The sequence below is a fragment of the Plectropomus leopardus genome, chromosome 5, assembly GCF_008729295.1.
Source record: "Plectropomus leopardus isolate mb chromosome 5, YSFRI_Pleo_2.0, whole genome shotgun sequence".
Taxonomy (NCBI): Eukaryota; Metazoa; Chordata; class Actinopteri; order Perciformes; family Serranidae; genus Plectropomus; species Plectropomus leopardus.
Window position 1 is genome coordinate 16,164,986 of NC_056467.1, and position 246,475 is coordinate 16,411,460.

The window sequence follows — 246,475 nt, forward strand, 5'->3', positions numbered from 1 at the left end:
TGTTACTGCTCCTGTGTAAAGCCCAGCCATGCACGCACTGGTGTATCAGCAGATGACGAGGCGCGCAGACTGTCAGCTGCGCACCACTGGTCGGTTTAAAGCCACAGGATTTGGATTAAATAGCTTGCGAGAGAGCCGATGAGGCTTGAGCGCGGGAGGGGAGGGAGCTAAGGGCTGATTTTTATCTTTTACCGGATCGAGAAGGGGAGGGGGCACGAGAATGAGTTATTCTTGTAGCAGCGCAGAGCCTGTTTGCTGCACGGTGTATTAGCCAGCGCGCAACTACAGGCTGCGACGCAAGTAAATCGGCCCCTGCGGCGACGACGCCGAGAGCATCAGAAAGCCTCAGCTCCTGTCAGGTCGCGCACCGAGCAGCCCTCTTCTGTTGGACATGAAAGTGCAGCAAGGCTGCAACTCATCAGACATGGGGATCCCGGTTACTACTGAAGAAGAATTGCGCAGAAATACCGTAATAACGCCCGATGATGTGCTCGGGCTGCAGAAGATCACCAAGAGTAAGTAACCTGCTCCTGTAATTGGCACGGTGTGGAGAGTAGTTACAGCCTTACAGTTAGAGGAGATTAGTGAGACCCATCTGCTGCTGCTTCCTTGTTCAGCGTTTCTTTCTGTGTATAATGTGACTTGCGTCCATTTACTGTTTTATTGGCTATCTCGAGGAAGTACAAACAGATACCATGGACAGCGACACAGTCTCAAATGACTCTTTCTCTCTCTGTATAGCTTTGAATAAGACTAAGCACTTTTAAGTGAGAAGTTAGAGCTCTGGTATCTTACACACTGAAAGTTTCTTTTTGGTTTTATTTACAATTTTGACTGGACCGATTTTGATTGGCAAGTTTCCCAATAACAAAAGCAACGTGTGATTGTAGGTGTTTGCATGTTTGTTTATCTCTGTGTTTGAGTGTGTAGGCACTGGCAGAGAGAGAAGGTGACTGGATGTACTTTGTGGTGCGCTTCTAAAAAAAAAAAACCTGGCTCTTACTACATCCTCACCTCAAGACACCTGTGGCTCTGAGGTAACAGGTGGCCAGAGATGGGATCCAGTGATTATGGCTCTTCACAGACAGTACTCAGGTGGAACAAACACAAGAGGAGAATACCATCAGCCTGTTGTTTGACATATTTTGGAAACTGTTTCCATAATATGTCATGGAAACAGGATAGGGAGGGCTGTTAGCCAGCAGAGTCAGAGGAGTTTCACAAACTTTGAAATTCTATCTACCAAATAATATCCTACACTGTCTCCTGTAGGGCTGCAAATTGTAAGCACTTTCCTTGACTATTAGTAAAATTAATAATCTTTGATTAACCATTATCTGAAGAAAAAAAAAACAACAAATTTTGCTTATTTACAAATGTGTTTTTTTCCCAATCAAAGCTGACAGCAACACATTGCATTGGATGTTGTACTCTGACAGCATTGCATAGCCTGTCAGTTGATCAGTTAAATTTCATATGTTCAGTTAAATTCATAATGACCAATTAATCAATCATCAATTTATTATACTCCATAGTCTCCTGCATCACTTATTTTCTGCCTATGAAATAATTGCTGACCAAGATACTGCTGTTTTGATTTAAATCATAATCGCAACAAGCGTCAATTGACACATCATATCTGGACTTCCGAAGCAGATTCAAGAGACTAACGTGTCACATTACAACATGAAGGTTCACTGACAAAGTGGTCGTATTGGCCAAGTTGGGTTGAGAATGATCATAAATTTCTACAGACTGTATATCATGATATATTTACAATGCATTTTATATCAGTCAGTCGCTCTGACTTTTATTTCAGCAACATCATATACTGCATAAAAAAGTGGAAAATAAACAAGTATTTTTTATCAAATTCCACTTAGGCACTCTGTGACCTTGCACTGTGAAAGGTGCTATATTAAATGTTAGTGTAAAGTCTGTGGAGATGGCAAAGAGTAAAAACCATAGATGCCCAAGGCCAAAGAATATAGTTTGTTGAAAGAAAGCAATGTTATTCGTGGAGTTTCCTCTGTGGATGACAGTAAAAATTCTAAAAATTTTAACTCACGGTCTAATCACTAACATTGTCTTATCAAATGTGTGTTTTGAAAGCTAGCATAGTAAACTTTCTTAAAGGGCCAGTGTGTAGGTTATAGAGGCATCTATTGGCCAAAATAGTATGTAGTATTCATAACTATGTTTTCATTCGTTTTTAATCATGTAAAAGTAAGCCACTAAATCTAAAAACGAAATGGTGTTATGATTTTCTTTTTTTTTTTCAGATAGTCTAATTATATTTTTAATTTTGCCTCACCACTTACCTAAATCATATTTCCGAATATTTAACATAAAAAAAACCTTAATTAGATCCCCCAAAAATCATATTATTACAATTTGAATATCTATTGTTGCTATTAATAACTATTAAAAACCTGATTTCACTCTCACACTGACTGATCAGTCTTTTGAACTGAAAACAACAAATTTTTAGTCATTGTGTTAAATGGTACACGTGCATTCAATTTCATGAATTGATTTTATAGCAGCGACTGAAAGTGAAGTGTGAAGTCAAAAATTAAACTCCTTAAACATATAACTCCTGAAATTTAACACGGACTCTTTTTTCTAAGATCATCAGATCTGTTTCCCTTTGTTGGCGCCTCAGCAGAAAAGCAATACGAGGGCTGTCAGTGCAATTATACCTAAATCACTCATGATGGTGCGGTAATCTCCGCTCTCCGCTGACATCTACGTAATCTGGATTATTTCAGGAGTGCTGTAACGCAGTATTCCGCAATGACGTTATGCACCTCAGGTAATTAATAACACCGTTTGTTTACATTGTGGATATCAAATTACATGTAGCTACTGTGTTCCCTAACCATTCATTTAATGGCTTTACACAGTTGCATCTTGTAACAAAAATGTATTTTGATGACAAATGTGTCAGCAATATTCCTGTTCATTTCAAACGCAGCAGAATGATGCTTGGATTTGTGCAACTGCACTGAGGTTGAATCTGCTTCCTTGTTTCCTGTTAAGTGATGAGAGCACAAAAATGTCTCTCCAAGGCCCAATCGTTTTAAACGACAAGCCACACCACAGAGAAAAGAATAGTGTGTCACACAATACAGACTGTCATTTTCTGCTGCAAGAGAAAGAAAATTGCAGTTGGAAAAGAGGGAAGTGGAAAATGCCTCACCCTGCGGTGTAAATGACTTTTGCAGTTGTGCTTTTGGGAGGTAAATGCCACAATTTTGGGGCAGTCCAGCTCCAGTCTGTCACAGTGGTTAAGTACTGATAAGCAAGGCACAGTGCCTCATTGTCACACAGGCGGTAGAGGAGAAGAACTATAATCCAGGCAGCAGAGAAGAGCTGCTGTGTTATGAAAAACGGCACATTATCAGTTCACTATTAACATAATGGATGATTTATGATATGCAGGCAGGCAGTTCGTTATTTTATTAGACACAAGCCGAAATACTGCTGTTACAGAATACATGTTACCTTCATAATCAACATTTTGTAACCTTCTAATACAAAAGAATTGCAACAGATGGACAGCAGAAGCATGAAATTTCCTTGATTATTATCAACATATAAGAAAGATCTGCTGTTAAGCTCTTATATATAATAATTTTATTGTGTTCAATGCATTTCTAAAAATGTTATTTGCTTCTCCCACTGTCATCCACCATGTCTAATTCCATGTAAGAGCTCTGGAGTGAGCAGTCAGAGTGAGAGAGCAAGGATTTTCTGTTGATAAAAAGTGCAAACATGCCTCTTACTGGAAATGCTCTTTAGCCTTTCAATTTGACGGCAATTTTTTAAATGTGAACCATGAAATTAAAACACACACTCTTCAGTTGGAGCATAGTAACCTCGGCGCCCCAGATCCCTACTCACTATTTGCAGAGATTCAGACAGAAAAAAGTTTGAGTAGGTTAATGCGTATAAATGTTTATCAAGACTGCACAATAGTTTATAATACTCTCAGACAGGACTGTACTTCTTTGGAAAGTTATGGGGCTCAAACCACAAATTAAATCCGGATAAACTTTGACATACTTTGAAAATTAGTTATTTTATTATAAAATTATCACAAAACTGGGAGAAATGTCCAGAAAACTATATTTATAATTTGTATAATTATATATTTAAATATTATGTTAAGGGGGAAAAAAATGTAGGATATTGTTTTCAATTTCCAGGATTCTTTTGTGGTCATTTTCTTGTTTGTTTTTGGATTTTGCCTTTTTTTTTTTTTTTGCTTACTTGTACCTTTTAACTAATTTCTTGCAGTTTTTTAGGCCATGTCTTGTTGATTTTTATCATTGCCTTCTCTCTGTGTTTTGGAAAGAAATAAAACCAATTTTCTCATGTTTCAAAGGGTTGAAGCAACATTATACAGAAATCTGTATTTTTGGCACCCCTACAGTTTCAGAGAGGTACACCATTGTAAAAAAAACCCCCAAAACAAACAAAAAACAGGATGGCAAACTGTGAATACCTTCCTGACATACGCTGTACTGATTTGTGTCATGTCTAATGGGAAAACAACAACTATAACAGCAGAGCATACATCCCTGCCAATGTAATTTATGACAGATTACTACTTGGGCCGTGACCTTATCGGTGTCATCCCTGTCTCAGGGAGTCTCATGGACAGCTGTACACATGCATGTTTTGATACGCAGAAGCATTTGTCAACGGAGAATACGACGTCAGAAGAACCATGCCAACTGACAGGTTAGAGACATTTTACAGGATTTAATGCAAATATGACAAGTTCGTTTCAATCTCACACCTTCAGTGGTTGGTAGTAGCTGAACTGCCAATCACAGTGATTTAATTCACCAACCGGCTCCAATGCTGATTCGACGTGCTGAATTGGCCATAAGAAGCCGTCAAAGGCTGACTACATGGCATCACATTTGTGTCATTAGTCGCATTGGTTTGCGAGGACTTATAACGTTCAAGTGGCAGTTAATTTGTGCATGTGAACTAATATAATGCGCTTTTGAGTATGTTCTATTGTGCGACTAACAACATAAATGTAACAGCATAATCATAGTGCACACTTTGCTTGACAGGGGCATTCATTGCACTTCACTCAGTTGTACACATGAAAAGAAATGTCAGTAGTAGTATGTAAAGTGGAAAAAGAGCTTGAATCCCACCACATACTGAGTGAAGTGGACGTGCTTGTTAGATTGTCAGTTTCAAAAGCTACATAATTGTTGGATGAAAAAAATGCTAAATCCCATTACAATTTCTTTACCATAAAAGTGAGTACATTTCAAATTAGAAGAAAGAGACCCACAAAAAGTAAAAACAAAATTGGAACTATTATGTAATAGGATGTAGGAGCACCACCAAACTTTATCCTCTGTTGCACTGTGGGTATTCTTGCCTCAAAAGAATCTACATTGGTATGTAATTTTGCCTCATCCAGATGATTTACTCAGAACAGCTTGGTTCTTTTTACACTAATGGGTGATCAATTTTTTGGCCTTGATAACTCTGGGACACAGAGCAGTGCTTTATCTACGTCGGGCGGCATTTCCACTCTGTGATGTCTGCCAACACAATGGATACAGCTTTAATTAAAATTGATTGGTGCAGCCGGTTCTTAATCACTCATGCACAGCTGTCACAAGGTTACTCTTTCAGAGTGATTTGACATGGAGAGAGACAGCTTGTTTCATCAACATCAGCAATCAGCAGAATCTCATGAACTGCCTTTTACTTGCTTGATCTTACTCTTTGAATCAGACAGTTGTTGGCACACTTGCGATCAGATTAACTCAATATAACAAATGTTAATATGCTGAAGGTGCATTGTGTAAGACTGTATTGTCCTACAGCATTTGATATGGTAATAGATCAATACCAATATCTGGCTGGTGCTGATATTCCTGGCTAGAGCTCTGTGTTAAAGTCGCACGCTTACATCTGTGTGCATCAATTGACAAAAAGGGAAATATGTGTTGACACTTTCCATATTTATTTAGCTACCTCGATTCTTTCCAGTTTAAAAATCATATCAGCTCAGACCGACTTGCAAAGAGGACCCTCTATGTACTAATAGGAGGTGAATGGTCCTAAAATTTTTGTCTATGCTTAAGTAAAAATGTTAATTTTCAATGGAAATTAGAAATACAAAGAGCTTGCAGCATGCATTTCTTCACGGTCCAATGTTCCCATTGACAAGATTTTCAATGCCTTGCAAATGATTATTACAGCATCTCAGCCAACAGGCAACTAAGACTGAATCTTGGTTGATTAAGTGACACCTGTAGTTTCTTATGGTAAATGACTAATACAGACTATCACCGCCTGCTGGTTCAGAGAGTTATTTCCTCTTATGTGGTTGCAGAACATATGTTCTATTTGGTTGTTGGCTGTAGTCTTGGCAATGTGTTTAGGTGCAACTTTTTGACAGAGACAGCAGCAGTCTGTCATCACCACCACTATTTCTTTGATGTCGGTACGGTGCGTCTGGGCCTTAACAGCTCACTGTGGCTGGTCCTTCTTGTTGAATTACTATCGGCAATATTCCAAACTGATCAGCTGTCAGAAAATGCAGAACATGACCATTGTCTTATTTTGAAGATGTATTTTTGATGAACAACACCAGTAGTGCTAATTGTCATCTCATTTTTTGCAAATCAAATTTTTTTTCCTGATTCTTTCTTACTGATTATCTAGAATCATTCAACACTCAGTACAATTCAATTAGTACAAAATGGATCAAAATATATACAAGTCTTCATTGTCAATCCTTTTCATTTAAAACTGAGGCAATAGATTTGCATTAACAGTAACTTAATACAATATTTTTTCTCCTTCAACTTTGACACCTAGTTTAAAATACTGCAAATATATAAATATTGCAATTCTTTCATTTGTACCATAGGCTTAATCACTATTGTGTTACCTCATTTGATGATATATTGACTTTTCATACATGTATTTATATGAAAATCTTTGAATGTATTACTTTAAATAATTAACTTTGCTTTCTTTTGGGTTCGTGGCTGTGCACAAAGAGAGAAACTGGAGCAGCTGAAATGCTGTAGTTGCTTTAAATAAGCTGTTATACAAAAGGGTTGCTACTTGAAGTAAAATAAACTTCATTCAAAGTCAACAGAAACAAGGTTGAACTCACAAAAGTTATCTTGGTTTGTCTTTACACTTTTCCAACAATCACCAACTGTGGTTTGGTTTAAATAAACCATTAATTCACCCAGTTAGATGCGAAAATATGTTGCCTCTATAAACGCTAAAATTACTGTCTATTTAAAGGGAGTCTGGTGGGTCTGGCAATAATTTGGGGGCTGTTTCTGGTTAAACAAAAATGCCTATTTCTATATGGATCAGAGAGTAAGCACTTTTTATTGGATGTAAATCAAAGGTGTAAACATGCAGCCTGCTATCTCACTCAATACTGATGCTTGTTTGCAAGATTGAAGCCAGGCTAGCTTGGGTGATTCAATCACTTGCATTCTTGCTAAGAGTTAGATAATAGAGATTAAATTTCTTGTGTGTGTGTAAACTATGAAGCTAGATAGTTATTTTGGCTTACCACAAAAACTGGAAACAGCTTGCAAAGTGTACAAAATTGGCCTTACAGAATCTCAAAAGCTGTTGTCTCATTTGTTTAATAATAATAATAACAAACTTTATTTGTATGGCACCTTTTATACAAGAAATGCAGCCCAACATAACATTATTTAGGAGAGGCCTGTTTCACTGTTTCCAGTCTTTATGCTCTGCAAAGATAACAGTTTTCTGGCTGCAGCTTCATATCTATCGTACAGAAATAAGCTTTTCCCAAAATGTCAAACTATGTCTTATTTTCATTTTCGTGATTCAGTGAGTTTAGAGCATTATATTATATATGTCCTCATAAAATCCTCTCACAGAAGAATTATTTCTTTCCGCTCAGTGAAGCAGGTCGGTGAAAGATAAGAGGAAAAGAATCTCATCTGCATTCAGCTGCTCAGAATGCAACCTCTCCACGAACCTCAACGTTTGCCATTTTGCCTACAGGTGCTGTTAACCGAGACATGAAACAGCTTGCCATGCACAGGTGCACTGTACATCACGATGTGAACACTGAGGTGTAATGCTAATGTGACTAGCTGTATTTGGCTATAGATTTTTTTTTTTTAAATGTGAAGACAAGTAATCATGTCTGCATTGTTCTTCCTCATGTTGCGGGATTAATTCAACATGCAGTTTCGGCATTGATCGGAGAGCACAGGGTCAAATGGAAAGAATAAGGCATGTGAAGTCAATCCCTGTGGCTGAAAGTCTGTAACTCCAGGCTAATCTTGGGGATTAAGGAGCTATAAGTGGCAGCTCGCTTGCTCTTTATGAATGCCACTTTGGTGTCAGACAGGCACTGTGTATCTGAACACAGGAACACAGCATGACTCAAGACTTGGTGCTAAATTTACACACTTTAGAGGGGCTGCTGCCAGAGGGATCTTTTCAAGACTGAACTGACTTTGTACTCCAGTAGAGTGAAAATTATTATGTTTAACAAGAATCTGCTGTCGGTCTTTGGTTCTATGACTAATGTGCTTTAAAAACCACACAGTAAAATCCTTTGTAAGGCTAAAAACATGACATTAGATACATGGAAATCACAATAAGAAATCAGCTATTCTGAGAGTTCATGACATGATAAAAGCATATTATAATCTATCATGCCATATTGTTATTGAAGCCACTGTTGACATGCAGCCTCTTAATATTCTCCATCAGATCTGCGCGTCCTGATTCCTCTTTGTGCCTCAAGCCTATGAAATCAGGCAAAAGGAGGCCCTCTGTCTATAGGAGGAGGCCTCAGACATATACCTTTACCAGACATGAAGCATTGCATTTGCATACCACTGATGCCTAACCTGCGATACTCTTCTTTGATTTGCTGCTGCACCTTGTTGTTGCGGAGCAGCCAGGTGGATGAGGGGAAGGAAAAAGACAGGCTAATCGAGCTGGCACACTATCAGAAGGAGCGTTGCTAGGTGATGGTGTTGAAGGAAGTGAAGTGGAGCACTTTGTGTGTGTGTGCGTGTGTGTCAGAGAAAGACATAAGGAAAAATAAAATGAGGTGTGAACATGTTTACCAATATCATGCTTTACAAGACAAGGTAATTCATGTGAGATAGTAACTAACTGATTTTTTGCATTCAGTTTTATAGTAATTTTAATAGTTTGTCTTTGTTTAGATGCACAGTTAAAGCTGTGATTATTTACTTCCAAGAGGATATTTTTCTGTTAGCAGAATGACGAGAGTATGGTTTTCCTTTTTTACTACATCACTGGGACCAGTTGTACTGAAACCATACACTGTAAAAAAGATAATGGACTTAGCCAACATAACGTCAGCCATTGGTCTGTGGACTCCCATTTTTAAGCCACAAGTATGGCATTTTGGCAGTTGGCTTCTTGTTGTTTTGGAGCTGGGGGTGACAATTTTTGGACAAGAGGGTGGAGTTAACTCAGGCCCCCAAAAAAGCAGTTCAACCTTGCTTCAATTTCCCAGTGGCATTCAGTTTCCCAGAATCGCAGCAAAAAAAAAAAAAAAAAAAAAACCCATACAGTTCACAAAACGGACCCACATTGTTTTCTTGGGCTAAGTAAAACATTACTTTAAATTTTCTGCGAGTTGCACACTGTAGAATAAACTCAGAAACTTGTGTTTGATTGTTTGTTTTAGTTTAAAAGGGAAGTATTCATGCCCACTGGGTATCGCTATGGTGATTTTTTACAACAACAAAAAAAAAATCCATAGTAAGTTCTGTCATTTGTTCTAGACAGACCTGCACATTATTGTGTTGTTTAAGGGTGCTGTGAACATCATTTATACTTTAAGCCCACATCAGGATTAAATTTAATTTCCTTACTCTCAGGCACCACATTGCTGGTGAGTGGATTTGTCACAGCAACATGTTTTCAGAAACATCTTTGAAATCCATCTACACCTTGACAAATCAAAATGTTTTGTGCAAAATACAAAATGTATCATGTAATGATCCTAAATATTCTCAAATGCAAACCTAGACATCTGCTATAACTGTGAAACAAGACCCTGGCTCATCATAAAACAGACTGTGACAAACGTCTGTCTACAGAAGAGGCCACATTCATCATAAACAAGATTAAACATCCTCTATCCCCTCTCTGTCTCTCACATACCAAAAATGACTCTCATCATTCAATGTGTGCAATGTGTTCCTTTTCTCTTCCCACAGCTCACACTTCATTTTGTTGTTACAAAACAGTGAGCATCTGCAAAGATTTTTATTAAACTTCTAAAAGACGGCACAGTGAGTCGTCAACAGTCAATCTGCTCCATGTGCAGAGGCTATACAATCTCTATTTGGTAACGTGCTCTGGGTTTAATACGACTGTGGGAGTGACATGGTTATGTGTGAACACTTGCACAGGACTGGGTAAAAGTGACCTCATCGTCTGAGCTATCAGATGAAATGCTCCATCTGTCTTTTTCAGCAAATTCTGGCAAGTAGCCATCTCTGATTCACAAAACGCATCTATCGGTCATCTGCCCGCAAAGAGAGCTGCTCAGTGACAGCTACAAGATGCATGCGGAGTGCTCTGCCAATAGATTCTCAATTAAGTGACATTTTTGTCAGAAATTATTAATTTAGTGGAAGACACTTTTTTATCCTTTAGAATAGCTCTTTTCTAACTCTTCCTTACTTCAGTTCTTACTGGACTATGCATGAGGGAAAAGATTAAGTGTTCAAACAAGATAAAACAATAAAATACTTGATAATATGGTGAAGATGTTTTGTTGTTGTTATTGTTTATTCCATAAACAGACAAATATGTTAAGGAAAACTACAGTATATCGCATACAGTGATTCTGATGCAATCTTTAAATTGACATTCGCACAGTAGATTAAATTGTCGTTGCCAGTTGTTATCACAATCATCAAAATGCCTCAGACTGGGCAGTTTAGTAGTCCAGAGGATACACATCAATGCTGTAAAATAGTTGCAGTTTTGTTAGATTTCCGTTTTACATTCGTTAGGTTTAGTTGCCATAACTACAAGGTTAAATTCAGGGAATGTTTGGGTTAAAATAAGTATGTTTGTTACAGAGTGTATTATGACATAAGTTAAGTATGTGAAATGGTAAAAACAAAACAACCAGAGCTGAGGAGGCGACGGGCAGTCGAACACCTTACAGCTGATGTGTCTTATGCTCTCAAACCAATCACTGGCGACTTGGCAAGTTAGGTCGCAGATTACACCATCATAACACAGTTTTATCTCACCACATATCTTTGGCCTGAAATGGGCTCAACAATATAAAAAATGTAGGAGGTAGAGTAGGGCCATAGTACCTAAAATGTATGCTCCTGATAACCACTGATGATGGCCATTTAATGGGCTGATAATAGCTTCCTCTCTCTCTTTTTCTTTTTCTCTCTTTCTCTGTCTTTTATATCATTATTGTAACTGAATTGTTATTTATGAAATCCATTGCATGTCTGTCGGTCCTGAAAGAGGGATCCCTGCTCAGTCACTCTTCCTGAGGTTTCTACCATTTTTCCCCCCATTACAGGGTTTTTTTGGGGGGCTTTTTCCTTAGTACATGTGAGGGTCTAAGGTCAGAGGGATGTCATATGCTGTAAAGCTCACTGATTTGTGATAATGGGCTTTAAATAAAATTGACTTGACTTTCTAGACCATGAGGCTGATAACCAGCAATTAAGGCCTTAAAAGGGCTCACTTCATTTTGTCGTTAGTATAACACAGGGACGAACATCAATATAGAAGTATGACATCAATTGCCGAAATCATCAAATTATGTGATGTAGTTTGGATTAAACTTAGCATACTGAGAAAAAAAAAAAAAAAAACGTACACTTTCCTCTCTGACAGCACTCATCTACCGTCATATTATAGCATTGCTGGGTAAAAATCATGTTACAAATGTAAATATTTTCAATGTAATTGATTTTTAACTTCACAGTATTACATAACAGTATTTGGTCCAGTTTATGATTGTTCAGAGTTTGTCTTCTAGTCAAGATGATCTGAATTCATCTCAGACTTACTCTCAACAATGATTACTTTCAGGCAATGTTGCATGCAAGAACTATAAATAGTGTGTGAAAATGTTTTCTTGCTGTTGCTTTAGAAGCAACACAATCCCAGACTAACAGTAGGCTTATAGTAATATTCTCGGCGCAGATAAGCACCGTACATCAAATGAACTGGCACTAAAGGGCACTGCATCAAACACCAGCTCTCTAACCCTCTTACTGAAGTCTGGAAGGCAATATAAAGAGACTTTGCGTTTTCTAGCCAGAGCAGCTTTACATGGCAACGTCTCGACCAGTCTTGTGATGTTTACCATGGAAACACTCCACTCGCATCTGTATATGTTAACAGGAAATTATCACCAGAGACAAACCCAGTGCACTCTGCAATGCAGATGCAGCAGCTGCAAATGTAAACAAACTACATGCATATGCATAAATATACATATTCATGCGAGGTATACATGAATTTTCACACAAATGCATGCGTTAATACAGTGCAATTCTTATTGATTATATATTTGTCCTTTCTAATTTGTCCATTAGTTTTTGACGATGATGTGACACAAGTTTATTAATTGTTAATTACTGGGGATATTGAATATATTTAGATATAAGTTAGGGGAGTCAGGGGGGTTGCATGTCAAAGTTAAAGCAGTATTTTGCATCAGTGAAAATTATGATTAAACAAGTCAGGAAGCTGACAATGTTCTTCACTCACTCCAGATATAAAATATAACATACAAATTAAAGAGTTTTAAAAAGAGTTTTCTGTGCTTAATGTAGCTGTTAAAGCCATTACTTAAACGCTGTAATCAACATTTCACCAGGATATACAGTATGTGTCAGTACTTGTGTAAAAATGTTTGTGTGTGCATCTATGACATTGTCTAGCTCACAATGCAGTGCATATATTTCTAATATGTAATTAGCCTACGTAAACAAGTTTACTGTGTTTCATGTCCCACAGAATAATGAATAGATAGAAAATATGTGCCCCTGATCCATAGATTCTTGGTAAGATGTCGTAATTTAAGAAGAGAGACACCAAATATTACCAAATCTTTGCAATGCAACTTGCAGATTTTAATTAATTAGGGAAAGCTCTTTGGTTATGTCACATGGAATCTGTAATTTACATCAGCGTCCAAAATACGCAATCCACAATAAGCTCTAAAGAGTCCTATTTCACAAGAAGGACATTTTTAAACAAGGTGTCAGGTACAGTGTACTGTACTTTATGAAGAGGTCTATAAATATCTCCAAGCAGGTGGCTAAGGCCTGTGTGGCCCATCTGCTCTCTAACCCTCACAAACAGAAGGGATGTAGCAGTGTGAGTTTGTGTATGTGCAGACACATGTGCACAAATACCTGAACCATATCATGTGTGTGTCTATATTATTTTGATTATTTTGACCTTTGTCCTTGCACCTTACTGTTGTTTTGAAAACGCCGAAGTCTTCAGTAAGGAAGACCCTTCAACTCTTATGCAACATAGACTACTAATAATAACTGTCCCTGCCATAACCCTAATGAGATGGTAGGTGTGTGTGTGTGTGTGTGTGTGTGTGTGTGTGTGTGTGTGTGTGTGTGTGTGTGTGTGTGTGTGTCCAAACCAGCCGGTCCATGTGATGGTAAAACACAATAAGCCTCTTAGGTCTAATCCAGCTCCGTTGGGAGGGGAGTGTCTCACACGCTCACACATGCTCACACACGCGTGCACACACACGCACAGTGCCAGTATGACCAAATCTTTCACCCTGCTATGGGTACTTCAGAGTTTTTGTCTTCCAGGGGGCTTGTTTATGGTTAACTTAAATATCCTGCTGTTCAGTGCAAACAAAAACCTCTTGGAAGTAATGACTGTGAATGTGAAAAGAAACTACAATGTTGAGTCAGAAATAGTATAATTGTGAGGTGTGTGTTGTATTTGTTGTTGTTAAATAATTTCTATGGTGTCCATAAAACTATACATTTGACTTGTATGCCTTTCAAGATTAAAGATTTAAAGGATAAATTCAATATTTTTTCAACCTGGAACCCAGTTTACCATGTTTTTGGTGTCAAAAGTGTCCAATGGGTATAGGGGGGATCAGCTCTTGAAAAAGTATATTTTTCATATGTATCTTGGAGAATTCAGTATTTTTTTTCAACCAAACCAGAGTTAGTGATTGTTGGAACAGCAGAAAGATCAATTAAGATGGTTATTCTGAGCTGTATTTTGTTTCTTTCGACTTTGAATGAAGTGTGTTTTATGATGATAAAATGACTGTTTACTTAAATTGAGTCTGTTGAATTTGGAGATGGTGATTTCAGTCTGTTCCTGGCTAAACAAAAAGGATTTTACTCCTTAATAAAATTGTCTCTGTAGGGACACTTTTCAGAAGTGTCAAGGTTGTAAATATAGGAACTTGACCCAAATGCTCAACACGTACACAAACGCTGGATAAAAGTCGCAGCCTTTACTTGGCAGAGGGGGTTCGATACTCCCGTGTATCGAACCCCCTCTGCCAAGTAAAGGCAAAGCAAACTAATCTAACAGGGAGATGACAAAAACACGATCAGAAGACCAAAAAATCCAAAAACCAGAAACACACACACAAAAGTAAACAGGTTGGAACGCTCACACGGGGTACGAAAACGAATTGGCCCTGAGAGGAGGGAACTCACAGACTAAATACAGGAAGGATAATGAGGGACAGGTGAGGGTAATTGAGGAGGAGTAGAGAAATACACAGGTGGGAAAAACACAAAGACAGAAAGTAAAACAAGACATGAGAAGAGTGACTACAAAATAAAACAGGAAACAAACATGAATAAATGAATGAGTGAAATAGAAACTCACGCAAAATCCAAAAGCCACAAAATCTTCTTGATGCACAAACGAATCAGGAGAAAACACAAGGTAGATCACTAATATCAGAAACTTATAAGATAACCTCAAATGGTTATAGACAAAAGTCTCTTTGCGGAGCATGACAATAATTTGTGAGACTCCAAAAACGTAATCTGACCCTGTCAGCAGCATTGAAGAAGCACATTTAGTGGAAATAAATTGATGGTACAAAATGGCCCCAAGTGATTACATTGCAGCCTGATTCGCAGCTCAATAGTGAACCAGTTTTAAAAAATTGTTGTTCCCATTAGATACAAATCATGAACTTAGGTTGAAAAAAACTGAATTTACCCTTCAGTACTTCATCTCATTCTCAAACAAGTATTCCAAATAAATAAAGAATAAAACAAAATCCCTAGACATAACATACATTAGAGTCATAAAGCAAGTGGTACTTAAAAGCATAAAAATGACCATATGCAAACACTAAAAAATCAATAGAGAAAAAAAGAGAAAAGAAACATTATTCAAGCAAGCTTGCAAGCAGGGCTCCCATCCATAAAACAAAATATCATACTGGTACATGTAGGAGGTAATACTATGAGTTATATAAAACTTAATTATGAAAATGTCATGTCCCCTGTTCTTGTTCTGTTATGTGTAAAGTACTTTAACGAAATGTTAAAATGTATTCCGGCTCAGTGAAATTAGACAGGCTAACACTGCATGAATAGATGTTGTTTTATGAGATGCTTTGCAGTTTAAAACTTGCAGACTTGTTCTTTTGAAACAAGCTGATTCACTCCAATTGGTTAACAGCATTATAAGAAGAAAGCACAACAGAGATACTGAATCACATTGAGATACAGTGCATGCACTGTGTGGGATGATATAAACAGCATTATTTCTGTCCATCCTGCAAGAGGAATCCCTCCTTTTTTCTTATTCCAATTTTATGATTTATGGCTAGAAGGTGTTGTGTGTTGTAAAGATAGTAAAGCAAATTCGCAACTAATAATTTTGAGCTACATATATAAAACTTACTTGACTTAGCTTGTCTATTTTTTTAAATGTATGTACTGATTTATGTGGCGCAAATTATGAAAATGTTATACAGACACACCAGAGGGCTTTAGAGTGTTTCTTTGTACATTGTACTGTACGGCTTCATGGACTGCGTAATTTGTCTCTGCAGCACAGAACCTGTCGGGCAGGGTGTGGACTAATTGTTGGTGTCATAGCATCCTTGGCATAATTGTGAGGATACAGTACTGAGCATCCAAAAAAAAAAAGGGTTAGGACAAAGTGTTCAGCACAGAACAGGCTTGAGAATGAGATCAGTTCAGACTTGACCACAACAACAGATTTCACAGTATCTTGGCAGAGAACTACAGAAATGACAGTTTCTCATTAACTAACAGCTTGCTGCCCTGACATGAAAGGTTTGCGTCATTCACTGTGAAAACACGGATGGATCAGAAAAAGACTGCTGGTAGTATCTAGATGAGAATATAGCCTAAAGTGTGTTTTCTCTCTGTCTTTCAGATTATCTTTGTTCTCCAGAGGAAAATGTCCACATGATCGACTTCACCAGGTTTAAGATCCGGGACATGGAAACGGGGACGGTCCTGTTTGAGATTACTAAACCTCCAACACCAGGTCAGCTCCAAACCTCAGAGACGACATAACTGATCAGACAACAGAGCCACAAACTTCTGAATATGTTTTGGAGGCTGAGTTTAAGTCCGTGTTTGACTTGGTGTTGGTTTTGTGATGTGAGCTACTTGCTTTTTACTTTATTGTACACAATGTACAAGGGTGTTTACGGAGGTGGGGACTTCAGTCACGTGACTTGGGCTTGAGTTACAAATTTGATGACTTAAGGGCACTGACACACCAAACTGTCAATTAACCTGTCGCCCTAGTTTTTGCAGTGTGTCCCGCTCCGTCAAAACTAATCGGTTCTTGTCGGCTTTTTTTTTTTCGGTGGATTCAGCATGTTGAACAAGCGTCACAGCTGGCAGAGTCTGTCAGTGAATGAAATCATTCTGATTGGCAGTTCAGTTCAGTGCAGGAGAAAAGAAAACTTCAAAAGTTGTTATATTAGGTTAGTTTTCAAGCCATTGAGCTCTTTAGCAGAAACGGTTTGAGTAATTTTTCTCCAGCGCACAATAAATAACATTTCTTCTTTTAAGACTGGGTTGTGTTGATGTGCTAACTGGCTGACTAACATCTCAAATCCATCCTGTCAGTCTTCCAGTTTCCCTTTTTGAATGGCAATCACACACTACTCCTGCCTGCTGGTACGAAAAGTTATTTCCTCTCATGCAGGCCAAGAACGTGCATGCAAATTGGCCATTGCTTGTAGTCTTTGTGGTGTCTGCAAATTAACAACAAATTAACAAAGACACAAATGACATGAAGCGACAAACAGTTGGCCTTCATAGTCTGGGCCCTTCGACTCCATTTGACAATATCAAAAAAAGACTCCGTTTGTACTTAAACACAACAACTTCCAACAAACTTGTTTTAACAGTAAGTACAATTTTTAAAAGCGTTTGTATATTTCATATATTATCCCTCTGTTCTTAAAAGTCTACAACTTGGGACTTGAATACAAATACTTTGGACGTACTTGTGACTTGCTAATCAATGGTTTGGTCCCACCTCCTGTATGTTACTTGACAGATTTTATTGTATGATTTTTTTTTTCGTTTCTCTGACCCTGCAGAGGATAAGCAAGTATAGACAATGTTTTCACTGATATTTTAATATGTGAGCTGTAGTTCTAACTCTTTTAAATGTCTCTTCTTTAGCTGGAGGCAGGAAGCACTGTGACCCTAACGCCGGCCGTTTTGTCCGATACCAGTTTACCCCAGCCTTCCTGCAGTTGCGGCAGGTTGGAGCCACGTAAGTTAACATTCAGGGTGTATTTGAAGACTCAGAGAGAGAGATGCGTCCAAAAAAGCTGCATGATGCAATAATGTCAGCACTGATGCACTGACAGAAGACACATACCGGATGTGGGAGGTGAGTGGGCGTCAGTGTGGGTCGGCAGGCTGACGCTGATGAGTGTGAACACACAGAGCGGCTGAGCCCACCTGCTGAGTCAGGCACCGAGTAGCTGTCAGTGGTCCTGAGTTGTTTTCATCATCATCATCATCATCATCATCAGACTCCTACTCTGTGACTGACTGCCGATTTCAATCCAACCAACAGCTGACTCATCCATATACTACAGGCTGAATGAAACGGCTCAATGTATATTAAAGTGTTTGGTGCACAATGTGGTCAGGGTTTTATGCTTTTATTTAGCATAGCACCTCAGAATAGATATATGTTTGTTGTTGTTATGAAAGGCCAATTTAAAGGAGGATTCTGTTTATATTAACAACTTTTATTTTGATAGTTTTGACCTTCATTCTTACCTATCTAATCCAATAACGTCACAAAAATGACATCAGAGGTATCTGTAATAACAGTGGCAGATTTTTTACTTATTTTTTTTTTTACTGGGGTGGCCCGAGTAGAGCACTGACATATGCAGGGCTGGCATTAAGTACGAGTGCTGCTGCACATCAGTCGGCATAATTAAACTTTTTCTTTCTCCACTACCCATATCTACTTTGATTACAAATATTGCAGTGTCTTACATTCCTGTTTGTAGTTAAGTTTAAAAGATAAATAGACATACTAATCACAGCAAAACTAAATGATGCCACATAAATGTAAAATAACACCTCCATACTTTAATAAAGACATTTTTCCTACAAAAGACAGACTAGACATTACTCTGGCACATTACGGCCTCTCAGGTTTAAGACTGAATCGCAGCTTATAAACAAAAATTCATTTTACTGGTCAAACAGCTCAAACTGACTGGGTAGATAGCCAGTCATAAAGGGGGTGGTAAACAATCTCCTAGGTTAGTTTAAATTTGATTTTTTTATATTTCCATTGCTAATTTGCCACTGCCACTGTCAGACCAAACAGCAGACCTTTTACATTCCAAAGATGAACAAAAGCAGAGCAGAGCACCGCAGTCTGCGGAAACATTTGCCCCCAAAACAGCCGTTTATGTTGTCACTTCGCTTTGTGATCAATAAGTCATAACCAAACAATACCAGTGCACACTGTTTTGCAAAAATTAAAAAAAAAAAAACAAGATTAAATGGGCTTAGCACCTACACCTTTTAACAGTGTCATCAGGCATGTAAATAAAGCTCACAGATAGCCTACACTTAGGCTGGAGTCAGGTACTGGCAATCACAGCAGCACTGGAAAATTGTGGGGCAGGTGCAATCAATGAAGTGTGTGCACACAATCAGAAACAACAACGTGTTCAACGCCAACAAATGCATTATTAATCCTCAATAAGTTTAGATATTCACAGAAAAACACCCAAATGAAATAAATATAAGTACAGATATAGCTGATTACCCTGCATGAAGGGAGAGATGACTAGGGAGTGTTTTGGAAGTAATTCTGTCTTTTAGGTATCGGGACGTGTTGCAGAGCGCGTTTTAATGGTTTCTGGTTTCCACATGTAGCCGCCCAGCAGAGGTTTAAACCCGCTTTCCACATGAAACAATAGACAGATGAGTGTTGAGTTGCGTTATTTACCGTGTCGAAATGTTGCTTGTTGCAGGTTGATTTTCACGGTCCATTCTGGAGATACCTGATGCACTTAAAACAAACATAAGCGGTTGGAAAAGTGTATGCTGGCGTCTATCTGGGCTGACTAACTACAGCCGGGGCACCATCCTAATTATCTCACGGCCGTAGCTCGGGCAAGGCTTCAAAATAAAAGCATTTACAAAAAAAAGAAAGGAAAAATCTACTTCTCACCTTAACATTTACATGAACTATGGCATGGATCAAAAACGGTTTGTGCTCAGTTATTGAATATTAATATAAACAAAAATGGCTCCTACACAACTGTTGCACTTAAAGGTTGGGTTTGCACTGACCAAATGTTGTTCTGGACAGGAAGTAGTCATCTGTGAGATGACAAAAATAACTTAAAATAGGCAACCTGCTCTTCTGTGCTCTTAAAGTTCTCCTGTGCAATGATGATTTTTGGTCAACATTGCATCTTTGAATGTGGGTTTTCGATTTTACTTCCAAATTAAGTCTTAAAATTATCTGGATCAACTGTTGGCTTATTTACTACCTGTTTGATCGCCTGATTGTTCGATTTTCTTGCCATGATGGACTCTGTTGTAATGACAATTTGTCAGAAAGTAATTAAGTTACATTTATTTATATAGTGCTTTTCACAGATATATGTCACAAAGTGCTTTACCATGGCAATATACAACATACAAGAAAGAAAGCATGGAATATTAGGTGACTACCCAAGCCATGAAGTTAAAAGTGCAATTATTTTGCACCATTCATAAAAATCCACAAAATACAACAAGAAAAGTGATACAAGTGCATACAAGTATAGCAAATAAGCTACTACTGTGTAAACAAGCTGGAATTATCTTTGTTGACTGGTTTGCAGGATGTGTTAAAAGTTGCTGCATGAGGCTTAACTGATTTGTCTGATTGATGCATCAAAACAAAATTTTAAAAAATTAAAAAATCTCTCAAAATAGGTGACTTAGTTTGCTCCCTGTGTCTCTGCAGAGTGGAGTTCACAGTGGGGGACACACCCATCAACAACTTCCGCATGATTGAGAGACACTACTTCCGTGATCAGCTGCTCAAGAGTTTCGATTTCGAGTTCGGCTTCTGCATGCCCAGCAGCAAGAACACATGCGAGCACATCTACGAGTTCCCTGCACTGTCCGAGGAAATAAGTGAGTGTTGCACACAATAATCATACTTGACCACAAGAGACAAACACTCCCACACAGAGACGTTTTATTAAATCTAACAGGATATAATGAGTGTTGTGTGTTCTCTTTTCGCTCTCAGTGCGTGAGATGATCCTGCACCCTTACGAAACGCAGTCTGACAGCTTCTACTTTGTGGACAACAAGCTGGTGATGCACAACAAGGCAGACTATTCCTACAGTGGGGGACCATAGGAAGACCACCGTCCACCCTTTACTCCTCCCTGTTCTAGACATTTTCCATGCACCACTTCAGGACCAGAAACAGATGAACTAACAAACAGTTAACTGGCATTAAATGCTCTTGACTCACTCCTGTTAAAACTCCATACATTGCCATTCAGGTATTCAGCTGCCAGACCAATAGATTTCTCCCTTTTGCCTCTTTGCAGGAACATCGAATTCTGCCAGTTTTATCATCAGTGTGCATCAGTGTGTGTGAGAGAGTGTGTGGGCAGCAAACACATGCAGTGTCTGTACATACTGTTGTTTTCAGTCTGTGTATGTGGGTTCCACTTGATCATCAGGAAGATTCATTTACATTTTGTGTGTTTTGATAGTTAATAATACAAAGAGAAAAAGGAGCCAGAAACACCATGACATAATGAGATAAATAAAGTTACCCTAAACAAAGTTTAATAATCCATTCGGATGTACATTTATATAGTTTGTATAGGAAGCTCATTATATTGTTACTCCTGATTTTTCTTAAATTTCTAGTAGCACACATCAGAATGATTCATTTTGTCATCTCAGCGACAAACAGAAATGTGTACTTTGTCTATGTGAATGTGTCATTTGTTGTATGTTTCCATGTAGTACTACTACTTCAGGAGTATTTTTTAAAGAAATAGCTAGCCACTTTGAAGTGTCAGAACATTAGCCAAAAGTCAGATAACAATTTTGATATCCAGTACGTTCTCTGTAGTACTGAACACTGTGTATACTTTAATTATGATAAATGTTTTAAGTATAAAATGAAAAAGTGTGTAAAGTTTTGACAGCGGAAATTCCATCAATGCAATAAATATGGGATTTTTTCGAAATCTTGAGATCCATTGTTTTTTTCCACCTGAGGATGATACTAAACAAAGAAATTAAATAGAAGTGTAAAAATCATGTTAGGCAGATAATAAATTATCAAACAGAATAGATAAAATAAATAGAATGAGAACCAAGTAAATATAAATCCAGAGATGAGGAAAAATATTATTGTGCTCTACTAAATCTACCATCTTTATTTCTTTTTATTGGTGGTGTTACCTGATGCAATAGAGTGGTGCAGGATTGAGTCCCAAAACTCTGCAATTAGTTAGCATTTTATCACTCCCATTCTCGTCTCTAAGTCAAAAGGTTTTTGGAGTAGGTTTTTGGTTAGATGTCTGAAATAAGGTGTGTGGTTAACACAAGCATTAGAGATCTTCACATTTTGTTCTACCGCATAAAATATGTCCCTACTCATACATTTTAAAGCCTTTACATCTTTAAAAATAAGTTGCTAAATGAGATTACAGGTTGCTATCACACTAAACACAGCTTTACAGTCTTATGGAAGTAGCAACATTAAGTCATGCAACTCCAGAGTAGTTTATTTATTGCCTAATGTTGGCTTTTTCCTTCAGGCGATTGCCTTTAAGTTTCAAAAATCATAGAAGTGGTGTTCAATTCTGAGGATTATCTTACTGAACAAAAAATGTAAATTTTGGAGAGGGAACAATAGCATGAAAACGTCCATACTGGCCAACAAATAAACATCGCTCCTGCAGCACTCCTTGGTTTAAATCTAAATGGTATCTTCTCAAATATATTAACATGTTAAGATCACTGATTAGAGATTACTTTCAGACATGTTATAAGACATTAAAATACTTTTTTTGGGTTAATAATTTGTGTTTAAAAGGTTTTCCCAGTGGACCCAGTCTAGATTTCCTCAAAAATAACATCAGTTGACATGACAATACTTTTATATAAGGTGTCAAAACTCAACAACACAAAGTTTATTCCTGTTGCAGGTGGTCTATACTGTGTTGTAAATACAAACAGAAAGTAGATTATGTGACTGTTGCATCAGAGGATAATTCCTCATGTTGAACAACCTGCATGTCACATATTGTCTCTGCTGCCATCTTCCTTTAGTCTTACTACACTGTAACCATGACACCGCCCATCGTCCTCCAACATTGTTATTGGACATCAGTGTAAATACCTTTTCTTATGCTGAGCCCATATCACAGCAAAGCCAGTCACTGTAAAATATAAAGCTGTAAAGTACAGATATATTAATGTATCAACAAAGTCATCAACTCATCAACAATTTTAATTGTATTTCAATAGATATGAAAACTTAAAAAATGACAAATGACAAAATATTTTTAATTGTTTAAAAACACATGGATGTCATATGAAATTTTTAAATCTGTGTGACGGTACAAGTAAATAAATAACTAAATTCACAAATAAAGTTTTTTTAAGAAGGAACTTAATTACAATTTTAATGTATAAAGTGTTTTCATTGATGAAACATTTTGTATTTGCTAACTCATCATGACATATAAAAGGAGCTCTTGAAAAATAAATAAATGGTGGGAAAGAAATATTGAAACAGAAACAAAGCATATAATATATATATCTTGTATATCTTGTTGGTGACAAACAGTGAATGTTTTGTAACTTGTTGCTGCGTAGAGTTTGTCATAGATCAGAGTCTGATTTGATGGTTTAAATCGCCATCAATCTAATACTTTGGCATGTACCTGCTTGTGATGATATTTCCTATTCAGGTTAATATAGCATATTTTTGGTAATGGAGTGTGAAAGAGCTCAAACAGTCAGGTCTTTACGTTAAGGAAAGGGATGCAGAACAGGTCAGATATCCGGTCAGACTCTCTGTCCCTGGATAAACCACAGGATGAAGTCCATTCAAACAGCCACGCTGCTCAAAGGTTCTGCCCGTGTTCTCGTCCTCATATTCTGCCTTTTGTCTACCAACAGTGATCACCTCTGATGTCTGATCAACAGGAGACATGACCTGCAGGCAGCTGGTTTGCATGTGGTGGTGGTCCTGCTGGGCAGAGGTAGTGGATGGGATTGTGGTGGTAACATGGGGATCAGGCACCAGACTGTCTTCCTTTAACTCCTCCCACAAGTTACCTGGGAAATATATAGGAAATAGTTGCTTCAGTTTCAGGGTCCTGTTTTTTGCCTCACTCTTACACTGTTACAACTTACTGGAACACTTAAATAAAACAGAGTGAATGTTATTAGTAACACCTGAGCTTTTCCTGCTGTGGAAAGTCAAAATGTCTGCTGTGAAGAAGGTGTATTAGAAAATAAAGAAAAAATGGCACACAGTCATCATTGATGTCAGGGGTTGCACCTGTGATTCTTTGACATGAATATGCCTGCTGAGGTCTAATAGCAGCATAAAAACTCATAGCAACAGATTTTCGTAATTTGAAAAATAATATGCAGACTTTGTACAAAAACAAAATGATGCCACATTTTGCCATCCTACTTACAAAATGATGTAAGCAACTAGTAGCATTCTATGAACTTAAAAAAGCTAGTTGGCACAGAGTAAACAAAACTTTGATTTGACCGTGATGAGTTGTGTCATCTCTTCCTGTGCCCCAGCTGAGTGTGATGATGTGTATGTATGTTGTGGCAAACCATATCTGCCAATACTCTCGATGTACGTGGCAGTCTCCCTATTTTTAACCTTTTTTCCTGCCCTGCTCCCGATTGGAAATTTCTCTGTCTAATCTCCAGATTTCATATAGATATGACTCAAATGGGTGTTTCACAGTTTCTGTGATATGTCCAGACTGTAGGATATCTGCCATGGTACCTAGCAACTCAACCAAATGACCACGCCTGATGTGCCGTGCATCACTCTTTTGCGTCACTACGCACGTTCAAGCTCGAGTTCGGGATGGTGCCAATAGCACTGCTTTGTTGTTATTACTGCTTTGTTGTTATTACTGTTACTGTAGACTGTCGCCCTGCATCCAAAAGCACCAGACAAAGAGAGGGGGGAGAGCCGGCATCAGGGCGAGGCTGACCCGACATGGAACGAGAGCTGTTTCTGTACCGAGCCTTCTTCTGGCTAATGTCCGGTTGCAGGAGAATGAAGTGGATGAGTTGTGAATGAGGCTCACGCAGCAATGGGAGATCAGAGACTGCTCCTTCACAGAGACATGGTTAACCCCTAACATCCTTGATCAAGGTGTTGCACTGAATGGGTGAGCCTTGTTGGGAGCCGTAAGAACAATGCACTGCAGGAACTGAATGATACCATCAGCAGCAACATGTAAAACAACCAGATGGAATCTTCATAGTAGCTGATGATTTTAATCAACTCATCCCTCAACTCCTAAGATGTAGCAGGATTAAGGACAAATGTAATTTATTTTTTTTAAACTTTGGTTAAACTTTGTTTCAAAAATGACTAACAAATCTACCTTCTACCATCTATTATCCCTACCGATCTTTCTATTGAAGGTGTTCGTGGTAATGATGGCTCCTCAGTCTCTCACTGACACTCTCACAGTGTTTGCACTTGATATTTTTTGTGATGTAAATTTTAAAACATTTTACTTTGAGCTATGGATGTATGGATGCATTAAAAGTAATTTAGTTTACATTCTTGTATTTTTTGTATTAATTTGTGGTATAGGGTTATATAGGGACGCTGCAAGTAGGCCATTCCAACCAATACCCCAGAAAATCTCTTTCTTTTTCACAGCCCAGTGTTGGCAGATAGGAATAAACTGTATTGCCTCACTGTACAACAGGGTGTTGTACAGTTACATGTATTTCTATGTTACCAGTATATGGGCTCTATTGGTTTGCTTTGATGATCTCCTTGTGACACTGTGAATGTGAGATAGCTCTTGCTTTAGTTTGACCTAATTTTGTTGTTGTTGTAAAGCATTTATGATGTGATAATTAAATGTCTTGTCTTGTTATTGCATTTTTTGTGGACCCCAGGAAAAACAGTTGTGACTCTGGTAACGACTAATGGGGATCCTGTATAAAGAATAAAGAATGTGTCCTTTATCTATCTCACACAAGCTTCGCCCTCTACTGGACTCTATGGGTAATACTGACCTCCAATCAGGAGCACACATTCCTACACTGAAATTTGCATAAAGTTAGCCAAATGTGTGCTAATGATTGAAGGAGAATATTACCAACTCAGGGTAGAAGAGGGCTCCACCTGTGATAATAGAATTTGCAATATCGTAACCCTCTATACGGCACTTCTAGTTTCTTTGCACAGTAAAAATGTACTTGTTTCTTTCCTTTGCATACTATTGTCTCAACCCAACTCTCATACCTTGTAGCTGCAGGTCAGTCAGACTGGGGTTGAGCGTGTCAATGTCATAGCTGGCATCTCCCTCCAACAGCAAGTCCTGCATGCTCCTCGAGCTGTACTCAGCTTGCAGGGCGTCATTGACAGGTGGTATCTTACCAGCCATAGGGGAGTGCAAACTTCCAGTGGCTGATGGGATGCCAGCTGCAGGCTGCCGTCCACAGGGTGGGTACAGGGCAAATGAGTTGCTGGGGTGTGCAGCAGCAGGGGGGACGTAGCAGGGCTGCTGAGGTTGAAAATGGGCATACTGTGGTCGTTGTATGGGGAGGCGGGGCGGTTGAAGGTGGGCTGTGGTGTAAGATGATGAGGCAACGCCATAGATAGGGGCCACTCTGGATAATAAAGCTGGGTTACTGTAAGGTGGCAAAGACCTGAGCCTGTCTGGTCTTTCTCCAAGTAGACGATCGAGGTCTTCTGCAGAAAAAGTGTGTATCAAATAAAGTTTGAATCAAAAGAGATGTACTAAAATACAAAACAATCATATATTGTTCAATTCATATAAATTCTTTGGTACTAACATCTTTCAATACATTTAAAGGACCGACCTGGCCTCGCCATGCTCCTACGAACACTAACGGGGTCCTTGCGACGCCACTTGTGCAGTTCCTCCTGCATTTTTTCTACCTTGGCTGGATTTAGAGCCCATAGACAGCCTTTACGGGATGAGTTTCCATTTTTGTTCTCCACCTTCTCAAAGCACTTGTTCAGGGAGAGGTTGTGACGCACGGAGTTCTTCCATCCATCAGGAGCTGACTGAAAACAGACGATTGGAAGGATGCAGAAGATGCGGGGAGGAAAAGGTTAAAGCAGCTGATGTTATAAAACCAAACAATGACGAACTAAAATCAGTTGAACATTCTAATTAAACACTCCTTTTTTGCACAGACAGTTTAGCGATATCCCCACAGTTGTGGCCTTGAGCGGTCTTGAAATATAATCCCGAGTCTGGTGGAGTCCAAGACAAGACTGAGACCTTCATAAGTGGTCCAGAGACCAAACCGGTTTTGAGTACTGAAACACTGCTACTATCATTGTGCTACAGTTTCACAGAAGGTAAATCTTTTTTTTTTCTTAACTTGTTTCACACTTATGTTTTTACACTATTAATTATATCTTAACCCTTTTACATCTGTGTCGACATCAATTTTCTTGTGCTGTTTTCAGGTGCCTTTTGTAAGCACTTAAAGCTCTCAAATCAGAGAAATTTGGTTTAATTTCTTTAAATTATGTTAAAAAACCTAATGAGAAAATTGGCAGGAAATAGCCCACAAATTGCAAAGATTAGTAAAAGGTTCAGACGAAATAAAATTACCTGAAGAAGAGCTAGAGTGGGGAATTATTGGATAATCAAAAAACTAGAGAAAATGTCCAGACTACACTTATGTCTTATGAGGATAAATATATGTATTATATGAGATTTAAATATATGTATTTTTGAGCACTTTTACAGGTCATTTTCTTGTTTATTTGTATGTTTGTTTGTTTATGTGTTTTGCTCATTTTCAGATGATTTCCTTGTATCTCAGGTTTCTAAGGGTTAATGCCATTTTCCCTTGCCCTTACATTTCTTCATGTGGCCCTACAGCTCTCACCCAATGCTTTTTTTTTTAGTATCAATGTGTCAGATGTTATAAATGTTGTTTTATATTGACTGCAATCTATACACAGAAACCAGAGCACCCTCCTTCCCTGCAGGCGATATTAAACAGGGATTCATTTTCCACCGTCTGCAGTGTTTAATATCTGCATTCCATAGCAAGAGTCCACTGAACTGAAATGAACTCAAAGATACTAAACAGCATTCAGAAAGACGTATCCCAAAAAACACAACTTTTGCAGTATATACCACGTATCCTCTGCCACATGAGTTCTCTGGCCCTGCAGCCTGTGCTTAATGTTACAGGCAGCTGTTTGGAAGGCAGCCATATATAAGGTGCCTTCTTGAATATGAATGGCAGCAAGTCTTTGAGCTCTTTCCAGAGGTGAGTCTCAACTAATTTGATTTGTAGATATCTAAAATCCTTTGAAGAATGTATAGTATTTGTGATGACCCAGGGTTCAATCGGAGGTCTAACCCTGCAGCTGCATCACTTTATCAATATTAAAGCACAGGGGCATGTGTTTTAATCTACCAAGCACTTTCTCAGCAGTATCAAGTAATTATGATATCTACTTGGTGTTGATTTACTGACAGTATTTGCCACATCCTCTTAAATTCCTCTTAAACAGATACAGACCATCTCTTCATTAAACTCTCTGTGCCAGTCTCATGCCTCAACAGGTTAGTACCCAGCTGGTTCAGGGCCTCCAAGCTGCAGGTTTAGCACACTGATTTTTTCAGTGTGTCATTTATCATTAGAGAGTATTTACTGTCAGCCACAACACAAATGTGGCTTGGGAGGCCTTTTATTTAAAGGATAACACTTGAAGAACCTGAGTGTAAACCCTTCAGCAAATGATCTACTAAAGGAAGACTATCATTTGATCCAGAGAGACTACTGGAGCAGAAATTTGTATGGGTTGTTAAAATGTTGTACTTCACAACCACATTTTCAGTTCTGCTTGTGCCACATAATATTTTTTTTTTGTTATCACCAGTGCAAAGTTAGCAATAACCACAGCGCTCTTTTATCTGATACGAACCATGCTGTTTACTCTCTGTCCAATCAAATAGAGCCATCACCATTAGGCATCGTCTGATTGGTCAAAATCTGCAGGCTAGTGAGTGGTTTATCAGACTTAAGCTGCAGCATCACTTGCATGAGTGCACACCAAAGTCAGAGAGGAACTGGTGCTTAAAAAAATAGCACGTCAGCCAACTGGCATTATTTTGACTACAGGTGAGATCACTTTTTACAAGCACAGGTACTGTCAAGAACTGAGTGCACATTGATATCTGTTGATTTATCACAGTTAATATCATTAATGCAGAGGTGGGGGACTTGAGTCACATGATTTGACTCGGGTCAGACTTGCTTGACTGACACTAGTAAAAGACTTGACTTCACTTTTACTGGAGGACAGATGACTTTTCTTAAAAATATTTCAGCCAGTTCTCATTCTGGACCCGTAAAGTACTGCCACTTTGACGTTGAGTGCGATGCCAAAAGCCCCCTTTCATGTCCCCATGAAACGTTGCTAGATGGTGTAAGGTGACAACGCAGCAGAACCAGTCATAGTGTTTTATGCCAGTGGACATCCAGACAGCACCTGCTGCATCATTACATGGCCAGACGGCACCTGTTGTGTCAGTAGGAAACATGGCCAGTAACAGCTTATTGTAAGTCTGACGCGAGGGGCAGTGGATGGGTCCAACAAACCCTGGGCTTTCATGCAGGAGTCTGGTGTTTACTTCCCCACTGAATGTGATGTTTTTTTCTACACCTTGAAAGGATAGTTATATGCATATCGCGTAGGTGCAAGGCTATCAAAAAACAACTTACATGAGGGAATAAGGTAACGCCTGCACACTTACTCCATGCCACACAAGTTTATTGAAGACAACGTTTCAATCCTGCTTGGATCTTCCTCAGATTAAATGACCTGACAAAGATCCAGGCAGGATTTTTTTTTAACTTTTTTTTCCTACACCTTACGATGTGTCTTTTTCTTTAAATCCTAACCATCCATGCCAGCATGTGTTGGCTGCTATGTGTTGACATCATGTTCGTGGCATCCTGGAAATAGAAATTAGCAATACCAAGAGCATAATATAATATGTATATGCAGAAGTCCACTGCAAAGCGGCAAAATGTAACAACTTGCGATGGGAATGGGTTAAATATTTGTAATTTTTCTATTTTGTATGACCTGTTACTTGCTTGATTCTCACCACAGTAACTTGGGACTTGCTTGTGACTTGCTCATGGGCGACTTACTCTCACCTCTGCAGTATCCCAATATTCAGTAATGTTATTGCATATTTTCCTAATATTGCACAGCCCTACTTTTGCCCCTGATGAGCCTGATATTTTTTCAGTTGGTTAAGTTCAGCATATAATAGCGAAAACATTAATTGTGGTACCTTAAAATAGGGGAAGTGTTCAGTCATGAAGCTGTAAATCTCACTGACTGGCAGGCTTCCTGTTTTGCTGTTCTTCAGCGCCAAGAAGATTAAGATGCTGCAAGCGCAAAGGAAACATTTATTACATTAGCATTTATTTATAGTTACATGTAACAAAAACAAAGCACTTACATTTTAACATACCTCCACCCATATTCAGTGAATGGAAGTCACAAAACAATTCTGCATGTTGTTGCTTTAAATAAGACTACATCAATTAAGTAAACAGAAATGTAAATGTTGGCAAAAATATGTTGATGCAGTGTTACCTGTATGAGTAAATGGGCTTGGGGAAGAGGGACTGTGTAGTGCTCTCCTGGTGTGACTGAGTGGAGGGACTTTGGAGAGAATATTTTGAACCATTGGACTGATCATTATTAGGATACAGTCTGGATGGGACCTGTAGAGGACACATACATACAAATCATGCCCTAAAAAACCCACTAAAATACATACTAAGTCTTTTTTTTAGGTACTATTTCTGCCATTTTCTTTAAATTTGTTTCTGTTGAGTCATATGTATTGTCCACTGCTTTTAAACCAGATTAGGTGGTATTGTCTTGGCTTGTGTAAATTATTGTAATATCCTCAAAACATAAAGGTAAACCTATGTATCTCTCACTCCCCTATTTAATAAATCACTACATACATCCTATCATCTACAGCAATGGGCTGACTACAAGACAATCGGCCCCTGGGCAGAGACAAGCAAAAGGCCCTACCACCTCTTCTACATCAGCTGTTTAGCTTCTTTTTGTTGTTTCTTAGTGTCTCTGTTTGTTGCCTCTTTTCCAGTCATTTCAAATCTCTTTGTAGTCGCTCTCTGTCTCTTTGTAGTAATTCTGAGTTTCTTTGTAGTTGCTTTGTGATATTTGCGGTAAATTTTTGGTTCTTTGTACTCATTTTAAATCTCTTTTTAGTTACTTTGTAGTTACTTTGCATTTCTTGTAGTCATTTTGTGTCTCTGATTATTCTGCCCTTTTTTATGGTCACTGTAAGTCTCTTTGTGTATCTTTGCAGCTGTTTTGCATCTCTTTGTTGTAATTTTATGTCTTTTTGGTCTGTTTTTGTCTTTTTGTAGTCATTTTGAGTCTCTTCCTAGTCAGTTTGTGTTAATCTGAGTGACATTTTGTAGGTGAAGACCAGAGGCCCCTGACACTTGAGTTGAGTATTTCATCCATATCTACAGCGTTCCTCAATGGTTTAACTGACACACTCACTCACCTGCTGTAGAGGGCTTGATGAGCTGTAGGGTGGATAGCTTTGAGACATGAAACAGGAGGACTCTGCTGGTACAGTTGGTACATCTTGGTACGAACTCTGCAAAAAATTAGAAAATAAAAAGAATTGCTTAGAGAAGCCAACTTGTATTAAGCATGTGCAAGTGTGCAATTTGTCATATGGATTTCTGCCTGAAATATGAAAAAATTGACTTATTTGACACCTTTAAACCTGCAATAACTCAATATTCAACTGGACACTTACACCTCGCCCACACGTCCATGGGTATTTTTGGGAACGCATGTTTTCCTTCTCCGTATACAAAAAAAAAAATCCCTGTCCACACTTAAAAATGATCTCCACATCTAAAGAAACAGTTGTAGATAGAAGGCATTTTATATGAAAAATTTCCAGGACCACGTGGCTATAATGCAGGAGCTGCACAACTTCACAAATGAGTGGATTTGCGCTTATAAATGTGGAAATAGGCCACAGAACTCATAACAGCAGGCAGGCCTGCAAAAGCGTCACAGTAACAACTCTGCGCGTGAACACCGCAAGCATGCAACACGCTGCAGTACGGTGAGGTTGCAATCACACACTGCTGCCAAAAACAACTATGTACGTGTGGACGAGGTGTTAGAGGCTGCGTAAGTTTAAACACACACACTATGTGAGCAGTGACAGTTAACTAAATGAGAACAGTTATCTGCAGGACAACTAAAAAATAAGCTGAAATTCACTTTAAAGCTCCATAAGACCAATAAGAGCAGGATTCAGGTGAAAATCCTCTGAAGGTTGAGGAATAAAGTGAAGTGTACACATTTCTGGTCAGCTGCTCTATCAATTCAAGCCCTTTTTATCGATTTTTCAAGTCACCTTTCTGATAACAACTTGTTTTGGATTGGACAAACTTTAGTAATAGGTGAGGATAAAATGAGTGTACCATAAATCTAGAAACCTGAATGCTGCCGTTGTACTGCTCCCAGGCTGTTGGCGTCTCGCTGGTCGAGCTGTGTGAATGAGTGTCAGGGCTGCACACCTCCTGCACACAGCTGAACGAAGACTGTTGGAAGCAACCTGCAGTAGCGCCTGCTATATCGCTGAACTGTCGACGGTACGGATGGAAATGGTTGGGGTTGACGGGCCCTGGTCCTGATGCTGATCCTGACCCTGAACTGATGGTCCCATCATGGCTGTGCCTTCTGTTCACAGATCCTGTCCTCATGCTGACGGTGTCACTCTCTTGCTGGATGAAGTAGATGTCCCTTTGGCACTCTCTAGTCTGTTGTGTCATCATCATTACAATTGATACAAATTATAAAAACTGAGAATAACAATCTGTACTAACTGATGACTGACTCATCAGGGCTAGGTTCAATGTGGAAATCTTTTCTCCACTCCCATTTCTGGACCAAGAGGTTGCCAAGATGCCTACTGCTTACTGAGAATCCCCTGAGGCCATTATGAGGAAATTTCTTCCCTAAACAGACCACAGAGAACTGTTACATCTGGGACAGGAGAACATTTCATTTTTATTGTATTTCTTCCAATAGCTTGTTTGCAGTCATGTGGATCTAATAAAACACGAAATTCAGCTTGAGGGCAGGAAGTCAACAGCAACTATGGCAGAGATAGAGGAAGGTCTGTATTGCACCAGCTTAGACGCTATTACAAGAGGAAAAAATCATTCAACACAGTTTCTCTCAACACTGATGTTACATTTTTTTACGTTACTAGGTGAACTACTCTAAAAGGTCATGTGAAACGCCTCTAAAGACGCGGATCAACGCAAAGGAAGACGGAGAAGTCTTATTTATTTTCTTATTCATGTTAATCTGTCCTTTGTGTAACATTAAGCTGTTAACTGCGATCTAAGGGTTAGTGGTGTTGCTTTTAGTTTTTGTTTTTGTTTTGTGATTAATAAACAATTGTCTATTCTATTCTGTTCTATTGTTGTTCAATTATAGAGGTACAAACTCCAATCAATAAATCCAATAAATCCAAATAAATCAAAGAAACAACCAAACTTCAGTGTTACATAGTAAAAGAATAGTTAACTATAAGCTAAAGTTACATAAACAAAGCCACAAAAGGCAAGTTACCTATGACAAAGTGGTCACTGCACACACAGGCATTATCTGTTATCATATATTAACCATAAACAACACAAAACATCAGCATAATGAGAGTTTGCTAGACTGCTTCTACAGTAGAAAATCAATTCCTGCCCTCCGTTTGTATTTCGCACAACAGCCTCGGAGGGAAGTGACGTCGAGTGCAAACAAGCTACAAGACAAAAGGGTAGTTTTATATTACAGCAGCCGGGTTAGCTTAGCTTAGCAAGACTGAAAGACTGAAACCAAAGGGAAAAGGCTTCCAGCACAAATCCCTGTTTCCGGCTGAGAGATAGTGTTGCACACAATCATTTTAACACTTTGTTTTTTTGTGCAGATAAAAAAAAAAAAACATGACATGTTAATTTTTAGCTTTGAGAGTGCTGTCTTCAAGTGCTGCCTACAAGTGGTGTCTTCTTGTTTATATGACAGTAAGATCTTTATTCCATTAAAGATTTGATGTTTCAAACTGTGTGTTCCTCAGTTTAATTAATTTACCTGTCAAAAAAAGAAATAAAGATGTATAGTGGGTTAAAACAGCTGTCGTTGGAAAGCCAGCCAGTCATAACTGTTGTTTTTTTTTTTTATTCTTAGTGTTTCTCATAAGAAGCTGTTTGGAGTTAAACAGAAAGGCCTGAGGCGGCTCAGTACCTGTGATTCTACCAACTGCTGGCAGGACGTCCCACGGGATTCACAGGTGTACAGTCTGGCCTGAAGGGTTGATGTTAGAGACTTGCCAATGCTGTTTGAAAATGTCAGGGACTCTGACAGACTGCACCAAAATCTGCTCCTGAGAAGAGATGAAAACAAGCTAAAATTCATATGGGAGAGAGAAAAACTGTAAGCAACCTCCAGTTAGTCGGTGGTGTTTTCTGGCCTTACGGGGATCTGCATAATTTGCAATGGATGACAATTTTCAGTTATTAGATATGTTGGCTGAATCAGTTTAAGTTAAAGGTCACACAACTGTAAAAAATCTGTCTGTTTTCTTGTTTTGTTTTTTAATTAAAATGAATTGATGTGTACCCTGTGTTAATTAAATAGCTAATACAACTAAATCACTTCAGCTTAATTACTGTAAGTAAATCCACTCTTTTTTCCTTGTTTTTCTTCTTTTTTTTTGTTTATGCAACACAATTTTCCATTTTTTACTTGTTTGTTTTGCCTTAAATTATGTATTTTTTTTATTGTTAGGTTTTACATAAAAACGTATGTTCCGGGAATGAATAACAGAAAAATTCATTTTTACTTTCCTAAAGAAATTGGCAACAATTTGCAGGGCTGAACTTTTATGTAGCTAATCCATTTACATTTTATTAAGGCTTAAAATGTCACATAATTCATGGCATGGCCGCTGTCTGCAAAGTGTCACCATACTTTGAGTTAGATCTTACCTTTTGTCCTAACATAGTCACTTATGCCTCCAAAAATCAAAGATGGTGAAGGCCAAAATGCCAAACTCAAGGCTTTAAAATGGAAGTCCTCAAACCAGTGAGTGACATCACATTGGCAATGTCGATTTACTGGCACCATATTTACCACAGCAGACATGCCAAAACATCAAACTGTTCCTTTGAATTTTGGAATCACATCAGAAAGGAAAACGCAAAAAAAAAAAAAAAAAAAAAAAAAAAGAAGCTGTTCGTTTAAGTTATGTAACTGTTGTTACATGACAGGAAGCATATCCCAAGTGTTTTGACAAAGCACCTCTTGTCATCGATCCTTTGAGATTATATCTACTGAGTCCTTACTGTTCTGGAAATCTGTGAGATACACTATACTGTGTCCTCTGACAGTTCACTTTCAGTGCCAGTTTGACATTAGCAGATATACATGGACATGGGGGCTATCCGGCTGAGTGTAAATAAGTGTCATCTGATCCCAGCGGAGGTGACGGACACGTGGCCCCAGTTCCAGTAAAGGTAACTTCAACCCTCCGACATAAACCAAGCTCATTAAAACTGCCAACAAACCATGGCTGTCACGTAAAGCCAAATAATGCTGAGGCAGAGAAAATCATCTGTGTGTGTGTGTGTGTGTGTGTGTGTGTGTGTGTGTGTGTGTGTGATGGAGAGAGAGAGAGAGGGAGAGAGAGAGAGAGAAGTAGCAATCGTAGCTCTTTCTGTTCACATCAAAGGAGGCTAAAGTGTCAAGGTGAAAGTTGAGAGATTGCCTTTTAACCACTGTGGCAACAAATCCTCTCATCTGCTTGACAGACACGCTGCCACCAGCCAGAACGGATGCACTTACAGAAAGAGAAACTCCAGCAATGGTGTGTGAATGTGTGTGTGTGTATGCCACGTTCTCACTGTTGAGATCACTAAAAGAAACTGAGCAGTGAGCAAATCTTTTTGGCTGTTTTAGTCCCTGAGATGACCCATTTATGTACAGGTTCAATAAGTGCAGATGTAGTCTCAGTTTGTGTGCCTCTCAGGTGTAGATTTCAAGGGGGACGCAGGGGGCACATCGCCTATTGTAAAGTAGCGGAGAACTTTTATTTTTTGAAATTTAAGACATTTATGCTATAAAATGTTGCAGAAAGAAAGAATGCAGGATATTAAGTTTTTGATGCTTGAAATCTCCTGGGGGAGGATGCCAACCCCCCTCCTGCCATGTTGAAACAAAACTTATGACCTTGGTTGGCACTGTATTTGACTTATAGAGCTAGGCATAGGCTTTTCCCTGAGAAGACAAAACAACATCACCCAGTCATTTAGTAACATTTAGTGTTGTTCTTAGGGTATTTCCAGAAACCTCAAAAACTCTTCTAACCATTTGTATAAATAAACATTAAATCTGCTGCACAATAAAAAATATTAACTTCTTTACCAATTCAACACTGCATCTTTATATTAATTCAAACAAAGATGACATACTTGACATTTCTCCTTTTCAAATTGCACAACTTAAACCAAAATTTGAAAGAAAATATTATTAGCAGTATTAATGAAAATCAAGCATTTGTAACTTGAAATATCCTGGATATAGGAAATGCTTTCATAACTTGGAAAACTGGTTAACAAAAAGGACTCTAGAAACACCATTAAAAACAGTGGAAGGTATTGTTAAACAACCCTACAAATTTCACTGAGTATTAATTTTTTAGAAATTGTGATGCATAGATCTGAATGTAATGCATGAGTGTGAAACAATTAATGGTTCAAGTATTTGTATTTGTGTCTTCTTATAATATAAAGCCTGACTGAACATGAATAGTGCCGTTGGTGCAGTATTACGATTGCCCTTTATCCTCAGTTGGCAGGGCGGTTAGACGTGCCCAGTTTGCATTCTTTTGTAACAACTGTGAGATGTTACTGACAATTAGTAATACCAGTAACATGGTTAAAACCCTAATTATATGACATGATATAACACAATGACCTCTCCTCTTTTTCACCTCCTCGGCTTTAGGCCAGTAACGTGATGGGCTCCTAATATACAAATCTTGTGGTTTGTTTTTACAAGTATGTATATGAATCCCTGCAATTACTACCAACACTTCAGATGGCAGCCATTCTGTAGTTACTACAGTTTAAGTGTTTGATATTTTATAAAAAAAAAAATAAAATAGCAATTGTTTGTTTTGGGGTTTATTTTTTTTTTTTTTTACAATAAGAAGGCTTCTAAAGTTGAAGAACATATAGAAATATAAAGAATATATAAAAAATTAGAAGGTATCACAACACTGTAAAACCTAATCTTGACTATTCAGTTACTTGAAAAATGAGAACCTGTCCTTTAAATTGTTACATGCACCAGCAACATTTCTTTGCGCTTCAGCAAGGCTGTTCAAAGAAGGCCGGGGTCAGTCTTTGACCCCATGGGAACTACTGGGTTCAACACATGTGCAATGTAGCTGGAGCTGTTAAATTGGAGGGTTACAGCAGAAAGCGCTAGAAATACAATGATGGTTTCCGCTCAGGGTTAACCCCGCCTGATAGAATATTTGGGAACAACATGGCGGCCAGTATACAATTTAACATTTTTATATTGTAAGTATTTCTTTACAGAAGTACAAGTACCTTTTCAGTAAATGCGGAGTTGTAACTCTCACCCCTTTTTTGTATAAATTATATTCCGACCCAAGGCCGACTGCTGATGTCTCAGTGTAACGAATCAATCATCTCCACATCCTGTGATAGTCCGCCAGCCAAAGAGCCTTTAGACTAGAGCAGATTTTTCTGCACATGTGTTATAGCCCAATGATATGATGTGATATGCCACAGTGACTTTTCCTCCTTTTATTCTCTTCGCCTTTGCCCAGAAATGTGATGGCTTCTTACTATGCAAATCTCATGCTTTGTTTTATTTAAATGAATCTGTACAATTACTGACAACACCTCAGATAGCAGCCAGCATGCTGCAGGCACTACTGTAAAACTGTTGATTTTATTTTTAAAGAACAGGGGTGAAAAAGTTATTTCAACACTGTAAAATCTTATCACTGAGCAAAATAAGAAACAACAAAGGATTATTAATATATTATTCTAATATACTAGGCCAAAAGGTCTTTTTATTTTGTATTGATTTATTTTTCTTTGCAGGATTTTTAATGCATCCGTTGTTACTATGTACATTTACTTACAATTTTGAGTTATGTGCATCTTACTTCAGTATTACAATTTTTATCTGCTTCACTACATTTCAGGAGGGATTGTTTATTTTATAGTACTATTACTGTACTGGCCTGTTTATTTCACAGCTATAGTTATTACCAACATTAGTGATACATATCTTACATTCAAAACATTGTTTTATTAATTTTACACACAAAATGTTCTTAGAGTTACTTTAAAATGTAACTATAGATTTTCTTGGGACAAAATCCACAGTCCTTGTTTGGTGCAAATATATATTCAAAACTAATAAGAGCACATCATGACGGGATCTTGGACGGCCAGAATAAACAGGAGGATTAATTACAGCAAGTAAAACCTGTTTCAGTGTTCATATGGGCACCTGACTGTTCAGTTACAAAAGATTTGACAAATGTGAACCCTTTAAACTGTGACATCAACGTTTTCTGGCCTCTGGCCATTAACGTTATAAGCTCTCTATATGCAAATCATGTCACTTGTTTTTATGCCTCCACTCTGGCGATGGCTGAGGCTGAAGGCATTATGTTTTCGAATGTACATCTGTATGTCTGTACATCCATCCTATTCTTGTGAACACAATATTTCACAAATAACATGTAGGAATTTGTTCAAATTTGGCACAAACATCCAGTTGGACTGAACAATGAAGTGATTTGGTGGTCAAAGGTCTCATTTTTGTGAACACAACATCTCAAGAATAGCTTGAGGGAATATCTTCAAATATGGCTCAAGCATTCACAAGGATTAAAATATGAACTGATTAGATCCTGGTGTTCGAAGGTCAAAGGTCACTGTGACCTCACAGAACATGTTTTTGGCTATAACTCAAGAATAATTTGTAAATCATGACACAGTTTCACACAAATGTCTAATAGGATAAAATGATGATGTCACAACATTTTATATCCAAAATGTCAAAGGTCAACTTCACTGTGATATCATAATGTTCTGCAGAAACACTTTTCTGGCCATTGTTTGATGTCATAACTCAGGAAAAGAAGTGGAGACATTTGGTCAGATACTGAATGTCCACCCTGAAACTGTGCTGATTATTTAGATCTTCTACCAGCGGGAAGAAGTGTGTGAAGCATCCATGTTTTCAGACATGGATGTCAACTGTAAGTGCAGCTCGACTGATTCACAGAGACATAACTGTGAAGCTGTAATTCTACTAAATTTTGATGCACCGTTTAATGTAAAACTATAGATTTTTTGGGACAAAATCCACATTTCTTGTTTGGTGAAAATATGTATTCAAAACAAAAGTGAAGCTTCGGCAGTCTGAGTTAGTAAAATTAAGTAGATATCTTGCAGAGTTACAGTCTTTTGTGTATCAAAAGTCCTCTTTGTGTTTTCCTGTTCGGCTGAGAGAGTGTAACACAAAGAGTACTAAAAGCCACTTGATTCATCAAACTCAGATTGTAGGAGCCTCATATTAGCATCTGGAAAACTTCTGAGTAAATGTTTGCAAGGCAGGAGGACTATAGATTTTGGCCCCCCATCACTTAAATTTCAAGCAGATCACAAGGGGCACAACAGAAGGGGATGTTTAAATGGCCAAAATGAACAAGAGGAACAATTAGAGTAAGCAAAACCTGTGTCAGTGTTCATATGGGCACCTGCTGTGACATACACTAACAATATTTCCTGGCCGTTGGCCATAAACGTGATGAGCTCCGTATATGCAAATGTTGTGGTTTGTTTATATTTATAATTGGTTTTATTGGTTTTATTAATACCAGCAGTTCAGAGCCAGCATTCTTTAGGTACAACAGTGTAGCTCTTTGATATTTTGTAAAATCAAAAAGGGAGTGAAAAGAAATTTAAAAAATAAAAATTGTTGTCACAATCAATAGACTTAAAAAGTTGTAGACTAAGTGAAAGTTTACTAAAGACTGCATTGATTCTTGTGATTTTAAAAACATTGCTGATGTAGAAATTAGAAGTTATTACATACAAAACTGTGAACTTATTAATTTTTTATTATGCTGGATATTTGGATATTTGGATGATCCGTTGTAACTCTATACATTTCCTTACAGTTTGAAGTATTTTGTATTTAATCAAGTTTAACTTTTTTTTACACTTTATCTGCTCCACTATATTTCAGGGGGGGGGGGTTATTTTATTTTATTTAATGTGGCATTACCCTTTTATATGACAGCTTTAGTTACTAGTCATGTTACTGAAAAATATTTTACATACAAAGTTGTTGTTTTTTTTTTCAAATGCACTGCTGTATATAAAACTATAGACTTTTCTATCCACAGTTCTTGATGAAAGATATATATTCAAAACATCAGCAGGGGACGTTTACATGGCCAGGATGAACAGGAGGAATGATTACAGTAAAACCTGTTTTAGTGTTCACATGGCTATCTGACTGTTCAGTGATGATGGATTTGACAAATGGGAACCTTTTAAGCTGTTTCATGCACCAACAGCATTCCTTGGCCTTTGGCCAGAAACGTGATGGGTTTGGGTGACTGTAATCATAAAAGACAAGAGTCACAAACTGGGGCCAGCACAGATGCTGTATGAGCATAAAACAGTAAAAAAAGTATTTGTCTTTGTAGACATTTATACCGTACAGACTGTTTCTGAAAAGGAATAGTACCATTGGTACAATGTAAACAATGTTGGCCTTAATCCTCAGTGGATAGGGTGCTTTGATGTGTTTAATTTACATTCCTTTGTGACAACTGTTTGATCGAAACAACAATTAAATATTAGCATATCTTGAACCCACATTATATGACATGAAATGAAACAGTGACTTCTCCTCTTTTTAACCTCCTCGGCTTTAGGCCAGTAACGTGATGGGCTCCTAATATGCAAATGTCGTGGTTTGTTTTTATTTACATGAATCCCTGCAATTACTGCCAACACTTCAGATGGCAGTCAGCATGCTGTAGGCACTAGAGTGAAGCTGCACTAGAGTGAAGCTGTTTGATATTATGTAAAATAAAAAGGGGGTTTAAAGAAAGTTTTCACAATGAGCAGACTTCTAAAGTTGTAAACTAAGCAAAAGTTTACTATAGACAGCATTGATAGTGATTTTTTTTAAATTGCTAATACAAAAATTAGAAGTTATCATGACAGTGTGAAATCTTATCATTGAGAAAAATAAAAAAAATATTATTGTACAAGCCAATTTATTTGACTGCTATAGTTAGGATTTACTTTGCAGAATTTTTTTTATACAAAACACTGTTTTATTAATTCAACAAAATGTTGTTTTTTTAATTCTATGCACTGTTATAGATCAAACTATCTAGCAGTAGATACAGAAATTAAAACTTCCACCCCTACCAGCAACAGCAGTAATGCAACATGTTGATGTATCAGCAATAGTAATAAAATAATACATGATATTGTAATACTGTCAGAAGACATTCTGATTGCAAATTATTACTCTCACCTTTTATATATTTATTTTGCTATTTTGCTTGATATTGCTAATCTTTTTTTTATGTATGTATTTTGAAGTGCAAAGTTAGGAAAAACTCTGTCTCTGTCATTCACATCCATTTTGGTCGAACCCTATATAATTATGTTCTACACATACTGAACAAGTATTTTTGATTGAAGTGATTCTGAAAGGGCTCCAATAGAGAAAAGAAAAACCTCACACTAGGCTTCAATCATCACATGCAGTCATCATTCTTCTGATCCTATATGCAAATCATGTTTGTTTTTGGATCTTACAGAGCAAATGCAAATTACTGTCGAGGCTTGAAAGAAAGCCAACAAACAATTGTCAACAAGTACCAGCCATCAAGTTATAGACAAGACAATGCAGACGATTATTTTTATGCATGTAACAGTTCAGGCGGTTCTCATTCATTGTTCATACTCATACCAACGAAAAGTAATGCACTATAATTAGTAAATAATCCATGTAACCTTTTGTGGGATCAGTACTACCTTAATATGATCCTGTGACTCCCCTATCCAGGACGCCTACCTGCAAATATTTTCGTAGTTTTCATGGGCGGTGATAACTCATATGCATGGTAACACTGACTGAGTATTCATGTTTTTATTATTATATGCGCATCCTTAATCCTTTGGAGAAGCAAACCTATCGGGGGCAGTGTTGGTATGTAACAGTTGTGCTTAATTTATTTGGAATTCCCTAAAATCACACGTGCTGTTTGAATGATCAAAAGACAGAGATTTGTCCTGTAGGATGACGTTTAATCACAGTATCAGCTCTCTAAGATCACGTGGGATTTGGAGCGCTGTATATGAATAAATCACCTGATGCATATTTTGCAGTGCGACAACTTCAACCACCATTCAGCTAAGGCGTGGTGTTGAAAATTACAATAAAACCGCATCCGGCAGGATATTTCACATTGTTTGGATTTCTATCAATGCATTTATGTCAGGTTGAAACTAAGCTTTTGGTTTTTTGGTAACAGGTTTGCTGTTGTTCCATAAGTTCCTTACTCTAAGATATTACTAATGCTACAAACTCAGGAACATTATTGTACTACATTACCTAATTTGCAGTATTTTGACTGAACTACTACACTAAAACTGAGTGAAAATATAAAGTTATCGCCCCTTTGAAAAGTAGTATGATAGTACAGCTCTGTCCCTAAAAAAGGGACTGGCTTTGAAAATCTACAACAGTTTGTGATGCTCACAACAATACGATACTGTCAATAAAACCTACATAACAAAACATAACAGATGCTTTTTTTCTTCTTCTAAACTGATCTGAAAAATGTCTGTAAACGCATGCTTCATCCTCTTCTCTGCTCACAGGTACAGACAGCCACTCTGCAAGAAATCTTGCTTTGGGAAAGAGTTTCTTTGCCCACACCATTAATGTGTTAAATAGCTGAGCATACTGCAACAGATATGCTTTTAGTGGGTTTTTTTTATGGTGATGCTCTTATCTGTGTACATCCTGTGTGTTAACTGTTCTGAGACAGATGGTGAAAACAAATTTCCTCCTCTGAGGACAATAAAGTATGACTCTGAATATTAATCTAAAGTGTAGAGAGGTTTAGAGCACACACATCTCATCGCCACCACCAGTGGCGGAAGAAGTACTCAAATTTTGAATGTAAACCAGCTACCATAAATAGTCTTGTCACATGATCAAACAGAGACATGACAGAGGACATCTACATACATTTCATCCAGCAATCATCATTACATAAATGTATATGCCAAAAAAAAACATAGAAAATAATTATTAATGTAATTAAATAGTTTTCAAAGTTGATGCAGAAACACAATTTGGATCACTGACAAGAGCCTGAGGTCCCCCCTACAGGCCCCTAAACCACCACACTGCCTGCATGATCTCTATTTCCAGCCCTGGTAGTTGAGTAGAAAGGATGATATTTGCCTCTAAAATGCAGTGGAGTAGAAGCATAAAGACTCATTTCCAATGTTATGCAACTTTATTAAAGTTACATACCATTTGAATACTCAAGTAAGGTACAAATACCTAAAATTTGCCCAAAATTTCACAAGCCTCAGAAAAAAATCATTATGTAAGGCTTTTGCATGTCTATGACAGAAGACGTAGAGAGAAGCCATGCTTGTCTAATTGTCAGTATTATATACTGACAGTATTATATCAGAGGTGCTGACACGAGAACACTTCTAGAGGTTAACCTGCATTAAGCACCTACAGCTGTGTCAACAGTCTCAATGCAGTACTGTGTTCTCTCTACACACACAGAGGTTAAAAAAAAAAAAAAAAAAAAGCTAAATTGTTGCAGCAGTTTAAACATTCACACACTGGAAAACTGTCAAACCAACTCACCTAACTTTTGCAAACAATAACTGCCCCCTCTCTTCTTGGTGGGTTTGTAGCTTCAGTCAGATTTTCTCAATCAGTAACCTCTGCCATCATCTGAGCTCAGGCTCCAAGCTCAAAGTGAAGCTCTTCGATTAGACTGACTGTCTAAATATGTATGGAAATGGTTGATGGGCTGGTTTCAGATTTTGGCAGCTCGGAATATCATCCTCATTCTGTGTGTGTGTGTGTTAGTGTGTGTGTGTGTGTGTGTGTGTGTGTGTGTGTGTGTGTGTGTGTGTGTGTGTGTCTGTGTGTGTGTGTGTGTGTGTGTGTGTACATACGCATGTGTGCATGCGTGTGTGTGTGTGTGTGTGTGTGTTTGGCTCCCATCCAGGCTAGCCCAGCAATGAGATATACAGAAAGAAAAACCTGCTGCAACAGGTTCCAAAACATCTACTGGTGCAGTCATTGGCAGCTGGCAGCGCTCTCTTCCTCCTTCCATCAGTCTTTCTTTGCCTGACTGAATGGTTACTTGTCTGAACGGGACATAAGATACACTACTGATCACAGCCAGTGGTAGAGAGTGGGCGCAGTGCCCTGGTTTCTGAGCTCGCCCCATGGCAAAGGCTGTCTTAAATGTGATCTAGTTTCATTTCACTGTTACACTGTGCAAAATAAACGTGTGCACAGGGAAACACAGACTGAATCAGTTGTGCATTTCAAGCATGCAAAAACAAAGCAATAGCTAAAAATAAACAGTTGATCTGGAAATGTCAGTTTCTGATTGCCAATAGGAGTTAATGTTTTTTATTGACATACCCATCAATCAAGCTCCTGAGGTCTGCAGAATGTGAAGTCAAGCTAATCTCAGAACCATCATGCTCGTTTTAAGATGCTCCATGGGGGTGTCTTTAAGCATTATTTTTCTTGAGTAATTTAGATCCTTTCTAAAACTTTTACAGTGACAGAATGAGGCTGAAAGAGTCCAGGAGGCAGAGAAATAAATGAGAAAGTGAGCAAGGGAGAGGGAGCAGAGGTATGTCACTGCAGGTAGATTCCTATCCTATCCTTCCAATGAACCAGGAAAGCAGTTCGCCTTTGCTCGTTGCTATACCTTGAACAAACGTTGTCCTTAGTGAGAGGGCGAGGCAGAATGACAGAGAGATAGAGGATTCATTACAGACTGAATAAACTCTTGAGTTACAGTGCCGAGCGAAGCTGCTGCCGAAGGCTCTTTCTGCCAGAGGTGGAGTTCTTGAGGAGGGAGCAATGTGGGAACAGATCTCAGGGGCCACTTCAGTGAAAGTCTCATTGTCTCCTAGGAAATAATTGTTCCAGTGCCTGGGTGTTCTCAGTTGCAATTATCGTGTTTTGCAGAGTTTCAGCATATTTACCCCTATTGTGATATAAAAGCAATAAAGCTGTTTCTTCCTACTACTCTAATAATCACCTGTCAATGTCATTAAGCATGAATCAAAGTTTTTACAATCCAAGATATCAGATTTTTAATTTGAGTCACGAGGTCGCCTATGAGTGTTACACGCATTCAAGAATAATGTTCATAAACAAAAAAATAAATTATAACATGTTGACAACTAACGATGTAGTCATGCTGATGTTCACGCTTATCTACACTTAGCAACTTAGTAACATTCGGCTTTATGGAAATCAGTGCCTTGTCATCCAAGTTGAATTAGCACCTGTTGGCTCAACAGCTGTTTAGTTATTTTGACTCATCTGTATAATTTGTAAGTAATCTAAGTAATTTTTTGCGGTTTTATGATCATGTTGATGGATATCTCAATAAAAGCTGCAGGGATTATGTGTTAATTAGGTAGCTGTGGAAGTTAGTCATGCCCTGGTTCTCTTGTCAAAAAGCCAGTCAGATTTTCTGTTGGATTTTGTATAATTACAAAAATTATACTCTGTGCCAAACAAACGTCTAAGATTTTACTAAGTTTTGTTAGCAAGATAAAGTTCATAAATGAACACCTCTTTTATCCTTCTGGAAGGATAAATGCAATTGCCAGAAGTAAAAAGCTAACATTAGGCTGTAAACAAACTGCACTACCGTCACATGACTTAAACCTCACCACAAAAACGAGGCTGTGAAGTCATGTTTGGCACAGTTCTGCTTGATGACATTCTATAGTCTAATTAAGTCACTTGTTAGCAACCACCTATTGTAAGACATAAAAGCTTCAAAATTCACAAGTGGGGTATTTAACAACATATTTTATGTTGAACAAAATGTGAGAGTCTCTTAAGCTTGAGTAAACTGCAGACCTTATTTTGGGAATCTTATAATCAAAAACACATTAAAAAAAAACAAAAAAAAAAACACTGACATTGAGATGAGGGAACCGGGAGTGCTAAAGTACTACCTAATTTCCTCCAGCATTACAAGCCTTGTAGCCTTGATGATTATAATGAAAACATGTTGCTACACACTTGCAGTGACAAATTACACTAGCATAGCTGTGTAGTCATTAAAGTGACTTTAACTGACAAGAAAATGATTATAAACTAGTTGTTTACCATCAACAGCTCCTGTGTAACAACAATTCAACAGCACAACTACAGTCTAAACACCCACAAAACAGACAATAAAACCTGAACTGTGTAACCTTCCTGCGTGCGGATTTATTGCAGGACTACTGCATTAGATCGCTTCGTTTTTAGCTCGACCAGGCATGAGCAAAGTCTGTCCCAGGAAACAATCCTGCTCCTCGGACACTTGTCTTTAAGATATACTAGATGTGGCCAACCTCACAATATTGGTTTATCAAGCAAGACCATGGGACTATTGTATAGTTGTAGACATGCACCAAGTAGGAACTACGCAGGCAAAACTAGTGTGTTTACATTAAGAGGCAATAAAAAATCAAACGAACAAAGAAGCATGACACCGTTGACAGCGAAGGGCCATGGCATTCAGGTGTTTAGCACTTTTTCAACTGATTTTTTTTTTAATCTGGTTTGTGATTTTTTTCTTTTAGCTACAAATAGAATCTGAGAAGCAACTGGCCCCCAATTTTTTTACAATATTTATTTTGGCTCCAATTCAAAAACATTGGACCTGAGCTTGATGTACCAAATAAACTGTCAATTAAGCTTACAAAACTGAGCCTTTTATTGACAGCAAACAGTGAAGATAGACAGAAAACAGGCAGAAAGAGGGGGGATAAAAAAGCAATAAGATCCCCAACCAGAACTGAACTGCTGACCATGATTTATTAACCAACCCAATCGCCTAAAATAAAAGTTTGCAACACTGTGGTCAAGATGTGTTTATGTTTAGGTATAAAACCACTTGGTTAGGAAAAAAATCTTGGTGTTGGCTTTTAACACCCACATTTGGTGGTACAATCAGCACTGGAAATGCAGGGATGACTCACTAAAAAACAGCCAGCATTGTTTCTGGGTTTCAAACAGTAGTCTGCAGCCAGGCAGCCATCCACAACCTCCTCTACCTCCAGACCTCCAGATATAACAAAATCAGCTAATAAACGTGGAATCAGATCTACACACTTCAAAAAATGTTGATATTGTGCTTATGAAACGTTAAAATGTAACATATCTGTAGTTTACAGAAACATACTTGTCGTGATTGAGATGTCTCAACCCTTATTCAATGAGGACACATCCACACAACTCACACTTGAAAGTAGCACACCTTTTCTCTGGAAAATGCCACTGTGAGTGGGAACATTTAAATAAAAGATAACATTTCATCATTAAAACCTGGAACAAAGTGTGGGGATTAATTGTTATTTAAATGATATTAGTCACAACTACGGAGTGTTTTGACAAAACCTTGTTCCCAGTGAGTCACTTAGCTTTTTTAAAAATTCATGCATGTTTTCCTATGGTCTTAAACCGTCCAAAAATATTAGTGCACATAAACAACTCTCCCAAATCCAAAAACCAGAGAACTAAAACTCTAATTTGTGATGACATCAATGATAACATGGGAAGCTGATCCATAGACAATAAGTGGGAGAGACATACTGAGCACTCAGGAGAAAGCTCTGAGTATATAGGTCAATTTTCTGTTTCATATCTAAGAATGCTACAATACAATGAAGCTTATTTGAGTATTAAAAAAAGAAAACATGCACTCCGTGTTTTCTTTTTTTAAAAACCCCATAACCCCCACCCCCCCCCCCCCCAAAAAAAAGTAATATATTTTTTTAATTTGCTAAGACAGACAGCTTAAAGGTATAAAGCAACATGTTTGTCAATGCCATTTCATTTTTATTTGTTTTATAAGAGTTGTGTTTTTTTTCTATAATGAAAAAGGTATTGGTAGATTAGAACATGGGTGTGATATAAAGGAAAATCTAATTCAATGTTTTATGTCATTAGAAACAGTGATTTATGAGTCTTTTGAAAATATTCAGAGTACCTGAGGCAGTGAGATTTATCACTTCACCTTTTGACTTCAGGGTGAGGTTATATGTATTCAGCTATTACTTTTCCTGTCCCAAGGATATTTAATAATAAAATGTGCAGCTGTCTTCCCAAATGACTGCTTTCAGTATGTTACATTCACAATTACCATTGCATTACCAATTCAGGTCCCTTATTAAAAAACAAAATGTTAAGTACAGTCAAGTGGTAAAGCTTTCCAGACGGTATGATAAATGCTGATATTATGCATCGTGCAGATTTACATCTAACTAAGAACAGTTGTTGCACACAGTCAGTTACCTCATTGCACAAATATCCTACATGCCGTCTGTTTTTTTAAAAAGTCACAAAACACAAACTGGGACACAAGATATAAGACACTGTGATATAAAGATGTTTTCTTACCTCTGACAACTCTCCTGCATCACACCTTCATTAACTTCCATTACTGTGAGAAGCTATTCAACACGAGTGACAGTTTTGCCTCTGAATGTTGCCGTCGTTCAGTCTTTACCACAACGGTGGCTAGATAAAACAAAAATGTTTGATTTCATAACTGCTTACTCATTTGACCTCTTAGTATACTTTCACCATTACAAAATCGTTTTTTGCTTTTTATATACAGTAGATATATGGGCCCCTGCCAAAGACTGCAATTAAATGTTTTAGATCAGTTGCCTGCAGTTGATTTCCCTTACCTTCAATCATTTTGTATTTCTCCCACATTGATCCTTTGAAGGGATTTGCCTTCTGTCCTCTTGACTCTCTTTAAATCAATGGAAGACCCCAATGGTCTTAATCCTATGGATGGTAATGAGATTTGATCCCGTCATTAAATTTAACAATTTAAAAAACTACAGCGAGTCCTTGATCCTGCAGCATCTCTATTCCAAAGATTTATTTTCCTGGAAGCCGAATATTCTCTCGTTGACAGACAAATTAGTTTTAAGCAAGTACAGTATTTTCAAACTTGCACTGAAAACAGTGTCTATAATTTGCTGAGAAAGTAAGGATAATTATGGTTCAGTATCATATCTCTGCATCTCTTTGTAGTTGTAGTAAATCTTTCAGTGTTTTGTGTCTTTTGGTAGTCATTGTGTATCTCCTTAGGGTCATTTTGTGTTTTTTTTTGGGGGGGGGGGGTCTCTTTGTGGTTGTTTCACCCGTTTTTTGTAGTCATTTTATGTCTCTTTGCACTTCCTTTGCATTTGTTTGTGGTCATTTTGAATCAGATGACAAGACTGTGAAAATATGTAATAAGGAAGACTATACAAGCAGTATAAGTGGCATATCCTCCTCTCTTACAGACGCTACAGCGCCTTTGTGTTTCACGCTGGAAAAGACTCACATGAGCAACAGCTCTTGCTTGTTCTTTTGCCTCCCAGCTGATAGAAAGACCAGGAGTCCCTGGATAAATCACATCGAGGGTGATAATGTTACAAAATAAATGTCACATTTATGCGTGGAACATAGCTAAGTTAACTAGCATGCTGGCTGGAAGGTGTAGGTGGTGTGTATTGTGTAAGACAGGAGACATAAATGACGGTTCACAAAAAACTAAATACTACTACAACAAACAGCGACTTTCTTAGCTTGAAGAATTATGTTTTAAATTGTCAAAAAAATAATCATGGCACAATTCGATCAAAATATTATTTGTTTCTCGCCATTGACCTCTATACATATTTCCTCTAAAATACTGTCTCACTTCACCTCCTTATCACAGATACAATGAGGACTCACTATGTCACAGTTTTGCCACAGTATTTTTCTCACTACCATCCAGACTGGCCTCTGCCTGCATCTACACGTGTTTTGAAATGTTATGTCTTGTCGTTGAAAGAAATCTGCTTGGTTGACAGTCCAAATGATTACTCATATAAATGAAAAGAACTCAGTTTAGTCAAAACATCAATGATTTGATCTCCAGTGTTTCCAATCAGCATTTCCAGCTGGTCTCTGAAGAGCATCACAATATGAAGGTATATAAGATAAACTGCTGCATACAGGAACCTGTTTCATCACTCAAGGACAGACCTTGATGCACATCAGGTCACACTGACTGGAGGGAAGATTTACACAAAAATACGAAGTCACCTGACAGCCCGGCCCTCCAGTGGTGGAATCTCGATCAAGCAGCAGATATTGTTAATCTCCCCCAGTTTCTTCCATTTCTCTTTTCCTGGATTCACATTCAAGGAGTTTGGGTGGCATTAGCCCAACTTGGAAAGGTATCCAGCTGGAACATGGCCACGCCCCATGTGTTAATGGCGATGTTGATGGTTATGACTCCAATAAAGTTCAGAATGAACCCAGCTTTGGCCTGAAACAAGCATAAAAATACCACCACATAAACAAAAATAGATCTGTGCCCTGGTACAGGCAATACAGTGTTCTGTCAACACCCTGTCAGAGAAGGTAATAATCCCAATTTTTTGAGATACACATTGCATTTGCTGCTCAGTGTGTCTGAGCTTAGTTTCCATGGTAACATTAAAGTTATTGTGTGTATGTAAATAGACAGTAATGATCAGATATAAGGATTATTATAAGCTGCTTATCTAAAAACTGGATATGAGCCTTTATCCAAAACACTGTGTACATGTCAGCACACTCATGGGGTTTCTCTGACAGGTCTCACCATGTCTATGACTTTAAGGTTGCCGTAGGAGAAGGCAATGGCGTTGGGTGGAGTGGCTACAGGCAGCATGAAAGCCAGCGAGGCAGCAATGGTGCAGGGAAACATGACGTAGAGTGGATGTATCTTGATGGCGGTGGCCTAGGTTAAAAAAAAATAAAAGGACATTCACACATGCTAAACAGGCAAGTCTAAATCTGTCATGGCTCCATGGTGGGAGATGCTCAGTGGCGGGGGAAACAGCTAGCCTGGGTAGCCTTCCATCAGTTCTAAAGCTCAATAATTAAAATGTTGTTTTGCGCTTGTTGAATCCAGGGGTTGACAACCTGCAGCTGTTTAGCTCCTCTCCAATGGCTGACAGTGGCTTTGACAAAAAAACTATATGGAAATTAATAATGCATATATTTTTCCACATTTTCATTTGATTTATCATTGTTTTATTCCTAACATGATTTTTACATTTTCCAAATGTGTAGCCTTTACAGTGAATTGAAAAAATGTTTAAACATTTTATCAACTAAAATGTGCACCATACACCAACGGTGTGGCACCTTTTCCTCTAGATTTTGCAAAACCTCAATCATGGCTAGTCTCGAGTCTCCCTAAAGGCTAGTCATGGATTCCAAATCCAAAAAAGGAAAAGCCTTGATGGAAAATAAAAAATTAATAGTGCATGGACAGATATGTTTATCTTAAATGCAAGTGCTGCAAAGTACATAATAATCATAAATAGCCCACTGCAGAAAGGCTACCTTGTGGCAAAATATATAAATAATTGCTAATTTAGACCAATTAGTAAATTTGATAGGCTCATTTAAACTCACTGAGTTGTGTTACGTTCATTATAATGCTTTGCAGCTTCAGACATGTTTTTTTTTGGCCAAAAATAGCAATATACCACTACACAGAAATTTGTGCTGCTCTGGCACTAATGGAGAACCCTGCCAATGTGACACAGTTTGTAATATTGCACTCCCTTTACCATATTTCTCATTGACCAGTCTAAAAAGTGGTGTAGAGGCACAAGTATTGATATGCAAACAGGTCGTTTTACATTTATGACTGTGGGCGTGGAAATGAGGCTCATGCATGTGCACCTAGCACCACAATGATCAAGATTTATAAAACACAATCCAACGCACGCAGAACTTTATAAATCGAACAAAGGCAATGCACACACATATATTTCTGCCTTTGTGCCTACACACAGTTTTAGACATGAATATGCACACATTTTTATGCATCTGGCCCCAGAGAGTCACTGCATCTACAGGCTGTCTTTTATGAATGTGCATAGTTTCCAAAAATGTCAAACAACTACTTAAGAGACTGAGAGAGTACTACATCCTGTCTCACCATGGAGGCCAGTATTGGCAGAAAGAGCGTGGTGGTGGCCGTGTTGCTGGAACATTCAGTGAACATGGCCACCAGCAGACACAGCAGGATGGAGATGGCAAAAGGAGGGATGCTCTGCAGCGGTATCAGACTTTCTCCAAGCCACACCGAAAGTCCAGATTTCTTTATGCACAGCGGGAAAACAAACATCAGTGTCCAAACATTAACAGAGAAGATAATTATCAGAAAAATATTGACTTGATGATTAACTGCATTACCTCGCTTCCATGCGCCAATGCAAAACCTCCTCCCAGAAGCAAAAGTATGTTCCAAGGCATCTTCTCGTGGACGATGTCCCAATTCAGCAGAGGTGAAGGGGCTTCAGCAGGAGCTCCTGTTAACACAAGGAGAAAAAAAGTCAATCTTTAGAGGTGACAGTTTATTTTCAACCACTGGTTAGGACAGTCATAAATATGTACTATAAAAAAGTCTAGTCTTTATTGTCTACAGATAAGAGCCCAAGATCATAAATCGGTCCATAAAGATAAAAAGAAAATGTGATAAACTGGAAAGTCATTAAAATTATAATTAAAATGTGGTTTAACTGGATCAGTTCTTTTAAACTTGTGTTTTTCTCATTTCCAAGGTAAGAAATGGACTTTGGCACCTCAAAGTCTGTTTCAAACGTTTTAAAACAAGTGTGTTAATCATTGTGTCACTCTTCTGTCTACAAAACACACTGCTACTTGTAGAAAGGTGGAAAAGCAAAGGACTTGTTGCTTAAAGGCAGGAGCTGGACACGCTTAACTTAAGTTACGAAAAGAGAAAAAAAATAATTGATAAAAGAGTGATTTGTCTGAGGATCAGCACAGCATGTCCTGCTGCACAGGCTTGACCTTGGGGCTATCAGGCTACAACTCAGGAAGCAGTGGGGATAATGTTTATTAGGAAACACCAAATCAACAAAATGAGTTCACAGGTGGTAAGTTATTGACTGAATCTTTGTCTGTTATTGTACAGAGAAAGAAGACAGGCTTACTTATAAAACTAAACCATTATCTTCATGTGACAATTTTAACATGACGCAAACATAAAATGTGATACAACATAAATGAGCTCTTCCCACAGATCTGTCCAGATGTGCACAGATGGAGTTGAGAGGAAATCAGGTTCCCGCCTTCTTGCATCAACATATATATTCGTATTCCTCTTAAAACGTTGTGAATTACAAATGTCATCAGTGTCACCCAGCAAATGACAGAATAATATTAAAATAGAGAACTTAGACGTTGGTGCCCATTTTAAGTATTAAAGGGACAGTTCACCCCGCAATCAAAAATCAGTATTTTTCCTTTTACTGGGTAGTGCTTTTTATCAGTTTATATTGTTTTGGTGTGAGTTACTGAGTGTTGTAGATAACAACTGCAGAGATGTCTGACTTTTCTACAATTTAATGTAACTAAATAGCACTCATCTTGTGGTGCTCATGAATGAACAGCAATCTCTCTTTCCAGAAATCATGACCCAGTTACTCAAGATATTTCGCATACTCTTTGTCAACAAACTATACTCAATTTTTATCACAGTGCAGAGGGAAGCGCGCATCAGCTCATGGACAAGAGGCTTTTGATCATAACAGCGTGACTTGAGCTGCTACTTGAGCTGGCAGTAGATGTACACTTCAGTTTGCAAAAGTAGTTTGGAAGAAAGAAATTAGCTTCTACAAGAATTTGCTCACAACAAGATCTGTGGATTAACTTGAGTGGCCGGGTCATGATTTCTGGAAAGACACTTTGCTGTTGAGTTTTTCCAAATGTTTTTGTTTTCTTTTTGGTGCTTTGAGCACCACAAGCCAAGTGCTGTTTATTTCCATTATATTGGAGAAAAGGCACACATCTCAACAGCTGATATCTCCAACACTTGACAACTCACACCAAATCAATCTACATCAACTTGTTTGCACACCTTTTTTAAAATAACATAAATATACTAATGTACCTGTTGCACACACAAAATCAACACAAACATGCTGGCTGACCTACCATCCTCAGACCGCCCGCAGCATCTGGGTAAATGAGACGGGATGCAGAACAAGAGTGCTGACATTAATATGGCCACAGTGCCATCTGTGACGAACCTGATGAGAAAACACTTTTGAAATCTCTGCAAATCACAAAAAAGGCACTGGATCATTCAAAGATAAAACATCTACAGACTGGCAAACAGTCAGAAACATGGAGACTAAATTTGATATAAGCTGAAAAGTAAACCCTTATTTTCTCCTCTGACACTTGGCCAATGCTTGGTTAATTGTTCACCTCCTCACTTTATCAGTGAAAAGTAATGAGAAGCTGTGTGTAACATTTATTGTACTCACGGTTGGTCTTTGTTGAAGAGCACAGTGGCCCAGCCGGGTATGAACCCAGGCTCCCTGGTGAACCACAGAAGAACCAACGACGTGAAGATAATCAGCACGCAGCTCTCAGCCAAGCTCATTCTGCCCAACTTCTTGTATTCATCTTTGATTACCTGATAGGCCTCCCTGTCAACATCTCTCTTTTTGCCACATCCAAAGGACTTTTTAAAGCTGGAAAACACATGAAAATTTAGATTTTTTAGAATCTGGATGCTTTGGTAGCAATAATGAATTAATAGAACAGATGACATAAAACTTACTCAAAACCCAAAAACATAAACTGCAGCCACAACCACGACAAGGCAAGCATTAGCACCATGTTGGGGAATGCGAAGCCAAACCAGCTTGCAAAGTTGATTATGCCTCCATTACCAGGGAAGAGTCTGTTGAGGATTTAAAAAATCAGAAAAATGATCAGAAAACAGCAGAACATGGACACATGGCTGGGCTCTCAAGTCTGTAACTGCCAACAAGTTACATTAAAACTTTTTTCAACCAACTTAAAAGTAATTTTTTTTCAATGAGGTGTTATTCTTGTTTTGGCCACCCTTTAGAAATAAGTAGTTGTACCATTTTCTCAGTTATTTGGTAAATGGACTTGAACTTATATAGCGCCTTTGTAATTACAAGCGCTTTTACACTACTTGTCACGCACCACAATCTTTCAACTGTTTGATGACCTTCTCTGCCACCTGAGTCATAGGAATATTACTCATATCTGTGTTTGTTTTTTGTGTGTGTGTGTGTGTGTGTGTGTGTGTGTGTGTGTGTTTATTTGCTTTTGTAAGGAACATACTCATCAATCTGGCCTTTCATGATGACATTGGGTGTGGTTCCAGTGAGGGTGGCCGTCCCACCGATGCTGGCAGCGTAACAAACACTGAGGCTCATGCCTTTTGTCAGCTTTAAGTACTTCTGCTCCCTCTTCAGTTGGCACTCCTCTGCCTCGGGACTCCTGTCACAAATTTCTGGAACAACAGAGCTGATACCTTAAGCAGCAAAAAGACATCCTAACTGTTGGAGTACCTTGTATGTAACATGAATTTATGAAAGTTTAGCTTGGCATATACCTTCACGACAGCAGCAGCTAATTTTTTACTGAGATCTTGGGTGACATAATCAAACTGCTGGTCAATAATTTGCCCAAAAAAAGGTATAAACAGGGCCAGCACTCTATTTAAGATTAGGATTTGATTTTAAACATTGTGCAAATCACAGCAAGAACATTTGGCTTGTAATTTAACTACTCTAACTTCTAAGTTCTGCTGACCTTATTTTTATTCTTTTTTACCAGGCTATTACTTCAAACACAAAGTAAAAAAAAAACTCACTTGATGTCATGTCTTTTTCCTGCATTTCCTTAATGTTTTTGCTGTCACCATCTTTATTTGCATCTAAAAAACACCATTAGAACAACAGTAAAAAAAACCCAAAAAAAACCAAAGAGTTTAAAAATAAAAATGTAATATCTAAAAAGTGCAAAAGAGACACTGCTACTTGCACGCACCCATCTTGATGCTGCTTTCCTGTGGTTTGACTGCTTTGCGCTCACTGGTGTCATCCAACTCAAAGGACTCGTTATCCTGACCTTCCATTGCAACAGATAGGTTGTAATCCCTCTCTTCAGCTTTGGCCTCTGTGTCACACAGTTGCTGCAGCACAGCGCTGGCGATGGGCAGCATCATGGCTGTGGAGGCCGTGTTACTGATCCACATGGACAGAAAGGCAGTGGTGCTCATGAAACCGATCATTAGGCTGGAGAGGACGCAAAACAGATGATTAATGAAGAACTTAAGTAAACATGTAAAGAGAGAGAAAAAAAATGCGTCCATTCTTCCAGAAAGGCATTCCACATCATTTGGTACCTGGCTACAGGTATTTACCCCCATCTATTTATTGTTTGTTTATTTATTATTATTATTATTTTATTATTATTATTATTATTATTATTATTAAATTATTATTGATTTTATTATTATTATTAATTTGGAGTAATGTTACAGTATTAATTTGAAGTTTAATCAGTTTAATCAGTTTTTTTTATTTTATCTTTGGTGTTTATTTTATTTCATTGTGCTATATAATTGATGTTGAGTTAAACTGAGTTAAGTATCCACACACTTTATATTGTAGCTGCAGCATGTATGTGAAGAAAAACGTTTCTTACAAAGATGGCTTCACGCCGACAATAAGCAGTACTTGAAGGGCGATCCTCCTGTGCAGGTTCCACTGCTCAACAGCGATGGCCACCAGCAGCCCACCAATAAAGAGCATGTTGGAGTCTTTCAGGTACTGGATACAAACCTGGATAAGGAAAGAAGAAAAAGAAGAGTACCAAAATCAAAATCCATGTTAAACTAATGACAAGAAATCTCTTGTTAAAATGTGACTACACTATATGGATTGGAAATACCTCCCCTGACTCCATGATGCCCATCATAGGAAATAGAATAACAGGCAGCAGGGCGGTCACAGCAAGAGGGATACACTCTGTACACCAGTACAGCGCCATGAGGATTATTACAAAGCCACATTTTGCCTCCTGTAATGACAGACAAGGACTGTGTTGTTTAACATGCTTAATACACAGTATATTTTACACATAAACAGTCTTATGCACGTAAGACATGTACAAGTGATGGCTACTGAAAGAGAAACACAAGCTAAAGCCTATAAGGGAACAACAACATATCATAAACGTCTTAACCTTGGCTAACCTTTAGATCAGTTAGCATGGTTAACCATTCTCTGATGACTGTAGTAACCAGTGCGGTAAATTCTTTTTTAACTAGACTCGGGCACATGGATGCTTAGTGTTGAAATTCTGCAGATCAAACATATGCTACCGGTCATAAAAAAAAATTACATAACACATTTCTTAGTCACACAAAGTAAACTGGTGCTCTTGTCTGTAAGGCAAACCAAACATCAACGTAACTGCTGCTGGATTCATTTCTTTTTCAAAAATGACAATAGCCATGTATTTTCCTTACTTACCACTTTATATTTCATAATAACTCCCTGTGTTTAATCACTTCATCAATTCAGTTATATTGGTATTGTCTATTATCATTTGTTATTTGCGCCTGCATGTTGGATTATTATCATGCTGTACTAACAGCAAACAGCTTTATGCTCATCTCCTATCAAATGGGCACTTCATGCCTACATCAAAAATACATATTTTTCCTCTTTTTAGTGAGATAGTTTTGGTGTGAGATGCCGAGTGCTGAAGATACTGACTGTAGAGATGTCTGTCTCCTCTCAAATATAATGGAACTAAATGGTACTCGGCTTGTGGTGCAAAAAAAAACAAAAACAAAAAACTCAATAGCAATGTCTCTTTCAAAAAAGCATGACTTGGTCACTGAAGATAATCCAAAGACACTGTTGTGAGCAGTTTCATGTAGGAACTAAAGTCCTTCTACCAAACTAGATAAAAAGCTTGTGCTGGTCTTGATGTAAACATTAACAGCATTCTCTCAGCTGGGCCGTAACATTGCGGTGCTCAGTGGTGCGGGTGGAGCAAGCAGTAGATGGATGCTGTTACAACCACACGCACCACAAGCTGAGCACCATCTACTTCTCTTATATTGGAGAGATGGCAGACATCTCCATAGCCAATATCTCCAACACTCTGCTGAACACACCAACACAATCTAGATTGATATATAGCTCTACAAGTAAGAGGATAGAGTATGTATTGTTTATTTCTAGATGAACTATCCCTTTAAAATGTACATGAATTGTGCCAAGATGAAAAGGAATAGAGATTTTAATATTTGAGCCACTGAACATGATCCCACTTTAATTCATCATAGTCAAAGATTACACAGTACAACGGGTCACCGATGGAGGACTTTCCTGGACACGCTGCAACTAAGAAGACGATGTAAAGCAACAAATGTCCCTGGGAACTGGGGCCTTTGATCCTTGTTGATTGTCCTTTTCATTTTGTTGCAGTGGTTTCACAAAATTTGGCTACAGCTTCGGATACAGTACCATTAGGGCTCTTCCTCTCCCTTTCTCAAATATACTTTTTGGATTTAAGAATTTAATTTGAAAAAAAAGACAGGATTTAAAATAGATTCTCTTTTGATTGAAAAACCGAGTATAATCATTTTCTGAGCAAAATTTGACTTATACAACCTCCCCAGTAAATTGCATGTTAGTATGTATCAGAAAAAACAGTATAATGTAGTGCTCTAATACATCAGCTGCTGATGTTTGTTTAATGAGTCTCTGCTCTTCTCTCTCCAGTCTCTTCAAAGGTAAAATGACATTTTCAATCACTTTCAATACTACGGTCACAGGCAGCAGAATCAGCACGTATTTGCCTCATTAACAGCAAAACAAATCTTCAAATAACACCCCTATCCAATATCATCCTCTACCACTGAGACAATCTCTACACACTTCCCCTATGTATCATGCAATGTCAGTTTTACAACAGGGTTTTATTACATCTAAGGTCAGGACACTGTGGCCTTTGCACTGCTTACTCCCACTAATCAAAAGTGCTCCTGGATTTTAAACTAAGAAACATTACTGTTGCAGCTGAGTATAAATTTTAAAAAAAGGAGAGTAAAAACAATGCTGCGGTTAAGTTGAGGCTATGTTTAGACACAAAGAAATGTGGTTACGGTTAGTGAACGATCATGTTTCTGCTTAAAATATCCAGTTTTGGTGCCACAATCATGGCTAGAAATGGTGCTGATGTCTTGCTAAAACAAATCTGACTTTCAGGTAACTTATATATATATATATATATATATATATATATATTGTTGTTGACCCCTGTCCATGCCCGTACCCTGCTTCAACTTCTGTGCCTGATTCCAGCTTGCTTCACCAAACTGGGGGTGTGCTGACTGCCATCTGCTGTGTATTACACTGTCTATGGATGAGCAACCTATACAACCTCACTTCAAACCTTCTGTACTAACCCTTTTTTCAATAAATATTGTACAGCTTTGGACTATAGACATCATGCAGTTAGACAGGCCATCCCTATTCAGCATGTCTGAAGTGTAAACTATGTCCGCAGATATGTCACATGTCAGAAAAACACTTGTACATATATTCACGTTCTTACCGGGGTCGGGATGATCAGGGGCAGAGGCAGAAGTAAAAGAGGTGTCAGGACTATTACAATGTAATTCCTATACCTCCACAGCCATGTAAGAAACCCAGCCATGATCCAACCAGTGTGATGGACATCCAAAAGAAGAGAGAGGAAAATAATTAGTGTCACCCGTATACTATCTAAGAGACAGTTCCCGGTATATATAACAGTATATACAGTATATAACCCTGAAAAAAGATTAAAAATTAACTTTATAGAGAGGGTCGCACATGTACAGGGAGTGTTTCCATGTGTTTGGAAGGGGCTAGATAAGGTAAGCATCCAGGACCAATAATCTTCAGGAAAAGCTCATATTTTTGATTTTGACTGTAAGATGCAGCAGCTGCTTTGTCATCAGGTGTAAAAAAATTTTTTAAAAATGTTGATTATTAGCACCATTTCACACCTTTGGGCACTTGATATAGCAGTGCAGAGAATGATGCTTAATCACTGTTTGTGAAAATGAGTGAAACGGCATGTTAACCCCAAAATAAGGCAAATAAAAATCACTCCTGACTATGTCTGAAACAAACTACAAAGTGTTGTCAATGTCTTGTAGAAGGAGAGGGCAATTTGTAAAAACAGTTCTATTAGATAACAGGCTTAATGGCCTTGTAAGCGTGTCGTGTAGGCGTTACTTAGAAGAAACAATGTGATTCCGATGAAAAGCCAGAGGCTGACATGCAGACAAACCAGATCATCCTCCAAGTGTGTGTTTGTGCGTGTTTGTGTTTGTGTGTGTGTGTGTGTGTGTGTGTGTGTGTGTGATAAAAAGGTTAAATGGGTTTAACTGGAGCTTGTAATGACTGACTGTTAAAAGAAACCCTGAGTTGGTTTTAAATTCAGGTCAAAGTTCGTGACAGTTTCAGCACAGGAACAATTACTTTCAGGGTTAGGGGTTAGGGTTAACAAACAAACAAACAAACAAGTAAACTATTTGCAATTTCACCATTTGTAATTTAAATTTTGACTTTTATTTGTAAAAAAAAATCCTCTTAAGAGACAAAGAGAAAAAAAGGGGAAAAAAGAGTTTGGTGGGCTAACCAAAACAGTTATAGGAAATTATTTTAAAGACAATTTCATAACTATTTTTTTTAAATGTGTAAATGTGACTAAACAAATAAAAGAGTGTATTTACTTGGTTGTAATTGTGGGTTATGATAAATAAACCCTGCTTGAGCAAAGTGTTTAGTTTAACGGTTGGTATGGTTCAAAGGATTAGAAAGTTTAATATAAATACGGAACAAGACGTTCATCTATAAACAAAGACATAAAAATGATCCGTGACAACATTTTCTGATGGATCATTTGGATCATTTTCTTATTTACACTCCTGGAGACTTAACGTTTGTCATTTTGTGACCTCGGATTTAGGTCTCTATTTGCTCTTAGAATGGTTTTATGTTGAGTTTTTTTCATTATTTTTTGTAAATTATAGTTCAAGCAACGCATAAAAAGGTTAATCATAAAAGGTAAAACAATACGCTCTTAAGCCTGTAAATAGAATATTTCCGAAATATGTGCAGCTTATACAGTTAAGGGCAAAAAGATATATAGTACATTATAGTGTTTCCTCAATTATCCACATTTAGACATTTTCACATTTAGATATCAGAAGAATAAAAAAGAAAATTGGAGGGCAGCACCTGTGTCATTTGTATTATGGGGCACCATAATGTGTAGAGCGACAAAGTCCGGGTGGGAGGGTCAAATAAACTCCTCCAAACTTTCACCCAGGAGCCCCCCATTCATGTCCAATGTGAAACCAAAGGTTATTTTAATAACGACATAGTGCGCTAGTATGTGTAGTATATTGTGCTTATGACGTATGTTCCATTTGAATGCAGCAGTTAAATCAGACTCTTCTCGTGGTAAAATCGACTCCGTTTGAACACGTCACTATAATCCAAACCATGATGTGTCATCCTAAACCTAATCACATGCTTGCACTGCCTAAACTTGAGAAGTTCACCTGAAAATGTTTTTTTCTCACATTCTACTCTTATTTTAAAAAGCAAGTAGGCATGTAACAAGCAGCAACTGTGCATTTCATGAATGAGCAGAAGTTCATTTTGAAAAGAGGCGTTGTCATGCATGTAACAAGCATAAATCAACGCCCCATCCCTGAACGTCCAAAATAGACACAGGAGGGTTGTCTTGCCCATTATATTTTGACATGACAGGCCACTGACTAAGTGTTGGAGCAGAATGTGTTTCATAAATAGCTCATTTAAAGGGAAAAAACCCCAAAACACTTGCAGAATGTTGTATTTTCATCCGGCTAAGTAGGGAATGCCCCATAATGACAGAATCATGATTTATGGGGATTATGCTGCTTTCCCTTAAGTGCCTTGCACGCCACTGACCACCGGTCAGAGGGATCCTGAATCAGCATCAAACCACATTCTAAACCATAAAACAGCGTTGACTTCAAAAATATCTCAGTTTTTAACAACAGAAACTGGGGGATTGAGCAATTAACTGATTTATGTAAAAGTCGACAGTATACCTGTGAAGGTGATGGCAGTATCTTTGCAGTTTCCCAGCCCTTCCTCTGAAAGCGTCACAGTATGAAGCCGTTCATCGTCGTTACTCTCACCTATGGAGCAGAGAGAAAAATTAAAGTGGTCTTTATTGTCATCAAAATTTGCCATCATTTAAAAAAATATCTATTAAATTTCCAGTGTAGAACCTTCATCATCTATATATACTATACAAAGAAGAGACCTTATGCTTATACTCTTCATATAAAGATTAAAACATGCTTTTTCAGTCCTCAAAGCCTTTTTAAAATTCTCATTCGGTAGTATATTGAACATCCATATGACCTTTTTGTATTTTTATGAAGTGTGCAAGATAAAATAAGTTTATCATCAACCAGAACTAAAAATTACAATGACAATGTGTTTTGGTTGATGTCTAATTATTTCTCTGGTGCATCAACTTAAAATATCATACATGTCGTCCCATGCAAGCAAATAAAACTACTTTTTATAGGACAGATGTGTTTTCTGCACAGACTCTCATATCAGTGTAGATTCTTTGATCAATGCTAAAAAATAATAATTTATCTACCAACTGGAGAATTAGCACACGCAAAAAAAACATCAAACCACAGCTTATGACTCAAAGACTGAACTCATGCCAATAATCATAAGATACTGCTGTCATTAGTGCTGTTGAAGGGCGTATTCTAATTCTAGTTCTCCTGGTTTTAGTTAAGAGTCATTGTATTCTGCAAAAGAAAAAATGAGCCGGAGTTAATTGTTGTTGTTTGTCATCTGCTAAAAATGGCTTACACCTAAATAATTTAAAATAACTGGTTTGCTAAGTACCTCTAAATACATTTGCAAACGTGGCTTGTTCAAACGTGTCTTATCTGCTGCCATCTTGTTCTTTGTCTTATCATGTTAGTCATCTGCTATTCCTGCTCTTCATCACATGATAATGATGACATATTGCAGAAAAGAGAAGAAATAATTAGGCACACCAACAGACTTTTTATGAAGTAAAGACTATTAAAACTTAAATATTTCATTAAGTTACACACTTATTGTCAACTTCAGGGCAAAAGCAGAGTATTAACAAAACATTTACCAAAGGTGTTTTTTTTTCCATTTCAATGATCAAAGATGAAAATTTCAATTGAAGCACAAGTAAGCACATAACATATTAAAGCTTGATTTAATGATTTAAAGGGCTGCATAAATACTGTCCAGAAAATGTATAAAGAAAATAAATAGACTTTATGAAGCTGTCAAGTAGGATTTGTCCCCTTGTCTAAGGTCACTTACTGTGTATGATTCTTGATACTTTTCTTTTTCAGAAGTTACTGTGAATATTGTTTAAGTAACTAAATTACAGACCATCTATGTCTTTTGTTTATTTATTTATTGAGAAAAGGGCAGGCAAAATAACATTTTTTATCTTCTCCCTGCTCCTTTTTTGATCATGGAATGTGTATTATAGTGGTTTCTGTTGTGAATGTGATTGTTGTGCATTACTTTGAAAGAACCAAAAAAAATTTAAACAAAATGATGAGCATATTTATAAAGTTACGGTATATATGGTGTATTATTCTAGATATTTCTAGGGTGCCTTAAGCAATTATAAATGTACTTTTACCTCTACTGTTGTGTACACAATTAAGGCCTTAAAAGCACCTCTATTGATCAAGTCATAAATTAACTCCAGGGAAATTTTTTTTATATATTATATATATATATATATCCAAAATTTGAGAGAGATAGCTAACATCTATTGAGAGCATTAAAAAAGTCTCAGATGTATGACTTAAACCTGTAAAAAAATGTGAGCAAAAACGTGTTGCATTTGCATATTTGTTGAGTATGGAATAAATTTAACACCTTACAACAGAGATGTTCAATGTGCTTAGCCCAGAGACACATTTTTGCAAAATGACAGAAAGCCAGGGGCCAGTCGCAGCAGCCCTGTCCTCGGATTTTATAAAGGACATATTAGATATGATATGAATGATTTGACTGTGGTAAATGATAAAATATGCATCCATTATTTCTACAAGGCTTGTTAGTTGTGTCTAAACAGAGGCAGAGAGATAAGAAGACACACACACACACACACACACACACACAGATGAAGATGCCCAAGCAAGCTCCATGTGATTAGAAATAAGCAAAGCATGAGAATCGCTGCTGAGGAATACAGAAAAATGGGCTTCTGCTGTGAACAACATAATAGCGGCTTTGCAGCATCAGCCCTGACCTCTGTTGAGGGTCATGGGGATCCTCCTATGGGACTTTTTTTTCATAAACAAGCTCTATTTGTATTCTTTTTATGTACTCCAGCACCTCATTCACAGTGAAAGTACACAAACATCCATTGTCAATCAATTTATTTTCATTGTGAATCATAAAATGACTGGGGAACCACCCGGCAACCTGTCACGAGCCAGATTTGGCCCACGGGCCTGAAGTTGAGCATCACTTCCTTATGACAACAAAAACAAAAGTAGTTCACGTCTTTATCCAGACGGTGGTGCTGAGTCAACGCTATATTGTGCCTCAGTATCGCTTCCTTTATGCTGCTGAGCTGGTAGATAAATTACCTTTAACCTCGTTTGATTTCACCTCACAGAGACACCAGCAGACAGCAAACTAACGTTAGCATGCTAAGCTAGTTAGCAACACAGCTAACGTTACAGAGAGCAACTTAGTGTGCAACTTAATGCTTCGCTTGTGTTCAGATACTCTGAAAACAAAGTAAGAAACATTACCACAGTTAATGTTTACAGTGAAGTCGACATGGACGAGCCGGACACTGCGGCCATCCTCCCCGGCGATGTGCTGTCATCAACCGACGATGAAACCACCGGCCACAAACAGGAGACTGAAGTACCGACCACCCGCTCCGTACGACCGCCGTTTACATGCCCGCTGCCGGTGTCTGTGGAGCCGGTGTTGTTCCTGTCCATGTTTTCTCTGGCCCTGCAGGCGCCTTTGTCCACACAGTATCTGTGGGACCGCATCAGCGAGGACCTCGGTTACAACGGCTCCAAGAGGTCCGAGTGCAGCAACACCTCCGTGCCCCCCGACCCCCTTCAAACGGTAGTCCATGTCTTTAAATATTCAAAATACTCAATGTCAGCAAATCCCACATTTAAGTGCCTTACTCAAAGATCCCTCCATTGAAGTAGCTGCCCTGTTCACTCCCGTTTGTACAAGCTACTAAACATGCATGTTTTTGTTAGGTTACGTTAGCAAGGGAGCTAACAGACAAATCATACTATCTGCTCTGATGGCTGCAGGTGTTATTAGACATGCGCCAGGTGTGGATAATTCAAGGAGGGCCAAAAAACTTATAATAAAGTTTCCTAATTTGCAGGAGCTGTAGAAAGATAATGCACATACATCGTGAGTGAAGTCTGCAGCAAAGTAATTATCATTATCAATGTCCGGAACACTGTATTCACATTAATTACCAATTACAAATATAGTTTACATGACAGTTTCCTATTGGGCAAAATTTCAAGTAATTTTTGTGTAACCTGTAATTTCTTCCCCAGATTTCTTTTTAAATAATTCAGGTTTCAAAGAGTTAAGGAACAGGGGCAAAATTATGTTTGTCTTATATAGTCCCAGGATAGGTGCCATAGTCACCCTTAAATCACCCCATAAGCTTAAGTTAAAACAAGAAATGTAAGAGTTGCATGCCAAGCAATAATAAAAATAGAATAAAAGTATTAACAGAAATGTGTACAATAAAAAATGACATGGTGCTACACTGACATTGCAGCACATAAGCATACAATACTTAGACAATAAGCAACACATGAAACACTGTGACTGTGGCACAGTAAAGGCAAGGCCACAACAAATTATTTTATTTTGAGATTATGGTAAAAGGATATGAGCAGGGGTTCATAAATGAGACAAGTCAGATAAAATACACAGAGCTGGGACTTGAATTTGATCACTGAGACACATTTATGAATTTGTGCAGGCTAATTTATCAGCCAATCAAGCTTTCTTTTGGATCTTATTGTTATCTCAACAATTGTTTATATCATATAAGTAAAGATTACTGCAGTGGGAGAGAAAAATGAGCATGAGAAAATGGTCAAAATGCTATTTCTTTAATTGAGCTCAGTTGTGTCTAGGAGATACAGGCTGGACAAAGAAGAGATCTTGATATGATTTTTTTTCTCTGGGAGTGAACCATAAATGCAGGTACATTTAGAAGCATTTTTTAAGCAAAATGTGGCTCATTAAATGTAGAGATTCAGAATCAGCTGTGCTCTAAAATGCAGGTGCATAGGGAAAAAAACTGCAAGAACAGCTTTTTTGAGCAGTTAAGAGGAACAGCAGTCACAAGTTGTAACTAAGCGACCAGGAAATGATCAACATGCACATTTTGAACTGCTTCACTGGTGCCTTTCAAAAGGGAACCAATAGTAGTTAAGTTTAGTTTAGTAGCTGGTTACATAGATGATCAGCAGTTTTAAGCCCTGTTCACCAGAGCCCCGATGATTGTCATACACATTTAGTTGGACCAAATTACACTTATGAGGCAAAACAAATGTGATTATGTATAGGATGGCAGACCTAACAAATTGAGAATCTTAAACTCATGTTTAACAATTAATATTGTTTATCACAGGAGGTGGAAACCATGACAGCCCACTGGAACCTGTACATAAGTCTTGGGGGCTTTTCTGTGGGCCTGCTTGTGGTGCCTCTCCTCGGCTCATGGAGTGACCTCGCAGGTCGCAGACGTGTCCTTATCCTGCCTAACCTAGGCCTGGCCCTCCAAGCAGTGGTTTACCTGGTGGTGATGTACCTGAAGCTGCCTGTGGTCTACTTTCTGGTGGGCAGGCTGCTTAGTGGCCTCTCGGGTGATTTCAACGCCATCCTGGCTGGCTGCTTTGCATATGTGGCTGATATCAGCGACAGAAAGTCCCGCACCTTCAGGGTGGCAGTTTTGGAGGCTTGTCTGGGACTTTCAGGGATGTTAGCAAGCATCATCGGAGGGCAGTGGAGGCGGGCAAAAGGGTAAGACGTTTTGGCACGGTCATAAGTGTTACTCACACCATAGTACTTTGCTCAAGATCAAAATCTTTGCAGATGCAGAATGGCTTAAAGACGCTGGAAATCAAAACATGTCATTACTTTTAATAAATGGGTGGAGCAGCTGTTTAGAATGACATCACATTACATATAGATTTTCAGGGAAAGAAGGTGTGTTTAAGAAGGTTTTGGGATCTTTTTGACTGTAAGGCTGGCTAAAATTAATGGGATCAACTCGACTAATCCCATTTAATATTCTTTGATAAAACAATAGATGTATTAAGAAACACTTATCTACTTTCATTTTATTATTAATATTTTTTTTCTATGGTGTGTCATGGTGGCTTAAGTTTTTTGTCTAGTTTCTTAATATTTATATGACACAAGTTCTCCTAAAATTTGTTATTCTGGACAACAAGCGGGGTCAGGATTCCTTTGTCTGAGTTAGTGTAAGTGGAAAAAATGCATACGGTGTGTCATAAAATGAATACTCTATGATGTTGAAAAATTAACTCTTTGTATGAAGTAAACATTAAAGAAAAGCGTAAGATAAATGGAGCCATCTTTACCAGAATGATTTAACGTGAGCTATATATGACTCCAAAAGTAAAAGTCACATAACTGGAGCCCTGGGTTTCCCCCAGATTTTTTTATGTGTCTTCTTTGACTTAGGCCATCTCTATTTTGTTTGAGTTTAATGTTTGCAGTGCAGCAAAGTTAAATTAAAATAAGTATTTTTTTGTCACAAAAAAATCTAAATCATTGCTATCTGAATATGTAATCATTACCATTGAATTTTTGTGCCTGTATTTAGGTACATCGATCCATTCTGGCTGGTCCTGGTCACCAACTTGGCTTCGGCTCTGTACGCTTACCTGTTTGTCCGTGAATCTGTCCTGCCAGACCCCAGTGCAAAGCTCCTCAGCTGTCGCCACCATAAAGCTGTCTGGCACCTCTTCTCAACAGGAGGCAGTAGTAGTGAGGCGGGCGGGAGACTTCACATATGCAAACTGTGGCTTTACACGCTGTGCTTCTTTCTGGTGGTGACTGTACACTTTGGCACCAGGGAGTTGTATGTGTTGTACGAGCTGAGCTCGCCGCTGTGCTGGGGGCCGGAGCTCATTGGCTATGGATCAGCAGCTCAGCACCTAGCCTACCTCAGCAGTCTGCTGGGGCTGAAGCTCATGCAGCGCTGCCTGGAGGACTCCTGGGTGGCTCTTGTGGGTCTGGCCTCCAATATCATTGGGTTGGTGGTCTTTTCTGTAGCTGACACCACACAGCTCATGTTCACAGGTGAGAGAAAGTGAGTTAGTGATCTTCAGATGTTTTGTTAACGATTTATACAGATGTTTTAAATTATGTGTATTTTTCTCTCAAAAAGATTTCTACTCACAAAGAAAAGGGAAGTTAGGAAATGTTAGTGAGATGATTTCAAGGTTACTCCACAATTAGGCACACAAATAAGCATTATCAAGCTTATTCAGTCTTTATAAGGCATCAAGAAATATGGCCAACTGAAATCCTTTCCTGGGATAATATCTTGCAGTAAAATAGCTGAGTATATCCAAAAATCATTATCCTTATTTATTTGTGCTTTCTCAGCACAAGTGTTGAAGACATGCACATTTTTTCACACCACATTTTCAGGCAGATGTTGTCATTATACAGCTCAGCAGGTGACAGACTGAACAGACCTTGTGTGAAGAGGCAACCTTGGGTACCAGGCAGTAAAACTCAGCTCTGCTTGTAGCCTGTGGGGAATAATTAACACAATGCACGAAAATTTAACCATGTAAAGCAGTGAGGATTTCAGAGATTGTAAAGTAGTTGTACATTTATGTATGGGGCATTTATAACAGAGCACATATATACACATGCAGATATAAATGCAGAAACATTATTTAAGGTATTGGCAATGGTTACAATGTTTCACAATGTATATTATATCTCTTGAGCTGATATGTCACCTCACCAAATTGTTCATTTGTCTGTCACCAGGTTACGGCCTGTGTTTCCTCTTCATGGCTGCGACACCAGTGATCAGGTCAAAGCTGTCCAAGCTCGTGGGGCCATCAGAACAAGGTCAGTCACAGAATGTGCAAATACTACTTGTGAAAAAAAAACAGGTTGTTTTATACACAGCAGTGATTTCGAAATGTGATATTGCGGCAAAAAGACATTGTTTTCTTGTCCTTGTGTAAATGTACCAGATGATGAGGACACATCTGGATGGGAGTTAGCTCAGTGTGTCAGCTGTGTAGTGAACTTTAATTGTCATAATTAGATCAGAGTTATAATGCTACAGTGCACTTTAATTTGAAGCACATGTCCTTTTGTCATGAGGGACTGCTTGTGTCCTGCGTGTTGTATACATAGTTGTGTGTTTGTACTTCCCGCCAGGTGCCCTTTTTGCCACTGTTGCCTGTGTGGAGACTTTGTGTTTTCTGGTGGGAAGTGGTGTCTTTAACTCCGTCTACCCAGCAACACTGCACTTTATGAAGGGTTTCCCCTTCCTTCTCGCTGCCATCATCCTCTTCATCCCTTCTGGAATAATTGGGTGAGTTTGCTCCTGCCTCACTGACCTAATTCACTTTTCTAGTTACAAAAGACATTGCCAAAAAGCACATTACAAAAAAAAAAAAACATTCTTAGATGAGCAGAATAAATAGCCGTGTTTCCACCACATACCTTCGGTATAGTACACTTAGAACTGGTAACTAATCCAAACCGAGCTAAGCCCTACATCCGTCTTCTCGCATCATCATCACAATTTTACAAATAAAATACAAATCAAAAACCAAACTAAAACAAACCAGGATAATACCGAAGACCTCTGGTGAAGACAGGAGCAACAACGGTGGAAACAACGATGGAAACAACGATGGAAACAACGGTGGAAACAACGGTGGAAACGACTGTGGAAACGATGGTGGAAACTACAGGGACGACAACCGGGCAGGATAACAGCAGGGAAATCTCAGCAGGGACAACAGAAATGGTAACAGCTGCAGGGATAACAGACAAACTGACAAAGAACAAAAGGGAACATGCAAGAACATATATATATATACACAGAAGGCACTAATCAAGACAACAACACACAGCCGGGGTAGGTGGGCACAGGGAGAAGGAGGGAAACAGGGATTGGCCAACAAATGAAGGTGAGGCAGGGAACACAAGGGTTGGAGCAAATGAGACTAAAACAGAACAGGTGTGCCGGCGAGACTAACATGGACAAACAAGACTGATACAAGACAAGTGAAACAGGGAAACATTAGGGAGGGAAAACACACAAATGCAGGGAGTAAAACCAGGCATGACACAAGAGGAGTGAAAGTACAAAATAAAAAAGGAAACATAATATAAGAAACAAGAAAAACACCAACAAAAAATGCAAAGTCTACAATATACTCAAACCTCAAATCATGATAGTCTTCCACCATAGACAGTTCCTAAAATGTTGTTAGGGTTGTCACCAGATAGTAATAACCGTGTCACTGCTCCATGCAGCTCTTGCTGTATTTCTTCATTGGTGATGTAGAGGAACATCTGCACCTCGTTGATTGTCCACAGGGTTGCGCGCCAACATTTTGAGAACAAAAAAGAACAGGCTGAAGTGTCCAGAGTTTGTCACAATCTGTAGTGCATTGAGTCCTTGTCAAGCAACTGTGACAATTCTGTCTTAACCAATCAACAGACGGAAGTGTATCTAGCTCCACCTTTTTAGTATCACATCAGTGTGCTAGGTACCTCAACAGAGGTGTAATGAATAAAACGGGACCGAATGAAACAGTTATATTGGTACCACCCACAACTTTTGACAATGGCAATGCAAATATAACCTGTTCTAATGTGTGACGAACTGAACTGAACTGGACTTCTTGGGGGGAAACAATGCTAATTATTCACCATTTGTCATTCTAGGACCCTGCAATGTTTGGACTACAGAAGAGACCACAGAGACTCCACAGCAGCCTGACCTGAAGAGAGGCAGAGAGCTTAAGTGTGTCCTGATGTCCGTCTATGAGGTGGCAGCTCTGACACAGAGACATCATCTGTGTCCTTCTGTGATGCAGAGAGATTTTTATCTGAACAGTGACAGAGCAGCTCGCTAACTCAGCGATGGGATTCTTTTAATCCAGCTAAAGTGATGGAGAGCAAAAGAGGAAGGATCAACCTCCTGACTGATATGACAGTAAAACCTTCCCTGTATTAATAATGAGAAAGTGTAGACTGGTAAAAAAACAAACCACAGTCTTCTGATGTTTTATCACAGCATTCATACAAATGGTGTTGTGAAACGAGATTCAAAGCATGCTTTCATTTGCGATTTGATGTATTTTCATACAGCATAATGAAGGCCAAAGAATGTTCCTTACATTTCCATTTTAAATGTAGTCATTTCAAAAACTCTAACGGCACACTACAGGGTTATTGTAGTAACTAGAAGACAAAAACTCCTCAGATGTTCTAAAACATATCAAGCAGGGGTGCACATGCTTCACAGAGGGTCAGAAAGGGAGGTGGCAGATAATAGCCCAGTGTTTATTTGAGTCGAAGTGTTTTAGATCTACAGATATCATTCATTGAGATCATTTAACCATGAATTTTTATTCTATATGAGTTTTTTGCTGAGACAGGAGATTTGTTTGATAATGAACCATCCAAATCCAATTAATTATTTGGAACAAATGAAAATTGGGAACCTTTGTGAGGTAAATTGGTATAAACAAGATCAATCTGTTTTCAGCCACCACACTTCAAGTGGTGGAAAGTAATTGAGTGTTTGTCTACATTTCACAGGCAAATATATTACCTTTCACGTCTTACATAATTTACTACTTATATTATGGCTTTTTTATAGGTTAAGATAAGACTTGCTCAATGCCCAGGGGGGAATTCACAAGCTACTCAACAGCACATAAAGTACAGTATTTAAAATGTGCCCCACCTTTGCCAGCATGAGGGCAGAATGAATAAACACAATTTTGTCATTTATTATAATCCAGTAATATGATTTAAGTACTTTTACTTTGGGTGTCTTAGGTATATTTTGGATGTCAAGGCTTTGTAGTTTTACTAAATTTTAAATACAGGATTTTTACTTTAACAAGGTATTTTTACACTGTGGTATTGCTACTTTTAAAGGAACAGTGTGTAAGATAAAGGGGAATTTAGTGGCTTCTAGAATTCTACAGCGTCAATTGTTCAGGTTTTTACCAGGAGCTGAATCACCTGCAGAGGTCTCTTTCTGTCCAAAACAAACAGAAAACTGATTAAAATACTAAGTAAAGCATTTTTACATAACAAATCAATGTCTTTCTTAAGGTGTTTCGCAGAAAGGCACCTCACCCAACACCCACTGTGTGCTTAACTTTTTTTCTCAAAAAACTTCAAATCCAGAGATTCGTAAGTTTTTTACTAGGAGATGAAATATTCGCACAGGTCTCTTCCTCTCCAAAAGAAATGCTAATATCACATTAAAAAAAATTTTTTTTTCGACGCTGCGCCTCACAGAGGGGGTGCTAACTATGGTGGTCAATGGAAAAACAAGAATGGCCCTGTCTAGAGCCACTGTTTGGTTTGTCTGCTTTGAGCTAGTGTAGAAACATGGCAGACCATATCTCTGTTCCATATGAAGAAATAAACGGCTCATTCTTAACTAATGCAAAACACAACTCTTAGTTTCAAGTCATTATAAAGTAAAGAAAACAAACTCATTATATCACATTTCTGCCAGTAAATCCATCTAAATCCTACGCAGACTGGACCTTTAAGCAAAAGATCTAAGTACTTTTCCTACTGCTGTCTGTTTGCAGATTTGAGTGTACTGTCAGTAATGTTAAGGGTTATCCTAAATCTGTCAGTGGAAAGTCTCAGTAGAACCCTGAACAGTGAAGTCCTGTTATTCATGATATCACACTATGCAGAGAGATCACTTGTGCCAAAATGTCCAAACGCAACTATCAGTAATGCACAGCAGAGGGAGTGAAACTGCAGCTGCAGCCAAGGATTACTGAGTTGCACCTCGACCCTCCTCTATATAACAAACTCCCTGAAGAGTCCCCCTTCCACCACCACAAACAACACTGGATAGTCCCAGAGCACAAACCCACAGCCAGCATTAACACAAGGGTCAGGACCTGGATGTACAGTGAGGGAACAAGAGCTGCAGAATCAGCTTTAAAATGCACAAAGGGAAGTTTAGAGGCCAAGTGAAGTATTTATCAGCTAATGTGAATTGATCAGCATGAAGATTTTTTTCTCAAAGCCAATCATCAGACATATTTTGTAACAAAACCAACCTGCAAAACTGTCTGCTTTTGATTGTAAATCAGTTGTGCAATATTTGTAAGTGGTAATTTTATTTATTGGAATAAAACTTGATCATTTTGTGAAAAGAAATTGATGGTTAAATTTGTTTCTGTTTACATTTCACATGCAATTAAGGCAAGTTCGAATTAAGGATTGCAAAAACATTTAATTTTTCCCCATTTTTCAAATAAAGGGATCTAATTATGTTTGTTTCACACTCAGAACATTTAAAAAACATGATAATAAAACTGAGGTCCTGGTACTATTTAAAAAATGTATCAATCAGACAGAGCATATTTAATGATATACTTTGCAGGAACTTAATTACTGGTTGTAAACATGCTCAGTGGAAAAAGTGAATGTAAAAGCCAACCCCAGATTCACTCTCGTTTGGTGTTTCACCTCACTATATTTGCATTTTTCAGCAAATGTGTCTCTTGGATGCCGTCTGCTTATGGTCTATCCTTTTATTAGGCCACACCTCACTTGAGCGCTGTGAGTGTAAATATCCATGAAAGTCCCAAACACAGAAATTAAGAAACTACAGACAGACAGAGGGCAGAAAAATTCACCACCACACACTTCTAGTGTGTCATAAGTGATGACTGAGAGGGATTACTTTTGTAGTAGTCTTTACATTGTATTTTAAGTAAAATCATGCATAGTATATATTTAATAAATGCTATGAGGTAAATAATATTGAGGCGAGAGCAAATACAAGCCCTGCAGAACAGTGGCTGCAGTCAGTCTATAGTAATGTACACTTCTATAAAACAATATGTGACCAAAACATATTGATGACAGCATTGTTTAATTTGCAATACTTAAATATTTTATTGCATATTATTACAAAGCTATTTTTTAAAATGTGTTATTTATACAGGTGCAGATGTGATCTGTCTCCTGTTTTATATGTTTTATAAGTATTAGTGTATCTCTTCTATATTGCTGGATTTCTTTTTGTTGCTATTTTATACACCAAGGGAACATTGAAAGGGGACAAGTAATTACTTGTCAGACTTAGCACTTTGGTCAATGAAGCCTCATGTCAACAATATTAAATGATAGTTTAATGTATCACACAATGTAATGTTACTCTACAGGACACAGATGGAATCAATTTCAAGGAGTCATCGGTGCATTTCACACTTCTGTAAGTTCATATACGTCAATTCAAAGTTAATTACACAGAAGGAAGGACACGGTTAATACTACATGGCCTGTACACTCTGTTAATCTGTATTTGGTTAAATTTGGGGTACAGTTATAGCATGTAGCTCGTTTATTTCTGTACAATATGTCATGCCTCCAGTTTGGATTATGCTACCATAGATACTTTCTGCACCAAAAATTCAGTGCATCTGTTTTAACTGTTTCTTTTCAATCACAAATTAAACATAAAAACACAAATGTTAAAAAGAAATCAGAGACCTGCTTAAGAATATACAGCACGAGTTAAATAAAAACTGATTACTATGACATTTGTGATTAGTGGATGTTTAAGACATTGCTATTGATGATTTTGCTGGGGTGCCATTGATGGCTGATCTATCACAGTTATTTTCCTGAGAGACAGAAGGCATATACTGTACCTGATTACACATGTACAGCAGTATGAGGGTACTATCATTAAAGGCTTACACTTAAATATATACAATCTGAAATCCCCTTTTCATTTCCATTCATTGTTTGCAGTACATTAGGTCTATATATATTAGGTCTTTGTGTGAGCTTGTAAGCTTAACACGATCAAATTCACTTCACATGCATTTGGGCAGAGCGGGGAAAGCTGCCGGCCTGTTCACTGTAGGCCATGTAGAATTTGGCATCATTTAAAGTTATTATAGCTGAGATCAAACTGTTAATGACAGTTTATTTCTTTTTCTGCGTTTTGGAGGCGTCCGCGCTATCGATTTGGTCTTGGTGTCCTTTCAGAAAGCGAAGGATCTTCTCGATCGTGGCCTCCTGATATTCATGGGACCATCTGCGTCAAGAAAAGGCAACAGGCACTTAAGGATGTGCATTAAAGGCAAATCAGTTGTGTCTAACGGATGTTTTACAGATCTGCTAAACACAGATCCAAAACAATAAAAAGCCAACCTGTGTAGTCATGAAATATTTATTAAAGAACGAGGAGAGTCTTTAAAATATTAATGTTAGCATGAAACTGTTAAATTGGCCGTTAAATCTGTTAAAATGGGATTTCCCCTCCTGATTTAAGTATGTACATCACACAGCCATGTGGTCAGCAACGTGAAACTGTGCTGTCCCAGTTACACAGATGTGACAGCCAATAACCATGTGGTTTTTCACAGTAAAGCTTTGGTTTATTTCAGTTTTAACCGCATACAGTTACTCACTTGATGCCATTGAAGTTGAGAATTGCTCTCATGTCTTCCGGCAGGGACATGGGATCAGGCCACTGGAAGTTATCTGTGACAGGAACTATGTTCTTCTTACCAGCCAAGGCTGTGACTATCTCCTGAAAAATGAATGAGAGTTCCTTTAAATCTACAAAATACTAGGTTCAAACATGTAAAAGCACAAATGTAAAACTTTTCTTTGTTTTAGCTACATTATGCGTGTGAAATGTAACTTCAGCTGACAGCTCAGACAGGGAGAATGAATGCAACAGGACTATGATTCTGCAAGCAGCCATTATATCAATATAAATGTAGAATATCTTGATCAGACTTTAAGTGCAGCTTTTTTATGGCATGTGGCAGCGAGCTGCCACTATCTCTCTAAAATTCAGACCAAACTCAGATCAAATGGTAAAACTCACAAGTGCTGATAAATGAGCTGAAAATATGTTACCGTGCTCCCTGATTCTCACCTAAAATGTTTTAATAAACACATTTTAGCAAACTGTTAAACTGTAATACGAGATTGTTTTTTTCATTGCCAATTTTCATTGTGGCAAAATAGTGTAAATTCCACCCCCGTGAAATTACATGTTTCACTACCAAAATTTAGTTCATGCAGAAGCAGTGCTGATCATTCGAGGGATGTTATACCCCAGAAAAAGAGTTTTTTTGGCTTCATGCGCAACTGATGAATGCTTCGTAGTCATCGTCAACGCAGACAAGTGCACATTATGCCAACCACTAGTGGGACCATTTATTGGTTTGGTGCAGTACAGTTCATTTTGGAAGATGTATGTTTTCTATCTCTTGAGCAAAAGTGAAAGCCAAAGCCATTTCCTCTGTGTTCTCTGATTATGTAGCACCAATTTCAAAAGTACTTGTGCGTTTCTGCTGCACAGACAGCCTAGTGTTATGAAAAGACCACCTTTCAAGCAGTGAAATACTTCTTTAAGCAAACATTTTAAATATAACTAGAGCAAACACTTCAACATCGAGTCCCTTCACATGCAAAAAACAAAAAATCTCTGACCTTATGCACCCAATCCTTCATGTCAGCATCACCCATGCACTTGTCGAGCGCATTGGCGGACAGGACTAGGATGAAGTTGCGTGCTCGCTGTACGCTTTGGATCAGTTTGTCCTGAAATTTACCAGCCTCCAGCTTTTCCACATCTATGAAGACGCTGTATCCTCGAACCTGCAGGTGCACCTTCAGGAGGCTTCAGACAGGGGAGGAGATGAGAAAGTATGAAAATTTGGAAAAAGCTGTAATTCAACCATTTTTCTCTTAATTTTACACTTTCCCTATTTCACTTCTGACCTGGCCAACTGGGAGCCGGTGGTCCGCCGGTAACTGATGAACACGTCGGGCCCTGCAGGCTGGGCGTCAGTGTGGCATGGTTTAAAGGGCCTTCGGGTAGCAGAGAGTATCTTGGCTCTGTGGACTCCGTTGTCTATGTAGCAGTCCTGCTGGAGCTGCAGATCCGTCAGGCTCTGGACGTTGTTGCGATCCACTCCTGATTGGACCAGGCCATAGGTGTACTGACGGAAACGAGGGTCTACATCAACTAACCAGTCAGCCATGTTGTTTGGGTCACATGTTGAGTAGTTGGCGTAAGTCTTCAATACACGCAAGTCTCTCAAAAACCTGCAGGATGAGACGGATTAAAGGTCCAGTGGTGGAATGTAGCCAAGTACATTTACTCAAATATTGTATCCAAGTATTCATTTAAGTTGCTTGTACCTTACTTGAGTATCTTGTTTTCAAGCCACTTTATACTTTTACTCTACTATACTTCAGAGGGAAATATTGTACTTTTCACTTCACTGCATTTGTCTGACACCTGCAGTTCCTTACAGAGTAAGATTTTAGCATGAAAACATAAGAGTTTCTAAAATATTATGTTTTGTTATAAACTAAATTAGCAAACAGTTAAAACAAGTACAGCTGCAACGATTAGTTGATAAGTGAATAAGCTGATACACAGGATTATACACACACTTTAAAAAAAAAAAGTTTTAGAGTGTTTTTTGGTCTATCTATGTGTGTGTGTGTTTTTGGGGTGTATTTCTCCTTTTTAAATTATTTTGAGTTTGGGGTGTTTTTTCTATTTCCATTTTTTTTAAATACAATTTTGAGATTTTTATGTATTGGATACTTCTACTCAGGGCCAGCTCTACCCAATTTGGTGCCCTAGGCACCCTAAACCTAACCCACACCTCCGCACCCAATAACGACACATCACGTGCCAGTGGGCATAGAAAATTATTATTTTTTCATTATTTTCCCTCGACGCCAAGGGGGACTGGCAGCGTGGTGGCGCCCTTCCAGCAGATGGCGCCCTAGGCGACCACCTATATCACCTATGCCAAGAGTTGGCCCTGCTTCTACTTTAAATTTGCTTTAAATACTCTAAGCAGATTTTCTTAATCCGTACTTTTACTTGAGTAACATTTTCAGTGCAGGACTTGTATTGTAACAGGGTGGTATTAGTACTTTTATTTAAGTAAAGGATCCTAATACTTGTTGTTCCACTGCAGAGGTGTTTGTGAGATGGGTGTTGCATTGCTCCTGTGTTAAAGGTTTGAACCACTTGCCTCTTGCGAGTGAGTCCTGCAGTCATGCCCAGATCAGAGCTAAGTTCCTGGTCTGTGATGTTCAGCAGGAGGTCTCCATCCACCTGCAGCTCCTGTACAGTAAGATTGTCAGAAACGACAAACGACATGGTGTTTTAAAGGTGGATCTTTATGACTGTATTGATTAACAAAACTGTTAAACATACCTGGAATCGGTCACAAAAGGCACTAAAGCCAATCTGCTGCAGCCAGGTTTGCACCTCACAGGTTTTCCAGTTAGGCACACATGACAGGATACGTTTCGGCACTTCCTCCCCCATCATGCTCAGCGCCCGCTTGGCAAGAGAGCAGGCTGTGCCGTTACTAGAGTACATGACGATTCTTTTCAGGCTCTGCACTGCGCCAATCTCTTGGAATATCTTGAAAGAAGCACAAATTAAAACTCAGTCACAACAAAGCTACAATACTATAAGGCCGAAAATTTTGATCTTCATAAAAAGTAGACAGTGAATGTACCTTTGTGTTGCGCTGCCGAGACTTGATGCTGGTCTCAACACAAAGGTAAAAGGCTGCGATGCACTTTCCCTCCAGTCTTGTGCCATCCAGTAATGGCAAAAGATGCTGCAGATCGGCTGCCGTCTTACCCTGCATGCAGTCTGCACTGTCTAATAAACTGCGGGCAAAGTCATCCGGATCTAAAGATGCGATGAATGGCTCCACCAGCTCCAAGGTTCCAGATTTCACCACCTCTTTCTCAATTTCTTTGTTTGCAGCTAACACAGTCACAGCCAGACACGCGTGGAAACGAATAAGTTCGTCCTCTTTTGAAAAGGCCAGCGGGAAAAGCCACTCGGCTGCCTGTTTCTCAATCATCCATCGCTGGCAGCGGTGGCCTCCATACATGGCACAGTTTGCTAGTGCCACAGCGCAGTGGCGCAGCACAGTGGGGTCTGTACCTCGACACCAGAAGAGGAGGGCATCCAGGGCACCGTTAGAGATGAGGTGGACAGACGTCTCCTCGGTGTGTTTGAACATGTGCTCCAGGATCCCAGAGACACTGCGAGCCAGTTGTGCATCTTCCTGATGTCGAGTCAGGTTGAGGATGACACCCAGACCCATACGGGCAACATAATCTCTGCCAACAGAAGTTTGTAAATATGACAAAACTTGACTTATAAAATCAGATAGATAGACAGACTGCCATTCGGAAGTGAACAGTAAACAGATCATCCCTAAACAAATGAGACAAAAACATGTGTTTGCCAACACCAAAGGTATTGATTAACTTTGGCTGGAATGACAATGGAGGTAAATTTTGCCAGGTTTACACCAAATTACTTTTCAAGCAAGAAACAAACTGGGTAGACAGCAAACATTGAGGGGAAAGTGGGGAGGTGCAAGAACATGAACGAGTCTTGATTCTATTATTTTGTGGAGTAGGAGAAACCAGAGGAGTTGTGGATTGATTTGATTCTAATTCAGCATGTGTCTGATCCACCAACTTGTACTCATTTTAGTGAGAAATTATATTTTTTAAAATGGTTCGCCTCTATTTCCCACAGTATCCTTCCATAAATAGTGCAGTTACCCAGTGGAGACTGGTAGTGAGTTTAGGTGACAACATTCAAAATGTTAAATTTCTATGTGTTTTTGTGGACACATAAAGAAATGTAATATTTGTTAAAGGGAGTTGTAGTAGTCGTAGTATTTTCCACCAGGAGCAGGATAATAAATTATCTCAAAAGAAATTTACACTAAACAAAAGTTTAAAGGCAACTTTTGTTTTTTGTTCCCATTTTTCACAGGTTTAACTCACTTGCCATTGTGAGGCCAGTCAGATGTGCTGCCAAACTAATTTGGAGATCTCCTATGGCTGTAAAATAATCATTCAGTTCAAAGGCAACAGCTCTGGTCGACATTTCTGCATTCAGCGTGCCACTTGTCAGCTCCCTTAAAACTTAGGACATCTGTAGCATTGTGTTGTGTGATCAAACTGCATGTTTTAAGCTGCCTCTTATTGTGACCATCCCCAGGCACACCTGTGCAATAATCATGTTTAATCAGCATGTTGATATGCCACACCTGTCAAGTGGATGGATTACCTTGGAAAAGGAGAAGTGCTCGCTTACACTGATTTTAAAAAATTTAAAAAATGTCACAGAAAGTCTTATATCTTCAATAACAACCTGTGAAAAATGGAAGCAAAAACACAAGTGCTGCATTTAAATTTATGTTCAATATAGTTGTAGTGTTGCAAATAATGACCCTGTAAGATGTCCAGTCTTTGAACTCACAGGTGGTTCCAGCTCTACATAATTAAAAGTAAAATAATGACAGGAAAATAAAATAAACGTCACCCCAGCCACTCCCCTTCTGATAAATGAAGAGCAGTCCCTACTTTATAAGCTCATAGGTTATATTGATAAGTTATTTCTGTATTTTTGTCATGAGATCATATGGTAGAAACACCTTTGAGTTTAATGCATTGTATGATATTGTTAACTGATTGTGTTGTTTTGTTCATCCCTGTGCAAAAAACAGGCTGCAATGCGGTGCAGTTTATTAAGTAAGGCCTCAAAAACTACATGAGAATAAGAAACACAATCTGAACAGAAACTGAACATTAAAATCTTCAAAAGAGGTACTTATTTGTTTATTGCAGATCTGCTGTATTAGACTGCATCATGCTGTGTAAAGTGTCATTTGTCACATTGTTACCTGTTCTCAGAAATCAGTATCTGCTCCAGCAGTTTTGCAGACTCATAGGTGATCTCCACAGCAGGTGTCTGTTGCAGCTGCAGCAGCAGCTCCAGGCCTCCATCGAGCCGGATCCTGTTGCAGATCTCCTCGGCCACCTGACGGCCTACAGTGGGCAAAACCCAGGCCTCCTCCACCAGCTGGTAGAGCTCCGCGATGGCCCTGCGGGTCTCGTCTGAATCGGAGGTCTCCTTGGCTGACTTCAGCCTCCTGATGGCGCAGCGCAGGGCGGGGAGGGAGCTGTCCAGAACCGCCTGGACGTCCGCACTGATCCCCGGAGAAACTGCTCTAGGGTCGGGGCTGGAGCCGCTCCTACCTCTCTGAAGCCGGCTGACATACTCCGGGACTGTGAGTCTGTCTGAGCTGAACATGATGGAGAAATGTCGGTAGAGCCTCCACAGGAAGAGAGTCAGAGACAAGAGCATCTACCAGCAGAAACACTGTGGATGCTGTTTGTTTACAAAGGCCTCAGTGATGTCCAGCCTCCGAGAGATGCGCCCTGCAAGGCCTCAGTTGTAAATCACAGTTGTAAATCTTAATAGACAGCTTTCACCGAATTGCATCACCTCTCTCTCGATGTCATCCCTGGCAGTAAGCCTGTAAACACTCACATAAGCAGATCCTGAGCAGGTGACAGTATGTCTCCGCACAGCTAACAGCTGCTGCTTTGTGTCTTCTATCCCACCGACCAACAGATGACTTAATGCCCTCACACAATCTGTTTGCAGAAGTGTCCTTAAAGAGGCAAAATCTCTGCACACAGGACCTCAAACTGAAAGAGCAAGGAGCAAATCCTTGTTTTCCAGAGAAGAAAAAAGACTATTGTTGTCTGTGTTTTGCAGACAAAGAAGATTTGTTCGTCTCATACAGTTTTTTCCTCCCACCTGATCTGACGCACTGTAGCGGCTCCTCTCCGTGCAGAAATACAAAATATGATACCGCTATTTAAAAGCAGCCTCCTGACCAATCGCATCCTTCGGGCAGCATCCGCAGGCAGTCGGTATCTTCAGGGGTCTGCACCGCCCACCGGCTGCAGATACTGCCGGCCGGGGGTGAACAGGAAGGGAAGCGCCCCCTCCTCCTCCCTCTATCACCAGCCGGTCAGAGCGCATCACTTACAGGCCCTCTGCTGGAGGAAGAGCAGAACAACCTCTGAGACACAGTGTCACTGTGGTTCAAAAGAGTAAAAAGCTCAGTAGGTGAATATTGCAGAACATAAAAGCAGACCCATTTACTCTGAGGTTAACTCTTTGAAATCTGAGCAAATTGATTGGATTTCTAACTAAACAAGAAATGGCCCAAAAGTTTGCCTGATAAAATGAAATTAGTAAATAAGGTACAAGAAAATGATCTGAAAATGACGTAAAAAGGAAAAGTAAAAACCTAAAAGAGACAAGGAAATGGCTTTAATTAATTGGCATAAATGAAATAACATAAAATGTGCATTTTTTTTCTGTAACATCATTTTAATATATATTACAAAAATGATAAATAAATACTTCTGGACATTTGTCTCTATTTTTTTATACTACCTTACAGTCTCTCCACAGCTAATTTTCAAGTTATTTTCTTGTCACTGTATACTTTTTTTTTTTAATTTGCCAGACACATGGGCTACTAAAAAGACTAGGGGAAAATGTCCTGAAAACAATATTTATAATTACTAAAAATCTATATTTAAAATTAGACTATGGCATAGAAAATAGAGTACATTTAAAAGAAAATGATCATTTCAAGTACATTTTTGAGTCAATTTCTTGTTTGTTTTTGTTTTTTACTTTTTTTGCTCATTTTCAGGTAATATTCTTGCATAACTTTAGAATAATTTATTCTAAATTTTGGGATATGTTGTGAAGTTAATAAATACCTTCTCCTCATGATTTTTAAATTAATCAAACCAATTTGCCAAGATTTTAAAGGGTTAAAGGAATACTTCACCCATAAAAGTATAATTTGTATATGTTTGTGTTATCAGTTTGTCATACTGTATGAAGGACCACAAATACAAATACGACTAAGTAAATCCAATAGTTTATAGGAAGGGGAAAAGGAGCAAGGAAGTGGAAATGCAAATCAGGAAACGAAATTGCCCTTTAAAATACCTGATTAAAAATGTATTGTTAATTAAATTTGTGAATCCAGTTATTTTTTCTTCTCTTTTTAAACAGCATTTTGAAATGTATTTTTAGATTCCACCACTTATTTATTTTTATATCACAAAGACATGCATTTTATCTAAAAGCTATTTAAAACTGAACTGAAATCAAAATGTATTTCTTCAAAGCCAGACTCCAGTAGGGTAAGGTTTTTTTTTTGTTTGTTTGTTTTTTTTTTAGCAAACATGCATGTTTGTGAAGCACTGAGCATACAACTAAATTAATTATTATACTGGAAGTCAGGTGAGGGTTTGAAAACGGAGGTCTTGATATAGTTTTGCTGTTTTTAAGGGTGGTCCCCAGTTGATCAATAAACCAATATGTTCATAATTTTTCGGTGGAGGCATGACAGAAAAACATGGCATGCCTGATTGATATACAAATGGTCATTTTGTGGGTGAAATATTCTTTCAGTTGGCCTCTTTGAGCTGTCATTAACCAGACCCACTAAGAGGACCACAGCCGGCAAGCCTAAAATCTTGATTTCAACATCTGTGGTATAGAGGAGAAGCCACAATTTCTGTGGAACTATTAGTAATTTACCTGCAGGCCCTGACCTGGTATCCCAACTTTTTTTTTTTAAATATAATTGCTTAAGGAATCTGGGAACTTGTGTGAACCTTGGGGTGTGTCCAACAAAGATGAGTCAAATAATTTTCTAACAAAACTCATGTAACTGAGATGCAGTAACTAGTAAATTAAATATAACTGCTGGCATTGATAGTATAACAATGTGTTCCCAAGAAAGGCAAGTCTGGTCAGATTCAGGTTGGATGACCTACTTCAGTTACATGCTGCAAGATTATGCAATATTCAGTTAGGCCATTCATATCAGCCCCACAACGTCCTGTCGTCTGAGATAAAGCAAAGAGGAGCCTGTGAAACTCAAATACATTATCCTATATTATCCATTATCCTTTACATTGTTTTTTGGTTCATCGGTTCTTGTTTTCACATCAGCTGATAATCACAACAGCAGAATGATCTTAAGCTTCAACACATGGCATGGCACTGAATGAGTTCAAAATCACGTGAAATCTATTGAATGTCTGTGTGCAACTGTTTTATCTAATTGTTTTATATTATTCATATGCCAGGTCTCCCTTGTAACAGAGATGTTTGATTACAGTGGGACAAACCAAGTTAAATAAAGGCTAAATAAAAGCACCTTTTAATGTTTTTGGGGGTTTTTTGGGGGGGGGTAAATCAAGGATTTATTATTATTAAAAAGCTGAAAATAAGGCTGTTTATCTTAGTCTATGAAAAGTTGACAGTTTGTAAATATATAGTTTTTACATGACAGCAACACATTGGTTAATACAGATATATCAGTGTCCCATACAAACAAGTCCCTTATAAATCCCTTAGGTCAAAAAAATGAATTACCACATTTAATAACATCTATCTTTTTATGCACAATATTAAAATATTACATGAATAAATTCTATTTGTTTATATGTTATATGTCAATAGGAGTATAATAGTCTTTATTTTCCTCTGCTTATACCTTTATCACATATAAATCTTATTCTTCCCTTTCTTTCCCTCCCATCAGCAGAGTGGTTTTTTCCACACTGCTATCTTCAATCATTCCCCTCCTTTGGCCTTGTTCCGTGGTAGCTGTTTGAAACTATGCTCAGTACCTTCTAGCTGTAACAGAGGCCCTGTATCTGAAATCATCAACACAACAACAGTTAACTAAGGCACGCCCTTTATTTATGTCGTTCCCTTGCTGAGTATTATGTGCTCACACACTTTTGCGCAGAGCTGCAGGGAGCATCCAAGCGTAGTCTCCAGTATGACTCTCCACCAGCACTGTCAAATCGTCTCTGCGGTTGTGCTGCTGATATTGGCAATAGTGGGTATTCTGTTGGTGGTCCTTCCAGCTAAAGACGTGGAAACAGCTGAGAACATGGTATGAAAAGAATTACAATATAACTTAATTTTGTTGTTTTTTTCGAGGCTGAAGTGGGGAAGTCTGACTTTCTTGGACAGTAGGGTCTGTTTTTCTTATCCAGGATTTATATTTTATTCCAGCCTTCCTATCTCTTACTTGCATCATGGTTTTTTAAAAATGTGCATATGTAGAGGACACCAGTTCTGTCTATCAGGGTTTTCTTTATGTATACATGTGGTTGAGCCCATTAGAAATTCCAATACCAAAGTTTACATCGGGGTCAATGGTCAAAAAAAGTTGTTCTGATTAAAGTCCTGCCTGTATTTTCTTGTTATTTTGCTGGCAAGGCTGCACTTTACAAAAAAGGTTTCTCCCAGGTGCCAGGCCGGAAGAAGCACATATCCAGCCCCTTTTTACACTGCTTGTTCAAGGCGGGAATATCCCACCAGTATGCCGCTTAGTTGTTCTGTATATAAGGTGTAATCGTGGAATGAGGGGACAGAGTTATCTCGCCTTTTAGGTAAGGAGGTAGTAACAGCGCAGAAATGATGTCTCTACAAACAGGACAGCCTGCAAGATAGGACCATGGGCGGGACAGGTGTGACGTTTTGATGGCATGATATCTGTGCAACCCACCACCAGGGGCAAATTTGCGAATCCTAGGATAAGAAGAAATGACCTGATGACTCCCTATAGCCTCAGTCCCACTGCACAAAAAAACCCAGAAACACCTGCTAACATCTGGCTTTTTAATCTAATGGGAATGCATATGATTGGCATTCAACACAGAAGAAATGACTCTGCAGTAGACACGGTTATTTATCACCTGCAGCTCTGATCGACAACGTTGATGGGAACTCAACACCCAGGTGAAGGCGGTAAATTCAGCTCCTTAACAGGCGAGATGCAATGATACGCTGTCACTAATTACCCTCTGTTTCCTCCTTAGCAGCACCAAAGCACTGAACAAAATTAGCCTGAAATGAGTTTGAAAGAGTGACTGAATAAAACAGAGAGAGGAAACCACCATAAAGTTTCACAGATCTCTGTCCTTGCTGACGTCTACTGTTTACCTGGCAGTGGGAATGCACTCTATAGCCTATTTGTAGTGGGTTCACCTGTGTTTAAAAACTCACCCACATGTGCTAATTTTGGTGGGAAAGGGGTGTGAGTGGCTAGTACTTGCTGTCTTCGTGTGATTGGTTTGGTTAAGGTTTATGTAAGAATGTCAGGGTAAGTGAGTCAGAGGCAGATTAAGGCAGAGTAAGGTGGGCCATTGCTTTGCCAGGATTTGCAAATTCACCCTTGGGAGATTTACAAAGCTGTTAGCAATCAGTGGCTAACTCAAAGAAGAAGAACAGTGGCCATAAATGTCCACAAACTGGGAAAACTGTGAGATCTGGGGGCTCTGGGGGATCTCCTTTCCCTCAAAGTGTTCGGCCAACATATAACAAAAGCAGTGAATGGTTGTTATCGCCATGTTATGCCATTGCCATTGTTTAGAAAACACTGCCTGGGTTTTATGTCACAGGCCAACGCTGTTGTGTTACATGTCTCTTTTGATTCCATGATGCCAGTATGCTATCTAAAATCACACACTGGAGCTGCATGATGCCACCGCCATTTGGTTCTGTGTGAAAATGCCAAGGATGCATGACGAAGGGACTTAGTAGCAGCTGTATAGTACAGCCTCAAAGAGCTCAGTGCTGAGAAAATGCAAATAGAGCAAGGCGAAGCACCAAGCGTACAAAGCTGGGGTTGGCTTTCACTTTCACTGGCAAAACTGTTTATAAAGTAGCTGTAGCAGTAGCTGACAGTTGCTGCATACATACTTTAAACCATTTTCCATTTTTTTATATCAGGCTCAGTCTGATTTATTATTTACAGGAGTTTAAATTGTAAAACTTTGGGATCAGTCCAATAGTTGTAATACTACCAACCTTTTAGATCATTGCTGGAGACCATTTGTTTGGTCTTTTTACTGGAGAGGCTGCAATATTTAAGTATGTTTTAGTGTTTGAGTGAGAGGAAGTTGAATATTCATTTATGTTCTCAGTGAAAGAAGGTAGGGTTGATTGAGAATGAAAGTCCATTCTTGGCCTTGAAAATAGTTTAAAACAGACATGGTGCAACTATCTAACAAGGCACCATCTACTAAGAAGTAGTTTACTGTTTGAAAGATGCTCTTTTCATAAAACTAGGCTGTTTAAGCAGTAGAAAGATGCAAAGATACTAAAGTTTACATTGGGGTCAACTGTTTAAAAAGTTGTTCCAATTACTGTTACACTATTTTAACATGCAGTGTGGAGGGTCTGGTGCTTTTTTAAGTCAAGTCAACAGGAGTGCTAAAAGAAAACATAACAGCGCTACACTCATCTGTAAGTCTGTGTGTTAGCAAAACGCTCAAAATACAAGATTCAGCTCTTTGCACTTTGCCTGTTCTGACATGCAATGGGCTGGAGTGAAGCTCAGTATTTGAGCTTGGCCTCCACGCTGTTAAACAGTGTTTTGCAGAAAGATGTGACGTGCTGTTTCTTATCTACTGCTGCAGCTACATTTTCAACAAATTCCATACTGCTTAAGATGTTGAGGGATTGCTCCTAAAGCCATATTAATGGTCACTCAGTAACTCATATTTCTCAACAAAATTATCAAGTCAGTTAACAAATATTTTTCAAGTATTTTAGAAAACTGAGGTAGCAGTGACACAGGTCTATAATTAAATATGATATGTTTGTCACTATTTTTATAGATTGGAACCAATTTGGCTATTCTGTTTTATCAGGAAAAATTTACCAAAAGTAAATGGTTTGAGGACACAATCAATTACTTCTTTCATAACTGACATATCAATACTATTACCATCCACTGATTTTTTTAGTCTTAAACTTTCTGACCACTTCTAACACCTCACTCTCACAAACTCCACCAAGGAACATTGAGTTACTGTTGTTAAAAGCAAATTTAACATTATTATCCTCATGTCTTGGAAGATTCATATATTTTGCCAAGTTTGGGCCTACATTAGGTTCGTGCTGCATGATAACAAAACGCTGCTTCACCATGTTTAGTTCTAACTCTTGGGACGGTCAGTTGGCTGGCCCCAGATGTCCTGAGGGTCCTAGAAGGTTCATATATCACAAGCATGTCAGACATATATTTAGGCACTCAACCACAGAGTGATTTCTTCACCAGCAGCGAGATTTCAAAATCAATTCTCTGAGTGAAAGGCAGCCAGAGTAAGGATTTTAGAACCAGAGTAATGTGGTCATAGTTTTGTTTAGAACCCTAGCTGCCGCATTATGAGTAAAATTAAGTTGTCTAACAGATTGTTTAGAAATAACTACAAACAGACAGTTACAGTGCTGGAAATAAAGGCGTGTGAGAGCCTTTTAAGGTCTCACTTTGACACTATCTCTCTAACTCTAGCAAAGTTTTTTAAGTGGTAGCAGGCAGATAAAGGGAGAAAGATGAGTGTGAAGCCTCCATATAAGGGCATACAACCTCAAAGCAGAGGCCAAATTCAAGTTTTACAGGTGTAGTCAGTCAGCCTGTGTTATCAGAGGTGCACTGAGATTTCAAGATATTATATTAGGTCAATATGACATGAGCAAAGCAATATATTTGGGTAAGTTGATTAATTCCAATCTTAGCAGCATTATTAAAGCTAAAATTAGGTACTGGAGATATGGTGTATGTTCTGATGTATTTTTCTGACATTTCATGCTCTTTCTGTTTCAGTATGGGATTGTTATGGATGCAGGTTCATCGCACAGTTCCATGTACATCTACAAATGGCCTGCTGACAAGCAAAATGGCACTGGGATTGTTAGCCAGCACAGCGAGTGTCATGGAGATGGTAAGCTCCTATCGCTTCCTATCACTTCAGTAACACTTCTTTAAAATAACCTTTTCCTGGTAGAGGCTGTAAAGGCTGATACTGACAACCACAGGCAAATTATGAAACAACGGATCCCTAAGTTTTCTCAGCGACACCGACCAGAGCCTTTTTTAAGCTTTTGTTAGGTTGAGAACTCAGAACTACTTTTTCCATCCATCAAGGTGGAGGGATATCCAGCTTTGCATATGTCCCTGGTGGTGCAGCAGAAAGTCTGAAGGCCTGTCTGAACCAAGCTGTCAAGGATATCCCGAAATCCAGGCACCACCAAACTCAACTCTATCTGGGAGCAACTGCAGGCATGAGACTCTTGAAGTCAGTAAAAATTCTTGTTAAAACAAGATTTTGCATGGATCTCAAAGGGATTTAATATGGGATTTAATATGGTTTCATTTCTCATTTAACTCTCACCTCTTTAAAAGCATAACCAGTCCCACAGAGGCCAAGCGGATACTGAAGGAAGTGGAAAACAAACTTCGCTCTTACCCTTTCAACTTCAAAGATGCAACCATGCTGAGTGGAACGGAGGAGGGGGCTTACGGTTGGGTCACAGTCAACTACTTACTTGAAAACTTTGTCAAGGTGAGCTCTGACTTTTTTGTTCAACTAATAAACAGTCAGAAGAGGGATTTTTTCATAAACATGGGAAAGAAATGGCAAGAAATGTCCCGTAAATTGCAAAAAAAAAAAAAAAAAGTAACGCTTTGTTTTCAATAATTGTATTGTACATAGTAATTACATAGTAATGTGAAGAAATTACTGAGAAATAGTGGTGATTAATGAAGTAAAATACCAATATTTACAAGTTACAAGAGTAAAATAACCTACTGGGTAATTACACAGAGAAATCATAGCCAAATAAAGAGGTTGATAAGGTTATTATAGGGGGGATTTATAAATGTTAAATTTCTGGGATTTACTGTAAAGTATTGGGTAATTGCTCAGTAAAATAATACCAGAGTGGAGAGGCTAGGTTGGTAATTATATAGGAATCAATTTATTATTATTATAGTCTTACCCTTTGACAAGCCAGGAAGGGTTGCAGCAGCTGCTATAGTTGTTCCCCATAAACGAATGATGTGCCAACCACTGGAAAAAATTCTCTCTCCAAAAAAATCCAGTTTAAAGTATGCAGTGTAATGCAAAGTATTTTTAACATGATGTGTTATTGTGAACAAATTAAATAACTTCTTCTTACATTACCTAGATGCAATTTTTCAAGTAATATTCATCAAAGAAACCCCTTATGTAATTCATATTCTTCCTTGTAACTTGATAACTTTTTCATTTCATTTGTCATTTCTTGTTAGCTTGCTCATTGCCTTCTCACAAACATGTTTTTGAAAGAAATCAAGCCAGATTGCTCAGTTATCAAGGGTTAATTCACGCTGGTTGCACAGCTAAAAAAAAAATTCCACACATGGAGGCTTTGAAAAAATGTTTTTGGCTCATTTTTTTTCTAAAAGTAACCTATGTTCAGTATTGGAAAATTCAAATATACTTCATCAGTTCAAATTATTATGTCTTGACATGTCCATTTTTGTCATTCAGTATGGCTTTGTTGGGCGCTGGCTGAATCCAGACAGAGAGACGGTTGGAGCTTTGGATTTAGGTGGAGCTTCCACACAGATCACTTTTGAGACCCCCGAAAAGATAGAGGCCAAGGAAAATATGATTGAGCTGATGCTTTACGGACAAACCCACAGACTATACACCCAGAGCTTCCTGTGCTACGGCCAAGAGCAGATCCTGCAGAGACTGCTGGCTCATCTTATCAAGGTAATGCTAAAACATTGTATTCCCTAACAGCTGCATATGGCTGCTGTTGAAAAACATTGATATTTTCATGATTTCTGTCTTAAAGGGATAGTTTGGATCTTTTGAAGTGGGGTTACATGAGGTTTTCATTTGGAGAAGAAGGCAGGAGTAACAAATACTACCAGCCACTGTAATGTGCTTGGTAAACTTTGAATGTTATACAAGTTCACAAAAGCATGCATACCTTGCCGGCAAAAAGGCTTGGTGCTTGACAAAATGACAATACAGGAAAAGAAAAAACAATGTCTGCAGGTGAGATTAATAAAAAATCAATGATAGCAACTTAAAATGTATGGATTAGACATATAATGACAAAAAAAAAAGATGTTACCTACTAAAATTGTCTTTATGTATTTATGAATGTGAGCCTACTGGGTGCTATGTGATCTGTCAGATGACCCGGTGTAGTAAGTATTTGAAGGCATGTGTCTCCATTGTTAACTTGTCTGATAAAAAGCAAGTAGTCGAAACATCACCTTGGTGATAATTATATTAAATATTCACGGGGGCATAATCCAGTGTGCTTACTTAATCTTTCTCAAATTTTGGATGTTTATAAATTCTGCTAGTTACTCTGAATTTTACTTGTCATATGCTGCACTTTATTGGAAAATTACCAGAAGAATGTTTAACTTTTATTCTTATTATCTCTTTCAGACTCAAGGTCTAGGACCTGTAGTGACCAATCCCTGTTATCCACGAGAGTTCAAAAGCTCCATCAAGCTTGGAGAGGATGTCTTTGATTCTCCGTGTACTAAGATGTACAGACCAGTCCAGTTTGACCCCCAGATGTCTCTATCAGTAGTGGGCACAGGAGATTACCGAGGCTGCCGGGACAATTTAAATCAGATGTTCGACTTCAAAAACTGCTCTTACTCTAAGTGCTCCTTTGATGGAGTCTTTCAGCCTAACGTGAGAGGAAGCTTCTTGGTGAGCGAGCCTTTTCCACAGAGACAGCAACAACTTATAGATAAAGGGACAAAAGTTTGTGCTTTTTTCTAAAAAGGGCTGAATAGTTTTAAACCAAATATCTTCCATTTAAGGCATTCTTTAGCTTTTTTGATTACTTGGTTGTACATTAGTGTAAACTGTTTTGCTGGTTTAGTGTTACATTGATAACTAATTCTCCACTTCTCCACAGCAAAGTGTACACATATTTAACAGTAAATGCCGATACCTTACACATGACATAATACACTACTTACAGGGACAAATTAATTTTACTGAGAAAAATAGTTGGCTAGTCATTAAAGATAGTAATTTTTACAATCAAACAGTCACTATATTCTTAAACAAAGTACATGAGACGAGTGAAGAAATTCATGTCTCTCCTCCTTTTCCTACTGCTTGTGATTGCATTTACTACAGTCATGCACTGGAAAACAACCAATCGGAGCTGAGAGGTCAATCATTTCGATCATGTTTTGTGAACTGCAGTCAAACTGTTAAACTTGGCAGCGCTGATCAAACATGAATCTGTATTCTGTTTCTGGATTGCTAATGTCATGCCTCAAATGTATTCTAAAACCTATTTTAATGTGTTGTTTAGCTGTAAAATGAGAAAGTTGCTGACCCAGCTGCCATGTAGGATATTGTCAACCAGAGTATCATGCACTGGCTAAACCAACTTTCTTATTTTCATTTTCAGGAGCAGTGCATGATGTGAATGAAAACTGCTTAAGAGACTCCTTGGCTCTGATTGGTTATTTTTGTTCACGTGATAAGGCCATTATAGGCACTAACAGAGACAGAGCTGTTCAAGTTCTGCCCCCAACGAAGGGGAAAACAATTCATTGTTCTCCTTTGACTTTGTATTACATAACGGTGCCTCCTTGTCATTTACATTTACTAGCAAACAACAATATGCCTGAAAGCTGTTAATATAATAATATCAAAGTCACCTCTGGCCATTCAGTGGGATCATTTCTCCAAGATGAGCAGTGTAAAAGAAGTAACCGAGATATACTGACATGCTAAAAATCTAATGTTTTTAGCGAGTTACAGGTATTCTATTTCAGCCCTTGGTTGATATTGTTGCACTGATAGATTTCCCCTCCAGTGGGTGTGGTTTTGTAGATTACCATAGAGGAGGCAGAGGAACAGGATTTTTTTTCACAGATCACAGATTTTTACAGATCTGGCTCATTTAGCGCTGTGCGAACATCATGACAGTTGCAGCAAATATGACAAAAGTTACTTTCTATGAAAGTTACAGTTTGTTGTAGAATGTCCTATATTATATACAATCTAACCTGCAACCACACAACTTTAAGTGATAGCGTTATGGAGGGGCAACTTCGTACAGCGGTAAAAAGCTTTCTGTTTACTCTCTTGCTAGTATCTTTCATGCCAGCCTATGTAACTGTCCTTCCATCATTTCTCTCGTAATTATATATTTTTTTTCTTAAATTTAAAAAAAAAATATATTTTGTTTGTTTATCTGAAAATTTTTTTCCCTCTGACTCAGTGTCCCATCTTCTCCACAGGCATTCTCTGCTCTCTTCTTCATTATCGACGAAATCCAACTTCTCACCAACATCTCCATTACGTCCCATAGCCATCTGGAGGCAGCAGTCATACAAATCTGCAACATGACCATCTCTGAGGTACTGTTGTGATCACAGCTCTCTGAGCTTAGCCTCTAATAAATGTTCAAACGTGTTCATGTTTAAAACCACCAAATGGACCAGCAGACTTTTGTTTCAGCCATATCAAATGGATTAAGATTTGAGTGACAAAAATCTTAAACCCCTGTGTTTCCACTCACAGCTGACTAGTGAACCAAATCTGGAAGAGAAATACATGAAGAATACCTGCGCCATGTCCAATTACATCCAGATCCTACTAAAGCAGGGCTATGGTTTCGATGAGCGCTACTTTTCTTCCATCTCATTTCGGGGAGAGGTGAGGAGCAAAGGAAATAAATGAAATCTTTTTGTCCATCTTTTGCTCAGTTCTCAATATGCAGTTATCAACAGCCCTGTCTGCTTTGCTGGAATCAGTTGGCTTTTCCATGTTGTGCTGGGGTTTCAGTGTGTCCCCTTTTTACAGGTGGGGCATGCATCTACAGGCTGGACTTTGGGATATATGTTGGTTCTGAGCAATATGGTTCCATCAGAGAGCCTTGAACTGATGAAGGCTCTGCCCCTACAGCCCTGGGGTGGTATCCTCTTCCTCTTCATCGCCATCCTCCTCATTGCTTTGGGATACCTACTGATGACGATCCACAGAAACTCAGGGACTATAGGAGGTGTGGTGTAAGGGCAAACGTGACCCACTTCCCCATCCAAATTCACACTTCTCTTAGAGCAGATTGTTTGTCATCCTCTTTAAGGAAATGTGTTTGGTCACACGGCCTCACATAAACGTATATACATAAATACATTATATACAACACCTTTAATATATGACAGACATCAGATACATCCACATTTAGACACACACACAACAAATCAAGACTTCCTCAAAGTTTTAACTGATATGGTTGTGGTGATGCCAAACATAATGTAGTAATGGTGTCCTGTGATGCACATGTTCATCCAAAACTATCAACCTTTGGGAAATACTGCAAATATATTCAGACTTTTTTGTTGCACTATTGTGTGTGAGTGAGTAATCAACAAAGTAGTGAAATATACAGTTTTCTCTGGAAATCCACAAAACGTCTTCTTGCTTGTATGGATGTAAAATTACACTACTAAATAAACAGTGTTTTTTTTTGTAAATGTTTCAAACTGGTGTGTGTGTGTGTGTGTGTGTGTGTGTGTGTGTGTGTGTGTGTGTGTGTGTGTGTGTGTGTGTGTGTTGGGAGAGGGGGTTGCATTTTGAAATGTAGAATTTATAATATGATACCACCAAGACATACAACCACCCCTATCCACTTCTCAGAGCAAGCTTCATTTCTCTTCCAAATGTTACAATGGCAAAAAAAAACACAACTGCTGCTTAAATAAGGTACAGGGTACAAGGTAATTATTAGTCTTTTTTTTAAAACAGAGTATAGCAAAATAAAAAATGAAATCAGAATTACTCCTTAAACTGTACTACGTCTTTTGGACACAGCAGGCCTGTACTTTGTTCTTCTCTCTATCACTGAGACCTTAAAAGGACACCAGATTACAAGCATTCAGGTCTGGTCTTGTCCTGAAGGAGAGTAATGAAATAACACAGGGTAATGTTGTTGACTGATAGCATTACTCACTGCAGAGAGAGAAAATCACTGCTCTGCGATCATTACATGAACTACAGTTTGGGTAAAAACACAAAAATAACCGAGGTCAACAGATGGTCACATTGCTTAAACTTTTGTTTCATATCAACCTCTTTCTCTCTGTGTGTCTTTGTTTATTTGCACGAGTAGAAAGAGGTTCGCAAATAAGGTTAAAGTAAACAAGGAAGTAGGGTGACTGACACATGTTTCCAATGATTGAGAGCACAAGGTCCGTCATTACTTTCTCAGTCTGTCCTCACACACCACAGAGGCAACATGAGGCTGTGGACCGTCCTGCTGCTCGCTCTGCTCGCTGAGACTTTTGCTATAGAAGGTAAGGACATCAAAAATCACTTTTAAAGATAAATTGTGGGCAAATGAATGAGTGTTGCGGGTTGTTCATTTTTTCCTGTATTTTATTGTCATGCTGAAGTTAAATAATGGACTCACTCTCTGCATTAAATGTAGGCTACTGTATTTGTATATTTCTATCAGGGGTTACAACTATATATTGGATAAAGCAATAAACATTTAACTTCACCATTACTTACATTTTTAACTAATTTAAAGGTCCAGTGTGTGTGATTTGCAAAAATGTGATAAAATATTATTAACTATGTTTTCATCAGTTAATAATAATTATGTTGTCATTACCTTAGAACGGAGACACTTAACTTGCTTTGCCAAGAGGCCACTTCTACAAAATGAAAGGAGGCCAGGGGCCAGTTATTATGCACTCAGTAATATTTTTGAGATTAAATAAATAAACAAAGCAAATCCAGTCTCAGCAGCCCAACACGTGTAGCTAAGCTCATCACATAAAGGCAGAGGCATTTCCAGGACTCGGGGACATCCTGGGATTATCCCGTACCTCTCTTAGAGGATTTGGGGCCGATTTTTTTGTACAGAGGCTCTATTTTGATTATTTTTTTCATGTACACTGGCACCTTAATTTACATCCAAGCAGAAAAAAATCCCCATAGTTAATCAGTTATTTCCATTTTTCATTAGAAAATCATCAGTGGGCCACCCAGCACCCTGATGAGGGCCAATTGAGCCTTGGAATGAACCACTTATTTCTAGATATGAAGCGAGTCCTCTTCCAAGGAGTCTGCCACACTAGGTCTAGATAGGACCATTCATGTTCACATCAGCCTCTGTAGCTCTACTAAAACTTCTGACACACAAGAGAAGATTCAATTCTGCAAACACTGGACCTTTAACCAATCAGAGGCACCATCTTTGGGTGCCCTGTCTACACAAGCAGACATATTTATTACAGTCAGGACAGCTACTAACAATTTCATTAATTATCAGTTAAATCTACAAAATTCCAGAGAAAAATCACAAATGACCAGGAAACCGAGCAGTGTCTTCAGATTGCAGGTTTGGTATATGTACATCAAAATTTATTCAAATTTAAAACTGAGTTAAACTGTGAAGAGCAGCAAATTTTGTTATTTATTGCCTTTATGGCTAAAAAAAAAATGCTTTAAAGGTCAGGTGTGTACAATTTAGTGCCATCTATTGGTGAGGTTACAGAACTGAAACTTCTCGTCGGCAAAGCATGAAGGAGGCCAGTGTGAAAACATGAATGGTCATCAGTCTTTACCTCATGGGAGCTGTTATTAAATCAAATATAACTTTATAATCCAAAGGAGGAAATTCCTCGGAGATGTCAAGAATACACAAATACAAAACAGAGACAATCAATTTTCTTTAAAATCCTGTCTTTTTATCCTCAGAGTCCTGCGTGGGTCGCTGTGAGAATGGCTTTGACTCTAAGAAGAAGTGCCAATGTGACTCCATGTGCAAGTATTACAAGAGCTGCTGCTCTGACTATCAGGTCACCTGTGGCAGGACAAGTAAGAAATCTCTGCTTATTTTAACCCTTTAACACCTGGATCGGCATCACTTTTCTTGTGCTGTATTCAGAGGCCTTTCACAAGCATATAAACCTTTGGAACTTGAGAAAACGTGTTTGCTTTCTTTCAAAAATGGGGGAAAACATGATGAGCAACTTTCTTGGAGAGAATTTTCTGCAAATTGCAATTAGTTCACAGTGACCACAAAAGCTGGGGGGAATTATTGGAAACTGTAAAAAAAAAAAAAAAAAAAAATGAAAACTAGGAAAAATGTCTGGAGAAAAAAAATAAATAGAATTTTCTGCAAATTATATATACATATATATATATATATATATATATATAAGATAAGAGGATAGGTAAAAGAACATGGAGCAATTTCTTAGGTTTTTGTTTTTTTACTATTTCTCTTTTTCCTTTTTTTTCCAGTAATTTTTGTTCTTCTTACTATTTCTTGCAATTTTATTTTCTTGTTAAATTGCACATTGCCCTCTCACTATGTTTTTGAAAGAAAGCAAGCCAATTGGGTCAGGCGTCAAAGGATTAAGATAAGGTAAAGACAGTAAAAGCGGTGCAGCTAAAGATGTCACTGATATCTCTTTCCTCCCTCAGCTCGTGGAGACACATTCGTCTTTGCAGAGGATGATGATGATGAGATGTTTGAAGATATCACGCCACCGACTGCCACTGCTTTAAATCATCAGCTGACACCCACACCGGACTTTGCTCGCAGACCACAGCAACACCTAGAAACCACACTAGAAATGACCAACCCCCCTCAACTGATGGACACCAAACCAGATCAGAAAATCCCTGTTACACAGAAAACCTCCATTTCGCAGATGGACCCCTCGGCACAAATGCTCCCCAGCACAGCTAAACACCCTACGACTGATTCAGCTGAGACAACCACTGTTCCTGTCACAACAGGTACCACCGCAGCCCCTGACCCTGACGCCGTGGCCTGCAGTGGGAGGCCTTTTGACTCCTTCATGCAGCTGAAAAATGGCTCTATATACGCCTTCAGAGGTGAGTGATCACCCAATATTCAAATGTAGTAATCAGACATTGAATAGCGGGCAAAACTTTAAGTCTAAGTTCTGTTGCAAGGAAACATGCTTATGAACTTTTTCTAGGGGACTACTGTTTTGAACTGGACCAGAAGTCGGTGCTTCCTGGTTACCCAAAGCTCATAAAGGACGTGTGGGGCATCAGCGGGCCTATTGATGCTGCCTTCACACGCATCAACTGTCAAGGAAAGACTTATATCTTCAAGGTAGGGACACTGGAAATGAGTTGGTATTAGTCTATCATGAATACCAGCTCCCTCTGTGTTAACAATTTAATGTTTAAACAAATCAAAATGTTCATTAGGGAAACAAGTACTGGAGGTTTGATAACGGCGTGCTGGATGAGGGACTATCCTCGAGATATCAGCGTGGGCTTTGACAAAATTCCTGATCATGTGGATGCAAGCATTTGCTCTGCCCGCTCCGGGTCACAATGGAAAAGAGAAAGTCTATTTTTTCAAAGGTACAGCCAGGCATTACACCATATATCAACATATTTCTTTTAAAAATGTTATATATGTAAAGATATAATATATGCTTATATTGTACATGTATATGTTGTGTACATATATATTCATCCCAAAGCACATTAGTATATTTTAATACTGTATTTTTAAACATAAAATACAGACATTTAAAATTAACAAGACTCTGTCATGTAATGCAGAGCAGGTGGGCCGAAATTCAGGAGATGTCAGGTAACAGGAACTCACTTTTTTTTTTAAATTCCAAGGACACTGAACATCACACAATCAAATCAAGGATCCAACATCCAAAGACTGAACTGAAAATCAGAAGATGCAGTCTAGACTTACGAGGGGATGAAGTGCAGGTGGAGAAAAAGAGGAGCAGGCAGGGAGCTGATTGAATGGGAGAAACTGAGGAGCAGGAAGGACTAACGAGGCTGATGCAGGGCAGGTGTGCAGATGTGCAAATGAGTGAGAGGCAGCACAGAAACACAGGAGGGGGAGAACACTGTAAACTGAAACCCAAAAACCCCAAAACAAAGACAGACTAACTAATGAAGGCAACTTAAATGAGCCTTAAACAGACAATAGAATCTAATCAAGTCTAAAAGAGTCAGGACACAGAAGACTGTGACAGAAATGTAAGCAAACAGATTTTTAAAAAATATATGTTATTTTCATAAACTTGCAAGTATAAAATAAATATATATCGTAAACATATATGGTAGCAAGGGGTGTCTGGGAGCTCAGTGGGTAAAGCAGGTGTCCCATTTATGAAGGCAGTGTCCTTGCCACAGCGGCCGCAGGTTTGAGTCCAGCTTGTGGTCCTTTGCTGCATGTCAGGCCCCCAATCTTCTGTCCTATCTAGTAAAAAAAAGAACACAAAACATACATATATATATATATGGTAGCAACATATAATAATAAAAAAAATCACAAATATTTTTCTGTGTACATACACAAATGATTTCATATATGTTACAAACTCTAGTCTTCATATATCCAGAAGATGTGATAATGTATTGTCTTAAAAGAAACATATATGGCAACACGCTCTTGATATGGGGGCATGTATGACATATATTATAGTTCTGTATGGGTAACATGAAGCCACTTAAATCCCGTTGCTTTTTCCAGGGGATCAGTATTACACGTATGAGTTTTTGCACCAGCCGTCCCACGAGGAGTGCATCACCATGTCTGCGAGGTCTCCGTCCACACTGTTCAGGCGCTACACTGACATATACTACAACTATGAACGCATCATGAGTGAGCTCTTCTCTGGCTGTGAGTTGTGATGTTACAGATCATTTGTGCTTGTTTTGGAGGTGGATGCAGGTGTTTCCACTTATACAGCTTAATTTTTTTCTTTTTCTCCTCTTTAGTGCCGCAGCATCATGACAAACATCACTTCATTGCCAAGGACTGGAAGGGCCTCAAGTCTCCCATCGATGCTGTCATGGTCGGTAGGATGTACGTCCCTCCTTGGAGGCCAAGTGGACGCCGCAACGACGACCAGCCAGACCAGCAGTGGGGTCAACAGCAGGGCCAGCAGTGGAACCAGCAGGGCCAGCAGTGGAACCAGCAGTATGGACAGCAGTGGGGGCGTAGGAGGCAAAGCCGCTCACCCTTATGGGAGTCCATGGCTGAGCGGGGCATGAACATGGGACAAGAATTCGCACGAAGGGGGATGGAAATGGGTCTAAGGTTGGCAGAGAGGAGGATGGAGATGGAGGAGAGGCTCGGAAGAGACTGGGACAGACATTGGGATCAAGTCTGGGACCAGGACAGACGGTGGGATGGCTACCGACAGAACAACAGAGGCAACTATGACTCCAGAAATGACAGAAGGAACTGGGGGTCCATCCAGCGGAGTCTGCCCATACAGAGCGTCTACTTCTTTAAAGGAGGTAACACAGCAGCAACATATCCTTTAGCAGTGTACTTTAGGTCAATAACAATCTTAACTTTTTTTGAATAATTTGTTCTTTTATATACTTTAACCATGTGGTCATCTGTCAAAACATTACATTATATCACAAAACATTTTAACAGCATAAATGATCATGTAACACTCATTATTTTATCTAAGTTCAAAGGTTAAGGTGGTTAAAAGAGAGCAATGCACCCATTTAACCAAGGGAACATTTTTCAGCTTTTTATGAATAAAAGGCGACCTTTGTAAAATGAATTACAGATGTTGAAAGAAGAATCTAATTTCAACTTATTAACTTATTTGACCAAACTTCCCCAGCGCCATTTAGCCATAGATGACTTATTATAACAAGTTTCACATGCTGTGTTCTAGTCCACATGACAAAGAAACAGATGCCTAAAATTACTGATATTCTTGTGTTTTTCTGCCTGTCACATGCGACAGTTTACCCCCAAATCAATTTTTTGTTTTTTCCTCCTAGCTGTAATGCTTTTTATCAGTTTAGAGGTGTCTGCTTCGTTTTTCTTTTTTTTCTTTTGCCATTTTTGCCTTTATTAGATAGGACAGAGAGATAGCGTGAAAGAAAAACATTTTAAAAACTCAACAGTAATGTGTCTTTCCAGAAATGATGACTCACATAGTAAAGATAATCACAGACCTTGTTGTGGGCATTTTCATGTACGAACTACTTTATTTCTGTTAAATTACACCCTCCAACCACATCACCGCACAAAAAGAAGTGTGCATCAACTGCTGGCTCACCTGACACCACCGAGTTAGCTAATGATCCAGCTCAGCCGAGGAGGACGCCATAAACGTTTACATCTTGCACTGTCATGAGCACAAGCCCCTCATCCCTGGGTAGATGTACTCTTCCCCGACGCATATTGTTGAAGTAAAATAGCACATAAAAAAAAAAAAATTCCCACATAAAACTGTTCACAACAAAATCTGTGAATTATCTTGAGTAATCATGTCATGATTTCTGGAAATACACATTGCTCGAGTTGGAGGTTTTTTTTTTAGATGAGTGCCGTGTAGTTCCATTACATGCAGCGCTCACCAGTTCACATCAAAACCATTGAGACTGATTAACAGATGAGACCAAACAAATGCATTATTGATGTCACGGTGAACTGTCCCTGTAAGTGATTTTCAGTACTGTTATCTGGTTTATGATTCACCAAAGATAAGATAGAAAAAAAAGTTTCTATCACACAAAAATGACCATGAGCTGCTAAGCAGGGGGGAAATGACTGTCTTGTTTTCTGTTTTTTAGATGCTTACTACAGAGTGGACCTCAAGACCAAGAGAGTTGACTTTGCGTCGCCTCCATATCCAAGATCCATTGCCAAGTACTGGCTCGGCTGTTCAGACACCACTGGGGCAGAAAAGTAGTTTCCCGATATTTTGATATAATAATTTGGGTTAAAGTTGTACGTTACAGATTCTTCATTTTACCTGAAAAAAGGCAGAGTAGTTGCTGTTGAAAGTGTGACACACATTTGCTCAGTGTAACACATAACTGCCCGTCAACTTCAGCAAATATTGGAGATCGATGAAAATCCACAGACTGCTGCTCTCCAATGGCCTCAACATGGCCAAAGTTCAACTAGCTGATTTAGTTCATTCCATCTGTTGTCGATATGAAATGACCTATTTAATTATACACAACTATAATAACAATACGCTAAGCTGAGGTGAAGCTGATCTGTCGGCAGTCTCAACGTCAATTTTAGGCTACATATACATTTTAAAAAAGCTTATTTACAACATTGATAAGGTTATTTTTAAAAGATTTACAGCTTCTCATTTCTTAGTTTTCAGTGTGATAGAAATGATATATATACACAGACAGTAATGCAGTTATGTTTTCTAAATAATGTATCTACAAAATTCAAAATGTTTATTTACTCCTTACTAATCATAAGCATATATACAGTGAATAATGAAAATATAACAGGGTTGATAAGACTTTCCATCCCCCAAAGTTTCATTATAGTTTGGTACGTGGTCGGTCGTACAGATTTTTCCCATAAGTCATGACAAAAAATCTAAAAATTGCAATCATGGGTTTTACCCAACAGCAGCATCATGTAACTTTCACAACACAACGACAGGTGGGACTTTGGCTGCAGGATGTAGATGTGAAACATTCTTATGATTCTACTACTCTGACATCTACTGACTAATATATACAGATGTTTAAACAATGTACTCATTCAGAGGGAGCCACATTTGATGCATGTTCAAAACCTGTTACAGTCTTTTCTTACTTGTATTTTCATCCATAACAAATAAACCATTAATCACCAAAAACACAGTTCATGCTGCTTTATAACTACAATGATATGTCTGCCGTTATTTCCTCTGCTCTTCCTGGTATAACCCAGATGTTCTAAAAAGACATTTCTCCAGGCTTTATGTCTGTTTATCTCTTCCGAGTAGAAGCAGACACAGGCCCAGATATTACAGTACTTTGGTACATTCTGTATTACAGGACAATATGTATACAGTTAATACAACATGCATAACTAGAGGAAATAAATACAATTATTGCTTATATTCATGCAAAACTACAGAAAAGTTACCGAATGCAATCAATGGTATTGTTAGGAGAAATTGACAAAATACCACTTGTTATTCTGTAGGGGTTTTTTTTTATCTTTCAATGTAAAATATCCAGGTTTCCTACAGAGTATAGAAGAGTATGGAATTTGATTTAAGTTATTATGCATAATTATGGACACAGAAAAGAGAGTATGGAAAAAATGTTTTTGTTTTTTGATTATTGCTTCTATTCTTTTCTCTCTTTTCTAAAATATAAAATTCAGAATTACTAAAGCTAAACTGATCATACAAACAGAGTTCTTTTTGGAGCAGGTAGCCAGCGCAGCCAAAATGTTTACCTCTGTGTGAGACAGTACAGGACAGAGTAATGATGTTGTCAAAAGCAAGGCAAGAAGCGTGGCTGCAACAGAACACACACTCCTACACAGAGCTGCCTCTGCAGCTACTGATCACAGCACCGCCAACAGTGTCTTATAACTAAACCAAATCTGGACATCTGCAACCAAATTAGTTTAAAAAGACAATGCAGCAATAGCTTTAAATAATATACATTACATAACAAATAACCAAATATTAAGCTTGTCTGAACATTTAGGAGTTTAGACCTTTATGGCTGCATTAATCGTCATTTCAGTGAACACAGTGAATAAAGAAGGCTCCACTGATGCTGTGAAAATTAAATTATGTAACTTTTCTCAACTCTTTATTTCTTCTTAATTATAAAAGAAACTAAACACGAATAAACAATATTCATTTAATATGTTGAGGGGAAAATAATATGTGTATATGCATCACTGGTTAGTTTACTTCCTCTCTGGCAGAGACGTTTGACTGTGTAATGTTATCAAAAGGCCACAGTAGATAAAAGCAAGTTTGTTTTAGGGCTGGCTATTTGTATTAACATGTCAAATATGGTCTGAAAAAGCTACCAAGAAGTCTGGAAATTTAAGTATGGAATAGTATCAAATTTTTAATTGGAAAATGTGTAGGAACCCTGAATATAAATTTCTTGTGTTTTTATCTATATTCTGTAGACTTTAGGCTAAAGGTAAAGGTACTTTTTGAAATAACAAATGCTTTGTAAATGTCGATATGCAAGCTTTACTGGTGCATAAATGTGAAACAAATAACAGAGTTTTCCCTTTGTGGCTGTAACTTAATGACTGCAGAGTAATAAACATGCAGTTGTGTTCGGATCAGACCTGCTGACGTGCTGTTTCTCAAAGGTTATGTGTGTTTAATCATGACATTCTCATAGCAGGGTTCATCACTCACACTGGCCACTGCGCCTTCATTGGCGATGACCTCAGTGAGACTCACGGCGTCTCCTGCTGGTCCCACAGTCAGGTAGGTCCCCTCAGTTTTTCCTGTGCTGGTATCACCACCCTCAGACCTCAGATCTGACCCAGAGTCAGCTGAATTCACCTCTGGCACGCTCTTCAAAATGGACGACAGAGGCCTTTTTGGAGTGCCGCTCTCTGATGACGGAGTGTCATTAGCACCAGCCGTGTCAGAAGCATGCTTTCTCCGGATTGGCTTACAGATGCCGACCTCCCCTGCAGGCGGCCCTCCCTGCTCCCACACGCTCGCTCGAGCGCCGAGCTTCCTCCTCGGTGGTTTGGTAATCCCTTCAGCTGTTTTCGACTTGGACCTGCCAGACTCCTCTTTTTGTCTCTGGAGGCTGCCGAGTCGTCGCAGCATGGCCTGAACGGGGCCTTCAGAGCTCGTCTCTGTCTTCGACATGGGCCTACCTGCCTTACCCACCGTTACGTACACAGTGGTGACCTTATTTAAGACCTGAGCATCAGAGGCTGATGTCGGCTGCGTCCCTTTATGAGCAGCTGTGTTGGACATAGTCCGTCTTCGTCCTGATGCCCCAGGGACCTGCAGGGTGGCCCGAGAAGGGGTTCTGTCTACTTCCTGGTCCCCTGCCTCACAGTTTGACTCTTGATTGTCTGTTGGCTGCTCATCCACTTTGTCTTTCTCCTCCTCGCCCTCAGCTCTATCTTCTTCCCCAGTTCTAGCAGCACTCCCTGGACTTTGGAGCGCAGACAGCATCAAAACCCCCCAAGGTGACTTGGGTTTGTTGCGTGTGTGTCCTGGGAGAGCGCCGGGGTCCTGAGCTGAGCCACGCCTCTCCTTGGGGCTAAAACGGGTGCCCTCTGCAAAAGACACAGACGGCCGCTTGGACTTGGCGTTGCTGGAGGTGCGAGGGATGTTGAAGGGCGAGGTGATGTCCTCACTGCTGAAGCCCGACGGGTCTAAAAACATGTTACACTTGGAGCTCATCTCCTGGAACTCACCGCCCGCCACCGCAGGGATGTCTGCCAAAAGACGTGGAAAAGTCAAGCGACATTAGAAGAGCTGAAGGAGAAGTTTGTAGTGGGAGCTCAGCTCATCACCAGAGGAGGGCAGTGTAAGGTCTGGTGTGACCCTGTTCCTACCTTCTCTCGGAGGGACACAGTAGAGCGCCTCTCCCTCCTCCTCATCACTGTCAAAGGACGAGCCCTCAGTCACCCAGCCAGAGGAAGGAGGCTCAATGAAGCTGTGGTTGAACGTCAGCTCTGGATCATGGTGAGATACTGTATGTGTTACATGAAAAAAAATAAAATAAAAAATTATGTTATTCAGATTTATACAAGGCCTGTCCTCTATTAAAAGGTTCCAGGGTTTTAAGGTTTTAACAAAAGCATTAAATTTCCCATGTTTATAACAATATAAATACTGTCCTGTCTGACTGACCAGTGACTCGAGGCAGGCCAGAGGACCAATTAGAAATACAGGGGAGGGCAGCACCGATGTTAGCCAGGACGCTGTAGACATGATATTTCATCCGAACTGATAAGCCTCCATCAGCAACCGCCGCTCTGGAAGAAAGGTTTATGGTGTAAGAATATCACACTATTGCACACTGCTATAGTTGGATTTGTGTTGATTATACAGTTAAACTTTACTAATTCAAATCGTTTGTACTTAATGATTTTCCACGACCCGAAATGTCACGATAATTCCGCAATTGCCAATTTTAAAGGTATATTGTGCTGGATTATCCTAAAGAAAAATAAAAATATAGACTCAAAACAGAAGTAATCTCTCTCAATCATCCCTTGGTGTATTCATCTGCAGGGATTCTGCCCTGTATTTTCTGCTTACTGACCAGGTCGGACTTTAAGCAGCATGCATCCAAGAGAAGGCTACAAAAACTGCAGACACAGTGCTGAAAAAATGCAAATATATGAAAGCAAAATGGCAGGTGGACAATGTTCGTTCCAAAACAAGAGTGCATCAGGAGGGTGCTTTCACTTTTGCTGGTGATACAGTAACTGACAATTCTGCACAGGCTGCTATGTGAGATAATATCGATCGAGGGAAATTAGGTACAGACCTGTCTTTGCCATCAACTGGTCCTCCTCCACAACACAAACAGCAGAAGAGCACAGCAAGGAGCAACAGGAGCAAAGGAACCAGCACACCAGCCAGTACAGCTGCTCTGCCACCTGACACACACACACAAACACACACACAGACGGACACACACACAAACGCATCAAGACACATGTGATGCCCTTCACTAATACATATACCAATATACACAGACACATTTGGATGGATGGATGGATGGATGGATGGATGGATGGATGGATGGATGGATGGATGGATGGATGGACATACTGTTGGGACAGACACCAGTGACTGGGTCACAGCTGACCCCCTCTCCACAGTCACATGTGAAGGAACAGTTGAGGCCAAACTGCAGGGCGGGGCAGCTGCTGTTACAGCTGAAAAGACAAAAAAAAAACATGAGTAATGCAATGACATCATCACAGCACACAAAAAATCCTGTGTGTGAACACTGAGTCACGATCTATTTCAGTGTACAGTGAAAATACACTGTAATGATTACTGCAATAAACACTGCTGAGTCACAGAAAACTGAAGGGAGCAGAGTAGAGGTTTTGCATGTTTAACCTCAAATTGCATATACGACCATGATACTGCCAAATATTTTCCAAGGCGTACTTTGTTTATTTGCTTAAATTATACTAATGACTTGGTATGGAAAGTCGAATTGTTCAGGTTTAAAAAAACAAAACTAAATTCACATGAATCTTTTCACGTTTACAGACGCTGTCTTTTGCTTTTGATCTTATGAAAACACCGTTTATGAACGCATTGCTTTTTTAGGGGTTAAATTGCACACGCCAGAGGTGCTATTAACCGCACTATGACACATTGGTAATGTCAGTTTGACATTAAATAAAACAATAATGTTAGTCCCAGTTTAGTGGTTAATGGGTTAACAGTAAAAATGGGTGCAAAACCTTTAAAGGTAAAGCTAAAGGAAGCAGTGAAGATTGTCTTTGAGTTGGCTTAGTTAGGTCTATTTAACAATGTGGTTAAAACCTCACACTGTGGGAAAGAGTTTCTCTGTTTAAATATTCGCACACAAATGTTTATGCTGCAGGGTCAGCCAACTTTAGGAATAAAGGCCTTTATCAATCTGCTCACACCACTGCTATTTTCAGGTTTTCATAACAAAACAATGACTAAAAATCCTAAACATGGAATGAAACTATGTCAAAGTTGTTTTAAACTCACCTCTCTCCCTGAAAGCCTGGCTGGCACATACATCTTCCCGTCACATAGTGGCAGTTACCATGGAAACAAGGGCTGCACAGGAAGCTGCAGGCATCTCCAAACATCCCGTTAGAGCAGGCCTCCTCACACCTGGGCGACAGGGAGCAATGTCCGAGGACACCAACTATTATTGCACAATCAAATTCTAATCCTAAACCTTAATCTCACAGATTTTTGTGGTTGTTTTCCTACACATATAGGCATTTATGGACACTGCGGGCACAAAATGTTTTTGTCCGTTCATCTTTAACACACACTTCATTTTCACAGTCCATATAAAGTACACACAATCTATAATGCTTTGCTTGAAAGCAAAGACAAGAAGCATTTTCACACAAACCTTTACCTTCACAAAGACTGTTACTTTTTGTTACAGCCAACATTTTCCATAGCATGCCACACACTTTAAAAAGACAACAACTTATTTCATACCTTCAGTGTGACTCAAAGGGCGCCGCCATTACTATAAAAAACAACATATTTTAGGATTTTTATATCACGTCAGATGACGTTTTTTGCTTCACCCTGGTCCCCTTTTCCATTGGATTTTGGATCATTGCAGAAAAACGGCTCTGTGGTAAACAAATTTTTATGATACTTACACGTTCAGCTAGATAATATTCACAAATGAACACCACTTTTAGTTTTTTTTTGGGGGGGGGGTTTATTGCCTTGAATGGATAGGACAGTCTGAGCATGAAAGGGGGACAGACAGAGAGGGGGTGACATGCAGCAAAGGGCCAAAGCTGGACTCAAACCTGCAGCTGCTGCGGCGAGGACGAAGCCTCCGCACATGGGGCGCCACTCTATCCACTGATCCACCAGGCGCCCCCACTTTTAGGATTTTTGAAGCCTAAATGTAATTGTCAGAAGTAAAAAGCTAATGTTAGGCTATGATGAACGACACTACGGTCGCGATGCCGCCACTACGAGGCTGTAAAGTCGTGTTGTACAGCTCAGTGTGATGATGATGTGTAGTCTCAGTCAGCTACTTGGGAGCAACTGTCTTTTACACATAAAAGCTTCAGAGTTCATGAGTGGGCTAGTTACTGATGTATTTGTAGAATCAAACATTTAAGTCTATTCAGTTTGTGTTAATTTTACTGTGCAGGACAGGAGTTGCTGGTCCACCTCTGCCTCGATCATTTAGCTTGTTTCGGATCCAAACTAACATGGCGTCCACAGCAGCTTGCTACACTGCTCTGCTCTGTGCCCCAATACACCTGTCTGCTTCTCCACACTGGGACCGTGATTATGATACCGTGACACTGATTATGAATCTATAAATGTGAGTTTCCATTTGAGAAAAAAGAAATGAAAAAAAAGCAGACAGACTCTCCCTTTAAGTACAGCACGGTCAAAAGTGCTCATTTACGCCTAAAACATGCATGCACACCTGGGTCCAGTCCATCCAGGGTCACACCTCCAACATTTCCCAGTTTTTGGGTCACAGGGTTCGTTATTCCTGCAGCGTGGACACTTCTCCTGGCAGCCGGCACCATAAGAACCAGACGGGCACGGGTGGTCACATCTCGTACCGTTCCAGCCGGGCTCGCAGGCTTCACAGGCGCCATCAGTGGCAGAGCAGGGCTGGTTGTCTTTACAGTAACCACAACTGAGGACAGGAGACAAAAACGGAAAGAGTCGGAACTAGCACGCAGGTCTTGAAACAAACTAATATATCTACTGACACCTACTTCCTTAGACAGCCACTGCCGTATTTCCCAGCGTCACAGGGCTGGTTGCAGAAGTCCCCGTGAAACCCCGGGTGGCACAAGCACTGCCCGTTAGCTAGGTCACAGCTGCTGTGTGTGAGGTCACATATACATCGCCGGTCACAGCTGGGTCCCCACCACCCTGCCTCGCACTCACACACACCGCTGCGCTGGTTACATGGTGACATGTAGCAGTTACAAGGAACGGGGCATTTCAGTCCCCAGTGGCCTCTATTGCACTGACAGCGGCCTGTTAGCTGGTCGCAGCCCGGGCCCGTAGACCCCCCGCTGACGCACTGGCACGGCTTTGAGCAAGTTGGCGTCCACCAGCCCTCGTCACAGGTGCAGTTTCCATGGACGGGATGGCAGTGGCCATGTCGGGAGCACTTGCAGGTGTACTGACACAGCAGACCCCAGCGGTTGGGGTTGCAAGTGCACTCACCGGTGACGGGGTGACAGCGACCGTGTGGGTGGCACTGACACACCTGTCGACAGTCTGAAGCCCAGAACTCAGGAGGACAGCCTGGTAACAAACAAACACAGGGAATACATGTAACAATAATACTGTACAAAACACTGAAACCAGTGTAAAGTGGTGGAATGTAACTAAGTATAATTACTCAGTTCAGTACAATTTTGAGGTATTTGGGCTCAACTTGAGTATATCCATTTAAAGATATTACTATTACACTACATTTCATGGAGAAATGTACTCTATAACTCTAACTAAATCTGAACTTTTACACATTTCAGATAAGGATTTTCATAAAAACATTCATAACGACATCAAACCCACTGATGCTAAACAGCTGCTGTTGTTTACTGTAACTCACTTGTTTTACAGTGAGCTCCGTAGAAGCCAGGTGGGCAGCGACACACTCCGGGATACACACAAATCTCCCCTTTCAGGCAGGCCTGCTCACCCTCACACACAGCTACGCACACAAACACACACATCAGCAAATGGGACACCAGGAAAACAAAGTAAGTATTCAGGCAGAAAAAGTAGAAATCCTACAGATTACGGTCCATTGGAATAGTTAAACTCACGTATGGTGCACTCATCTCCGTCTTGACGCCATCCATTGCAACAGACTAGGGTGGAGGGGTCCCTGAATATTAAAAAAGAAAATCAAATTAGACAAATTTCATACTTCAAACAAGTACAAACAATAGCAATAGCGTGAGAAAATAATTGAACGGACGAAATATTGGCCTGTATTCAGATGAAGAAGCTGTATCCCAAACTCACGGAGAAGTGGAGCTGCTTGAGAAATACTTTGTCTCAATGAAGGTAAAGCTGTACCTGATATTGTGGCAGACGTTCCTCCCAGCAGGATCCAGTGTTTGTGAGGAGCACAGCAAGCAGCAGAGCAGAGCACTCAGAGCTCTGAGGAGAAGCTTCATCTCCACAAAGTCTGAAACTTAAATCCGGGGTCCAAATATCTCTCCGTCTCGCGTTTTTGTATCCTCTCTGTTCCTAACTTTCCTCTCAACTTGTCCTCCTTTCTCTTAGGAGGCACAATGGGAGGCAGTATCTCTCTTTCTGTCTACTCTCCACCCTTCCCTCCTTCTTTCTGTCCTGTGAGTCGTCTTGCGGCTCCAGTGCAGCCAGAGAGGTCGAAGCCCCCGGGTTTCCTCTTCCCATTTCCTGGGGAAGTCAGAGCCACTTCCTTCTATTCAGCCAGACACAGAGCTTTTTAAAGATGGTCGAACACTAACACACAAAACTCGCCGCACACACAAGCAGAGCGTGTACAAACACCCTCCCCTGATGTTCACCTTTTCCCAGAATTTACTGTTGACGTGGTTCCAGGACATAGTGAAGAACGCCTTCGTCCTCCTTAAAAGTCAGTCCAAAGATGACCTCATCATCACTTCGAGCACTTGAGTTTTCATTCAAGAGCAGCAACATTTGCTGCTTTTGAATCTAATATTGTTTTGCTTGAATTTTAGGGGAGGGAATTAAGATTTTGATTTCCAATCCACTTCAGTGTTTAATGGACTTTTATTGAATCTTGAAATCTCAACATCACAGAAAATCCACATTTTGAATTGTTTGTATCACATTTCAGCAATAAAATTCATTCACATGGCAAATTACATCTTAAATCCGTATTGTCAGACAAAAACATGCTTACAAAAATAAATTCCAAACACAATGTTTTAAGAAAACATGATCTGACTGGAAGGTCGTTCACTGTCTCTCAACATTTATACCACTGATCTGTCGTTTGAGTAGTCTAGAAGTCAGACGTTTAGAAGCAAAAGAGAGATCAGTCAGAGTGATTGTGATTATCTAATGGTAGAGCTTTGATTCTCTGCCTGAACATGATTGGGTCTGTCCCAAAACCGCCATAATTTCTTAACATTCGCCCGGGTTTGAATCAGGTTGTGTTCTCACTGATTTCCCGGTGTTAGAGCGCTCTATTTTCATATGAATTCACAAATGGTTAAGTTTGGCTTTCACTGTGCATGGCACTTTGCCGCTCCATCTCCAGAGTATGCTGCGCCGCCCTGAAAGTTCGTTGTTCTACCCAAACGGCATATTCCTAACGTGCCCAAAACTATGAACCCTTGTGTTTGTGTTAGTGTGTACTCTGGTGCTCAGAGTGACTATGTACGAACGCACCTCGAAAAAACTTAAATTGACTTAATCTTGTCATAAATGTTTTTATAAATAAAATATCATATTTTATATATTTTTAGAAAGGTTATGTTTTTTTATACTCAGGCTCGGGCCGAAAACTGCTGCTGTGGTTCGAGTTCCGGTTGTGCTTGGACAGCAACTCTGAGGGTTCATGTAGGGTTGGGACGGATTTTTTGGGCCAGATGACAGTCCTACTTTATAGTAACTTGTCAGCTAAAAACGGTGGGAAATTAAAAAAAACAAAAACACAAAAAAAAATTATGCCATTTCTCACTTCCACAAGAAAGCTGATAGGCATCCTTTTAAGGAGCAGTGTGTCGTATTTAGGAGGGTCTGTTGGCAGAGGTGGAATATAATATTCATAATCATGTTTTCATTAGTGTATAATCACCTGAAACTAAGAACCCTTGCTTAAATTGAGCCCTTTTTTAATCTACATTTGGAGTGGATGCTCTTCAACAGTAGCGTAGCCCAGGGCTGTCAAACACTGGCTCTAAATAGGGTCACCCCCGCTTTTACACTACCTGAAGGCCACCACAGGCTTGGAAACAAAGGGATCAGCAAACCTCACCACCAGATGCCACTAAATCCTACACACTGCTCCTTTGATATAAACAACCAATTGTAAGAAGCTGGTACACCAGCCAGAGTACATGTGCTTACACACACATACACACATGCAGACATGTGGCATCAGCATCAAACACCCTCCAGCCAAAGGCTTTGGCTCTGTGCAATGACTAAAAACTAAGAAAATATCATTTTAACAATAAAACAGTAAGTTAAGGCGTAAGGGCTTAAAATGCACTCACTGCTGGAAGAGACTGGTAATATGACTTTCTTTTCTTGTCCTTGAGAATAAAAGTGCTTCAAATCATGAAAAAATACATGACTACACACATGGCTTAAAAATTCCCCTACAGAGGTAAAAGTTACAGATCTGTGGTAAAATCTTGATCGTTAACTGTAATATGAAACAACACCCTCTTGTGGATCAGAGGTGAACTTAATATACTGTTTTAAATGTAACTAGAAGGGAAAGTCTCACTTCAGTATATATAACCTTGTAATGTCTTTGGTTTTTGATGAGAATGTTTGCAGGTCTATATAAATATCTATAAGTAATAAACATTTTTTCACTTTCCTTATGATGAAGGATAAAATGTGGTGAGTTAAAAAGTATCCCTCTTAATACTGTGGTACACTGTACCATTTATACTGTAGTACCATACTTTATGTACTTATTCATCACTTCTGTGGAAAAATAGGGGGATTTAGGGCAGGAGTGGCAAAAGGAAATGAAAGTTGTTTAAAAAGGTTCAGACGTTCTCTTCTCCACACTCACATAATGCCTTTTTGTAATGTACACTGAGGCTGAGCTCCTAATGTCCTTGTAATTTTTGCCTGAGTCACAACCACACCTTCTTTTACAAACTGAGGAAGAAGTTGTGACTGAGGGAAGAAGGGCGTCTAACAGTGTGAGCTCGTGGTCCGTACCGGGCTCAGGGGGGCGGTCGCTGCCCCGTCTCATCCGCAGCCTCTGAGTCTCCGATGATCTCCCAGCTGGAGGCGGAGTTGCTCATGTGGGTGGGGCTCCGGCCGCTGCCTGACCGCGTCAGGAAGCCAAAGCTGCAGCAGACAGAGGAGAAAAGACAGGCCCGGGGTCAGATCTGTAGTCAGGGATTACAGCTAAATATAGTCCAGGATTGAAGAAGATCTCAGGGCAGTGACAGCATCAGCAGAGAGAGAGAGATGAAACCAATGATTTAATCACAGATGATGTCTGATGTGATGCTTTATGGGTCTTGCTTTAAATTCAATGAGAGTTATAATACAAAGTGCTTCATTTGTTAAAATTGAATAGATCATTCTTCTTTATAAATGCCGCCCACTTGTTCCTCTTTAGTGACTCTGGGCTAAATAATATGTAGTTTTACATTTCTTATTCAGTGTCAGCACAAAAGACAATTCAAAACACAAATCAGATGTCTCAGATTGTTTGTCTATTACAGTCAAAATTTGCAGATAAACTCCCCCACGTTGTCTAACTTGCAAAAGAATTTTTTTTATTGCAATGTTGCAACTAGACCTCCATCAGGCAAACAGCCTAAAGCCAAAAAGTCTCACAACACATCTTGACCCAGCTGTATTTTAAGTCCAGTCCAGACAGGAGTCATCAAACACATTCTTCACTTAATCAGATTCTCAGTCAAGATGCTTTCCCTTAACCACACTTGAAAGTGCTTTTGTGAACATCCTCTATCTAAACATTCACACATTTCTAGAGAGACAGACTTAATTTAAGGGTGATAAACCTGAACATGAGTCACAAGGCCACTTTAAATCTATTTTGTTAAAACCCTACCAACTACTGAACTCTAAACTGTGTTTTAGTGTAAACATATTACTAATAAAAATGCTGTAAGAACTTAAATTAGTGCTAAGTGAGGCATCATGCTTCAGTTGGTAAATAACCTACATTTTAAAAACATCAGGGCTTTTGTTTTGTGACATTTCACTTTCTCCCAAGCTCCAAGCAAATGGGATTAAGATAATCCTGAGCTTTCCTGTCAAGACAAATAGTCTGATTTCTGTGTTGTACACTGAGCAAACTATTAGAAAAACACATCTACTGGCCACTCAAACGATGTGCTCTAAAGATGACCAGAAAAATGCCAAACACTGGAGCCATGAGAAAACACAGTTTTTATAGTTTAGGGCTGTACTGAATGTATTTCTTTTTCCTGTTTGCATTTTGGAATTAAACTTCAAGTGTCTGTTCTCATATTTTGAAAAAAAAAAAAAAAAAACATAAAATAAAATCCTAAATTTCAATAAAGCCATTCATCTGATTAAATGAGTTAGTCTTTTTTATTAAATCAACTTTTTTTAATGAATAAATTCAATTTATGGTGCCATTAGATTGCTTCTAGACTCCCCGTTAATACAGGTGCTTTCCTTATTTTGTGTGCTGCAAATGATTGCATCTATCCCTTTTTTTTAATAAACTTTGCTTTTGAACTATAAAATGCATTCATTTCATAGTCATTGCAAATCAGAAAATAATCTTAGGCAGCCACCACTGGAATCTAATTCTACAAATAGCGCAATATTAATAATATTAGTGGAGTCTTATTTTTATCTGCAACTGTGCAGAAATAATGGGCTTATACAGGATTAATGGACATAAAAAAACTGCAAAGCATTCAAATACAGATTTACTATTCAAAAGTAAGCTTTATGAATGAAGCTTTGAAGCCTTTAACTGCTGAGTGCAGCCCTCATTACAAACACTGTAGTAAAAAGGAAGCAGGATACATCACCTGACACATATACCAAAGCATGAAAAAACAGTCATGGCTGTTTAAAACCTCAGGTCAACTCAGCCATTTGTCCTTTCAACATGGTAAAGCTTTGCAAGCAGGGACTTTAACTTTTCATTTTCTTAGAGAAAACCAGCAGGGACAAAACGAAAACACCAAACCGCACAAACAAAAATTCCAGGTGACAGATCCAAACGATTGGGGACATCATTTCTGACTTTTTCCAAGTTGTACTTACAGGTTTCGTATGCGTGAGTCAGCTGGTTTGTCCGTGCCGTCAACTTCAGCGCCATCTACTTCTGTCTGCCCGAACAGAGAGCTCCTCTCCTCCTCATCACTGGCAAGACAAAAAAAAACAGTGTAATAACTTTAAACAGGCCCATTATTTGTGCATGTGATGATGTGTGTCGAGTGTGTTTAAGAGAGACCTGCTGCTGCATTCGCTCACAGGAATCCCGAGCATCTTTGCCTTAATGAGCTTTCTCCTTTTATTAATGGCAGAGCGGACAGCTTCTAATAGGAAACCTGGACACCTCTCCTCACTCAGGATCTCCCTGCAGAAACACACATTTCATTTACAGGTAAAATTGCTAGGACACTATATGACCCACAACAGTCGATGCATCTGCGTTTGAACTGACCTGAATTTGCTAAAATGATCACAAATTAAGTCAGTAGACCCACCTCTGATAGTAGTTGAGCTCTTCCTGCACCAGGAAGAGGTTGGTTTTGAGCTCGTTCCTCTCAAAAATGATGTCACGCACCTCCTTCTTGGTGAAGCACGGCTGATCGGGATCCTTCTGATCGACCGTCGACTTTTTCTTGGACTCACGAGCGATTTGACTTGGACTGGACTGATGGCAGAGCAGAGAGACATCAGGTCATACAGACTACAAAACTACCTCAAACTACAGTCAACAACAAAGTCTTAATATCATTAGAAGAAGAAAACATTCTGATGATGTGATTTGGTTAGTCTAATAAAAGCAGCTGTTATTGATTGGTAGTAAAAACTTTAAATCTACATTTTGAATCTTCAGATCTTGTCCTGATCCAGAATTAGTTAACTCTCCTGGTTAATATTGACCTGCAGCTCAGTGAGTTTTGATTTTTAATATGGCATAAAATGGCATAGATAAATGTAAAAGCCTACCTGAATTCGCAAATCACACACTTTAATACATGTGAGGCTCACACAATTATTGGATGTGAAACAAATGGAAATATAAATGAAGTATATATTATAGTGATCCATACAGGGTCGTTGCTGTTGGTTCTGTCCAGCTGTGTCTGGAGGTTTTCTATCTCTTTGCTCTTCTCCTTCAGGTCGGCCTCCATGTCAGCCTTCCTCTCCACGGTGCTCTTCAGCTGGGCCTGCAGCACGTTCTGCTTGTGTCGCAGCTCTGCATTCATCTTCATGAAGCGCTCCAACTGCTCCTGAAGCTGCTCACACACACACACATATAAACTTTCAGCAGCAGAAAGTAGCACAACAAAACAGGTTTACAAACAAGCGTCTGGCTAACAACAGCAGAAGAGTGGGGTAAAAATGTGTCCATGCATAGGATTTGAACCAAAAGTCTGGGGGAAGGAAAGGTCAAGGAATGAAACCACACAAGTGTAGCATTCATTTTATGGATGAAAAAATTCTAGGCATGCATTTGAGCAAACAGAGAAACTAGTTCAGTTGACCATGAGCTGCTTTTTTTTCCAAACTCAAGTCAACTGACTGGGAGCAAAAAGCAAAGCATGAACAAACACTCACACCCTGTCATAGTGCCTATTAATCATGTGGTAGACATGCTTTAACACTCATACAGACACGTGCAAACACTCTCTCTCACACACAGAGTGGCTGTGTGGGAGTGAAAACTCTGCCCAGACTTGTGTTAAATGCAGCTTAATCCTCAACCAGTAACTATGCGGATAATCGCTGACCTCTTCCCTCTTTCCCCGGCACACTTTCTGACTTCTTGCTTGTTTATCAGTGTGGTTAGATGATTTAACTTCTCTTTTGATGCTGCATCATGTAATATATGACTGTGTTAAGTGTGTGTAAGTATCAAAAAACATATAATCTTAGATAGTGATAAACACTCTTGTTTCTATGAGAAAAGCCAGCGTGCCTTCAAGGAAACTGACCTTTGTAGCCAACGCCATAAATATTATAATCGTGTTTGTCTGCCCACGTGTTCAAGATGTTATGCTTCCCAATAACAATACAGCTGCCTGTGCATGAATGTGCAACTTTTAAGGAACACACACACACACACACACACACACACACACACACACACACACACACACACAGAAGAATGGTCATAAACATTTATGTCTCCTTACCGCCTCCGCCTCTTTGGAAATGGTAGCTATCTCCTGGACTTTTGCCCTCAGCTCATCTCTCTGCTTGTCTACCACCTCCTTCAACTTGAGCATCACCTCTCGCTCCTGCCGCTGGACACGGTCTGCACACACGCGCACACGTGCACACACACGCACGCACGCACACACACACACACACACACACACACACACACACACAGAAACCCACAAATAAAGTCAGGAAAAGGAAACAAAATATAAACCTACATTCTTTTTGTTAAACCTCTCTCTGCTCCTCTTTGAAATGAATATTTCACTTCATGATCTGCTCCCGAGGTCATGATTTTTCTTTGTTTATTCTACTATGCATTGATGAATAGTGTTTCCTCTTTTATTTTCTTACTCATATCTCTTTTCGTTTCATTTCATTTCATTTCCTGCCCTTTTCCTGCTGCTTTTGATTGCCTGATTATTTTGACCTGTCCCTCATTCGACCTGCAGTCACCTCATGTTAACCTGTTCACCCCTCACCTAATTAGTGTTTCCCTGCTTTTACCTTCACTTTAGATTTTGAGTTCTGTTGCTGTTTTTCTGTGTCTGCCAGCTTTCACCTGCCAAATTTTTGGACTGCTAGCATTTTTAAAAGTCAATGTTTAATTTTGTCAGGCTGTCTTTTCAACTGTAGTCAGGATCTAATCTTGCTACCTGCTCCCCAAAACCTGAAACTGGCTGATTCTTGGTACATTTAGATTAAGGATCATAAACTGATGACAAATGTCATGTATAGAATAAAGTAGTGTTATGCTGTTTCATTATATACTTAATTAGTGGCTAATAAAGAAGCCTTATTGATCTTTAGTTTTTGAATAATGTATCATGTAATGACCTAATGCTGGGAAATACAGCAAGTACTGCATACAGGGTATGAAAATGTACAACAAAGCTGAATACTTCCATTCCAGCCATTCATACTATTTAAATGGTTTTAAATTATGACCTTGGAAATGCTGAAATTGCAACTGAGAAAATCAAACCATACAGAGCGGTTAGAGTAGATTACAATATGAAGACCTCTTCTCTGCCAAGAAATATAAAATAACAGGTTATTACTACAAGATAAATAGTGTCAGAGAATACTGCACACAATCTTAATTTGTTTTACACAGACTTAAAGGTTCCCTTCACCCAAATTGCAAAAAACACAGTATCTCTCAATTGCTCCAGGAATTTTCTTGATCTTAAGATAGTTTCATTTTATGCACCCAGGTTTTGAGATATCCATCTCTAGAATTACGTCACTATACCAGCATATCAAGAAAACAAATCAAGTAGTTCAGTTGAACAACATGTGTTAACAAAGTGCCAATGAATCAGGATAATCCACAGAACAGTTTTCAAAACAAGTATTTTTTCACTAAAAGGGAAAAGAGTCTGTGGATTATCCAGATTAACTGAGACACTGTGTTCGTAAAGACATTTTACTGTTGAGTTTTTCAGATGCATTTCTTTAATGCTAACATATCACAAATAATGTTCCAGTTCATATCATTGTACTGGAGTGGAGGGAGAAATCTCTGACGTGGATATTTCGAAACCTTGGCAAACAAAGCCAAAGCTTTCACAAAGATAGATACCATTCATGGCAAGATGTTTTTCATATGTTCTACGATTTGGATAAACCGACCTTGCAGACAGACTGCCACCACAGAAAAAATAAGGTGCTTCTTTAAAACCATATACTACAGTCCCTTAAAACTAATTATTGCACATAAAACAGAATTCAACACCAAATTTGAATTCGCCGTCAGCTGATTGAAGTGTGGGAACCCAACAGCAGTCACACTCATCACACAAAATGAATGATCACAGTCACCTGCCACATGGCCTCTTATCAAATAAATCACAGAAGTATTAAGCCCAAATGTTTTTCCTGTCAGCACAAGAAAACAAGTCAGCAAAGCGACTCCACCCTCTGACTCACATTACTGTGGTACATTTTCTGCATGCTGAAAACTATTAGTGAATACAGCAGAGGGAGTAATTATATCTTTTCTGTTTCACTTTGCCAACTATTAGAACAAAGTTGATGAAGTACATGTGAAATGTAAACTTTTCACACCAAATAATTATTCAGCTGATTTGTGTTGCTTTTATTTATGCTTTTCTTACAAATTATTGCCCATTTACCAAGTGAACATCCAATAACTATGTGATAAAGGAAAAACATTACAAATCTATCATAAATATGCACATTTTTTAATTCTATATTTTAATATAAATGTGTTTGGGCTTTTTTGCATTGTCTTTATACTTGCAGGGTAAGAACAGCCCTCTTGTGAGTTATCTCCTACCTGTGATAACTTCTGTAATATGTGGCATGGAGAAGTAAAAGGTTGCTTTTATAATGGAGTATTTTGGAGCTGATTTGGGAATTCATTGAACAGCCCCGGTTCCAAAACCCACAGCATATTTAACATTCAACTTTAAAATCTTGGGACATACCCTCCTGTGCATGGCTGCCCCTCAGCCTGCTCTGCAGCTCCTCTCTGTTCTCCTGCAGCTGCTGCACCTGCGCCTGCAGCTCCTCACACCTCTTCCTCCACTGCTGCTCCTTCTGCTGCAGTTCCTGCTTGAGAGGATGGGAGGCAGACTGTAAAACCACAAAATCTGATAATTGCCTCTTGTGTTGTTAATATCTCTTGCGCATTAAAGAATTTGGCTTCTGCTAAATAGGTTGTGTCCAAGCGGGTGTGTCATTTTGTTACTAAACCATTACAGATGTTTTGTTGAAATAGTTCCAGGACATGTCAACGGCAAAGTGTGACTTCTAAGAACCACACCTCGACATTTAGTTTATCAGCAATAACTGCGTCAGTACACTGTCTTGGTGTCTACAATGCACTGACACCACCAATTAAAGTTTAAAGTGTGAGACCCACTGAAGGAAGGACTGTGGAACTCCCTCCCCAAACATCTGTGACTGCGCTGACCTCTCCCAGTTTAAATCACTTATCACACCCCACCACCTGTTTAAAACTGTATTTAATGTCTAATTAATGACACATAAATTGTAATGTTGAGTGTATTTTATTATGTATTTCAATATATATTATTTTTGATCTTTTTTTACTTCTTTAGTGTCTTTGGGTTTCCTGAAAAGCGCTCTATAAATAAAATGTATTATTATTCTTATTATTTCTAAGAAAATTCATATATAGAGAACTGGCAACAATATAGGTTAAGCAGCATAGAACAAACACCTTACTAAGCCTTTAAACAGTATGAAAGTATTTCTTAACTAATAATTGTTTTGCGTTTACATAAACATTTGAACGATTGGTTGTCACACAGTCGCACAACAATGAAGTTCTTTGGTGTCTAATTCAACCATAACACAATGACATGCTACTACTGTGAAAGTACAGTGCCAACTTCCCATTGTTGTTTTTTTAAATATCCCATCTACGCTGATTCAAACTGCACAAATTTTACACTAATAACATTATAGCAGGACTTGTTTGCAACATGACCAGAGATGGAAAATGGACAATATGCACAAATTTGAACTTTATAGTTTCAGAGCCTAGACATTTTAGCAGCTTTTGTTTATTTTGTAAAACCTGATTCTTTAAAGGAATCAGTAAACAGTACGTTATATCTCTTATACCCATATAGCTGTTTGTTTACTTTGCAGAATGCACTTTTACACATTAGGCTATGTGGAACAAGCACATGGCTGGATTAACCTGCTTAGGGGCCCCAGGCAAAATTCAGCTGCTGAGATACTTTAAACCCCCGATATCATATTTTAAAGTGCATATTCGCAGTCAAAGTTTCTGTTAACTAAACTGCCACAAGCCACTTACAATACCCAGTGGGCCACTTTGCCCTATTGGTAGTCCAAAAGAAAAGCACTGTAAGTTTAGACTACTGCTAATGTGCTTGATCTACATAAGGGACTGTACTTTATTTATTACAGTAGGGTGGTAGCTGGGGGTGACTTGGTTTTTTCACCTCCTGAACGCTACAAATATTTTTTTAGCCTCCCTGAGTGACTTGGAGAAAATACATGACCCCTCCATCCACCATAAATTTTAAAACATAAACCATAAATTTTAAAACATACCCTTTGATGTTTGAATGATGGTTGGTTTATTTTTTGCCAAATTGCAAAATGAGACAAAGGATAAAAAGATTTTAAGCTCCAATTTCTTATGTTATTTTTTTATGAAGTGATGTCCCACATAATATGTTCAAGACCCATTAGATATTTGAAAATCAAACAATATGTTCTGTTTTTAAAGTTTCTGGCTATGATAAAACAGTGTAATTTTGGCATTTTTTAGGCAAATGCAAAATACAATAATTTAAAGTTGAATGCCCCTCCCTAAGCAAATTTCTTTTAAAAAAGTAAGTCCTTCCTCAGTGCTTAAAAAAAGTTTTTGACAGGTCTCCCCCTTTGTGCACCACTCCCTCCCCTCTCATAAATAACGAACAGCCCCTAAGTAAATGTGACTCCAAACTTCCCCTGGGCAGCCCTGCTGATTAGTTAGGTAGCTACTATTAAGCTAAACGCTTGCAGACTCAGAAGCTAACTCTAATTACACCCTGCTCATAACCCTACCAAAAGGCAAAGCTAGCTAAAGTCGCACTACTTAACTAAACACACACATTTTACACGAATTATTTCACCTGTACACGTTTGACAAAATGTAAACTTCGTTAACAGTTAGCCACTTAGCTTTAGCCAAATAACTGTCATACTGCGGTTGCCGTGACAACCCCAGGCGGTTAGCAGGGCTGGTATTTCAGGTTAGCGGTTCGATATCAATTAGGCTCACCAGCTAACCGACAGCTAAAATGAGTTATAGCAATACACGATACTACCGTTTGTAAAATAGACAACGCCAGGCCCCAGACCGTCACACATAAAGATAGCTTCTGTATCTTTAATGTTTTTTTTGTTGTTTTTTTTTAGTAAGTCTGTCGGCCATGTATCGCAGCTCGTGGCTCCCCTGCCCTGCCTGTCAACTAGCTAGTCTGATGTTCGTCACGACACAGAAAACAGTCACACGGTTTAAACGTTACGGTACTGGTGATTTACAAAAACATTAAAACCTCCCACGTCTCTCACCCGTATTTCATGTTTATCGATGCCCTCCTCGCTTTCCTTCCCCACGCGTTTCTTCTGCTGCTGTAGCTGTATGGTCTCGAAGGTCTTGAGCAGCTCCTCTTCCCTCAGTTTGTGAGCATGGTTCCTCGACGCGAAGCTCTCCAGCAGCTCCAGCACTTTCACTATTTTCGGCACCAAACCCACGACGCTCTCTTTTCCACTGCCGTCGATAAGTTTCTCCACCTCAGTGCCGATTAGTTTAGCTATCTCGTACACATCGTCCACGGTTAGAGCCGAGAAAGTCCTGTGGAAACAGCCCTCTGTTGTGTTTTTAGTCTCCGAGTGTGCTTCAGGTGCCTCCATGTCTGAGTCCGACCAGCTCGCTTCACATGCTCTTTAACTGCTATCGAAAGTGACAGCGGCTTGTCAGCGCGACATGACCGTCAAACAGAAATGATTATAAATGTGAAAGCGACAAAGCAGTGCAGGTGTAAAGTTTAAAGCGAGTGTATTGTTGAGCCCACGCTGCAGACACGCCTGGACTTGACTTGCTCTTCCTCCAACGCGTCCTGCATTTTAAATGTTTGCTCACATTAACACAGCCTACCAAAAAATACAAGAACATCGAGTACTTCGCCGTGAACTACTGTGCAAGCCTGGACAGTCCGGGACAGTGTACTCGCTGCAGGATCCTCCTACTTTTCTGACCAATGTAATTCGAGCATATAAACACACAACTACATGCAGAGACTCGCCTGCCAGGTCGAGCATACTGATGCATGCACCAGAGCGTGAACACTGAATTTCCTCTGCAGATCTGTAGTCAGTAATGCTGACCTATAACTGTCCAATAAAGTCACATAACTAAAATTAAGTTATGATGCAGATAACTTCACCCACATACAGGATAAACTACAGTATAACTGAATTACATTAGTAAGTTTAAGACCAATTTTCTTATAAAGTTAGAGAAAAAGTTAGATTATTCATGTCAAATATTGAAAAAAACAACCCCTTTCAGAATGAGACAAATGGAAGACAATGGACTTTTTGTATTATATAAGTATCCATTTGGTTTATCAACACAAGTGGGAAATATCTGGCATTTCTGTTGTTTTCAGAGCGTTTTTATCTCTCAATCTGCATTTGATATTCCACTAACTGGATCCCTATCATGACAAATTTAAAAATAATTTAATAAATGGGAATAAATGTTTATTATTTTGAGATTTTAAAATGCATCTTTATAAAAACAAAACAAAAAAAAATCCTACTTTCTATGTCTGAGCATTTTTCAGATTTAAGATTAATTTAATACCAATTAAAACCTTATTTTCGGATTAATGAATTCAGTGCCTTCTTAGACTTTAAGTATCCACAGGAACCCTAATAAGACTTTAAGGCAGTTAATCCTTTAATGTCAGGCCTTACTTTCAAGTGCCCAAATTGCTGACGTGTGCTTGAGAAAGTTCACTGAAACCACGTTGAGTGCTTTACAGACACACACACACACACACACACACACACACACACACACACACACACACACACACACACACAATAGTTTCTGCAGAGGGGAAGCAAGCCAAAAAACTTCCCCTACACAGTCAAAATAAACAAATGCTTCACTTCTCTTCTGCATACACAGTTTTATCAAGCGCTCAGACTGACAGCACTTAACACTATCACATGATAAATGTTTATAAAAAATGATCTTTATTTAAAGCCAAGCTACGATGTCACAGGATGCACAGAGGTAACATAGTAACGGCATTACTGGCATGAAAATACAACTTTCAATTTCATTTCTCAAAGGGCTAAGTGGGAAATTGTGACTTCATCCTTTTTAAACAATGTAAACTACCAAATTTTACCCAAAGTTTTGTGTACTGAAACTACACACAAATGCACAACAGATGTATCACAAGCCACAAAATCAAAGACTGCAACTTCTTGAAGAAGCTAGACTGTAATGATGGAGGTGAGAGTGGGGGAACAAAGAAAACAATTGTAGAAAATGTCATACTTAACGTTCCTTAAAAGGTCCTAAAGCCTTTACATAAAAAAATTCAAACATCACAGTTAAATGTGTTCAGCAGAAATATTACAAGGTCTGTTCTCGACTGGCTCCACATGATTCGGACAGAGCTATCTACAAAATATGTGGCAAGCAGGACGTCTGCTCTCAGGCGTACATGTCCTCACGGTCTGCGTTATAGATCTCACCCTCCTGCAGTGAGGCAAAGTTTAGGAAGTGCGAAGGCCGGTGGACTTCATGGTAGAACTCCTTGGGGTTTGCCAGCTGCAGGTCGTACTTCATGTTGGGATCGTGGCGCACACCTGGAGCAAGAGGAGTTAACAGAATGGTTATGTGTTAGTGTCTTAATAAGCCACTGCTCATATAACATTTAAATCTATTTAAATTTAATATAATTTAAATTTATCTAAACAAGATAGTGCACATTAGTCCGAGGACAGAAAAGGCTATTTGCATTTCCAGATTATAGTGATGGATTTTTTAACTGTGAAGCACAACTGCATCATAAAATCAATCAAACTGACACACAGATTGGAAATATCGATGTACTGACCTCTGTCACCTATTAAAACAAGCAGCGGTACAGGCGATATGACAAACCGCTTTTTAAAGCAGAATCATTTGGCTCATCTACTAAAAAAGTAAAATACAAGCCCCCTTATAAATTTAAAAACTATGGCTACTGACCCATGAAGTTGTAGTTCCAGGACACTTGTCCAGGCACCATGAAGAAGCCGAGGAAACGGTCAGAGAGCAGCATCTGCACTCTTTCATAGTGAGATGGCAGGTAGCCTTTAGGGTTGTTGCCCTTGTCTGTGTTCTGCCGACCCCACTCGTAGCCACTGGGTGTCAGCTTGTAGGCTGTGAGCGTGCAGGAGCCTGGGGTGAAGCTGAAGAAAAAAAAGAGGTAAAATGCATTTTAATACCATTCAGCTGAGAGCCATCTATGTTATATGATTAAAACAGTTACAAACTCAAAGACAACAAAGGAAAACCAAGATACTGTTTTTAAAATATCCTGTAGCATTTTTTTTTTCAAAATAAATATTCTACTTAATTACTGCATCAGTTATCAAATTTAAAAAGTAACACAATTACTTATTTGACAATTGTACAAGAGCCTTTTTCAGTGCCAGGATTTGGGGGGGTGGGGTTGCGCATTATCAAGCTTTTTTTCCTTCGTTTGTGCGTTCTTTTCTATCATTCTGTGGCCCCTCTCTAAATTCAGAGATTTTTGCTTGTCCACAAATGTAGCACGGGCAAAACTCTTCATGAGTTCATTTTCTCCTCAGCAGCCGTTTATGGAGTTTGAGTGGCAGGGTCGATAATGGATCAGTCGGTCGAGGAGCTGCTGTAGATGCGAGTAATGCAAACTTTGTGTCACTTTCACTGCGCCTGACGTTCTGCAGCTCCATCTGCACTCTCAGAGAGTGGTGCAATGAAGAACTGTACTGTGTAGGCTTTGGCCTATATTCCAATGCAGCACTCCTAATGAACAGTCCAGCTCCCAAAATAGAAAATCAATACACAGATGTGATCAGTGTGGCAGGTCGCCATAAATAAATGAATGTGTGGGGAAACCCTGAATTTCTGAGTGACATCTGTTTACTACCTGTATTATGAAACTCACCTGCAAGTGATGATGATGGTTTTCTCTCCGTCCCAGGAGGGGTTGTCAGCCATGACCTTGGCATGGGTGGTGACGTCCTGTGGGGACAGCTGGGGCGACTCATTAGGCTGGGTATGGATCCAGCCGAGGGGCTCCATTTCCTGTTAAGGGAAAGAAAAGGGTTTAGAATTGCAAAAACGCTCTTTAAAACAGTCACAAAGCAGCGAGCATCCATCATAAAATGGTAAGAATGATCTGTAAGGTTCTCTCAAACTGCATGTGTGTCTTACTTTAAGGTATTCATGACCAGGCAGCTGGTTGGGCAGGTGGACAGTCTGATGTGTCCCCCACTGTGGTACCATGACGATGCAGCGGATCTCCTTCACCTGGGGGTTGTCTGGTGGACTGGTGCCATACAAGTAACCTGCAATCTGAACAACACATGACCGTCAGTATCTACAGACACGGTCCGTCTCTTTATTTTGGTTTAATGAGGACTACTCAGGTGGAAATGTCCCCTGCACACCTGTGCTCGCAGATCTGAGATGCAGATGAACTTCTTGAGGACGTTCTTGGGCAGGATGTAGGTGTAGCCCGTCTCCTTGATGTCGTCAGATGACACGTAGATGTGGTTGGTTCGGAGGTGGAGGTTGGCAGCAGATATGGCCCTGACAGATGAGGAACAACAAACATTAAAACCAAATGGGAAACAAAAATTACAACCCCCCTAGTTACTCATTTACTACCACAAGTTACAATGGTTATTCTTCTTTATGGATCGTTGACTGATTCCTGAGTGAAGACACACCTCAAAACAAAGTCTGGAATTCAAATAAACTCCTTACCTGACTCTCCACTCAGTCTTCGAGGAGAAGGTCTGGGTCTCGTAGTTGGAGGTGGTGGAGGTGATGATCTCGTCACCGTGTTTGTTGACAGTTCTTGTCTGTGTGGCCGTGAGCTGCGACTGCTCCTTAGTCTGCTTCTCAATCTCAGCAATCTGCTGACGCTGTTGTGACGGAGCGGAGATCTCCATACCCAGGATGATGTCACGGATCTCAGACTGGGTCAGTGAGGCCACATTCACACTGAACGAAAACAAAAGAAACATTGACTACTAAATACAAGTCTAGCTTTACTCTGTTCTATTATGTTACAGAAAATTTGTCCAATGTCTTTCTGAGCAACATATATATAACATTTATATTCAGTCCATGAATGAATACATACTTGTTCTTTTTGCCATAATCTGCCAGAATGAGATCTTTGAGCTGCACTTCCACCTTGATCCACTCCTCGTCAGTGAGCGTGGGCCAGATGTGATGGGGCTCGGTGATAGTTGTCTTGTCAGGTTTCAGGATCACCTTAGCGCGGTCGTTGTTTACGTGGAGCGCTCTGAGGATCAGGATGAGTCGGGAAAAGGCCTAGAGATCGGGGCATACCACCAAACACAAACTATTTACACAGAGAATAGTCTGATGTAAACAAAATAAAATTCACCCTGATGAGTTTTGCTGAGAAATCAGACGGATCTGCTTCGGTATACTTGACAACCACAAGGACAAGTTTGTTTTGTAACTATCATTTTTAGTAGATGCTTTCTAAAAGCTTGGTATGTTATAGTTTAGTCGCAGAATCAAACAAAAAACAGGAAAAGTTACTCAGAGAAACGATACATCGATGTAAATAAGGTGTAATCTATTTAATCCTGGTTGGTTATAAAAATATTACAGCATTATCACTACTGATGTTGCTGTTTTTATTTCATATTTAATATTATAATAAATGTTGTTTTTTTTCTCTTTTTCTTTACAATTCTAAAATGTTTATATTTGTATTATATTTAAGTGAGTTCTTCCTATGTCTTTTGACATTGTTTGTTTATATGGGGGGGGGGTACCATGTGTAGTTGTCTTTGAAAATTATGCTTCACAATAAAACCTTTTAAATCATTTACTCCTGTACTCCTCTACTCTTGTGGGATTGAGTAGAACTCACTGTGTAAGACGAGATAGTCTTGAGCCAGTCGTCGTAGAGGTTGAACAGCACCATCTGAGGCTCTGTGGCCTTCAGGATCAAATCTCCAAACTTCTCCACCTTCAGACAGGCCTGGAAGGGCAGCTGCAGCTCAGAACCTTTGATCACAATGTTCGGGAAGTCGAGCAAATGGACCTGCACAGAAAGAACAACAGCATTACATCTGGAAAGGAGTTCACAACTTTCAGGAACTACCGATGACCAGTCAAAGCTTATTATACCAGTTGTTAGTATAAAAGACTCTTACCTCCAGAGGGTCAAGCATGCCCTTCCTGGTTACAATGATCTGTTTTGGCTGCTCTTCCACAGGGAGGGAGCGAATCAGGGCAGCCACTTCTTCAGCTGTCTTCCATTTGGCCAGCTGCAGGGACAAAGCAAGAATAAAGTGAGATCCGCAGGAAGGTATTCATGGAAGGTCATTCTAGCAGCTGTATTTCCAATTTAGTTGCATTGTTTCTGTTATATAAAGGAGCTAAACAAACATGGAGCAGAACACAGACCACATACAAAAATATAATCAAGAGGCCTTATTCCTAAACAAAAAATTTAAAAAAATTTACTACAAACATCAAATAATTGAACATAATAAGAATCGAAATCAATACAAAAAGCAGGGGTAGTGATAACAAAAGCAAGGAGTGGTGGAGCAGGTCCGCACCTGTCCCAGACGTTTCTGTCCGGCCCACACAGATGTGTGAATGATCTTGAGGAAGAGCTGACCCGTCCTGGGGTTGAAGATGAAAATAGCTCCATTGATGGGCTTCGTAGTCAAGTTACCCTCAAAGGTCTGTTGAGATGAACAAAAAAATACATGAGACTATACTCCCAGGATATTTTTTTATGTTCCCTTGGAAAAGCAACATATTAAGGTACCGAATTTACAACATAAAGAAGCTTTAATTCCAAAACAAACGTGCACTGTAATGGCACAACAACAGTCAGCCTCACCTTATGAATGGTGACTCGGTACACGTTGGTGTCATCTACAAACCAGATGATCTGGTTGGAGAAGAGTTCACCGTAGTTCTGTGAGGACAAGTAGGGCTCAGTGGGCTCAGAGGAGTACAGCTGCAGACCTTTGCGGATGCGCTCCCTGAGCACGTACAGGGCGGGGTTGGCCTTCATGATCTTGGCCATGGCCTGCTGGATCAGAGGCTTGCTTCCAGGGAACCAGTTCCCATAGGCACTACGGAGGAGATTATATGACAACTTGAGTGAAATACTAAATTTTGATGTTTTTTTTTTTTTGTTTTTTTCAACCAATATTTCCTCTGCTGACCACAAGAGAAAAATACTTCATGGATGTCTACCATGTCTACCAAACACTATCTGAGCTGATGTAACTTTCTGTTGCAGACAGTTACATTCATGTTTAACAAGTTAGGAAGTGATTGTGAAGACTGCCAAGGCACCTGCAGGACGTAGTTGTTGACATGAACACGTGGGTGCCAAATTCCAGGCAACACTGTTAACTATTTGTATGAGAAATTTGTTTTATTTTTGCATACATATTTTACACTGGGGTTCACTTTAAAATCAGAAAGAAAACACTGTTACCTGTAGTCAAGATGACTAGCAAAATTAATTTAAGCACACTATTTTTATATTTCACTTTTACATCAGTCTGTTAATACATGCATTCACTCTGGTCATGTATTTATGTTTGTAACAATCCTAACCTGTGCAGGTTGTAAGCCAGATCGATGGCAATGAGCACCCCGGTGGGTGAGGGGTAGATACTCATGTTGTCGGTGGTGTAGTCCAGGAACTTGGCCCTGGCATAGCGCTCGATGTCATGTGAGTCATAGTCACCCCAGCGCAGCTGGATGTCGATCCAGTACTTCTGTGTGGTGGTGCTGTCCATTACGTCCCTGTAGGAAGCAGGTGGACATTTTAATTTATCAAAGACTAGATAAAGGGCCTTGAAAATGCTTCATCAAGACAGAGTTCACAAAACTCATTTGTCCCATTGTTGGCAATCTGAAAGTAAAAATATATATAGTCACGTTAATATACTTTAAAAGTCATACTTGGAGTCAGCGAGCAGAGATGGCCGAGACACGTTCCACTTGTATGACGCAAAGAGAAGGATGTCTGCACAGGATGAGTTCATCTTGTACGACTTCCTGGGGTGGATGGTCTCCTTTTGCACCGTCTCAATCTCAAGAGCATCCAGCTCCTGATCAAACACCTGAAAACAAAAACGGAAAAATGAATCACTCACAATCAGTCAATAATAAAGCTGGTAAAAAGCCATGTCAAGAACAGACTGCAGCTTGTTATATTTCTGCTATCATAGTGAGTAAAAAGCTAGTCTGTAACAAAGTTAGAAAAAAAACCTACCTGACAGAGATCCATGACAATGCTCTCGTGAATCTTCTGCCACAAGTGAGCCCTGAAGATCTGAATAAGGGAGATCTTCAGTGTGGGGATCTTGCCATGCATGAAGATTCCCGTCAGGTCAAGCTGTACCTGGAAACCCACGTACACCTACAGACACAGGAGAGAAAATGAGGGCCAAGTCAGACATTTTTAAACTTTATCTATGGGAACATAAAAATCAATCCATCTGGTTAAAGACATTTACAAATGGTTGTACTAACGTTGGCTCTGTTGATGGTGGGCGACCACCAAAGTGTGAAGCGACGGTTGGGAATTTGGTTCAGACCAGACCTCTGGGCATTGGTCAGCTTCTTCCATTTCATCGACTCCTCAAAGCCACTGGCCTTTTCCCTAAAGCCCAGAAATTGAGACAATTGACGCTTTTAAAAGACAGAATAACACAAATACACAACCTGAATCAGTTCTGTGGAAGAAAACATTTGATGGTGCAAAATAAAGAAACATAAAAAGCACCGCAAGTGTAAAAGTATTTTGGTTGTGTAAGCATATTCTTCTTTTAGATTTGTTTGAAACCTAAGATGATCAGGAAAAGTCCTAATATGAAAGAGCTCTCACCAGAAGAGACCCTCCCAGGTGGGGAAGTAAGTGCCTTTGAAGAGTGTGTGCTCCAGGATGCCCTCCACACCACCCAGAGCCTGGATCATGTCCGTACGGTAGTTGTTCAGGTTCCACAGTTTGCCATCATGCCTCTGGTGGGTCCACCAGAACGGATTCTGCTTCAGCACCTGCACGCAGTCAGGACAAATTCATTAATAGATGAATGCGTGTTGGTGCAAAATGCAACAAAGGTCAGTATATTTACATGCAAATTGTAATGATTTTTGGCATGTTAGTGTTTGAATTAAACTCGACATAACTGATCCCTGGTGCTTCATCATACCTGGTACTGTTTGAAATCTGTCCTGACTCTCCAGCCTTTGTCATAGGCCAGTGTGTGCCTGTCCTTCTGGAAAAGTGTGTTGATACGAGGGATTCCTCTGTCCCAAGAGTCCTCCAGATCTTCCAGGGTCAAACGCCTGAAACACAAATAAACCCACTGCTATTTACATTGTCAAGTTTCAGCTCAGGTTTGTTAAAATTAGTACAATAAGTGCAGCACTGAACAGCACATCCTTAATGTCTAACATATGTTATTATTGACAAAATACCTGTTCTGGGCAATGGCCTCCTGTCTTTTGAGGGCGTACTCGGCCCAGACCCTCTGGGAGTCAATGAACTCGCTCTCCCATGGCTGAATGTAACGATACAAGTTAGGAATGAGCTGGTCCTCTTCGTGGCTCATTCCAGACCTGAAGTGGGTGATTCCCACATCTGTCTGCTTGGACCACCTGGTGGAGAGAGAGAAAAATAACGCCAAGTTTACTTAAACAATATACAAAATAATATAATGACCAGAGATGGAGAGAACAATGGTCTGCATGCTGACTTACCGCAGGTCTGACTGTGGAATGAGCACGTGGCCCATGGACAGCATGCCGAGGCCACCCAACTCTTTGGGAGTGTAGAAGACGACAGGTGGGAAGCGGCTAGGCATTTTGGAGTTCAGGCCGATCTTGATACGTGTCTGGATCTTGTTCTCGCACTTCACCAGCAGGTCTAGGAGCTCCTGGGTGTTGACCACAGCCTCACGGAAGTACGTCATCAGGCCAATCAGAGCCGTGTTCCATTTGTTCACAATCTGGAGGTAAAGACGGGACACACTGGTTTATTCTGACATTGCAATGATTACTTTTTGTTATTTTTTAACATCACACTACTTGGTACTTTTTGGCAGATGGTTGTCTGCTGACCTTGGTGAATGTGGTGGATCCAGAGGCCATCAGGATCTGACGCACTCTGTTGTGGAAGCGCTGCATCGATTCGTCGTCCACACGCAAGAAACACTGCGCTGTCCTCTCTTTGGTTACCTACAAATGCAAATACAACATGGGAACTTAAAAACAGGAATATGACCATTTTAAGAAAAATGCCAGTATACAAGTTTCAGTACTGTAACACGACTAATAGTATTAGTTGTCACAAACTGTTTAAGGGAAGTCGTTAACAGATGCACAGCAGTCCTTTATTTTGGGCATCAAGTCCTCACCTCGTTCTGCAGATTCCACACACCGTCCTTGTGGGTAAACTCCTCATAGCTGGTGCGGCACTTTGGCAAGATGCGGCACTCAAAGCCACACATGTTGAAGAGCAGGTTGGGGTTGTCTTTGCTGTAGACCGAAACAAAGCTGTTCTCCCACTGGACTGTGGTCACTGATCTGGGCAGGCGGTTCTTGATGTCCCAGAACACAGCACGTCCACTGAGAAGAATAAGATCGCAAGAGTTATGTTTCCTTATCTGGTAAAATAAGTGCAATGTTCAACATAGATTAAGATTTTGTAATAAAATATACTACTACTAAGAGGAGAGTCAAAATCTTGAGGTGGAACTCACAGGTTAACATCGTGCTTCATGAGTCTCATGCGGGCATCACGGGGCCAGCACTTCTTGTTGTTATAACCCACTATGTTCTCGTTGTTGGGGTCTGGGTGCTCAGTCAGGTACCTCTGAATCAGATCCCTGGCCTCGTCAGCAGAGAACCTGGTGGACCCATGAAAACGCCATACAATTAACAGAAAAACTAACTTTTCACTCTTGTTCAAAAATCTGTTCTTTTTGGCAGCAAAGCTAGAAACTTAAGACTATTACCAATATTTAGTGGTTTAAAAAAAATAAGGTGGTTTGTTTAACTCATGATGTCCATCAAAGCTTAAGTTTCCAAAGAGCAATACGTTAGGGGTGTATTTATTATTTTGGGGAGTCGATCTCACCTGAAGAAGATGTGGATGCGGTCGATGTAGCGGCAGTAAAGTCGGATCGGGTGGGCGCTCTCTGTGGGTGTGTCTTGGAAACTGAGGAAGTCGTTGGGCATCTGAGGTGGGCCGGCCATCTCACTGGCACGGTGCAGGCCCAGCACCAGCAGGTCCATCACCAGGCCGTAATACTGAACAATGAAAGAGGCAAACTGGAGCCCCCTGATGATGCCGTAGGAGTTGGTGTGGTTCATATCCTGGATAGACAAGAGACAAGAAGATAACATTTAGATCAAATATCAGTAAAAATGTACTGCATCAGGAGCTTCTTAAACAATAAGTAGCTAGATATGATTTATATAAGAGTTTAAGGAATGATCTATAAAGATAATATAGAAATAAAATAATATTTGAAATGATTGCACGTGTTTACCTTGTAGTTGATGACCACGTTGTTCTTGGCTGTCATGTAATCGGCGATGTTGTGGTCAACAATGAGACGCAGCAGCCTGTTGAGCAGGGTCAGATCAATCTTCTCATACATCTTCTCATAGCGGGACTCCAGCATCACGTTGCACTCTCCCTCTGCAGTCTCCCAAACGTCCTGCAGGTTGTTGATGCCTGAGGAGAATGAACAAAGAGATGTTTGACTTTTGATCCTGCTTCTTCTTTGATACATGACAGGGGTCATCAGGTGCATGTCATCAATAAAAAATGCAATTTAATTTGCATACTGAGGTATTACACAATATGATCATACATTCATAAGGTAAAACTTCTGTTATTGAGTCTGACCTTGGCACCACTTATAGACCAGCAGGGGTGGCGGTTCAGTGTCAGCAGGTTTGATCCAGGGTGGGAAGAGACGTCTCTTGTCCGCCTCGTACCACAGGTACTGGTCAAGGTAGGCATCTGTGATCTTCTCCAGGGGCTCCACATCATACACAGGCACCAGGTGACTGTACAAGTCCATGAACTCGATTCCCACCTGCAAAAGAAGAAGTGCATCTGAGACTGACGGGAATCAAATATGATGGTTAAGACATTTCCTGTGGTGTTTTCACAAAAATGAATGATACTGACATCAATACTCAGTTAATTTGAGAATGAGGCCTCAAATATTTTTTTCTGCAAACAATCTAATGAAGCAAGCACTGTGAAGAAAAGAGGGTTTTAACTAAGAAAAAAATCACATGTGATGCCACATATCTTATGTTTATATACTGTATTGTTAGTAAATGAACCCTATACTGTCAACCAATGCTCTGCCATATTTACCAGCAGATGCTTCACTGTTAACTAAAAGTATTTGTACGTCTTGGTCCTGACCTCTTTGAAGGCTCTCTGGGTGAGCAGGTGACGTTTGATCCTGGACAAGGCCTCGTGAGGATTGTCGTACGCCTGTTCAATGAGCCCCAGCTCCTCCCTCTGACTCTGGTTCAGACGAGACTTCACGCTGGAGGACACCGAGACACAAACTTAATATGTAGAAAGCAATATACTTGCAGGTTGTGTTACCTGGAGTGAGGACATTTATGGTAGAGACTTTCATGTTGAAACTGCATTTACCTGTACGCCTCTTTGAGCCTCTCCAAGGCCAGGATGAGCAGCTTGGTGTCGTGTTTGTAGGACAGTGGAGGGAAAGGGATGGGCGAGAACCGCCGACTCTCCAGCCAGTGAACAGTGGTGGTGTAAATGGCTACCGCCTCTTCAGCTGTGATGTAGGGGCCGTCCTGTCGGCAGAACATGTACACTTCATTAAAAACATGGCAAAATGTGATAGTTTTCTCCCTCATCCCATCATGTTAATTTTTTTACTGTAGGTTGTATTTTTTATTTTTTAACTTTACTTTATCTATTTTCCCCTTAAGTTTTGGATTTTTCTTTTCTATTTTTTATTTGTTTGGGGTTTTTTTAAATGAATCTTATTCATCTTTATTTTTTAAAATTTTTTCAATTATTATTTCTCACTAATTTTTTTAATCGCTATTACTACTATCACTCTCTCAATGTACAAAGGTATTTACTTATCTATATTTACTCATCTGGAAATGGGAACTGAAGTTTAGACACTCAACTACTGATTCATAAATGTCCTGAAAATTTCAATGTCCAAAACTGTGGGACAAAAAGGGGAGAATGGCAAATACTAATATGGGTGTTAAGCACAACTTAACGTAAAGACACATTGAAATGGTAAGACAGTATAAATGACATGAAGTAATGTCTGAATGGTGAGGAGCCAACTGCAGCTGCAGCTGGCAATAAATAAAAGAGACACCATTCATGTTAATATTCCTCCAGTTCTTACGCACAGGCAAGCAGACCAATGCAAGTGCGCCTTTGTAAGAGGATGTCATTAAAATCTTAAAATTGAATTTGTTAAGTGCATTATATTTTTGCTGAAAGGCAGGAGGTTGATGGTCAGCCATACTTATTTTACTTGTTAGTAAATGCGGTTGTGGACAATTTCTTTAAAGTCACTGACCCAAAAGCACACACAGTCAGTTTATTAATACTGACTGTGGGGAAAAATGAACACAAATAGAGATTATTTCCATTTTGAGCTGTCATTTCCTGTGTGTTACCTTCAGGTAGTTGTGCTGTCTCTCCTGCTCAGCTTTCAGGTACAGACGAGTCAGTCTCCCCAGGTTCTTCTTGCACACCGTCTTGTCCACAGTGGCTCCACGGCGAATACGCTCACGGTTGTAGTGGGCGGTGTTGGTCCACCAGTCAGCTTTAGCCTTCACATAGCGTAGGATCATGTTCTCAATGGGAGTGGGCAGGCCTGGCACCTTTAATGACCGGAGGATATGACAAATAATTCATTAATTCTTGCTCAACCTAAAGTGGCACAAATAATTTTGACCCGTATTGCAAACATTTCACCACTTCAAGAGCTGACAGCTCTAGCAGTCTAAGCAACATGACATTTGAAGCACTTGGACTCCAGCACTTCAAGCACTATACATTTTACTTGATAAACTGGAAGTGATCTCTGTGATGCACTGACCTTCCAGGGGATGTTGGCCTTCCAGCACCTCCAGGACTCACTGAGGTGCTGCAGGATGGTTCTGGCCTTGTTCTGTTTGATTCCCTCAGGCATCATGTCCAAGATGTCATGCATCACAGCAGCACGCAACTCCAGGTCAAAGTGAGACTCCACGCGCTGTTTGGTCACCGTCTTGGCTACGCCCTTGGAGTGACGTCCTGTTGGAGCAACCGAAAACTGTTATGGCTTAAATGTTTTTAAGTTTCTGCAGATGCAAACCTCTGTGGTTCATACCGTTTTGTTGCTGAAATAATGGCATCACCAGAACCACAAGAACATGAGACAGTGTATGAGCGTACCTTCAAACTGCCTGGCCAGCAGATTCCCCAGCCACCTCTCCAAAAGCGGAGTGATCCCTCTCATGAAGAACAACCACACTCTCCAGCCGGGAGCCCAGAAGCCACAACCTGGACCCTTGCCCACGGGACCCTGATCAAAAAAACAAATTCAGACAGAAATCACAATGAATTCAGACTTCAGGATACGAGGTTAAGACCTCTTTCTGCAGTCTGTGAAAAGAGCTTTTGATGGACAACAAACATAATATCTCCAATACTCCAACAAATGTCATATCCAATACAATGTGTGTTGACTTACAGTATTGAACCGGTAGTAGATGAGATGCTTCAGATCTTTGCACATCCTGATTTGTCTCATCAGCTTGTACTTGTAGCGGTACATGCCTGTCAGCTGACCCACGTGAGCGAAGATGTACTGCAGCCCATCAGCCAACTACAATACAGAGGCAAAATTCTGGGATTAATCGAGTTTGACGACTGTTAAATAATTCATTTACAACTACTGCCAAAAAATCACCGCCACTGACACGAAAACAAGAAACTGATCACAGTCTCTCGAGATCAATAGAAGATGAACTTTACAGAAACTCTGCTTAAAAACAGCTGTCACAACTGAAAATCCACGTGTTTTACATTGCAAGTAGTTTAGATGTGTTAGCACCCTCATTCTGCAGTTTAGCCCTTTTACTTGAACTGCAACAGACAACACTCAAATTTTCTGTGGCTTTCTTTTATTTGTCCCGTCAGTACCGTCGATAAAATTACACTTCCTTGAGTTAATGAAAGAATGCAGGTGTAAGTGTACCTCTAATACAGAGGGAATGTGCTGAGAAAAATGTGTTGCTAAACTAACCTGGAAAGCGTCGACATTTCCCAGTCTGTACTGCACGTGGCTGTCCACCACAAGCTTGCTGAGACGCAGCACCTCTCTGCACAAGTGAAAGGCATTGCCGAAACGGGACTTCTTTCTTTCCTGGGGGACAGAAACACAAACAGTTGTACATCAACACTGGTGAAATAGAGTGCCCAAATACAATTAGTCATTTTTAACAATAAAAACAGAGCAGAATCCCCATTTTAACCTTTATGCAGTTTAGATTAACTAAATTTGGAGCTTCAAACTGTCACTTTTGTTATATAATGAGAATATTGTAACATCAAAGCAACATTTCACGAACAATCCTGTTACTTATTTAGGCATGGTACTACAACAGGTGGATCTGTACTGGAGATTGTACCTTTGTGGTCAGGGTCTTGACGGGCTTCAGGTTGAAGTTGTAGTCAAGATGCAGGTAGTTGAGGTTCTTACGGTGGATAAGCAGATTGAGCATGTTGTAGCCCTGTCTGCAAACCTGCAGACCCACCTCCACCCAGTCCAGCTTAGTGGACTGAAAGAACTTGGTGGCCTTGAAGGAACGGAATAAATACCTGAAAGACAACAGACGCAAAATCTTAACGGGAAAAAAATGATGAGCAAAAAAAAACAGCTTTAGTAAGGATGCCAGTTTAACAGGAAATCAAGATATGAAGTATCTAATGATGCTCACCTCTTCTTCTGGGCCTTGGGTGGTCTGTGCTTGAGAGCATTGAGCACATAGTACTTGAGCAGTTTCTGGTATGACACACGCACTTTCACTGGCTGTCCTGCAGGGCAGTGCTCACGGTACCTGTAGAATAATGAAACACCTACCATTTACAACGTCTCAAAAATTATCAGTCTGTTTGCAATCAGTAAATCACAACACATTTAGTCTCGTTACAAAAATGTTGGGAGTTTGCTCACCAGTTCTTGATCAGCGGTATATCAATGGCACGCCTTGTGCGGCCAGATCTGAGGTTGAAGGGTCTCGGCGCCCACAGCAGAGCGATGCCATTGGCTGTGTTGTCTGTGTAGAGCGGGGTCTCTTTGAGGAAGGGCTCCACATACTCAGGAAGCTCAAACTCTTCATCATCATCTGGCAGAGGCTCCTGACTCTGCAGGTGCAGGAAATTACAACAAGAATTTAATGGTGAGTTGATGAATATTGACTTGGAAATAAACAGCTAAATTACAAAAAAAAAAAAGATATCTCAAACATTTTCATTTTGATGGAGTTTTACCTCAAATTCATTTGAAGTCGAAATTTAAGAATATTTAGAAGCAATGTCTGAATGATAAAGGCCTAACTGCTAATGCAGCCAGTAATAAATAAAATTCACCATTCATTTTAATATTCCTCCAGTTCTTACGCACAGGCAAGCGGACCAATGCAAGTGCGCCTTTGTAAGAGGACTTTAACCAGAACTTCACATGATTTGTTATGACGGAAATAAATTATTCTTTTCAGAGCTGTCAAAGATGGACAATCAGCCACAATCCTCAACACTTACCTTCACAGAGTGTCTGTGTGAAATGGGGTTGATCAGCGGGTCAAAGTAGAACGCTGGGAGATCTGGATCCTCAGTCTTGATGAACACCACATTAGGTGTATGATACCTGCAGAGGTGAAGTCATGAGTATCTGCTCAGTTCTTACAGTCAATGTGAACGATATTAGAGCAATTTTAGCAGTTGGATGAGACGGTCAGGGCATTCAGCCAAGTTACGTCTGAATATTGAATTTGTTTTTTAATGACCTAATACCTTGTTTGCTTATTTCTTACCAGGTAAGGTGCACATGGTGCGGCAAGTTGTTGTACAAGTAGGGGAAGGCGATTTTGTACTCTGTCCTGATAGGCTGTCGGATGATGATCTTGTTGATGTCATTGAACTCATTCCAGTCTTCATCCCTGCAGTAATCACAGAAAGGGATCAGCTGAGGCACAGATCATCCGGCATCTATTCTTAGTTTGTTTTGTTTGTGTAAAACAGGATTAACAATCAAACAATTACAAGAAATGTGCTTATTCTAAAGGCAAAATCATTAAACAGTCTAAGAAACGTGATCACACGTGTGAGCAAGCAAGTGGTGGTAATTCCAAGTGAGTTCCACAAACCAATAAAAATAACAGTGTAAAATCTGTATGTCAGTATTTAATTAAAGGCACGAGGTCCTTACTGGAGGTTGATGTCCCTGACCAGAGGCTCAAACTTCGGCCCCCCAGGGATTGCCATATTCAAAGCCTTGGAGGTAAAGAAGGCTTTGAGGTCAAACAGATAAAAGTAATTGAAATCCACCAGGTCTGTGAGGAGCTGATTGGCCAGGCGGTACAGTGTAGACATCATGGGCAGTGTGAACTGCCAGCGACGGTAGGTGGTGCCATTCACAAACCTGAAGATGGTACAAATGAATTGTTGTTTTATTCTGCTAGCAACACATCAGCTGTAAAACTTAAAATGTTTGTCTTTAAAGAGTGACATGATGGCTTACTTGGCAGTGTCTTTAAGAGGCTGGTGCTCATAGAACCACTCCACAACTGAAGAGTCCTCCTCAGAGTCCAGCTCCATCTGGATCGCCTCCAATGGTTCCACGTCAAGGATGTTGTCAGCATAGTCTAGCGGCGGCTCCTCGTCATCAAATGGTGGAAAGCGCATACGCTTGAAGTGCCGACGATCACGCTTCTCACGTCGCATCATGATCCACATGGTGCTGGAAGGAGGACAAGGGATGCAGATGATTGGAAATATCTTAGAAATATACATGGGTATAATGCCCTTTGTGTGCATTTCTCACACAAGTGCCATGTACTACAGACATGATAACATTATAGGATCACACTCTCTTACCCCCACTGGGCGATGTAGACTGGCTCTATGACCCAGGGGATTTCATTCACAAAGGAAATAGCTCCAGTGATGTGGTAGAGGACAGGCACATCTCTGATCTGTTCCCAGGGCATGGGCATGTTTTCCAGCAGCTTCAGTACTGCATGGGGCATGTACTTGAGGGCACTAAGGAACAAAAAGAAAAGATACACAGTGAGTTAAGGCAGTGGTGATGAACCTTTTTAACCAACAAGCAAATATATATTTTTTTAAAAATTTAAAAAAAGGAAAAATGAACAAAAATTAACAGTTTAAAGCTTACATGTGCATTACATTCTATCTAGAGTACATCTACAGATGTTAGTCAGCTAAGGACTTTTATGATCAATTTTTTACCCAAGGTAGACCCTCTTGTCATGGCGAAACTTTCTGTTGGTCATGTCTCCATGGTCCCTGATAATCTTACGGACATGCTCAGGTGGCATGTCTTCCTTCTGAGCATCCACAAAGCCAAACTTTCTCTTTTCTGAGTAGCGCTTTGCCTGCAACTGCTGCCATTTTCTTGCTGTAGAATTAGAGGACATTTAAAACAAAATTACACATTTAAACATGTCCATTTGAGATATGACATTATAGTTTGAACCATACCAGGAATGTGCTGCATTGAGTGAACATACCTTTCTCCTGCAGTTTTTCCTCAGACATGTAGTCTGGAACGGGCACAGGTGGGGGTACACCTGGTGGCATCCCTGCAGGGACCCCTCTGTAGGGGAAGGTAGCCGCCATGGCACCTCACCACTGAAAGAACACCAGACAAAGAATTTAACTGAATACTGCCCCTAAAAATATTGAAGCAGTGTAATCACATTAACTTTAAAACGTGATGTTGATTTATTTGTTTTATTGTCCTGCATACAAAGATATAAGGAGTGTCCTTTTTAGTTAAATGACCTCCATTTATGTTTATTTCTTTTGAATGGATGACTATAAAATATTTTAGTTATGTTTTAGAAGGGAACCTTTGTTGTGGCTGAATTTGTTTGTCTGGCCTGGGATAGAAGGCAGAGAATAATGTTTGAAGACTTAACAGTAAGATAAAATGTATTTTGGATTGATCACTGCAACAATATTGTTAAGTTTTCTTGTAAACCCATGAGGGCTGAGCACGTTTGTGTGCATGACACAGAATAAAGAAATCAATCATAACATAAGAGCCAGACTGTTAAACTATACACTTTTAAATTTGAACACAGTTACCCGCCTCGTAACGTTACTCCAAACCGCGCACAAATAAGGAGAAATCGCTATATATTACAATAATATTTATGGTGGATTTTTAACTCAAACTGGTACTGGTCTCTTTATGCAATGACTGCACATTATCTTGACTAAAAATGCTAACATAACCACTACAAGTTGGCTAGCGGTTAGCTAACATGGCTTCCCGTGCGGCATTAAGTGTTACGTTATGTACAACTTTAAAAATAACAGAGTTGATTAATTGCCCGTTAACTAAACTTTACAGCACAGATTACGATTTATGCACTCTTTACAATACGCTACACACCAAGTTTGCAAAGCATTAAATGGACTCTATTTGTTGATTAGGCCAAACGTGGATGAAGCGGTGAGCTAGCCAACTGCTAAAACTAGCATAGCGGCTAACGACTCATTGATAAGTAACAAAAACGTTTAAAACACCACACACCTCGCTACCTTCACTCCCCGTGTGATTTCTTAACGTTGAAGACAACCGTGTTCCACTAACACTCGGCTACCACAACATTTCTGTTTCACAGTTGTTGTTTTTTCCTTTTTTTCCGATTCACTGTTGTGTTGATTCGTCTTCACAAAACTGGATCACGCACGACGAACGACGGCGGCCACACGATGAACGCAGTTCAGCGGAAATCACAGACAAAAGATACGCTGGATATCAGCACGTCGCTCCGCAAAAGAGATAGGGCTTTACGTCGAAAAATACGCAAACCTTGGATGAGCGCAATTTTGTAAGTACCCGGATGATTCCGTTTCCGGCGCACTACTGCCTCCTGAAGTGTTGGAGTGAAGCCTACAGGGTTTCAACAGTATACAGTATATCTTTAAATTAAATATCAGCAGTGCTGTGGAGTAGCCTAACTAGTTAAATGTAACTAGTTACAATAATTAAAAATATAAAATAAATGTAATTAAATTACAGTTACTAATCAACATGTTGGCGGTTGCAAAGGGAATCCATAGGGGAAAAAAGATTTACAGTAAAAACTTCATGTCGAGTAAAGCATTCATTCTATTCATTATTAACCCTGAGGGCCCGCTTTAATACTATACACACTCGTATCACTTTGTGCAAAAAAATGCGCTTTTCAAAATCATTTCAAAATATTAATATATTTAATTTATATTAAATAATAAAATATTTTACATTCATGTTATTTTCATTTTTCATTGAGTTTTTAAACCAACATCAGCCCTAAACGTAAATATCAAATAATGATGAATTTTCAGAATTTTAACCCTTTAAGTGCCAGGTTTTTGTCATGATGCCACCATATTTATTTTTAGATGAAAAACAAAATAACAAAAATGATTGCTGAGCTGGAAATTTCAAGATCAAACTTAAATGCAACTTTCCACAATTTATACCATATGCACAAACACAGGAGAAATTTAAATAGAAGAATGAAAAGCGCGTAAAATGCGTTAAATAGTCCCTGGGGGTTGAATTACATATTAGCAGTAGTGGATAAAGTATCTGAAAGCCGTACTTGAGTAAAAGTACAGATTTCTTACCAGAAAATGAATTAGTAGAAATTAAAGTCACCTATTAAAATATTTTACTTGAGTAAAAGTCTTAAATTATCTGATATTTACTGTACTAAAGTATCAAAAGTATCAAAGTGTACTTAAGTAAATGTACAACTAAATACAAAATCCAAACAATTTATCCACAGATAGAGCTTTTTAATGCCAGACCACTTTTCCATGTCTTCATGAATGAGTTCTTACATTTCAAGAAAGCAGTAAAATTTACACAGACCAAACAAGCCTTGCATGTTTAGAGTAACATTCATGGATTATTTTCTGAATAGACCTTGGCCTCCTAATTTTTTTGTTGTTTTCTGTCATTTATTTTATTGCTATTTTGTTTTTTTGTTTTTTTCATTATTTATTTTTCCATAAGATTTGTATGCCCAGTCCAGTATTATTTTATATCAACTTGATGTAATGGCCAGGATTTATTTCTAAGTAAATAACAAAATCCAGTTTTTCCTTCATCCGTCCGTCCGTCAACTGAAATACCCTATTTACTTTTTGTTTACAGAATCACTTTGCTTTGTGCTTGGTGTTACGTTTATTTCTTTGCTGTGCTGTATGCTTTTATTCTGAAAAATAAGATTGGCCGGAAGCGTAGAAGTCGCTCATCACATCCAGAGACAGAAAGAGAGGGGCAGGTCATTACCGCTGACACGTTATTTGTCATTCATAACACGGAGCGATTCTACTTCACATAGCTAGTTTGGAGGCTCTTTCTATAGTTTTGAAACACTGTCGGAAGTAATGGCGACTTGTGACGACGTGCGGGAAAACGTGAAGGTATTTCAGTCTGTTTCAGACTCAGACTTAAGTCCTCAGTCCAGAGTTCAGTTCTGCAAAAGCAGCTCTGACATTGCATATCAGCACAACAGTGGTTCAACCGTTGATTTTCCTGAAAGTGAAAATACTGATGTTTCTTCAATCAAAATCACTGTTGTATGTGATCATCTAATTAAACCTGTAAAGAAATGTAGTTAACACTTTAAATCACGTGTAAAGTAGGGGTCGACAGATTATCAACCTGGCCGGTTATTGGGACTGGTATATGGCATTTTGCCGATTATCTATATCGGCATTTTATTTTAATGATTGAATTAAAGTGCAAAGAAAGTGTCAACATGGGAGGAACTTTTACTTTTGAAAAACCGCAGGGAGCTAGTTTTATTTATTCATTTTTTTTAATTTTAAAGTTTCACTTGACAATAGAAAAAAACTCAGTTGTTGGGAACTTGCTGTGATGATATTGAAAGTCTGGGTTTTAATTAAACATTTGCCAAAGGCATTTAAACAAAGTTTCGTGTAGGAGTTTGTTATATTCCAAACTCTAAAAATTGACAGAAAGATTTTCAGTTTTATTGTAATTGCATATCAGTTACAAATATCAGTTATCAGTCTCATTAACTACTAATAATCAGTATCGGCCCTGAAAAACCAATATCGGTCGACCCCTATTGTAACTTGTTGACCACACATGTTGACTATTATACGTGCAGAAGTATTATGGCAGCAGACTGGAGTCCTCAGCTGATTTGCAAACAAGTGCAGCTTCCTGCAGTTTTTCTTGCCGCCCAATGCCAACGAGTGTCACTGAAGCACTGACCCTGGTTCATCCGGAGGTCACCAAGAGGTACTGTGTGTTATCTCACTTTTACTTTTGCTTCATATACATCTTTAGCGGTGACTGAACACTGGCACACAACTCTCTCACACACATGTCAACAGATGGTCTTATTTGTATGAGAGGTGCTGAGTGAGGTCTGCAAACATTTCTGCCTCACTTGCTCTAATAAACCTTTCTGTGAACACATTGGAGGATTACACTTATTGCTGCAAAAAACACTGTGTTAATCATCCTGTATTGCCCAGGGTGCCGAAATTCCTACATTACTCAAATATATAACTTATTTGCTTAAACCTAGTAATGGATCATTACAGCTAGCAGAGGAAATTATCACAGTTTCATATAATTATCAATTTTCATACTACAGTATACCTTTAAACCAGTATATTGCTGTAACCCTTCTCTAGAGCTGTCTCTATAACACCTGTTTGCTTCCCATTATTGCACATTGACTACTGATACGCTAAACTGTGCAATAATGTAAATTCAGCCAGTGAACCTTTCTATTTATTATGAGTTTCTTTTTTTACTGTTTACTGTCATCATCCATCACTAAGGTGCAATATCAGTATATACGAAACTTGGCAATATCTATACTTGCTATGTGCAGTAATGTGCAGTAATGTAAATCAGCCTGTTTATTTGTCATATTTTGCTTTTTCTACTGTTTGCTTATTACGTTGCATTGTGTTTTTTTTACCATTGCTTCTTGTTTTGCACTTTCCACTTTGCTGCTGTAACGATGCAAGTTTCCCGCTGAAAGATAGAAATATTTTATCATATCTTATTTTATCTTATCTTATATCATCTTATCTGTGTGGTTTTGCACTGTTGCCATTAAAACAATACTTTTCTCCAGATTCTACGGCTGTGGTCTTCCGTTCCCAGCGAAGCTTGAGGGCTGCACAGTCCTGGACCTCGGCAGCGGCTCTGGTCGAGACTGTTATGCCTTCAGTAAACTTGTTGGACCGAGCGGACATGTGACTGGGGTCGATATGACAGAGGAGCTGGTGATTACACATGCATGTACACACACCGTTTCACATCTGATTTCCTTGCTTTCTAATGATTTTTCTTACATTTCTTTAGATCGCAGCGTCTCGTCAGTACATCGAGTATCATCAGAAGAAGTTTGGCTATGAGAAGCCCAACGTGACTTTTGTCCAGGGGTACATGGAGAAGCTCAGTGAAGCTGGCATACAGAGTGACTCAGTGGATGTTGTGCTGTAGGTTTAAAAACATTAATATGATTCTACATCATCTGTCAGTGGTCTGTTACAATAAAACAATTTTGATTAGATAAACAAAACTGTTTTTCTCTCTCATGTATCCAGATCCAACTGTGTAATCTGTTTGTGTCCTGACAAAAGAGCAGTGCTGCAGCAAGCTTACAACGTCCTAAAGGTTAGTCCAAAGAATTTCTACCAGCTTACATCAATGTGTATAAAGAACGATGTACACTGTTTTTGTTCTCATCATGCTGTTTTTTTTACAGGAGGGAGGTGAACTGTACTTTAGTGACATGTACGCCAGTAAAGTCATTCCTGATCACATGAAGAAAGATACAGTCCTGTGGGGTAAAACAACATCACAACATCATCTAAAATTCAGTGTGAAAGATCAGAATCCCTGCACCTCTGTCCTCTGGTGTGACCTTTTATGTTTTCGCCTTTAGGTGAAGGGATGGGTGGTTCTCTGTTTTGGCAGGATCTCATTTCATTGGCTCACAGCGTAGGTTTTAGCACGCCACACCTTGTTTCAGCCAGTCACATCGTGGTCCACAACTGTGAGCTCAAAGCAAAAGCAGGTAACAAAAAGGCAACACTGACTTTCAGGGTTCCCACGGTCATGAAATTCCTGGAAAAGTTATGAAATAAGGAAAACTATTTTCCAGGCCTTGAAATGGTTTGGAATTAACAGAATGTTTTGGAAAAGTTTTGAATAAACATTGTTTTGGCTATTGTTTAAATAATGGTAATAAAATTACCAAAGCATGTCTAACATTATGCAAAATATGTTGTATTTAAATTCTAGCACTTCTTAGCACTGTGTGACTGTTGATTGGATCTTGGTTTTCTATTCCTCAAAAGGATGTTTTGTGAAGTTTACTTATATGGCAGCCTGATCTACTGACGTATGATAGAAGCAGGAGCCTGCTAGTTAAGATAGCAGGCAATAGCTGTTTGTTTATTCACAAATACGTGGGAAGTGCGTGTTTATAGGTCTACCCTTTTAAAATTACTTAAATAAAGTCACGGAATCAGAAAAAGATATTATAGAAAAGTTATGGAAAAGTTTTGAAAATTCATTGGTAAAAATATGTGGCAACGCTAAACTTTTGATGATATGCAAAAATAATTTTCACCCTACAGCTGAGCCAGTTCTTCATTTTGCAGGTGACATCAACTACACTTCAGGCACTTACCGGCTCTTTAAGCTGCCCAAAAGTCCAGCCTTGTCTTGGGCAACAGTGACCTATAGAGGAACGGTGGCAGATTTCCCAGATCAGCTGGACTTTGATTCCTCCCACTGTTTCAAGGTAATATAAAAGTTCTACCCGAGAAGGCTAACCAGGACAGTATTTAATTGCTTTATCACTGTTTACACAAGAGCATTTACTAACCTGTGGCTTATATTTCAAATACAGTGCCTTGCAAAAGAATCCCCTCCCCCAACATTTGCCACATTTTTTTCAGTTTTGTAATAATGGATTTAATGGTCTTGATGGTGCCACTTGCATTGTAGTGTTGCAGCTTCTGGGGCCTTTCATGACAGGTGCACATATAGTGAGACTGCTCACAGCTAAACTTTATTTCAGTAATTAAATGACTTCTGAAGGTAATTTTTAGCACCAAAGCATATTTAGGAACTTAACAGCAAAGGGAAATACATGTACATGCATCACCTTTTAGTCTTTTTTATTATTATAATTATTAATATTGTTATTTTAGACGTGTTTTTTTTCATTTTACCTCAACAATTTTGACCATTACCTAACGTCCAAATTTAAAAATCCATTTAAACTACAGGTTTTAATGCAAATAAAACTGAGTCAATATTTTCGCAAGGCACTGTAATAGGAAAAGTGGATCTATATGTTATACTTTCTTCATTTTAGAGAAAAAAAAGTCCTATATGTTCACATTCAAACATATATTTTTTTAATTTATTGTGCTATATGCAGAAAGATGTGGCAGTGGAGGTAAATGGAGAGATGGCAGCAATTCTCCAGAGATCCCGTTTCTCTTCGGATTTCATCATCCAGACTTCAGACCGAACAGAGTCCAGCTCAGAGTCAGCACCACAGGTAACTGATGTTCTGGGTTTATTTTGGCTAAAATGCTTTAATTTTGCAAGGTTCAACTACTGACTACATTCAGAAAGAGGGAAGTTGAGCCACATTTTGCATGCAGGAATCAAATAACCACAGAGTAGCCTAGAGTCACAAATAAAAGAACCCTTTGTTGCATCTCCACAGTGAAAACTTTGGTTGTAACCAAAGATTTGTTTCACTCTCATGTAACAATGACTCTACAATTTCTCCATTTGTTCCTCAGTACTGCCACCTCAACCCCTTTCTGCTGGCTGACAGACTGGGAGCCTCAGTGAGACAATGCTCCAAAACAAGCAAATAAAGATGCAGCTCATTTAACTGTCCCAAAGAACAGCTAAAATAAGATTGTAACAAATGTTTTTAGAGTTTGATTAGTTGATTGTAATAACATTACAGACTAATTATTTATGTACTCGTCATCACTTACTTATAATATTATGAACATTACGGTTAAGAGCTGTTTAACAGGATAATACTGTCACAGTGATATAACAAATAAGTGTCCAAATAGTAAAAATATACATTTTGTACTAATTGTTTTAACTTTCTAAGCTTCAAGAGATAACATAACAATTAAAGCATCTTGCCAGTGTTTGTGCTTGTCTGTATTTTGTGTTTTGTATCGTCTGTACTGTGTGAAATGAAACTGAGAGGTTTAATTATAATGATTTGCAGCTAATGATGAAAATGAGTGAAGACTACTAAGAATAGACTGCCCCTATAAGGTAGTTTATAAAATATTAAAGAAACTCTCAAAAAAAGTTTATTTTTGTAATACTCATTTCAGACAGGAGGTGTAACTGGACCACTCAAAGCTAACCTGTAGTTTCTGGTGTTTTAATTCACTCTAAACACAAGGTACATATTATATTGTGTGTTAGCAAGTTATGTCCTCCTTTTGGCTAGAAATGTGTGTGCTTCAGCATATTGTGGCTGAAATGAATATTACAATAACAAACTCTTAGAAAAAGGATCCTGACAAAAAAAATAAAATCGCCTGTCAAAGCTTTTTTTCCACCTTTTTCACAGATGAAAAAGCGAGGTATCTTAAAAGTGATCCCAGCGGGGTTTTTTTCCCCACTTGTTCAATAAATTATTTTTGTAAGGAACTTTATACACACAAAACCTTTTTTCACTTGTTCTTAAGTCATTAACACAAGAGAAAACAATTTAAAACAGACTTTGAAAATTCATCACCAGGATTTGTTCTCTTACTTGCATTTCAGGGCTTATGTAACCGAAACGCCAGTTTGACAGAAACGGGGACAAATAGACACAGAACAGCAGTGTATGACACAAGTGAAAATAAAAATCAGACGCCTAATAATCACTCCCCGATATTTCACTAAATATTCCAAATACACATGATTATTACATTGTGTTTTGGTATACAACCATTTCAAAAGCATGTCGCATTGTCAAAATCTAAAATGAGGCAGCACAGGTTCTTTACAGATGAGTGATGGTTTATTGTCAGTGTAACAGTTTCAGAAAAAAATATCCCTGACAGAAAACACATCTTCATTCGGCACCCACAGGCTAACAACTGTAACTACGGTAAGATATGGATCATCAGTGGTGTTGAAACATTTGTAAGATAGCCGAGCTTTTGCTAAAGCATACAAACTTTATTTTTAAGTCAAGTCAAAGGTAAAAAAGTGCTTTTGATTTCTCTTCATGTGGATTTGATTTTCAAGTTATATGATAAAGGCTAAATAAGAAGCTACATGTCTGCTGTAAACATTTGGTGTTAAAGCAAGCATTCAAAAGAAAAAGAAACAGGAGGTATTCTCAGTAAAAGTTAAATTAAATAAACTGTTAATAGTCGACGTGCATTATTTTACTTGTCGACTGCAATATTTTAAATGACCTTTGTAGTTTCATTTTTTTAAAATGTCACTCATAACTTAAAAAAAGGGGGGAGTGCTGTTTTCAGAATGTTTTTAAGTGGATAAAATTACTATTATTACATAACTGTGATTACACTGAAAAAATACTTAAGAGTTGGAATGTTTATGTAATATAATTTCAAGTTCAAAGAAATGTTAATGTTGTGAAGTTAATATTTACGGCACACTGTGACCATTTAGACGACCCACTTTTAGTACAGCTGTAGTTAAAACTTGGAATGAATACAGGTGAAACTGCTGTCTTACGGTCGTTACACAGAGATCAGATTTATTAAATCTGCTCAAAGTTCAAAGACCTCTGCTTGCTGCCATGGTTACAATGCTTTGTGTAAGAGCAGAGGTCTGATTGGCTTTCAGACGCCCTGAGGCCATAAACAGAGCAATCTGATTTGGCACTGATTCCTGGAGAGATACAGCAGCTCTCTGGCTACATCTGCAGCCAGCTCAAGTCATCAGCCCTGAACAGATGAGGAGGCGAGAAAACAAATAATCAGTAAACAGTAGGATCCAGGTTATGAGTCTGTCTATTTGATTTGGGGTTTGATGCTTACATCAAACATAAAGTGACCCAATAGTGTATATTCCTGTGTTTACATGCATTTAATGTCAACCTGGTTTCTGATAACAGGTGTCAAAATCAAAGGCGTTGTCTCTGTCTATATCAAAGAATGTATAATAAAAATGCCTCCCTGGTGGCTTTTTGAAGTATTGGTCATAAAGCCAGCCCCCTCCATGTTAGCGGAGGGCGCTATGCTTAAGTGAAGTCAAAATATCCAAGATTCGGCCGCTGCCATCTTGCGTTGGTGATGTCATTGAGAACCGGAGTCTGCTCAGTAACAATCTGGGGAAGTTCCTGACAAAACAGCCGTTCAACCAATCGCGAGCAGCCCCATTGAATGCGAGCGTGCAGATTGGCTGTCACAGCTGGCAATTGTGGAAAATCCCTTTTTTGTAGTATTGAAATACTCATTAAAACAAAACAATCATTTGAACAAACTTCAAGGTAATGAGAACTACCCTTCAGTGTCAGAAACCATCTTTGGTAAAAATTTCTTTGGTGTGTAGTTTGAGTTTTTAGTTTAGCCCATGTCCAATTCACCAACATGAGTCGAGGGCTTTATGACCGATACGGATGCTACACTTTTGGGGAACGGTCATGTTGTCTGTTTTTTCAAAATCCATATGATGGAGCAGCTGCTCTAGATATTTTCTCATTATCTCAACTGGCCCCCATTCAAAAAAGTTTGGACGCACCTAGTCTATACCAACTGAGTTATAGTATAGAAGCTGCTATAATCAATATTTTTCATATTGACAGTGGATCAAATGATTATGTGTGAAGTGAAAGGTGTCACTCGCATTAAAGGACCCACAGAAAGGTATCACCCTCAGCTCCACAGAGCATTCTAGCATCTTTAGCTCATTGTTTTGGTTTTGTTTCCAAAAGTTTTACTTTAACAGTTTGGGTTTATTCTAATGCTTGACTGACTCTAAAAGTTGACTTTGTGCTTCCTGCCCAAAAGAGCAAAAGGCAGACAGACAAAGTTAATGAGAAGCTGGTGAATAGCTAAAAGGCCAGATACTTCCCAAACACCAAGAAAAAAGAGAGTGTATAATGAACTTAAATTCCCGAAGTGGACAGAAACATGCCTCTAAATGAATGAACACGTTGTTCCATATCTGATGGATGTATTAATGAGCAACATTGCTAACAGGATCAGCATATTATCTTAAAAGGTTGATGTGTTCACAACTTGTTTCTGTTGCCCTGAAATGGCTAAATAAGCAATAAGGATGCAAGTTTCCCAATTACATGACATAACACAGCTGTGGAATTCATCATTATTTTTGTGCATACAGAATATAAACATATATTCTAGTTTTTGCGACAGCAGGATGATACTCACTGAGCTTGTGCTTTTTTTAAGACCTGACCAGTAGCCATCAGTTCTGCAATACGAGCCACAGCAGGGTCGAACATCAGGCTGGCCGCAGCTACCACCGCCCCATCTCTGTTAAAGGAGAAATGAAAGAAACTGAGGACAAATAGAATAAACTCATTTTTAGCTGCATCAGGTGTTATTATGCAGCTGCTCACTTTATGTAAAAAGCCAGGAACTTCCTTTCTTCCACTTTGCCTTTGAATATGATTTCTGTGAATCCTTCTCCATAGCCTAGAAAGAGGAAATGAAATCAGGAAATGAGACTTAGCATCAGGGGTTTATATGAGTTTAATATTCTGAAGCAAGCGTGACTTTCCCTCAATAAATACTCTACCTGTGTATCGGATACTCTTCCCAAGTAACACAGTCCAGAAAAAAGGAACAGACTCACATTTGGTTGGTTTGTTCAGCATGTTTAAGGCAGCTACTCTTCCTGATGTACAAAAAAACCCAAGAAAGCACAAGAAACAAGCTTGATAAGGTTAAACATGATAAGAAGTGTGAGCAACACAATATGGAGCTGTGGTTCTCTCTTACCTTGAGCCAGTGACATTTGCCAGTGACCGATGTTGACCCTTTGGTCTCCACGAATGGTCAGAGGAAAAGAGGTCACATCTCCAGCGCTAAAAATATCTGGTATATTGGTCCTCATGAACTGTTGAGACAAAGAGTTTACAGCAGGAGCGTCAACATCCGACACGTGTAAGAAATGTATAAACAGCACACAGCTGTTAATATCACCTGGACACAATCAGCTGAGGGATTCATGTAATATATTATATTAATGTTTGTCCAAAAACAAGCAATTAAATTGAACCATATCCATCAGGCTGTGTCAGTATCACAGTTCTGGCTCTACTTTATGTTCTCTAGCAGGTTACCTTGTCAACAATCACAGCTTTCCTTGAATCCACTTCTACATTGCTTCCTGACAAAAAGTCGGAATTGGGGATTACACCTGAAAAAACAGATGTCTTTGTGTTTGATTTTTGCAGAAAATATTCCCCAAATGATTTGTGTTAATATTAATAAAAAGTATATACAACTACACGTAAGTAAAATAATAAAACTACCAATTCCCGCAATCACCACATCAGCCTCCAGGACTTTGCCGCTCTTCAGCACCACCGCCTTCACCTGGAAAAAAGAGTAATTAAGGGATGTGCAATAGAACTTACACTATTTTATTGTTTCAGTGACAACAGACTTTTTTTTACAGGAAACATTTTAACATGTCGCAGTAGAAAAAGCACAAGTGTAACTAGCATTAAAGATAGCTGAATTTCATTTAGTCAGCCCGCTGTGGGAAAACATATACCATTCGGTTATGCATTGCTCCACACTCTTGGAGCCTAGAGCATATTCTGGGCACAGACAGAGCTTCTTGTACTTCAAAAGTAAGTAAGGTGTCAGAATGCATTAAAAAGCATTACTTTTTTTTAACTAAAAGAAGCACCATAGGAGGATTCCCAGCCCCCAGCACAGGTCTGGGCTAAAACATGAATGTCCTCGAAACCTAGAAACTCCCCCGCATACACCTGACCTGTGTGGGGCTGCAGTGACATTTTGCAAAAGTGGCCCCCAGGCAGAGCAAGTTCACTATCCTTGGCCTTTGTTAATACAGTAAAAGTGGAGTTACCTTGCCGTTCTCCCCTTGGATCTCAGTGACTCCATCGTTCATGTAGAACTTTACATTTTGTTCTTCCAACATCTTAAAACAAAAAACTAAGCTTTAAAAGTTTGTTTCATTCAATACCGGCTAATAAAATCACATTCAGTGATGACAGAGACAGACAACTGTGGTCAGTGTTTCTTACTTGCATGGTCATTTTACCAATCTCTGGTCCCAGAGATCGCTCATACGGGTATCCTGAAGTGCCAACCACGGTCACGCTGGCAGCTTTGTCTGATAAGTAAGAGGCCACCTCCATACCTAATGTGTTGATGAAAAACACTTCAGTAGTCTGCAATATTGGCGTGAGTATATGAGTTGTAAATATATTTACACAGCAGATTAAATATTAAGAGAGGTGGCTCTGAATGAGGTGATGACACCCGATCATCAAACAACAAAGCTAAAAGATGCACAACCTGTGTTTCACTCTGCTGCGTTAAGAGAAACTGAATCTGTTAACCTATGAAGGAGGCTCCGATCACAACGGCTTTCTGGCCCAGACAGGAGTTGTGAATCTCTTTGGCATCTTCATATCTTTGCAGCAATGTTACTCCCTTCAGGTCAGATCCAGGACAGTCGAGCGGTCGCGCTCTGTGAATAAAATAAGAACTCTTACTCATCGTGGTTGTCACATGGACATTCTTTTTCCATGATTTTTTTCATTATTGTTCATCTGTTCAGTAAGTTTTATAACAGTGAGTGTGACTTAACAATCTAAAAATGTGGTTTTGTGAAAGACTTGAGGAACAAGAGGGTTTACTCTCACCTACAGCCAGTCGAGATGAGAAGCTGATCGTAATGCTGCAAAGTGCCGTCACTCAGCTTCACCGCCTTATCAGCTGGGTTCACTGACACCACCTGCAACACAAAACGCATTTGTTAACGTGACCAAAGAAAGAATCATTTTTTCTACAAGAAGGACTGACGGAGAATAAATCACAAACATCGTCTCACCTCTTTCTGTGTCCACACCTCAATCCCATACTGCTGATAGAAGTCACCGCTCCGGAGGAGGATGCTGCTGCTGTCTACATTCAAAGCCTGAAAGAGGCATTGCCGTTACAAAAAAACAAAAAACTTGCATGTAAGTACAGGTTGTCTGCAAACACTGACGGAAGGATCAACTTACTCAAAAAGAAAAAGAAAGCAGGGTGAATACAGATTACCTTTCCTTTCTGATTGAGTTCTCACCTTACTCAGTTTGGGCTTGTCAAATGGAGGCAGGTTGTCTTTGGTTACCATGACGATTCGACCTTGGTAGCAGTTCTGCCGCAGTATTTCAGCACAAACCAGAGAGGCAGGGCCTGAACACGTAAGTTCATATTCAATGTGTTTTTTTTCCCAGAGGGTTAATTCAGAGAAGGAAATTAAAGGAATACATCACCACCAAAATTAATGTTTGTAACACAGACCCCTTAGACTTCAATTTATCAATATTTTTCTCAGTTTTTGGATTCTTCCTACACTGGCAGCATCACAAATTCAGTGAAACAACTTGTTTCTTTTTTTAAAAAAACTTTCCAGTAGGGATTTTTGAGCCCCCAAAATGCATGTGTATTAATTCATTTATTAATTGTGTTTATGACATCTAGTCCTTACCTCCTCCTATCAGCAGGATGGTGTGTTTAATTTCTGGCACTATGCTGCACATCGTCTTCACCCGCTTCATCAATTTCAGAGACTAACGGACGGATAAAGACGGGACAGTTAAAAATAGTGTATTTTATCACAAAACAAAAGGAAACATTGAAAGATTTTTTTTTTTTTATCTCTTTAACTTGCTATTGCTTACTTTTTTGTTGATGGAAACATACACCTTGCCATCCTCAACTTTTACCTGTAAAATTATAAAAAAGAGAGAGTTTTCATACAGAATGTGATTTTTACAGAAGTATACAGAATAATGGGGGTCATTTATCTAAAAGGCCCAGATCAGTGTTTCTTCAGCAGGTGAAATGTAGCATCCATTCTACAAAAAAAGGAAGTATTTTGTAAGAGTGAGGAAATACAATGCTAATATTTGGTAGCACAGATACAAATGGAGAAATTCTAAACCTGCACTTTCCTCACCTATTACTTATAAAATATTGGTTAAATACAGTGTGCTCAAAATGGTGTTTAATCTAAATGTGCATACACAACGACAGGCTTAAAATGTTCAGATAAGTATGTTGTCACCTTGCCTGTTTTTAAATCTTGGTTAAATTTATTCTCCTTGGCTTTCTCAGACCTTGTATGAGAGTTAACAGTTTCTGTAGTTTTACGTTGTGGTTTTACTGCCATTTTTCGTCTGCGTTTGTCCTCTCTTCGGATATTTATGCCATTTTTTTATTTATTATTTTCATTAGTATTGTTTTTAATCTATTTATTGATAATCAGCACTTTGGTCAACTCTGTTGTTTTCAAATGTGCTGTATAAATAAATTTTGATTGTATTGGAAACAGCAGATCATCTGTTTGAGCAAATACATAAATGGGCCTACTTTCCATCGAGATACCTTTAAAGCTAAATGTTGTATTTGCATGCAGTTTTCATCTGCAGGGGGTGAATTTGCAACTCCTTTGTCTTCTCTACTACATGACTACATGTTTTTGTTAAAACGACAGCTTTCAAGCTTCAATCCACGGTTTAAACAATGTGATGTTTTTGTACCAAATACACAGAAATAATGTGGAAGCAGAGCATCAAAAATATGACTGAGTTTAAAAGGTATTTATTCCTGGTAAAGGAGATGTAAGGTGCCATAAAATGTTGATTTGTATCACCATGTTTTACCTTATAACAAGGCAGAGAGTCCAGACCTGGATACTCTTCGATATCTCCAGTTCTGACATTAAAGCAAGCACCATGAAACGGACATCTCACTCTGTCGCCAACCAATGCCCCTGGATTATTAGAGAGCATGCAATTAACACTTCTCAAAATAAGATCTCATAAAGTTTAGAATTCAGATCTGTGTTTACAGAGATTGAAGGTTTACCTTTGGCAAGAGGAGCATTGTAATGAGAGCACTGGCTTCCAACAGCACTGTATTGACCCCGAGTGCGGACAAGCAACACCTTCTGTTCCCCCACAGTTACTTCCTTCATCCTTTATATAAATTAAATAGGGAAGATGAAATACTGTGACAAGAAATTGCTTTACCTATAGCTGTGGATATATCAAAAATTGGATCTTTCTTTGCAGTAAGACAAAGTGTTATGACTTACTGTCCATCTTTCAGGTCAGCCTCCTGACACACCACGTCAGTCACCTCCTCCTCCTGCTCCGCACCTTGACCTGACTCTTGGCACTGACTCATTCCTGCAGCACATGAGCCACATGAAGAGAACAAAATTGATTTGAATCACAACTGGCTTTGGGTGGACCATAAACACGCCCTGCAACAGATACACTAAAGACTTTCATGTAGTGTACTTTATTTTGAATTTACATTATGTCATCCTTTTTTAACTCTATGTCTAAACCATAGGGCAAATACATAGATTATTATGCATTAATAGATGGTGCTACGGGCTATTTTGAGCTTTTATGTGCCTATATATATATACAACATTTATTTAAATGGTGTTAAGCCTGTTTGCTGAATATTTACTTTTTCGCAAATGAACACAAATAAATTCTTGAATGCCCATTTTTTGGTCGTTGTTTTGAAACTCACCTACTCTTCACAAAGCCTTTGTGACAAAACAAACCTTATTGACGAATTTAATAATGCAAGATAAACAACAAATACGCAAATAAAAGGCATGCACGTTTCACACTGTGTTCTCCGTCCGTTATCTGCAGCTGAGACATTGCTATGAAGCTGACAGGATCCATTAAAGGATGCGAAAGGTTTTAAAGCCACGATAAGCATCACAAAACCGGCTTTTCTACAGACTGCCATTCGCCTTTAACACGAGCTTCATGTGATGGCTTACTTTTAGCTGTAACAAACTGCCGAAACTTAAATCATCCAGCTGTACTCGCCTGTTTTCTGCCAACAAAAACAACAGTCAGGAATGATGCATGTGTCGCTGGAAAGTATCCCCGCTCTCCGCAGAGGACCGAGAGCGCGTGGGTCAGTAAAGAGCGAGCGCAGGAAAGCGACCCACGTGACATCCAGCCCGAATCACGTGCCAACCGCGAGCTCCTCCCACAACCAACCAACCAGAGGAGGGATGGAGGCATTATGCATCAGCCAAGTCTGTGGATGAAGGTGATTAGATGCACCATTCATTAAGACTTTGAGCTACATGACAACGTCACGTACATTGGCTGTTTGTGCGTGAATACATTAAACCTCATGACATGAACACATTGTCATAATGTAATGAATATTCATATCCCACAGCTCCTGATTAAGGTTAAATTGACTTTTTATGGCCTCTTATGTATTTATTTTATGTATATAAGTTGTTTATTTTATAGAGGGAAACAGGAAAGAATACAGTTTTAATCCTTTGAAACCTGACAATATTGGCTTCATTTCTTTCAAAAATATGGGAAGAAGGCAATGAGCAACTTGACAAAAAATGGCCCAAAAACAACAAGAAATTAGTAAAAAGTTCTTTGAAAAAGGCAGAAAGCCAAAGGGGGAAAATACAAGCAAAAAAATTGACCTTAAAGTCCCCAAAATAAAATTTTTGTAACATAATGTATAAATATCAATTAAATTATAGGTAAATGTAGTTTCATTTTTCTCTTTTTTTCCCCATTTTCTTCATGTTTCAGAGGTTTATTCCTAGTGAAAGGTGTCTGACTGCAGCACACGAAAACTGATGTCCATCCAGTTGTCAAAGGTAAAGACATCGAGTGGATTTTATTTTTTTTAGCATAACATACCTCAAACGAATGATAAAGATAGCTTAATCATGTTAAGTTAATTTAAACACATTTTCATTTAAAAACGTGCTCTGCCAAATGGTTGCAGACAAGAAAGCAAAGCAGAACTTTAAAGGGTTTTAACTGTACAAGAATGACCATGTGTACATGAATGTCTGTTCACAATTTAAAGATAAAAAGGCGCTGATTTGATTTGATTTTTATTTATTTCGAACATGTAAAACGGAAATTAAGAAATAATGCACAAAAACAGACCCATCTTTTTCATTTCTTACCATCGTGATACAACAAACTTCTCCATATTCCTGTCCTGAAGGCCCCCTGCTGTTTGAACTAACTTGAACCGGACGGTGGCGCTGTGTCCCAAAATTTTACAGCAGTCATTCATGTCCATGCCCATTCACGTCCTCACTTCCACAGAATGAACCAGCACTGAAAGATAAATTATTCATGTTTCAAGGTACAGTTATAATATAAAACAACCCAGATATATAATAGATGTGCTAAATTAAAGTACTATGAAATGCGTTACATATTCTCCAGTTACATGTGAACTAAATTAGCCTACTATTCCCATAAATCCACGGTGGTTCGTGATCGAAACAATGTTGCCTTCAAGTACTCTTCGTATTATGAAACTTCCTTGTTCAGATTGTACTTTGTGTATCATTTTAGTGTTTCTGTGAGTAATAAAATACATTAGAACAAAACCTGCCCTGGTGGGTATTTCATAGTAATTCTATTTGAAAACAAAGCTAACAAATGCTGAAAATAAAATAAGAATTAATGATAGTTTTTCCTTGTATGCACTACGGTTATTATAGCTAACTAAAACTAAACTAAAAACACAAACTAAGTGTGGGGGGAAAAAACCCCAAATATTTTTGTATTTATTTTTAATCAAAATTGGTGAACTGGTTAATCAACACAACAAGCATAAAGAGGCATCGGCCCATAATGTTTATTGAAACTGGGGTATATACTTGAAAAACTATCCAACTAAAACTAGGCCTAGGCTAGCCAGAGTAATAAAAACTAAATAATACATGTTTAAACAATAAAACTATACATAAACGAGCTGATCCACTTTGTAATTCTAAGTGAAATTAAACAGAATCAGAACAATATTTAAAAATGAAAAAAAAAAAAACAATGGAAATACCAAACTATAACAATAATACTAATGTACTTAGCATGTATTTCATTTTTTTGATATTTCCGACAGCACGTGAACGCAACACAACAGATGAAACGTGCTCGCGGCCCCGCCCCTTTATAGTAGGGCGGGGAAAAGCCGTCGTTTGGTTTCTACTGATGTCAAAAAGTTACACAAGCGAGGGATGAGGTTTGACAACAGGACGATGTCACAACCGTAAAGCAGGCTGCACGTCTATCACCCTCTTCTACCGGTCCGACCTGTGGCTACAGAGCTCAATTTCATTACAGAAAAACATCACAAACACTTAGTCAGTGAAAGACATTTGAAAGACTCGTCCACGCCTTCTCTGTCCGGACAACAACCGCGAAACACACGCTTTTCTGAGGGGGCGAGTGGCCTGAAATGATTGGGACTACACCGGTATGTTAACGTAGTTTTCTCGGTCGTGTGGAACAAACAAATAGTCGTTTTTCTGTGTGGACCCGCAGTCGTAGCTCCGTTTATTCCGCTCACAGTGGGACAGTTGTGGTCCGTGAAGTCTTAAATAAACCAGCCATGGAGTTGAGTTCAGTGATTTTAACCACCGGGAGCTCCGTCGGGTTTTTCAGACTTGTTAACGAAGGGGTCAAAAAGCTGCCCATGCCTGAATCTGCCCACAGGAATGCGTGGAAGTGGAGAAACATCTCCACATCCTTCGTACACAGTTTCATCACTGCGATATGGGCAGTGCTGTGGTGAGTTCAAACTGTTTTTAATCAAACCAGCACCTGCTGGAAGTTAATTGTTCAGATGTGTTTATCTTGTCAGCATGGTTTCCTAAATGGGTGCTGGTGTTTGACACGGCAGTTACCAAAATTTACTTTATATAGGCCTATATGTTTTCTTTAATTCTTATTTGACTTAATTGTATTCATTTTTTCTGCCATTCTTCTGTTGGAATAGAGTTATATACAATATATGATGTAGGCTATTGATGTATTAAGGGACGGTACTTTATCAAAGTGAATATATATATATACTTTGATATATAAATAGGGCTGTAAAATGATTAATTTTTTAAAAACGCCCTGATTAACAGGAATGACCCTTCCTCCACCGTAAATAACCATATTTCACAATTTCTTCCTGTCATAAATGCTGTGATTTAGGAGATTTTTCAAGAACACTTCCCTTAAAACTTACTTGTGGGTTTTAGGGTTCTGGGGGTATTTTAAAATAAATACAACCATTTAAAGTTGGTTGTCCCTCTTCTATATAAGCCAAATCAAAAAACATAACTTCCTCCTCAGTGCTTAAAAAAATTTGAAGAGCCTCTCCCTCCCCTAATCTCTCATAAATGACAAAAAGTCCCTAAGAATCCTACTGTATGACTGGCACTGACAACCTAGTTTTAGTGTTTAGCTTGAGTTTACACACACAAAGAAAGTGATAAAAAAAAAAGAAAACCGAAAGAATAATAAAACACATAGAGCACAGATTATACAGGGGAAGTTAGAAACCCCGCATGACTCAGTCAGGGTGTCTACAGGTCACTCAAAAGTCAAAAATGTCTTGACTTTTGAGTGACTTAAATGACTTAAAGTCAATGTTATGACTTTAAGTCATCAAATAGTCTCACATTTAAATGTGTTGGGTCTTAATTGCTTTGAGGTTTCATTAATTTATCCATGTTGTAATTTCTTTACATCAAAATGAGTGAAGCTTTCCTGCATTCAAGTTCACATTTATGATGTTACAAATATTAAAACCTACTGTCTTTTTACTTTATTGCACTTAACTGTTGGCAAAAATGTAGATTAACCTAACTCACATGAATAATCATATTCCTCCATAAAACCTACCTCTGCATGAGACTACATATATATTACTTACTTCACCTGCAGGGCTTGGATAACAAAAAATATGATTTGTCCAAAAATCAGTCTTAACTTTGGATAAAAAATAACTTAAAAAACGTCTAAAAAAGCATCAAAACTCACTGTTTGGTACCTGAAAACACCCTGATAGAAAATCCTCCACTCAAAGACCCTAACAGCCTGCTATGGATATTTGTTGCCTTAACATAATGACATAAAGAGAGAAAAAGGAAAAAATATGTTACTAGTAATTGTAGTAATAATAATAATAAATAAAACAAACGTTAAAACATAAATACACATACTGGTTACTGTGCACATTAATCACGCCGCAGGTGTTTTTTCCATGTGAAACTCAGATGCTGACAGCATACACGTAGATTTCTGAGGGGACACGGGACACGCCCCCGTCAATATTTAGAACGTGCATATGTGCAACAAAAAAAGTAGTAGAGGACTTTTATTTTGATGAAATTAAAGACACTTTGAGCACAAATCGATACAGAAAAGACACAGATTGGTGCACAACCATTCACCAAAATGCAGCAAATTAAAACTGATTCATACATTTATTTTTTCTAAATTTTTTCTTGACAGTAATTGACAGGTTTTGCCAGAGAGAGGGCAGGTATTTCGTTTGAAAGTGATTTTATTGTAATGTAGTAATGTATTTTTATGGCAAACTGTCCAAGAGCTGCGTATAAGATCATTTGCATATCACACACATTAAAGCTGACTTAAATGACGTTAATTGTAAAGGTAACACTCTCAAATCAAGTTTCTCAAACTGTATGTCTGTGTGTTATGTTTCCAGCTTCTTCCTCCACCCACAGATGGCTGAAGATTTGATAGAAACTTACTCTGTGTTTTCTCACGCTCTGGTGTCGTTTTCGATCGGTGAGTAGCCTGTCTGCACTTGTACAGTGTTAAATGCTGAATCACAAATTGTGTCCCGCTGTGTCTGAACGGGCTGGTGGTGGTGTCGGTGAAGGGGAGGGCTGGAGACAGAGTGCACCCATAGGTGCTGCCACCATAAGGGGAGATGAGGAAGTGACATTATGTGAATGGTTTAGGTGTAGATCAATGTAGTTCATGTAAAACATTTATTTAAACCAGCTCATACAAGTTCTAACTTGACATGGATTAATTTGTTTTAGTCAGTTGAATAAGAGACTATAATAATAATAACGATAATGTCAATAAATGGCACAATCACTACAGTGTTAGTGTTTCCTGACGCCAACATGGAAAACACATTATCTGTAAGAGTGGGGCAGATAGTAAACTGAAGCCCTTCTACACATCTGTGCTGCCCTGAACCCTCAATGAAAAAGCTGTTGACACATTTACACATTTATTCATTTCTCAACTCCCACTGCTGTTCATTGCTTTTTTTGTTTTATTAGATAATTTTCAGGTAAATTTCTTGTACCTTTCACTAATTTCTTGCCAATTTTGGCGTAATTTCTTCTTTTGTCGCTCATAGCCTCCTTAACACGTTTTTAACAGAAATAAACCCAAATTGCTCAGGTTTTAAGGGGTTAATTGGTCAAAAATGAGTGGGAACCGTGATTGCTGATCGCCTTTTCAAATTTAAACATTCTCACTGTCTTATCTATGAATGAATTAGAGATGGGCATCATCCATTCAGGGTGTGTTTAAGGTGTTTGTACTTTATCTTTTACCTTCAATTTGGCTCAGACCTCATTTACAATGTTTGTTTTGACTTATCTTGTAGATTTTTTCTTGATTTTATTAGGTTTCTCAGACATAAGTGTGCATGCGAAACCACATTCCCTAAAATAGCATCTCGCCCTGTTTTCACTTTTTCTCATTAATCCTTAAAGTATTCTGGAGTAAACCAGTGGCACGTGAGCCTTCTTAAATCAACAAATTTATTGGATGTGTGCCTGTCAACAAGGGCTCCCCGAGGATTCCCGGGATGTTTGACATTCTTTCAGGAAACCCAGCCCAGGACGCTGGCAAAGTCGAGGGGCAGTGTCGGCATGTGGAGATCAATGGAGGCCATTATTATCAGGCACCAGGCGTAACCCCGTACAGTCATGTGACATCACTAAGACAGTAACTGCGCAAAAAGTCAGTTGATTTATGCGAGCCGTGCTCGTCCGGTGCCAGTGGTAACAGAAAGGGGAGTCATTCACACAAAACAAGTGGAGTACTTCTCTGAGCCCTCCCACCAGAGATGTGGTGTGATTCTGAGGCGTCAGCAAGTATCGGGGAGGAGTTTTGTTCTCCAGATATGTGCGTTCAGCCCGGCTCGCTGTGATACCACGCTGCAAACTTCGCAGTGGGCATGCCTTAAATGATTCTTCACTTGTTCAATGGTGACCTTGTTCAATGCCTAGAAAAATGTCTTTGCAGAGGAGCCAAGCAGCAGCTTTTGAGGCCGAAAAATGAAGCTATCGTGGAGGTGCAAAAAACTCCTTGAATGGCCACTTGAGGCTGGCTCCAGAAGCCAGTCAATCCCCATAAACACCCATGTTTAAATGATTTAACAGCAGAAATACACACGTTTGCAGCCTGGTACAAAAAACACTTTTGGTCTCTATATATCATCACTGTGACATCACACTAACAACAGCCATCACTTTCAGGTAGACGACTGCCAATTTAGTTAAACTGCGGAGATGTCCAAAATTTCCCCAACTTGGTTATTTCTGTTGTCAAAGGTATTTTAGCCATCTAAAAAGACCAACTTACAGAAATATAATATCAATTTGAGTGTTTGCTAGATATATAATATTTATAATATATATATATATATATTATATATATATATATATATATATATATATATATATATATATATAATATATATATATATTTGTTATATATAATATAATATTTTCTTAGTTGCCATGAATAGCCAAATTGGTAGAGAGAATTACTCTACCTTTAGTGTTTCACCCATAGAATAGAAGTGAAAGTTATGTTTAATACAGTAAAACGGTCCCGCTGACAGGGATTGTACTGCTCCACTGGCACATTTTGTTGAGGCAGTACAGAGAAGTATTCATAATGTTTTGTGAGTCAGTTTTACACAGACCATAGAAACAAAATGCCACATGAGTTGTCTACATGCTGCAGTAACTCAGCTTTATCAGTTTCCTTTATACTTATCTGGGCTATGCCAACAGACACATTATGTTGTATCAGCCTGAAACCTGGTTGTCTGAATAACTGGTTTTATGTAAACATGCCAATGAATCTCACTCCACAGGATCTTAAATGGAAAAAAAAATGCATTGCTTGAGGATTTCACTCGAAACCTTTTTTTTTTGTCCTGTTCAGGCTTTGGTTGGTAATCAATGGAGAGTCAAGTAGCATTTTTTTCTTTGTTCTCAGTGTGGACATTAGCTGTGCAGATCACGGGCTTCACATCGGCACAGTGTCTGTGTTGCAGAACATAAAGAGTAAAACTTTACTTTAAAAAAGCAAAATCACATTTTCCTCCTCTGTCATTCTTCGTTGCACATGTATGTTTTAAATACAAAAGTGCCAAACAGAACTGAATAAACCATTATAAATACAACAAGAGAAGAGATGCCAGTTAATTGCCACTTTAATTTAACGAGTCACATGCTCCAATTGGCTGTTTATGGCTAAACTTGACCCAAACTTGACCTCTTGCGAGAAACAGGCTTTTGTTGTAAAGATGACATTGGTGTGAAGGTCCCTCCTCTTCACTGTCAAAGCTCTTATGAAACAATAAGAACAATTACGGAGACCAGATAATGATTAGTTATGTGGCTGGCAGCAAGGACATTTGTTTATGGTGAATCTAAACATGTCGCCACATAGACTTAAAAAAGGGTCCTGGTGTCAAATTTCCAGCATTATGAGGTTAATTCCAGTCTCCCCAGCGCCCTGAGCTCCCTCGCACCCCTTCGTCCCCTTCCTCAACAGTTCATTATTTTTCCAGCATCGTGAACAGCGTTGCCATGGTTACGGCTGGTGGCGGGGGGAAGGGGTGGGGTTGGTGGATATGAATAGCCCCTCTCCAAGACACATCTTGGTTGCCATCGCTGTCGTCATGGAAGCACCCCCCCCCCCCCCGACGCACTTGATATGCTGGAGGCTTCTCATGTTGAATACATCTGTCATGTTTTGTTTGATGAATGAATCACTGGTCATAAGGATGCCATAAGAGTTGGCTAAATGCTCTCTATCCCCACAGGTTACTTCATCTATGACTTCCTTGACATGATGGTGAACCAGAAGCTGAGCCAGTCCTGGGAGCTTCTTTTTCATCACATTGTGGTAGGTCTTTCAAGCATTACTGCCCCTTAAAGGGATATTCGCCAATTTTCACCAGCTTTCTATCAAAACAATGTGGCTCGTAGGTGTAGATGAACTAACCAGTGCCCCGATATCCCTCCATTCCTCCCAGCGAAACTCCGCTGGATGACGTGTTTTGCATCAGTTTGCATCATCTGGCTGAGTTTCGCTGGCTTTTTTGGGCTGTTGCTCAAACTACAGGCTGTACTTCTGCATTTTCATATTGCCCGCCACTCATCCTGCCACAAAGAGTATAGTAGTGATCCAAGAGACAGACCTGCTCCTCTCACTTTCTCCGTCTCTCTCTCTCAAACTCAGACTTAAATGTGATCTAACTGTAAAACTATGCAGCACACACTGAATATAAATCAAGATTATGTTACTACACTGCCTATGCCTCACCTAAAAGGTTTAATGAAACATATTGTAGTGCACTGTTTGACTGAAATACAAGAATCTGTGAACTAATAGTGGGCACCACACTGCCTCCTGCACTGTAAAAAGGAAGGCTGAAAAAACTGAGATCAAACAGTGAAATTAGGCAGCGCTGATCAAATAGAAACTAAGATTCTGTCACTGCGTTGCCGATTTCTCACCTCACATGTTTTGAGAAACAGGCATAAAAATTTAACCCCTTGAAAGCTGAGCAAATTGGTTTGATTTCTTTTAAATATATGGGAAGAAGGCAACAAGCCATTTCCCCCATGTTTTCTAAAGAAATTGCTCAGGGTTCAAAGTGTAAAATGGTTTGTGAAAGGCTTCTAAATGAAGCACACAAAAACTGGCTTCAAAGGGTTAACTAGTTTGCATTACACCTACCAGAGGGAGTGTTAATTGATCCGGTGTGGCAGAGTGCATTCTGGTAGTTGTAGGTTTTCTACCTCTTGAACAAAAGCGTCCTCTTTCTCCGTTTTCTCCGGTCATATAGCATCAATGATAAAGTATCTGCGTCTTTGTACTGCACAGGCATCCCGGTTTTATTAAAAGGCCATCTCTTTAGCGGTGAAATACTTCTGTGATATTTTAGCCAAAGATGTTTCACCTTTCTCCTGCATGAATTTAATATACAGTAGTCACTGGCCTCACAGATAAATCCTGCAGCAAAACCTCAGCATACCTGTAAGAAGCACATGAGAAAGACAAAATACCCGTCTTTCTTGCCTGGTGATAAAGGACAAGTAGGGGAAGAACAAAGAGGCAGTCATTCCATTATGACAGCCTTCCCGCCGAGCATTCAACCGTCTTTCATGCCTTGAGAAATTTGAGCTCCACCCGGCTCCCTTCGTCTCTTGCCATCCACTTAACCACAGTAAACTGTTGTTAGCAGATTCCCATCAGAGCCAGTCACCTACATGATGAAGATGATGAAGATTACCTGAAATGGAAATACAGAACTACATCCTTACTGAGTATTTTTTTCTCTCCGCTTATGACTGCGTGACCTACATCCAAGACCGAGCTGATGCTGCGCGTTGCGTTCTGTTGCCAAGCTCTCGCCTTGTTATTGCAGTGTATTAGTCACCTCGCGAGAGCTGTTTATTTAAAAGTTTTATTGGAAGTGTTTCTGACCAGAGTGTATGGAAATATTTCACTGCACTCACTTTAGAGGTGGCGCCGGTGAAGACGTGGTCCTTGCTGCAGGAAGGAAAAAGTAGGATGCATACTGATGCTCCAGTTAAGAATTTATCAAATAAAAATGTGTTAAAAATATCCATATACTTTTTTATATATATAAATAAGGACATACAGTTTTTATAAGTTTAAAAATGAACTTTAATATTCTCCCATATTCTGCCCTGATAAATATCATTTTAAGAGTAATATCTTGGCATTTCATGGGAGATATTTTCCCACACATTTACATACAAAACAACTTGAAAATGAAAGTTGGAGCCCCTTTTCAGTATCTATTTCTCACACACTCACTAAGACCTTTTCCAACAACATGGAGCCTGAAACTGTGCCAGGAAACTGGCCAAAGTCTTTCTCAACAGCCTCACATGTCTGGTTCTGGTAGTGTAATGGCTGCATTATAAAAATATTTGAATTTCTTGCAACAAACACAAAAAGACTAATGAACATTTTTGAGATTTTCCTGTGTTGGTTGCTGAAGAGTCACTATTTCACCGGGCACAGTGCTCGCTGAGCGCTGAACCCGAGGTAGGAGATTAACTGTATCATTTCAGTGAAAGCACCAAGTCAGGGTACAAAAATGTAGTACATGTTTTATCTCCCTGGTTGTCGAGCACCTGACTGTGCCTTGTCTCTTAAATTTTTGTGTATCTTGTCCCATTTCTTGGGGAATTTTCCATTTCTTTCTTTTTTCACAGTTCATTAACTCTGAGTACAGTTTTTCCGATAAAACCTTGGCTTCGTGATGAACCCTGGTGTATGGTTTTGTTGCAGCCCAGTCGTCAGAATATAATGTTAACATTTCTGAAAACTGCAGATATGTTACGTTTGTATGTTTCGCACGTCATATCAACGATTCTAAAGTGATCTTTTCCTAACCATAACTAAAAGGTTTATATGTCTAAACCTAAGCACAATATAACACTAAAGTTATAATACTGTATATCCTCTGCATATGAAACATGCAAATGTAACCATCTGTTTGGTTTACAAAAACGTTCACTGCCAACATTTATTCTATCGATTTGGGTTGTTTGTTGTGAATTTTGGTCATTTTTACACAAGTGTCAACACTTTCACTAATAAACATGCTCCTTGTTTCCTGGGAATTGACCTGATGATGATTGTTTGTATGAGCCTGAGATATCCGGGGTCTTTTGTCTCTTAACAACATTAAACTCACCTCACACCTGAGTTGATTGTTGGCAGGTGAGAGTCGGTGTTTTCAGTGCAGGAAAGAGTCACTCGGGATTAGTTGTGGGAACGAGCTCCAACAAAATAACTTGATTTTGTTCTTGTTGTTGTCTTTTTTTCTGAAAGTCTTGTTTTTTCTTTTCTTTATTTCCTGGAAGCGTAGTGAATGGATGAGTTGTCCAGGCCAGCTGGCCTCAGATTGTAACTGGAGTGTGGGAGGGACAGAGACTTCTTCCCCATTCACATGGCCTCCTGTGTTTCTCAGCGAGCTAACTCCCTTTGCCTTAGTTTCTCTATTGTGCCATCATCAAGACATTCATTCATTCTTCTCTATGATGTTTGTCCCCTGATTTCCACATACGTCCTTCAGTGCTCTTACAAGCTGTCCTCATTTGGCCCATTTCTTCTTTATTATGATGGGTTTTTTCTTGTTTCTCATAAAATAAGAGGACAAATTCAGGGCTTCATTTACAAATGTGTCCCAAGAGTCTTTTGATGCACGGCAAGCTGATCATACAATCAGAAGCAGGACAATGATCTCTTGTCAAGCTTCTCCTCATATCAGCAGCCCTTGTCTTTTGCCCCTGAAGCCCTATTTTTGCATAATTCTACTTTTGCCTGGACACATGACATGATGCTGACATGCAAACTAAAGATGGAAAGGTGGGGATGTAACTGAAGGGACAAGCTCCCTTTGAGGCAGAAAAAAACAACAACCTGACATAGTTAACCTAGTTACGTCCTTATGTAAACACGTGCTAACCCAGCAACCATCATTATGTACAGTAGATACACCTTGCTGCATTCAAAGCATTTATGTGTCACTGAACAAACAGGATGATTTATATGACCGGAAAATGTAGATGGAACATGCAGGCGGCGTGTCTTGAGTGGAAAATTTTGAGCACTGTTTCAACAATTGATGATAAGAATGACGCGTTTTGTCATTGCATGTTGAGTCACGCACACTGCCAGATGAAAGATATAAAACAAAACAAGCTAATCATGACTTTACGGCACATTTGACTAAATGTTTCCTTTAATTTTAAAGTAGGAATAGACAAGTTGTCTTCTTTAACTTACTATTACGAAGTAAATGTTCATTGCACAATATAATTTCTATAGAAAAATGACACCATTGGTGTTAAGTTTGATCCCTTTAAGTCTCGCTTTCAATTTGCAAGTTTGTCTGTTATTGGGTACCATTAGCAGCCAGGAAAGGAAGAGGATAGCGATTTTGTTTTTCCCAGCTCCCCAGCTTTAGACGTCTGTTTCCATTTTATGGGTGGAGGGTGATTTGTCTCTGAAAACAAGTTTCAAAAATACATTTTGACTTTGATCTTGATACATTATGTGCACGTGTAGTGTAATGTTCATAGTAATTTTAGCATGTGATCTCATCTCTACTTGTCATATTTTGACGCTTGGCCAGAGGCCACTGGCATTAGCATAAGGACAGTATAGCCTTTCGTGTTGTATCTTCACTCAGGAGCTGGGCAGCAAGTCGTGTAAGTCCGCCAACGTAATAAAGATGGGGTCAGTGGTTCAAATCAGCAACTCTACTTGGTTTGGATTAGAAAAAGATTGTGGTTGACCTTAGTTAGTCGACTGGTGTGACTAACGACAGACGTAACAAAAAATGTCAAAAGTCTTTTAAACTTGACTTTTAAATGGTACATGCAGTATTTATTATTTATAGCAATAACGTGACAAGATTAGGCTTGTTACGAGCTTGTCAATTACACGACTTACTGCAGCCCAAAACGAAATAGCAACATCTCTAGAAAAACTGAATGTAAACAATAGCACGCAACAACAGCACCAGCTAATGTTATCTGCTTTGTGTGGACTTTGTTGTGTTACATGTTGGTGTTATTATAAGTTTGCATATAACAACGCAAGCCAGCTATGAGAAAACATGTCTGAGCGTTAAATAAAAGAACTTACTGTCGTCTATCATGGAGTTTAACAAAGCAGTAGCAGAGTCCAAGCTGCCCTCCCTCTCATTGTTTGTAGGTCTATGGCCATATATAGAGTCCATCATTTCGAACCACTTCCATTTTCTCCGGTTCAACCCAAAACCGGCTGTTTAGGTCCTTGACAGACCCTTTATCGCTTTTCTTTTTTTTTTTTTTTTCCCTGGCATTTCTGGGAGGTCCGATGGTAGCCGTGCACTGCCATCTGCTCTGAGAGTTGCTGTCAAACTCTCTCATTACACGTGGACCCATCTAGTTCTTGCTGGATATGCTCGTCGGCCAGCAAGGTGAGGAACGTTTGCACCTCCTTGAGCGACCATGGCGGGATCTTTGTAGTGGCTATTTTTGCGAAGAAAAAGAAAATGATACTAAACTGCAGCCGCTACAACAGCTTGGCTGTTTAAAAATGGCGGGCTTGGGTTTGCACTGTTGAGGGTATTTCGTGCATGCCGTGCATTGATGACGCAGTGATGAGTAGAGTCGGTACCATGAAGTGGAAACGTGCCATTAGTTTCACACAGGACACAAACACCAGTTTCCAGGGTTAAAGTCTTGTCCTTGTTGGACCCCTCCACTCTTAGCAAACCTCTTATACTACTTTGTTGCTCTGAATTTCTAAAAATAAAGTGGATGGGTTTACATTTGAGTAGGTTAAAAGCCTGGTGCATCTTATACTGAAGCCTAAGTGTATCTCCTGCATATTATAGCAACACTGGGTACAATGCCAAAACAGCAAATGTTGATACTGGGGGAGTAAGACCAGGCTGAATACTAGTGTAACGGAGCTAATTGAGCCTCAAAGTGACATCAGTGTTGCAGCTCTAAGCTGAAGGCTTTTCGTAAAGATGCAAGTTTTAATCAAAACATTCTTTGATGAAAAAACATTATAAATCTGTTTTTAAAATCTGCCAAACTTGTTTGTTCTGCCAAACCTACATTTTTTTTTGTCTTACATCTCACTTTTGCCCTTTGCTTGTGCTCTGTTTTGACCCCTACCTCCTCCTTTAGTGTTTGTTTGCTCAAATGCACATCTATGTTTTTTTCTTGCCGTTTGTCTTTGTGAGGGTTTCCTCTGTTTTCCAAGCATACAGTGAAACGGCATGAGGTGTAACACGAGTTTTCTTGATCCTTGTTGTCGCCGTCCAGGAGAAATAACAAAGTCAAGCATTGCATGGAAAGATTTTTTTTTTCCTCTTTACTGACTAAAGTGAAGATTACAACGTCTTATTTCTGTCTGAGAGGTATGCGGGCCCTGCCACAGTCACTCACGCCTGATGGGATCCTGTCAGCCACAACCTCATACTTCCTTTGGAAAACAGGAAGTCCTGATAGTTGTGACAGAAATAGGGCGCCTTCTTGTGAGGGGATTAAATATATATGTACCTACTGTTTATATTGTCTAAGAAACACAACATGCAGTTCGTAGCCTGTTATGCGTTGTTTTTAAGAAAGATAGTTTTTCCTTTTTTGCGATGTTTGAGATGGACTCACTGCGGTGCGTATGGTTAATGTAAAATTAAGGTCTGTTTGCCGTTCTTGTAAGAAACCCTCTTCCCCGTGTTGATTCTGTTTCACTCTCGTTTGCCCATGACTCTCGGAAATAGTGAGCTTGTAATTAAAAATATGAGCCAAAGGAGAAGGATGCCAAGCAGAGGGGCAGATTATTTTTTCCATGAGGAGTGAAAGCATGTGAATAGCAGTACATCCAATATTCCCTCTTGAGATATTCATTGATAATACACAGTGGAAACACACAAGCTTTGCTCCTTTGCTCTCTCTTTGCCCTGTCATGTGCCTCTGAAGTTTTGCAGCATGTTTGCTGTTCCTTTCTAAATGTCTCCCATCCCTCTCTCATTAGGCAGAATTCAATTATGATTGCAAAGAGAGGCCAAGGCCGACACTCCTCTGAAACAGATCAGGGCTGCTCAGGTTAATCAGCTATTTGAGGATCTGTGCTGTTTCCAATCACAGATGCTCTTCTCAGTCTTCCTCAAATCTAAAGAGGTGCACTTGTAGACTCTTTAATATTCTCTCCATTATACTATTTATATAATTATTTTAGTCATGTAACATTTAATCATCATTTATACTCCAATTAGATTCACAAATTGTTCTTACAAACACAAATGAAAGGATTCTTCAACACCCTGAAGAAGTAACTAATTTCTCGAATCCAGATTTACATTAAGCAGCCAAAGAGGTCTGAAACTCATACAGCAACCTATTAATCACCAGTCACATTTCTTCCAGTTTGGAAGCAGTAAATTACTAGAGGAACAAAGCTTTAGTTTTTTTCTGATACTTGAAGTTGAAAAAAGTACAGCCATGTTTTTTTTTTTATAACTAACATGTCTGTTTTTTAAATTGAAAGTTATATAAGAATACTTCACTGCAAAATTAGTTTATTTGGTTGATGTTAGGATTCTCCCCAAAAAACGAAAGTAGTGAAAATGAAGGCTTCTCTAGAAAGAACAGCTTCTGCCTTTATAACATGTATCTCTGGAAATCAGAATGTCACCAAATTTAGTTTAGTTTTCACTCCTTCAAGGGTCATTCTGACTGATAAAAAATAATAAGTCTGTATTACAGTGAAACCGTGAGATGTTTGTTGAATCGTAAAAAAATCTCATACTGTTGCAACCCCACTGTATAATAACTTGTCTATGAACATCCAGCCCAAATTTGGTGACGTTCTGATTTCCAAAGATACATCTTACAAGTACGGAAACATCAACCAGATGAACTCATTTTGCAGGGAAATACACTAAACTTATTAGAGTTATAAAAGAACATGGTTGTGCTTTGTTTTCGCTCGGTCAGGGGTATCTCAGCTTTATAGGGACCTTAGTTCCTCTGCACAAACAGCTTTTTTAGTAGTAACAAGGAGCTTTTGTAAACCCCCTGCAATCATTTCACAGATTTTAAATGCAAAATTTTCATTTAACTGTCTGATTAATGCCATTGTTGCCAACATGCTGCCAGCATGTGTTCAGCAGGGATCTCTCTATATGTGGTGCAGATCACTGTTGCATCTAGCTATAAATATTTCCATTATTAAAATGCTTAGCCAATGCATGGAGCCGCCACCATGCTCAGTTGTAGAGGTGATGCTGAATGAGTGATGCAGTGTACTTCTGGTGTACAGTATATCGTCAAGCGACACATGTAGGTCCAGTCGACAGTCAGATTTTCTGCAACAACAGTACATGTGTCTGTTTGTATCCTTATAACCTAGAAATCCTCTTAGGTGCTTGCATGCTCATATTTGCCTTGTTCAGCCTCAGTCACATTTTTCCTCTTGAAGGTTCGCCTTGTACCAATACTCAGATATGAGTGGAACTTGTCTCAGTTTACCAGGCATGAAAATAGATATTTGCAGGAGGAGCACAAAGCTGCCTCACATACCCAACAGGGAATGTCACTTCTGACAGCAGGAACATACTGTATATGGTTGTTGGCTATGTTTTTACTGCTGTGACACCACATGTCACTGGAATGCCACCTCCGCCACAGGTACATCTTCAACTCTGTAGAACCTGATTATCCCGTACGTCTCCTTCTGTCCTTCGCTTTGCCTTTGCTGCGGGCTTCTCCTTTCACCAGCTGCTGGCTGTATTAAGACCAGCAGCCTGATGTCACAGGAGTGCAGTCAAACTCAAAGAGTGGCCAGATTTGTAACCTTTAAAGCCTCATTTAGTTCGTCTTTATTGTTGCTAAGTTGGCCATGTTTGTTCAAACATATCCGAAGCTCAGCTGGTCTACTTCCTGATGGACGATTTTTCTCCAGTGGTTAATCTTGCATTGGCAACAGTATTATGAAGCATGTTGCTGAGAGTCAATGTCACATAAGTGTAGTGTAACTATAGAGGTGTAGAGGTTGTACTATATGATGGCGCATTAGAACCATTTTAGGTTTAATTAAATAGAATACAGAGCCCACGGAGTGGGATAAAATTTAGAAAAAAATACGCAGAATTTCCAAGATTAAAGTCATAAATTAAAGTGGAAAAGAACTCACTAATTTTCTGAGATAATGGTAAAAAAAATGAAGAAAGAAAAAACCAAAGCTGTTCTCGCAGTTTAGTGAGAAAACTAAATAATTTATTTTTTTTAAAAAAAGACACAAATGTTCTCTGAGATTAGACTGATGAATTTATGAGGGGGGAAATCAGATATAGATTTATGATTAAAAAAAACTTGGACAACTTTATGTTTATATTAAAGTCTCACATTTAAGAGAAAAAAACAGCAATTTTCTGAAAATTAAGTCACACATTTACAAGGAAAAAACTTGGATTTTCTTCAAGATTAGTAGTAGTAGTAGTACATTTATGAGAAAAACCCAGAAATGATCAGATATTAATGCTGTTATTCTCTAAGATTTAATCTGTATTTTTTTAAAATGAAAAACACTCAAATATTATCTGCGAGTAAAGTGGTGAATTTACATGAAAAAAAAAATCTGAAAAATAATGTGTGTGTTTTTTACCTACGACTCACATCGCTTCACTTTGCAAAGTCGGAGCAACATCATTACACCACAAACGCCACCTATAAACACAGAATCTCGGGAAACATTGAGATGTTGAATGAAGGTTGTTTTAATATCTAATTAAGATATCCTGTTATGGTTCAAAAATAATTCCAAAATGAAAATCATGTAGCGACCAGGGAAGTTACCTGGCTATCAGTTAGACGTCCTTCCTGGACATCTTGGCAACATCAAAATGACATTATTATGAACAGGCCTGTTTAGCTACTCTGCTTAACTTTATGTGCACAGTGTGCATTCAGCAGCATTACGTTACCTAACTTTCTGGCAGAAAGCCCTGAAGGCCTTTTTCTCATAAATTTGTGATTTCTTTTCCTTGCAAATTTAGCACTTTATCATCTCAAAGAATATCCAGAGGGTTACCATTTGTTAAATCACAAATTAGCAGATGAATATAATCAAAAATGGAAATGCAATTATCAGCAAGTTGTTATAGAAGTAGTAGTAGTAACAAATCCTTGTGTTCTTTTTATTGCTTAAAACAGCTCAGGCCTCTTGATATTTCATATCAGCAGCTCATGCAGCATGTATGGTATGTTTTTGTTTTCGCTTGCCAGCCCACATATATATTTCCAGCCATCCACAATCTGTGGGCTCTGCCGCTCCTCCTTTTTGACCCACACTTTGGTGTGTGATAAACCACATGGAACGAGGCTTGCAGTTTAAAATCTCCAGTGTCAACATTGTGTTTGCAAACCATTTAATGCTGAAAGTTTTAGTAGAACATAAAGTTAGGTGAGCAAGAACCCAGACAACAGACAGCAATATTATAAAATATGTATTATATATTATATCAGTTAACAAGTTAAAGAGAGACATGTTGCAAAATAGGTAATAGAACATGTGCGTAAGGGTTATTTGGCGGGGAAAGATTCCTGATGTATGTGTGCGTGTCCCAGGAGTCTAATCGTTTTGGCGGGGAACCCTGGGACATCCCCCCATTTCTGTGCATATCCTGACAGGAGAACAGACATCTGGTCTCCACATGAACCTCAAGCCCCCAAGAGAGAGACGCACACACACATGCATGCACACACACACACACATGTGCAGCAAACCTCCTGCTTCCTGAGAGGGCTTCTGCAAATGTGCACCCCCTCAAAACATTTCTGTGCTGCAGCTCCACTCCATATATCACACACGCTGCCTTGTTCTCAGCCCCCCTATCATAGACCTCCAAACATCTCCCCCATCCCCCCTCTTCCACCTACTCTCTGCTGCTTGCACCGCCCCCTCACATGGCTACAAACCAATAAGAGCCTTCCTGCTCTGGTAGTATTATATCTTGTTTTTGTGCTTTTTTCCCCCTCAGTGTGTGACTGTCTGACATTGAGGAATTTCCTTGTCCATTGTTTTTGTGTGAGAAACAGCTTGCCCTCATCTAATGCCAAAGCAACAAACAAAACAAAATCCACTGACTGATGGATGCAGCTTCTCATCTCTTTATTAACCACAGAAATGCTGCTGTGAGCCACCGAAAATAATTCACTGTGGAGTATTAGAGGCCTGAAAAATGCTGTCAATTGTGTGTGTGTGTGTGTGTGTGTGTGTGTGTGTGTGTGTGTGTGTGTGTGTGAGATCCTTCAGAAATTGGGTAGATATTTTCTGACGTATTCTTTTAACACAGCAGCAAAGTATAGACTAAGATAAAGACTTATTACTATGTGCATCTGAGAGTGAGGAAGCTTGCATAATGCATGCCCATTCAAACTGCACAATATATGGCATCTTCTTGTTGGCTGATCGATTGGTTATTTGATATGCTCTTGTCCGACCAAACTGTCATTGGTCAGACAATCACTGGTGTTTCATTTCTAAGGCATTATCCCTATTTTGCACTGCTTGTTCATGGTGTGAACCATGGACATGACACGTATGACATTTTGACAATGTGTAATGTGTGTGACCCTCTGCCATAAGATTTAGAAAAGCAGCTAGCAGCAGTTAGCGGCTAACTCAAAGAAAAAGAACAGTGGCGGAAAATGTCTGCACAAATTGTAAAAACATCCAGGAGCTCTTTACCCTCCAAGCAGAGGATGAGATCAACATTAGTATGAACAGAGATGGTAAATGATTTTAATTGCCATGTTATGCCGCTCATGTTATATGTCACACTGGAGACGAGTGCTATTGTGTTACATGTCAGGCTTGTCACCCCTCTCTGTTGCCGTGATGCCGGCATGCTGTCTAAAATCACACACTAGAGCGACATCAAGCTGCTGTTGTTTAGATCTGTTTAAACACAAAGTAGGCAGACAGAAGTGACTCTCTAGTGGCCTTTCCCCCATCACCCAATCAGCTGTTCGAAGACTAGGTAGAATTTAATTCGACTAATATTTTGTTTGGTTTACTACAGCTCTACTGCACACTCAAAAATATCTCTTAGGTAGAGAAAGAAACTTGTAGCATTGGTTTGAAATTTTAAGTTATGAAATAGAAGGCATGTTATGTGAATGGTAGAATTTTTTTTACAATGTTATTGGAAAGCAGAAAAGTAGAAGGAGGAGAGCGTGTTTAGCAAAAACAGACTTGCTTATGTTTGGTGTTAATCCCATCACAGTGCTTATCAAGGCCGAGGATTGTCAAATCTATCATGCAGGTGCCATCCATCCTGAACAAAGCACGCTGGTGTGAATGAGCCTTTTATTACGCTGTCTTCAGCCAACAGGTAGAGCGCAAAAAGGAGCAGTCATGTTACACACTCATACACACACACGTGCCATGCTTTCGAAAGAGGCAGGAAAGTCGGAGTGCCCCAAAAAAGGATGTGTCATTTGTTTTGCAGTTGGCATAACGACCAGGAATGCTGTTTGTGGAGGCATCCAGGTTTAGAAAAAAAAACGGAGGGAGTTGACTTTCGGTGAACAGTTTGTCACTGACTGAAAAACCAAGGAGGGGCAAAGTAGGAACTGTGCATTTGTTCTCTATGACTGACACACCTAATGGCCGCGAACTACGGCGTAAAAAAAGGTCTAGAACAAACTTGGCTGCGATCCAGCTGCAGTGGGAATACCACAATACTTGCATATGATTCCAAAAGCAGCGTAGGCGGGTGTGCAAGCATGTGAGAGTACCGTACAGCGTAGGAAAAACCTCACATTGAACGTCTGACATCAGTGGAGCATTTCAGTGTCTTTTAAAAAAAAAAATATATTTCACATCAAACCAGAGATTTCTCTAATAATTGCTAAAGGTCTTATTTCTTTTATGTCACATCTGTCAGAATTCCTGATTGTCAAAGTGCTTTGAATTAAAAAACAAAATCTTAATAAAAAATAAAAAATATTGTATGATATAATAGCTAAAAAGATTGATACCACTCTCATATCTGTAAGGTAAATTGTAACTGGATCCAGCAGACGGTAAGCTTTTCACAATCAGGAGAAAAAGCCAGTGCACGTATCTCCTGAAAAAAACAACTATTCCTATGAATTCCATACATTTTCCTGCTTTTATTGGCATTTAAAGTCATACAAACACAATTCATCAGATACAACTGGAAAACTACAATAAACTCCCTCCAGGTATCTACCCCAACAGAATCTCATCCCCGCTGCAATCAAACAGAATCACTCACACAAAAATTACAAGTACATATAGACATTTATTTTGACAGAAACCACAGGTGAGACATTGTGAGGTAACAAAAACACAATTCTAAATTTCAGGTGATTATACACTGTAGAAAACATACTCAGTATATTATATTCAATTTCTGTCAATATATCTCCCTAAATCCTACACACTGGACCTTTTAAGGACTGTGTATTTTTTGTCTCTTTCTCTGCAGTCAAAGATACACTAACATCACCGTATCAGATCTCACTCCTGAAAGTTTTACAACACATGAACAATTGAGAATATCATCAGACCTCAAGAGCTTTTTGTTGCTTCCTTTGTTCTAATGAGCGTTTAGAGCATTGGAAGTCTTTCCCTTGGCCGCTGTGAGAAGTGAGGTAATGATTAACACTCAGGGTAGTGCAATCCAGGGCTCCTCCCTTCACACCCAGTGTCTCAATACTGCAAGTGACCATGATTCACCACACACACGCACACACACACACACACCTGTTAACTGTCATACAGCCTTACCCTGATGTCTCATGTGAAGATGGGACAGCCTGTACTTAAATGAATACTCACAGAGTGGTAATTGATCATTTCTGCACTGAATAACTGTGTTTGGGCACATCTGGCGAATTTGTGACCAGATGTTTGTGAAAGCGAGGCGCTGAAGCTTATTGCTGTGCTGCGGTCAGCTGATAACAGTTAACGCAGGTCGCATGATGATAATAAAGACCAACATTTAACAGTCCTTGAGTGTGTGTGTGTGTGTGTGTATGCGTGTCTTAAACTTTAAACTGTGTGTGTCTGTGTGTGTGTGTGTGTGTGTGTGTGTGTGTGTGTAATCATTACCGTCTCAAGTTTCCAGGCTGCACATCCTTCCTTCCATTTCCTCTCACAGACTTGGAGCTTTTGTAAGACCCTCCCACCTGCTCATCACCCCACAGCTGGTCTGCCTATCACCAGATAACTTCTACTCTCTACTGAGCTTCCTATTAGTTTCCTCTCCATCTACTTAACTCGGCTATTTCCTGTCACTTTATGACCCGTATTAAGGAAGCACTGCCTCTCCGGTAATGTATTACGGAGGGCTGTTAAGAGGATAGTGAAAAACCTTTATGTAAAATAAATTCACATGCACCTATAATCATTGTATGTTAACCAGAACGCAAAAGATTCAGCCATTTTCATCTTTTTTTCTTTTCATTTCATTTCATTTCATGTGTATTTGTACAGGGACAGGTATATAGCATAACACTGATGCTGCATACTACAACATTTACAGCCTAAGCTAATTTGCAGTGCCTGTCCCTAGATGGGCCTTAAATTTAAATACATGATTAAACATAAAGTACTGTAAAAAAAAAAAAAAAATGATTTGACACAATTTGACACAACACCAACCATAATACAAAACAAGCAGTAAAGGGATAGTTCAAAAAGAAAACAGAAGAAAACACCATGAAGCAATATTATATGAAATTGTTGCTTAAGAAAACACACATATTAATATAATTAGTGAACTGTAAAAAACACAGAGCATTATAATATGTAAGCACTAAAAAAGCAGAATATAATCAACAGACAGGCTTAACAGCTGTATTTAGGGAGGCGGAGCTCATGCAGGTGATGATGACAGGACGTAGGTATGTCATATATAGGTCTTTAGTGCGTTTGCATCATTGCAATGTGAAAGCAAAACTAACCGGATCAAATGTTTACACAGTAACCAAAATTTGAACCTTGGTTTGGACTTCCAGTTGTGAAAAGGCCCTTAGTTTCACGTGCGGTTTGTGGTGGGGCTACCAAATACTTCAAAGCTTCATTCATATATATCAATATATGTTATCACAATACTCATCACAAAACAATTACATAACAATTATATTGTACTGCGACTAAAGTATGGTGATAATATCATAATGAGGGTCCTCTGGTGACTCCTGCCCCTAGAAATAAGAAGAGAAAATAATGTATAATACACATCACCTTCTTTTTAGTCATAGTTTGCCCAACTCTTTGTAAACAATCATATTTTAACATTTGTTATAGGAACAATTTTCAGTGTTTTTTGTCCAAAAAAAAAAAAAAACTGCAGTAATTAGAAAAGTTGCTGCAGTAGTATAAATATTGTACATTTTTATTTGTGTCGTTTTTCTTTACCTTTTTTTTTTATCAGTACTCATCTTTATATTCCAGTTCAAGCTCTGGTAAAAACCTAAAAACTAAACACATGTCAGAGTGCTGATGGAGACATATCTTAAAAGTTTGTGGTTTATTTTTTCTAATGCTTGAGTTACTTCAGAAAAAGCTGCTGCTGACATTGTCTGTGGTGGTTTTGCACTTCGTGCACTTTCTGACACACACAAAGACACAGTCGCACTCACAGTCACACAAGATGAAGTAGGTAATATCTCTGGAATGCATTTAATCATCTCTTAACAGGCATGGTTGTAAATATTGCTTTAATAAGCATCTCCAGTCTGCTTATGTCAAGTTATTGAAAATATTGTTCTTTTGTGTTTGTGGTGAGAGTGCTTGCTGTTTGCTGTTGAAGCCCTCCTGTTCTGGGACCAACCCGTGCCGTACCTACCAAACCTGTTAATACCCTCTCTGCCCTGAGACTCAAGAGAGGCAGCATGTTTTCTAGACAAGACGATGTTTGTGTGTGTGTGCGCGTACTCTGAGAACAACTCACTAATACACACACACAAGCACACGCACACAAACTGGTACAGACTGTGTCAAACTCTGGGGTCAATGACCTCCCTTGCCTTAATAAACCGCCTTTGTTTTTGTTTTTTCTCTCACACTGTCTCATTATCATTCAACACTCGTTTTGTATGTGCTGGTACTAAACGTGAAATTTTTCTTCAACTGACCCAGCAAGTTATCAGCTGGAGGCAGGGAAACTGGTCTGACATGGAAATATTTTAATAACCTTTTTTTGTCTGCTCTGACTAGTGTGATAAAACTTCGTTCCCGCCCTGTCACACACTTGATTTTTAAATAAGTGAGGCTATTAACATGTGAATGTCTGCTGCATTAGTAATAGTAAGGAGAGTGTGAGTGTGAGTGTGAGTGTGTGTGTGTGTGTGTGTGAAACCAAAACTTACAAATGTTTCCTGTAAGGATGAGAGAGGTAGAGGCCTAACAGGTGCTACCACATCAGGTTAATGACCCTCAGCTTTGTCTTACGGCAATCCTGCAGGCGTAAGACTCCACATACTGTAATAACGGTGCTCACACACTCAGTATGTGACAAAATTAGTCATGGCCGGGCCCCCAGGAATCGCCCCAGGTCTTTAAATCCATCATGTGATGCCCTTTGGCCCCCGTTTTTTAACATCACAAACCCCATGAAGTGAGTCGTTTCACTATCAGAGTTTGACCCATTTGATCCGCTAACATTTTGAAAGTCTTGAAGAGCCGCATTGAATCATTTTATCTCCATTCAAGTTAGCGGAGTGCTAAACAGGAAGTATCAGCTCGGTTGTCTCTCGTGCTCCTGCTCTGTGGGCCGCACAGTGCAGAAGAAACGCAAATCATCAGGGTCATTTGATATGTGGCAGGTGAACTTTTTTGGCTTCACGCGCCACTGAGCAACTTTCATAGGAATGAACAGGACCTCCCTCCAGCGTTGCATCCACGTCTCTTTCTACATCCACAAACTCAATGCAACCACTGTTAGATGTTAGTTTCGACTGCCAACAGCGAACATAATCTAGGTCTCCTGCCGATGTCCACACAGTTTTGTTGTTCACAATGTAGCATTATCAATGAAAAATTAGGGCGCAACCCCTGATGCTTTTTTCAGTGGGTGCTTTCATCCCAGCGACTGGACGCCATTAGTCTTCGCTGCTGAATGTCATCTTGTTTGCTGATAGGCCGATGGCAGTCACCAAGACAAATATAAACCAATAATGATGTTCAGCTGATAAATCAGAATGCATAATATTTAAAGTGTAAACAGAGAGAACAATTATATGCACATCACAAAGGTGCAAGGCTATGAGGAAATAAGTAATGCCTGCACACATACTCCGTGCTACACAAGCTTAATAGAGACATTTCAATCGTACTTGGATGTTCATCAGTTCAAAATAATGCAGTTCATGCCATAAATTAAGCCTCTATTTTTAGGAGGGATCGTACCCGGTATCATTATTCTAAAGTGATTACATTGTGCAAATAACATTTACTTCGTCGTCATAAGTTAAAGAAAAAATGCTTGTATATTATCACTTTTAATGACTGCAAATATTGTAATTGAAAATGAGAAGAGTAAAGACAAGAAAGGCATATTTTTATACTATTGAAAAAGCAGAAAATATGCAGCTGTTTACCCTCAGCTGGTACCTTGACCCAGTAAACCGCAATGTTGCCTCTCAGGTGTTTTCTTTCTTTACAATCCTGTTTGAAGCTAAATTTAACTTTATCAGCTTTATCTCGCCCTGGGTTTCCTTTCAGCTTATTTTCTGAATACCGAGTGCCAAAGCAGCTCAGTGTTTATCCAATCCTGCCATCTTGACATAAACTTTCTTATCATATGAACTTTACCCCAATTTTTAGTTGACCTGAGGTTGATTCGGTTGTTTCCTTTGATGCTAAAAGTCAGGGTCAAGGATAACAGGTTTCACCATGTTCATACACATTCATACCGTTCACAGTACTGCCCTACCCGTCTTTGCACCCAGTGTTCCCCCCCTGAAAGTGGGACGAGATGGTCCCTCACGGGGGTGTAGGGAACATCTAATTGAGCCCACAGGGAGAAAATGCAGGCACAAACACCCACACGCACCTTGTTTTTCAGCCCTTTTGTTTGGATTCCATTCAGGTGACTATAAGCAGCAGGTTAATGTATGTATGTGCAGTCCAAAGGTTAAATAACACTCCCTCTGCCCATCTGTCCAGCACCCCCCACCCAACTGACTTTGACAATAGGTTGTTGAGCTCAGTGCTACCAGACTGTGAGAGGCGATTTTAGTGAAGTTGGGATTGAAACGTCAAATGACAATTAGCAAACCAAGCTCCTCACGACGTTCTTAAGTAGCCATTTTGCAGGTTTTCATTGTATAAGTGGTTTAAGGAGGTGAGGATAATCACATTTCCATTTTTTAAAGCATTTTAATAACTTACATTTGTTAAAAAAATAGATGCAAAGTTCATTCTTACCTTAGAAAAAGAACTTGGCATAACATATATAATCATCCTCAAAATTAGGAGCTATACATTAAATCTCTTACCCCGACTCGCCCGCACTACAAAACTAGTCCTTTCACTCATTTTTAAACTAGTGAAGTGCCTGCTCAAAACGTGCCTGATCTGAACGTGCTGACTGCCTGGCCTCTGTTAGCGCTGCTTGTGGTTTTCTCAAAAAGTCCTCAAAACTCGACACTGCGCTTCCTTGGGTCCTCAGCAATGCACCCGCCAGGTGTGAAGGTGATCAAATAAACGGTTGTCAAGAAAAACTGAGGGACAGACACACAGACAGATAGACAGTCAGAGACACTTGATGTTAATTTGGAGTTAACTGAGATTAGATTGAATGTATTTGAAGCACTTCATCCGTCTTAATATCCTGCAGGCAGTCGTGTGTAATGCGACAGGTGTCACACATGCCTGTTTCTGTCTGTCCACTCGAGTCTCGACTGAGACAGCCGTGTCTGGGCTGCTGTGTGTGAAAGCAGAGCTTTAGCAGGGCTTATCGAGACAAATCCAGCCAATGCTGAATCATTCTAATCATCTGATAGATCCAGCGGGCTGCTGGTGGGATTATTGCGATTCCCTCTCGAGCGACAGCAGTACAAGGTGTGGGAGCTGGACAGAGGCCTCCTCTGTGCCCGCTGAGAGAGCGACGAGGATTGTTTATTGGCTAGCTGCTGGTATCTGGGTGGCTGCTGTGGGGTCACTGTGCCCTGATGATGACCTGGTTTGGTGAGGTCAAGTGGTCACAGTCACCTCGATCCACTGTGAGGACACACAAATCAAACATGCATAAATAAACAAAATATTCCTTTGTTTGCCCTTATTCCTAATAAGATAATATTCCTACTAAGCTGTTAACATGGCTAATGAAAATGAATATTCCTCTAATATTAACAAATGTTGAGACTTATATTCCAAATATGCTTTATACATGACCAAATAATGCTCCTAAAACCTAAATAATAGTGGGATATCCCTCATGTCTTAGTTAGACAATGCTTCATTTGGACAAAGATCTAATGTGGAATCTTTAAAAAATGCTGTTTACGTGACTTGGATCAAATTCAGAATAATGTCATATTTAGAATAAAAGTGGCATATTAGTGTCATGTTAACTCAGTCATTGTGGTTCTTTTGTGCACTTAACTTTTTTGTGGTTCATCACTTGAACATTGACTGTTGTACAACTTTATTGTGTGTTACATAGTGTGTGACCCCGTGAGCTGCAGTGCTATCAGTGTTTATACTAAGCTTAGGTAACGAATAACTGTCATTGGCTGATAGCACAAATGCCATAAAAAGAACTTGCCTTTTATAAAACTAGGCAGACGTGCAGGAGGAACAAAACAAGATCCCACTTTCTAAATGAAGAAACCTTGAGGAGATTCTCCATATTTGTCAGAATTTGATTTTTATGTGATGTATTTCCATTTCCTTTACAACATAATGAAGTGACACACAGTCTTTGTTACTGAATTTGTCTTCATTATCTTATCTTAGCGTTGAATAAGGGTTTGTTTTGTCCTTCCCAGTCCCATGCTCCAACATGTTTTATCTGACCAGATCAGATTAGACTTTAGATTAGCCCGCTAAAGACCACCGGGAGACGTGTTTGCAACCTTGGCCTGGCTTTGGTGTGTGTGTGTGTGTGTGTGTGTGTGTGTGTGTGTGTGTGTGTGTGTGTGTGTGTGTGTGTGTGTGTGTGTGTGTGTGTGTGTGTGTGTGTGTGTGTGTGTGTGTGTGTGGGGTATAAAGGTTAATCAGCATGTATGTTGTTTTTTTTTTTCACATTTTCACGGAAACATATGAAGGCCATAAGAGCTCTTGCATTCTTTGCTTTTTGCTTTGGGTTTGAACCAACATGGATGTTTTTACAACACACACACACACACACACACACACACACACACACACCCTTCACATGCTGTTTTCACTGCAGGTATAAACTGAAAACAATGAGTGTATGTACAGCAAATGTTAGGGCTTTGCTATTTATCCCGTTTGTTTGTTTTTTTTTTCATTATTGCAATATCAACTTGGGTGATAAACACATCACAAAAGAATACATCATCAAAGAAAGACTGTTATATTGCACATATTAGATGATTTTGGTTTGACGATAGTTTCAGTAGAAAACGCCCATTAAAATGGAACTATGGGGGCGCCTGGTTGCCGCTGGTTCGATTCCAACCTGCAGCCCTTTGCTGCATCGCATCCTCTCTCTCTCCCCCTTTCAAGCTGAAGCTGTCCTATCCTAATAAAGGCAAAAAATAAAAATAATCTTTAAAAAAAGCAACTATCTATCTTTTTTTTGTCCAGTTCAGTGTTCAGTTGGAAATAGAAATTCTTTTTTACCCAGCAAGAAATTTGTAGTATCTGTTGCAGTATAATGAGAGCAGCAGAAAGGCAGAACTAAGTACACAAAAATCTGTTTATTTATTATAAGTAATATCATTGTTAAAGATATTTATCTTAATACATGTTATATATTTTCCTCACATTGTGCAGCCTTAGTATATGTTCTTCATTGTGAATCTTGTCTCATAATTCGTTTTCAACAGTCCTCTTATTATTGTTATTTGGGGGCGCCTCGTGGCTCAGTGAATAGAGTGGCACCCCATATACGGCAGTTGTATCCTTGCTGCAGCGGCCACGGGTTCGATTCCGGCCACAAAAAAAAAGAGTCATAGAATTGCATTTATTTTTTTCCAGTCTTGATACTGATTACTTGTTATTTAAAGACTTCATACAGTTTTTTCTTTGTCAAGGTAAATTAAGGTGAAATTTAAGATCACTTTAAAGAGAAATTAGAATTTACTAGTTGGAGAAAGATTAAGCAGCCAATATTTGTACTGTGGTTTTAACTAAATCAACATCAAGTAACACATGTTATTCAGTAATTTTATCATACTCAGCTTTACTGACTTTATTTTAGATGTTTTCTTATACTGAAACCTTTAGGGTTTCCGAACAAACAAGTGAGAAAAAGTTGCTTACCAATCTAATCAGTGATATCAAATCTTGATTTATCAATACATATTGATCCTGAATATTTGAAACGGTTTCATTATTTATTTTTTTTCTGCACCAGTATCTTGAACCAGCTGTACTTTTTCGCTCTCGTATATGTTTGCTATAGTGATTCTTCTGTTCTCTAATCAAAAACAGAAAAGTCATGTTATACATTTTTACATTTATTCTTTAATACAAACTTTACATTTCATTCCCTTAATGTCAAAGTGTCTTCTTAAGTATATAATAAATGGTATAGAATATCACTTTTTTTTCAAGGTATCTAAGTTGGATATTCCAATATTAAGTCCACTAAGTCCAATCAATTATATATTGACTGCTACGATCACAAAGCATGTCATTTGGCTTGAGACTGGTTACCAGTTTAAATTGTTGATAAGTTTGTTGTTGGCTGCCTCTGTGAGTTTGATAACAGGGTGTCATGACACACCTTGTTTATTTAAGAATTTTCAGGCTCATCACCTGCATGACCTCATGCCGTCACCTGACCCCACACCACAGTGAAATGTCACATTGGACTGATTGCTCAACGCTTCCATGTGAGCTCACATACCTGTGTGCGTGTCGGGGAGGGGGGGCTTTGTGTTGAACTGAAAAGCCGTTTGTCCTGTTGACATAACTGTTTTCCCTCCCAGCACACTGACTATGATGAGGCAGGCGGTTTATGTTGCTAAATTCGGTGCATTCACTGTCGCCATTGTAATTGTTCGCTGACACTGTTTATCATCGCTGTTATTTTAACCTGACAACAGGTGAAGATTTGTGCAGTGATTGTTTTGGTTGTGTGAGTCAGAGTTAACCCTCCAATCGCTGTTTTTATTGTTCAGATACAGAACAGAAGAGATAGAAAGCTGTTATTGTAGTGCAGTCCTTGTTCAAAATACAACAAAATCATGAGGGCGACTCCCAATCAGTGCAGTGAAAAGTCACAAGCAAACTTCAGCAAATAAATAATAAAGCAATAAATATACGCAGCCGACAACACGGGTTCTTAAAATAAGAAATAAAAGGAATACCCTTTGTAAAACTGCACCAGAATATGAGTATTCATTGTACAATGGTAAATTCTAATATTGCACCTCATATTACAATTCACAGTGAAATTATGTAGTTTTGTCCAGATAGCAATAATATTGGGACAGTGACATCTGTTTGTGAAACACTTTGGTCCAGATTAAGATGGTTAGCAGAGGATTATTAGTAGGGCTGCACCTGAATCAGAAGTATTTGTGGTGAATCAGAATTGGTTGTTCAGTTCAAATATTTGACTCTTAGTTCTTTTTTTCCATATACTAAAGAGCTTGAGAGTTTAAAAAATGTTTTGGTGGGGTGACAGTGACGGCCATAAAATACAGTAAACAGGCATTGGCTGATGATAAGATAATGGGCCCTTGGGCCATGGGCACAGATATGCAAAAGGCCTCACTACCTCTCTTACATCAGAGCAAAACACAGATCCTGTGGAGGTTTTTGCCCTTTTTGTTGTTGTTTTGCTTGTCTTTGTAGTTGTTATACATCTTTTTGTTGTTTTGTGTCTCTATGGGAATTGTGTTTCTACTTGTGGTAGTCTTAGATGTAATTTTGCATCTTTTTGTAGTTATTTTTGTATTTCTTTGTGGTCTCTTTGAGTCTCTTCCTAGTTGTTAATAATTTCAATAGCACGTTAATTTTAGTGAAAGTTTGCAGGTGATGGCCAGGTGGGCCCCTGACACTTTTGGCCCTTGGGCCTGTAGTTTGGGGTTGGAGGGCTAACACTTTGGGCCCATTCAGTAATCCTCAGTGTAAAGTTATACAACATTTTTTTCTGTTATGATTTATCAGATATACTGTAAGCTGTAAATTCACCACCTCTTAGCAGGAAGCAGAAGACAATGTCACCAGGTGAAGCCTCTCTTTCTTCATGCAGCTGCCTCCGTCTTACCCAGACTCACCCTGGGTCTGGGTCTGCAGCTGCCTGTACTGGAGAGCAGCATGAAAGCGAGGAGCTGTTACTCTGCTTAAAAAAAAACAAAAAACAGCTGGGGGGTCTCTGACTGATGATTGGAATCCTCCACTTTCAGGCGGCAGCTCTATTAATCTGTCGTTTTGGTGACCTGTGGTGCCATTTTCAAAACTCAACACTTGATTCCATGACAGCATATCTTGAAAACAAATGGTCAGGCGTGTCTGGGACCCCATGGTGCATCTGTGCCGCTTTAAACCAGTCTGATGACAGTTTGAATGGTAGGTGGTTTTCAGAGCAGTGCCCTTCCAGTGCACTTAACAAGAAATGCTGCCACGACCAACAACTCATTACAACTACATGAACCTGCGGGAAGTTTCCACTGTGGAAAACCTTTTGAACTTTTGAGTTAAGGACACAAACATTAGAGTGGATACACAATAAGGGCCAGTGAGGGTTAGTGTGCTGGTGACTTTCCTCACATGATCTGTTGCCTAACCCACTACAGTGCATCACATGACTGTTTGGTGCATTACAGAGGGCATCTTAATCCTGTGACCTCAGAGGGCACGCACAAACACAAGATGCTTCTCAATTGGAGCCATGACTGATGGGAAAGGTCACTCTCTCACACCACAGTGTATCCCATGACCCGTAACCAAAGACATGACTTGATTTGGACCTTTTTCTACTTTTAGCACTCTTTTACTGCCACCATCCACTCTTGATTTATAAACATGGCAGCTTAGGTGGTAAGAGACAGGAGGACAATCTGTCTGCACACAGTTTGACCTCCTGCTACACTACGGGTGTGCTCTGAGTGTGAATGAAGCCGGTGAATCTAGTGGTGGTGTGAGAATGAGTGCCGGCTCCTGTGGAGAGTTGGCTGAACAGCCTGTTCTGGTATAAACACATTTCTGTCCTCCAGATTTTTGCACTTGAGACACAGCTGCTTTGTGAGGTTTAGACAGCAGCTTTCACTTTCACAATGTGTGTGTCACAATGTATTTGAGATACTATCAGTAATCCATTCAGTGTCAGCAGCAGGATTGGTTGAATTTCCTGTGTTTCAGGTGGTTTTGGGTGATGTTGCTGCCACCTTGTGGGTATTTCCTGTTAGTGGCCTTACATTTTTGGTAAAGTGCTGCTCAGCAGTGATGAGTGTTGGGAGCGGTGTCCTTCCGCATTGTCACTAAGTAAAATAGTGTCAACAGTGAATGAAAGTGCAGAGCACTTAAAGGGAGCCGAAACGTGGAAATCTAATAAGAAAAAAAAATCCTGTGACTACTGCTTTAACAAAATTTAAAGCAACCCCTTTAACTAAAAGATATTAGATTAGAGATACATATGTTGACATGCAGTAATGCTGGCTGATGTATTTGTCAATTTGTCCACTTTAGCATGGATTTAACAATACATGCAGATAGGCATATCTTAAAGGAATACCTCACTCTGCAAATAACCATTTGTTTCTCAGTCACTTTCCCGGTGTTACATTGAACTAGTGAAGTAAACTTTCATTTTCCTCACATGCCTCCACAGTGAGCGAAGAACCAAAAACAAAATATTCTTGATGAACTGGTTTCAAAGGGGGTCTGTGTTTTACAATAGCAAAACTGTATCAACACCTTCATTTACAAACTCTTAACACAACTCCTGCAGTGCAATGCAAGTCTCATTTATCCAGCAGAATGCACAGTACTTCCCAAACACATGTATTTGTTTCTAAAACCACAATACATAAAACTAAACTAATAGTGAAAGTTTTATATGGTCTCTGCAAAGCTAGAACCTATTGTCAAAAACAGTCATTTTACTTGAGTACACAGGAGCGGATGGTTTACTGCTGCTTCTATTAGTTTTTTTATTTGTGTTATTGTGTGACTTTGATGTTTTAAAGCACTGGTTCCCAACATGAGTCTCCCAACCTCCACTAAGGGCTGCCAAAGCTCCATGTGACAGGGAGAGGAAAACACTAAATTTGTAAAAAAGAAAAAAAAAAAAAAAAACACCGTTAAATATGTTTGATTGTTAGTGTTTGATTGTTAAAAAAAAAAGTACCCCAGCAGCTCCCATGTTCAGTGAGGTAAAATTACTGTTTTTGTCGATGGAATCTGGCTTTGGAAAGATTTTTTTGGATAAATTTTACTTTAATATCGAACAATACATCCATTTACAAACTCAATGGATGTATTGTTTGATATTGGTATTTTGTACTTTTGCTGTTGTTAAACACAGACCCATATGACATTCACCTTTTTTGAACTCTCCATTGAACATAGCGGCATTAGAAAAAAAAATGTCTTCTTCATGATTTTAAAGTAACACGAAGTGAATAATTGATAAACAAATGATCATTAAACTGCACCTTCTCAAGACTTAACAAAAATGCATACTGGCACTGGAATGTAGAAAAATGTTACTGTGGTTTAGGTGATATCTTAGCCACTATAGTGTCACTGTAGTATTGAAAATATTGTATTATTATGCTCAGCTACACCCGTTGTAATCTTCCTGTCTCTTGTCTTCTTTCTTGCTGTGTTCCTCTGCAGGTTATCACCTGTTTCGGCCTCTCTGTGCTGTCCTACCGCTACGTGGGCTTTGCTGTGGTGGCCCTGCTGGTGGAGATTAACTCTGTGTTCCTGCACCTCCGGCAGATGCTGCGTATGGCCGGCAACACCAAAGGCACGCAGTACCGGGTCAACAGCATCATCAACCTCGGCACATACGTGGTGTTCCGCATCAACACGCTGGCCTGGATGACCCGCTGGCTGGTGCTCAACAGGGACAAGGTGCCCCTTCTGGCCTACACGCTGGGCAGCGTGGGCATGGCCATCATGACGGCCATGAATATCGTGCTGTTTTATCGGCTACTCAGGAGCGACTTTTTGAAGAGCAGCACCCGGGAGACCAAGAAAGAGAAGGAGATGTAGAGAGGAGGCGGCACAAGAAGGATTATAACTCATGAACACACTTGTTACTGTATGTCAACGCCCTGTGGCTGAGATTCGGTACTTGTAATACACTCAAAGCTTTATCTCTCATACTTTGCAGGTACATACAAGGTGAAATCTGATGGCCTTACTTCAGACACTGAGCACACACAGCCTTTGAGTTAAAAGCTACATTTATTCGTAGTTTGAACTTAAGCTTGTGGTCAGGTCAGTAGCATTAGTGGCTAATGGTAGATGGAGGATTCTTCATATGAACAATGTAAGGTTTTGTAAAACAACACCAAACGCCTTATTTCCCACAGGGTGTTTCAACTAAATCTGTTCTAAAATCCAGTTTACCATAAGCGAAGACGCACTATTTGTATGAAGAAACCGCCAAAACTTCCACAGAAACACAGGAATCAAGTACGAATATCTCAAGTATATTCTTTTATTTAATTATATTATATACATATACTCTTGTGGGCTATTTAAAATCTCACATGATGTTTATTTACCACAGAGCTAAAAGAAATCAAACCCATCCAAACCTTCTTAGCACTGCAGATGGGAATACATCTCTTTTTTTCCAACAAATCTCCTCAACTAAAAACCAGCCGCTACCTCAGAAAGCTTCTAACAGTTCTTTGCCTCTCTCCAACACAAGCTTCGGTGTCAGTGTTTGGAAGGTTCATTATTATTATAGCAGAGAAATGTGTTTAAAAATGATATTTGTCTGTAATAATATACAGCAAATACCAATCCTCACTTAAATGAATACTTCACTCATTAAATGACCATGTGTATATCAGTTACTCACCCCGCGTTTGGTTGAATTTCTGAAGAAAAGTGTTTTTCTTTCATGCCTCTGTGGTGAAGGAAGAATCTTAAAACAGTGAAAATTCTTGATTGAATTAATTTGGAGAAATGGCATTTGTGTTCAACAACATCAAAACTATATCAAAACATCTTTTTACAAAATCTCACACAACCTGTGCAGTATAATCCAAGACTCATTTATCAAGTCTTTTGCTCAGTACTTCCTAAACACATGCATTTTTGCTAAAATCTGAATATTTCAAATATTTCTGCATAAATAGTCTAATGCCCAGATGAGTAGCACGTCTGGGGAAGTGCATGTTTTTAACCTCTGCTCAATGAAATGCATAAGCAAAGTTCAAATGCATTCACTTGTCCAGGTTTGGTGCTCATGTGGACATTAGACTGTTTATGCAGAAGTGTTTGAAATATTCCCATTTTAGCAAAAATGCATGTTTTGGTAGTACGGTGCAAAAGAGCGGATGGATGAACGTTATTCATGAATGCAATGAAACACAGGGTGAGTAAGTGACATACAAACTCTTTGTGAGGTAAAGTAAGTGGTGAAGTATTCCTTTAAGGAGAGATTCGGGTGGTGGGTGAATACTTTTGCATGTGAATATTGTAGATCGGATGACACAAAACAGAACAGCGTGATATTTTGTTGCTTAAAAAAATTGATATTTTTTTGCTTTGCCAAATTGTATTAAAACATTAAGGAAACATAATTTAGAAATCATGAACAAATCAGTGATGAACCAGTCATTAGTAAGATTTACGTTCTCCATGTACTCTAACCCTTAAACCAGCCTTTGCCCCTCTGATCTGATTGGCAACAGTGCTGGTTGTTGTGTTTGTAAATCTTGGAGGAGCAAAACAAAATCGAGTAAATTTTGACTTGATTGGCTGACATCCAGCAGCAGTCAGTGACAAAGTTACATTTATGTTTTTATGGTTTGTAAATATTCTTTTAGTGGTCTGTGATGGTCTGTAGTCTGCAGAAGGAGCTGTCAGATAGGCAAATGATGTTATTCTTCATTTGGCCTTCGGAGGACAGCACACACCTCAACTTCACCTCAGTGATCTCATCAGCCAGAGGTGTCTTATTTTGTAGCATTTTTGTAGATCTGTGCCTCCTGCCTTTTCATTTGAAATAAGCCAATAAGCACAGAGAGATGCGGAGAAATACTTGAGGTCAGTGTTGGAACAAACAGGTCTGAGATCTCTGAATACAGCAAACTGTGATACACACAGCTGCCTACAACTCACATCAGAGCATTACTGTTCATATGTTGCGTTCACATGGAGAGGGTCGATGGCAAACTGCATATCACAGTCCAGCAGGTCCATGACTTCCCCAATATCGGTCTACCATCACTTAGGATTAAGGTGAGGTTTCCATCTCGTTACTTATAAGGTGAATTACCGCTTCATAATTTATAAAGTAAATGGATAGAGTGAATTACTTGTCATATTTGGCCACATATTTAGTCAGTACAAGTGGCCTTGTAGCAGAATTTTAAAAAACTTGCGTGTGGTGGGTTTGTCTCCTAGTAGTGCTGGGCGCAGTTTGTGGGGGGGGGGGGGGCAAATATGGCTGCACCAATACATGTCTTAAAACACGGGGGATGTGGAATATTAGTGGACATTAATGGAAAACTGACAAAATAATAAACACAGATTTTTTTTTTTTTACTATATTTTACTGCATTCTTTGTAAACAATGCATAGCCATTGCAATATATCATCATACATGCTCGTTGTAGCCATCCAGAAGGAGTCGTTTGTCTTCTGTCTGCATGAGCAGGGTTCCAGTAAGCATGACATGGCATGGAAACATTTGATGCAGTTTTTTGGGGTTTTTTTGTGGTGTTGCTTTTTTGGTGGATAATTTGGGGGGTTAAGTTGTGTATATTAGTAATTTATTTTGAACTAAAAAGAAGTTGTGAAGTAAAGATAACGTGAACATGATGTTCAGTGAATGTCCCTGTTGTGGAAAACGCTTGATCATAGTGAAGCTGATTGTGTAAGTTGTGTAAGTTGTGTAAGTTGTGTTGTTGTGGGGCATTGTGCTGCTGTGGGTCTTATATTCACATTACCCAACGTCTACGAGGGCAAGCTCATAGTCATTTAGTCTGATTATGTTCAAACCCTAAAATCAGGCTGTCCAGCTATATTACAGACACAGTGAACAGACACAAACACACTGCACAGACACAAATCAAATGCAGCTGATTAGATGACACAAACAGCCTAAAAATTTAACTTTGGCCACAATAAAATCATAACTGCACTTAAAAAATGGCACTGTTTTGGAGGAAGTTTAGATTATTGTTGTTGTGGCTGATTCCCAGATTTTAAGATCAAGAATTTTTTATTGTGAATGTAATTTTTTTTGTCCTTTAAATTTTTAGGGCAGCTTAACTTTGTGGTTGTAGTGAAGACAGCTGGTGACAATTGAAGTTCTTTCTAACAAGCGAGCTTAAAATTTGTGAATGTGTTGTATAAGGCTGTAATGTTGTTGGAATTCTGATGCTGTGTGATTTTAGGAATTGTGATAGCAGCCAAGTCAAGATGTAATCTTGTGTAGATGTCGTAATGACGCTGCGGGATCTATGGCCAAAAACAAGCTTTCTGTAATCCAGTTTTTGCTTTCCGCTCTCTGTACGGTGTGGAGTTTAAACTATGATCATCCCGAGGAGGCCACAGGATCATTCTGTGATTTTATGTTTGTGTGAAGTGGATACAACTATTTCAAGAGAAAGTGGCAGCAGTTATGAAGTCATGTTGCCTCATATTTCTCATTATACACAATAAATTTGGTGTTTGATCTCAGAGGATTTTTACCACAACCCACAAATAATGCCAATTTATATCCTTGCTTGACTGTTTATAGGTTTCCTTTTTTTCTATTGGTTGGTGAAAGATGTTCTATTGTTAACTGTTAAAAAAAAATGAATTTCATAACAACAGTGAAGACTATTGACACTATGCAGCACGTCAAGGACTTACAAACTATTAAGGGGAAATCATGGAATACTTAAGCAACCGAGACAAACTGGGAGCAAAAATCATCTGCTTTCTTGGAGCATCAAACTGCCAAGTTTTACAGAATTTTGCCTACAAGTGTAAATATAACAGTTTTATTTTTTCATGTTTGACAGATTGTTTTTGTAATCAAAACTCCAATTTATATGTTTATATATTAACATTATTTGTTTAACGTGAAAATAAAGATCAGAGGAACAATGCTGGGTTTTTCTTTCATTGACACACTGGTAGGTTTTGCTATTTGAAATCTGTAGTTACTGAAGATCTTTGAATCAATGTGCAAATAGTTGAGAGAACTTTTGTCAGTTTGGTCTAGATACAGTAATACTTAAGTAAATACGTAAGTAAAAGTAAAAGTACAGATAATTAAACTATTATCAACTAATTAAACTAATTAAACAAATAAACTAATTAAAACTAATTAAACTAATTAAAATATTATTACTCATGGAGGTTTAATAGTCCTTGTCAGAGCTATTTAATTATTGTGTATGTCATTGCTTGTATCTTGTATCTCTCCATTAGAAATCACACTTATCAAATGATGCTGTGTAGTTTCCAAAATTAAAAATGCGACTTATTTACAGCAACTACAATTTCAAAAGTTTGCTTTCAAGTCACATTTGATTTTTGTCCCTTTAGTTTTGGGGGGGGTGGTCTTATTTTTTCCCTATTAAGTCATTAACAGTTTGCCATGTTTTCCTTTGTACTCCCACGCGTTTTCTTTGTATTGATCCTGTTCAGAGTCGACGTATGGATGATTTGGGCAGGTCCCTCCAATCAGCTGTCCCGCTGACTCCATCGTACGATGTTCTCGCGTGTTCTGCTCGCGGAGGCTTGTTTTCCTCATACCAGCCTCAGTCCACAGCAGCTCCTTGTCGGTGCGCGAGGGAGACGGATGCGCTTGTTGAAAAATGGACTGCGCACTTACCTCGCGGGCTCTCACGTCGACGCATCTGAAAACATCCCCCTCTCAGTGATGCTGGCTGATGCGGCGAGGAGCGGGTCTGCCGGAGGAGCGCGGTGCCACGCATCGTGGTGCTTTTGCATTTTTACGCAGCTGCTCAGCCTCTTCGTCCTCTAATCAAACAGCATCACATGCAGCTGGAAAGCACTTTACCGCTTCAGATAAACTGTGTTTGGGTGAATGCCGCAGCCGACAGGATTTGGAGCAGATCTGGAGGCCAGCATGCGCGGATCGGAGGAGGTTTTTGTAACACTCGCGCATCGTATTTAGTGGATTTTGGCTCTTAACATAGATTTAAAGGTAAGCATCGACTTAACATCTAATGCAAATGCTCTTTTATTGATGCAGATGCGTGCTGACTGGAGGTATATGTTTTCTCCCATTTCTGCTGATTTCTCTGGTCATCAATACCTTTATTTATAGCTCCCACATGACCTCAATACACAACTTGCACTTCCTCTCTGTGTGGCTGACATAAGCAATGTTCCCACTGTGGGAAAGTGACATTTAGCAGCTGGAGTTCAAGCTTCACAGTGTAATATGAAGTTGGTAAAGGTAGGCTGAGATGCTGGTGGAGTGTACTCCTTGTGATTTCCTCCCTCTGTCCCTCCAGACTCGGCCATGGCTGATGAGAGCAGCCTGTCCCGGCAGATAGGGAGTGTGGAGAGGAGCATGGTGTTCCTCAGGCAGGAGCACCTCACTTTACTCCACGGCCTCCACCTGGAGATCCTCTCCCTGCAGAAACGATGCACAGGTAAGGGACCAATTTCTATTACTACTACTACTACTACTTTGATATTACTGAAAAAGAAACTTTGGTGTGATCCATAAATCTCTCTGAAACCCCAAAATATTCACTCTTCCTTTGAAACCTGGACTGACATCACTTTCCTTGTGCTGCTGTCAGTTGCCTTTCGCAAGTATTTAAACCTTTGAACTAAACAAATTAATGATAATAATAATAATAATAATGATAATACATTTTAATTAGTAATAAATGTTACACAAACTGCAAGAAATTATTATAAGATTTTTATTTTATTGTTATAAAAAAGTGAGGTATTTATTCATAATTAAGTATTTAGACTCAAAATTATCAGAATTTTTATACACTTTCCCCAGGTCGTTGCCATGTTTGTTTGTTTTTTTAATACAAATTTTCAAGTAATTTTACTGTACTTTTAATTTAGTCATTTTTGGTTGTTATTTTGTGTCTTTATTCAGTCATTATGCATCTTTTTTGTGGTTTCGTGTCTCTTTGGGGTAATTTTGTGTCTTTTTTGGTCTTTTTGTGTCTCTGTAGTCATTTTGGGTGTCTGTAGCGTCTTTTACACTGCACAGGGATATCATGCCATTTTGCCACCCCACCGCTTTGCTGTCTGGCTGTTCTGTGTAAATAATACAATTCTTAAATATGGGGAGTTTTCTTACCTTTGAGGCAGCAGTGAAGGTAGTAACATCACTGAATCGAGATCTGTGCAAAGAGGGACAGCCGGCAGGATGGGTGTCATCTTTGGAGATTTGAAAATCAGTTAGCACCTAACGCAAAGTAAAAGAAAAGCAGACGTAAATGTCTACATATTGGGGAAACAATGAAATTTTGGAGCTTCTTACTCTCTGAAGAGAGGATGAGATCAGCTGCAGCATAACAGGGATGCTAAATGATTGTTTTTGCAATGTTATGCCATAGTTATCGTTGAGAAAGCGCTGTCGACACCTATGTTCACAGTAGAGGCTGACGCAGTTGTGTTAAACGACATGTCCATCACGCCTCTTTTGATTTTGCGGTGCCGCCATGCTGGAGTGCCACAATGTGACCATTGTTTGGTTCTGTGTAAAAAAAAGCAAAGCTGGCGTAAATAAGAGACTTTGTAGCAGCCCTATAGCACAATTTCTGTATAAATGGCTTCTATTGTCATTTTGAGGGTCTTCCTGGTTGGTAATTTGAGTGACATTTCGCAGATGAACGCCTGGGGGGGACCCTGACACTTTTGTGCCTCCAGGCCTGGTTATTAATCCAACCATGCATCAGAGTTTTTACACCATTTATCAATGCTTTATGGATAGACACACTTTAAGGGTCAATATCTTTGTGGAATAATAACATAGGTTAGGTGTATTTTTTGATTTGCTTCATGAAAAATGTCCCCACAATTTCATGTATTCAAACTGTTGAAGCAACAGCCCAAACCCAAATACATTCAGTTTTCTATCATATATGATGAAGCAAAGCAGCACGTCGTCACATTTGAGAAGCCAGAACCGGATCATGTTTGGCATCTTTGTTTGAGATTCTGTGTGAAGAAGTGACAAATAATTTCAGCGTTTATGAGCTCACATTTAAGTGGAGGACTCCTGTGGTGTCTTTTTTTCTGCTGTAATCAGCAGCGACCCCTCTCATTGACCCCCTGCTCTCAAAAAGAAGATTTACGGAGAGTTTTAATTACAGGCTCGATGTATTAACGGAAATCAGGCAGTTTCGTGTCCTTTTTTTAAGGAGATTTTTTCACTTTATGATAATCCATCAAGTCTGCACCCAGATATGATTCTGTCCAGGTAGAGCGACGTATAATCTGAAGCTTATTTTTGGTAATTTCATCTTCATTTTATGGACCATATTAAATAACATAAACTTATGCTGTTACTCTTTGTTTAGCTAAAACTTTCCATGTGCATACAGGCCTCATTGTTCTTCTGATGTGTGTGTCTCCACCATCAATCAATGCCAGACAATGACTACATGGTGATGTCATGCTACAATTCCTGTAGATTGCATCATTTCCTGTTTCAGGCCTAATGGATATGCTGTCCATTTAATCAAGCACGTGCATGTGATCACACATACACACACACACACACACACACACACACACACACACAAATGTATTACTATAATTGCGGGGATGTTTTACGTAATTTCATTAATTCACTGGAGGCTCTCCTTGTCCTTTTGTTCACTGACTCTCACATCAGCCGGGTCATGATTAAACTTAAAACCACGTCTTTATGCTTAAATGAACGTTTAATCTTTGGGTGGGGGGAGGGGGGGGGGGCAGCTTTGTTTCCCCAGAGTGGAAGAGAATCCCCTTTGTAACTAATCACACACACACCGCGTGCGCATACACACATACATTACTTGTCACACACACAATACATCCTCAGTGAGATTCATTCAAACATATCCATCCGGGTTAATCCATAGATCCCATATCTTTAGTAATCCATATGACTGGGATTGTGGTTAACAAATACAGGGAGCAGAGCAGGGGGGGGTGTGTGTGTGTGTGTGTGTGTGGTGTGTGTGTGTGTGTGTGTGTGTGTGTGTGTGTGTGTGTGTGTGTGTGTGTGTGTGTGTGTGTGTGTGTGTGTGTGTGTGTGTGTGTGTGTGTGTCAGTGTCAGTGTGAGAGAGAGGATGAGATGGCTCAGGGCCAATGTAACCAGTTCTGTAGAAAACGACCCCCTCCATCACCTTCATCACTCTATAGCTCCGCTGCACAATCACATCTGGTCAGTAAAGCGTTGCGTGTTGGCTAGAGAAGGAGAGTGTGTGTGTGTGTGTGTGTGAGAGAGAGAGAGAGAGAGTCTGGTGTTGAGAGGTGGACAAAGCGACTAAAGGCCCTGACACACGAATGTGACGGTCAGGCGTAAGTCAGTGTCGGGCTGTCGGTGAGCGTCCGTCGCCCTAGTTTTTGCAGTGTGTCGGCCAATTCAGCATGCTGAATTAGCATCAGGGAGCCTTCGGATGCTGATTGACAATTCAGCTCAGGACAAAGTAAAGAAATGCAGTTTTTCAGTTAGGAGTCATCCTAACTGAAAAACTGCATTTCTTTACAAGATCAAAACAAAGTTGTTATATTTTGCAAGATTATGTTTGTAGACATTGAGCTCTTCAGCAGAAATTTATAATTGTGTTATTGTTCACGTGCGATTTGTTCTTTCAGTGTTGGGTTGGGTTGTTAATGGGCTAACTGGCTTAATAGCATCTTGTATCCGTCATGTTGGTCTTCTAAAGTTCACTTTTTGAGGATGAGTACAGACTACCACCACCTGCTGGTACAAAAAGTCATTTCCCATGCAGGCATAGAACATGCAGTATGTGCTAGCTGGTTTTTGGCTGTAGTGCTGTCGGTGAGTTTAAGTGGGACATTTTGGTCATGACACAGGCGACATGAGGCAGAACACTTTGCCTTCGTCGCTGCTCTTTGATGTCAGTTTGGTGACTAACACCACCATGAACGCAAAGGCAGTCTGAACGGTGTTGCTAAACACGGCTTGCAATTTTGTTTGGTCCATGTGGTGTTCAGGTTTTGTTTATCTCCTCTTTTAGCTCCAAGAAATCAAGACAATGTGTTGCCAAACCTTCGAAAAGACCTTTTGTTATAAAAATAATTCAATCAATACAGAAATCTCCAGAGAGTTTCATTTTCTAAGTAGTAACAAACAACCATGTTCATTCCTCAGAAGTCACAAACAAATATAACTGTTTGTCCTGCAGCTGCTGGAGTCATGAATCTGCCCCCCAGTTTTTATCTGTACAAACTATAACTGCATTTCATTTACACATTCCTCAAAGGTTTTTCCATGGGTTTGTATATGCAGGGCGATTATTACTGAAGACACATAAGATCATTTACTGTTTTTGCTGAGCATCTTTAAAGCTTCTTTTGATGCTCTTGTGCCACAATGAAATCTGTTAAAAGGTTTTGCAGGCAAATGTATGTTTATTTTTTTTAGTAAGATCAAATAGCCACGATGCAACCTCGTAGATTTCTGGTCAGCGAGGAGAGTTTATTTCTATGCCTTTCAGTAATAAAGCAATTCAAAGTGCTCTACATAAGACTGAGGAGGCATTAAGAAAAGCAACATAAGACAATATAAACTGACAGTGGATGTTAACATGAACCTGTGAAGCTGGCATCTGGCTTGGTTTGTGGTCTTTTACGTTTGCTTTAAAGGTCCTGTGTGTCAGATATGGGATATTTTGGCAGAAATGGAATATAATATAATAAGTATGTTTTCTTTAGTGTACAATAACCTGTAAATAGGAATTGTTGTGTTTTTGTTACCTTAGATCGAGCCCTATATTTATCTACACAGGGAGCAGGTCCTCATCCCAGTCTGTCGTGTCGCACCACCATATTTCTACAGTAGCCTAGAACAGACAAAAAGACGTGCAAAGTACAGCTATTTGAGTGGACTGTGCTGCACCGCAGGAATAAATGCTCTTGTTGGTTGGTGACGTGCTGCAAGCTTGTCCGTTTTCTGGCTCTTCAACAGACAAGATGCTGTTCTGTGTTTATGGGAGATGTGTTGGTGTGTCTGTCCGATGTCACGGACAGGCCGGAGAACAGGTTAATAGAGAGCAGCATGGACAGCGGCCTGTAAAACTTAACAGTGGTTACATCTCTTTATGTATCTCTTACTTTTTCATTTTTTTCTCTCAGACTAATTTAGATAAATGTTTTACCGCCGCTTAGGCAGAGACGGGCGGTAAGAAGTGGCCACATGTCATTGCATATAACCGGTTAAGTAGCTGATTTTAGCACGTTCACCGAGGTGTTGTTTTTCCACCAGAGATGATAAATACCTGTGACTTCTGCAGAGCCGTTTGACCTGACTGTGAATGTCGATTGTACACATTCCCATTGCAATAAAAAGCCAGTCCGTATGTGTTAACAGTTTTTTTGTGCAGTGTGAATGAGGCGTTGATTTTTCTTTCATCAGCACTGTCTAGCCCTACAGTTTGATAGAGAGGGGCGGGTCCGTCTCTCGATCCACTTCTCAACTATTTGTGTCTGTGAAGGCAGGCATACAAAAATGCGGAAGTACAATCTGTAGTTCAAGTACCAGCCAGCAGTTGTCGAGCCAGAGTCATCCTGCAGATTTTAGCTGAAATATGGGCAGAGAGATCTGGGCGCTGGTTCGATGGAGGGACGTTTACCACAGTTCATTTAGAAATCCTAACCACATTGTTACGATACAAAGCTGGTTGAAAATATGCAAAGTGTCCCTTTCATGCTTGTGCTTTTTACATCTTTCAATTTTTTAAGATGTACAAATTGTTGTTTGGGAGGTTTGTTGCTAGTTCTTCCTCTCACAGCTGTGCCCCACTAAGCACACGGGTGATGGGGCACTCTACCAGCCAATAGCGTCAATCTCAGGACGATGGACTGTGACTATCACTCATCCTCCCAGGGGAAAAGATTTATTCTTAGGCTTCAGAGTCCTAGATGTATTGCCTTACAGGCCATGGTACATTTTGACAGCATGTATAACTTGTCATTCTCTCAGTTTTTGGACTGTTTTCAAAGAGGTTCGCTGATATAAAGTGAGGCGAGGAAGGGCGTGGAGGATGGCTGCGAAACCAGGTGCTGATAGCAGGTGTGATGGGTGTTTGCTGCCAGATCACTAATGTGCAGCCTGGAAGGATACTGCAAGGTTGAGCTGACGATGAATATTAGCTCTGACTTTGTACTGCTGACCTTTATTGTATATTGTTCTAAACTCTCATCACCATAAAGGCTCTTCTATCTCCCCGAACAACGAGCTAAATCAATTTTTGTCTTCCGTTTATGAAACTGGGGCTTTTTCTCTGATATGATGTGTTCATTGTGTGTCATAGAAATCAATTAGGCCTCTGTGTGTGTGTGTGTGTGTGTGTGTGTGTGTGTGTGTGTGTGTGTGTGTGTTTGTGTGTCTTTCAAGACATGCTTGCAACATTCAAGGTCGAGCCATGAAACAAAAGCCTTGAAATGCTCAGCGAGGCTGCAGGAGATAAGCCAGACCTACAAAGCATAGCACACACTCAATGTTTTTGAAGCCCTGACGAAGACCGGCGTTTGGTTGAAAACATGTATTTAATGATTTAGCTACTGTAATAAAGGTGTTGCAGTGCAATTCCTCCTTGGTTTTTTTCACACTTCTGGAGTGCCTGGATTGCCCTCTCATTTTACACACTGAATGTGCTGAGCTCCTTGATTTCTTTCTCTTTTTTTGTTGACACTTGGATTTTATTTTGTCCTTTTTTTTCTCAAGAAAACAAAACCTAATGAACATTGCCAGGCATTATGACAGTCATCATATCTGGATAACAGACAAACCATCTTGTGGGTTATAAGCATGAAGCCTACGACAGCACTTAACAAATTAAATCTAATTTTATGAAAACAGCAAAAAAAGGGTTAAATTACATTTCAAGCAGCGAGGATGGGTGGGGCGGACCAGCAAACACATCCTTTATTCCAAAGATCATTTTCTCCATTTTCTCCATTTTGCAATGTATACATCTTTTGTTAGTCTTAGTGGAAAGGTCAGTATTTCTGATAAATCTCTTTAATTAATTAATTAATTTAATTTTTTAAGCTAGTTATCTACCATTTGCAGGTTGGCTTGCAGCAATTTATGAGTGATTGCTTTTTTTTACTGCAACTCTTAAGTATTTTCTGTTGGTATCTATCATTTCCTGTTATTCCTTCTGGCAAAGCAAAGTGTCACGCATGTTAGTTTGATCTGCAACCAGTGAATCTGCTTGGTGATTCTCCAGATATTTCCGCAAAACAATTGTCTCTTTGGGCAGGTCCCAGAAATGTGATAGCGATTCGCTTCATCGTCCCCACACTTTTTCCAGCATTTCTGATCTATAGACATGAGATATGTTTTCAGTTTTGGAGCAGTGAAAAAACTAATACGATTCTTCCAACCAAATTCACATCAGTGCATAGAATAAGAAGGAGAAAAGGAAGATTCACACGCTTCCCCGTTGTTCATTGGTTGTTTTTTTCATTTAATTATTTCCCTCGTCTCTGCTTGATATATTTAAGCTCCTCGATTTCATTTTTTGTTTCAAGAAATAGTTCCTAAATAGCCAACCTATGGTTAAAATAACTTTCTGGGTGATTCTGTGAATGAGGATAGAAAACAGGAGCTCTCAGATTCTTGCATATTTGGCAGTAAATTCAGTACTTAAACAGCAATCAGCAATCAGCATGCCTGTCTTTGGTTCCTCTATCCCTCCCTTTCCTCCTTTCCTTCTTTACTATCTGTCTTCCCCTCCTCTTCATCTCCTCTGTCTGTCTCCCCTCATGCCAGCTGCATGGGTGGGCGTGTTATGCTGACTGCAGAGGACGAGATAGAGGGTGTGACAGTGAGAGAGCAAGAGAAGAAGAAAGGCTCTCCACTGATCCAGATTCTGCCTTATATTTTTAGTAAACATCTAAGCAAGTGTGTGATATTAGAGAGTTAATTTGAAATTATTTTTTCCTGTAAAAAAAAAAAAAAAACTAAATTAGTTTGCAATCATTATCCATAGCTGATTGAGCAGTCACATATTTCAGGCTGTGGGGAATTAAAACAGGACAGATCTGTGCCACATTAATCCCAAAATGACTCACACAGACACATTTCTGTGTTTGAGTGCTGAAAGTTGAATGTTGAGATTTCCCTGCAGTCTGGCCGCCCTGAATAACCATCAAAATGACTGACAGGACGGACACGACCAGCTGTCCGACCCTGCACAACCCTCTGAGATGAGATGTTTCGATCCGTGACGATCCAGCCCGGCCAATAACTGAGTACCAAACACCGGTCTGATGCATTATCTCCTCAAAACATAAACCAGTGGTCTCTGTAATGCGCTGACATGAGATATAATCCATCCAATACCTAAAACTGCCAGCAATGCCAGAACCGTGTCATGTAATATTTAGATAATCCTGATCATGTTGATGGAGTATCTCACAGTAACATCATTTAGCTCTGTTACTATGTCCTGCACTCCTTAAAATAAGTTGTATCCTTTTTTTATTGCATAATCTAGAATTGAAAAAGGCAAGCTGCTGAGTGTCCAGTGCCTATTGTCCGTTTTTATAGTTCGGTTTACAGGAAGTGGTGTTGGATTTAGATTAATAAATTTGTTCCCATCTGGTAAAATTCAAGTGAACGCAACCTCAAGTCAAATTTTGGTTTTAATTTTAGTTCATGAGTTGTGGAGTAGACTTCATTTTTGCACAAATATGGCAGACAAAGCTAAATGGTTGGTTGATGGTGATAAAATTAATTTGCATACTGCATGTCAATTTTTGCTCCCATGTATTTTGTATCATGGTATTAGGTTGTAATTGTTAGAGTCCATAATAGTCCAGAAAATTCACTCTCATTTTGTGATGGAAGCAACTGATTCACTGCAGCATGCTGGGATACTTGTCACAACCCCCAGAAAGGCTTAGGATAAGAGGTCTAGCATAATAAGAGGAGTCAGGAGGACCAAAAATCAACATTCAATTTGCCTACAAAAAAGCAGGGTGACCACCAAACTACATCAAAACAAAAATCAACTGGCGAGCCGACCAAAAAGAATAAAACCAAGGAAAGACACCCAGACCAACTCACAAAGGGTCGTAGGATTTGGGCTCTTCCTTCTAAACTCCCTCGGAGTTTAGTGGCACCCTAGACGATTGTGATTGGTTTAAACAAATACAAACAACCCAGAGCATTTTGTCTAATGACGGGTTCAGGCAGACCTTTCTCAAGCGCAAGAACAGTGCAAGAGAGATCTGTTTATTTGAGACAAGTGTTGTTTTTTTATGGCAAATTGATGTGAAGGCCACTGACACAAGACAATGAATGCATCGACAATGTGACACGGAGAATTTTATTGTTCAGAAGAATAACACAATACGGTAAACAACAGTAAATCAACCTCTTTACACAAATGTTTTAAAAAAACACTTGAGAACATTTGTATTTACCAGACAAAAACACATATCACCTTTATAATCCATCACTCTTTACTCTGTTCCAGTGTTAAACTGCAGCTTTATGTTAAAATGTTGAAATCTTCCACATCACAGTGTAAAAGGTTCCTCAGCTACATCAGATGTGATAAATACGGCTCTGCTTAAGTTGCTTAAAGCTAAGCATTTTGAATTTTACTTTGCGGAGGCTTCCTATTTGTTTAGTTTGCATTTCCTCTTAAAATATATTGCACAGCTCGTGGTTTTTCTTTAAGTGGCTATTGATTTCGGTGAGGAACGCTAATAATGCTACTATGTCTTACTGAGACTGCAGGAAAGAGAGAGTTCCTGCAGACTGTGACAGGTAACAGGACATCATCGGCCAAGTCTCTGACACGCAGTCTTTGATGTAAAGTTTCAGATTTAGCTTCATAAATTATGTATGAGCTCGCTGAAATTGTGCTGGAAACTGCGTTGAGCATCTGTTATGTTGCTCAACCAGCAGCGGCAAATGTCAGCACACAGCTTTAATAAGACATTTCAGCACCTCTGAGCATCTTCATCTCAGCTCTGACGATATGATTTCATGTGCTTTTATACATATTTCTGTCTCTGAACGGCTCCCTCCTGTGTTTTTGTCTTCTGTTTTTCAGAACTGACGAGTGAACTAAAGGTGAAGCCTCCGGGCAGAAGCCAAATAGGTATGTTTAAAAAATCCGTTCAATTCTCAGATCTTTGTCTTTCTCACAAACCTCTGTCATGAATCAGCTCTCCTTACATATGTTTACATCACTTTGGGCTTGTTTGTCTTCACTACACTCAACCTCAACCCCCAATCCACCATAACTCGACACACACATCCCTATGTGCCTCCTTCTGTCCCTCCCACCCTCTCATCCCCCAGGGAGATGGGGGAGATCCTTGTCAACCGCCCTCCTTCCTCTCCTCACCCATGTGTCCTTATCTGTCCTCACTTTCTTACCTGCGGGGGTGGGGGAAGGACGTTTCTGACAAACCAAACACAAGACAGATCAAGGGTGCAAAGTGCATCTCAGGGTTTCCGTCATCGCAAATGTTGTCAAACCTGAAAAGTTATGGAATTTCACAATTACATTTTCCAGGCCTGGAAAAGTCATGGAATTGGGGAAAATCATTGAACGCTTTGGAAAAATCATGTGTAATAAATTAAATAACATTAATGTTAAACAAAAAAATTATTTTTTTTTTTTTTTTGCTGTAACTTACCATGTAATGTAGCTTTAATATGTGTTGATGTGTCATAATATTTTTTTTGTGTTCAATTGTTTATCAGGAAAAGTTTCTTTATTTTCTCCCTGCATTCTGTCGCTCCTTTCATGTCTGCCCACTAGGCATGTCAAACAATTTTTAGGCAGTTTTGGTTTTTTGGTTTGTAATTTTGGCAAATTTCTATTTTCCTATAAAAGATATTTTTAAAGAAAACCACAGGTTTGGAAGATATTTGTTCCTCAAAAAAAATTCAGCAATCTTTTTATTTTTTTTATCTGTTTTTTGTTTGTTTGTTTTGTTTAGTCAAATTTACACCGCTTCTCACACCGAGAAACTGTAAAAACAGAAATTATCATCTGATTTCAAAAAATCATTGGGGACCCTGAAAATCTGTTGGAATAGTATTCCAATCTAATATTTTTGAAAAATGCTGGGCAAGTGGGGCAAGAAAAACAAAATTATTTTGGATACTTGAAAAGTCATGGAAAAGTCTTGAAATTTCATCCATGAAAATGTGAGGGAGCCCTGGCATCTGTGTTTCCTTGTGTTTCTGTGAAGACACAGGCACAGCTGCAGAGGCAGCATGCCTCAACATATTTGGCTCATAGCTGACGTTTGTGGTGTCTGGACGCAGGGATGCAGAGACAGGCACCATTTTGTCACAGCGAATTAGAGCACGAGAGGAGAAGTCAAAAGGCTGTGTGAAAGTGTGTGTGTGTGTGTGTGTGTGTTGTGCCTGGCTGCATTACTCAGCCATTAAACCCCATCTCCTTTTCCAGGACAGGTTATCCCCAGATCCATCAATACAGCGCGGCCCTCTGTTCTCCTCCCACCCTGACAATTTGATCCATCCTCTTTTTCTTTTCCTGCTCTCCTTTTTCCGCGTCGTCCCAGAGGTGGTGTCCACTTACAAGAGTTTGCTGAGAATGAAGAGAGACGTAGAGCCAGGAAAAAGAAGAGAGGAAGAGGTGGAAGGAGAGAGGTAATGAGAGGTAGCAAAGAGAGCGATTAAGGGAAAAGACAAGGCGGCAGGATGCGGTCAGCTGCAGACATGGAGGAGGAGGAGGAGGGGAGAGGAGTCTGGAAGGATATGAAGATCACATTAGGTTCTGTAGTCTATAGTTAGCATATGAGCTCAGGCTGGGTGTGGTGATGGGCGACAGAAAACCTGAGACTGATGGTTCCTCAGAGGATCAGGGAAGGACAGATATACTAAACAAGAAAGATGAATAAAGGAAGGTCATCCAGACAGAAAAAAAAAAAAGAGAAAAAGCTTGAGAAAAATGAAAAATGTAAGATGTAGCAGTTTTATACCTTTAAACCTCAAGTACATTGGAAATCAAAATATGGGAAGCAGGCAATGAGCAACTTCATAGGACATGGCCCAAAAGTTAGCAGAGCATTAGTAAAAGAGTTATAAAAAAATACGTGAAATTACAATAATTAAAAAAAAAAATTATTATTATATTTCTTCCTGTAAATTCAAAATAATTAGAATAAGAATTTTCTGGACATTTTTCCTATTTTTAAAAAATAATTTCCTAACTATCCTCCCTTCTTATTTAAAACACTTTTTTAGGTTTTTTTTTCACCCTTTACCTATGTTTCTCAGTTTGTGGGATATTTATTGCCAAGTTCATCATTGCCTTTTTCTCCGCATGTTTTTGTCTTTTAAATCACTTTTAAAAACCCACTTTTTAAGAATTGCTTTTCAGTGATTTCACTTAAAAGCACTTCAATGTTTGGCTCCTAACTTTGCTCTCTTTATGTTTTGATATGTGTTTTGTTTTTTATTTTAAAGCAACTTATAACTGTGTTTTGAGGCTTAGATGTAATAGGTATTATCATTTTTATTAAAGTTTTGTGAATTCAGGTTATTATTATTATTATTATTATTAGTATTGCCTTTTCTCCAAAGTTTTACACAGAAATCAAACCAATCTGCTCAGGTTTCAAAGGGTTAACCTCAAACCCTAAGCCTTTATCAAATATGAAGCTCCCTATTACATCTAAGCCTATTATGGATCCCAGGCTTTTTAGTTTCACCTCCTGGACTCACAAAACCTTCCTCCGCCCGTCAGGATTCTCATACCCTGCAAACCTGACCTAGTTCAGTGAGCAGAGGCTTCAGTGCCGGCCTCTGTGGATGTAATCTTCTTCTCCTCTGGCGAGCTCCAGCTCAGTCAGCCCTGAGGTTGCTGCACTGGCTTTTCATCTATACCTCCCTCTTCTCAGGGGAATTTGACTGGAATGAAAGGGCACAAATGTTGTCTACAGAAGCAAAAGAAAAAGGACAATAGGCAGAATATTGCGTTAAAGCTGACCTTGAGGTTGAAGTTCATGCAGATACCAGACCTCAAGTAGTAGTTTTTCTGTTTCGTATCTTTTGAACAAATCAGCACTAGTGGATGAAATAGAATTTAGTCAGTGGATGATTTTAATGAGAGAATATCAAATTGCCAGGGCTAGATTTACTTGTATCTGTATAAGTATATGTGGAGAAGGAGAGTGCACATTGCTCTGTGTGTAGTAAAGTTTAATTTTTAAGGAGGGTTTGACTTTGTTAATTGATCTGTGCTGGCTGATTCTCTCCATCCACCTCACCTGGGTAAATCCTGATTAATTTTTGGTTCATATTTTGATCTCACCTCTTGCATATTTCAATATTAATTCAGGTACAGAAAATCGCATGTGAACTTGTCTAGTTGATGTTTAATATACTTTAATGTAAAGACCAAATCTTAAGAATTTTTGAGCTGATGCATGCAAGTATTTCAGAAATGATTTGGGGAGAAACCTTACTGTTTCAATAATTTCAAGGAACGATTATGCTCATTGTCAGGTTAAAAGTTGTATTTTGGGTTTTTATTAGAACATAGTTTCATGCTTTAATGGTCATAACAAACTTTATTCTCCTCATACTGTCTGGGCTGAAACACCTGTATTCACCCTTTGTCTGAAATGCTCCAGTGTAGCACCTCTCTTTTTAAACCACCCTCTGAAAAAAGCCCCATCTACCACGATTACATTTGACTGAATTTCCATTTCTTTAATATCTCAGCATCTCTGTCACTGTAGCTGGGGGATGACTGCTTTCCCGATGTTAACATGTCGCTTCATGCAGCAGTGTAGGCTATGTAATGTAAACACTTGCAGTAGCGTGCCTGGAGCAGATGACCATATAAAGAAATCGGGTGAACTATGACATTATGCTGTAGTCACAGTGAAAAAAAAGTTTTCAATAAGAACCTGAATGCCCCAAAAAAGGGATACATGTTGATGTATTGTCCAACTCTAGTCTAATAGTTGGTGCTGGGATGGAGATTACTCATACTATTGTGTGTCACACCATACTGTTCATACTGGTGTCATTTTTAATATGATATTAAATTAATAATATTCCAACTGACATAATAATATTATTATGTTACAAAAAAATTAAGCATGTCTGAGAGTGAAATTGCTACCGTTTACTGTTGTTGTTTAATAACTAAAGACATTTGTGTTTAGTTTTTAGTGAATACACTGTATATAATAATATATATTTAGTGAAGGCAAACTTATGGTTTTGCTTACATGTAAAACTATAACACGTATTTGATTGCAATTGCATACACTTGAATTTAAAAATACATTTTTATTTCCCTCAGTGTATTGAATATAATTATTACAAAAATACCCAGAAATATCAAGATATTGTTTTCAGGTCATATCGCCAACCCCTACTTTCCATTCATGTGTGTCATTTCAGCTCCTGCCTAGAGCAGCTCTCTAAAGCCACTAGACTGAATCATTTTCCAGCCGGCTTAATTGCATTAACTATGTTCACATCTATTTTACTGAGATGACCTGCAGACAAAATATGATCTGGTCAATCTCTGAGTTGTGCCTCTGTGGTCAAACAGTATGTGTGGAGGATTAGAGCTTGTGTGGCCCAACAAAGGCTCAGCTTTGCACTTTGAGGTGAGGCAAGTAATCCGCCTCTATGCTAATGCAGAAAGTGTATTAATCCTTGTGTACATGCTGTGTATTATTTGTATATGTTCTGATTCCAAGTGCCATCAGTATCATCAACTCAATTCAGCTCAACAAAATAACTGATGAGTTTTAAACCACGGTCAGACAATGACCTGAACTGACTGTTATTTTAAGTGTCCCTAATGACCTGTTTATGTGCTCTGGTCTTACTAACTGTCTGTCTGCAGTTTATTGTGCTGTCTTCTGTGTTTGGTGGGCTGAAGACAAACTTCCACCCTGGTGGACAATAAAGATATATTCTATTCTATTCTATTCTATTCTGTTATATTATGTTATATTTGAGAATTGTTAAACTCCTTTAACATGTGTATTTTTGTGTCAGAGTTACAGGAGGAAGAGGAGCTCCTGGAGGCTCGTTGTTGGGACCTGGAAAGCCGTCTGTCCGAGCAGGAGTGCTCCTTAGGAGAGCTTCGAAAGGAGCTGACTCATAAAGGGGCTTTGGTGGGAGCCCTCCGAGCCAATCTCAAGGAAAAGGAGCGCCATTTCCTGGAGGAGCTCAAACGCCGCAGCCACTGCTCCACCATCCTCAACACGGAGCTGCAGAAACAAACAGAGGCAGCAGCGTACCTCTCCTTCCAGCTGCATGCTGCCCGGCAGAAACTGCACCACCAGCGGATGCAGCAGAGGCAGGGACTACTCGCCCGAGCAAACAGTCAGGGGGCCCAGTATGGTGCCGAGCAGAACTCCGTTTCTCCACAGATGCCGTCAGGAGCCTCCCCTTCCTCTCCTGTGGTCAAACCCAAGCGTAAGAGTACGAGGGTGTCTTCCAGAGTGGAGCGCGCCCGTGAGTGTGTGCCCATAGAGAAGGTGATGGGCCCCGCAGAGCCCACAGCGATGCCAGACCCTGCACTCTTCCTTCACCCTCGGAGGCACAGGGCTCGCTCCAGGCACACTGGGGCACAAAGACAGCCTCCACTGGGGCTAGAGAAGGAGGATGAGGAGGAAGGAGGTGGGGAGGGGCCAGTGGAGCACCAGGGTGAAGCTGGCAGACTGGTGTCTTCAGCCGCAGCACCTCCTGCTGCTGAGACGAAGGCAGATTAGCGACTACTGTGACCTGTGCTTTTAACTGATCACCGTATGATAATCTCCTGTCAGACTGTTAATGCTGTTAACTGTTGTTCTGCACCTTGACTGAGTTGATACAAAGACTGGTTTTAGCTAATTACATTACACTTATCATAGACACTTTTTTAATATGGACTTTGATATAACCTTAAATAACTTGCAAAGCAAAACTCAGTGTCACTTTACGTCAGTCTTAAAAAGTTAATTATCTGTTTACACTGGTGTCATATGCTCAGAAAACTGTGGCAGCCCCTTTTTTGATCTGTGGTGATGATGAGTGGTAGCAGCCATTTTAGGTGGACTATAAACCAACGTGTTGTGTAGCCCAACCAACTGTGAGCTTTCAAGGCTGACCATAAATCAACTGTGTGACCAAACGTTTGTGTGGCCCCCCGACTGAGACAGCTGAGAATGTCTGAAGTGGCACGTACATCTGTGTGAGGCCTCCATGTGAAAAAACGTAGCTTGACAAGAGGTGTCTGCCCATTACTTTGAAAAACTACAACCAATTAGAAATAAGAACTTCCAATATCCTTGATCAGTTGTCTCTGTTAAGTTCTACAGTAGATACATTTGATCTGTACTACACCTGTTTATACCTTAAATACAGTATATATTTATATCTGATTTTCCACAAGGTGCCCGTGAAAATAATTTATCAGGACACATAATCCCAGTGATTTCCCCCATTGATTGTTTCTGCAAGCCTTCACTGGAAACCATCCTTAGCCCTATAACCTCAGTCACCTCTTCAACAACTGAGCATACGTTAACATAAATCCTAACCCCATCGACAGAGAGCAACGCTTTGAGAAACGCTATTTTAGGAGCAGACAGACTTTTACGCAACACCTGCCAGTAGTTGAAACTGTTTGAAATCATTGTGCAATTATCAACTGGACGTAAATGTAGCAACAATAGTTATGCTTCAGTTAGCGTTCCTTGATAAGCTAACCATGGTTTGCAATGGCCAAAGCAGTTTGGTCTTTTAACATCAGAAAATGTTGAAAAGTCCGATCTGTTTCTCAAAGCCAAGATAACGTCCTCAAGTGTCTTGTTTTGTCCACAACCCAAAGATATTAAGTTTACTGTCATAGAGGCATGACCATATAATCAGGACCACCTAAACCGAGACCAAGTCAAGACCAAGACCAACTAGTGGTAGTTCCACACTGCATGAAACCCTTAAGCGCAAATGCATAACATGCAAACCATAGACACTCCTCAAATTGAACTGAAAGATGCACATTCTGGGAAAAAACATACACCAAAAACAAATGAAGAATCCTCTTCATTCACCTCTTTTATTGCCATGTACTGTATGTATGTGTGCAAGTGTAGAGTGAGAAACGACATGATAAAATAAGCAAAAAACAATGCAGAGAATAAGTTTATGTGTGGGAATTTTACTTTGTTTTCTATGGGCAATTAAAGACAAACAAACATTGGGGAGCCAAAATTAACTTAACCATCTACATTTAACACTCATGTTTTTGCAAAGGTGACTTTGTTATATCCCTGCAGTTGGGGTCTTGACTGGTCTTGAAATATTGAGACCAAGACCGGTCTCATGTACTGCAACGCTGCAAAGAAGAGTAAAGAAACCAGAAAATATTCAAATATAAAAAGCTTGCATCAGAGAATTTTGACTTTTTCTGAAAAAAATTACTTAAATGATTAATCGATTATCAAATTATCTGGCAATCAATTCATTAACTGACAACTAATTGATCACTCATTGCAACTCCACTAACTACTCTCTGTCATATGTTAATGATGAATTAATATTTTTTTTATTTCAGACCACAGGTTCATTGTAAAAATAAATACATCTGAACATTCAGAAAGCGAATGCACGCTATCACACATATTACATGCACACAAAATATCCAAAACATAAATACAGAATAAAACTGTGGGCTTCAGAGGGTTAAAAATGGCATTTATCTTTAGGGCACATTACAACTTAATTAGTGGTTATCAAAGTGGCAGTTAAAGAAGTGTAACTTTCTTTAAAGACAAAAACTGACCAGTTTGGGGTTGTTGTTTTTTTATCAGTACGTCTCTGAGATGGAGGACAGATCAGACTGCAGTGGTGTTGTTGGCCACGTGTGAGCTTAACATCTCGGATTAACACAATATTTATCTTGTATACTTCATGAAAGACACAAGTCCTCTGTAGTGATGCTTTGTGTAAACAGGTGATGATAAGTTCTGACTCGTTGGACCCCTGTGTTTCAGTCGGGTGTAGTTTGTACAGTATACCAAACACACACACACACACACACACACACACACACACACACACACACACACACGCCTACTACCTTATTGTTTTGACTGGATTTCTCTTCACCTCAGGAAAAAATGACAAACAAAAACATGATTGGAGGTTCTGGTGTGTTTTCAGTTGAAGTCTAGTTGAATTTGGTCTGTTTTCAAAGTGTTCCTCTTCCATTTTAAACAAAGTGTCTGTGTCAAAATACACACCGAGGCGGGGAGTGTGTATTGTAAATGACAAGGGCACAGGCTCAGCAGGAAGCTAAGTGTGTGTGTTATCAAAAAAATGCACATAGTGGCCCCTAGTGTAACAAGGAGCAAATAGCAACCTGGGAGAAAAAACATAAATAGACTGAATTAACACTTTGACTACATTTTAAAATAGGACATATTACTTATGTTTTTCTTTTATTGTTGTCCCGTCAACTGTTATTACTGCCTTATAATAGAGATGATGGATAGAAGAAATGCTGTGTGGAAACTTGGGCTATTATTACTGAGGTGTTGTGTCGCTTTGTGCCAGTAACACTTTTAAACCCTATGAAACCTGGGCCATTTGGTTAGATTTCTTTCAAAATCATGGGAATAAAGCAATGGGCGACTTAACAACAAATCGCCCAGAACATTTGCAAAAAATAGGAAAAAAGTTACAAGAAAATAACCTCAAAATAATAATTTATTAAAGAAAAGTAACATTTTTTTAATAATAGCAATTATTAACATAGTTTTCTGGACTTTTTCCCCTATTTTTTTTTTATATCTTTCTAACCCCCTGTCATTTTTTCCCATCTAATTCTGAGGTCATTCTCTTGTCATCTCTTTATTCTCTAACTTCTCGAAATTTGTGGAACATTTCTTGCCAAGTTGGTCACTGCCTTTTTGCCCATGTTTCAGAAATCAAACCCATTTTCAAAGGGTTAACAGCTTGTAAAAGGCATTTAAACACAGCGCAAGAAAACTGATGTCAATTCAGGTTTCAAAGGGTTAAGACTCTTTGGAGGTAAAGGTTTACTGTATGTGACGTGGCACCTCAGTCATTTTTGATCCAAAGTCGTGTCACAGTTGATTTATACTTGAGCCATGACTGAACTGAGCATCCGTGTCTTTGAGCCTTCCTGTATGAATGGATTCAACCGTGATTAGTTGCTCTGAGGCTTTTCTCACCTCCGGCAGCAAACTGATTAGGAGTTTAGTGTTATGTTTTAGCAGTATATCCTCAATAAAGCAATATATCAATATATTTATATATCATTAAAAGGTCGCGTCAGATGGATTAAGAACACTGGAGGTGTTAAAATTGATTTTATGATTGTCTGTATTTTGTAATTGTTGAGCTCAGTATCTTTTGCGTAGTATTTTTCTGATTGTTTCTGTTGATTGTCACTTGATTAATTGTTATGTTACAGTTCAGAGGAGGCAAGTGAGGAACTGATGCTGTGTGTGAAGCAGAATGAAGCAAATGTGCATATTACTGTGCCACATGAGACTGGATGAAAATGGACTAAGCCTGTCTAATGTTTTAGCAAAAATGCAAATGTGATCATTTTCATTCACCTCTCAGCTGGTAAGCCATTAGCATGACTGTGTGCACTATTCTATCCTATAAGAGGCAGCCGGGGATAAAAAAGCGGTCTGTTTCTTTTCTCCAACAGGAATCCTGAATTTAGACTGTTAGCCTTCATTCATCACTCCACAAACGAAGCGGCAGGTAGATTAAACTCTCCGTTCACCTTTCATAAATATAACTCAACATCCAGCAAACACATTTTAGAGGATCCATAGCTTTGGTATTATGTAACAACTTGGATAAATCACCAAAATACAGGTTGCTGCATGCAGAGACTGTTGACTTGTTTGTCTGCTTTGAGGGGAAATGCTAATGAGCCAAAGAGGCCCACCACGAAAATTAACATGAAGGCGACTGGTGTAATGCCTTAATGAAGATGTCTCTTCATGAATATTTCAGCTTGAGAGAGTAAATCTTCGCCTGATTTCTCCTTTTCAGAGCAGTACATCTCACAACATAGCAAGAAAATAATCTACTCACCCACAGGAAATGTCTTCCATCTCTCCAAACGCCTTTATAATAACTCTAGTCCTCATAATAATGAAAATGATGGTCAGCAGCTTCTTGTCCAGGTTTTGTCCTGGTTAACTTCAAACAGTTTACTTTGACTGTGTGTGGCACCATGAAGCATCGTGTTTGACATGTTCTATGGTCTCCAGCAATAATGCGGTATGGTACCCGACATTAAGATGTTTCTCTGGGCTGTTGTATGTTTTGGTCCTTGCGTGAAACTGTCGACTGATAACCGCATATACTGTGTTAGCCTCCTATAGTGATCTACTGTACACATAATTGGAATAAAATGAAAGATTGTCTAGTCTGCTGCCTGCTCATTATTGTTGCTCTGAGGTTTACCAGAGAAAACCTGATCTGAAAGAAATAGACAATGAAAAGCTCAGAGTTCATTTGGTTGGAGGCTATAGCATTAAATTCTGGGCCTAAAAAAAAGAAAAAAAAAAGCCAAAAGTAGCCTCTGTGGTGTGTTTCCCCTGCTCTTGCTCTCTTGATCCAAGTCTCTCACACACTTTTGGATTTTTTCTTTTCTTTTTTCTTTTTTTCTTTTCTTTTTTTTTTTTTTTTTTTTTTACAAAAGTCAGTTTCAAGCCCAAATTGGTTCTGTGTTAAGCAGACACAAATGGATTTCCCTGTATTTTTTTCTCTTTTTTTTAGATTTGCTTTTTTTTGGCATTTTGCCTTTGTTAGATAGGACAGTATGTCAGCTTGAAAGGGGGAAGAGAGAGGGGATGACATGCAGCAATGGGCCACAAGCCTGAAGCAAACTCACGGCCGCTGCGACACGGACATGCCTTTGTAAATGGGGTGCCCGCTCTGTCCACTGAGCCACCTGGCGCCCCTTCCCTGTGCTTTTCTCAGTATATTAATGGGAAAAAATAAAAGGGACAATGCTAATGTGAGTCCTTTGGGAGACAGAGGTTTGTTTATTCTTAGACAAAATCTTTTTGTTTTTACCACTGGGGTAAAGGTGCTTACACATTTTCAATTTGTAAATAAAAAAATTAAAGTTATCACTGAATAAGTATGATTATGACCAGTGGCATTATTGACAGAGAACTTAATCGGGTGACTATATACTATAAAATGTGTCCTTCGGTGTTCCCTCAATAAGCTCCCAACATAGCAGGCAATTTACTCATCCACAGAAAATGTCTTCCATAACGCTTAACAGTACAACGAAGGATTAGTGCTCACCTCAGAGTGGTGGAAGGTAGAGGCAGAGCTACAAACAAGAGCAAAAGAATTTAATGGTATCTTTTACTTTTGTAAAGCGTGCCAGCTGTTTATTATAGAGTTTAGTCTGGTAGAAAATGCTGGCACTGTTACAAAAAAAGTCATCTACAAGTAATTTACCAAGCAGACAGCTGGCTGTTATAGCTCCAGGCTGTGTGTCAACTGATTTGTACTAAAGTATCAAAAGATATTAAGGCCCTTAAATTGAGTCCTGCTTTATTGTGTGATCTTGAAGAGGGTCCTTATCTTGTGTAGTGATTTTGATTATATTAGCACACAGAAAATCTAGTGATACTAAACAGTAGGGGTCGACAGATTATTGGCCTAGCTGAATATTGCGACCGATATGTGGCATTTTGCAAATTATCTTTGTTTGTATCCTATTTCAATGATCACCAATAAAATTAATTAATTTGAAAGTGCTTAAGAAAGTGTCTTTGTAAAATCTCGAGGAGCAATCTTGATTTATTCATTTTTAATTTAAATTTTCACTTGACTTCATCATAAAAAAAACGCTGGGAACTTGCTGCATATGATGATGAAAGTCTCAGTTTGATTAAACATCTGCTAAAGGCATTTAAACAAAATTTTGTGTTGGGGTTTGTTAGTCCAAAAGTCTAAATATTGACAGAAAGATTTTCATTTTTATTGTCAGTGCATGGTTATCAGCCTCATTAACTACTGATAATTGGTATCTGTATTGGCCCTGCACAAAGAGGAAGGAAAACAAGGGTTAAAAGGGACCCTAGAGCCCTATTCTGCCATATTTCCACAATTTGTGGTGTTAACAGCTGTAACAGCAGGCCTATTGTAACAATTTGGAGAGACAGGGAGGGCAATTACTGACATTGTTCCCATTATATCTGGCAGTGAGCAATATAAAATCTCAACTGTCACAAAGAAAAAAGAAAAAAAAAATCAAAAAGGAGTTTGCTAAAGCGATTTGTCGCATGTGGCTTTCCGTAGTGCCACGCTCGGTGGGTGGGGATGTGCAACGCAAAGGCAAAGAGGTCAAGGGGAGGGGAGGAGAAAACCACGTGTGATCAGCACCATGTACAGCACTGTCCTTCCTCTGTAGACTTGTTTTTGTAAGCTTGTACCCTTCGCATGTAGCCAGCTAGCCTGCATTAGCCGGAGAAGCAGATTTTTGTATTTCTTCCACTGACTTAAATTTACTGAAGCACCGCTGCTGGGGGATTTCTGCCGCCACACTGACTGCCGACCATGGTGAGCAAGACAGATGACATCCCGGCGTCAGTGCCTAACTGTAATCCGGTTGATCTTGCGGATGAAGCCGGGGATGGAGCCCAGGACAGCAAAGAAACCAGCAAGACAAGTCTGAAGGAGTCCTGCGGCTGTGGTGAGACTCTGCAGCAGACTGTTTCTAATCTGCTGTTATATCACCTGACATACATCACAAACACCCATCACCAAACATAACGCATACAATAACATCCTCGTATTGCCAGCATCCCTGTGCATTAAGTAATGTCAGTGTGTTTTATTAAATGTTTTTTTTGTGCACAGCATCCACTAAAACTATTGACATTTGCCTTCATGCTTAGCTATGTGACTTAAAGGTCCTCAGACCAAGGTGGTGGTCTGTGGGGTGCACCCCCTCCTCCCCCCAATCATCTCCTTGGTAGCCTCTCCAAGTTTAGAGGGTCCACCTTGCACTTAGCCTAGCAGCATTTGCTAAGTAGCGCTCTGGTGTTTGACTGCTAATTAGCAAACTAGCTACACAGCATCATTTCTACAGCCATGTGTTTGAACTACTTGTATGTACAACTTGACACCGACACAGCAAGCAAACCAGAATAACCCCCAAAGAGGTAGCCGGTATGCTAACACTAGCATCCTCGCTGAGTATGCGGCTAGTTAGCTCACTAGCTAGCATGCTAACTAGCTAGCTAGCAAGCAGCCGCTCTTGTAACAGTCGACGGGTCGCTTTATCCCCAAAGGACGCGCATGTGCGTTTAAAAAACTGGTGTTTTCTGATAAAACATTAAGCGGCTGTGTAGCGCGTGATTTGTTCACGTGTCACAGTGCAGCGGCTCGTGTTATGCTAACTCGTATTGACGCACATGTTCGGTAACAGCATGTCAGAGGAAGGTCACCTTCAGTGGAGCTGCACACACGCAGCATGAACACAGGGGGGTTCACACACATAGTGTTGTTTTATCTAATGGATATTTGTTAGACAAGCTGTGTGAAAGATGTCTTGCGTCGTTTTTATGTTTCTAAAATACATGTTAAGAGATGACAGTTGGATGAAATGCCCGGCGGTGGTTGGTAAACACTGTAAGCGCCCCCCGCTCCTCCCCGCCGGGGAGGATTACATCAAGTGTCCCTCTTCGACCGGGAAGCGGAAGCTGGTTGCCGTAGAAAAAGTCATGATGGTGCATGCACAGTGAGAGGGAAGGTTACGCTAATAATACATGAACAGCCGTGTTAGCAGGTGAGTTTACTGACAGATAAAAGTACTGGTGGCGGCTCGCGGTCGAGCAGCAGCAGACTGGTGTCGGTAGACAAGGATTAAACGGAGATGTGGGTTGTCAGCCGGCGAAGTTAACGTTACACAACTTGTAGAGCACCAGAAGTCAGTGCTGCAGCCTCTGTGTGTGTGTGTGTGTGTGTGTGTGTGTGTGTCACACATGTGGGACCTTGAATCGTCTCTGCTTGTGTCATTTCGTAAGAAAACAGACAAGATTGCCTCTGCTTCATCTGTGAGGGTTTGTGCTGCTTTGAGGATGAACTGCTTAGCTGGGTGTATTTTAATTTTTTGGGTTATGTGGCTGGATGATGATGAATGTGCACAAGCCCACATGGAAAGGTGGATGCTCCAGTTTAGATGTTAGACTAATAGTTGATTAATTGATAAGCCAATTGACAGAACAATTGTTAGCATGTAGTTTTTTATTGAAACGCAACGCCACATATTCTCTACATCCAGCTTCCCAGTTTTACTGCAGCTATTTTGTCTCCTGTGACGATAAACTTGATGTTTAATGACTGTTCTTTATTTATCAGAGAAGAGGTTGACTTTTTTTTGTGACTGGCCCAGAAGCTACAAATATTTTTCCTTAAGCCTCCCTAACTGACTAAGTGACTGGCAGAAAATGCACAGCCTTCCCTCCACCATAAATAGTAATTGGATTTTAAAAATATGCCCTTTGATGTTTCAAAGTTAAATGTTGAAGATGATATCCTGGTAGTGTCTGCTGGTTAGTTCATGCTAACGGTTATTTTTAGTCATATTTTTAAATGAGACATGTTGAAGTAAGTGATCTGGATAAAATGGCACTATTTTAAGCTCAGATTCAGTTGTTTTATATTTCTTCTGACAGAAGCATTCGTTGCACACGAGGTTTCCAGGGACCCTCAGAAATGTGAAAATCATTTCTGTTTTTACAGATTCTGGCTGTGATAAATTGTGCAATTTTGGTGATTTTTTTATAGAGAAAGCATAGCAGGCTTTGTTAAAATTGGTGCTAAAATAAACACAAAATACAACCATTTAAATTTGTATTCACCTCCCCTAAGCCAACATAAAAAAAAAAACATAAATCCCTCCCCAGTGCTTAAAAAATATTTGACATGCCTTCCCCTTTTTGTACCATCCCTCCTCCCTCATAAATAATGAACAGTTCATTACTCTTGAAGTGTTGGTCAGAAAGGAAAACCTGATACTGCACTTAAGGAACTTGATGAGGGCATTTGATGGACATTTTATGGCCCAAATAATAAATTGATAATGGAAATAAGTGTATTAGCTGCAGCCTTACTTGCATAGAAACTGTTATGTATGAGAGGCAGTGACGGGATTGATGGCGTAAACATGTCCGATACTAAAGCTGACACTGGACTCTCGGTGCAGAGCTGTATCAGGACGTACCAGCAGCACATGGCAGAGCAGACAGATCGAGGTGAGGGTCACTGCGAGGTGTTTAAGGGGCTTAATGCTCCAGTTGGGTGAAGAGTGACATGGATAATCTCAGGAGTCACTCTGGCACTACACCTCACCTGGCTAGACCTCACAAGTCCACTGTCACTACTGTTGTATTCATCTTCTGTTATCTCAGTGCAGCTCCCATGTCATAAGGGGCATTTTTGATTGTATGTATGAATTAGGCCAGGGCGATTAATCATGTTTTATTTGTAATTGTATTAGAATTTTGACTTCTGATGATTATGAAAATGACAATAGAGATACAAATTTTACTGTGCAGTGTTCTGTTTCGCCATGATGCTCTTGTTTCGTCTTGTGTTATAAATCCAGCTCACCCTTTTCCTTTATAGTGGAGTGCTTAGTCAACGTAGCGCATATCTTGATAGATTTAATGATTTTCAGAGCTTTTCAGTGACTTTGAGCTGGAAACCGATAAGTGACTAATATAGCAAGTTATTCAGACTGTCCATCAGGGAATATGCAAAAAATATATTGAAATACGTTGTATTGTAATTCATGTCTTTGCATGCTACTTCAAGTAATCTAGTCCACCGCTCCTCTACAAACAGCATGCAATCTCTTATTCTCCTCTTTAGCCATTTTTATGCTTATATATGAATTTCGTTGAATTATCTTGGGTTTTCAAATATGCTGTGAATTAAATTAATTAAATGAATAAATTAAATTAAATGTTTTTCAGTTGAATTATATTTAATGTTCTAGAAAATTTGCTGTTTAAATAACAAGATTTAAAAAATCAATAAACGCGCGGTTACCAAAATCATTGTGTCATTATGTCAAATAATTGTGATTTCAATATTGACCAAAAATAATTGCGATTCTGATTTTTGCCATAGTGACGCTGCCCTAGTAGGAATGTTAATATTATCATTCATTGCAGCAAAACATTTAACGATAAAATCTCGAACAGATATCGCATTTAGTCTTTGTCACAATGAATCTCGTTGCATGACTCAGGGTCTGTCTGTCCACCAGGAGGTTTCCCCCGTGTAGTGCAGCAAACATGATTACAGACAGACCGTGTGTGTTTTTATTGTTTTCAGGGTTGTCTGGCTGCTTAATGTTGCCATGGCAGCAGCCAGGGTCCTCATGTCAAGGCCGAGGCAGAGCTGATAGATGGCTTGCTGCCAGATTTATTATTTTGTTGTTCTCAAGAGAGGCTCATTTCTAAGTATTACATCATCTGAATGGAACTGGGATGAATGATTACGATGAGTTTGCAGTTTGATTTAGAGACGTTTAGTCAGAGGGCAGATGCGTCGGTTACATTGGAAAGCTCGCCTGCGATAGTGTTTCAGTGTGTTTTTGCCTCATTTCTATCTTTATCTGATTAGCGTCCTTGATTCTTTACCTTCACCTTGTGCTCTTCTGTTTGGTATCTGTCAACCACAAGTATGTTGGCACATAAGGCTATCTAGCATATTCCCACAATGAACAATGCCAACCAGAAATATCGGATTTTTGGCTCTGCTGCCTCTCCCACCAAATTAACTGCTGTGTCACTCTAATCTTCACCACCACCATATTATGTGTCAGTGCCATATCTCATTTCAACAGGAAATGCATCAAGTAAAAAATCTTGATGCATTTCTTATTCCTTCACTTTATAACAAAAGTGGACCTGAGATGTGCCCTGTTTTTTGTTACTGTCCCCTTTTCTTCTCTCTCCCACTAAACCTTCTTCCAAAAAGGGGTCAGTTTTGCAACACATGAGCTGCTGCTAGATTGCCTCATCAATCAGAGTCTGAAATCTGGCACTTTGTACTCTTACATCTCTGATGTGGTGAATGCTACGAACTGAAACTTTCAGGCTACATTATTTGATATCCCTCATTAAACACCACCTCCACACTTTGTAAAAACTAAACCACTTTGTTGGAATAAGTTAGGCGTTAAAGTACAAAGACAATTACAAAAGATCTGCGAGCTGGACAGCACTGGAAAAACACTAATTTTTAACATGAAAATGCGTTATTCAGGGTGAAAACCTCCTGTACGCCTTGATCTTAAGAAATAAGGTAAGCACATAAAGCAGGTCCTGCGATGAGCTGCGTGTTTTTACCATCTTGAATCATCTGGTCTGTCCGTTTTAGAGTATAGGAGACCCTCTGTGGATAATTTGGCTCCCAATTCTAAACCTCCTGAACAATGAACACTAAATTAATACTAACCAGTCGAAGTTTCAGCTGGTCGCGATGCGATCTCTGCCACTAGATGTTGCTAAACTCCACACTGCTCCGTTTAAGCAGCTATAATCACCTTTTAATACAACATTATATCAAATGACTGTGAAAGCGATGTATGTGACAATGTGAAAAGGGTCGCTCATAGTGATGAGCTTTATTGTGAGTTTCAGCTCTTTCTTTTATCGTCTGACCCACAACTATACAGTTTCCATCTCGCCGCTCTCATAATGTCGTTTCTGACCATAGCAGGCAGATGTTTTCCATGGAAAAGATCTAAAAATGCTCTGTAAACCACAGACACAGGTGAAGTAAGCTGCTAACAGTGCCTCAGGTACTCGGACAAAAACAACTCGGATCCTGTTAGAAATAACCCATTTCATAACTGATACTGCAAACAAATACAGCCTCACAGAAACCCATTGCACCGAGCCCTCCGTCTCCTCCGCTTTGTAACTATGAACTTGCGTGTCTGCTCTGAAGCCGTTGTGTTTGTTATTCAGAGCGTGGCCGGTCGCCTCTCTCTCCTGCACTTCCTCCGCTCCTCCACCATTTCAGTGCGTTCAGTCCCACCCAGGGTCGTGGTCCAGTTATGAGGCCGCACCCCTCCCTCTGGCCCCCTTCTCTCCAGTAACCCTGACGCCGTTTACCCTTGGCAGTGAGCAAGGACACACTGGCTGGCCGCAGTTGTCCCAGTGAGACATCCACGCACTCAGGCCTGCTTATTTGAGTCAATGTGCTCGAGAGACTCATTTTTATGCATGTAATTTTCCTCTCACCTCAACTGTTACTCTAGAAAAGGTGTGAGAAATTATGCATGCACAGTTGATATAATGACATTCATAGTTCAGATTTGTAACGGATAATGTGTAACAGTCATTTGAATAGCGAAAAAATCCAAAAAAGAGGCTGCTGAATGGTTTCCAGTGGGCTCTCAGGTATTAAATTTGCCACAATCAGCCAGGCAAGTGACCAGTAATTCCCTCTTATGAATGCTGAAATCTGTTTGTATTCAATTCCTCAAGGCTTTTTTTGGCTAAACTCTCTGCGGTGTTGCAACAGTGTGTGTTGCAGGTTGGTGTTGCTTTGTAGATCAGCAGAAACGAGCGATCGGTTGCTTGTCAAATAATTTTGATCCAATCATCAGTGGTATGTGTTTTTTAGTTGAAACTTTTTTTAGAGGAGTTTGTACTGATTTTGTTCAGATAATGATTTTGTAGTTGATGATTGATAAAAGTGAAGTTATGGTGTGTAGATCCTAAAACCCTTATTCTGCACGTTTGAATCAATTGTACGGAGAATTTTAAGAATCAGTTTGCATGCTGTACCTGAGCTTTGTCGGCTCTGTTAACTTATTCATAAATATTTCATGAGGTTATCGGTTACGTCATCCAGCCACTGGGTCTGTGTGCTTTGTTTGTGACATGGCTTCCTGGCAGCGTCTCTGTGTTTTTATGTGGCTGAAAGGTCCTGTGGTGGTGTTGTCGCTTTGCACGACTGACTGGCTGAAGGTGGTGTTCCCTGTTGATCAGATTATTAACTAATTGCAGCTGTAGATTTTTAGAAAACTGAGCTGTTTGTCCAACGCACTTGGTGGATGGTGGTGATTAGGCGTTTTCAGATCCCAATTTTTGTTGTCTGCACAGCAAGAACGTAAGACGTTCGTAGTTGTCAGAATGCTGTTTTAAAGGAACTTTTGTGTTCGTATTTCAGAGTAGGTTCTCTCCCAGCACAAGAGGAACCTTGAGTGATCGAAGTGTACGTTGATTGGTCAAACAAAATCAATGCAGCACTGGTAACTGCCATTTTTAAAAACATGTTAACCTTATAAACAACACGAAACACAAACAGCCACTCTTAATGCAAAAGAAGGAAGAAAACATGGACATATAAACCAACAGTGAAGTCAAGGCTTTATTGAGCAGATATGCGACAGGGACAAACATTACACGATTTTGACTTGCCAAAATGAAAAATTTTTCTCTTCAATCAAACAGAAAAACGTAGTTCTTGGTGGAGCCCCCCAGTGGGCAGTTTATTTTAAAGGACCCCCAAAATTGTTTGATCGGAAAACACCTATTGAGGGGTGTAGTTCTCTGCTTGCTCTGTTCCAAACTTAAAATGGTTCAAATGCTTTTTGCGGAGGCAAAAAAAAAGTTTTCTTTGTGAATTCAGCATAGCATAGGCTGAGTAGTAATTTATTCACAAATGATCATTTTGTGGTTGAAATATTCTTTTAACACCATCACAGGATGTAAAGGTCTCTGATGTCCCTGTTTGTCTCTTCCTTTGCAGGGCACAGTGCAGATACAGCCATGGTGAACGGCGACGGGGCTCACGAGCGCACAGAGGAGGCAGAGTCAAAGCAGGATGGGAACGGCGAAACAGACGGAGGAGAGGAGTCTAATGAACAGGAAGTGATAGTGATCCAGGACACAGGCTTCACCGTTAAGATCCAGGCACCTGGAACAGAGCCGTTTGACCTGCAGGTACGGATTAGCTCCTCACAGGCAACCGCTCATCAGGCCAGGTGCTCAGTCGGACAAGAGCACTGAATGAACAAAAAAAAAACTTGTCCATTTATTTAAAGGGGGATGCTGGCTACGCAACTATACTGTCTATAACATGCTTTGTAACCTAAACTGAGTGTTTTTCCAATTAATTTGGTGACTGTAATGACACATCCACATTAACTTCACAGAATTGTTACATCCTTCCTATATAATAAAACTCATGTATCCAATACTCAAACCTGCCTCCCCGGAGCATATAAAGAACCAGTATATGGAACCAGTGCTGGTTTTTGATCTGAACGCTGGGTTGCACTTCAGCTCGAATATTAAAAATATGAAAGCAAACTTTAAACTAAAGACAATTAATGCCAACAACAGTAGGTTATATTTCTGAAGCTGCAAGTATTATACAAGCTGTACTCAGCTTTACCTCCTTTTCTTCCATCAGGTATCTCCACAGGAGATGGTGCAGGAGATCCATCAGGTGTTGATGGACCGGGAGGACACCTGTCACCGCACTTGCTTCTCACTGCAGCTGGACGGAAATGTGCTGGACAACTTTGCAGAACTCAAGTCCATTGAGGGCCTGCAGGAGGGCTCGCTGCTCAAAGTGGTGGAAGGTCAGATTCAGACGCTTTTATTGACGTTTCTCTTGTTTTTGGTGGCGCAAAGAGGATGAATAAAAGCCTGGCAAAATATTTTTCTTGCAATGGCTCTAGTGATTTATAGCTGCTGCTGGTAGGAGACTAAAAAGAACTGAATTGTGGTTCATTTTAAGTGTCTAGTAGCCTGATCTGTTGTCAAATCACTCACTGCCTGCTGTTTATCCCCTCTTGGTTTCTTTTTGCTCTCTTTTTCTCCAGAGCCCTACACAGTACGTGAGGCTCGCATCCATGTGCGTCATATCAGAGACCTGCTGAAAAGCCTGGACCCCTCAGACGCCTACAACGGAGTCGACTGTAACTCCCTCTCCTTCCTCAGCATCTTCACTGATGGAGACCTCGGAGGTATGACACACTGTGAGACATCTAGGCTAGATGAGCAGAGCCCTGCAGAGCCATGTCTAACCATGTGGAGCATGTAGCGATGAGGATTGCAGATTGCAACAAGCTGAAACTATTCCTGTGTGCCAAGACTGAGCTCCCGGTTTGAATTCCTTCTGTGTTCATTATCCAGGAAATAGTTTGTGGGAGCCAACTTATCTGCAGAGGACTCCTCCTCTGTGTTTCTGCTCCACATAGACTAGTTGCAGACAGACCTGCAGCACCCAGCACCTGCATATGTGTGCTCGCCTTTTTTCTCTGATGACTTAATATCAAGATGTTTAGCAGGTTTATTGGAAGTCAAATCATCTGCAGAGGTCTGTTCATCTCCAAAACACACAGACACAGTGATTTGAACTGGTAAAAAGAAGTCTGTTTTTTTTCTGACACATTATTGCACAGGTGCTGCGAACTACGGTGGCTGATGCAGAATTGCAGATGGCCCTTTCTAGAGCCAGTGTTTGGTTTATCCGATTTGGGCTACTGTAGAAACGTGGCAGGGCAACATAGCAGACTCCATGAAAGCGGATGTAGATATAAATGGTTCATTCTACGTTCATGAAAACAGAACATTTCTTATTTTCATTACATTAAAGAAAACATAGTTTTTTATATTCTGTTCCATTCTGTCAATATATTCCCCTAAATCCTACGCGCTTGACCTTTTAATGTACGATGTCAAGCATAAACAAAGCAGCATACGGGTGGACTGCAGATGTTAACCTTGCTTGTTTCTCTTTGCAGACAGTGGTAAGCGAAAGAAAAAAGGCACCGAGTTGGAGCAGATTGACTGCACCCCTCCAGAGCACATCCTGCCCGGCAGCAAAGATCGCCCCCTGGTGCCCCTCCAGCCACAGAACAAGGACTGGAAGGTGAGGAGCAGCACTGTCATGGCGATACATGTGGTCTGATATGGGGAAAAAATATATTTGGAAAACAAATGGTGATAAATGCAAACAATACTTCATAGATTCATAGATTAACGCTCAGTAGTCAAATAAGACACTGAATTTTAGAATGATTTCCTAATGTTTTTATGCCTTCAACAGCCTATGCAGTGCCTGAAGGTCCTGACCATGAGCGGCTGGAACCCTCCACCTGGAAACAGGAAGATGCACGGTGACCTCATGTACCTGTACATAGTGACTGCGGAGGAACGCCATGTCAGCGTCACCGCCTCCACACGCGGCTTCTACCTCAACCAGTCAGTCAACATTTCAACTCTGTATCTCATTGCAGCTCCATGTTTATGCTGCAATAGACTCTTAACCTCAAAGCACCCATAATCTCTTCATACACAGTATATACACACAGCATTTGGCTGTCACTTTGCGTTAACAGTTTCAGGATCCTAATTTTGGATGCCAACAAGGATTTAACAGTCGGACAATTGGATTACATTGGAAACTAGATGTGGGAAAGATGCCTTGGTTAGGAGCAGGGTTATCTCTCTGTTTCTAACAGCTTGATACACCCATTATAAGTTCCTCTCGTGTATTTGTGTTATGTAGTTTCGAGATGGGCATTTGTTGGAGAAAATTTGCAGACCTGCGTCACTACAGGAGGAGTTTTAAGTTTTAAGAGTTTTAAGATTAAACATGAAACAAAACAACAGACATACGACAGCAAAATAGGACACTGTTGTGCAGGTGAGATCAAGAAACGCCCAGAGGTGTATAAGGAATATCACCTCAGTTAGAATTATAAATATTAGATGTTGTATAATCAAACTGTTGACGTTTTCTCTCCAGTTAGTAGACTTAATTTACAAAAAAGTCATATTAAAAAGCTATAGCAGTGTGAATAATAATAATAATGTGTGTATTTCAGATCTACTACCTACAACTTCAACCCTAAGCCAGCCAATCCCAGCTTCCTGAGCCATTCTCTGGTGGAGCTGCTGAGCCAGATCAGCCCTGCCTTCAAGAAAAATTTCACTGCCCTGCAAAAGAAAAGGTGAATACATGTCTTTGCCTTTAGCTTCAATTGTCACCAAGCAAAACACACATCTTACACTTCAGCACTTCAGCTTTTACTTAAAGAGATACTTTTGCTGATTTCAACCATTTGAAGACAGCCCAGTTATGAAAAGACCATCTTACCAGCAGTGAAATATCAGCAAAATCTACTCACATTTTGAAAAAGTAAAATCCCTTGTGCAAAAATTGTGTGAAAAATGGTCCAGTATGATGTTTTTAGGTTAATATTACTGCTTCATTAATGTGTATGTTGCATTTTTCTGCTGTACATATTTAAGGTTTTGCTTGTATCAAATCTTACTGCTCAGAAAAACATCCTCCAGTTTATTAGACTGTCAGACACTTGTTGTGGGGTGGCAAGTATATGCCTCTGAGCTTGAAGTGGAGTAGAGGTATAAAACTGCATTAAACGTAAAGTACAAGTACTGAAAATTTGTACAGTACTTGAGTAGATGTAGTTAGTACATTCCACCACTGTACCTCAGTGTCTCCTGCTCAGATCTCTTTTCTCCATGCTGCATAAAAGCTTTTCGTCTTTGCTTTTGTTACAGCTCTCTTTTGAAGTGCTACTTTCCTGCAATCATTCTAAAGTTCATTCATTCATTAACTTTATTTAATCAGGTGAAAAGACATCTTCTTTTATAGTCAAGACCCAGCCAGGAGGACAAAGTCTTAAAGCACAATAAAAACAAAGAAACAACAAAATCATTTCAAGAAATCAGGTCAGGGCTCTGTGGTTCTCGTCATTCATTTGGATATTATTTTGGTGATGTAGAAACTGCTCACAAAAAGAGCAAACTTCAGATGAACAAAAAGAGCCCATCCACATGTTGCCCTTCTTAAATATTAAATTGTCTTTTCTGCAGGGTCCAGAGACACCCGTTTGAGAGGATAGCCACGCCTTTCCAGGTGTACAGCTGGACGGCACCGCAGGTAGACCACGCCATGGACTGTGTTCGAGCTGAAGATGCCTACACCTCCCGCTTGGGTTATGAGGAGCACATACCTGGACAGGTGAGCACAGCTGAACACAGCAGCACATCAGGAAGACCAATAATGTAAAGTTTATTTCCAGTATTTATGTTTTTGTTGTGCTGATTTGTGTTCAGACCAGAGATTGGAACGAGGAGCTGCAGACCACCAGAGAGCTGCCCCGCAAGAACCTGCCTGAACGCCTGCTGAGGGAGAGAGCCATATTCAAGGTAGCGCCTTTACACAACCAACAGCGGAGACCAGATGATACTGAATCACCCAAACTGCTGACTCACTCTGTTAATGGGCAATGTGTAGCTGTGTAATGTGTAACAGCTTCTTTTCTGAATCACTTATCTCCTTTTTTTTTTTTTTCTCTCTGTCCTGCAGGTCCACAGTGACTTTGCGGCAGCTGCCACTCGAGGCGCCATGGCTGTCATCGATGGCAACGTGATGGCCATCAACCCCGGCGAGGAAACGCGCATGCAGATGTTCATCTGGAACAACATCTTCTTCAGTCTGGGCTTCGATGTACGAGACCACTATCGCGAGCTGGGCGGAGATGCCGCCGCCCACGCTGCGCCCACCAACGACTTGAATGGAGTTCGGGCTTACGGGGCGGTGGACGTGGAGGGTCTGTACACTCTGGGGACGGTAGTGGTGGACTACAGAGGATACCGTGTCACCGCCCAGTCCATCATCCCTGGGATCCTGGAGCGTGAGCAGGAGCAAAGCGTCATCTACGGCTCCATTGACTTTGGGAAGACGGTCGTGTCTCACGACAAATACCTGGAGCTGCTGGAGAAAACCAGCAGGCCTCTCAAGGTCAGTAACACGATGATTGTTTCTATTAATTGTATTTCACAGTATGTTCCTTTTGTGTTAAATGATAAAGTGGAGTGATATTTTAGGTTTTTATTTTCAGAAGACCCAAATCAGTCATAGATTTATCCTTCTAATGAGCATATCCTGTGTAGCCGAAGCTTCCTCTGTCCTCCATTAATATATCAAAGAGTCACACCGTCACACCGTCACACTGGGCGGCGTTACAGCTCATTCAACGTGGACACCTTAGTTATCCTGAGTCAGTCATCCTGCTGCACTTCATAGTCAAGATCGCGCTCTCAAATTGGGATGTGTGTTAATGGTAAATCGACTCACATGTGACAGGGCTCCCAAGGTCCTGAAAAACCTTAAAAAGTCATGGAATTTTGCAATCTCAATTTCCAGGCATGGGAAAGTGATGGAATTATTAAAAATCATTAAAAGTTTTGGAAAATTCATGGAATTTTGTTGTAATGAAATTCATTGTTACAGCAAACGTTTTGTAGATAACCTTCCACTTCATAATCCAGTGCTTAAAAAAAGTGTATACCCACATTCTTATGTTGCATCATTGTTTTTTCAGCCTTGCAATCAGAAATAAGTTTATAATCACATGCATATAGAATACATAGCTTAATCTTGTTCGTTTTCCCTCATGCTTGAAAGGCCAGTGTCAGGGATAAAAAGTGAGAAATAAAGAAAAAACAGAACCAACAAAATACTGTCAGAATCAGGAAGAATATATTTTAGTAGGATTTTTACCACATTTTATTGTACCTCTTTATATCTCCATTTTCTTTTCTTCCAAAAATGTTAGTCGGGGTTGCTTGGCTGAAAAAAAAAAGCTTTGAGAACCACTGCACTAGAGCACCAAATGTGTATTGAACTGCAGCTGAAAATAGTCCCCAAAAATACACTAATGACGTCTGTTTGAGAAAAGATAGCTAACAATTATTTACCCAGCTGTTATATAAAAAATGAACAAAATGGCTCGTGGCTCAGAGACACAGACAGGCTGACCAAGAGGGAAGAGATTCGTTTGTTTGTTGACTCTTAAAAACAAATGTAGGATATCGACAGCCTTATTCCTTCAGGCCTGTTTTTCTGTTCTAAATTGAGCCTGACAGACACAGAAATACTGTGCATTCAGATCCTTTGTCTCTCCAACAAGTTAATTTTGCCAGACTCACATACTATTTTTTTTTTTTTTTTTTTTTTTTTTGGGGGTGATTTTCTGGCCCAGAGGCACAACGTGCTGAACGAGAAAAACGAGACAGTGGAGCTGTGCTCCTCTGTCGAGTGTAAGGGCATCATCGGAAATGACGGCAGACACTACATCCTCGACCTTCTCCGCACCTTTCCTCCTGACCTCAACTTCCTGCCTGTGGATGGAGAGGAGCTACCTCCAGAGAGTCAGCGCCAGGGCTTCCCCCGCCAGCACCGCCATCGCCTGGCTTGTCTACGCCAAGAGCTCATCGAGGCCTTCGTTGAGCACAGGTAGGAGTCTGCTCTGATGGTACGTCATCACATCTCCGCCATCAGATGAGTTTCTACATGTGTTGATTTTGTGTCTCCGCAGATATCTTCTGTTCATGAAGATGGCGGCGTTACAGCTCATGCAACAGAAAGCAAACAAGGACGCTAAGACTGATACACCCGCCATCACAGAAACAGCTGAAACACCCTCAGAAAACACCACTGCTGACACAACCCAGACACAGACTGCTGCATCAGACTCTCCCAGTGCTACAGAGGTCTCCACGGACAGCACAGACACCTCTGCTGCCTCACAGGCAGCGACTGACGCTGAAGAAGACTCCTCGAAGCCCGCCACAAACGGGCCTCTAGAACCCGCAGCCACCCAGAACGGGGAATGCAAGAGCCCACTGGAGGGTAAGGAGCTTGAGGAAAGTATTCCAGGATTAGCTCAGGCCAAAGAGCTGGCGGAGACCTTAGTTGCCGAAGATGGATCTTGTATTGGTACGTCCAAAAATACCCCAAAACCGTGAAGCCAGGACGACGCAGGGAGAGCTACTCTGGTGGATGATTGCATAAAAAAAGTAGAGCTAGAAGTAGTAAAGCTAATTTTAGAAAATGTGTGTGTCATTAGATCAGTTTCAGTGTTAAAATATCAAGCAAAGCACTGGGTCGTAGTGGCTTCCTTCCACCAGGCTAGCTGTCCCTGCTCAGTCCTCAGCCTGCAGTGGGGACAAGTGTTGACCCCCAAATCATCCCATCTCTCACTGTCCCCGCCTGTGATGCCTCTGCTGGGGGACTTGACCTAATAAACTGAATAATCAGTTGCTGTGTTCATTAATCCAAATGTGTGTTTGGAAACACAGAAATAATCTGATGTTTCATTAATTTTTGTGCTGCTCAATTGATCCTAAATCTAATCTGCATGCGTAGTTGTTTATTGTCGGCTTTAAAACGGTGCTGGGTGCTTGACTAAGGCCATGTTTGCAGTGAACTCATCAAATCACTATTTTATGCGCAAAGTTCAATAGTAGCTGTATTGTGGGATCAGCTGTCTTGACATTTGAAAGGCCAAGACAGTTGATCAATACTACAAAAGAAAAATAGCCTCTTTGGCTAACTCTGGCACATTTACAGCAGTGTGCATTAATGTGCACTGTCCCTGTTAATTCAACCAATAAATGAGATAAGTGATCAAACAGAGAGTCGGAGGTGACAGAAAATTGGTGTCTTTACATTGTTGAACCAAACATCTGAACATGAGCGTGAGTGTGAGGCTCAGCTCAGTTTTCGGGTGCCTGAAAGTGGACATGGTTTCACTTTTCTTACATGTTGCCATGATGTGTCTTTCACCATTACTTTTAACATTTTTGCATCTTCTCCTTGTTTTCGGTCCTGATTACAAACAGATCCCAAAAGCCGCGAAGTCGTCCTCAACGCCTGCAAGGCAGTCGGCTCCATCAGCAACACATCTTTTGACATTCGATTCAACCCCGACATCTTCTCCCCAGGTAAGCACAACAAGGAGGGTTAAAGGGAACCCTTAATGCTCATTGTCAGGTTCATACTTGTATTTTGAGTTTTGTACGAGAACATGTTTATATACTTTAATATTTAAAAAAAAACCACTTAATTTTTACGTAAACTTTCTGTGCTGGGACACCTGTATTCACCGGCTGTCTGAGATGCACCAAGTAAGCGTCAGTCTCTTTGATTGGTCAGCGTTTCTGGGTCATCACCAATTAAAGCTTTTAATCCAAAATTCTGACAACTACACATGTTCCAGCAGGAATATGATCAAAAATCATGTGATAACATTACAGCCAATGAAGAAAGGCACATCCTGACAACTAGTTAGCAAATGTAGGCAGAAAGTATCCGCACATGGTAGGGCTGCAGCTAACAATTATTTTCATTATCTATTAATCTGCCCATTATTTTCTTAATCAGTCATTTGGTCAAAACATGTCAGAATATAGTAAAATATTCCCTTTGTACTCTCCCAGAACCCAGTGTGACGTCTTCAGGTGTATGTTTTTTCCAGCCAACAGTCCGAAAAATCCAAATCTGTTCAGTTTATCATGCATGACAATGAAACCAGAAAATGTCTAGCAGCTATTTTGATAACTGAGTAATGGTTTTAGTATTTTTTAAGCAAAAAAGCCATTTAACTTTTTTCCATTGACTAATTGTTGCAGCTCTTATATTATGTGTCTGTAATACATCATTTAACAGTGTGTATAACCTTAAAAAAATAATGAAACCCATTTAGTTGAAGAGCAGGCATGACAACTGTAGTTAATCGTTTTCAATCCCTGCACTGTCAGATTTGTCACTGTCTAATCTCCTTCTTGCTTGTAGCCATTTTTAGCACATTTGGCTTCAAATGATCTTTTAAGTGCTAAGAGAGAGTGAATGGCACTTGTTCTCAGAAACACTCAGTATTGTGTGCATGTGTCTTTGTACCAGGAGTACATTTCCCTGAAGACAGCGCAGACGACGTGCAGAAGCAGAAGCAGCTTCTCAAAGACGCGGCTGCCTTCCTGGTGTCCTGTCAGATCCCATCACTGGTCAGTGACACAGATACAGATTCAAGTCATAAAGCAGTAAAGTTATCTAATTACTTATTAGAGTTAAAAGCTGTGTGTGTCTGTCTGTCTGTCTGTCTCTGTCTGTCTGTCTGTCTCTGTCTGTCTGTCTGTGTTGTATGTCCAGGTTAAAGACTGTTTGGACCACAGCGCGCTGCCCATGGATGGAGCCACGCTGACCGAAGCGTTGCGCCAGAGAGGCATCAACATTCGCTATCTGGGTACTGTCCTGGAGTTTGTGGAAAAGACCCCCGCTAAAGCCCAACTGGAGCATTTCTATGTGAGTCTGAATCCAACAACCACTGTCACATACTTTTTGTTATTTGTCATTCTAATATTTCCTTTTTCATACCTTAGAGAATAGGAATCAGTGAGCTGATCACCAGATGTGCAAAACATATCTTCAAGACATACCTCCAGGTTGGTAACATTTGACGTAGATCATCCAGCCTCCTTAAGAGACAAACCTATATTTATTTTTGATTTAATATATTTCCTCCTTTTTCCTTATCGTGTAGGGTGTGGAGTTGTCTGCGCTCTCTGCCGCTGTAAGCCATTTCCTAAACTGCTTCCTGAGCTCCTTCCCCGATGCTGTCGCCCACCTGCCTCCTGATGAACTGGTGTCTCGCCGCAAAAGCCGTAAACGTCGCAACAGGGTCCCCGGCGGTGGTGACAACACGGCATGGGCGAGCCTGACGCCCAGCGAGCTGTGGAAGAACATTGCCTCTGAGGCTCAGAGCTACTATCACTTCACCATACAGTGGTGAGGGCCCCATCTGTTGATGTGAAACCAGGGGGTCTGCAGGTCCTTAGAAAGTCCTTAGAAAGTCTTTTAAATATTTGGCCTTAAAGGTAATGAAACAGTCCTAAATTTGGATTTCTGAAGTATAATTGCCACAAACATTTGGCCTTTTTCATTTATCCATCTTTTAATTTCCTTTTGTCAAAATGCCCAGCTCACTCCAACAACAATATTTTTTCATAAAACCTACCTCTGCACAGGACCACATATATACTATCCAAAAATCAGTCTTACATTTGGCTGAAAATAGTCTTGATAGTGTCTTACAATGCATGAGATTTAAGTATCTGATACCAGTAGATGCCCTGGAAACAAATGTTAAAGCTCTCTTTTTACACTTAAGCTTTACTGCATTGTGTATTCATTGGTGACAAATTCCATGTTTTCTCTCACAGTGAAAGTGTCGACCACGTGGTGGAGAAGTACTGCCTCCAGAAAATCACCCTGCTCAGAGAAATTTCAGTCAAAACTGGCATCCAGGTAACACTCATTTAGTCTATAATCACCCCCGATAGCACTTAACCAAATGGCCTTAATGAAATGTCTTGTATTTTTCCTTTCCCTTTCAGATTCTGATAAAGGAGTATAACTTCGACAGCCGCCACAAGCCAGCCTTCACAGAGGAGGACATCCTGAATATTTTCCCTGTTGTGAAGCACGTGAACCCCAAAGCCTCAGATGCCTTCCACTTCTTCCAGAGTGGACAGGCCAAAGTGCAGCAAGGTGAGACTGAGTCCTGCTGAACAATTAACAGAATGAATGAAATCAAAAAATCCTATAGAACTCTGTATTTTTGACTAAAATTTCTCACTACCCTTTTCTTTGCATTTCCAGGTTTTCTGAAGGAGGGCTGTGAGCTGATCAACGAGGCCCTGAACCTCTTCAACAACGTGTATGGAGCCATGCATGTAGAGATCTGTGCCTGCCTGCGTCTGCTGGCACGCCTTAATTATATCATGGGAGACCACCCTGAGGTAGGCAGCACTTAGGTGACTCCACTTACTTTGTGTGCCATTTATGTGCTGAAACATGGCCGGATTATGAGACAGTGGGCCCCTGGGCACAGATATGCAAAGGGCCCCACCACCTCCCTTACACTGGAGCAAGACACAAGGACTGGTGGTGTTTTGAGACTCTTTGTTGTCAATAGGCATCTTTTTGTGTTTTTGTGTTTTTTTCGATCATTTCTCTTTGAAGTAATTTTTTTGTCTTTTTGGTCATTTTGTGTCTGTGAGGTAATTTGAGTCTTTTTTTGTTGTTTGCGTCTCTGTGGTTGTTTTGCCCATTTTTGTGTTATTTTGTTTTTGTGTTATTTTTAATAATTTTTTGGTAGTTTTATGTCTCTGAGGCAATTTTGCGACTTTTTTTGATAGTTTTGTTTGTCTCTGTGGTATTTCTGTTTGATGTAATTTTATGTCTTTTTTCTGTTGTTTTGTGCCTCTTCAAGATAATTTTGTGCCTTTTTAAGATCATTTTATTTTTCTTCATGGTTGTTTTGCCTGTTTTTGCATTTCCTGTGCATCTCTGTGGTCATCTTGAGTCTTTTCTTCATCAGTACGTTAATTTGAGCGAAATTTTGCAAGTGAAGTCCAGAGGGACCCCCTGACAACTTTGTTGTATAATTCATCCATTTCCCTAAATGGCATTTGTGTATTTACCCACAGGCTCTCAGCAACCAGCAAAAGGCTGTTCTGATGAGTGAAAGAGTCCTCGGCATTGAGCACCCCAACACAATTCAAGAATATGTAAGTTATTAAACCAAATGAAGTAACTGTTTAGCCCATGCTAAAGATGTTCCTCTAACCTGCATGTTTGTTTCCTGTTTGTTCCCAGATGCACTTGGCTCTGTACTGCTTTGCCAACGGCCAGCTGTCGACCGCCCTGAAGCTGCTTTATCGTGCCCGTTACCTCATGTTGTTGGTTTGCGGGGAGGACCACCCAGAGATGGCCCTGCTGGACGTAAATACTTTAGACTTATAGAAACTTTGACCTGCTTCCATAGTGTATTTGGTAAAATCCAACCTACATCAGAAAAAAAGCGTGAATAAACACTAATAATGACTGTTTTCCACAGAGTAACATTGGGCTGGTTCTGCACGGAGTGATGGAGTACGATTTATCACTGAGATTCCTGGAGAACGCTTTGACCATCAACACCAAGTACCACGGACCCCGGTCCCTCAAAGTGGCCCTCAGGTGGGAAGAGATTCGTGGTCCATATGCATATAACAGACTGACACTAAGACTTACAATATATGTGCATTGTTTTTTAGCCATCATTTGGTTGCGAGGGTTTACGAGAGCAAGGCCGAGTTCCGCTCCGCACTGCAGCACGAGAAGGAGGGTTACACCATCTACAAGAACCAGGTGGGCCCTGCACGACTGCACGCAGCTGGGAACTGAAACACTTTTCTTTGTCAGTCGTGATGAAGTGATATCTTACACATTTCTTTTCTCAGATGGGTGAGGCACATGAGAAGACCAAGGAGAGCTCAGAGTACCTGAAGTATCTCACCCAACAGGCTGTAGCTCTGCAGAGAACCATGAATGAGATCTATAAGAACGGCTCCAACGCCAGCATCACACCCCTCAAGGTGACTGCTCTCATTCAGGACGTGTCTTTGTGCTTCTGGCCGTTTGATCTCCACCGTTAAGCAGTGATGCTACGTTGTTGTTTTCTCCTGTTTTACAGTTCACTGCTCCCAGCATGGCAAGTGTCCTGGAACAGCTCAACATTATCAACGGCATCATCTTTATACCACTCAGGTACGTAATGCCCTGAACACTTGCAGGGACTTTAAAGGATACTTTCTCATCTGGTGTTGTATTGAATTTGTAAAAAAAAACCTTTTTTTCTTGCATGCTTCTATGATGAGCAAAAAATCTAAAAATGAATAAAATTGTTAAGATATTGATGTCACAGGACCACGCCTTTAGTGACAGTAAAACTACATCAAACTCTCACATAGTTCACACAGTATAATCCAAGTCTTATCTAAGTCACATGCTCAGTGCTTCCAAACAGACCTTTCAGACGGGGAACAGAACTAAAAGTGAAAATTATCAACGCTCACTTCAAAACTAGACTTCATGACAAAAACAGTCATTTTACCTCGCCTAGCAGGGGAGCTGCTGGTCTACCGCTGTCTTAATCGGTTATTTTGTGATTTTGCTGAATCCGAATTAACTATTTAAAACATCAAAGTCACAGAGTAACGCAAACTAACCAGCTGATTCAGGTAGAGGTAGATCAGCAGCTCCTTTGCTCCGTGAGGTAAAATTATTACTTTTGCCGAAGGAGTCTGGCTTTGAAGAGAGCATGAGAAGTTTCAGTTAAGTCTTAAATATTTAATTTTAGCAGAAATGCATGTGTTTGGGAAGTACTGATTATACGACTGGATTAATAAGACTTGTATTGTACTGTGCAAGTTGTGTGAGAGTTTGCAAACATATTTTTGTATAGTCTTTTTATTAATTGTGGACCCCTGTGATTTCCCTTCATCAAGATTTTTCTGTTTTTAGTTTTTCGTTTTTCCGTGGAGGTGGGCAAGAAAAACAAAATTTTCCTCACGTTTAGTGTAACAAAGGGAGAGTAATTGATGTACAAATCATGATTTGAGTGATGAAGTATTTCTTGAAAGTTTTCTTGAGGCCCAACACACATTATGAAAAATAGAAATACTGCAGCTGTGTTAAATTAGATTTTATTTAATTATTTTCAGAGACTATCTTTAAAAATAGCTGGAAAATTCAGCTCAAAATAATGCCTCTTTTATCTGTCAAATTTATTCATAAACTCGATTGTAGGTTTCAGTCCATTTTAATAGATTTAAGACATGAGTGACAAAAAAAAAAAAATTGAAAACGGTCAAGTTATAATAGAAATTTCCTCCATGGGAAGTCATATATTGATTTTTTTTTTCTTGGTATTGCATTTCAGCCAAAAGGATCTGGAGAACCTGAAGGCAGAGGTGCAGAGGCGGCAACAGCTTCAGGAGCTGGGAAAAAGCGAGGAGCCCACTGAGGACAGGCTGCTGGAACTAGAGGACAAAATCCCCATTGATTAACGTCTGAAAGCCTTCAACACAGCTACTTTCTGCTACGGGGGGCGAGGAGAGGCAGTGATGCAACAGCCATGTCACCGAGCCTGTGGACCCGAGAAGCAAGCGGTCTAAATCAGCATTGAAATAAACTTTGGGAGGGATGGGGTCAGGGCAGTCCAGAGAACAAACTGTGTGAACTGTAGGACAAAGGAATACAGAGCGGGAATTTCCTACAAGGTAGGAGGGGAGGGAGGAGAAAGTACAAACATAGAACCACGTGCAATCTGAAAAAAATCCCCAGCCCAAGAACCTGGTGATGTGAAGTCACACAGGGTGTTAGCTGCTTAGAAATGTGATTGTGTATGAAAGAGTGGCTGCAGCCGCGGGGAGGGAGACCAAGGATGACCATGACATTGTATACCAGAGCCTTATCCACTGTACCATATTCCCCCAATATTCCTTCTTCTCAGCTCAGACTTCCCACAGCACTGTTAGCCCAGGACCATATTTTGCCCCGCCATTCCCGAAAACAGCCTCAGAGACCCCCGGGCATGTAGCCACCCCCTTCAACGGTGCTCTAAACAATAAAGCACCCACCCTGTCCTAGAACTCAGGAGTACTTTCTGCTGTGGACTAAGACCAGAACACAGTCACGAAATTAATGATTTCTCAAGTGGGGCTTCAGAATGTAGATTCCCTTTCTAGTGGTTTCCACTTTGCAGCAGTCACCCATCACTCTCTCATGTCCCCGATGGTTAATTAATTTAATCGCTCAATCATTTGTACTTCCGAACATCCCAGGTGGGTGCCTGCTGTGTCCTGTAGTTCCTGTTTCTCCATGCAAGCAAAACAAAACATTAGTGAGCTTTCAACCACTTTCAGTTGCTGGATATTTTGGGTTTTTTTTCTAGTAAATAATGGGTTTTGTAAAAGCGCACAGGAGAATTAATAAGAAGGTATTTTAGGCCTGTTGATCATGATTTAATTTAAGCCATGTCTGTTTTATAGAAAATGTATAGAAGTGGAAAGAAAAAGATGTATAAATCTCTATCTGATTTAGACAGGTACTTGATTGATGTTTATGGCAGATTTGAAACGTCCACCTTTAAGCAGTAAATTTATCTATCTATATACTAGCTGTGTTCAATCTATTTTTACACATTGAATGAATATGTGCATGTGTGTTTGTATGTGTGACAGTGTGTGTGTCTTTGTGTAGTCTAACAGAAAATCGATCGGCCAGGGTTGTCGCTGCTTTTGCTGCTGCATAGTTTGAATAGAGGCTAAGCAAACATTGGCTTTCCAAATGCTTTATTTTTCTACTCATAGTAAACCTGTTGGATGGCTGACGCCTCTTTTCTTAAAACATTCATGGCCACCAATGTTGTTAATCTGTTTATGTGTGAACTGGTACTGCAACGAACCCCTTCTCATCATTGGACAGGTGCTCAACATTGGCAGTAGCAACTGATTTCTTGTTGATAGGTATTTTCTTCCATTATTGGGTCACGTTTTCATATGTAACGGAGATAAAAACCAGCCAGGAGTGTCTGTTCATTGAGCAGTGTTTAGTGCACTTTCTCGTGCTGTTTGGATGTGCGATCACGTCCACGGCACAACCAAAAGTGGGCGAAAGAAGGGCTGCCTCAATGTGATGTACCAAAAAGACTGATAAAGGTTTGTGTACGCTTGTATACATGCAATGTATCCCTCCCATGGCAATTTGTTACTTAATTGTTGCCGTGTCTAAATGTATGTGATTAAAGCAATAGAGAGATGGCTGTTTTTCGAATATGCAGTTTGTACTTGGCACAAGACGTGCAAGATGGACTACTTGCTGTACGGGCTGAATTACCTGAAAATAAGGGAGCGGTATTAAAAAAATAGAAAACAAAAAGCAAGCTCTTCAGACTGGTGAATCGGTTATTACAGTGATTTTCCTGATTGTGCTCCTAAAACATGATGTCATGACATCAATAGCACAGCGTGGTGTGTATTGTGCCTATTATTTATGCTTCTGAATGGAACCAGGGTGATAACAGGTAATGACTTTACTGATTGTTTTCTGGGTTAATTGTATCTTTTTTTTTTTCTCCCACTTTCTTTACTTTTTCCTTCTCTTGCTCAGTCTGTTTTACCAACAGTGTCCACAAGGTGGAGCACTAACATTTGTCTCATTGTGAAGGACATGCATTGACCTGAATGACAGGAGATGTGCAGTGCAGGTGGCATATAAATACACATATGCTTTGACCTCAGTTGACAAATCAAAACGAGGGAACTGTAAAAAGATATTGCATTTTCCCCCTAGAATATTAGTTATACGGCCCAAAATTACAAACACTGCTACCTGTTGAACAAACCTGTTGAAATCCCACAACAGGAAGTCTAATATGTGGGTATTGAAATAGTTTACAGTGTAGAATAAACTCACTGAGAGTGATCAATCTATTTGTCTTCAGATATACTTTATGTTTATGCTCTTGTAACACAGTGCTTCTGTTTAGTTTGGAGGCACTAATCTCACTCCGCTAGAGTTCAGTGTAACATTTCTGTTTTGAATAATTTAGCTGTCTCAATGCTTGAAATGTTATTCTCGTTATTAGTCGTTCACATCAGAAGTGGACAAAAAAAAACAACAAAATGAAATATGTTAAGATACAACAAAAGTAAATGTAGTCTTTCACACAGAATTTGCATATTTGCAGTTACTTTGCAATCTGAATGTCTGAAATTAAAAGCAAGTGTGGAATATGCATAATAACAGGAATGACATGAATACAGACAAAACTTATTCCTTTAATTTTCATATACAATTCCTGTGCAAAATACTTAATAAAAATATGTGTCGGGAAAAAAAAGTAATATCTACCCCAAAAATATTACGCACTTTGCTGCCCACCGGTCATGTTGCATTTACTGTCTCAAAATTCTGATTGTTTGAGAGTTTTGTGTTTTCTCAGCTGATGAAATTTCTTCTGCACAAAGGCTTCTTAGGCCAAGTCTTTGAGTCTGCTTCCCCTGATGATGTGTGGTATTGTGTGTTGCTCTTTACAAAATAACAATCTAATTATATTTTGGTTTGAGTATGCTTTTATATTAAAATGAATAAAATAAAACTCGTAAAACTTTTGTTTGGGGTTTTGATAATTCACACAAGTAGCTATGGAACAAGTATTTAAGTAAAAGCAATAATACCAGTCTGTTATGTACAACTGCAAAAGTATTACAAGCAAAAGTACTCATTAGGTGGCAGAATGGGTTCAGTGTTTTATATTTGTAGTACTACTAATGCATTACTATATAGGCAGCATTTGACTGGTTTTGCTGGTTGAGCTGAAGCAAGTTTTAGCTACTTATATTAACTAATGGGTAGTTTAATCTATAATATTTTATAGGCTGATCATGTTTTAAAATTAAATTATTTGCAAAGTGGTTATTGTTGGAATATAAACAGTAAAAAGAACAATATTTACCTCTGAAATATGGTAGCGTTGAAGTATAACGTACCATAAAATGGAAACGGGGCGGACCCCAAACGAACGTACAAATGCTGCCCCCTTCGCAAAAATAATTAGAGGCCAACAAGCATTAATGTTGTACAGAGGCTGTGGTGCACTTGTTTAAGCTAGTGTGAAGGTTTGGCATCTTGCGAAGCAATACAACCTAAAGCATCATCGATACCAACTATGTCTGCATAGTGACGAGATGAAATAACTCCAAAATTAGGTTACAGTTTGGCAAGGCAAAACTGAACTGTCACCTCAAAATGTCTAAATGAAAATGGATTTAAAAGGGTCCCACAAGTCTCCCGTAAACTTGAGAATTATTTTTCCCAGTGAGTGTTTTACAGACAGATAGATAGATAGATAGATAGATAGATAATCAGACAATCAAACACAACAACAAGAGACATCTAAAGATAGAACATAGTCATCTTTTTCAAAACTAAGCACAAAAGCTAAAATAAATACTACAGGTTTATCTAAAAAAAAATACTGAAAAGTATATAAATATATATAGTATATACAATAGCACCCCTTAAAGTATAAAATGTAAAATGTAACCCAATAAATATAAATAAATGTTGGTGTGCCACACCAAGATTTTAAGTGGCCCCATCTGGCCACTACGACAAACATCTCTGGGGGCATGTACAAAATGTGAATTGATCCAATAAAGTCTTTTAATCTGTCATACAAGGTTTAAATGTGTCATATTTAAGTCATTTTTGCAGTTCTAAATGAAGTAATGTAAAGGGTTAAAAGTAAAAAATGTATAAAGTAACCATTGGTTTTTTTTTTATTTCAACAACAATATTTTAATCAGAAATTCATTTATTCTGAGAACATTAGCACAGCCCAGACTCTTGATGGTGAGACATGGAATACTCTTCCTAAGAAATATGTGCTGCCCAGCAAAATCAAAGAGTCGCTTTTGAAAATTATACACAGATACTATCCAGTATATTTTATCATTTATCAATACTTTCCTGATATGAATTACACGTGCACCTTCTGTAACAATATGATAGAAACATTAGAACACTTATTTTTTTAATGTGTACATGTGACTATCTTCTGGACTGATTCTAAGTTGGATCTCCAATAAAATTTTGGCAAGAACATTTCGTAAAGAACCTGATTTATTATAAATATTCAACTATCCAAATGTATCCAAGAATGAACAGTATATGTAATTAATTTGTTCAAAATTTTAACTAAAGTATACAATGATAAATTAATTTTTAAAGAAATCGCCTTCCAAAAGACTTTGAAAAAATATGCATCTTTAAACAATATCATACTTAAAAAATATAATAAATAACTAACCAAAACTAATAATGTATGCAAATTGAACAACTTTATTATACATCTAATTAGGTAAACCCTGTGTGTCTACTTTATTTTATGTGTTGTCTTCTCATTTTTTCTATATTATTTTCATAATCTTTTTTTTGCTTTTATTCTAACATTAAAACAAAAAACTTTATCAATTGAATACTTAAACTACCTTTTGAGATCTGCCTGTTTTACTACTTTTATTCCTTTAATTTTGCTTTTTTCTTGTTGATTATTTGTGTGTTCTTGTCCTTTTGTTTGACTTCTCTGGACCTTTCTCTGTTTGCCATGTTTGTTGA

The 246,475-nt window shown here is 39.4% G+C and overlaps 15 protein-coding genes across 23 annotated transcripts; 8 read left to right on the forward strand and 7 right to left on the reverse strand.

Annotated features, from left to right (window-relative positions):
• Positions 1 to 221: 221 nt before the first annotated feature.
• On the forward strand, positions 222 to 21,811 carry unc119a (unc-119 homolog a (C. elegans)). 2 transcript variants are annotated; one of them, XM_042486804.1, is made up of 5 exons: positions 222 to 515; positions 16,468 to 16,581; positions 17,739 to 17,832; positions 20,557 to 20,729; positions 20,848 to 21,811. In XM_042486804.1, exons 1-5 carry the CDS (start codon positions 392 to 394, stop codon positions 20,958 to 20,960), a joined length of 618 nt encoding a protein of 205 aa, XP_042342738.1. In that variant the 5' UTR covers positions 222 to 391; the 3' UTR covers positions 20,961 to 21,811. The 2 variants fall into 2 exon arrangements, with proteins under 2 accessions (XP_042342738.1, XP_042342739.1); XM_042486805.1 differs by lacking the exon at positions 222 to 515 and adding an exon at positions 16,278 to 16,364.
• A 1,517-nt stretch (positions 21,812 to 23,328) lies between these two features.
• Positions 23,329 to 43,962, reverse strand: foxn1 (forkhead box N1). The gene is made up of 9 exons (XM_042487228.1): positions 43,930 to 43,962; positions 34,192 to 34,330; positions 32,370 to 32,708; positions 31,427 to 31,522; positions 30,472 to 30,602; positions 30,164 to 30,260; positions 26,685 to 26,892; positions 26,104 to 26,553; positions 23,329 to 23,915 (listed from the first exon to the last, which is right to left on the reverse strand). The coding sequence occupies exons 3-9, from the start codon at positions 32,649 to 32,651 to the stop codon at positions 23,602 to 23,604; spliced, it is 1,578 nt and encodes a 525-aa protein (XP_042343162.1). The 5' UTR covers positions 32,652 to 32,708; positions 34,192 to 34,330; positions 43,930 to 43,962; the 3' UTR covers positions 23,329 to 23,601.
• Positions 43,963 to 50,429: 6,467 nt separating this feature from the next.
• Positions 50,430 to 62,425, reverse strand: LOC121943257 (solute carrier family 13 member 2-like). Of its 3 annotated transcripts, none has more exons than XM_042486744.1 (14): positions 62,342 to 62,425; positions 59,803 to 59,875; positions 57,121 to 57,249; positions 56,875 to 57,011; positions 56,215 to 56,462; positions 56,039 to 56,101; positions 55,504 to 55,675; positions 54,968 to 55,090; positions 54,669 to 54,878; positions 54,334 to 54,428; positions 52,570 to 52,685; positions 52,313 to 52,474; positions 50,960 to 51,097; positions 50,430 to 50,641 (listed from the first exon to the last, which is right to left on the reverse strand). In XM_042486744.1, the coding sequence occupies exons 3-14, from the start codon at positions 57,217 to 57,219 to the stop codon at positions 50,513 to 50,515; spliced, it is 1,692 nt and encodes a 563-aa protein (XP_042342678.1). In that variant the 5' UTR covers positions 57,220 to 57,249; positions 59,803 to 59,875; positions 62,342 to 62,425; the 3' UTR covers positions 50,430 to 50,512. The 3 variants fall into 3 exon arrangements, with proteins under 3 accessions (XP_042342678.1, XP_042342679.1, XP_042342677.1); XM_042486745.1 differs by having other exon boundaries at positions 59,803 to 59,869; positions 62,342 to 62,405; XM_042486743.1 differs by lacking the exon at positions 62,342 to 62,425 and having other exon boundaries at positions 59,803 to 59,904.
• A 2,509-nt stretch (positions 62,426 to 64,934) lies between these two features.
• slc46a1 (solute carrier family 46 member 1) lies at positions 64,935 to 73,781 on the forward strand. Its single transcript, XM_042487406.1, has 6 exons — positions 64,935 to 65,417; positions 66,970 to 67,361; positions 68,191 to 68,669; positions 69,375 to 69,458; positions 69,777 to 69,933; positions 71,301 to 73,781. The coding sequence occupies exons 1-6, from the start codon at positions 65,115 to 65,117 to the stop codon at positions 71,353 to 71,355; spliced, it is 1,470 nt and encodes a 489-aa protein (XP_042343340.1). The 5' UTR covers positions 64,935 to 65,114; the 3' UTR covers positions 71,356 to 73,781.
• A 1,047-nt stretch (positions 73,782 to 74,828) lies between these two features.
• Positions 74,829 to 82,350, reverse strand: sarm1 (sterile alpha and TIR motif containing 1). Its single transcript, XM_042487379.1, has 8 exons — positions 81,353 to 82,350; positions 79,151 to 79,769; positions 78,841 to 79,053; positions 78,656 to 78,747; positions 77,379 to 77,705; positions 77,088 to 77,277; positions 76,052 to 76,173; positions 74,829 to 75,675 (listed from the first exon to the last, which is right to left on the reverse strand). The coding sequence occupies exons 1-8, from the start codon at positions 81,814 to 81,816 to the stop codon at positions 75,564 to 75,566; spliced, it is 2,139 nt and encodes a 712-aa protein (XP_042343313.1). The 5' UTR covers positions 81,817 to 82,350; the 3' UTR covers positions 74,829 to 75,563.
• A 2,965-nt stretch (positions 82,351 to 85,315) lies between these two features.
• LOC121943772 (ectonucleoside triphosphate diphosphohydrolase 2-like) lies at positions 85,316 to 94,885 on the forward strand. Its single transcript, XM_042487380.1, has 9 exons — positions 85,316 to 85,462; positions 89,186 to 89,303; positions 89,507 to 89,657; positions 89,765 to 89,924; positions 90,894 to 91,121; positions 91,818 to 92,090; positions 93,647 to 93,766; positions 93,930 to 94,064; positions 94,212 to 94,885. The coding sequence occupies exons 1-9, from the start codon at positions 85,346 to 85,348 to the stop codon at positions 94,419 to 94,421; spliced, it is 1,512 nt and encodes a 503-aa protein (XP_042343314.1). The 5' UTR covers positions 85,316 to 85,345; the 3' UTR covers positions 94,422 to 94,885.
• Positions 94,886 to 95,604: 719 nt separating this feature from the next.
• Positions 95,605 to 103,027, forward strand: vtna (vitronectin a). Its single transcript, XM_042486639.1, is given in 10 exon segments — positions 95,605 to 95,704; positions 97,116 to 97,235; positions 97,848 to 98,264; positions 98,372 to 98,511; positions 98,610 to 98,651; positions 98,653 to 98,709; positions 98,711 to 98,768; positions 99,910 to 100,059; positions 100,158 to 100,682; positions 101,988 to 103,027. Coding segments are annotated over 10 exon segments (1,686 nt in total). The 5' UTR covers positions 95,605 to 95,646; the 3' UTR covers positions 102,107 to 103,027.
• A 92-nt stretch (positions 103,028 to 103,119) lies between these two features.
• scarf1 (scavenger receptor class F, member 1) lies at positions 103,120 to 111,220 on the reverse strand. Its single transcript, XM_042486638.1, has 11 exons — positions 110,939 to 111,220; positions 110,683 to 110,744; positions 110,466 to 110,567; positions 109,615 to 110,155; positions 109,314 to 109,532; positions 107,879 to 108,007; positions 106,952 to 107,058; positions 106,665 to 106,776; positions 106,022 to 106,146; positions 105,724 to 105,861; positions 103,120 to 105,603 (listed from the first exon to the last, which is right to left on the reverse strand). The coding sequence occupies exons 1-11, from the start codon at positions 111,037 to 111,039 to the stop codon at positions 104,507 to 104,509; spliced, it is 2,733 nt and encodes a 910-aa protein (XP_042342572.1). The 5' UTR covers positions 111,040 to 111,220; the 3' UTR covers positions 103,120 to 104,506.
• A 401-nt stretch (positions 111,221 to 111,621) lies between these two features.
• On the reverse strand, positions 111,622 to 123,701 carry LOC121943633 (Rab interacting lysosomal protein). Of its 4 annotated transcripts, none has more exons than XM_042487203.1 (8): positions 123,062 to 123,701; positions 120,430 to 120,553; positions 117,949 to 118,070; positions 116,863 to 117,048; positions 116,290 to 116,459; positions 116,034 to 116,159; positions 115,844 to 115,942; positions 111,622 to 113,911 (listed from the first exon to the last, which is right to left on the reverse strand). In XM_042487203.1, exons 1-8 carry the CDS (start codon positions 123,401 to 123,403, stop codon positions 113,785 to 113,787), a joined length of 1,296 nt encoding a protein of 431 aa, XP_042343137.1. In that variant the 5' UTR covers positions 123,404 to 123,701; the 3' UTR covers positions 111,622 to 113,784. The 4 variants fall into 4 exon arrangements, with proteins under 4 accessions (XP_042343137.1, XP_042343135.1, XP_042343136.1 ...); XM_042487201.1 differs by having other exon boundaries at positions 116,851 to 117,048; XM_042487202.1 differs by having other exon boundaries at positions 120,430 to 120,556.
• A 1,031-nt stretch (positions 123,702 to 124,732) lies between these two features.
• On the reverse strand, positions 124,733 to 142,829 carry prpf8 (pre-mRNA processing factor 8). Its single transcript, XM_042486225.1, has 43 exons — positions 142,658 to 142,829; positions 141,627 to 141,747; positions 141,346 to 141,514; positions 140,971 to 141,135; positions 140,615 to 140,833; positions 140,303 to 140,515; positions 139,908 to 140,033; positions 139,636 to 139,741; positions 139,049 to 139,239; positions 138,813 to 138,932; positions 138,504 to 138,693; positions 138,119 to 138,238; positions 137,564 to 137,698; positions 137,266 to 137,395; positions 136,928 to 137,124; positions 136,503 to 136,709; positions 135,484 to 135,647; positions 135,244 to 135,370; positions 134,710 to 134,902; positions 134,348 to 134,535; positions 133,933 to 134,171; positions 133,556 to 133,702; positions 133,211 to 133,421; positions 132,915 to 133,031; positions 132,555 to 132,802; positions 132,273 to 132,452; positions 132,005 to 132,140; positions 131,680 to 131,849; positions 131,325 to 131,454; positions 131,065 to 131,211; positions 130,752 to 130,912; positions 130,401 to 130,592; positions 129,670 to 129,907; positions 129,380 to 129,508; positions 128,969 to 129,082; positions 128,683 to 128,856; positions 127,915 to 128,108; positions 127,533 to 127,772; positions 127,214 to 127,355; positions 126,978 to 127,118; positions 126,709 to 126,848; positions 125,766 to 125,968; positions 124,733 to 125,380 (listed from the first exon to the last, which is right to left on the reverse strand). Exons 2-43 carry the CDS (start codon positions 141,733 to 141,735, stop codon positions 125,226 to 125,228), a joined length of 7,017 nt encoding a protein of 2,338 aa, XP_042342159.1. The 5' UTR covers positions 141,736 to 141,747; positions 142,658 to 142,829; the 3' UTR covers positions 124,733 to 125,225.
• Positions 142,830 to 144,387: 1,558 nt separating this feature from the next.
• zgc:153372 (uncharacterized protein LOC767695 homolog) lies at positions 144,388 to 149,313 on the forward strand. Its single transcript, XM_042487097.1, has 10 exons — positions 144,388 to 144,546; positions 145,260 to 145,393; positions 146,247 to 146,397; positions 146,477 to 146,613; positions 146,722 to 146,791; positions 146,883 to 146,964; positions 147,063 to 147,194; positions 147,784 to 147,926; positions 148,572 to 148,694; positions 148,945 to 149,313. The coding sequence occupies exons 1-10, from the start codon at positions 144,511 to 144,513 to the stop codon at positions 149,020 to 149,022; spliced, it is 1,086 nt and encodes a 361-aa protein (XP_042343031.1). The 5' UTR covers positions 144,388 to 144,510; the 3' UTR covers positions 149,023 to 149,313.
• A 1,331-nt stretch (positions 149,314 to 150,644) lies between these two features.
• On the reverse strand, positions 150,645 to 158,311 carry aifm4 (apoptosis inducing factor mitochondria associated 4). Its single transcript, XM_042486392.1, has 19 exons — positions 158,223 to 158,311; positions 157,460 to 157,553; positions 157,231 to 157,340; positions 157,026 to 157,135; positions 156,042 to 156,086; positions 155,849 to 155,930; positions 155,441 to 155,553; positions 155,204 to 155,290; positions 155,016 to 155,107; positions 154,710 to 154,840; positions 154,392 to 154,507; positions 154,214 to 154,285; positions 153,648 to 153,711; positions 153,456 to 153,532; positions 153,112 to 153,229; positions 152,909 to 153,007; positions 152,730 to 152,805; positions 152,539 to 152,643; positions 150,645 to 151,089 (listed from the first exon to the last, which is right to left on the reverse strand). The coding sequence occupies exons 2-19, from the start codon at positions 157,549 to 157,551 to the stop codon at positions 151,059 to 151,061; spliced, it is 1,620 nt and encodes a 539-aa protein (XP_042342326.1). The 5' UTR covers positions 157,552 to 157,553; positions 158,223 to 158,311; the 3' UTR covers positions 150,645 to 151,058.
• A 2,100-nt stretch (positions 158,312 to 160,411) lies between these two features.
• tlcd2 (TLC domain containing 2) lies at positions 160,412 to 195,041 on the forward strand. The gene is made up of 4 exons (XM_042486393.1): positions 160,412 to 160,970; positions 162,907 to 162,989; positions 166,291 to 166,373; positions 192,045 to 195,041. Exons 1-4 carry the CDS (start codon positions 160,792 to 160,794, stop codon positions 192,423 to 192,425), a joined length of 726 nt encoding a protein of 241 aa, XP_042342327.1. The 5' UTR covers positions 160,412 to 160,791; the 3' UTR covers positions 192,426 to 195,041.
• Positions 195,042 to 197,170: 2,129 nt separating this feature from the next.
• Positions 197,171 to 213,722, forward strand: si:dkey-54n8.4 (coiled-coil domain-containing protein 92). The gene is made up of 4 exons (XM_042486819.1): positions 197,171 to 197,562; positions 197,876 to 198,016; positions 207,648 to 207,695; positions 212,603 to 213,722. The coding sequence occupies exons 2-4, from the start codon at positions 197,884 to 197,886 to the stop codon at positions 213,319 to 213,321; spliced, it is 900 nt and encodes a 299-aa protein (XP_042342753.1). The 5' UTR covers positions 197,171 to 197,562; positions 197,876 to 197,883; the 3' UTR covers positions 213,322 to 213,722.
• A 6,235-nt stretch (positions 213,723 to 219,957) lies between these two features.
• cluha (clustered mitochondria (cluA/CLU1) homolog a) lies at positions 219,958 to 244,467 on the forward strand. Of its 3 annotated transcripts, none has more exons than XM_042486210.1 (27): positions 219,958 to 220,301; positions 227,390 to 227,583; positions 228,056 to 228,227; positions 228,471 to 228,614; positions 229,395 to 229,522; positions 229,700 to 229,854; positions 230,481 to 230,606; positions 231,496 to 231,643; positions 231,739 to 231,831; positions 231,992 to 232,428; positions 233,666 to 233,923; positions 234,006 to 234,406; positions 235,312 to 235,413; positions 236,372 to 236,472; positions 236,618 to 236,770; positions 236,848 to 236,910; positions 237,009 to 237,253; positions 237,688 to 237,772; positions 237,862 to 238,015; positions 238,127 to 238,266; positions 238,957 to 239,037; positions 239,126 to 239,251; positions 239,367 to 239,488; positions 239,566 to 239,659; positions 239,752 to 239,886; positions 239,985 to 240,058; positions 241,233 to 244,467. In XM_042486210.1, exons 1-27 carry the CDS (start codon positions 220,166 to 220,168, stop codon positions 241,357 to 241,359), a joined length of 4,194 nt encoding a protein of 1,397 aa, XP_042342144.1. In that variant the 5' UTR covers positions 219,958 to 220,165; the 3' UTR covers positions 241,360 to 244,467. The 3 variants fall into 3 exon arrangements, with proteins under 3 accessions (XP_042342144.1, XP_042342145.1, XP_042342146.1); XM_042486211.1 differs by having other exon boundaries at positions 234,006 to 234,319; XM_042486212.1 differs by lacking the exon at positions 219,958 to 220,301 and adding an exon at positions 221,329 to 221,399.
• The last annotated feature ends 2,008 nt before the right edge of the window (positions 244,468 to 246,475 follow it).

Coding starts and splice junctions, on each gene's coding strand:
- prpf8 (XM_042486225.1), bottom strand. CDS start 141,735: ATGGCGGCTACCTTCCCCTACAGAGGGGTCCCTGCAGGGATGCCACCA. Junction 139,742..139,907: donor CACCATGTGCACCTTACCTG/GTAAGAAATAAG, acceptor TCACCTCTGCAG/GTATCATACACCTAATGTGG. Junction 127,119..127,213: donor TCTCAGATCTGCGAGCACAG/GTGTGCAGGGGA, acceptor TGTGTTGTTCAG/ATTGCAGGTTACTTGTATGG.
- sarm1 (XM_042487379.1), bottom strand. CDS start 81,816: ATGCTCTTGTCTCTGACTCTCTTCCTGTGGAGGCTCTACCGACATTTC. Junction 77,278..77,378: donor ACCGGCTCCCAGTTGGCCAG/GTCAGAAGTGAA, acceptor CCCTGTCTGAAG/CCTCCTGAAGGTGCACCTGC. Junction 76,174..77,087: donor TGAAGGATTGGGTGCATAAG/GTCAGAGATTTT, acceptor TTCATTTTTCAG/GAGATAGTCACAGCCTTGGC.
- slc46a1 (XM_042487406.1), top strand. CDS start 65,115: ATGGACGAGCCGGACACTGCGGCCATCCTCCCCGGCGATGTGCTGTCA. Junction 67,362..68,190: donor CAGTGGAGGCGGGCAAAAGG/GTAAGACGTTTT, acceptor GCCTGTATTTAG/GTACATCGATCCATTCTGGC. Junction 68,670..69,374: donor CACACAGCTCATGTTCACAG/GTGAGAGAAAGT, acceptor GTCTGTCACCAG/GTTACGGCCTGTGTTTCCTC.
- unc119a (XM_042486804.1), top strand. CDS start 392: ATGAAAGTGCAGCAAGGCTGCAACTCATCAGACATGGGGATCCCGGTT. Junction 16,582..17,738: donor TACTAAACCTCCAACACCAG/GTCAGCTCCAAA, acceptor TCTCTTCTTTAG/CTGGAGGCAGGAAGCACTGT. Junction 20,730..20,847: donor TGCACTGTCCGAGGAAATAA/GTGAGTGTTGCA, acceptor TTTCGCTCTCAG/TGCGTGAGATGATCCTGCAC.
- LOC121943772 (XM_042487380.1), top strand. CDS start 85,346: ATGACTCTCCACCAGCACTGTCAAATCGTCTCTGCGGTTGTGCTGCTG. Junction 89,304..89,506: donor CAGCGAGTGTCATGGAGATG/GTAAGCTCCTAT, acceptor CCATCCATCAAG/GTGGAGGGATATCCAGCTTT. Junction 89,658..89,764: donor GCAGGCATGAGACTCTTGAA/GTCAGTAAAAAT, acceptor CCTCTTTAAAAG/CATAACCAGTCCCACAGAGG.
- scarf1 (XM_042486638.1), bottom strand. CDS start 111,039: ATGAAGCTTCTCCTCAGAGCTCTGAGTGCTCTGCTCTGCTGCTTGCTG. Junction 106,147..106,664: donor CCAGTTGATGGCAAAGACAG/GTCTGTACCTAA, acceptor CCTTTCTTCCAG/AGCGGCGGTTGCTGATGGAG. Junction 105,604..105,723: donor CTGTGTCCCTCCGAGAGAAG/GTAGGAACAGGG, acceptor GTCTTTTGGCAG/ACATCCCTGCGGTGGCGGGC.
- aifm4 (XM_042486392.1), bottom strand. CDS start 157,551: ATGAGTCAGTGCCAAGAGTCAGGTCAAGGTGCGGAGCAGGAGGAGGAG. Junction 155,931..156,041: donor ATGTTTCCATCAACAAAAAA/GTAAGCAATAGC, acceptor TCCGTCCGTTAG/TCTCTGAAATTGATGAAGCG. Junction 155,108..155,203: donor AGGTGTGGACACAGAAAGAG/GTGAGACGATGT, acceptor TTTGTGTTGCAG/GTGGTGTCAGTGAACCCAGC.
- tlcd2 (XM_042486393.1), top strand. CDS start 160,792: ATGGAGTTGAGTTCAGTGATTTTAACCACCGGGAGCTCCGTCGGGTTT. Junction 160,971..162,906: donor GCGATATGGGCAGTGCTGTG/GTGAGTTCAAAC, acceptor TTATGTTTCCAG/CTTCTTCCTCCACCCACAGA. Junction 162,990..166,290: donor TCTGGTGTCGTTTTCGATCG/GTGAGTAGCCTG, acceptor CTATCCCCACAG/GTTACTTCATCTATGACTTC.
- LOC121943633 (XM_042487200.1), bottom strand. CDS start 123,403: ATGGAGGCACCTGAAGCACACTCGGAGACTAAAAACACAACAGAGGGC. Junction 117,049..117,948: donor TTTCCAAAGAGGCGGAGGCG/GTAAGGAGACAT, acceptor GTGTGTGAGCAG/CTTCAGGAGCAGTTGGAGCG. Junction 116,160..116,289: donor GAGCTCAACTACTATCAGAG/GTGGGTCTACTG, acceptor GTGTTTCTGCAG/GGAGATCCTGAGTGAGGAGA.
- si:dkey-54n8.4 (XM_042486819.1), top strand. CDS start 197,884: ATGGCTGATGAGAGCAGCCTGTCCCGGCAGATAGGGAGTGTGGAGAGG. Junction 198,017..207,647: donor CCTGCAGAAACGATGCACAG/GTAAGGGACCAA, acceptor TCTGTTTTTCAG/AACTGACGAGTGAACTAAAG. Junction 207,696..212,602: donor TCCGGGCAGAAGCCAAATAG/GTATGTTTAAAA, acceptor TTTTTGTGTCAG/AGTTACAGGAGGAAGAGGAG.
- LOC121943257 (XM_042486743.1), bottom strand. CDS start 59,904: ATGGCTGGGTTTCTTACATGGCTGTGGAGGTATAGGAATTACATTGTA. Junction 57,250..59,802: donor CCCTGATCATCCCGACCCCG/GTAAGAACGTGA, acceptor CTGTCATTACAG/GAGGCAAAATGTGGCTTTGT. Junction 55,676..56,038: donor GGAAAAAGACATGACATCAA/GTGAGTTTTTTT, acceptor CTGTTGTTCCAG/AAATTTGTGACAGGAGTCCC.
- foxn1 (XM_042487228.1), bottom strand. CDS start 32,651: ATGAGGACAGGATCTGTGAACAGAAGGCACAGCCATGATGGGACCATC. Junction 30,261..30,471: donor AAGCCCATTTACTCATACAG/GTAACACTGCAT, acceptor TTGCGCTTGCAG/CATCTTAATCTTCTTGGCGC. Junction 26,554..26,684: donor TAGGAGCATGGCGAGGCCAG/GTCGGTCCTTTA, acceptor CTTTTTCTGCAG/AAGACCTCGATCGTCTACTT.
- cluha (XM_042486210.1), top strand. CDS start 220,166: ATGGTGAGCAAGACAGATGACATCCCGGCGTCAGTGCCTAACTGTAAT. Junction 228,228..228,470: donor GCTGCTCAAAGTGGTGGAAG/GTCAGATTCAGA, acceptor CTTTTTCTCCAG/AGCCCTACACAGTACGTGAG. Junction 236,473..236,617: donor CCTGTCAGATCCCATCACTG/GTCAGTGACACA, acceptor TTGTATGTCCAG/GTTAAAGACTGTTTGGACCA.
- zgc:153372 (XM_042487097.1), top strand. CDS start 144,511: ATGGCGACTTGTGACGACGTGCGGGAAAACGTGAAG. Junction 146,398..146,476: donor TCGATATGACAGAGGAGCTG/GTGATTACACAT, acceptor ACATTTCTTTAG/ATCGCAGCGTCTCGTCAGTA. Junction 147,927..148,571: donor ATTCCTCCCACTGTTTCAAG/GTAATATAAAAG, acceptor TGCTATATGCAG/AAAGATGTGGCAGTGGAGGT.